The sequence below is a fragment of the Annulohypoxylon truncatum genome, assembly GCF_022578515.1.
Source record: "Annulohypoxylon truncatum strain CBS 140777 unplaced genomic scaffold F4807scaffold_38, whole genome shotgun sequence".
Taxonomy (NCBI): domain Eukaryota; kingdom Fungi; phylum Ascomycota; class Sordariomycetes; order Xylariales; family Hypoxylaceae; genus Annulohypoxylon; species Annulohypoxylon truncatum.
This window is the reverse complement of record NW_025953824.1, coordinates 1-261794: the sequence shown is the minus strand read 5'-3', so window position 1 is coordinate 261794 and position 261794 is coordinate 1. Positions and strand designations below refer to the sequence as shown.

The following is a 261794-nucleotide window of genomic DNA, read 5'->3' as shown; positions in this document are numbered from 1 at the left end:
ACCTGGAGCCGACTCCTAGCGTAGCTTCAACTGTGGTAGGGGATATGCTAGAACCTAGCTATACAGGCCCTGGACCTGCATTTGAGAAGGGCGAGATCATATTCAACGAAGATGTACCCACTCCACGAACCACTACACCTCAACCCGGTGAAACAGCGAGAGCCTCTGGGATACCTCAACCAAGCTACGCTGGCCCTGGGCCTGCGTTCGAGAAGGGCGAGGTTATTTCCACGGGAGAGTGAGCTCACCAAGCTATAGTACCAAGCTATAGTGCATTAGACATTGAGTTCCTACTTAGCTTGATACGGCTCTCATCTTTGCCGATGAATATGAAAAGGAGGATGATCACGGGTATTGGTGGATACAGGTTAGGGGCTGTTCGGCGTTTGTGGATGAATGGCCTAGTTATGCGAGGGACGATTCACTAAAGGGGTTTATGTTACAGGCCCCCCAAAAATTATGATACGAAATACTCTTCTTACGTCCGAACTGGATACCTAACTGGAGGAGAGGTGGACAAGAGTTATGGCTTTGACTTCTCCGATAACGATTCCCAGCCCAACTCGTTGGGCCCGTCTTGTTTGTGCCGGGACTTGTGAAGTCCCTTTTCTCATCCTGTTCCATTGGAGGCCTGCGACCTATTTTGGAGGAACCTCTCGTTTCATTTGTTTGTCTCGTTCCCCCGTGCTTTTGCACAGAATACTACATTTGCGTCAATACCACGTAACAAAAAGCCAGTAATCATTTTTATCGCGCGTATTGCAGCATACTTGCATAGCATAGGGCTAGCGCGGAGCGAGCATATACTTTTTTTTCTCTTTTCTTTTTTCTTGTTTTCTCCTTTTCTATCTTCCATTCTAATAAATTGGTGGGACTCGAACAGCACACGAGGAAATTTGGACGAGAATGTATATACGGTATATAGTCACATATTTATCTGGTTGGGGAGACTGGATATATCAGATTATTCTCGGTGTTTGTTTGTGTTTGAGTGCGGTATTGTTGAATATGAGTCGCACAGCCCCTTTTTAACAGTAGATATCACCGTAATATGCTAGGTGTAAGAGTGTGCTCCCAAAGGCCTATGCCTACCTCGATGATTCCTCCAGCAGCGTCCTTAGGTGTTCGTACTAGATATTGTAGTGTTTATATAGCCAAGCAACTTGTCAATACCTCATGTCTCAATGCATTACAACTTAGATCCGACCTAGGAGCACCCTATTACGACTTAGGCGCCAATCGAGCGAGAAGTAATTCACTCTACCCCTCTTCAAGGAGACGAAAGCCGGAAGAAATGGATATCGTTCAGTGTTTAGAGCGCAGCACAGCCTATTCCAGGCCGTCGTAATGTCATCGACCTATACCCTCACCACTCACCCCTCGACCCCCTCGGCCCTCCGCCTCAGCACGCCGACAACCAGCCAGCGCTTCCGCTCGCTGACGTCCTCCTGCCCGCGGTCCCAGACCCACTCGCGCTCAACCCCGTCGCAGTCGCGCTCCCAGAGCCTCTCGACCTCGAGACCGGCCTCGGCGAGCGCTGTAGGCTCGAAGAACCCGCGCATCTTGGCGCGGCCGGTGTGGAACCCCGCGACGACCCAGGCCTGCGCGGAGTTGGAGGAGGGGGAGGATGATTTGAGGAACCAGGATATGGACCGGTGCAGGTTCGCGTGCTGCCACGGCATCCAGAGACAATCGCACACGAAGACGCGGTCGAAGCGGCCCCGGTGCGCCGTCGTAAAGGGCGTGTCTAGCTCCCCCCACGAGTGCCCGTCGACTGCGATAGGGGTGACGGTTTGCCGGGGCGAGTTCTCCGGCTTGGCGTTCGCCGTGACGTTCTTGCGCAGGGTGGTCAGCACGGTTTCGGAAGGGTAGTCCGTGATGACGACGTCGGCCGCGCCTAGCAGCGCGGCCATGAGGCTCGGGAGCGCGGTGCCAGCACCTAGTTCCAGACACGTGAGCCCCGAGACATCGAAGTCGGAGGCCTGGAGCTCGCCCCTGCCGACGGCGAGGGGCAGACCTATGGTGCCGGCCTCGACGAACTCGGCGAGCAGCAGGCTCGCGTTCCACAGGTAGTGGGAGAATAGCTTGCGGTCGCTCTCCTGGTCCGGGTCCGCGAGGGCGATATGCAGGGGCCGGGGCAGGTGCGGGGAGGCGTATGCGAGCGAATGGTCTGCGTCCCCGTGCTGGTTCGTCACGTCGTCCGGGAAGATGACGCCCAGCGAGGAGCTCAGGAAGTCCTCTGGCTCCGAGGTGGGAGGGCCTTGCAAGGAGATGCGGCTTGTGAGCGCCATTTGCCCTGGGTACCTAGGTAGGTAAATCTTGCCTATCTCCCTATTCCTACCGCCTTAGCGAGTTTGGGAAGAGGGGTCCGAGGGAGGGGAGAGCGCAAGGATGAGATTTTTTGAGGCTCAAAAGCAAGGATTCTCGGTTTCGCTTTCCTCGTGTCGGCACCGGGGTGGCGTGGACTCACACGAACCCTATACGGGATAGTGTCTAGATACATGGTAGGGTTTGGGTTTGGGCTGCAAACGCGGAAATAGTTCAATAGGTACAGTATCTTTCTCGGCCGGGTGGAGTTGGGTCAGGCATCCTGGTACGATAATCTAGGTACCTACCCTAGGTACCTGAGGCATCCTAACGCGTAGCGCTAGGATATAAGTACCTACATATATAATAGTGTGGATGTACTATTGATGATAAGATCCGGGGGGGCATTGGAAAACGGAAAATAATCCGTTCATAATACTTCGCAATGCGGAAAGAGGCGAGGGAGTGAGAGCCGGGAGGCAACGCCATGACCACTCCCCGCAACTTTAAAATAGAAGGGGAAAAAAATCAGGGAATGGGGAAAAAAAGCAAAAGGAAACTAAGAAGAAAAGGAATAAAAATAGAGGATCAATACGACAAACGACTAGAGTAGGGTGAATGTGGTGCGACAGTGTCAGGACGACATGGACGTGAACGGTACGCCTAGACTCCTAGACGCGCCTAAGGCGATACAGAAATACAGAATATGCAGAGTGCGTATAAGCGGCGCGGTGGCTTGTATGCACCTATGCACGTCTACGGCGCGGCCGGCCATGCTAGAGTATCTGATGCGAACAATTGGCGATGGGTGGTGTTGTGGATGATTTGATACATTTGAACATTTGCAGATTTGCAGATTTAGAGGGGTCGTGTTTCGGATTGATTTTGAATGATTCGCTTGTTTGGAAGGCCCAGGAAAGCCCAGGTGGAGATTATAGTTACTAAGTCCGCTAGTGTACTCCTGCTGGCTTTGTGGCTTAACGCCTAGTTCTTGCCTTTTCGTAGGTATACCTATATCGTGCTTGATAGGATGGACAAATTTGCATAGGTAATACGGTGGCTTTCCATGACAACATATCATTATTCGTATTAGGTAATCTTCAGTATGAGGCGTTCCGTGTGATTTACAGGAGTATGGGTGTTTGTATAATCGTAAGGTACACTCGTATGGTATAACGCTGTTCTATAATACTACCTATAGGTATATTCTGAGGGCATGTATCACCTCTACTAATATACGTGGGTATGTACAAAGCAACTCAAAGTTACGTTATGCCTGCTTGATGCAAATAAGATGCTGCGCCCCTTCACCGCTTAAGAAAAAACCCAACCTTCCTGATTGGGTAGACAGGCGGAATCTGTGACGGTAGGGCAACTGTCAACATGTCAACCTGCTCTTTCCTACCTTGCCTGCTAGCCCCCATCTTGCCCACCAACCACATGCCGTCACCCTAGCATACACGTGGTAGCGGGTGCTGCGCCTCAAGTACACACAGTATCTAGATGCGGTGCGTGCCTAGGTACACGAAACGGCCATCCAAAGCCACGGCCTGAATAGGTACATAGTACGCGAAAAAGGGGGAGGCCTCTACATCGGGCCGCGACTGCATCGTTTGCATCGTCTGTAGGTAAGTGGTGCGCGCGCTTCTTTTTCCGCAAGGTTGCCCACTTTGTCAGCATGACAGCATTAACCGCACGCTATCCAATTACGGTGGTACCTCTCCATCCATCATCTCATCCCCCTCAACCCGTCAACCCATCAACCCATCAATTGATCTCTCCCCATCCCTCGTTCGCATCTCGTCAGTGGTCGCAGGCGCTGCAACCGCGACCATCTAGGAAATGAGATGTGCTGTTTCAGCTTGCATATATACGCGCATATAGATGCGGTCAGTTAACCCTCCTGTAGTTTCAGGCAAGAAAAGGAGGATCTGCTGAATGCCGATTCCTTGCATTTCCAATCGGAACGCGTCAAGTGACTTCTTACTACTTATTACATAGTATAATTGTGCATATGGATATGTAAGTTGGTCTCGGTAGCTGAGTCGGTTTGACGTGCTCCACGATACGTCAAGATTCGACACTTGATCAAGATTTGGGGTTCGCATGGCCCGATCCGGCAATTAGTCTATAGCTCAGCTAGCAATATCATGTCTGAAGGCCCCTAAGTAGAAGAACCTTAGCTACCTCAGTAGCTTTCGATCCAAGCATAAGCATAGAGCAATGTATATGTGATCATATAGTTGATTAGATAATATTCACATGCGCATTCAATGTCACATCAAAGCAAAGGAGCGGTCAAGTTATGTAAGTGCGGCAGAAGCGAGGTATTTCTCTATTCAAGAACAATGCCGAATATCTTTCGGTATTTGCAATGCCGTTATGAACGTGAAAATAGACAGGGTATCGATACAGGTCATCAACTACAAAATATACCAAAATATACCAGAGGTGAAAAGGCCCCAAGCCCCTTATGGGCATGCCAGATATGGTCATCCTTGAGACGCCTCCGTCGTCTCCCCTTCTATAGATCGCCGGCAGGCCTCTCCCCCGGCGAGAGAAATAAACAAAAAGGAAAACCCCTACAGGTTTTTATATGCCCATTAAAGTATCCCAATGTACAATAGACCTTGCGCCAGTCATGCTATCCCATTCTTCGTCCCGGTCGTCATGAATGCTATCCTATATCGATACAGTAGTATGATTATGTGATATATATACGCCTGGATTAGTGCTGGCGGCTGTATTCCAACATGCGCTTCATGTCTTCCTCGGTGGGGTCGTCTGATATCCATAGTCCTTTCTCCTCCTCGGTAGCGTTGAGGAATCCTTCGGCGCGCCTCATCGTGTTGACGTCGAGGTCAGTCACGTAGGACTTGCCATCGGAGAGCTTTAGGCGGACTTCGTGTTCGGTAGAGAGCATCATGTCATCCTTGGCCAATCGGCGAGGTCCGTCGAAGACGGCCATCACCCGCTTCTTCATCGTCATCTGACCCTTGTCGAATCCCCACGACGAAGGGTACTCGCGTCGGTTCTTGCGGCTCTTGCTCTTACTCGACAATGGCATGCCACCTCGCGAATGTGTCATTCCCCTGGACTTCTGGACGCCGTTGGGCGGGTTCCCCTTCCTCTTCGTTGGCGAAGTTGGCTTCCTTGACTTGAAGTCTTCGTCCGCGAGGTCATCCTCGTCGGCCATGTCCTCATCCTCTTCATCGTCTGAGTTAGAGACAGTCTGGGTGGTGGTGGGAAGCGCGTTCTTCTCCAGGGTCTGGTGAACATCCTCGTCGTTCTCCACCTCGGCCAACCGCTTTGCGTTAATGGCCTCGGCGGGGTCTTCTTGCTGGACAATGCGCAGCACACAATCGTCCAGATGCTCGTAGAAGTCCTGGGCGTTCGAGAATGTTTGCGAACATGTCGAACACTTGCCTGTGGCATCCGGCGCGTAACCAGTCAACTTCTTGCCGCTGTTCGCCGAGTTGGCCGCCTTCTTCCTGCTGTTAGGAGGAGTCTGCTCGACATTGTGGACGGCTGTAAGGTGCCTCTTGAAGACGTCCGCTCGGTTGAACGACTTCTCAGCCGCCGATCCGGACCCGGGACAAAAGCCACACACCATAGTACCCTTGTAGTGAGTTAAGGTGTGTCGGTTCTTGTCATATTTACGAGCGAAACCCTTGATGTGGTAATCGCATGTTTGAATGGGGCACTTTTCAGGTCGCTCATTCTGGTGGGTCAGCATATGCGCCTTAAGATCTTTGAAGACCTTGCCGCAGTCTGGGTAAGAACATCTTTGCTTCTTCTCAGACTCGTCGCTGTTGTACGCGTAATCGTGAGAACCGTGCGATTGGTAAGAAGAAAGGCTTTGCCGCCTTGGTGCGGGAGGTGGTGCTTGAAAGGGGCTGTACTGCTGATAGCCGTGCATATAAGGGGATTGGCTTCCGTTGCGCATTGCTGGCGCGGGTGAAGCAGGACCAGAGAGGGCGGGTGAGTTAGGATAAGGATTCTGAGGGGAGAAGCTGTTTTGGTCGTATCCCTGTAGCGGTGGAGCCATCGGAGGTCCGCGGATGTCGGGATGTATCATGGAAGGATCTAAAGAGCTTACAGTCAGCAAAACTGAGTTCCCACTGTAACTTTAAAACTTTAACAGAATCAACAAGATTGTGTCTTGCGTCTTGTGTGTTCCTTCCTCAACATTGGCTGTGTAGCGTGAAACTGACATTGACTTCGATGAGACTCAACTCAAATCAAATCGGTCAACATCGATCAACCATCAATCTCACAAATACACATCGAGAAAGGTCGCGGCTTCAAGGTGTGCAACATGTAAAATGAGACCCGCGCCAACTCACCAACAAAACCACCAGCTTGTTTATCAAAAGGCATGCTGAAGTCTTCCATACCTGAACCAGAGAAGGCATTGTACTCAGTTCCTGTCAAGTAATCACTCGACCCAACAATTCCGGGGTGCACGCCGAGCGCATTTGCTTGGTACTCGGGAAAGTATGCCAATTGACCGTGGTTAGAGCTGGGCGATCCAACTGTCGAAGAGGCTGCGGAAGGAGCCGAGGCGGTTGAGATATTAGAGGCCGGCAGCGGTAGCTCGCCATCGTCAGCAAACACGCCGGGTGATGTCCTATCGTACATGAAATGTTGCGCGTTCGAGTATGTTGGGCCAACTTCGTATCCTGAGGTCGGTGGGAAGTCTTCTTGTACGCTTCGCGGTATGCCGCCGAAGCCGCTTGGGCTCATGTGCATGTCTAACGGTGGTGAAGCGTAGCTAGCGTGGTGAGATTCGGGGTAGAGCATGAAATCCTGCTCTCGCCCGGGAAACATGTTGTAAGATTGGTCGACGACCAATGCCATTTTATCTTCCTTTCTATTACTGGCCTTTTCCAAAACTTGCGCCGTATATAGCGAGGAATTACAAGCTAACGTGCTTAAGCTAGGTCTTTCCCTCGCGTCAGTGTCTCGGTTGGGACACAAGAAGTAAAGATGAAGAGTGAAGTTGGTGCGATCAGGTGAGAGCTCACATGTATATAGGTAGCGAGCTTCAAAATGTAAATAAGGCGTCCGGCGTCAAGGTACTCTTAAAGAGGGGCACTGGGAGATGTAGTTGAGGACGGGAATAGCGAGCGTGAGGTTTATGTAAGTCGCGAAGCTCGGGTGACAGTTATAACGAGAGTTCGCGCGCCCAAATTCGTGATGCGTTCGCCTTCTAAGCTTATCGGACCCTGAACATACGACCTCACACGACGAGGTTACGAGTAGCGACGATTTGGAGAATATCCTTCGTGGGTTACTGATGTAAGGCTCCGGGGAGGGTAGAGTCTATGTCATATATATATTGCTCTAAGTAATAAGTAACAAACACTGCTAGAAGGAAGGGTACGAAGCAGGACGGAAAGGGAATTTGGCGTGTTCCGTGGTCATGGAGATGGGGCAGAAGCTAGAAACAGGTGAAGCTTTTGGGGGCTTCAGATTCCTATATACACTTGGGCTTTGCAGGAACATAGCCGTGTGTCTCAAGAGGTACATAGATCTTCCATAGGGCAGAAAGCATTGATCGAGGCGGTGCCGTGTACCATGGTAGAGGACCAGGGGTCTGTCTAAACGGTGGGCTGGGTACGTACCTGGAAAATACCTTGGTACCATCGTTGTAAATCATTACCCCCAAGATATTTGGTGGACTGGTGGAGTGGGGTGGAGGCCCTTGGACGCTTTGTACATAGTGGCTTATACGAGAGGAGATACTGTGCTGTCAGCACCAAAGTAGATTTCACCGCGCTAGCAACCTGCATGGGTGGTGGGATAGTCTCAGGTGGGTATCTCGGCCGCCGTTGGGTCTTTGGGATTTGAAGAAGAGGTACGGGTACGGGACGGCGAATGGCTCGTGGGTGTTGTCCATCTTGCCCACCACGCCTACCACGCCTACCACGCCCACCACCATTCTGAGGTTGTGTTCTCTGTACTGGTAGGTGGTAGGCCAGGCCGGGGCTCGTAGGGCATCGTGGTACATAATAGTTATTGTGTTTACATGCTTCTTTGGAAGTACCTGGAGTTGTCTTGTTCCCATCGTTGATTGGAGGAGACGTGCCTAGGGTCCACCTCAAAAGATCACTGCAGGTTCCAATTTGTGCATTCTCTCGCCCTCCGTACCTTTGGCGAGGCACAGTACTCCGCATCATACTACTTAGGTATGTATGGATGTCCTTAAGAGAATTAAAAAAGAAAATAGACAAGAAAAAAAAGGAGGATATCCCAGGGGTCAATGTCTGCCGCTAAGTCCCAGAAGACGCATGTTTGACAGGGAACCTGGTAATCTTAGATCAGTTGAAGTCACGATCGAGTTCTCTATTAGATTAACCTTCATCAATTCCAACTATCTAGGAACCAATGACATGAAGAATCAAGCTTCCAACACTATAGCACGTAGGCGTGTCTCATTCATACATTTTACGACATTTGCTTCATCTCTGTAAAGATGACGAGATCCTATGGTAACCGCATTTTGTGGCTATTGCTTTTCATATGCACCTACCTTTAATAGGTTCCTGGCCAGGGGTTTCTTCCAAATATTCTAGAATTCCTTTTTCCCATTTCTTTTGTGTTTCGCCCAAAATATGTTCTCATTCGGGTTCGGTTTACTATGGCTCACATGGCTCACGAGGATTTCAAGACCGATCTAGAGCATCCTCCAGGCAGATATTTTGTGTACTTTTGTCGACACATGTCCGGGAAGGCGAGAAGGCTTCCGATAGCATACCGACATAGTCTTCTGGAATTTTGATCCATTGTGACTTACTCTGGTGTGTCTCGCGTGTAAACTCACAAGCTCACGCGTTTCTTAGCCCGCGAGCTACGCCCTAAGCTAGAATATAACGTCGGGGATTTCTGAATGGAGTAAAGAGAGACGAAAAGATGTCCTGAGAACGCCTAACTGCGGGTCTAGAATCGGTAGTGCTGGTGCGGAACGGCATACCGAAGCATGGCTGAAGCGGAGGACGCTAGATAGTAAAGAGCTAAGACGCTTCATCGTTTTGTCCCTGCCGATATAGAATGGATATCTTTCCGAAGCCATCGTCATCTTAGGTGTGGAGGTTTCAAACGTCCGATCTTGGTAGCCTAGAAAGATAGCGCTTCTCGCTAAGCACCTTACGCCGTACATACCTACATAATCATCTCAATGATCTCAATGATCCTGAGTAGCTGCACAATTTTTGCACAGCCGTAGGACGTCTGCATAACCCCACGACGGACTACTGCTGACCAATCGCATTTTTCACTACTTTTCAAATTTTGATGCACCGCCCCTCTACGGCAGCGACCCATAGTGCTATGCTATGAAAATAGGTAATAGCATAAAAGCAGTGCCAACGTGAAGCCTTATTGGTGGCTGCGTCATATACGCCGGTCCATTTCTGACTCTGCACGTAACAACAGCATCATTAATATATGCATCTTGGATGAAGCGGCGGTATGTGCCAAATTCAGCCATATTCATGACTTTTAAGCTTCGCATATGTCCGAACGAGCGAGGCGGTCAATATCTCTTGTAAGCGGTTGCGACGCAAGGAGATGTGAGACTTGCATGGAACGCAGTGAGCCGCAAAATTCATAGACCTTCCGTCGTGCCCAGGTTCCCAAATTCTTCGAAAGGTCTCGGAAACGAAGAAGAAGAAAAAGAACATCGGGCGGCCGGTAATATGCGGAGTCGGGCTGGTCGCTGGTCACTGGTCGGAGTACAACACAGTACCTACCATAGGTAGGTAGACCATGCGTAAATCCGACAAATCCAACTAACTCATGGAGATTCGATTGTTACGTTCGTCAAATTACCCAGGGCTTAAGATGAGCACGTCCTCTTTCTACCAAGCAAATCGGGCAACTTCACAAACCAGGGTTTCCATGGCGAGCATGGTAATAAGCTTGACAATATCCAATACCTATTCCCTATTCCCCTGAACCATCGGGGAGTACAGGGTTACAGAGTCACTCAAGTTATTAATGATTATTGGAACTTGTGAGACAACGGGACGGTTCGCGATGTGTAAGGGTCAACTGAGACTATGTAGCTTTTCTAAGCTCTTTAGGAAGCTTTCTAGACTGCTAGAGCTTGTATTCATTGGCTCTGTTGGTTCTTTGGCAAATTGAGTCTGTGCGCGTCTAAGTACAAGATTAAATACAGTTAGCTTATCTTTTCCTGCTTTCTATTGGTCAGTTTACGCATCTCGGCTACCTAGTCTCATTCTAAAAAAAGAACCTTGAAAGTTTAATAGGGGCGACACTTCCCCTCTAATGTACACTAGTAGCTAGTCCCGGGTCTTTGTGTCACAAGTACGTAAGAATGTACCCATGTACAATGTTACGTAGGTAGGTACTGTTACGTACTATCAGAAGCCATACCCGACATGAGGTCAATCCCCAATAAATATCATGGACTATTATGAAACGTATGGGCGAGTGAAAACAGCAGGTGAACATATTCAAGGTCCCTCGGAAGAAACTTATGTAAGAAGGAAAATCCTTGTCCGGTACACGCAACCCTCTACTAGTACCGACCTACCTACCTATTGCGTACATGTGCTATGTAGCATTAGGAATATTGGAAATATGTTGTACGCCAGATCTAGTCGCCGGGAATACGTGCTGCCAGTCCTTCTACGATCGCCTCTCAACCACATACGTACAACACATATACATACCTGACCAAGTTCAAAGCAACGCCTGGAAAACGTCATGTCATGTTGTGTTTGCAATACATACCTATCTCTATGTGCAATATTAGTGACGATGCCACGTGAAACCGAAGGATCGCCTCGTGACGGACGCGCATTGCATGAATTTGGCTTACTCCGCATCCTTCAACGACGCTACTAACCCATCATCAACATAAGGTTATATATTCATGCCAATGAGAGAGACCATCCAAGGCTAGAAGGCCATACGGTGTGTTGCAAAAGCTTCGCTTGGGGTCGAAAACATTGCGACCAGTTTATCCGCAAAGCGCTTAGCATACCCTATATAGTACATCAAGTATGTAACAGCCGAAATTGATGAATTTTACTACTTTGTGGAAGGGAAACGCATAGTCGTCGCGTAAGGCTAGCCCCTGAAGCGTCGATCTTATAACGAAAGTAGGCATTTCTACTAATACCTGTTATACTTGCTCGTCCTCTCTCTCTTTGATTGTTTTCATAGATTAAAAGGTTTACCAAGCTACTAACTAAAATAAAAGCTCCGGTAGGAAGAAACTTGGTGACCATCGTTAGCAAGAAACTCTCAGCCCTACAAGAGGGTCAACGGTTCATCGGATTGCATCAACTATGAGCTGCTCTAAGCAATCTCGTCGACAATAAGCAACTCACAGCCACCTCCATAGAAATCAAGGGACCTGCATATCTTGGCATGGTGTACCAAAGGAATCGAGATGGAACTTTCTATGCGTCTTCCTAATCAAGTCAGGATGACTTTGTGTACGCCCATAATCTTGCAATTGATTAAGTGGCTGCAACCTCTTGCGCCTTTGCCATGCCAACACATCAATGTCCGGATCTGACAGCCCTCTCATTCAAAAACAGCAGATGTGGAAAGTAGCATGATTGGTTTTGTGTGCTAACACAGTCCTGCGGAAGATAGGAGAGCCTATCTGCCAGTTTCGCCATGGCTGCAGGAAGTTGGAGAAAGATGGGGGCCGAGGCCAATATCCCTGTCTTCCACATGGTATGGAATGTTCGACGGCATATTAATCCCCCCGAACCAGGGGCAAAGTTGTAAGCCCTAGATCAAAAGGATTCGATCCGTCCCTGCAAACTACATACAACCCTATAATTCGCTGAGACCCTTGTCAAAAATCCTTCGCGAGGTAAACGGGTGCAATCCAGGACACTCGGCCGGGCTAAGTAATACGGAGGCGACTGCCATAATTCTACTCACTACGGATGTCAGCAGTGTTTTGACTGGAAAATATTAGGCCCAAAATTCATGCATTGTCGTTACATAGGCACCGAACGCGTGGAAGACGTTCCTAAAAATATCGTGGTATGTTTCTTTCCTATTATTCTTTGGCCACCGCAAATACGGATGAGGCTCGCTTAATTCTGGTGGCTACCTGGCGCCTGGATATATATTATAGGACTTGCTTTTCTTATACCGTTCACTAGCTAGGATTTTCAAAAGTCCAAAGGCACTAGACATTAGCAGGATAGGCCTAAAACTTTACCGTGGCCCTGGCGCATAGGGCTGATCACGTTAAGATGCCGACCCTTGATGGCATTCATGATCTCTATCAACAGGGGGCCTTCATACCCATGTAATTATCTCATGTGTTAATGATGGAATCGTCCAATGGTGAGCTTTTCCCATTGTTCGGGACCAACTAACAGAAGGTAAGAATGCCGTGGTACAAACACTGTACGCTATGCAGTTTTAAAATAGCCATTCTGACCTCTTGTGGATGGTAAGAGATGACCTACCCGTCTTTCTACGTCTATAGCACGTGGCAGAATATAGCCAAGTAAGCAAGGAGAATTGTTTCCAATGCTTCGATCGAAAAATCTCGCGATCCCGTCGTACCCGCGGCCTGTAAGCATCCGGCCATTGCCACGCAGGCATGGAAAGACTTATTTCTTGAAAGGACATTGAAATACCAAAGTAATATACCGCGAGTCACAGCCTTGTCGCTTACAAATATAAGTAACAGAGGAAGTGAAAATTGATTAATTACCGTGTCATAGCTCCCTATAGGTAAGTCAATACTAGAGTTAGCGCTGTCCCGACAGCAAATAGAGTTGCCAAGGCGGCGTAGCCGAAACCCTAGTTTAACGTAGCAACTACTTATTACGGCTAGTCCGAATACCACTTAGTTTCAACATATCGAATCGCCAAACTTCTAGCACATGTTCTATAGTGCATATTATTTAAGTTTCAGGTAACAAATTGCATAAATACTACACTACTGTGGATGTAGGCATTAGTTGAAGTTTGCAAATGCTTCTATTGTGCCTGCCTATTAGATATGTAAGTACCTATATGCTAGCTTATAAACTGTTGTGTCGTGATCTCCGTACGAAGAAATTGCAGGGAATCCAATTCGACGATTCGTTTTTCCGTGATACAATGCAAAACTAGGTATGTACTGGCGGCCAACGAATTAAACTCCGCCCCGCTCCGCTCACCTTGTTCATCCTTCACAGAATACGGGAGACGGGCGGAATTAAAAGTCGATATTCTGCAACGCCAATACCGATGGACATCTGTATTACATAAAACGACATTGCTGATCAACCACGTACCTACTATGGAAGGTTGGTTGGGAGGGTCCGCGCTTAGTCGAATATGGAAATTTTAGACGAGATTTGGACGAGAAGGGTTTGGCGTCTGGAATATGTCCCAGAGCGGCATGGAGCCATGCAAGTGTCTTTCCCCAGAAGCCCGCATCCACACCGCGGTAGGGCTTGCTGGGCCTGTAACCTTGCAACAGGCCTCATGGACAGTTCGGAATCCCTCCTCCCGGCCGTTGAACCTAAGGCCCGTCCCCCAGGACTAAGAGTTACTACACGAGGCAGATTCAATATAGGTCGAACGATGGATCCCAACAGTCAACCTCGCGTGGACTTTGCGCACCGACAACATGCGGAGAGACTAGGTGTGCTATGACGAACCCACACATGTTCACATAATCAGACTAATCAAGTACAAGTCGGAGCACATGGCGGAGGATCGGAGATGAGATGAAGGATGTCAAACCCACAATATACAGACCTATGAATGCCGACTTCCAACTTATCCCCTCTGCCCCTGTTACCAATTAACCACGCGGACAAAGACATGGAGACATTTCGGTACCTGTCTCGGAACAGATTCCGCATATGAACATAGATAGATCAGTTTAAGGTATGTACTTCGCAGTTAGGGACCCTGCATACTCCATGTAGTTGGGCGAGACACTATGGGGTCTAACGTCTAGAAAGACATCTTAACCTTGATTAGTCTCCATCATCCCGCTCTGTTTACTCTCCTAGTCGCGCAAGTCGCCTAGGATGAAAGTGAACGCCACCGTCAGTAAGCATCGAGGACGCAACGCGCACTTTGATAAGCTAGTCTTAGGCCATGTGAAGATGCGCGCGTACCTTGCAGAGGTCAGCATAGTCTCGAGTCTCGACCCCTAAGCGCGCTACGTAAGAAGGGTGCTATTGGCAGAGCAGAGCAGAACACACACACACAGTCGCATTAAAAAGGACCCGAGTTTCTAACTGCATTATTCGATATTTTAAAATCGCAGACCAGACCTGCGATGATCTCACTTGCAGTTAAGATGAAACAAGGCCACCCATAAGTTGGAATTGTAACGCTATCTTAACGGGATGACACAAAATGTAACGACGGAATAAGGCACACTGCCTATGCAGTACCTGCGGATCCTCAAGGTCATCGGATATATGTACGTACATACCTGCTACCAACAACGACCCCTTCCTACCCTTCGTTGCCAACAATCCACAACGGATGGTAAGTAATCTGATCCAGAGGAATGCACAGATCAACAAGATACAGTACCTAGCTATGTATCTTACTGCGTATAGCTACCTATGCACACTAAAGAAACTAACTATTTATGGGATATCTGTCGCAAGGATCCGCTAATAAATATTGTACGTACATAGTATGTACCGACAAATTGGCATGGGACTTTGTATTACATTGGAACGCCAATCATTGCCGACCCCCGTTGTTTTAGGTGCGTCGGCGACCTGGAGTTGCAGAGATGCCCGACGAGGCAGCCAACCAGAGGTCGTTGATGAATCAACAGACCTGGGAGAGACAAAAATGGCGTTCAGTAGATCTAGAAGGATGCATGGAAATTCGAAAATCCCCAATTCCTCCCCCGGACGGGTTTCCTGGCAAAGCAAAATTGGCCAACATGAGGATCTTCGCAGGATATACTGTAGGCACGTGTGTAGGTACACTATGACAAGCTCAAGCTCAAGCTCACAAATTCGGACGGGCTCTTCGCCAAGCTTCTTACTTGTCAGAATCGTCATTGATGAGTTCACTCTAAAGCTAATCTAAGAGATGAACGGAACGGCATGTTTCCGAGCATTCGGTAACAGCGGTAGCCCTACCCGATCTCCCTTCCTACATACTAGTAAATTTTACCATGGATCACTTTCTGGACCGTGTCCCACGTTTCCAAGCAGATATGTGCAATCTTTTAGGTAGCGGTTTACGTGCTAAGCGCCGGCCCGCCAATACACGTTCAGACATCTACCTAGTACATACATAGCTGCCCACGAATTGATGCATATTAAATGAGACACAGTACCGGTTTGGCACATACACTACCTAGCTACCTGGCATAGAACAGAAGTGTACGTATCTATGAGCCTCATGGAGTACCGTACCGATGCAAATCCCCCGCAATTGGGAGACACGAAACCAAGTCGTACCTAATGTCAGGAACCCTGGTCCCCTTCCCGGGTCTCGTATTTCGTATAGAACAGAGACACAGCATCAGCACTGTCACGAAGATCAAAAGTCCCACGTTTCGATTGCTCGCGAATCTCGCTTGTACGGTTCGGAAACCGAGGCCGGATCTTGTGCCGTTATGAGGACCCTATTTCTTATTTTCATACGCCCAACCAGGCAATTGTGTGTAATATACTATCATCATATATTATCTACGTCTACCCAATGCACTTAGCATAAGAATGGCTATGTATGTGTGTTTTTTTTGGTCTTTCTCAGAACCTTATTAGACAGCCATAAGCGACCAGTCAGGTCGGTAACAATACCACGGGCCTGGAAAAATGATCGCCCAAGGTCTAGACCGTCTCACCGTGGATGTGAGATTGAATATTAGGTCATTCTAGATTAAGTCTTATCAAGACTCTGATCAGGAGGTGAGCTTTCACAACGGCCAGCAGGTCAAGACGGAGTGGAGCGGTCAACTCGTTGATATGTCAGCAACAACAAAGCAATGTGCATCTACATACGGTAGTAGTACGTAGCTTAATCCTTGGTTTATTCTACATTGTAGATAGAGTTTCTGACCTTCCGGTTCCGTATCTACTACTATGTAAGAGAGGTATGTAGTATGTAGTGTATGTCAAGGTCTCGTACGCGCGGACCTGGACACATCATCATTTATCACTACCGAAATTCGACTAGTTCAGGACAAGGTTAGGCTTGGACTACGGGGCGAATCCGACATGTCATCTCAATGAGGAGCCATGCATACCTACCTAGGTATGTAAGCAGGGAAGCGCGTTTAACGACAAACCTCCTTGCCGTCATGATCCAGATCGACAGACGCAAACCAACCCCAGGCATGGCTCTTCCATTAGAATATACCAGTAGTGTCTCAAACTGTGTGGCCTAGAATCTACAATCCAGAAAGTCCGTGGTTTCGATAGACATGGATGGAGGACAGCCGGACCTCACGCTATGCCTCCGTTCCATAGGAATTGGTATCTGGCACTTTGCGGATTGCTCGGCTAGACCCCAAAGGACGCAAGCGAGGTATGTAGTTGCCCAACCCCCTATGCTAGACGTCTTCGGATACCTGTATGTATATGTATATATAGATCTGTAGCTAGATATGTCTGTCAGCAAAAGACGGCTAGGGAGGGAGATAGCTATTGAATCTCGGCACGGTGGTATGTCTTTAGCGTATGTAGCTTCACCATCGCGGAGCTCCTAGTGGAAATATCCGTTCCAAGACGATTATGGTTGTCAATAAAAAGCCACTTACTTAAAAGCTACTATAGTAGGTGCCGTGGATGACGGGTGCTAAGATCAGCCACACGCTCAAGGGACCCATGAAAAATCCCAGCTGGCCGGATCGATCATCGCAGCCACAAATACTAAAAACGCGGGAATGTCTCGATACGGTAATTCTAGACTTTTGACAACCCTTAATCTGCTTTTAATCTCCCTGCTGCAACTTTAGACGAATTATAGTATCGATATTACTCTGCTACTCACGATGGATGTATTAGTTTATTACCAAAGGAACATGACGATGGATTCTAATGGGTCCTGGGCGATAGGCGGTAGTGGTATGGCTTACTAGGACGTCCATCGTTATGTGGGCTGCCGAGGTTGGCAGTCGATTAGATGCAAGAGATGACGGTTTTATGCTAGTAGGTCCCATGTGAACGATTGCGGCGTGTCAATCCTTCGCGTTCCAGAGATCACTAAACACCACCTACATTACCGCTAATTCCGCGCTCCGGGGTACCATAGTGCTTGACCCGACCAGTTGGTTTCCGCGCGCCGCCCCGTCTTAGTTGCCGCCGGATCATACTCTATGCGCTTAACAATTCCCGTCCTGTATTAGCTTTTAGCCTTTTACCTCTGTGGGGATACTGTCCCCCCTGACTATAGGTAGTCTGTGTTAGGTACATACCACTTACACACACGTAGGGCGAAAGACTATGGGCCTAGTTACTTCTGCTAGTGTAGGCAGACTTTTTTTCATAGTGGTCCTTGTTACCTAGGTAGTCTCCAGTTTCAACCAGCTTCGCCCCTACCTGATACCTACACCACCAACCAACTTCGCCTATCATTATCGCAAGGACTATTCTTATCTTGAGATTGCATACCCAGCCTACCTATCTAGTTATAAGGGGACTTCTGACACGTGCTGGGAGGAGGCTAGTGTCTATAACATCACGTCCTAAATTGTCACTCTAACCTCTTTCCTAAACCTCCACACTGTATGTACAATCTTGTCTTTATTCGATATTAGCTTATGATGCAACATCCCGTCGACCTTAACAGTCAGAAATATAGATCGCCGAAGCAAGATCTACTCCCGCGTCTAACCTACTGTGTTCGTGGTTGAGGATCATATGCGGCGTGGCTGACGTGGAGCTCGGTAGAATAGAGAGAGGAGTTGTTGTATCCCTCACAAATTAGGCCCCGACACCAGGCAGAACAGGCAGAACAGGGTAGCTTCCAGTAATATCGGTCATGAAAGCAGCGCCGAGGTCACTAAAAAAAGTCCCCCCACACCTCAATCCGTCCACGCTATGTCGTGGCGATACACTCGATAACCAAGTAGATTTCGCTCCACGCTACGATGACCTACAGGTATTTGCTTCGATATCATGGCATGATACTGAAAACACTCGCCAAGGGCGTTTCAGGGGGGAGTCCAGTCTGACTTTGACCCGTATATCCTCCAACCATCACCGTGGACCCATCACCATCTCGGATCAGAGGGTGATTAGAGTCGACCGGCGGCCCCCCGTAACACGTGTTGTTGAGCCTCAAGTGGCAGGGTCATCACCTTCCGCCGATAATCCGAATAATTTCGTCAGATTTCATTTTAGTCCAGTAAAGGTCCCTCATCCCCTCCCCACTGCCCTGGCTTCTCCCCCTCTCCCTCTCCGGTCGTGACGTGAATTGGTTTCTACATGCAGAAGCGAGATCAACGCTTGGCTGCAGCTTTTCAGCAGCCCTCAGGGTCGCATTGCGTGACGATCTTTACCGGATCGCTCCACACCTCACCGCCCCGCGCTCCGCTATAACGCATTTTATTCCTCTACACAACCTTTCTATCCCACTATATCCCGTACCGCCTCTGCGCGGGCGACGCATAATAATCGAGATGGACCAAGACGGAGCCCAGTTCAGCAGCACTGTCAACAATAACAACCGAGTTGGGGCCGCCGTCGATTTGACGGTTATACCTGGGCGCCGCGTCCTCATTCGTGGAACCGTACACTCAGACCTGGTGGAACTTTTGGGTCCACGTACGTACGCTATGTAATATGATATCGCCGACCTCATTTTCTTGTAATTATACCGTTCACGGCATCAATATCATCCGGGAGATCGCCACACCCCTTCAGCCAACCCGGGGCATGCTCGATGTCTTGCAGATAGTCGGGGATGCCATGCGCGCGGCTCCTTGCAATGAGCAAGGCCCCATCCGAGATACATGCCTATCTAGGGTAGAGACTGGGGAGACATGCGTAGCTACCTAGGCAGCTTTCAGGTTGACAGGTCTCTATACCAAAGTTGGCGCCTGGGCTTTCTTTGCCGACCCTCAAAGAGCCTCAATATTTTCCCTTACGCTTTGCTACGCTTGCAATCATTGCTAATCAAGACCTCTTTCGTCCGTCGGGCTCCAAGTAATAGTAGCATTCCGCGGGTCCTTCGAGCAGACCATGTGACCATGCTGACTGGAATTTTGCTTCGCCCGACATGAGCCGCTCCCCGGGTGAACAGCAGTCGTGGGGAAAAAAAGCGTTCGCTTCTGGCCTCTCTCGACGAGTCGAATTCAAGAAACTCTAGACCGATGTTCTTACTGCGTTTCTTACCGCTTGCGCGCTGGCTTGGCTAACCTACCCGGCTGCATGCGACACTGCGCTTTTTCGCTGCGGACGTGACCGGCGAGCCGGTCGTTAGGTAGTAGGTATATGCGCGATGTCATCGCCTAGACCGCTTGCCCCTACTACGAGGGGTGACCGACGTGGTGTAGCATTACGTCGCAGTGCTTCTACATGACATGAACTGTATTGCTACGCCATGCCTCGCATCTATCTTAGACAGTGTCTGAATCTATCTCGACGGGGAGGGAAACTCCCTTCCCCGTCGGAAATTAAGCTTGTTTTTTTGTCTCTCTCTCCTCTTTTTTTCTTCATCAATGACCTGAATGACCTACCAAGTAAGATGTGCTGTATGTGGTATGTAGTAGCTATCTGACTCAACCCTGTTTCAATTTGTACATCACGACAATATGACCAGAAGCGTTGACCGTGGGCCCGTAAGCCCGTTCGGTCGACACATACGTGCGATACCTCAGACAGCGGGATGCTAGCTAGCTAGACGTCTACGTAATCTACCAAGACGCAGGCCCGCTCCTTCGAGGACATGCTTAATACAACGACGATATATATTACTAGCGTTCGGTGTTCCTTACGCGCTATATACGACTTCACGTCGACGGGGCTTTCGCGTGTGTAACGCGCCCGCGGCGTGGCGTGCCGTATTCCGATGTAGGAGGTCAGACGGTCTCGTATTCACGTTACTCGTGAGGGGATAGCGTATGTAGATTCTTTTTTTTTTCTCCGACGCGAGGATGCCGCGATGAAGAGGTTGCTCTGAATAACTACATGCCTATATCTCTATACTGTGTGGCAAACTTTTGCAGTCTAACTATTTTCGCTAAGGGTGGATTGTAGAGCAACTAGATAATACTTAGACGACGAGAATGAGCATCGAATTACCTAGGACCGCCCAGCTAAGCTTTCGGGGGTATCCGACTTAGAGTCCTATCGGGCGACGTTGGTGAGCCCCTTTCGGTATGTTTAAGGGTCTAGGGTCTAGGGGCTGTGGGAAGCACCATCAGATACGGGGTTCCCTTGCAGAATATAGTGACTTTTAGTTGGCGTGAATTATGGCTATGTAGGCTATTGCTTTAAACTCCGACGACACGACGACGTCAATTTGTAATTTCGAGGTTGGGTTATCCAGGTCAATCATGTTGAGCTATTTGACGTAGCCTGCCTGGATAGTCGAGAGCGCTTCCTGTTACCCGATCAATACAATACCGGTTACGGTATGTTACTGGTCGAACCATCGAGAGCTAGAGCCAAAGGGATGTGTTGGTCGTGGATATGGTCGGATCCACAATCCATCATTAGTTTGTGAGGCCTCTTCCATTGTGCATAGGGGAGCAACTTATGGCATGTCTAGTCCAATGACTATGTCCCCGTACACAATCCTCTCGCGATGAGTTTATCTAGTAACCATACAACCAAGCAACATTGCCGTAGTTAGTTTTACAACCCTGGGTTCCTAAATGACAGCTTGCGTGATGTTCTATAGGATCCACCTCTTTGCTTGCTAGACTAAAGGGGAGGCTGCAGCGTCTGAATCGCGTAGAACTTTTTGGCGCTACCCGTACATGATGCAGCTACGGCTATAAGCTCACTATAGGGCTAAGCTAGTAGGCTTATATCCAGGATCCTCTCATTTATGGGCATACTGATGCTTGCGATAGAGACATAGACGGCCAGTATCTAATTAGCTATGTTCGTATCATTAGAGTTTACTTGGGGCAAGATTTCCGTGATTCCTTTTGATGTTTACCTGTCAATCTTTATACTTGTTAGAAGGAATCGCCTACAATAAACTACTGAAAAGAGGATCCAGGGGTCACCCACTTCCTCAGAACCGGCCGCCAATATACAATTTTCTTCGACGAGTAATGTCGAAATTTCTTAACCTTTATAGCTATTGTGGGCTAACATCCTTGAAGATTTGATACCTCCAATCTACATTGTCTCAGAACTACCAAGTTACTATCAAGCCCACTCCTCTCGATGGAGCGCGCCTATGACGAATGGAATTCTGATCCGACTAGCCCTTCCTCAACCCAGACTTCTTACGACTGGCTCTTCGACAGCCTCCACTTCTAGCTTGGAATTCTCTAGACCCAAAAGTTACAATTTTATTACGAGCAGTAAAGATTTAAGGGGACTGTCCCACAGAGAATGGCTATGACACCTTTTGGGATCGTCACATAGCTCTTGTAGCAGATATTAAACTGAATATATTGTGAATGGACCCTTCGTTGGCGACATACCTAACCCTCAACGGCCATCTTTAGCATAACACAGACCCAATAGCTACCTAGGGAAACGATGGTGTCGTGTAAAGAGTTGTGAATTTCGATTGTCGAAGACCGCGACGTACATGCGGGAACTATCACGGGACTAACCATCAAAAGTCTCCTATAGATCGAACTCCAATACGACTAAACCTCTAACCACTAGACCTTCTATTAGACCAGCCCTCTAACAACCTCAATCTTCATTGTCACTCTCGCTTTGGTCCGAACGAGACCGGTTCTTTTGACTTCCGTAGTAGACTGTCTGTATGACGGTTAATAAATTTCCACACATAGGTATACATCACACGAGGATGAATTATAGGTATGAAGGAGGAGAACCAACTTTTTTAGTCCCAGTCACCCTCAAGCCGTCTTTTTGGGTACTAAAAATCGTCGCGGCAACAACACCATCGTTCCTAGTAATAGGGGCATGGTAATTAGTCGAGCCAATATTTATGCCACCAGCCTAGGGATAGAATGGTTAGCCTCCCATCCAATTCCATTACTGAGTCACGTTATAGAATATATACTTCTGACGAACCTTCTGTTTGTCTTCATCATCTTTTCGATCAAGATCCTGGATCCACCTAGACAGCTTGTCTGAGATGCTAATGAACCCCGGTCTGTATTCTCCGTCAAATTTGGGCATGTTGACATGATTCTTTTCGATGGAGACGGGTGCGATGCCCGGTAGAGTGGCCGAATCCTTGTCTACTATGAATGCTGAGCCCTTCCTTTTCCCAATCGTCGGCAGTCCCTCAAAGTAGCAGGCAATCTCGATCCAGTGGGGCGTTCGATCTCGTGCTTTAACTAGCTGGGTGAAGTTGCTGTTGATCTCAGCTAGAGTCTTGGATCTCTCTTCTAAGTCTTTGACCAAGTTCTCATTGGTATTCGAGATGGTAGACATTAGCTTAATTGCTATCTCTGCCCACCTCGCTTGCTTGGAGCCAGCAAACGGTGTCCCGAGGAAGATCATCCCGCATACTTTGGCTACCAGGTCTTTCTTGGCATTGTCGACCCCTAGTTGCTTGGAAACTGCATCAGCGCAGACAAGACCGCCAAGGCTATGGGCTACGAAGATGAGAGGCCGGTCTTTCTACGAGATCATGCTTGTTAGTGTGCATACACTTGACAGTAAAATCATCTTAGGGTGGTTCAGGAATGCCTAGAAAAGTGAACCTCACACTATCTGTCCGGCTCCTGACGCCAACTAAGTCATCTAGTAGAGCCGATGAATGATTACCAATGCTCATCGTTGGGGGCACATTCTTTGGTCCGAAGAGGGGATAGAAATGGGCAATCGAGGCGTTATAGCCGTACGAGAAAATTCGAGCATTGGGACATTTAGAAGGAAGCAGATCTTTAGGCCAGAAAACAGGGTCTGGGTTTTCGTCGCTAGGATTAGATGTCCAAGTCGTGATCCTGTTGCCGTTGAGGCCATGAACAAAGACAATGCTGCAATGATAAACACGAGAGTTAGGCCATCTATTTCCGAGCTTGTATGATAAAACAAGGGTATCTTACTCGACTTTTGCGTCCTTGGGATCTGTTACAGGCTTCCCAAGTCCACAAGGGTCCTCCATCATAGAACTCATATCCGTTATAGATTTACGTCGGATAGTCGGATCGCAACGAGATATTGGAGAAAAGTCTGTATTGGTGACCGTGTAAAAGTAGTGATTAGATATCTGGTGAAGGATTCTATCCGTTTGAAGAAATCTCCTACATCTCCCTGTCCCTTATAACCCTTCCTAAGCAGTCAAGTATCCTGCGAGGCTCCGAGCAGCATCCAATTGATTCGATTTCCGAGCCTGGTCAACGCACTCGTTGCTACACTGCCTGCATATCCCAGCTAGCCACCCTCCGTTAAGAATTTCATGCATCGGATAACATTGTCCTTTTTATGTCCTCCCCGCCTTCAACATAACTATTGGCTTACGTTTCGGTATCTACTTCCCTAGACAAATGTCATTCAATGAGGATTGCCAGCATATATAACTCTACTTGGAAAGAAGAAACGCCGCATCTATTGGAGGTATTGCGGCTGAAATTTGGCCCCCACGAAAGGTAGGTAGAGATGGGAGAACACCATTTCCAGCACACCTACCTACCTACTCAGGTAAGGAGCCTTGGAGTCTCCTTTGAGATTGCCTTACCCAAGCAACTCGTGGCCATTCACTAGCACCAATAAGTATTAAACCTGTCGGTGCCTCTTTGAATAGAGTGTTCTTCTGTTAGAATACCTAGGCATTTTGCTATACCCCCTTTTCTAGTGCCGTGGACAAGGAAGCCTCCTCTTCGGATTTCAGTAACTAACACGAGGCAAGATACTCGACGAGGTATTCTAATAACCCGAGAGAATGATTCGCCAATCTGTTAGTGGGAACCTCTCTGCAGGATGCCTCGAGGAAAACAGCGGGGTCTTGGCAGGGGCAGTTCACCAAAGCACGCTCATCGGTGAGCTTCTGACCTAGCTAGTTACAGCAATACCAACTGGAGATGCTAATGTCGTCATTTATAGGAACACAGAATGGTCAGTGAACTACCTATATTGGTGCCCAGGTACTATTAGTGAGACAAAAGGAACTAACCCTAGCGATCAAGTTCATAACTACCATGAGTCCACTCGAGATCTTACGAAGATCCGATCGGATATCCTAAACTGGCTTTGCCCCCAGGATGCCCTAGAGGCTATGAAGTCTCCCGTTCGAAGCCAAGATAACAAGCGAGCTCATCCAGAGGCTAGAAATAGGTTTTTGGAGTCAGAGGTGTTTAAAGACTGGCTTTCCATGAAAGAAAAAAGACTCTGGGGTACTGGTCCACGTAAGTCATCCCTAGAAATCCTTCAACGGGCGTGTCTATTAACGCAGTACTCTAGCGGGTGCCGGTAAGACTTTTTTGGTGTAAGTATGAAGCAATTGTAGTGTTTTTTTTAGTACTGACGGCCTTGGGAAGTTCGAGGATCCAATACAAAATGAGTAAAGCTCCCCGGGGACTTATGCCTGATGATGGCACATCTAGAACTGCGTTTCTCTATATGCATCGAGGTCATCCATACCCCTGCGAGCTACTCCTCGGCTGTATCTTACGCCAGTTTCTTGACGATGAGAATGAGATCCCCACTAAAATTCGGCACAAGTGGAGCGAGCACTCAGGAAGTAAGACAACGATTAGGGCGGACACCCTTGTGCAGCTCATAAGGGACATGGCGACCGACCATAAATTGTATCTTGTAGTAGACGCATGGGATGAGTGCTCTTCCTCAGACCGTGAGCGGTTTCTTGGGCGGCTCATGGAGTTGGGTAACTGCCTTGCTTTGCTCATGACTTCCAGGTTCATTGGAGATCTCGACAAAGGCTTGGAGGGCTTCAGCCGCATAAACATTTCGGCAAACCAAAACGATATCCGAGACTATGTGAATTACTGCATCAATACTAATTCTCGTCTGAAAAGGTTCTGCGATTTGAGTTCGGAGCTTAGACAGGAGATCCTAAGTATCATAATCGAGCAGTCAGGGGGGATGTGAGTATCTCCCTTTTTGCTTCGGAATGTGTCTGTACCTAGGGAAAGACAGATCACTAACTGATAGATCTATAGGTTCCTCCTTGTCAAATTGCACATGGAATCTCTCGAAACCGACGACGTGATCACTCTCTTCGATGTTCGGACTAAACTCGCTAGTTTTAACAACAATCTCACAGACAAGTACCAGGACATGATGGATCGAATCGGCAAACAAACGCTACTGCGTCAGGAGATAGCGATTAGTACACTGGCGTGGATCACGTACGCTCAGCGTCCTTTAACCGTGGATGAACTACGGCATGCCCTCGCCGTAGATCTGAAAGACGGCTTCTTCAAGCCGGAAAAGCAACCTCTCTCCGACGACATTACGGCGTTTTGCTGTGGGATGGTCATAGTGGAGAAAAACTTTCTCCAATTTGTACACAATACCGCGGCTGAGTTCATGCAAGGGTTGAAACAAACGGACGAACGCTTCGCCAACTTTGACACCACTATCTCTCGCGTCTGTGCTGCTTACCTGTGTATCCCTGAGCTTGAACAGCCTGACGACACTGTCAATAATATGTCCTATGCTACTGACCTGCATGGATGGTCACCAGAGATGTATGATGATAGAGAGATGTTTATGATACAGAGCGGCAAGTCCACCAAACATCTCGGAAACAGAAGGACACCAGAGAAACTTACATTCACAACCAAACTCCGAATATATCCATTGGTTGAATATGCTGCAAAGTACCTGGGCCACCACCTTCGAGCCATGTCGGACGTAAACCTCGTTGCTGCAAACGATGCCTTGAACAAGACCGCCACTATCCTCGAAGAGAGACCCAAGCGCAAATTCTATGAACGACTGCTGAACGAGGCGGAGTCGTACCCACCTCAAGCCTTATTACAAGGAATGTTTTCTTTCTTCAGGGCCGAGTCTGAGTCTGAGTTCAGGTTTGAGTCCGAGTTGGAGTGGGAGTCTGACCTTGACGGTGATCTTGAACCTGAACTCGATATAGATAACTCGTCTTTGCCTAGTGATGGCAGTGAGCATGACCCTTTAATGACCCAACCATGTGTCAATTCTAGGGCACGCTCTATTTCCCCTAATGTCGAAACGGCTAACTCGGAGGAGCCAGCAGGTCGAGAGGTGACTTCTCTCCACCTTGCCGCTCACCTCGGCGTTCCACATCTAGTAAAGAAACTTCTCTCGGATTCATCTCTAATCTATGTAAAGGACTTTGATGGCTGCACCCCGCTTTCTATCGCTCTCGCAGCATGTCACATCGACACGGCTCTCGTGATTCTTGAAGCTGGTGCAACGCTGGATCTCTTTTCGACTGAAGGATGTCAGCTGCTGCTCATTGCTGCTCAATCAAACTCTTCAGCTGGCGCCGTGGTACGCCGTATCCTCAAAGAAGCTCTCCTGATCCGTGGCCAAGGAGGGAATTTCATAGTCGAATTCCTTATCTGGTTGTGGCGCTTCAGCGCCACTAAGGCACTGTATTACTCAGCTCAAGTTGCGAGAAAATGCCAAAAGGGATGGGCGAGACTGACCCGAAGGTGGCCTAAAGAACTGAGTCGTTTGGAAAGAACACTACAAACAGCTCGAAGTCATACTTCGACCGAACCGGCACCATTCACTGCAAAAAGGAGGTCAATCACCTTCGTAGACTTGCCAGCCGAAAACGGAGCGACTGGGCTTGTCTCGGCTCAGACTTCCCATACATCGCGGGCGAGACGGGTGGCGAGGACATACAGTGAGGCGGTTCTACCTCCTGGTGAATATAAGAAGCGAAATTACTTGAAATTGGTGACAGCGGCCTTCAAGAATGATATAGCGACTATGAAGAGCCTAATCGAGACAAAACAAGTAACTCTATGCAAAAGTGAGGAAACCCGGGGCTACCATTCATTGCTCGTTAACTTAGCTCTGTTCCTGGCCGTGGAGCGTAAAGAGATCGATGGAGTGAAGCTTTTAGTGGAGGGAGGAGTCGATGTTGATTCTCGCGACTATGATTTCCGTACACCACTACACCGCGCTGTCGCACGACGAAAAACCAAACTAGTCAAGTTCTTGCTGGAAAAGAAGGCGAATGTAAATGCCAAAGATCTGAAAGGAGATACCCCGTGGGTACTAGCTATTTTGAATAAGGACATGGATAGTAAGTGTTCCTCTCATGGCTCCTATGTTTCTTATTAAGCGTTATCGCGTACGAGTTCTGACAACTGTGATTCTAGTGTCGAAACTACTGATTCAACACGGAGCAGACGTGAATACCCAGGGCCCAGATGGGGACAACATGCTTTACAAGGCGGCAGCTTGTGGGAATACCAACGAGGTGCGATTTCTTCTTAGCCAAGGGGTAAACCCTTCAATGACTACGGACTTTTTCTGGGCGCCTCTCCATTGGGCGGCGGCAAATGGACATATCGAGTGCGTTAAGTTGCTTTTAGAGGCCAGAGCTGAGGTGTCACCGGTGAGCGACACATTTAAGACGCCTTTAGACTTGGTCATCGAACGCGAGAAAGTCGAAATTGAACAGCTGCTGAGGAGCAAGGGCGCTAAATGTGGCAGTGAAATTCAAGAGGAAAGGGGCGGATCAAGATATTCATACTAGGATATACCGGGAGTGAAAATGGAGATGAGGATGAAGATTACTAACCTATGAGTGGAAGTAGGTAATGTTAGGTCGTCTCAAGGAGTGATGATTAAGACAAAGTTAGCTCGGAGACTTTGATGGAACGTTAGTCTGATAAATCGGATGAAATGGAAGCTGTTACTTCCTGCGGCAGGTAATACTGGGTAACGCCGTCGGTCCGGGCGGAGCCGAATAATCCGCCCGACCAATCAAATCTAGCAAAATCGCCCAGATCGCGTCATATCCATCGAAGTAGCTTTGTAGCTCTTAGCTAAATGCACGCTTAATTGTAAGTTGGAACTCCAATAGGTGGCATTAACGATCCGCCGCCAGCTCTTTGAAGTTACAAACCTTCCAACTGTCTACCCATCCGCCAACAAACCACAAACCACCTTCTTCCTATGTCGGGATGATGGGCACCTAGCATCTTCCAAGAAATTTTTAAGAAATTTCAATCTTTCTCTACGTTTCCTAATTATCACCCAGAACTGCCACGATGCGACTTCTTTGGTACGCAGGGGTAAGTGAGCTCTTTATATATTCTATCGAACTATTGACATGTAGATGTAGTCTTTGTCTTAGCCACCGCGGCCTCAAGGTAATGCCATCGCTAACATCAATGCGCAGTCTTCAACGGCCCTGGCGGCCGGCGTCGTCGCTTATGCCTTCAACCAACGTGCCAACTTCTATTCCGCCATGGTCTACTTATCGCAAAATAATCTTAGTCTCATGGTACGATTCCCCTCCTAAGCCTGTCGCCGACCTTGCTCTCGTGCCGAGTTACTGACTTTGGCTATTTTGTCATAGATCCTTATAAATCTGGTTTTATTAGTCTATGGCTCCTTCGTCTGGGGCCTTCAGCGATTATGTTATGGACCCCTCCGACCTGTCGAGACCGAACAACTGTACGAGAAGGCCTGGTTTGCCGTGACCGAGACTTGTCTTGCGATGACTATCTTCCGCGAAGAAGTTGGAGCTTGGTTCCTAGTTATGTTTACTGCTTTGGTCACCGGAAAAGTCTGGGAGTGGATTGGCGAAGGCCGCGTCGAGGTCCTGGAACAGCAACCCCCCGCCAATCCGCGACTCTTCCATACGAGACTCAGCATATCTCTCCTGCTTAGCGTCGTCTACGATACCTGGTTATTTACCTACACTGTGAATGCCGTCATTCAGCAAGCTCGGCCTAATATGATGGTTATGTTCTTGTTCGAGTTCGCGATTTTGGCTACGTGCTCGTTCCGCACCGCTTTCCGATATATCCTGTCGCTGGTTGAAGCCGATATAGTCAAGAAGCAGACTCGCCAGAGACTAGAAGAACGGATTAGGCAGGTCCGAGAACAACGTGCTGAGATCATGAGACGCCGCGAATCCGGTGACGCCGCAGAGGCCGAAGCTGCGGCGCAAGAAGAGCTACCACCCGAGGAAGCGGATATCGACGAAACAGATATTGAAGTACAAGGATGGGAATCTAAGGGGCAGTGGGTGTTAAGCCTGGACCTATTTACTGGTAAGTGGATGTTTCACTGCCGCATAGTTCTTGTCTAACGCACGTCTAGACTTCGTCAAGCTCGGTATATATTCCGCATTCTTCGCCATCTTGATGATGTTTTACGGTCTACCTATTCACATCATGCGCGATCTCTTCTTGACAGCACGATCGTTTGTTAAGCGCCTCAGTGCTCTAATGCAGTATCGCAAAGCCTTGCGAGGCATGAACAATTATCCCGATGCTACTGCGGAGGAGTTGGCACGCGAGGACACGTGTATTATTTGCAGAGAAGATATGCGACCATGGGATCCATCCGCCGTGGGCGCCGTAGAACGCTTTCGTCCAAAACGACTGCCCTGCGGTCATATTTTGCATTTTGGATGTCTCAGGAGTTGGTTAGAAAGGCAACAAGTGTGCCCAACCTGCCGACGCCCGGTTACTATCGAAGGGACCGCGTCTAACGGTGGTGCTGCTGCTCCAGGTGCGAATCCTGGCGGCCAGCCCAATGCTCCAGGTCAACAGGCACCAGGCAATAGAGCTGCTAATGGCGGTCAACCTGCGCAGGCGCGTGGGGCCGGCAACATGAGAGTATTTCAGTTTGGCCCCATTCGATTGGGATTTGCTCAGGGCAATGCCCAGAATATCCATGAGATGGCTCAACGGCTACGTCTTCCTCTTGACGCCCCCAACGCCCCTGCAGTACCAGCGGTGCCAGCCCAAGCGCCCCCTCCTGGCACTACTCACCTAGGTAACAACGGTGGCATTGTGGAGATCCAAGCACAGCTTCTAGACATATCGCAACGAATTCAACAGGAGATGCAGGCGTTACAGGCGAGCCAGGTCGAATTACAGACTCTATATGCTCTGACGGCAGAGTTAAGCCGCCTCCGCCAGACCCAACAAGAACCTCAGCCTGCGCCGATCGCCCAACTGGGACAGCCAGGTGCTAACGTTCATCTTGGCCCCTACCAACCGCCTTTGCCGCAACAAACCCTACCACCATTCCAACACTTGCAGTCATTTCAACCACAACAGCTTCAACCTATGACGCAAATACCCCAGTTTCCAAATTTTCCTCCTCGCGTGTCAACGCCAACTATGGTCAGGCATGGAGGCGTCCCTTACTCTGCATCTGTCCCTGCAGGTAGCCCAGATTTGCCTGAAGGGGTCGTCATTCCTCCGGGATGGTCCTTATTACCTCTTCAACGCCTTGACGGCCAACCATCGCAAGCTCCTCAGCAATCTGTTCAACAGGTTGACTCCAATGGCCAACAGTCACAGTCAGCAGATATGACGAATGGGAATACCGTGACTGGTAGCGCTACTGGGATTCCTCGTTCGTCAAGTTCCAGAGCTGGCGAGCCTAATGCTAGGAATTTTGGGGCCCCTAGTGGATTTCCAGAAGACGGCCCCAGCCAGACCACATCCCAAACGCAGAGAGAAACGCCAGAAGTGGCCGCGCCAACGCCTGTGATGCCTAACTGGGGCGGCCGTGCACAGCTCTTTGCGAATGGCGGGGTTAACAATCCACCAACTGTCAACGAGCCTGAGGCCAGAACGGAGGAGCCCTCGATATCAGAGGTTCCTCAACGCCAGACCTCGGGCGACGAACAAGAACCGGCAGCGGGTAGCGACGCAAAGGGTAAGGCGAAAGCTGTGACGGTGGAGGACGCGGAGGAGGCAGAGGATGAATAAAACCAGGTGGTTATTTTTTTGAGCCACATCCCCGGCTCTGTATTGACAAAGGGGAAATTGCATCAGGGGCAAGGCGTTGGTGGCGTTGGAACTTCATGTCCCTAAAAGATACTTGAATGGTATGCGTATCTGGTATGATGAGGATTATTAAATATGAGTGATTAGGAACAATTCCTCCATATCGGTCATGTTCGCTGAGTATCCTAGGCATCGGCGATTATGGTTATGAGCTCTGCTTCAGACGTGAGGGATGAATAAACGCCAGCGTACGTTGGACGGTGGAAAAAGCGAGGCATGTTACCTGGAATGAAATTACCTAGCCATTGTTACATATACTAATCCACGGAAATAACGTATCCTAGACGGGCTCTAAATGCGTGGCCGTACTAATGGGAACTAGGTAGAGGTTTTGATCTTGGGCAATACGAACTATTAAAATTGCCTATACAGAGCTCTGACATTGGACGATAGCTGCCGAGTTCTCTAGCGCGTCCAAGAGATACTGGTACGTGAGCATCTGCCGCTTAGCCTCTACTTTTATCAGCCATTGGTGTTCACCTGTGTCGGATGTGGGCTGTCTATGATACGTTGGCCGTTTGTTACCTCGACACACGACACGACATGCCGTGTCCGACGTTGGACAATCTCATACCTCCATAGGATCTGAGCAGGATCGGTCGTCTGCAGACTTCAGACGTGTAATATCTAACACCAATTTTCTTTTCAAACCGCCCCAAATCATGAAGTTGGTGGCACAATGTTTCACGGCATACACAGACTGAAGTCATAGGATTAATTGCTTGCATGCCGTAGGACTAAACTCCGTACATGTCTATCCATAGGGCGACCTGCCTGAACGCCACCTATTTTTAGATTAGAAGGGACATTATATCTGCCTGGTTAGGCTATATGTATGGTGCCCAGGCCTAGAGGATCCATCCTCCTCTTCCTCGCGATGGGGGCGGAGTGGTAAGCACAGCTGCGCCTCGTACCATTGGTATTACATATTAAGCCCAAGATCCCCCCAAAATCGTCTTGCGGTCTGAACGCGGAGTCATTTCTTCGACACTCTCGTCCTTTAAATTCGGTTAAAAAAAAAGAAGAAAAGAGAAAAAAAAGAAATTTTATACTACGCGCCGCCATGCAGTTATTCATCGTCGTCGCGATATTTCTAGGTCTTGTCTACAGCGCCGTGGTGGACATAGTCGGAGTAAGTTCCCTCTCCCGTATTTCCCGTATCTTTCTCGCGTTGGCGCCAAGACGAACAATCTCACACATTTTCTTCTTTTTTTTCTCTCTGCTGACAAAAAGTCATAGGGCTGCAACGTGGCGACCAACGTGTGCTATGCAAACGTAGACAATTCGGAGCAAGCCTCCTGCTCGTCGAAAGCACCCGTAAGTTAAACCCGTACCCCAACTTAAACTAAACTACCGTACTTGCCGGTTCTCCCGCGGATATCACGGCATATCAAATAAACGAGCTATCGCTGACGCGTCCGAACAGTGCACCGATAACGCGAAAGCTTGCACGATACAGATCGTCGCGCCTATAGGCTTCCCGGAACGAGGCAAGGCGACATGTTCGTAGCGGGATGCTAGCGCATGGGCTCTTTTTTCTTGGTTAGAAAATAAAATAAAAACGTTCATTAAAACCATCCGGGATCCGGGCCTTCCGTGATAGCCTATGCCTAGCTCTTGATATGACCTCGCAACGCAATATGCTCGTCATGGGCCTCAAGTTTCGGAAGACGACACAGTTCTCTTAAGCCACATTTTGCTGTCGGGCTTGCTTTTTCGCCACCACGTATGGCTTAGAGTGTCATCAATCTTCATCGAAAGGTTAACTGAGGGGGTATGTGTTACCACTATCCCGCCAGCCAGCTAGCTGCTGTCTAGAAAGTCACCTGAAACTTCGAAGATCAGTGATCTCGTCTAATCCTTTTCGAAAGGTAGAGTTGCGTAAGAATATATGTTCCATAAAGGATGAGGAAGATCACTATACGAAAACTGTCTTGTTCTATCGACGTCCCATCAAATTCAATGCTACACAAAAAGCCACTAAATTCTTTTCCCGTCAGCTTAGACCCAATCCAGTTTCGCTTATATCGCATACTAGGATCTAGCAATATTTCAAGGGAAGCCTCAGTCCCTAGGGTTCGGAAGCAGGGATATATCCTCCTTCTATGTTATATCGTATAAAAATTAGAACTAATAGATGTGATTCCAAGCACTCTTATGGCAGTGCTGCGACTTACACCTCTCTTCGTCAACATACTCGGAACTCACCTCTATTTTTTCTAATTGATATGTAACTACCTATAGATAAATGAAATAAGTATAAGTTCCTTACCCAGTCTCGGTTGGAAAAAGCATGTCTTTCTAGCATATCACGTTATTCATGACGAATATGTTCACAGCGATATGTCTGAGCAGACTCATATAGTTGAGGGAGTACATGTCTTCATACGCCCATGCACTTCAACAGGCGGCACAGTCTTGGTCTCGAGCTTGTTCTCGGGGGCCACGCTCATCTCTTTCGTCTCTGGATCTGCCGTGGAATTCTTCTCTACCTCTTCTGTCTGGATGGTGAGTGCCTATCTTACCGTCCCTAGAGAGTGAAGTCCTATTTTCCGTTCCGTTCGCGTCTTTTTAGTGGCCTCGCAGCGCCAACACTTTTCAAGCTCACAAGGGGCGGGATTTTAGGAGCTAGCTTTCTCGAGTTGTTTATTAAAAGCGTTGCCACTACTGTCGCTCTTGTGGCCGAGCCTTCAGTTCAAAAAGTGACCACGATAATATAGAGTACCTGGGGATGAAGCCCCAGCAGCCATCCTTCGACCCTATCGAGTCGACGAAACCTGTCCTTAGGGTAGCTATATCTAAGGTCTCGCCATAGGACAACATACGTGGAATCTTAGAAGAGTCCTAGGATCCTGTAGTCCTTAGCAGTAATGGAGACCGCTGCGAATTCACGACGCTAGGTAGTACCTACATGTAACTATACTCAAAGGGTGTTTGGCTAGCTGGCAGCTATAGCATAGGGTCCAGAAACTTCCATGGAGTATTAGAAATTCATATTTCAGGAGTGAACCTACATAACCTAGGCTTTTAACAGGGTAGAAACAACGTAACCATTTTCATCTCGTCATCTTGAAGGTTCTTTCTCATACTGTGTAAGTCAAATTATGTACGTTAGTAAATGGATACGTGACTCTATGCCTCTCCCGAGTGATTTTCACCTACCTATTCATACTTGAACTAGGTAGGCATAATTAGATCAGCGTTCAATCTTATTCTTAACTTTCAAGGTTGTTGGAGAAAAGGTGATGGCTTCTCCCTTTAAAGGGGCTATTAAAGTGGATATTAGATAGGGGCAATATACCTAATAATGGTACAATGGCATAGCACTTAGATAATACCAAGTCAACATAAGGCCTAAGCTCTCTTGTATGTCTCAGGGGAAGATAGGTAAGTCCTTAAGAAAGATGCGGAATCATGTTAGCAGAGTTATCATGTCGTTCTCAGCGGTCTCAAAAGGGGGCTAGAATAAAGTTGTCAAGGAATTTGGGTGACATTGGTACTTGCTATATAACACAATCCTAACTGCAAAGAGGTGGTACTATATTTGGATTCGTTTTAGATTCTTCTTATTATCGAAGTTACTAGCTGTGGAAGTAACGTCTCAATAGGGCGTTTATACGAGTCGAAAAGAAAGTGAGCGCTTGAGCGTATCTGTAAATATCATCCTTTTAACGCAAGGGAGAAAAAGCAGATAGAAGATACTCTTAAGCGTCGCTTACGCCGCAAATACCAACTAATATGTTTTTGTAATCAAATCCTCCCAAGATATCGTGAACTGAGGAATCATGATAAAAACCCACTCACCCGATATGAAGTCAGATCTTAGCGACGAGCCAACAACACTAACGTCAACACAGAATAACCTATCAGTCATTCTCGTGCGGCGATTCGGAGCCGATTACACAAATCGAGAAGAGCTTTCCCAGCATCCCACGCCCATCTTATATAAGTCCTCACGATTAGTGCTCACCCCCTCCGCTCACGTAAACGAGCCTAGCGACCCAGTAGCCCGGGTCGTCCGAAATAAACACACGCAACCCACGTGCAGAATCCCAATGCCCATGCCCCCCCTAACCCCCCAATACAGGATGAGCGGTCAAGTCATCTAGGACCATCCTTATATCCGACCATTTTATACCCGTCCTCGTCTCTCGAAGCTCGCATTATTGGCTTACCGCCGCTCCTTTCATCCGCTTTGGGAACTCGACATGTCTAAAACCGTGGCAACGTGCTGACGACCGGTATCCCTCGATGGGAAAATCGTGGTTCTTACATACGCTTGCATTACGCGGGCCCGGCGTCGTGTGACGTTGGGAAACGAACACCCCCCTCCCTCTCTATCTCTTTGCGACGCTGCATATGTACGTGCGTCGGGGAATAAGTAAGCGTAGGGCTGGGCTGGAGGAGCACAGCCTCCAGGGAGGCGAACTCGCTAAACTGGGCCTCTAACCTAGACGATTTAGAATATCCCACACCCTTTTCTTTTTTGGTTTTTTCCCTCGCGGGCTAGGCACGATCCGAGAAGAGAGGAAAGGCGCGTCCGGCCGGCTCGGGCAGTTCACGGGTTTAATTGGATGGATGATACGATTAGATACCGACTTCTAGGTAACATCTGAATAGATGAAGACGCGGGATGGAAGGCGAGAACGTACGTACGTGTGCTTCTGCGCCTTGCTTGGTACTTCTCACATGCCGTCAGCGAGACGTGATAGTGATGAGATAATTGACGAGTAGGTATGTATGTCAAATCCTGAGGGTGGTCGAATGCTACGTGATCGGCGCTGATTTACGTTGCAGCATGCGTAAGCAAGATGAGGAGATCCTTGATTTTCGTGCTCACGATTATTACCATGCAGCTAAAACCTGACTGACGGTCTTATGAATCTGTTCGCACGAAGAAAGGAAGGCAAATATTGAATAGCATGTAGGTAAATTAGGTAGAGTTTGTTTGTTATCTGCTTGAACCTCCTCATGAGCTTCCATCCCTAAGCAACCCTCCCCCTAGCCTAGTAAAGCCCAGATAGTCCGAAATGCAAATGCTAGATATGCCCAACACCGTAGATATGCAACCAACCATGATTGTAATGAAAATGAAGCAAATGCAACAAAAAAACCCACAACGCCGTTAATATGCTTGAATGCTCGTGTGCTGATTTGCCCCCTCGGGGGACGATGTAGATTCGAAGGAAATATGCTTGTATCAATCCTTAACCGGTAACACGAACCTGACCTTCTTCCTTGGCTTTGCAGCCGGTATGTCTATTGGTAGCGTCTTTCCTTCGTGGCCGTCGATAAGGTCTTCGACGCTCAAACCCATTTCGCTCATCGTCTCCTTTTCCGGCTCCTCCTCGATGGAGTATACATCGGGGCTTGGCTCACGCCATGAATGGCGTCGTTGAAGCGATTGACTGGTCGATCTTCCTCGAAGAGATCGCCGCGGTGGTGCGAAGCGCCTCGATGGACGCCCATTTGGTGATCCGACGTGGAATGAGGCGGGTGATAGTAAAGCCTCTGTAGTTTGAGATGTTATGGTAGAAGTAGGTCTCGTCTGGTCAAAGAACTTTTCAAATCCAAATGGTAGAGACGTATGACCGTGAGGATGGAATCGGATATAATCCTCGTCGTCATCACTATCATCGTCATCGTCATCCAAGACAGCACAATCTGCCAATTTATCCTTGGGCTTGTATTTTCTGAGACCATCGAGAGTGGATGGGGAAACAGTTCGGATGATCTCTCTGGGCCGACTTGAGTCTTCAATCCCGGCGTCAAACTCGAAATCAAATTCGAGTTCCTCGTCCTTTGGGGTTGGCGGCGTGAGGAAATACATCATGGGATTCTCTTGAGTCCAGTGGGCGTCAAGTTCATCCTCATCTGTTGAGTTGGTATCATAATTTGTATCGTCTTCCAACGACGGGGGGAGACGACTCGGGCTCGGCGGCCAAGTCGGCTCCGGCTGTCCCCGGGTGGGAGTATTAGTCGGTAACAAAGGCATAGTAGTAATAATTAGGGGTCGTGTGGTTGAAGAATGAAAGGGTTTAAGAGATAAAGATCGGATCTCACGGCGCGATCATTCTCAGGAAATTACGTTGACAACTTAAAGGAAACTAAAGAGAAAGCCTTATGTTCTCAACGAACGTTGCCGGGCTCAAGCCGGCTCAGACACTGATTATCCTAGAGGTGAGCATATGAAGCCGGCCAACCACCTCAGAAGAGAAAAAGTGACAGATCGTGAAATACAGAAAGAACACTAAAGGACAGAAAATGGCAAGGGCGGCAAAGCCGTAATATATATACTGCCACTAGGCAGAAGGTGTGCAGTAATGATAGATGTTAGTCACCGGTCGGATTAGAAGGTTGCCTTGTGGATCGGTTAGGCAAGCGAAGGTGGTGGTCATGCCTGGGGGGACCCAGCTGGAAAGGTAGCTCTTAGGAACCTTGATGGAGCTCGTGAGCGGAGACGCTCTCTTCCAAATTGCAATGAGCCATCCAAGGGCTAAGCCGTAGAAGGCTCAGACTATGATCACCTCCAAGCTGGTTTCCATAAAGAGCATCACGCGTCAGTAGTGGTGTGCAGATTGATTTAAAGGCTGGTTATGTGAGTGGGGGTCACCCAAGCTGATAGAGCATAAGCCGGGTTTCTAAGACATCGAGCCCACTAGCACCAAATGCCTCCTCGGCCAGATAGGCATCTGACAATGCTGTATGCAATTTACGACCCGAAACACCCCTCTGTGATTGCGACGTCTTGAGGCTCGTGGGTCTTCTTGTGATTTGATAATGCTGAAGCTTGACCGGATTGACTCGCCCTCGGATCGGCCAATACGTATGCATCGTACCTTGCATGAAGTTCGACTGCGGCACAGCCAACGAACACGGGTTTGCACGATGTCGAAGTCGTTAACTTGGCGAACTGTTGGTTCGTGATAAACCAGATTATGTGACAATGCACCCCACGATTCCGGGGCGGCGATCATAACTGCTACCTACCCACCTAGGTACATAGCTATCTTTGGCCCACGAGTATATATTGTAGTCGGGCTAAAGCTGAAATTAGCGCTGTAAGGAAGAGCTCGCCCTCAACGCCATCCTCGGAGAAGCTATCCTCGAACGTGATTAGTTACGAGGCTGTGATACGCCATTCCCTAGATACCGGGAGCACTGTATGTGATTTTTAAAAAATAGTCAAGGGATCTCCTCTGTGAAGGGAAGTGGCTGATTCTTGGTTTGGGGTAGCACCAGCGCGCCGAACACGAAATAGCGTTGGTGTTCTGCGAGTGTTGAATTGTGTCAGATGACGGGAGACTTATCAACTGGAGGGGCCATGTCTTGATTGTGGTAGTAGTCAAGTCGCAAAACATAACCATGCCTGCATCTGAAAATGAATTCAATGCGACTCTGGTCCGTGCTGATGGAAGCCATTGATGGTCATCTCCCGTCCCTCACATTGTGAAGAGTAGCAACATTGGGAGATGGGTTTCTTTACCTGTTTTCGAGATAATCGATAGTTGGTAGTCGATGATACACTATAGCTGGATCTTTTGACAGCTCCAATTAGAGATGTAGCTATCAACAGGACTATTCTAGTTTTAGTGTGGTCTAAGCTCGCCTCTGCCAATGCCAGGGTGTCCATGATGTCCATGATGTTGCGCTAGATCTGGGTTTAATACAGATGTCTTTGGCATTTGCCCATGTGATCCCATGGATGGAGTAGAACCACTGTTCATGAATATAGTGATGTCACCGAGCCCATTATCGAGGGCCAAAGGCGCAAGAGGAATTAATTTTCTGACAGAATTCAACAGAGAGAGTCGAGTTGCATTTTGGCGAAGGGAGATAGGAACTCAATCTAGATAATTCGATATTCTGGAGGGAGATCTATTAGTAGTAATTGAAGCTAATGCGTCCCTGAGGATCATCCCTTGAATATGCATGTTATACAGGGAACGGATTCGAGTCCAAATTACCGTAGGGTCGGCATGACTGGTGATTGACTTTTAAGATCTCGATTCCCTTAAGCGCAAATGTGGTAGGGCTGAAAGAAGGTTGCTAATCTTCCAAGGTTACAGCTAGAAAAGCAGCTAAGCTAGGCTGGTGGCTAGGGGCTGTTAGGCCGACAAATAGGGCTTGTGGCTACCAGGGTTGTGGCTCAGATACCCGACAACTCTACGAAGTAATGTCACGTGTACTTATAATCTAAAGTCAACTTAGATTCTATTTTAATTCTCGTCGTTCTTTGGGCATCGACTTCAGAAGTATAGTCTTATACTTCATTCTACTATACGACGAAAAAACCTGTTCTTATTGCCACGTTGTTGACCTTTTCTTACGTTTAAATCCTGAAAGGTTGAGCAGTAGGCAATAGGATCCATTGTCAGGTAAATTCAGGTCTTGTCGATGGAGACCAACCAACACCCTAGCAAGTGATATCTACTTGAACAGGGAAGACAGGATGTATCGAAGAGGCCATTTGCGACAGTATGTTACGGTACTTCATTGAAATGCCATACTCATCAAAATAACGCATGTTATACCCTACACGGCCGCTACCTTCCCTCCGAGATGACCGATGTGTCGTTGAGCTCGCTCTGACGTGGAGAATCTTAGTCAAAAGACCCCCTGGGCTTTCTCTTCGTGAGTTGAGTCAAAATCCAACTTCTCCTCCCTGGTCGGTCATCCCCAGTTCAAGGCAAGGTGGATTCAAAACAGTGCGTCATTTAGAAATAGTTGGGCATCTATCTCATTGATGATTACGAGGCCGCAACCATAAGAAAATCTGGTCAAGTGTGTCTAAGTTGCATTCGCTCGTTGCGGCAGCGGAGGCTGTCCACGGTAACCTCTGATGACAGCATAGCTCTAGGGAAAGTGGACATTGTCGGGCAACTTAACTACGCCTATACGACAGTATGGAGATAGGCCGGTCGTACTCCTTTGTGGGAAATTACTGCCTAAGGCTGGTCGGAGATTTGGGCCAGACCCGAAAGTGAGATGAGATTTGAGGAAAATTCTCATCGGTTCCATTAATCGGACAGTATGAGCTAAGCGACGAGCTTACTTGGGGACACCTAGCAAGATTCTACCACGACGACCCAACCAATGAACGAGATGGGGCGTTGAGCCGAATAGACGCCGTGGAAACTGTTCATCAAGAAATGGACAACTACATTCTCTCAAGGTAAGAATATGCAGAGGGAGCTGACTCTCTGACTCAGTAAGCTGTCTCTTCATCGTGCTCCCATCCTTCTGGTTAGTGGTTCCAACGACCGAAGACAATTTTCTCGGATAGCCACTACAGAGCTATACATTTAGCTCGAGCATCAAGACTCCATTGGGGGGGAATAAAAGGCATCTTTCAGTGGTTAACCATAGTGCAAGTCAATTTCTTATTAAGGATTGAGTTGCAGCCGGGATGCTTCGTATTTGACTCCTCGTCGAATAGAACGAAGGATGGTGCGCAATGATTATTCCATCGTGATTTAGGGTCTCGCTAGATAAGTTACCTGCCTGGAATCGTTTCGCAATATCCTCCACTAATCTCATATCGACTACCTACTCGAAGTTAGTGATGTCGACGAATATACACATCGCTGTTGGCATCCATTTGGTTTCAAGCGTGGTCATTGAAACCCGATGGCTCGGCATTCAGACATGATCGATTCGACCTTTGTGAATTCGTGTGACTGACTGAGTGTTCGGGTAGACTTTGACTTCTCGCTCTATATCACCTTGTTCGTCCATCTTCGTCGACAACTCTCAGATACCAATTAGACCGACTATGTCGGTACCTTCAACCGGCATCACCTATCTGAGATAAGATTCGATCTTGCTTTGGTGTACTGTTGTGTTCTCATCGCCCAGCCAGAATGATGTTGAAATCGCACATGGTGTCGGCTCAGAGAGAAAAGCTTATAAGCTGATCCGAAGCTGGTGGCGGAAGGGCCTATGAATCCTATCCGGAACTTTGGTTCCTGGAATGAGAGCCTCGTACCCAGTAGTACGTTGAGATGTTATATTCGAAACCCATGGATAGCAATCGGAATTGGCTATTCGACGCTGAGGCGTGGCGGACAATTGTACAACATGGCTGACATGTGTCCGTCTTCTTAAGGCTCGTCTGGAAGACGAAGCATGCCGACTCTCTCAACAGCTTCAATGGGCAGTGCTCTTCCGGCGTATCGGAAAATATGATGGTAACTTAAAATACCTACTTCAGTGGCGTTGCCCTGCTTCATATTCTTGAGCAGTGACGTGAGGTCCTTAATAAAAAAAAAGCGGTGAACTTCATGGTGATGTCTCAGTTGAGTAAAGAAATCCAATAGCATTCGTCCAATTGCCAAGGGGAGACCCACTGGGTGGTCAATTTGGATTTGTTCGTGGGAATTTTGCTGGTCCACAGAATCAATTGTATTCGACTTGGCGACGAATGGCATTCCAGTTTTACACCGAAAGACTGCTGTGCTGTGCTTGCCGACAGGCTTACATTATCAGCTTCAGTAGAGGTATGCGTTTCTCCTAGTGGTGTGCTGTCGTGTATGTGAGCCTCACGTTTGCATTGTACCACGCTTGCCACATTCTCATTCTCATTTGCTTAGGTGTGGCAGTTTAAAGTCTTCGACTACCTAGTATCTAGCTCTGCCTAGCTCGTAACTGACAACTACTACCCATGGGAGGATCACGCATCTATCCGTATAAGTGATAGAGGGTTGTCGTGCTGCATCCAGAACCTTGTACTTTGCATCAATGCTTTGTTCCATGTATGTATGCGGCTATGTACCTCCTCCGTGTCCTTCAGAACCGAGCCGAGCGAGCCACGGCTCCTACAGCGGAGCCTTGGAGTGACTCATATCCATGTAGTGTGCTGCGTGATGGCCTCGTCACGCTATGATAACACGATATATTTCAACGCTATATACCTAAGTTAGTATGTATAAATGGTGTCCTTGCTACTAATCAATGTCGAGTTTCTAGAATAATCCGAATTTGCTCATATGTAGGTAGGTAATAACCAAGAATCCATGATTAAAATCGTCTATAGCGGAAAATCGTTGGCGACCAGCGGATACGCTCGCGGAGTATAGGAATACAAGAAGAAACATGAAAGATTAGCCTTCATAGTACACATTTGTATGTACAGATAGGGTTTGGTCTGGGTGGATGACATGCATCGCTGGCACGGTCCCCAGGCAGGATAGATTCGCAAAGAGGGAGGTCCAGAATATCTCCCAGGCCTATTCAGAACCAATCAACCTGCATACACTGAACAGACATGAAATTTTTCGCCCCCTTCCAAGCTTAGATTTGAAAAAGATCGTCGTCCTCATTGAACGGTGTTCACTACCGAAGAACCGTATCGTCCCGAGACTGTCCATTCTCGCGATACCTGGAGTGGCAGTTGATATGTATGTATTAGCGAACTTATCGCCCATCAATCTGAGGTCGTTTAATAAGATGATGAGAGATATCAGTGAGACATCAAGTGACGCTGCAGCTTTTATCCTCGCCTGCCAAGGTTAACCGACCTACGCTCGAAGAAAAGACGTATACCTCCAATCACACGGAAAGCGTTAATCGCTAGATATACGATCGCCATATATATTAGTTTCTCTCCTCATACATGCCCTTTGTAAAATATACATATTATATAAGTATACATCAAAAGCGTAGTACGACGCAAAAGCGGGAGCTACTCGGTGATAAGAATCTCGGATCCCGGGAGACGGCCGATTCCTTTGGCGAAAATCACCGGGTAAGAAATCCACCTAGCCCTAGAAGTTCGAAAATCCTATGCCGAATGGTGTAATCTTACATATCTTGATTCGGCAATGTCACATCAAAAGGATGTACACATTCGGAGCCTAGAGAGGACTAGGCGACAGCGATGTGAGGGATACCGAACGCCTGCATAGTATCTTGAGACAGAAGGTAGACGATGGTTCCCCGCGTCGTGGACGATGGAAACAATGCTATCGTCTAATCCCGATTAGTCCTATGAGAGAACGACGCCGCTCTGAACTTATGCATGCATCCTGCAGACCCTTACCGGAGCAGCCCAATGGCGTCCATAATTTTTGATATCCCAATCCATTAGAGCTAGTGAATGGCACGAGATGTAAAAGATGGTGCGTTGGCGTCCGCTTTTGCCTGCAACTTTGCCGTCTGCCTGCTAGCAAATAGCATTCCTCGACAAGCAGAAAATGGACGCCATCGTCATCATCATCATTACTCGCCGTCCTAGAGATCTCTCCCAATTCGATCCATTCCCGTTCGTTGGTTTTATTTCTAAGCCTGCTTGAAAGAATCACGGACGAGCGTAGTAATGAAAGCCACCAGCGAGAATATAACCCAATTTGGACACGGTTTGCCCATTGAGAGATATTTCTTATTTCCCGGCGCGCCTTATTGGTACCCAAGGACAAGAAGATGTAATCGGGCATTAAAGCCGATACATGATTAGACAGATTAACAGCACTGCGTCTCAATTTTTGTTAGCGGATCTTCCTTCATCGGTTGCTCTTTTTGTCTCTGCAGACGGGACATAATCTTCCCCCCTCTGCACGGATTCTCTATCATATCTCGCGCCCGCTCTGCCACTTACGCCCCAGCGCCCATAACGTCGCCACCGAACCAGTTGTCAGTTGACTTGGGGACATCGGTATCCAACAAAACGCTATCGTGGAATACTAAGATCTACGCCCCAGGACCAACGAATTCGCAGCGTTGGCCATAGCCAATCGATCTAAGCCACTAGCCGTTTTTTTCTTCATTTTCGAAGAAATACAGAGAGAAGAGAGTAACGCCGAAAAGTTCGACAGGGTTCGCCTTGCCTTGGAAGCCGTTTATTTATTATAGTAATAATAAATAGTGGGCGAACGGGGCGAACGGTGACCAGCGATTTGATGAGGCGGATATCTCGATAGGCCATTATCGTTCAGGAACATGCTCGATTAAGAGAGATTTTTACACCTGGAGCTTGCCTGCCTGTGACGCGGATGCGTGACCCACCGTTGGGTACCGTTACCATCTCTTCCTTTTGCTGGATCCGTGGAAACGCTGAAAATTTCAACTTCCACAGCCTTGAAGCATCTAAACTCCGTACCCGCTTAGACGTTCTTCTTTCTCCTAGTCAAATCAATAACCCGGGAAACGCATCGTGAGCTTTAATTCGTCGATACTATTTTTATCATCTTCCCTACCATTGTCTGCAAGCACTTGAGGGAAAAATTAAGAATTGCAGTGTGGGTTTTGGGAAAGGGAAAAGAACTTGGAGTGAACCTCTAGGTACCTACGTACCATAAGACGGAAAAAAAAAAAGAACTAAAAAACTAAACTTAAAAGTTTATTCCCCAAAATCTGCCTATCGATTATTTACCATCACGTACCTAATCGATAGAGGCATCCCAGCCGGGTAACCCCTCATTTAGTCGTTGCTCGTTGCTCGAGGAGACAACGGTATTCCCTGTTCGATCACCTATCCGCAAATTCTCAATCCTACGTTCGGTGCCACCTTACAACCACCAAGCAGCCAAGTAACATACAGCGGCTTAAATAACATACCATTCGTCCCTCTTCCCACTTGCCGTCTGTTACCACCAGCTGGTTACCGCAGTTACGTATTAACCGTCACAACAACGTTCAACATATGATCTATTGAAGTCGGTACTTCGGTCAGGTTAGTTTGCGGCTTTGCTCTCTTTTTCAACACTTAACATCCATATGCATACCTACATACGTACATACACATACGTACATATATATCTGCAGCTATCCACCTGCCGACCTCAACGTACATTCGGATAGGTACTTAGTGGTATGTACTTGAATTGTGCGACAGTATAATACGTACACGTATGTATTGTATGGGATGTACAGGACAGTACACTTACAGCGAATGACTGGAGCGGGTGCAGGAGAGACAGGGTAGCCAGTGGTTACCTTACATACAGATACATCCTCAGGGTTGGAGGTACAACACGTTGACAAGAGGAAGCCGCCCCTTAAGTACCTGCGAGTCTTCCTCTATCAACCCGGCAACACCCTTCCTTTCCGTTTCCTACCCTATGCAACATCCCCGACGCTTCTTCAACCCCCAATCATAAAAAAATATTAATGAATGGCATTAAGGAATAAGGGAAGAGGAAAAAAATAAAAACAAATATACAGGAACAAGAAAAGAAGGAAGCAAAGTCGAAAGTCGACAGACATCCACATCCACATCTTCATATCTATCTATTCTCGGCCTGGCCCTTTGATCCTTTTCTTCTTCTACTGCGGAACATTTTGCAGTGCCTTGAAAACTGCACATCTCAGTTGAAGACCAAACTTTTCATACTTTTTCTATTGATTTTCCAACGAGGCTCCCCTCAAGTCAATTATTACCTGATCGAATCCATCATCCCGACTTTCTGACGCTACAAGTCTCGCCCACAAACGTCTGTTCGCGCGGATCCCCACTTGACCAAACTTGGGTGAGAGACTGGGTCTCCTGCTGCTGGCCCCATACAAATCCATACAGCCCATACAACCCATACAATCTAGTCTCCTTACCTTTGCCTACATTGGATCCTACATCCTACCTACATACATAGTATTGCTTTTTCCCTTTCTGACTCCTCGAACATTACTAGGCTGTCCACACTATCAGCACTGTACAGGTAGTAGGACACACATCTGCCACGCATTCACGCATTTGGAAACCCACTTCGTTGGGTACCAGGACAGCTCCGCCCTTCCTGATCCAGTGACTGGATTCACTTATCAGGCACATAAGCCCTCGCCCTCCGGCATGGCGAAGAGGTCAGCACCTTCTGTTGCATACTTCGAGGAGGAAGACGACGAGGGTAACCTTATTGGCGAACCTCAATACGCACGCTCCACCGCACACAGCAGTCCTTCTAAAGAGAAGCCCAACACTAGCAGATCACGAAAGGATTCAAATCGTCGAGACTCGAAAGAATATAAAGATTTCAAAGAACCCAAATCTCCCATCGTCTCCTCACTATCAGACTCCGACGACTCAATTGAACTCACGAGACGACTTTCAAAACTTAAGATGAAGGGAGACAAGAAGCGACGAGAGGATCCTCTCGTTAACCAGCAGCGTCCTGTTCCCCGTTCCCGCAAGACAGCACCAGGGCCTGCATCTCGATTATCCGAAGAGTCGTCTTATTACGGAATACATCCGCAACAGCCCGTCTCATCTATACCCGCCAGGCCTCGCGCTCGCACCAGGCCCGAGACATATTATGGCCAACGCCCTCCTCTTTCGACATCAGCATATGCTCACCAACCGCCGCCACCCACACAACTTCCTCCTCCGTCCTTTCCTCCGCCGCAGCCCTACTGGATGGGAGGGCCTCCCCCTCCCCCTTCAATGGGACATGCACTAGTTCACCAACCCATTCCCTCTCCTTCATCATATGGAGAGCCGTTTCCTCCTAACAGGGACTTGGCTTCGCGATTCGGACGACCACAATCGGCTATGGGGTTCCAACCGCCTCCCAAGGCGCTCGACTACGAGCCAGTGAAAGAGAAGGCACTTACGCGGAGAGCTTCGACTGCGAGGAAGGCTAGTAAGGATCACGACGACAGACACCGGATGCCACCACCTCCTCGGCCAGCGTCTACGCAGCCGAACCGATTAGTGATTCGCCCCACACCATCTTCGCACACAGCTCCACCCTCGCACACAGCTTCGAGGAGAAAGTCCGTTGGATTCACAGAAGGCGACTTACGGGCCGCCGACCCTTCCATGTATAAAGCCGTGGCTCGGCGTGAGGTGGAATATGGTACTGGTGCTCTCCCTTCCCGACCGAGGCAGAATTACGACACTGAATCGCTCTATGATGTCGGCAATTACGAGATTGAGCCAGCAGGCCGTGGTCGACGAAACTCGTTCTATAACTTCGAGGAAAAGGTGCGCGACGCATCTCGGTATCAGGAAGACGTGAGCGGAGGAAATGCTCCACCTCTGACGGCCGAGGCACTCCGGCGTGTGAAGAATGGAGGTAGCAGCCGTTCGACCCGCAGCAGTGCGAGCCGTGACGAGAGCGATTACAAGCAGTCGGCCACAACTCGGACCACAAGATCCGGCAGTGGTGGAGACGATGATATTACCATTAAGCTCCCGATGGGTGCCGTCATCGAGGTTGGAAACACCAAGATCCATTGCAAGGATGGTGGTAACATGAATATCGGCCGTGGTAATGGAACTTCTCGTGCTGGAGGTAGCGATCACGCGGCTCCTTCTAACTACAGCGATGAGCGAAGCGAACGAAAAAGCCGAGCAGATCGGTCAGAGAGACGAACTAGGACCGGATCATACTCCCGCACACGCTCTACGGGGCCGCCCTTGTACCCCCGGAGCCCTTCTGATTACCCGCATTACGATGATTACGATGATCACTACGATCCTCCACCACATGCACCGTATATGGGGTACTACGATGAAGAAGACGACGAGAGTTATTTCGACTGCTGATTCCTCAACTTGGAATATCTCGACGATTTCTTACCATTTCTGTTTTGATTTACTGGGTAGCGATTTGTCATTTACGCTTTCGAATGTTTTAGCATGTCATACTGCTTTGCGTCTTTTCATCTTGTTATATCCTAGCGTCCCACCCCTTTGGTGGTCTGAATGTTTCGTTATCGAAAAAGAGGCCAAAATGGATACCCCAAAATGGATCAGAAAAAGGGTTCACAGGACGGGGACTCACGCATGTTCCCTTCCCTGCCAGATTCTCCGTGGTTGGTGGAATTTCAACAATGTATACGAAGATACGAGTGGATGAGGATACATGATCGATGGTCGGGTTACGGACTTGGGACATTTGGAGGGATGGTGTGTAGGTGGCTGTGTGGACGGTCCCATCGAGCGCGTGTTGGCTTACGTTCTAATCTGGCACGAACCTTGATCCTCTCGACCCAATTAGGGAATAAGGGGGGGAACGATGTTCTATTTTTGTCTTATTCTTTTCTACACACGAATTGGCCGTGCCATGCTATTGTGCGATACCCTTTGAGCGCTTCGAAGCCGAGTCAATTCGCATTCACATGGCGTAAGAGTTTGGACTGATAGAATCTAATCTGCTCGGCAAATGAAGTTCGCACTTCTGTTGGCAGCGGGATGTTCACACTTTTTTCGCACGCAAAGGGAGGAGACACCTTTTTTTTTTTTTTACCGTCCTCCTTCGGTACGGAGTTATTTCGATTGGATAGTAGACTCGAGTGCTCGGGGAATTTGTTTGTACCTTAATTAGTTGGACTGGTCTACTATTGCTTGGAGGTTTGGCACGGAGGGAACTATGGACGGTCGATCCGCCTTAGTATTCATGCTAAAGCTCGCCTGGCTTGGGGTGTGACTGGTGGAAGGCCAACACGCGGAGGAATTCGTCATGATGGCACGGCATTTTTTGGATAGCATCTGGATTTTTCTTTGGTCGAAGCGTCTGTCTATCATGTATCTATAGATAGATACGTATCCTACCTATGTGGACAACCATGTACGTAGTATCTAATCGGATCATGATATCCCCTTTTTGAAAATCAAGGAATTGTATCAAATGTTGTGATTATCACTGGTGAATAATGGGTCTGTATTAGATATGTCTTGCTACTATAAACTATCCAAGCAGCGAAGTAGGTATTTCTGACGACATAATTTGCTGCAAGGGAGGACGAGCTCATGTCCTCGATCAGCCCATCGTTCTCATCTCGAGGCCCTCTGGCCTTTCTGCCGCGGAATGCAGGCCGGCAAGCAGGCAGGGTATCCCAGCTTCCCCACGTAGATCGTGCCACGTCTTTCCGCGTCTCTTATGAAACTTACTAACTGGACGTTTCTCGCCACTTCGACAACACATGGCCTGGGCGTATGTACATCGGTATGTATATGTATGTATGTGTGTATGTATGTACGTACATGTCTTTGTCAGACAATATCGAAATGGCACCTTGTCGGATCCGGCAGCTTGTAGCGCGATATTTTCTACTACAAGACGTTGACCGACTCACGGCTGATTATCTTCAGACTCCTACATACTTTTATCCACTGATGTTCCCGTTGGATGAACCATTTTTGTGAGGATCGGGGCTTGCCTTGTTTCATCGCTTGCCTTAGTCCGGGCTGTCGATCCGGGGTTTTGGATATCTCGTGGACATCCGTAGCCCTTCCACGCTCTTACCTATCTAGGTATCCTACGGCTTAGGAGACGATAGACTACCGCTTTATAGGCAAGTTAAGTGCTTATAAGTGCTTATGAAGGAATATTGGGGGATTCTACCCGGAGGTGGGTATGGAGATTCTGGAGTTGATATCGTCATGCATGCTACTTATATCTATGTACTTTTCAAAACGGTGCTCTGAATATGCCGTAACCGAACTCCGTATGATCTGTTTATGTAGGCGAGGGTATTTTAGACCCCATCATAGGCGAAGGAAAGCTATTTATTACCTATCGTTACCGCAGCCCAAGCAAGCTTCGTGTCCTCGCCAAAGGGCTGAATTTCCGCTGGTTCCGAGCTGTCGGTACATTTATCCAGGCCGGTGGTAATAGAAGGATTTTGGCGGTTGGGGTATTAATTGTGTCTGTACATACTACATAGCTTCCTTGGTCAGGGGGTGGGTTGGATATGAAACAAGAATATCTCTCTTTCTGTCTACTACGCACGTAGTGTCATCCCATGCTGACTTATTATTGCCTAATAGCGAGAGTGGACAACAGAGCCAGCGGTAAGCAGCCCATTCGCTAATTCTTGCAAAGCGGCTAGTCATACCGATTGGGTTTGAACAGAGTGTATCGTAGATTCTGCACATACTAAGTACGGAAACGATCGGGATATCGAAGGGCTTCGCATGAAGGAAATCCTTTAATCTAATAAGCCATTACGAGTTGATCGTCTCTGGTTCCTGCTTAGGCTGGGCGCTAAGGAGCCTACGCACATTGACTGATGAAGCAATCGGCAATGTGGTTCACCAATGGCTCGGTCTAAATCGCCTCACATTTCTGTACTTGGTAGTTGCGGTAAGATGGAAACGTTGCAAGCCTCACCTGTCACTTAACACTAAACTTAAACTGAAGTGCCAAGTTAGAGAAAAGGGGGCTAGATGTGTTTGATGAGATGGCCATTTTGGAGACCCGCAACGGTCGAGACGGGAAGCTTACGAACCTAAAAAATGGAAGCCCCACTAATACCCTCTTTCCTCTTTCAGACGCATTAAAGTGTGTACCTCGGTACCTCGTTAAGGTCGTTTTATCGGTTATCGGGTACCCGTTATCTGTTATCGATACCAGATACCGTTGTAGTGGGGCTATTCAGGTTGCCGGGTCAATTTCAGCTTGTTGACTTTTGACATCATTTGCCAACTTTTCCCAACTTTCCCAACCACCCCCAGCCACAATTTTCCAATGCCACACCGTGACCCATAGAAACCACCAGACAACCGGCTCGCTGCAACAAACAGATCATTACTTTCCTCTTTCCATCTCAATCAAAACAAATCTCGGTTTACATCGTAACATTCCCAAGGTGCATCATCGAAGCACCTACCAATATCGACTGCATCAATTCCAATCTCCATCTCGTGCACTCCGGATTGAGAGGAGGAGTGAGATTGATTCAACGTTTTATCCAACGGCCGCTTGGCTGGGTATTCCAGCGAAATACCAGCCCAGTCTTAAAGTTTAACTTTAGCAATCTCATTTCCATTCCAGACGAACCTACAATTACAACGACATTGTAATACGCCATCAACATGGCACCCGTACTCCCTAACCTCGAAGCACACGCCCGCAACCTCATCACCGCAGCCCGCGATGCAGCCCACCACATCGCCGGCCGCTCCTCCAGCGCCCTAGCCCCAACGACCGAAGCCCTGCGAGAAGCCGGCCCCTTCGTCGCGCACTCCATCCTTCTCAGCCGCGACGACGTCTCCTCCACCACGACCACGACCAAGGTGGACCCGCACAAGGGCGTCGTCAGCCCCAAGAACATCAACAACACCTTCGTGTTCGTACTCTTTGGCTTGATCGGCGCCGCCTTCGTCTGCGCCGGCATCTGGTTTTTCTTCTGGGCTAAGAACGGGGGATTCTACTTCAAAGAGAACGACTGGGAGGACTACAAGTCGACGGTGCTGCGCCGCAAGGGCCCGAACGGCACGATCCTGTCCGGCGCCACGCCCAGCACCCAGCTCGGCGGCGGGTCCGTATACAAGGACGTGGACGACGGCGCGACCGAGTACACGGGCGGGCTGACGCAGATGACGGGCGACACGGGCGACACGGGCAGCACGCTAACGGGCATCACGGGCGGCGCCTCGGACGTAACGGGCCGAGAACGTCGGCGCCAGAAGCGAGAGCGCAAGGAGCGCGAGCGCGAGAAGAAGAAGGACCGGCGCAACCGCGAGAAGTCCGGGCGCCGCGTGGGCGAGGACGGCGTGCTGGTGGACGAGGAGGCCGAAGCCGCGGCCAAGGACCAGCTGCGCGCGTACCGGCACGAGAAGGCGGCGCGCGTGGGCGGCATCAACAAGGAGGCCGAGAGCAGCCAGTGGGACGGCAGCACGAACCGGGACGACTCGACGACGGCCGGCAGCGAGCTGCTGAGTAACCGCCAGAGCACGCCCACGAACACGCCCACCAAGTCCGAGATGAAGGAAGTTAAGAACCAGCAGCGTGCCGCGGGAGGAGGGATTAGGAAGGTGTACAGCACGGCGGACCGCAACGCGGAGCGCGAGGAGCGACGCGAGGCTAGACGTTTACGGGAGGAGCAGCGTAAGGCGGGGAGTAGCGGCGGCGGCGCAGGGGTCAAGCGCGATTTCAGTTTCCAGCGCGCGAGGGCCGCGCCGCATGTCGCGGCTAGCGCCGTCTCCTCGTCGGTGCAGGCTAGTACTATCCAGGAGGAAGGCGAGAGCGCCGTGGGCGAGAACAGCGGCAGCAGATTCCTCCCTCCTCCGCCGGGCGGCTGGGCCAGCGAGGTCGGCACCGAGAGCGATGTGGGGACTAAATCGTATCACCACGTCATCCCGGGTATCTCGCCCAGCACGGTTGCCGGGAGTAGTAGCGCTAGCGGCGTTGGGAGCAGTGTGACGGGCACGGATGTTAGGGACTACGCGGACGAGAAGAGGAAGAAGCGGTCGCAGCGCCATCGGAGGGAGTAAAAGGGGGATTTAAGTGGTCAATGAGGTAGGGGGAATGAGTAGGAAGTTTGGGGGGACCGGATTAAGGGGGCCCAATTGACTCCTTAGCTATTGGTAGGGAAGGGGTGTGTGTATGTGCTGGGATGGGACGGAAAAGGTCGCGGCTTCGAGGCCGTTTTTCATCCTCCCGCCTCATACTATACCCCCTTTTTCCTAATTTCTCGCTTAATACGGATGGACTTCACGTACGAAGGGATGATGTGATGGGCGAAGAGGAACGGAACGGGTCCTCGTCAACGATTTGCTTTTCTCTCTCTTCTCGTCTTAACGTCTATGGGGTCCATGGATACGGTCGGCCTGCTTTGCTTGTTTGTTGCTTTTTGCTTTGAGAGAAACGAAACGAATACTAGCACGCATGGGCGGACGGATGGACGATACGAAACACATGTATGTAAAATGGCCTACGAGGCAAATCAAGGCTACTCTATTAGATGACTTCGGTATTGTTTGAGTGATATTTGGTGTAAGATCTCCTGCCTCGAGAAGAGGAGGGAATATTGGCAAATATTAAGAATCACAACGAGCAACGAATCACGAATTGAGCTACGCGGTGGTGATGTTATGTGGACATGGTTTTAGAACAATGAAGAGTAGAATCGTGTGTTGTATTTTTGTCGGGATGCTATATAGATTACCAGATGATGAGAAAATAGGACAGTAAGGAGTATGGTCCATATAAGCTGCTTAGTTAAATGATTGACGCCGAAACCAAAAAGGAAAGTGGAAAGCAGGCCTGGATAAGTAATCAAAGATCGTGTCTCGATTTAATTCTCAGCTCTTCGTGTAAGATATAGGTAGTCGTAGCATCGTTATAATCGGTAAAATTCGTGCGTCATTCTCGTCCTTTTGTTTTTTGGTTGCCGTCCTGTATATCAGATTGTATGCCTTATTCTGCTCCGAACCTAACGTGGTTTTCGCATATCCAAACCTGAAGTAAGATGCTAACCCTCGATGCTGGTCGGTTCTTGCGTACCTGTTGTGCTGTTTTCCAGGTTCTATAACGTGCTAAGGCCGCTTAGGGATGTAGGGGCAACGGTACGTCATTAGAAATAAAACGTGATTTGTTGAGAAGGATAATATACTACCCAGTCTCTCGGCTAATAACCGCTAGTGACAGGGAGTATAGCCATGGGGTAGAAGTTTTAAAACGTATATATATATATAGGGTGGGAGTCTTTTGACACCATCCATGGATGGCCTTCGGCCGTAGAAGAACGTGTGTGACATGTAGGCCGGATTTTTATTGGGGCAAGGATGGCCTATCTCCTTGACTTTCTTGATGAACGGTGCAATTTTTTGTTCCAGCATTCGTTAACCGCGTAGCGGACATTATCGAAATCGTCCTGGGCGATCGAACCGATGAAAAATACTTTGACGTTGTGCTCGATAGTGACTAATTTGGAGTAGTTAACCCTGGATTCTTTGGCGAGTGTTTCGCCCTCAGCATAAACCTGTAGAGCAACCGGGGCAAATCCGAGTTCGGGTTCATTCTTGAGAGGCCTAGGCTTGTGACCAGCCATGTAGATAATGCCATGCTTATTAGGTCTCACACCTTTCTTCAGACACCCTCTTCGATCGTACGTCAAGATAGGCCTATACTTATAATTAAAATCGGTACAAGAAGAATATAGTGAGTGGCCCACTTACACGCATGTGCTGTGGTGGCTCTCATCTGTGGTCACTATGATAAAGCGGCGAAACCCAATGTAAAATTTGCTACCGGCCGCAGTTCTCCTTTTGGTGACATCGGAGATTGGGTCGTCAGGTCCGATTTGTCCGACCTGACCGAGAGGCTCTGACCACAGTATCTTGAACACCTAGTTGACTAAGTCAGCATTTGACGATCTAGCTAAACGTATAGACAATCGACGCTACCTACCTCTCCTGGTTGGAACCTTTGTGAGTGCTCTACCCTGTATCCTACCTATTCCTCAGTAAATTACGGAAGTTTGGAAGGGTAAAGGTATTACTTACGATTATCTAGCACTTCCTCCTCTCCTGGAGTCCCTTGGATGTAGTTAGGATACGCCGGTGCCGCCGGAATTGGACCTCCAAGAACTGGCGAGCCACCGCGAGGCGTTGGAACATCATCTCCATTCGTCAATGGTGGATCTTTTTAAAAGCATCAGTATGATTGGGGTAGCAGAAGATCGTTGAGGCACTTACTCAGCTCGTATGCGTTAGGATCAACGGTAACGGTAGAGGGCCAAGACGAAGACGTGCCTGCATCTGTTAAAGACGTTGTATACGATGATGACTCGCCAACCTGTTGGGCCCCATAGTACTCGTCACGACTCCTACGGACGGCTTCTTCATACTCGGCGTCAACAGAGGGATTTTCCCCAGGCCCATAATCGTTCACATGGGGCTCCACGACATGTGCTGATGATCTAGCTGCGGTAGTCTCGACATTCGTGTAATCGGAGCTAGGATCTAAAATAATTAGTCCAGTTCAAGCTGACCAGTAGCTGCTATATCTCACATTGGGGATGTGATCCTTGCCCATAATTTGCTGCCATTTGTAACTCGCCCTCGGCACCAGTTAAGGAGTTACCGAATGATGGATTGCCGTATGGATCAGCGTGTTCGTAACCCAGCGATTTTCCTTTCCCCTTGTCGTGGTGTTGTTGTTGTGGCTGCGTATGGTCAAGATAGCCCGGATCCTGGGATTGATGAGCATCATGCGTATAGCTAGCATGATCAACAGCGGCGGCATGGTGGCCTCCATAATCGTTGAATTGACCCGAGTCATAGGCATCTTGGCTGATATTTATGTTCTGGACTTGCTCCGTTAAACCATCAATGGCATGATCGGACCGCGGGACACTCTGATCGGGAGCATTGGAGGAACTTGGAGCAATCCAGTCATATTCTATGGTCCCTGATAAACGGCTAGTCAGCATGAGCCAGCCGGAATTTGCGGAGTATTAAGTAACGTACCATTCCGACCTACTCGTTCTATGTACCATTGCTGATATTGGTCGTGCCACTTGGGTTCGCTCCAAGGGCGCGCCGATGACTTTTGCTTATGTTTCGATTTGTGCATCGTGACATCTTGTAACCATCTTTCTCATTAGGAATACCAGCAGGCAAGGAAACTTGCAGGGAGTTTAGGCCGTAGAAAACAGCAGCATTCACAAGCAAAAGCAAAGTGAGGTAAGCAAATAGAACTGAAGCGGACCGAGCCTTAAATCAGTTATGCGGCTCTGTCCCGAATGTGTTCCCCTCGTCTTTAAAGATATTCCTAAGCTGTCATAAGGACGGCCCTACTCCAGAAGACTTCGGAACGGCCAAGAGTGTGGGACAAGTTCGCTGCACACTACGCCAACGCGGGCCAAAACGTTCCTGGGGGCGCAAGCAATCTATCTAATTTGACGGCTCGAAGTCACTCTTTATGCCTCGTGATGTAGTGGATAAAAGATCATTGGCCCTAATGAGTTCGCGGCAAAAAGATATGCAGTGATCTCGCGAGAAATCAAATGGCGTCCGATAATGTGGGAATGGGAAGACGAGCTGGTCAGGGATCGTGGGTGAGCTAGAGAGCTAGGTAGAATTGGAAGTTGAAGGCCTAGGTAAGAGGTAGGAAGAGACTATCATGTAGGCTCGAGTTAGACAGCCAATCAGCGGAGAGGATGGTAATGGCTGCAACCTCGGCGTTGGTATAGCTGACGGACGAGATTCTCCCCAACTCCCCAGGATTCCCAGATAAGAGAGGAGTGCTTCAAAGTGAAATTTGGTCGAGGAAGAGACCCGATGGCACGGGCGAAGCCGGAGAAAAGAGGCAACAAAGGCGGAAAGGCTGAATTAGCGGTCAATGATCATGGACGGAAGCGCAGAAGAGAAGCGAGACATGCTGTCGCCACGGAAAGCGACATGAACCACCTTGGAATAATAATAATATTTCGAAAAAGATACTACTAAGGTTGGAAATGGCATGGTTGAAAATGTAGAGAGGGGGTGTGGTGCGTTCTTATCAACTTTTTTGAGTAAAAAAATTCTAATACTCACTCCCCCCTGAAGACTCGGCCCACCTCTCTCGTCTCCCATTATCCTCACTCTCGAGTTTTCCTCTCGTTACTTTGCCGTCGAGAGAAAACAGGTAGAGCGTGTGAGTGAGAGAGAGAGTCTGGGTCCTTCAAGGGTCCCATTTTGCTTTTGGACAAGGGGGAACAAGGGGGAGGCAGCTCTAAACCTCTGCAACCCGACAAAAGGGAACAGAAGATCAATCGTGGTCCATCAAGCGGCAGCCACTTGGCGAGGGCTTATGATGTCCACTAAGACTACTGCATAGTACGTTGTAGGGTTTCGTAGGGTTTTGTAGGCCGGCGTAGGCCAGCGTAGGCTTGTAACAGCCGCAAATGGCCTAGCTAACGATGTAGCGAATGCAGCCCACATGCGCCCGTATGCACCGACGGATCCCTTCTCCATATTCTAAACCACACACCCCACGGACGCGGACGTCGTGAGGGGTGCGAGGACCGGAGGATGGTACGCGAGGATTCGGCCAGATGCATGTGCGATGACAAGATGAGGCTCTTATGAATGTATTGATCATCGCCTGTACTTGTTGCGAGGTTGCAAGCATTGGGAGGTGTGTGAGCAACCAAAGCTGATTGCCGGACGTGGGAGTCCTCTGCCTTGGGCGATCCAAAGGCGTCTTCGGGCTGACTATTGAGGCCACATCCGAACACCAAAGAGTCGCCCACGATTCTCGAAGCTGTAGCCTGTAGGGACTTCCGAAGTGCTCTATTAGTGCACAAGTTCGAAGCTAATCCACACCAGACAAGAATATATTTCTTTACATATATACATAATCTGTGTATGTAGGGTGTGTGAGGACACTAATATAGGGAATCCACTCAACGTACGGAATATATTGTAAGAAACAAAGACATTGATCACTTTGGGGTATTACTTTAATCTTTTGAAAGTGGATCTCACCGAGGCCGGGGGCCACGGGGCTCGGGAGATGCTTCCTGCTTCGTAGGTCCTGGTAGGTTTGGTAGGAGGTGCCCTTTTTACTAGGATAAGGTACAGTAAGTTTCCGATCAGGCGCCACGTGCTTACAATTACCCCCTAGGTCTCCCCCTTGTCCCTTAGTCCACCCCAAACCTTACCCAAAATAAAGCGTGGGTACCGTTTAGTTACAGCGAAGGTGCAGGCTGTACAGGGCAGCCGGGGTGAAGTTCTGTGTAACTTACCTCGAGTCTTGGTGCATTTTCTTTGCCCTGGCCATAGAGAATTCATCTGCATCAAAACATCGTCTCGCATCACCTCCGCGTCACCTGCTTACCTATCATATCAATATCTGTCCTTACCTACCTAGGTACCTTAGGTAGAATAGAAAAATAGCACCAGCCTTGTTTTCTTCTTCTTATTAAAAAACTATCGACTTCGTCCCCCATTTCCCTATCTAAGATGCGGTTGCGGAGTTGCCGAATAACACATCCTGAATGGCTACTACAGTCGATCGTCGTTGTGTAAATCTGGCCAGAAATAATTCTTTGGCTCTTCCCGAAAGCTTCAGATCTCCCCCTTCCGACCATGCCCGCCATCATGACGTATACGGTCCTTCCACCGAATCTAGTAGTCGAGCTTCCATTATGTCTACTGAGGATATCCCTTTGGAATTATCCCGTACGTTAACGACCGGATCCGAGGGCTGGTCCGACTCCGAAGACGACGACTCTTCCGTTACATCTGACACCTCTCACGCCCGTATCGCTCGCCGACCGCATTTCCCCCCAGTTCTCCCATCCGTAAACTCCTCTTCTAGTATATCCAAGAGTCTTCCACAGAAGTTGGCTGCAACCATTTCTGCTGTTGAGAGGACTAGTTTAACTCATCGCCCGCAAATTCCAAGCAAGTCTCAATCACCATCTGCTCGCTTTCGACGCGTGAAGTCACCGCCGCTATCTTCCCAGACTCAAAGAGAGTCGCTTATTTCTAATGCCCTCCGAGCCCAGCACCCGTCAGAACCCCACAGCTTGCCAAATACTCTTCACGTACCCCCAAGTCGGCAGACGCGGCCAATACCACATGGCATCGACGAGATGATATCGGGGCCGAAAGGCGCCCCTACCAATAGAGAACTCGGGTTCAGACCGCATGTCTGGAAAGGTTTTGATGCGGAAAGTGAAGTGAGCGACGATGATGACCAGTCCGGATTAGTCAGCTTTGACAACGATGAGGATAGCGACCAGGACGACGCGTCTAGTCGCGTTTCTCGTAGCTTCCAGCGACTAACCACTCATTTCTCTAGACTTAGAGACCGGAGAACTAACCTACGCGAAATATTTAACGGTGTACAGCTAAAACGGACTCAAGTCCAAGAGATGCGTCATGTCAAAGATGACGCTACACTCGCGTTCATGACTGCCGTGCAGGGTCTCCTCCCGGATAACCCGGGACTAGATAAGTTCTTTAAGGATATGCGAGATGCCCAACTTAGATGCCAGGAGGCGGAACAACGCTTTGACGATATGCTGGATGAACTGCAACATGGCGAGGTTGAGCTGGAATTGGAAGAACAAAGATTCTATACCGCTGCCGCGGTCATAGATAGCACTGCACCCGACGATGAATCCGATGATGATAATTGTTCTCAGGTTTCGGATAATTCAATGCTACGAGGAATTACTGGTGATCGCCCGGAAGATATCCATCCCCTATTTGAAGGACTTCGAGAGGCATCTCGAAACATCCAGTTAGCCAGGGAGCTCTTGGTGAACACCCAAATGAAGAGGAAAGCCCTGAGTGCAGGCAAGTCTCATTTGTTGTCCCCTGATAGTATCGAACTATTAGAAAGTTATGGTGAAGCCGGGAAGAAACGAGCCCTCGAACTCAAGCGATTAGGGGTCATGTCGCAAGACGACATAGAGATGCTACAAGACTACGACAACTTGGAGCAGAGAGCCCTTTTTGACATTGATCGTTACACCAAAGAAGCCGTGCGATTGGAGAATGAGTGTCGCGAGAAACGGGTCATGCCCAAAAACACCCCCTTTCAGCAAGAAGGGTTTGGATTTAATCCCGTGTATTCAGACGAGATTCGCCTAGGAGATGAATTATTTGATAGACCTTCCAAGGGGCAATCCAAGACGCTAGCACATCCTATGTTTCCGAAGCTATTATCTAATCCCACATACCTTCTTGAGGAGTTCCCCCAGACTGCCCAACAGTCACTCCGACAAGCCATATCGCTCCCCCAGCATTTACCAACTCGTCAGAAGCATATCGAAAATGCAGCTCGTGAAGTTAACATTCATTCGCTCCTCAAGGAGGCCGGGGATCGGGGTGGGGACAAGAGGGGATACATCAACCGTTGGCTACTTCACAAACTTCATTTATCGTCCATGGAAGCTGAGCTCCTGTGGTCCACCTTTCATTCCCGTCTTAAAGTCCTCAATGTTGACAGATGGCAACAAGACGTCCTTCATTTGTGGTGGAAAGACCAAGCTGCCAATCTACCACCCGCTCAGTTTGAAGGGGTTTACGAAGATCGCAGCTCAGCCTCGATCAATCCAAGACCGGATCTACCTTCGAGATGCTATTCCGACTCTCATCAGTTAGATCATATGAGACTCTGGGATATTGAAGAAGCCTGGAGTTAGAACATTGTTGTTATTTATTTTTTGGCTACACCGCATTCTTGTATTTTGTATATAGCCTCCAGTGGCTATTCTTGGCTGTGTTAGCTTTGTTATTTCAAGGTTCGATCAGGCCGGATCTTGGTTTCACGGAACGCAAAAAGGCAGCGAACCGTGTTAGGAGAGATTGATTTACGGACTCATATACCCCATTTGCGATTTGATATCATTATGGAGTTTTAGTCATTGGATGGGAATGGTTGAGGCTGGTTTACTGTTTTGTCTCTATCGATGCTAGTTTGCGGGAAGAATCTGGCTGTACAACTTCGATGGCGTTCGGTTATACCCCAAAGCTCCTGGGTCCAGACCAATATCGCTCGGAACAAGGTAGTCGTCAGTCATCAGGAACTTCGCCCTTTCCAGATGAGACGATTATCCACCTAGCGTGTCGAGTTTTCAAGCTTTACAATACAAACATTTATCTACCTTCCTCCCCTAAACACATCCATGGATGAATCATCTACTAACACTATACCTAGACATACATATGTACTACACAATGTAGGTCCGTTAAGCTTGTGATACTTGACTAAACTAAAATAAACTAGCCTGGCGGGCCGTCCCACTCGGATAGGGCACCTAATGTGCTACGTAAGCTAACCTGCCCAGGTATAGAGTTGTTATAGTTCATTGTTAGCAATGTATCGGCCGGAGTCGAGCCGCTTGGGTAAGGTATTCCACTAATTATTTTCCCCTCCACCAATTGTTCAGATGCGGGGGACAGGAAATAATGTATTACGAGGACACAATCACGTCGTTTACCGATTCATACATATGTAGGTAGCAAACCTTGTATCTTTTTCCAAGGGATACTTCGAATTTTAATATGCAATGCTCCACGTTGCACACTACAGCAGTCGCATTAACATCAATTTCCTAGGTCAAGTCCGGCAAATGAAAAAGGAGTCTATTGGCGTGGAGGGCGAGCAAGCAGATTGAGAGACGTCAAAATGCTATAATGTCCGTGGCTGAGGGCGAGACTCCTATTCCGTCCTACTATACCTAAGGTGGTCTAGGTGGTCGGTCAGCCGGTCTACCATAATAAGCCTGCCTAATCCGCCCAGTCCGCCGCCTCTTCGAAAGGACAGTACTGCAGCCCGACTCTTTTCGCAAACAGCTCCGTGTCAAGCGTGTCAAGCGTGTCAAGCCATAGCTCCCGAACGGCAATGCCAAGCCCCGCAGGATTAATATACCCCATTATATTCCTCCAATCCCGCTTGAGCTCCTGCTAGATATAGGTCACCTGGTCCTAGGCCCGGGATGACTCCTCTCCAGGAGGGTCGCGGCGGGACACAATACGTCCATTTCGCCTAACGGAACCCCGAGCCTGCATACCCTAGTGGAGGGTTGCGACCGGGACTAAAATCTAAGACATGTACAATATGTTGTCCGCTACCTCTTTACTAGTCCACACGTGTATATCTCAGGCGAAAAGGGCAAATGTAGCTAAGGTAGCCGATAACTCCACGCCCCCTCCCCCCCTTCTCCCCCCTTTCGGCCTGTACGACAGATGCAAGAAGATGCAAGAAAATGATTAGCGGGCGGTCGAATCGGAAAATTCGGCTTTTCGAGAAATTCGTGATTGGGAAAATGTCAAAAAGGGCTTAACTTGGGCCATACAAGTGGTTGTCTGTTGCCGGCACGTACCTAGCTCAGGTGTGTTTGGGCCGCGACGTCGCGCCTCACCACGGTGTGTGGGGGAAAAAAGGACAGGCCATACGATATGGGAGGTTGGTTCCCAAAAGGTTATACGATACCGCAAAAAAAAAAAAAAAACGCTCTAAACTACCCAAACCCAGGCTAGAGCTGGTTGAGGTTTCATCAACAAGCGGTTCCTGCAAGGTACGCGCGCTCGGGAATGCTCGTTGGCCGTCCCGAGCTGCAAGAGGTTCGCGGGCGCCGGGAATCTTTGCCTCGGCAGACAGCCAACCCCCAGAGAGGGCCAAGTTGACTAGCGATTTTTTGCTACGCCCGGCCAGAGTGGGAGGCGGGTTTGGCAGGTGCAGCAACGTCCGGCTTGCCCGAACAACGGGAGCCCCTATATGCAGGCGTGCCTTGCCGATAGTTAACTTTCCGAATGGATGCTTGGTGTTTTCGTGGCTTCGATGGCAGCAGTGCCTGTTACATACTATACCGTTAAAATCCTACATGAATTCTGCAGTAACACATATATTTCCGCTAATACGCGTCAGTGCTCGTTATGATCACCAGCCGGGAACAGCCTACACCTACAGTTGGGAGCAATGTCAGAAAGATTATATAGGAAAATTAGACGATGAATAAAAGACGGTGGTGCGGTGAGTTGCCGGTGTTGCCACCCCCTTTTCTCTCTCACGTCAGATGTTGTCTAGCTTGATTTCATCTAAGATAGGTTTTGAAGGGGATACTATAGCGTCTCGCCATTTATAACCAGTCCACTTAGGCTTTTGTTGAGGCCAATACACGAAGACACCACTGCCTGAACAAGGGGCATGTGTGCTCATCTAAGTGCCGGGGCTCGATACCATTAGCGGGACTCTCATAAATCTGGAGGGCATTGCGTCAACCTCATTCTTATCACTAAATCAGATCTTCAACTGGAATGAGAAGAAAGTTGTGGCAGTTGACAAAACTCTTGGCAATCTCACTACGCACAAGGAGGCCTCAACTGGTGGTAAAGAACGCCAAATACATAAGTACTTGACAATTACACCTTACGACAACCAAAAAGGAGTTGATCTTTATGCCATGACCATGGCCTCAGAGAACACAGGCTACGGAATATATTACCATTATTCCCAGCTGACGACCTAAGCTTCATCCTATTACAGCCTCTGGATATAAGAAAAAGGGTTTCCAGTGTCAACGCCAAGTCGCTTGTATAGTTTATTCAGCGCATATGGAATCGACCGTATAGATATTAAACACCGGATTCCGCACGTAGAAAATACTTCAATATCACCTGTCGTTTCTATTGGATACCAACAGCACAGATGTTCTCCCAAACCGCTACTAGCTGATCCGAACAAGTCCACTTGGATGACCACCTGACACACCGATACCTGCCATGACATTGTCTGTGCGCTTGACATCTCACTCTTAACTAGTTCGGATGGTCAAAGCCATAGATATCGTGAAGTTAGTAAGCTATAACCTCGAATTCACCACGTTGAGGTTAACGATTATATCTAGGTGCTCGAGCTATAGCAAGATACAATATAGAGCCATGATGTATATGTGCTATTGAGAACATACAAATTTGTTTCGTTTATATGCCGTGCTCTCCTACTTTCAATGATAACCAAGCTTAACGCTTATTGGTACTCTTATTGTCAAAGAGTACCTATACGACTTCAATGTTACCAGTGACCTTTCGCCTTCGCCTTCAACTTCGACTTCGGTTTCGTTTCCTACTTCCTAGTCCACCTACCTGGATACTTATCAAACGTCCCAATTTCTTGTTTTGTGGTGCTTTCCTTTCTGTACCTAAACATCTATCTCAGAAACCTTTTTTTCTTCTTCTTTACATCCAACTTCTTCCTCGAACTTACCAAGTTGCCACCCAAACTCATAGATGATGGTTATCACAAGAACCTGGAATTTCAACTAACTACTATGAGTACTACCTTTTAAAAAGAAGAAATCGACAACGAAAAGATGGAAAAGGACTGTGGATGGGCGCTTTCAACCTAGGTAAGCACATTAGCATGTCCTCCCCTTCTCTTCGCTTCCGGATCTTGCTTGAGGGTTCCCAAATGAGCACGAAACTGTGAAGTCGTCAGCACTATATACTATCGTCTTCTCAGAGACCCGGGCAGTTCTGTGATGTTTTTTATTTAAAGAACTGTATGATCCATGATCCAATTCTTAACTTTTCAACCTTTCATCTCTCATTTCCTATCCTTTACGCTTCACATTCTTCCACAACTTACGAGTGATCAGATCACAACTTTACAGACATACCGCAAGCATCAACCACACTCATTCATCTAACTTTCTGGTGCTTCTTTTAACCTCTTCATTCGTTCTGTGTTTAACACATGCAACTCATAACTACCTACATTACAATACGTAAGGACCTTGAGCTTCTCAAACAAGGAGGGGATCCAACAACTACCAGCACTCACCTAACATTTGAAGAATATCGCCTGGAAAATCATTCACTTCAAACAGCATCATGGAATTACAGCATTCATCTACATCAGGTAAGCAAGTTCTATTTTCTCAATATCTCATGTAGCCTCTTTAAAGGCACGGCATATTTTATCATACCACTGCCTCCTTTCCCCTCCCATGTACTGCTGTTTATGTACCGAATTTCTATACCATCGGTAGTCTTCCTCAGTTTTTGTGCCTCATGTAGGGCATATGCCCATATGAAGAAGGAGAGTGATGTCACCCTGCACAATGTTTTAGCCTGAGTTGCAAAACTACTACTGAATACAAGTCCGTCTGGTCCACACGAAGAGTTCTGTTGGATCAGATGGGCTTGTATTCAGAAGAGCTCATAATAATTTGCTGGCGAAGATGCTATCACCCCATATACTAATATTGTCGGATGATATATTTTTACTAACACTTCTTGACTAGATGGCCCCGGCTGGCCCTCTGCACGCGTGCCTGCCGAGGTTTTTTGGGTAATCGCATCCTACCTACCGGATAGAAAGGATGTTGGGGCAATGCGCCTCGTTAACCGAGAGTTCAACACGAAGGTCATAGGTTATTTCATGAAACAGCTGGTTATCAGCTTTGGACCGGAGCAGAGCATGAAATTTGCCAAAGATGCAGGCCTCAGCAGCATGTCTTCTGCGTTCGACATGGCGGAGAGCGTCATGAAGACATATCTTTTCCGATCCTTCGCGTCACACATACAGCATCTGGGACTCGCTCTTAAGTTGGGCGAGTCCGAGCTGGCCTCTCCGGACGTTCATGACTTCGAGGAAATTGAGATTCGTAATGGAAAAGCCTACAGACGATTTGTGTCGCCCGTTAAGCCTCGTACTCAGCCCGAGACACCCTTAGAGAAAGTGTTGACGGCACTGGAGAATTTTCAGGGCGTTTTTCGTCTCTTGAGCGCGGCTACCAATGTTCAAGAGCTCGCGCTATCTTGTGCTGGGGGTTTGGGTTATCTCCAAGGACCCGACGTGAACCCATTGCAACCCCCGGGAAGACTGCCAATATTCAGCAAGCAGAATGCAGTTCAGATGACCGAGGACACCTCTATCCAGATCATGTACGACAAGCCGTACAAGCTGGAAGTTATGGAACGCAAGTTAGCCGCCGCCGGGATTGAGCCCGCAGATATCCAGGGAAAGATTGCTAAGCTTCTTGAATTCGAAGGCATGACCTTGAAGGAGTTGACATACGAGCGCCGAGCTAGAGCTCCCCTCCCCCTGAGCCGCTTTCAGGGTAAGGTTACTCGTCCAAGGGCGTTCAACCACAAGTTCCGCTTGCAGCCTGACCAGCTGACTGTATCCCAAATGTGGTACATTAATCAGCACTTGACCGCAGAGAACGCCTTGGTCCAGTCTTTCATACTCACGATGCTTGACAACAGCACAGCATTTACGAATTTGACCAAGTTGAACCTTGCGCGTATTCCGAGCTTCCACCTCGACAGCCTGTGCCGCGACGACTTTTGGGACTCTTTGCCGCAAGTGAAGGACGTCGCTCTGGGCGTCATTCCTGACTGGAGAAGCGTGCAGCCAGAAGGCCCGTACGTCATGAGTGCGAGACAAGTATATCCTACGGATGCGATCCCTAAGGTCTTCGAGTTGCTGGAGAAGTACATCGGCAAACGGCCGAATATCGAACGCCTCCACTTTGAGTGGCATTGCGGTGGCGAGTTAGCCGCCGGACTGGCGCACAGGGATTGCCATATCCTACCGGCGCCCTTCATCAAGCAGCACCGAATGGTGATAGATTCAAGACAGGAGAATCTTCTCATCCTGCCTTACATCACCCACCTATCTCTGAAGAATTGCTGGTTTGCGCCCAACGTGTTTTACCGCGTCATGGACGCCATGTCTGAGCACGGTCTCGAGTCGCTTGAGCTGGAGACGGTCTCACTTAGTGGACCTCCCATTCTTAGAGACACCATGCGAGACGCCGACCCAAATGTCTTCCAAGTCGATGTTCCCGCAAATCATGGCAATAGTGGTGAACCGGCGTACTCCATTCGAGCTGGTCACTTTTTGTCTTGGAGCGCTATCCTAGACGCCCTGGCACCGGTACAGACCATCTCAGACGCCATCTACAATCTGATAAACCCATCTTCGAACTTTCGAATCAAGAAGGGCTACAAGATCCAGAGGCTCGTCTTCAAGTCCTGCGGGTACGTCACCGTGCCCGACGAGCGCTTCATCTCGAGCCGACGATTCGACCATCCTCGACGCTCCAGGGACGAGAGCGGCGCAGACCTACGCCCGCTTTTGCAGAAGAACGAGAAGAAGTTGCGAGCGATGGAACAGTTCCTCCAGGTCTCCACCGATCGACATCTGGCCCAGATCGCCCACTTGATCGACCCGGCCGAAGAAGCGGCCATGAAGCGGGTGTACGGATTCCAGACGGGATGGGACGGGGTCTACGACGAAGCCACGATCAACGCCGCCAAGCGTGACGGCGCCCTCTTCCCTGGCCTCGGCCGCTACTCCGGAACGATCGAACGCGTCCCGGACGTTGTGGCAGAGGATGATGACGAACAGCTTGACTACAAGATTTTCACATTGCCCTTCGAGCAGGGTTACGATGACACAGTTGGTCTAAATATCCTGCTGGGCAATCTTGAGAGATCCTACATGTATCTGCATCACGGCTAACTGGCCCTGAGCTACGCGGATAACACTCACAATGGACCTATGTATGAAAGGTCACGGGATTTGATCTTCGCTTCGTGCTGGCCTTACTTTCCTTTTCACTGACTACGGCGTACGTTTTCGGCTTGCTGTTTCCCTCTCTGCACGACCGCATGTGCATCGGGCGGCGTATGGGCTTTGAGAAGGCAGCTGCCATCTTATATTTGCAAAGAAAGAACCACGGAGTGTCTTTCCAAAGGGCTAGTCATACCTAGCTCCTTCGCTCTTACCCCTTCCCCTAATTGATTTGATATAACAACGAACACACTTTCCAACCAATGACACCAATCGAAGGCATTCGCGTTGAACTTGTACTACAACACGTTGCTTTCCTTACCTTGATCACCAAAAATTCACAGTTGTTGCGCACCTCTGCTGCCTCTCCTTATCAGAGAAAACGTGGCAGGAGAAGGTTCCCCTGGCAATGGATAAGAATGAGGTCATGAATGCACTATATGGAGTCTGGAATACGAGGCACGGGTGAGCCTCAATGGGACAGGCTAATGCTTTGCTCTCCCCGTTTGCAAATAAGGCTGCAACGGGATGTACCTTAGTGGCTATAGGCCTAATTAAGAGTACCATGGAAACTTTATGAGAAATTCTAACCCGTGACATTAATGACTGTGACAGAATTGTAAGTTCGACTAATCCCTACCTCCTTATAGGGCGAGAGTAAGTCGATAGACGGCATATAAGGAAGATACCTAGTAGTATGGTTCATGATATGATATGTGGGAAGTAGGCCTGCAATCAAGACACCTCCGTCTGTGTCACTAATAAGGGGGTTAGGGAGTTACATGGCAGTTGACGTAGATCTAGAACAAAGCGTCATTCATCACAAACGAAAGAAGCACCGGCGAGGATTGTTCAGTAACTTTTTGGTATTTGGGGAATCACGAAAGTCTTATTCGCGAGTTTGCATGCCAGAAACCTTGACCCATGCTTTACGACCGCCTTGACACCAGGAGGAAAAGCACTAAAAACCCCGAACCTTCTCCATTAAATCGTCACATCCTTGCCCCGTTCTCCATGTCGAGAGAATCTACGCGGCAGTGATGGCCTGGCGGATACGAGCACCACGTTGTCGGGAGCTCAAGTGTGCCGGCTCACGTACAGCCGCCTCGGACTTCTGAACAACCTCCTCGCCCTCGGTCAGGATAAGCTCGACGTGGCACGGGTTCGACATGTAGGGGTTGATCTGTACAACTAGTCAGTGGATTCGCACCTTTACGACCTTAGGAATATTGGTGGCATACACGACCGTGCGCACGGTAAGTTCGTCTTCGCTGCTTAGGGGCCTGGTTGACCTGGATGTGCTTGACGATCAAGTTGCTGGTGTCGAGGCCCTTGGCGTCGGCGTTCGACTCAGCGTTCTTAAGGAGACCGAGCAGGAACTCAGCAGACTTTACGGGCCATCGAGCCTTGGAGACGCCGAATTGCTTGCCTGTTCACATCATATATGTCAGCCCTCTTGTCCACCGCAACCCTCGTGACCATAGAATTGAGTTCTATCAATAGTTTTCCAACGTCCCCGCCAATCCTAGAAATATTGGTATAGAGCATTCGTACCTTGGGCGGTTCGGCCAGTACTGCCAGCATATCGTCGCATGGGGACAGCCTCAGTCTTCTCCTTCACGTTCTCCAGGAACTTGACAGCGCGGGTCAACTTCCAGCCGTTAATAGCTTGGGCGGTCTCTCGGGTGTTTTTGAAAGAAACACGTAGATAGGCACCGCGGGCGCGGGCCGACTTAGCGGAGTCGATCTCGGTAGCAGCGTATCGAACCTGTAGAGAATATGGTATTAGTTACCATTGCCTTCTAGGCCATCTATGACATTGGTAGTGAAATGCGGGATGATGCGGGATGCGTCGATATGATTGATTTCGAGTCGTAGGACAACATAATAAATATCATAACCGTCGCGGAATTGAGGAGAGTTCGAATGTGATTAATCGCATAGGAATTTTGGACATACCATCGTGACTGCTGTGTGGCGTTGAGATAGAAGATGGACTCGATAACGTTGGTGTTGAATTGAAGATTTTCGCGAAGTTCAAGTTCGGGAAAGTTCAAATTGTGGAAAATGTTCTTGTGGCCTCGCTTACCGACCCTGTGTGTGGTACGTACTGGGTCTTAGCAGAAAAGAAAGGACCCACTTGGCTAAAACGTTCCTTCTTATCGATAATGGCTTTCCGTGAACTTTTTTTTACGGTGAATCTTCGGCCCTTGGGAGCTCGGGCCATGCTACTTTCTCCAAGCACTCCAAGTGGATAACGAAGAAGGTAGCTCCAAAATTTTTTCTTCTGAAGCTTTGAGGAAGGAAATTTTTGTTACCAAAGCTTTAACGCTTGACTTGAAAATTTCTTCCAATTGTCGCTCGCCAAATACTGAACGCGACAATAGACGCGATAAAAACTCGTCGCAGATCCTATCCAGTTCATTCTCATACAACAATTCTATTCAAATATGGGAATCACACCGAGAGGAGGTAGAGGCGGTGGCCGTGGTGGTGGTGGCCGAGGTGGCTTTGGTGATCGAGGTGGTTTCGGTGGACGAGGTGGTTTCGGTGGACGAGGAGGTGGTCGCGGAGGTCCTCGAGGTGAGTCCAACCTAGAAAACTTGTCTATATATAATTCAGAGTGTTAATCTGATCTGTAGGCGGTGCACGAGGCGGACGAGGTGGCTTTAGTGATCGGGGCCGTGGTGGTCCCGGTGGCCGAGGACGTGGAGCTCCTCGAGGTGGTGGACGGGGAGGTGCAAGGGGCGGCGCAAAGGGCGGTGCGAAGGTCGTTGTCGTAAGTGAAGCACCGGTTCGTCTCTTTTCTCTTTCACATTTCGCTAATTGGCCTACTTAAGGAACCCCACCGTCACGAGGGCGTGTTCGTCTCGCGGGGCAAGGAAGATCACTTGCTCACCCGAAGCATCGCTCCTGGTATCGAAGTCTATGGCGAGAAGCGAGTCTCCACTGATACTGTTACCAAAGGAGAGGATGGTGCCCCTATCACCACCAAGGTCGAATACCGAATTTGGAATCCTTTCCGAAGCAAGTTGGCGGCTGGTATCATCGGAGGTATTGACAACATTTACATGAAGCCCGGCTCCAAGGTTCTATACTTGGGTGCCGCTTCTGGAACATCAGTTTCTCATGTTGCCGACATCGTTGGTCCTACCGGGAACGTCTACGCCGTCGAGTTCTCCCACCGATCTGGCCGAGACTTGGTTAACATGGCTCAAAACCGAACGAACGTTATTCCTATTGTCGAGGATGCTCGGTATCCTATGAAGTACCGCATGCTTGTACCAATGGTCGACTGCATCTTTGCCGACGTCGCCCAGCCCGATCAAGCCCGTATCGTTGCCCTGAACGCTCACATGTTCCTGAAAGTTGGCGGTGGTGTGGTTATCTCTATTAAGGCAAACTGCATTGACAGCACAGCTGCTCCGGAAGCAGTCTTCGCGCAGGAAGTCCAGAAGCTGAGAGCAGAGCGTATTAAGCCCCAGGAGCAATTGACACTAGGTATGACATCGCATATCCTCTTTAAACTACTAGATACTAACAAATACTTCCAGAACCCTACGAACGAGACCATTGTATCGTGATTGGTCAGTACCAAGAGGCGAAGTAAACAAACACATTGCAGATTAGAAGGCAACCTGTCTTGTGTTAGGAGAGTCTTGGTATGACGATCACGATCCGCATGGTTCACGGGAAGGAGTTATTCCCATCAGGCAACGGCGACTAGGCGTTATGGGGGTGGGTTTCTTGCTAATTCGATTGTGTATAGTTCCGTTAGGGACAAGTATCTGGTCAATACCACATAGGCAATTTGGTCTGCTCTGCATGTTTGTCTATTTTTATCTGATACAGAAAATATTCTTTATGGCTAATGGCATTTCGTTCACATCGTAGTATCTTGGAAGGTCTAGTTACTAGACTCATTTGCCTCGAATCGTGCTAACCTGCCAGTCTTGAATTTAGCCAAGGGCGAAATAGCAGTTTGCTTCCTACATACCGCGTGAGCCTCTCCTATTGAGCAAATGATGCATACTTGACCGGTTAACAGCAAGCACCCATACCTTGAACCTCCAACCCGTGGCATCTCGAGGCAAAACGCGAACACTCATCTTCCCAAAATCCCCCTCCCCCCGCCCACAACAATCCTTCATCTACATCTACCCGTCTCCCCGCTAGCTACCCAGGAGCCCTTACTCAATAAGGACCATCCGAATCCCTCGAAGTCTTCCGACTGGTACTCCGGTACGTAGCAAAGTTCGCGCCTAGGGGCCGAGCGGAAGGCACCCCGACCCCGACCCCAACCCTCGCCGGCCCGCACGTGCTCGTCACGGCGGGCGCTTGCGGCGGCGCCCGCGCCGGGATGGACGGCTGCTCACCCGCGGCGCTCCACGCGCAGCCTAACCTCGACTCCTGCTCCTCGGCCGCGCAGCCGGCGCACCCTGCGCCGAGCAGGCCGAAGCCTGAGACGGGCATTGGATCCGGTATGCTGCTGGCGTTGTTGGTGTACGCGTTAGTTTTGGCGTAGATGTTGTTGATGTGGGCATTGGTGTTAGGGTTGGTGTGGAAGGTGCTGCAGTCGGGCAGCGGCACGTCTTCCATCGTCGTAGGTACGCCCGGGAGCCCCGTCGAGGGCACGCGCGCGGACCAGGTCGGCACGGCGGGGTTCTCGTACCAGTTGAACGGCGGCCAGGGCCAGGGCCCGGGTTTGGGGTCATTGTTTACACTTCCTACACCTCCTTCCCATACGTTCACCCCGTTCTGCTGCCGCAGATGTTCCAAATACTGCTCCGCCTCCAGCCCTTGCGCCTGCGTCCCGAAACTAGGCTTACGCTGCCCAGTATAAGGTTGAGCGTAAGGCTGTGCAAAGGGATAAGAAGCGGCAGCGGAAGCGGGAGTAGGACTAGGAGGCCGCACGAACAAAACCCGAATAACAGGCTCAGGCTGCCAGTCCATCTCATCCGCGCTCTCGAAGCCGACGCCCGCGTCGTCGGCCCACTCGCGGAAGCGCTCGCCGCACGCGCGGATAGCCCGCGCCGCCCAGTTACGGAAGCGCAGGTTCGCGCGCCGCACCGCACTGCATTCTGTGCAGAACCGTTTGTTCGTTCCACCGCTTCCACCTCCGCCGTTGAAATGGGTGTTGGAGTTGGAGTTGGCGTGATGAGTTAGCGAGAATGGCGGCGAGGAGGCTGAGAAGGGCGATGTGGTGAAAGGGAGCGGCGGCGGCGGCGTGCCGAGGTGCATATCGATGTCGGAGCATAAGTCGGAGGGCGTATTGGGGGTGTTGCTGTGGTTGTTATTGCGGTGCTTGCGTTTATTCGGATTCGAGTTGGAAGCGTTGTTGTTGTGATGCCTTTGCCCTTGACCGCCACGGGGGCCAGGGGCGTGGTTGTTGCCATTGTGGTATGGCTGTGCTCCTCGACCGCGAGCTGGGAAAGATTTGTTATTGCCTCCTCTCCTGTTAGCCGGGTTACGGTTTTTCGTCAGGGGCGGGTCGACCTGCATGAGGTGGTCGCCATCGAAACCTACAGTTCGCGGTCCCCTTCGATTATTGGCATGAGCGTTCGGGCGCCGAGTTCTGTTCCTCTTCCTCGACATTACGTGCAATGATTCTTCTACCAGGGCCGCAAACTCTCCGCACAGCTTAACTACTAGTTTGAGCTTTACTAATGTCTAAACTCCTAGGTGTCACCAAGGAAGCACTGGGACAGATATATCGATACCTTAGGGCTTCAGTCGACCGAAGGAAGCCTGGAACCTGTTGAAGGAAGACTCCTCCATCTTAAACCTTCGCTAACTCTGGCAACTGAAAGGGGTTGCCATGAATACTTTGGCGTTATGAGACTTCTCCGGACGTTCTAGAAAACAAAGGAAGAACTCCTCGTAGATAAAGTGACGAGCTTTCCCGTGGGCTACGGAGACTACCCATCGGAGTCTGATCTCGTGGCGATGGCGGGATCTAGAAGGTTTCTATGGCGAGGATATTTGGGTCGTCTTATTGAAGGTTTTCTACAAAGAAACCCTAGGCAGTCGGGGAGAACTCGTCGGCAATCATGCAACTGTTCTCAGAGTCTACGAAGGAGACAATGATCGATGTGAAGGACGGAAGAATCTTAGTTGAACACGCGAATAGCAGCTGACACAAGTGTCAGGTTCTAAAAGCCGTGGGTCTTTGTGAACTTCCGCGATGATCTCTCGTGAGACCCAGTTTCAACCTTGATAAATATAAAGTCGGTGAAAGAATTGGAGTATCTTCCTAGCTCCGGAAGGAAACATTGAGATAGTCGGTATATTCTGTTTAGTTAGGGTTGGAACGATTGCTTTGATATAACACGTCGATTGCCTACTTCAAGGAGCATGAATGGATTTGATATTCGTGATTTACCTATTCACTTCTTCGATTTCATCTTCCTACCTAGCTAAAGTACGAAAAAAAATTTACTCGAAACAGTTTGCCTATGTAGATGCCTAAATATGATGGCTCTTGACATGGTCATCTTGTAGTTATCAATCTTCATCACGCTATTGAGTGTTTGAAGGAAATCTCCGTAGGTATCTGCCCCTGTGAACATATTAGCTAAGACGAAAATACCATTTTGAGTAAGGCTTAACCATTCCATTGTCGTTGGTTGGCGTTACATTGGTCTAGACACGAAGGATTCATCTAACTGTCGTGGTATTCGAAGTGGATTCTAGAAGGGCATGAGGCTCTGGAAGATCCCGAAAATGTGATTAACTTGCTTCTCTCCACGACTTCGACGTAGGATATCGTTGCCGTTGCTTCCTTACCTTCCTATAAAACTTCAGTCGTTGGGACTTTGCGTAGGGGGTAGGGACTTTGGGATAAATTTGCGGTGCTCGATACGGCCCTTATACTGTTTTGGTATAGGGAGCAAAGACCTCCAGCCAGGTACGCTTTGACATTGGAGAAGTTGAAAGATACCTGCTCAGCAGGCAATTGGGTCGTCGAAAACATTCGATTACTTCCCCGGATCCCACGTCAGACTCTGACCCCAAAAGAGGGGCCATTAGAGCCATTGGAGCATTGGTTTCGGAACCAAACCAAAGCTACTGCGTAAGGTAGCAATGAACAATGATGCGCGTTATGCTCGGTAAGGGGTTAGCAGGAACTTTCTCTTCAGAAATGGTTCCTTAGATGATTTCCTGTACAGGGTTTCTGAGCATCGGAGTCCAGAAAATGAGGCAAGCATGATTTATTCCCCCGAATGTTGCTTTTCTTCTGGAGATCTTGGAAGATCTCGGAACGGTGAAGCGGTGTTGGATCAGGGAAATCCGTAGACCAAACGCAACCCCAATCCTGTCAATACCTACCTAGGTATGTACACCTAGGTAACCAACATCAGTCGATAAATCTACCTACATTCAAATATCTGGTTTTGCAATTTAAAAAATTTGAGCGCTAATCCAGCAGCGTTGCGATGGCATGGTGCATGAGACAGGAGAAATTGTTCCACGACAGTTCGGTAATGCATTGTAAGGGTAATTGCCGGCCATTTGCTGATGCTCCGGTTGGCTGCGCCCGTTGGAAACAGTTGCTCGCAGGAGATTAGGTGGGTGTCATTATTATGGAATGACCTCGGAATGGTTGATTGAGCTTGAGCATAATGGCCATTATCAAAACTCAAGTAGCCAGCCAAGACTTATCTGTCCGATAAACACCCGTGACCGGTGACCGACGATTAGTTAGGGCATCGATTTCAGCGCCTATCGAGACACAGCCAGCCAGACGAAGCTCGGTGGCTCGCAGAGAAAAGACGGAGAAGCCATCGTTAGAAAGACGGTAGCTCCGGGAGGTATGTAAGCTGACGGGCTTGAAGCAGACAATTAGATAGCTGCGAAGCGGTGTAACGTCTCCCTCCTTTCAATGATGGAGTGCTGAGTAAGTTGAGCCGTGGAGGGAAGTGAATTTGGTAGATCATTTAATAAGCTTGATCTGATCTGATCTGAAATACTCTAAATTGGTGAGTTGTGGTGTGAAGACTATATAACTTCGAAGCTTAACGTGACGGAGGAAGCTGAATGAGTTTGGTTTGTTGTGTTTGCGTGACCGTGGGATAGGACGGAGATAAGAGGCAAGAGGTACAAGGTACCTACTAACGGTATGTATGTAAGTGGCAGCGCAGGGTATAGGAAGACGTGCGAACGCCACATGGAGAAGTCGGGATTTCGACAACGTGGTTGACGGGATTGGCACAGATCTTTAATGCTGATGAAGCTTCACGACATTTTAGTGTCAAAAAGTAAAAGAATATTCCCTTTCTCAGATGCACGTGCCGCATTACTTAATAATTATGTATTTTGGGAACAGACCTCAGAAGGAAGTTATAAGGGAGTTAGGAGGAAGGATCGATGAAATGAATCCACATGCATCTAATGGATCATATTGACATTTGCAGCTTACATCAATATGCTTAGCGTATTAGCGTCGCTAACTAAAGCCTTTTCTTACCACATTCTTAGCTTTTTCATCTCACCTTATTACATATTCGCGTCAGCACTCTTCATTACTCCACAACATTTATCTCACCATACCACTCATCACCCTCTCACTACTCCAATGGAGGGCTTTACAATCTGTTACCACTGCGGCTTCTCTGCATTGTCACAGCGATCGCGACATAACTGTCTAAATGAGAAAGGGTTCGTGACGGAAAGAATGTTTGAAACGCATTTGCCCGTTCAGTGTTTCGCCAGTCATATGTCTTGATTGGGTTACACGTCCAAGGATAACCTACCATCAGCTGCCAATAGCAGACCGACCTATTCAGCAATTGTTCAAATTTCTGCATCGGTGCAGCCATATAGCGATGTGGCTTGCCTGGCTACGCCTACCACCGCCGGATCATTACCTATTCAGCCATCATACCTAGCAACATGGAACTTAGTAGTATTGTTATTGTAATCTGACTCTAGTGAGCCGTGGTCGATGACGGATGACGAGAGGCAATTATCAACAATAGCTTCATCGATTCCTTTACTACGTACCTCCGTCACTTGACGTATTTACCATGTCTGCCAAGCTGGGGTAACACTCTTTGGAGGTGGTCTCAAGAGGCTAAAGAGACTAAGGGCTTTGATGCGTTTCGGCCATTATCCCACATGCTCTGGGGTTAGGTACTTACCCCGACGCTGGAGCCAAGTTCGGGTCAAGCTCAAACTAATGACTTTAAGCCTATGCCCACATCCATGGATACTGTGTGGTACAGGGTCCACAGGTCTGGTCGTCCCAGGTCGACAGATCAACAGTGAGCAGAGAGTCTAGATGGGCAAGATGGCATGTCGTCTCTCGATGACCCTACACGATACTTAGGTACAGGCCAAAGCATACGCCCCCTGGCTTCTTACATGACATGCTTGCACATATGGATGTTTCTCTAGCGGCCTCCCATCCCTGTTCATCATGTCCGTGCTGGCACAAAACTATTCTCACTCCGCATATTGGTATTTGATTGGCCTCCATACTCCAGTCACCCTTTCACAGACTGGTACCTTTTCCATTCTAGTCAGCTCGAGTCGAGCGCCAGGACCCTGACATGGGTGAACATGCAGGGCTCCTCTACTCGTTGACATCCTGACTAGTAGCTAGGAACTGCATATCTAGTATCCTCCCCCCGGGAAACAAAGCGCATTACGAGCCCGTATGTGTGAGTAAATGATTCATTTATAAGATTCAACTTCTCCTAGGACTTGGCCGTTGATGTCGCGCAGCACAAGTGGACCCTTGAAAGCTTGGTAGTGGCCGATGAATTATTCGACGAGCTGGCTCACTTATCTTCTTCGATATTCAGGGACTTTGTGTTTTGCGGCAATACCGTCTACGTGGATGATGTCAACTATCTCGATTAACGAATGACTCGAACACCGTTCGGGCTAACCATCCGCTTTTCGTCACTCGACTGACTATTATTCGATAACATTACCAAAACCTACATATGCGGACCCATCCGAGTGGTTTTGATCGAGAGCTAAAATTAAGCTACGGTACCTGTCGACTAGCCAATTCATTCATTATCCTGATAATATACCCTACCTCCTTTCGATTTTGAAGTACCGAACTCCTTAGGTATTGTGAGAGATGGCGGGCAGCGATCTGTCAGATGAAGTGCTCAACGCCATCAGCGTCATTGAGCGAGTTGGCTCCGTGTTCTCGATGTTGGGATGCCTTTTCGTCATCCTCACTTTTACTTTTTCGAAGGCATTTCACAAGCCGATCAACCGACTAGTCTTCTACGCCTCCTTCGGTAACCTGATGACAAACGTGGGGTCGCTGTTATCGAGGAGATATGTGTTAGAAGTCGACTCATTTGGATGTCAATTTCAGGCATTCCTCATTCAGATGTAAGCACCACCTCTTGTGTCAAAACGTCGTCTCTTTTACTCACCCAATGAAGGTTCCTACCTGCAGATGCTCTATGGACTCTGGCAATGGCGTTCAATGTATACCTGACTTTCTACCACAAGTTTGACGCCGCCAGGCTCCGGAAGATGGAAATTTACTATCTCTTGCTATGTTATGGTATTCCATTCATACCCGCGCTCGCTTATGTCTTCGTGAAGAGTGAAAGGTCTGGGAGGATGTATGGTAACGCTACTTTATGGTGCTGGGTCAGCTCTGACTACGACATCTTTCGAATTGCTACTTTCTACGGGCCGGTTTGGTAAGAGCACAGGACCGAGGCCTCTTGAGTCGTATGATGCTAACCTAACGTAGGGTCGTTATCTTACTCACTATGTTCATCTATATCAGAACAGGCGGAGAGATATACAGGAAGCGGAAACAACTACGTCAATTCGGAGCCAGCAGTAGTGCTCACGACCCTGAGGCGATAACCATGGACGACCCTTACTCAGTCAAGACGACCGAGGTGACCGTCACCAGCGAATCCGCCCAAGACAGCACAAATGGGATCGACCTTGCTCCGCTCGGTCGGTTCACTGAGAGACCCAGGCCAGCGTACTCAGTAATGATCTCGTCTGATAACAAAAAGGGCAACCAGTCACAGCAAGGGGGCGGCGGTACACGCCCTGCCACGAGTAACATACCACCGACTCCATCAACTGCTCGGGCACAGGCAAAGTCTCAAAAGCGAAGGGCAAATTTCGAGGCCAATAACGCCGCGTGGTCCTATAGCAAGTGTGCCCTCCTTTTTTTCACGGCGCTCCTTGTCACCTGGATTCCGTCTTCGGCCAATCGGGTGTACAGTCTTGTCAACACGAATAAAACAGAAGCGTCCCTAGAGATCATGAGTGCGATCGTGTTACCGCTCCAGGGCTTCTGGAATATGTTTATCTACGTAGCGACCAGTTGGGAGGCGGTGAAGATTACGTTCGCCGATGTTATGAATCGGATCAACGGTCAACGTCCCGAGCCGAATCGTTACCCGAGCGAGTTCCACGATAAGCATAATTTCGCCTTCAGGCTTCCGAGTCGGAGTCCACGACGAGACCTCGAAAGCGAAAGCATGACCGAGCTAGCCAACAGTGGCAGGACGTCTAATTCGGCCCATGATTCCAAGGGATAGACGCTATGAGCGCATTACAGGTTGTATTACGAAGTGTATTCTTGTTTATTCTACTTCTTGGGCATATTTGAAAGGCAGCTTTCGGTTGTATTAAAATCTTACTAGCCATATACCCAGTCATCACCGAATTGGATTGGTCGGTTGGTGTACCGAATGATATATTTATTGAAGAATATCTATCTCGTGCATCTCAATGATTCGATGTCCTCGTGTTTCGTTGTTTGTCTGCTTGGCCAAACAGGCCAAGATACTATACAGTTATTGCAAAGCGAAGGGATTGCTCAGATTAGTCGGCCCTACCCTGCCCCTCGACACCGCTAACTATCCGAAACGCGGAGAGGCCAATCTAACATTTCCCATTTGAGAACCGAGTCACATACATATAATACGTACATGTGAAATCCCGCTAGTCTGGTAGCCATTCGGATATCATTACCGTTCCAACGCTTTTGCAGCCGAGGCGGGCCGTAATGATTCGGGAGGAAAATGAGAATTCGGGCTTTGCATCCGCCATATTGCCCAACTCCTTACTTGATGCAAGTACATAGGAGCAGAAGGTGCAGTAAAAAGGGGAAGTTCGCTAAGGCGAAAGACAATCTGGGGTCAACCATAGCGCTGTGATCTGGAGTGCATTTTTACTATCCTCAGTTTGCCTAGCGCATTATTCATTACGTATGCCATACTTATGTTTCTTTGGGGGAAGTTGAGATTTGGGGTAGCTTGCTTCCCCTAGGTCTTACATAGTACGTATTTCGCTATTATGCATCCGGTAAGGCTAAGGAAAAATTTATTGCGCTCGAAGTTCGGTTAGGTCGGGCACGAAGTTGAATGAGGCTGGTCTTTTACGTTGCAGTAGGATGCGGATCACCACGCGAGTTTTCTTTCCAGCATTCATGATGTTTTGGTTGACAGTTCCAGGGAAGCATGTTGACCCTGAGAAATGGCAATATGGGAAGCTATGATATAGTAGAGAGAGGTGGGCCAAGGTTGGACTTTACCACAGTAGCGTTCATAAGGCTGATCCATTATAGCGTCCAAGTGTTAACTCGTTTTGTGGCGTATCTAGGTACAATACGGGGTTAAGATGAGGTAGATTAGCAGCATCCAACTATTGACGTTTGGTATTATTTAAATTGCTGCCGTCTTTCCACTACACCAAGTCACTACACCAAGTTAAGTCTAATGCCGCTGCTCGCAAGCTTACCTAGTTTCTGGTATAAAACTAGCGGGATATAAAGTCCCTTAGAGAACGCGTCTAGGGAGTTTCGAATCCAACGGTAGTTACATCCGCCGCCCTCCATTACGAGGACGACATTCAATACTACCTGCGTTTATGTATGGGCTCGTAGAATTCTGTTAGGTCTGGACCTACCTCTTTCTAGTTTCATGGTCCTGGGGGTGGCAACCAATCATACGCCGTGGATTTGGGTTATCTGGCTTGAATAGGTAAGCGTCTTTTTGCCGGGGGACTAAGTACCGGGGAAGAGGGCAAGTAGCCCCTAACCTTGAAGCGTTCGAATGTCATTGGAGAACAGCCTTGCTTCGTTCCTGATCTAAGACCACTAATGACACTAATGACGGGAAGTGGCTGAGCTGTTAGGGGTTTACATAGATCTGTGTGGTTTCGTTCGTAAAAATCTTCAATCACGTCAGATATACATATAGGTCTATGCTCGTCAGCAAAAATGGCGAAATTAGTACATAATTATCACATAATAAGACAGGTCCAAAAAAGGGGAGAAGGTCTTCCGAAAAAAGCAATAGGAAAATTACCCCGTGGCGTTGGGAGGAGAAATAATGGCTTGCGCCGCCGCGTTGCAGCTCTTGGGACCATGGCCTCGGGTCTCACGAAGAAAATTACTGCACTGCTGCAAAATCCCTGCCCGTTTTTATTTCCCCCGTATGGAGGAATGATCGGAGGGGTTGCTCGGTCCCCCATCTCGCAAGCCCTCGACCTTGGCACGTCCGCATAAGGAGAAACCGGGGAACGAATGGCAAAGCTTGCCGAACCAAGATACTTTTTATTCGCCGCTTTGTACGTAGTGTACAGTAGGAACCTGAATTGCGAAGGCACGGTGATGGTTTATCTGCCTGTCTGCATGCCCTACTTGCCTGCTTGCCTGCGCGTCGGCATGTCTGCTTGATTTTGCTTCGCATGTGCCGGTAATTATCAACAAGGGCCCCCCCCCGAAGTCGATCACCAAGGACCCGTGGGATCATATCGTGGATCGTCGTCGCGTTCTAGCCTTATTCTGATTAATAATGCGTTGATATCCAAGCTGCCAAGGTAAAGAGAGCAGCAGAACAACTACCTACCTACCTACACTACTAAGAGAGTTAAGACTTTTCCAAGATTAAAAGAAGCTTTTCCGAGACAACGGCAGCCAACGTTCGGCAACGGCTTCGAGAACGTTGGTGCGCCATTCCAGCATTCCCCGTCTCCTCCTGCGGCGCAGCTAGCGCGGCCAACGGTAATTGAAATTGTGCAATAACGGCAAGGAGAGACATGACAACCACCAAAAGGAAAAAATAAAAGCTTATGTAGGTACCTACCTCCAACTGCTCCAAGTTCCCCTGAACTTCCGAATGACGACTATCAATCGCCTTATAAGGCTATGACTCCGGGGGGTGCGCGCGCCCAAAGCTTTTTTTCTCGCGCCATGGCGTTTGTCTGTGCGGTAACGAGACTGGATACTGTCTCTGAAGATCCCCGTGTCTCGCTTCTCGCCTCTAGTCAGTCTTTATGTAAGATGATAGGTCGGATATGCGGTCGATATTTCGATTTGTTGTACATGCCTACCTATGTACATATGTACATACATGGCATGTTGTGCACCCATTACGGCATGTGAAAGCGTTGGGGAAAAAAAAGCAAACAACGCAAGCGCAACGCTTTTCCGTCGGAAGCTAATACGCGGGCCGGGCTCTAAAAAGGCAGACGGAAATTTGTTTGAACTAACGAAGCCCGACGACTCCTCGCTCGGTACTATGATTTGGGTAATTGGAGGCGGTCGCGGCAAACGCCGCAACGGCCACCTACTCAGGGGCTTGGTAAAGAATTAAGCATCAGAGCCCGAATTACTAATTGCTTGGTCCGTGGCTTCATCAGGATAGGCAGCTAATCGTATCAGTTAAGCTTTATACCTAACCAGCATAGATCTTTTTCCGGGGACGTAGCATTGGCTAAGATCGTTAGACGCAATAGCTCCTCGCGATGGCGGAGGACAAAATGAGCCGATCTGCGTCGAACCGCAGTCGTAAGCCTCCATTAAAGATCCGCCGTGCATTGTCCCTAGGACCTCGATATGCAGGTACACATGAAAAAACGCGTACGACGGTCCCTACATATATATGACGATCAGCCAAACTTCTCATATAGCCCCGGAGACGACTGCAGTCTAGAGAAGCCTGTTACAACCGTACTGACGGGATAGCCTCATAGTATCGGCCTTGCAACTCAGGAAAGTCTCGACCATCGGATCTCGAGATCTCAGTCGAGCCCCCAGTCCCCAAACCTCGGTGGCTGGCTCGTAGTTCGGTGGGCGAGTGCATATCCTTCAAACGTAGGGGCGGCGACTAGGATGCACATACCCATGTTTGCTATCTTTCACATAATATCGTTGTATTTACCCCCTACTTCCACGATACGAGGTCATGACGGCAGTTACTAGATAAGCTATTGGAATAAGCTAGATATACGTACGACGCCGACGCCTAGTCCCAATAAAAGGGTCTGGTCATGCAACCCACTACCAGAATTGGCATAAAATATAGGTATGGTTGGTTATTTGCTGCATGAATATGAACCGCTTTTCTCGCTCACATGTCTGCTGAAATCGAAATGGCATAGCTAGAATAATTATTAAATGGTTGTCAAGTCGATGTAGGTAGGACTTGTATTCGGGTATCTTCCAACGAGCTAATAGGCTTCAACAAGAGCAAGAGAGGGAGCAGTCCGAGTCGTGCCAGGGAGTGTAGCGATTTTGCCTAAGAAATACTCTAAAACGTCCGGTGAATTCGGCGGGGTATAGAACGAAACATCGTTAGCGAATATAATGATTTGTTCCAGAACTCCTGTGGCATGAGCTGATGCAAGTTGACGCTTTTTTCGTCTTATAAATGAACCATTCCTCCCAAACGAAAATGCTTCAGACTCCTTACTCCGCATCGACTCGAAATCTTCGTCAAGAAAGCACCAGACAGTTTAGGATGCCTGCCTCTTGTTTTTGACTGCGACGATGTGTGAATACTGCCAGTAAGTCCCCCTTTCAATGCATTCCTGAACTATGTCCTCCTCTTCCCACCACCACCGATCTGCGTGAACAAATTTCCCCCAGATCTCTTGCCACAGCATTCTCGCAATGAGGCATCGAAGTTCGCTCTCTACAGCTGTTGTCTTCTTCGTGTCTTCTATCGAAGAAGCACACTCATGTACAGCCCGCACGGACACCGTCGTGATAGTGCTCCCGAACCCGCGGAGTTTTGCGACTGCCAACCAGGCCGGAAATGTGCCGCTTGGGTACGTCGTGCGACATCGCTTTTCTAGCTGTATCAAGAGTTTCTCAAATAACCATTGTCGTAATTTTGGTCCCATCGAAGATGAGACCGGTTGAGGATCAATTAGTGTTAAGTGCAGGGCACCGCCGGTTGCTAGACAGCGGTAAATATGGCGAAGCATCGGTGGGATCTCGCTGGAAGGAAATAATGCCGGCATATGCAAACATGTTACGGTCGAGTACAGTTGCGGCGCAAGCGGTCGAGACCCTGAGCATGCCGAGATTGCTGGCACAAGTATTGGTTGGACGTTGGGAAATAGGTTCGGAGATATTGGCTTTGGCGAAAGGTGAGAGATCGAAGCTTGTGGGTGTAGAGCTGCGAGGAACGACGTAGATGCTAGTTTACATTGCCAATTAGCTCAAATATTCTATAGTCGATATTCATAGAGGGACAGACCCTGAGTTTCGTATAGCGCGAGGATTCTAGGATATCTGGAAGATTTTGACGAATCCGGGCTCACTGGGCGACTATCTGCGGGCTCCGAAAAGGGGATATAGCCTTCCTTTTGTAGGGCAGAAAACATCCATCTCTTCTTGGACATCTCAAGCTCTTTGTAAACTGTTGCGTCTGACGAATGGCCCATACTTGACTTGATGTTGGCGAGCATAAGCTCTGGACTAGCCGCAGCCATCATTCGGACTTCGCGCTGTAATGCTGCAAGACTGGGAGACATGCATTGGTCTGAATCGTCGCCCACCGGTGAGGATTGCAACCTTTCTTCATCTGACATGGTCGCATTTTCCTTAGTCGGGGAACAGTCCCATTCGTGAGGAGGCTTCCAGGCGTCCGGGTTGACTAATCTATCATTGCTGTTCCAGCCTGGAGTATAGATAGCGGCGTTATTCCGAAGCTCAACGGGGGGTGGAGTTCGAGGTGATTGAGAGGAAGACGCTGTCGAACCAGGGTCATCAAATGCCAAGGGATTTCTAGAAAAAGCATTAGGATGAGTTATAACCGCTTTTCACGAAGTTCAAAGTCTTACACTCTTTCTGGTAGGCGTGGCATATGGTCCATTAAAGGGGGCGTTGAGGCTTTGGACCGATCAGCGGAGATGTGTACTTCGGAAACTAATTGGTCAAGGTCTGTTTCCGGATCACGAGGTGAGAAGGTGACTTCGGTAGTTCTAGTGACAAAGGACGACGGTCCTAGAGTTTGAATTAGATATTCTGGTTTTAGAGTGGTCTCCGTAACGTCTATAGGGGCATCGGCCCCAGTGCTGTTACTAGCAGCCGATCGATGTGTCCATTTTGACGATGTGGAATCTGGTATCGTCAAGAATTAGCATATATTGTTTATAACCAGGATAATTTCGTACCTGGAGATGATATGCTTGAGGTATCAGCCACTTCTGGGAACTGGACAGGATGGTGACCCTTCTCGCCGGTCTTTACTGTAGCTTGTGACCCGTCGTGGTGGTGTAATAGAGACCTAGCACAGTATGCCGACGTTCGATTGACCTTGTTGGTGTTAGAGGCCAGACGCGCAGGGGACGTAGTTGTATCCTTTGCTTTAGACGGTGTCGGGGTTTTCCTTCGGCTCCTAACTGTAAAGATCCCAAAACCACGATCACTAGAATTTGAACCCTCCGTTGAAATAGATCGGCGACTGTTCTCTGTCTTCTGCTTCTTATCCCTCTCCTTTAGCCTCGCTTCTTGCTCTTTTCTTATGATTCGCTCGCCCATAAGTTCCCGATTGGGGTCGGTCCAAAGGACGTCGAACATATTGCCTCCCGTTGGTTGATTGACCGTTCCGATTTCTTGCTTCTGAAATATTCCGCACTTGATCCAGCCGTATGAGGCTGGATTCGATAGATAGAGTCTTGCGAAAGAACGATATAGCTAAGATGTAGATTGAATAGAGTCGAATCTGTGGAAAAGCCAACTCTTCAAATTACTAACTATGCCATATCATAAACTAAGATTATAGGCGAATCAGGGGTTTTGTTCTATTGAATGTTGGGATTACAGCAAAACGGCTGGCTGTTGTCAAAGGAGGTACTGTTCGATAAATCTGTATTTCGTCACTCACTCAATTCACACGCACCCGGCGCTTGAATCGAGGGGGTTACTGCGACGAGAAGGCCGGAGATAGGAATCGAATAGCAGTAAGGATGCAGAAGGCAGTAGACGGGTTTGTGAATAAGGTGGACAAGTTGTAAGTTGGTGATAGGGGGAGGGGTGAGAATTTGAGTTGATGATAACAGCCGCCCAAACGATACGAGGCAGCTTGTAAACTTAGTTTGAGTGGTGAGACAGATTCAATGCTACCCGAGTTCGAAATCTCGGCCTGTTTTGAGTTTCTTACCTAATGTACCTTTACATTATTCTTTGTACTTTCCCCCTTTTCCGAAAGATCATTGACGAACTACGGGAACGTGCGCTAATGAGATCGAGGGACGCACCTTCCCGTCGACTCTCAATTCTTATCACTCCTTCACGCGAACTTGGAAATGATCTATTTCAAGATACCTTCCACTCTTTACTTAGGTGGATACATTAAACAATATGCATATGTTTGCCTGGTGGTAAGTGACTTCACGTCGTCCTTGATCAACAGTGTACTCATCTCTTCTCCGTGGGCATTATAGTGTTTCTAGGATACAGAGGATCACGTTACACCTGTAGAGGACATGAATACCTCAAAGTTCACCCTTTGAAATACCAGTCCCTGCGATATGGTGATCTAATCGCGTCGTCGAAGACCAGCCAGCTCTAGATTCATCTAGTACACATGACTGTCGTTCATTCGAAAGGGCTTCAATAGTTTAGAAAACAAAGTGTTCCAACCAAGTCAGCTTGTGTAACTTCGACATGGGTTCATTGGCCGAGCTTTACCTAGTGATTTGATGGCGTTTCTATACTATAGGTATCTCTTTCATTCGGGCTGAATTGCTTTTACATAGGTAATCCATATTGGCTGATATCCTCGCATATAAACGCTATGGCATGCTGGTTTGGGAAAGCGGAGGTAAGGATGGCTGAGTCTAGAACCAGTGACGATAATTAGGTGTCCTCTGCTGACGTCTTTAGAAATCCTTCTAGCTTTTCATATGACTACTATTCGTTGGACAACAGAGAAAATCCAAGAATTACCAATGAGCACGCTGTGTCTAGATAAACGTGAGACATTCAAAAGTATCCGAGACCAATATCATATCATAATATCTCCCTCCTTCTCTTATCACTATTTCATGATAATCTTACATAGAAGCCTTAGATTCGTGGTAGGCTTCGCAATTATCCAGGTAGATTGTTTTTTTTCGTCAGCATTTCTGCTAGTTGTGTCTTCTGCAGTCCGCTTGACAGAGCACTAGACTGCTGTAGTAATAAACTAGGTAAGACGAATTTTCAAGAGTAGCTCTTAATTTTAATAGCTTATTATTCGTGAGGAGAATTACAAATCTGCACAACTATGCTACCCTTCCCCATCCCAACTAAGCCCCTATTTTGAAGGCTTCGAGCATCTTGATTGACCAGATCTTTAGATAAGTATTGTCTCTCAGCTACATGCAATAATTACTACCTAGATATTGAACTAGACGCACTAAGTACATGGTGACCTAGGTATCTATGGATATAGGACAGTCAACATTAGGCTAGACTTGCTCGTTGTTACATACTATCAGTCTCAACGATATTACGTCCCTTTCTTCTCCATATTACTTGTTTAGATGAGTCTCTTTCCATCTCTCCTTCTCTACCTACCTAGGGTCTGCGGGAGATGACTGAGAAAATTATATCTCTAGAACTTGTAGTAGGTAACGTCTTTTTACCGTTCTCGTACTCCCTTGAAGCGCAGCATTAGACCAAGATACGGCGTGCTAGCTGGTTAATTCCAAGTGAAATTAGAAGTATTCATTTACTTCCGGGAGATATGACCAAAACAGATGATTACGATTAAAGGGAAATTCCCGTGTTGATTCTTGTAGAAGAGATCTTATAATTTTCCCCACTTAACTAGTAGGTATCTAAGTGACCCAGCCTATGTATGAGGTATCAACGAATAGGAAAGCCCAATGTGACGACTTCCAAAAGTTAAAGATGCTTTACCCCCAGGTTGATATTGTGAAGTATGTTATGCCATTGAAGAACGTAGAAACCGGAGGCATATCTCGACACCATAACATCCCAGCATAGCTGGATCTAATTACAAGATGATGTCTTCCAGTTTACATCAATCTAAAGAAATACCATTCAGATCATTGAAACGGCTACACATATTCTTAAGGACTTTCCGATTTGTTCGTGGACCTTCGACGTAGAGGAACTATGCTGACTATTACATGCTGACTATCACTGCTTCTGTTGAATCGGTTAGCAATGAAGAATCTCCTACATGGGGGAGTACGACATGCAATCCCGGTTCATACAGGAGATATATGATGGAATGGACGTACTCGCATCCCCACTCTGTATCTCAGTAGCATAACACCTAGGTAGCATGTGCTACCGTCCATCTCGGTAATTGGCGAATTTTCCCGCATGTCTCGTGTTCTTGTCCACTGTCTAGCCCATTGCTGACCCGTAGGAGGCCTTTCAGGGGTTCGATTACTCGTTTACACTTTGTGGAACAAGTCAATCGAGCTCCTCAGAGGACTCGCGTGTTAGCAATCACCTCATGCTGACCAATACGGTGTTAGTGTAAATATGAGGGCCTTAGTTAATGACAAGGTTGGCGGAGAAGGAAAAAGAGCGTAGGGCCTAATGGCGACTATAGCAAGCAGAGAGGTATACACAACATTCATGTGAGGTTGATACATGCACGCGCCAATGCAGGCCATTTTATAGCAGCAGCTCTTCATATATATACATGCTTAGATGGGTAATCAAGAGGCTTAAAATAAGGAGAAAGTCCCCAAGAGGAATCAAAAGGGGGGTGGGCCGGCAATGCGCATAATAATATGCGTGCTTGCAGTTGAGATGCTTGCATCCGGTAACAAGTATACCCTGGCAATTGCGGCATCTTTCAAACCCGGAATCTATATATTTCTGCAGCTGAGCTGTAGGTTATATATTTGTTCTTGGCAGGGCCCTGTGACTTGAACGTCGACCCAGCGCGTTCTACGTGATCTTCCTATCTTTCCAAGGAACTCCTTGTTGCTATGTGTTACCACTAAACAAGGATATGCCTGATTTTGCAACCCGTATACCCTCTCTTGCCAACAAAATAGCGTAATAGAACAACGGAACGATAATAAATACAGTGGAGGATATGTTGTTTAGGTAGTTTAAGTCTAAGAAGATAAGGTGACAAGGTGGATATTGAAGACAAAATCGTTGAATGCTGATATGATGTTAGTACATGACTAAATTTTACTGGTGCGTGATCAACATTAGTAGCAGTTCTACAAAACTACCGAGAACGGCCCCGGGAAGAGGCGTTCATGCCAATTTTCCATTGTTTTGTACATGCGTAGTAGACTGTGTGTATGGTGGATATTTTGGTGGGGGTGGTCACTGACGAACCTCATAGCGTGACGACTTGTGTAGAAACACCAGGGACGAGAACTGGAAAAGAAGGGTTGAACAGCGAAAAAATACCAAACGGTAGAAACTTTACTTCTTTCACCCTTTCCAGGGTGATTTTACTCCAACCGTTCATCTGAATGATCCCAGTTACTAGTAAATTCAATTGGAATTGTCGGGTCCAGGTACGTACCTTTTTTAGACGAGCAACGACATGGTTGATATCTGGAGCACCCAAACCTAACCTTCGGTACCTGCCTCTGCACTCACACCTGCACCTGTCCTTCGCCGCCTCATATCGCGGTTTCCTCCCCACAGAATTTCTACCATGCACTTGGTAATATTTTTAGCCCTTGAGGTCTTTTTGATACTTGCTAAACCGTCCCCTTAGTCCCCTTACCTTCAACCCTACTTCAACCTTTTCACTTCTTGACTCACCCGTCCCTCACACCAACTCTCTTTTCATTATCCATTTTCCCGTATCGTTTCTCCCGTCCACAAGAAACATTCCTTTACAACATTCTTTTCCAGCCGGGCAAGGCACACCTCCAGATTCGGCAGACACATCACCGTGCAACTTTTCCTCTGATTTCGTCCTCCGAAATCTTGCACCCGCACACCGACATCTGAGGTTAACCGCCACCTGGTGCTTTTCCTATCTTTGCCTTTGTCTTGTTTCCCACAAACTCGTTGAATATAGTTGCATCTTAGTTGACCGATCTCTTGTCAACTTTATCCGACCTTATTCATATCACTCACTGACAAATCTTCTTCTTCCCCGACTTAAAAAATTCCGTCTTCCGTATCGGTTTCATTTTCCCTCCTTAAGAAATAATTACCAATCTTTCCCTGTGCACCCCTTATTCGACGTGATTTTTTGTCACCCGAGCCAGACACCATGCCTGATCTAGGTGCACTCGTCGATTCGTCGATGAACAAGCTAGCCTCTATTGAGGACCGTATCAATAGCTCGACTTTCGGTCGCGTCTTTCGCCTAGATGGCTCTGGTCATGTAAGTTAGACTGTCTTTACCTTCAATGACCCGATTCCTATACATCCCCTTGTCCCCAACACAATGATCTTGATATGATGTATTCCATCCATACTGCGAACTCATTCGGCCTTCGTAACCCACGACAATAAATACTCTCGATCATACATGCCAGCAACTATTTTGCTAACAATGATCAGCCCAAAACCGTCCGCGGTTCCTCTTTCTTCCGGGAGATTCGCGCCGGCTTGACCACTTTTGCCACTATGGCGTACATTGTTGCAGTCAATGTAAGTACCACACACTCCACCATCCTCCTGTGATATTTCATCTGATAAACCAAAACAGGCCGCTGTTCTCGCGGACTCTGGAGGTACATGCGAATGTCCCCCCGGATCAGAGCCGGGTTGCCCCGGTGATCCTAATTACGCCAACTGTCAAGCAGGTAAGCTTCTTAGACCCCTAGAACAAGAGATGACTTTGGTAAGAACCGAGGCTAATTACTTCCCATGTAGTTCTGAAGCGCGATTTGATCACGGCCACTGCCGCTATTGCTGGCCTTGCCAGTATCCTCTTCGGCTTCCTTACAAACCTGCCTGTTGCTCTCGGGTACGTCCAAACTCTTGTCTATATAAACCTTCTTCTAACATACCTCAAGACCAGGCATGGGCCTTAATGCCTACTTCACGTACCAGGTTGTCGGCTGGCATGGTACTGGCAAGGTCCCTTATCGGATCGCCCTCACTGCAATCTTCGTGGAGGGTTTCATCTTCATATTCCTGGCTCTGACTGGAATGCGACAGTGGCTAGTCCGCATGATACCGGCTACTATTAAGACCGCGTGTGGTGTTGGAATTGGCCTGTTCCTTACAGAGATCGGATTGTCCTATTCAGCAGGTATTGGCGCCATCACAGGAGGTTTCTCTACCCCCCTTGCAATTGGTGGATGTCCCGCCGAGTATCTTGACGCCAAGGGCGAATGTGCTAGCCACATCATGGAGAATCCCGGTGTAAGAAAATCTTCCCCCTAAATCGAGTTCCTTCAGCTAACAATTGCTGACAGATGTGGATCGGCATTTTCATTGGCGGCATCTTCGTTGCGTTCTTGATGGCTTTCAAAGTCAAGAGTGCCATCGTCATCGGTATTGGAATCGTGTCAATTATGTCTTGGCCGTGAGTAGAACATTTCTCGAACTCGTGAAGGACCTGGAAGAATCGACTGACGCTTTTTAGCCGTAATACCCCATTTACCTACTTCCCTTACACGGAAGCTGGTGAAGAGCGATTCCAATTCTTCAAGCAAGTTATCGCATTCCATCCTATCGAGTCTGTCTTGAATGTCAACGAGTGGAACCTCTCCGGCGCCAATGGTGCTCAGTTCGCCCTAGCACTCATTACTTTTCTCTACGTTGACATCATTGACTGTACTGCAACACTATATTCGATGGCCAAGTTCTGTGGAGTGGTCAGAGATGATGGCGATTTTCCTCGTTCAACCATCGCTTACTGCACTGATGCCTTCATGATCTCGATCGGCTCTCTCTTTGGTTGTTCACCCACTACCGCCTTCATCGAGAGTGGTGCAGGAATCGCAGAAGGAGGTCGAACTGGACTGACCGCTATTTCCGCCGGCGTTTGCTTCCTAATCTGTCTCTTCTTTGCCCCTATCCTGGCCTCTGTTCCGCCTTGGGCCACAGGATCGACCTTGATTCTGGTAAGCATATCTAAAAGTTTGAGAGGACGAGGAAATAACTAATACTACTTTGCCAGGTCGGCTGCTTGATGATCCGTCAAGTCATCAACATCAATTGGCAGTATATCGGTGACGCCGTCCCGTCCTTTGTTACGCTGGCCTTTATGCCTTTCAGCTACAGCGTCGCCTACGGCCTTATCGCGTGAGTCTCCCCCTATCAAGTAAACTAGCACGAGCTAATCGTATTTATAGAGGAATGATGGTCTATGTCGTCCTCAACACTATGATCTGGGTTGTCGTGAGACTTACCAATGGCCGAGTCACCCCGTCGAACTGGCACGAGAAAGAGGTTTATGATTGGGGAATGGCATCGAGAGATCTCCCCGGATGGATGAGGTGCATCCAGCGACGGATTTTGCCCTCCCGCTTCCACATGGACGACACAAAGGACGATGTGGAACTGGTTGACAATGATAGCGCCATGAACGCCGCCACTAACTCCATTTCGCGAAGCAATTCGGCCGAAGACAAGGACGTACACGTTGTGGAGAGTCAAAGCCACCCCAACGCCCACGTCAGCCACATCAGCCACGTGTACCCCCAGGCTCACATTCAACCTCAGGTTCAGCCTCAACCCTACCCTCAACCCCAGGCTCCTATCCAGGCTCACCACCACCCCCAGGGTCAGGCTCAGACTCAAGTTCAGGGACAGCCTCGACCTCGCGATCACGACCTGCCCTCTCTTGATTGAAAGAGCAAGGGAATAAGCAACAAATGCAAGTTGACCCCGATCACGAATTTGCCAATATTAGGCAATTTTCTTCCTAAAAGTGTTTTCTCTGTGTATGGGGGGTAATGATGATGAAGAACACTAATGAAGGAAAAGATCACGTCAGTTTACTGGCAATGATAATGCCAGTAGATAACGAAATGATTCACATAATGTTTCTTGAGAGATCTGTGGAAAGACTAGGCTCCTCTTCTTGGGATGCATATACCTAGCCTCCTTCAAGGTTAAGTGTAAAAACAGATCTCCTTTGCTATAGCTCAGATAACTCAAAACACGAACCCATCCCCGATGAGAAAAAGACGAATGAATAAAGTACCCAAGTACCCAATCTAATAGCATCAAGCGCCGTAGTTTATCCGCCTTATCTTATCAGGTCGTCAAGAAATGCGGACCTTAGCTCCCGCAACGGTCCACAACAGCTCCGGTACGCAGGCACGTAAGCATCATTGTGTACCTGATGTACGTACCTACAAGGTACCTAGCTCTTTTATTGTGCAACTTGACATCACAGCAACTTTTCATTCGGCTATTTTATGCGAATACAAACTTCCTACCTAGACACACTTCTACATTATTCTCTTCCTTGATTAAGTAACTCTGGATCTGTCTAAGCTACGTAGATAATACAAGCTACAGCCAACACCTTGCCTTGTCCGGGCAAGCTTAATTGAAAGATGAGTGGCGGATGGAATACCAGTTGAGTTGACCTCGTTGGCCGTTTGCTGATCATGAGTATGGCTTGCTAACTACTATTCATAGTTGAGTCGGATGCTGTATGTGAAATCCCTATCTTACTTACTACTAATATTCTTAGGGCTAATCAATTTTCTATAGGGTGTCTTTACGTTTCTTCTCAACAATCTGGGCGTCCAGGATGTGCAGTTCGAAGAGCTGCTCACGCTAGATCCGGAGGCGATAGCCGAGCTCTACCCAGTCTACGGCGTTATCTTTCTCTTCAAGTATCCGACGGACACACCGTACACGTCGACCGACAAACCGCTCGACGGTGCCTTCGACCGCGACGCCGCCGAGAACTTGTGGTTCGCGGCGCAGACGATACAGAATGCGTGCGGGACGCAGGCGCTTCTAAGCATGCTGATGAACAGAGAGGATAGCGAGGTAGATATCGGCGAGAAGCTAAGGGAGTTCAAAGAGTTCACGATGGCGCTGCCGCCGGAGTTCAGGGGCGAGGCGCTGAGCAACAGCGAGCTGATCCGCGACGCGCACAACAGCTTCGCCAAGAGCAGCCCGTTCGTGGACGAGACGCAGCGGCAGGGGGGCGAGGCGGAGGACGCGTTCCACTTCGTCGCGTACACGCCGATCAACGGGACGCTGTACGAGCTGGACGGCCTGCAGCCGGCGCCGATCACGCACGGCGCGTGCGCGTCGGCGGAGGACTTCCCCGCCAAGGTCAGCGCGGTCCTGCAGCGCCGCGTCGCGCGCTACGACCTCTCGGAGATCCGGTTCAACCTCCTGGCGATGGTGCGCGACCGGCGCGTCGCGGCGCGCGAGATGGGCGACGCGGAGGCGCTGGCGCGGGAGGAGCGGAAGAGGCGCGACTGGCAGTTCGAGAACGCGCTTCGGAGACACAATTTCGTCGGGTTCGCGGGTGCGGTGCTGAAGGGGGTTGTGGAGACGAAGATGAGGGAGGGAGGCGAGGAGGCGTATGCGCGCTGGGTCGAGGACGCGAAGGCGAAGACGAGGCTGAGGCTTGAGGGTAGGAAGAAAGGGGGCGGTGGGGACGTGGAGATGGAAGGTTAGGGGTTAGGGGCTGGGAGATGGGTTTGATAATGGGGTTTCCCCATCGTGAGGTCTTGCGCCAGAGGCGGCGGAGACCTAGCATAGTGTGTTCTTGGCGGCCTTGCCTGTTTGTGGATGGCATGGGATAGAGACTACGTCTTAGAGCTATGAATTACGGTACACAATGTATCGGGCGGTAACAATGCTATTGCGGATTTCAGGCGCGGAATGTGCTCAACGCGAAGTCATCATTGTACCTCTTACGAATACTCATTAACCGAGCATCTAACTACACATGTCCTTGTAATAAAGCTCCGACTTAGGAGCTCTGGATATGGATCTCGAGAGTGGAACCTAGAGGAAAACTCCCATATGGAACAGGGAGATACCTAGCGTATATCATTTCCATTCGGCTCGGTTCCTGGTCCATTTACTGTCCCACCCCGTCCGTTCGATGCGACTGGGTACCGAGGGACCCCTCCGGGTGTGGCCGTCACATCGCTGGCTGCATTGGGGTCGCAAACAAGCTGATAATTAAAGTTAGATCCTATGTATTCCGCAAGGCACCAGGTGTTGTGCAACTAAGAAGAGGGGGGCGATCTTTGATGTTTCACGCTCTCGGACCCCCTCTCCCTCTCCCTCTTCTGTCTCTTAAGATCGGTACCCAGGCGGCGTAAGGCAAGGTTTGCGATCGCTTAATCCCGGTTCCCGTGCCGCGAAGCTGGGAATTGCTTACTTTAAGGACAGGAACAAACAGATTTCTTACCTAGTTAACAATGAGAATGTATATACGTAGACGGTTCCTTGGGCTAGGCGTGGTATTGATATTATATATGGTTGGGTACCTAACTAGGCGACGTACGGAGGCGCTTTTTAACGTACAAACTGATGAGAATTAAATTAAGATATTCTGGCTAGCATGCAAGGAAGGGATGAGGTTTTATACTAGGTAGGTCTTAGTTATGATTCGTGCTCGGACTGATCTTTATACTGTTTAGGCAATGGTAAGCAATCTAGTGTTATACACTACGTATCGTGGTTTGCTAATACCTTGTCTGTTAATATTGTGTTGGCCCGATATCTAGGTGTTTAGAGAAACGTTGCTGATTCCTACCGTCTTGAAGTTAACGGTGCTGACTACCGAGGCACGATGACTTGGAAACTCGAATATATCTTGAATCCTTATAAAGTTTATAATCTATCAACATGTTTAATAAAAGGAGTAAGAAATTTTGTAGATATTCCAGGCCTGTGAATGAGCTATATAGAATGTAACATACCTACGTACCCCTTAGATCACCTAGGCACGTTTATATAGTCGGATATCTCTGTTATTAAACTAGTGATGTCCTTGATTACCTAGGAAGTGAGTTATTAGCTCTAGCTTGTCTGGCGGATAGTAAACTCGAGAGCACACATCATTGAGGAATACGAATGGAATTACGGCGAGCATGAACAAGTCCCTTTAGCTACCTTCTTATTGTGACAGCTTGATGTGATGTCTTCTAACTACTTTTAGAATTAGGCTTTCTCCTTATTTACTTGGTTCAACGACAGGAACATGATTTGAATGGTGACTATAAAAGAGCATGATAGTTTTTTGTGTAATTAGGTCTCGTATTCCCTAGAAGCAAGCTTCCTAATCCACTTGGCTCTGGATAATACCCTTTCAAGTGCCCATCACTTGAATAGTAAGTAGTTGGTGATCCATAATTTTAAGGGTCAGTGGCGTCGGTAAGCGGCCAGTTGATGCCCTTGTCTGCGGCACCGGTGTTTCCTAATCCTGCGCAGCTGTATAGACCGACCGGGTTGTTCTCTGTGGCTCTCATGAACTGGAGGTCGAGGCATTCCTCTATTTTTTTCATGTTAGCTACAATAATAATATAGATTTGAATACGTGGGACTTACGTGGGCTCGACAACTCAAGGGCGATTCTTCCGTCTTCCATAGCTACCCACTTCTGAGAGTCGGCCGTGTCAGAACACTCCTTAATGTAGATGTTGGCCATATCCTTCCAGTTGGCTGTTGATGTCGTTAGTTCTGACTGATCCGTAATATGATTCCGTTGAATAATTACATTGTTCGCCTGCATCTAGACACAGCTCAGTGCCGGCTAGCTGGATCTTTGTGTTGCCACTTGTGATATACCATTGTTGTTCGGGTGTCTGAGCAGCTGTCTTACTTCAAACGTGAAAAGTACAGGTTAGAACATGTGTTTTCGATATTTAGGGGGGTTATAGACGAACACTACCAAGGTGCTACCGCTAGTAGCTGTCATGGGGACCAAGACGAACTTGGGGTCCACCATCGAAGTGACATATACAGTACGGTAGCCTTCAGGGGCCTGGGCAAAGCCAGCCGCGGCGAACGCGAGCATGAGGAAAGAAGTTGCCAACATTTTGGTTTCTGTCGTTGGTTCTGCGTACCTAGGTAGATTTCAGGATTTGATAATTGTCTGTTGCAGGATCGTCAGTGAGGTCACGAACTGAAGGATACATGATATTTATATAGAGCAGATCCATCTACCAGAATATCTAAGCTTGCCCAGAGCCAATTTACTAGCCTAATTGGCAACCAATCCTCCAGCTTCATAAATATATTAAAGCCCATTCGAAGCTGGGGAAGTATGAGGAAGCTTCCCCATTTCTCGGAGCTTGGTATACATTACCTAATCCGTCAATGGTCTATTGATTAAATTGACGGAGAAGGACCATGGGTCGTATTTCTTGATCGTCGGCAGATTCTCCACGAGACGGGCACCAATAGATCTGCCGCTATTCCTATATCCGCCCTCACCTTTACCCCCCTATATTATACTCGGCTAATATGCACTAGAACAAGGCACGGCATTGGATTCTCCTGAGGCAACTTTACGTTGTCCCCGACCATGCCTCATTGAGAAAGGCTTCAAAACTATGTAATTATGTCATTGGCCGTCATGTTTTATGAAAAGTTCAAACTAAGCAGCGTTCGGAGGGTTAGGAGGCAAATAGCCCTTGAGATGTCAGGGGGCTTTTCGCTCGATTGTGAGGCCTAAACTATCAATTTGTAGAGAAACGATTCTAAATTAATACGTTTGTCACATATGAGAATTGCGTCGGATATCTCATTAGAGTTAAAGAGAAGGACGGCAGTCTTCGTACTAGATAGGGGTCCTTCTAGCTTAAGGGTCCTGTAGTCTATTTCAACGTCACAATATCCACTAACTGAATTGCTAAACTTAAAATCAGTTTCTATTACATTATAAATATTAATTACATATTACTATTTATGGGTGTATATATAGACTCACGTGAATAAGATATCCCACAGTGATGCTATCTAAACTGGTCATGGTTCGCTGAGGTAAGTCGTAAGGCGACCCCTATCATTCGCCAAAGACAATATTCATACGGTATCATTCTCCGTTCACTATCTTTTAACTTGGTAGCATTTAAAATGCTTCTAGTGTATCGGCAAAGAATAGGTAGGTACTAGGAATTAAACATGTCACGATGGGGCTTGGCCCTTTCGTTTCAAGTTCGTCCATGAGCTGCGATAGCCTTCGTGTCTGCCTCAACAATGAAGATCCACTAATACAGCTATCGCTTTGGTAATTTAAAAAGACGGTTCTGTAGATATCAGATTAGTAGATATTAATTGGACTATAAGATTTACATAAAAACTCACGCCGGTACCTAGGTATTTTACCCATATTACCTATGCGCGCTCAGGCCGAGCACGACCCCGGCTCAACCACCGGTTGCGATACTATCCGTTTCAAAGTTTCAGGAGAGAAACAAACCCAAACCCTTCGATATGGAAACCAGATCCTTACGCCGCTCCTTCCCCACGCCAATCCTTCGGGTCCGGGACCCGGATCGCCCTCAGGTCAGGGCCCGGGCCAAGAATCGCTAATCTACGACTGCGCCTCCCGTTTCAACTCAATCTATAGATCTCGTGGCTTTGACACCTTCCGTATGACCTGACACATGCCTACACTCAAAAAGGCGAGTATAGCGAATGGTGGTTTATGAAACTATAGCTATAGTAGCTATCGTGACATATCGTTTTCGGTGGAAACACTTCCGTAGATAGCTACTATAGTCTAACAAAAGAAGAGTCTAACCCTTATGTTTCAAGTATAGCTTAGCACCATTGCAGTAAACTTCACGAGTGACGTCACACTTATCAGTATCGAATGATTAGGGATTACCTCATTAGAGACCGTGATATTAGGACAATTATGATATCTCATCAGCACCACGAAGAGGGACATCACCATGTCACATTAAGATAACGTGAATAATATACAATGAAAAAAGTAGTTTATAAATATATTAACAAGATAGAAATAGGTAGTTTACTAGTTAAAAAGAAGAAATTGTATGAATCGTAACACTGGATATCCCCGCTGAATCGTGCCCATCCCGAACGCCCTGAGGAAGACGGAGCTGTGTTCTCCGCTGATAAATGCCTGCCGCGTGTCTTATGACTGATACGCGCAGGCGGAAAACACCGCCCATGTCCGCTTCCCTATTACAAAGCACTGCCGTACCCCTTTAACTTTCCGGTTTATACAATTTTACTAAGTTTAGAGATGGTAGTGTTACTCATGATCGAGATTCACCCTCCCAGAACCAGTATCTATGTTACATGTTAGCAAGATATTCAATAGAGCCTATGCTTAAGAACGGGAACTTACTGCGCGGAATATTGCACCTCGAATGCGGCTGGCTGGCCTTGGCAGGTCGCCGGGGGAGAACCGCCCGCCGTGTTGATCCGGTAGACCTCTTGCAAGTTGCCCGTGGAGCCGCTCTCGGTCTTCAGTTTCAGCCATGCAACGGCCTTCTCGCCTTGCTGACCCTTAGGCGCATCGTCCGGTGCGTTTGTGGAATTGGTCTTGGTGCATGGGGCTTCGCCTAGGTTGTACTGGTTTGTGTCGAGGTTGAAGAACGGGGTGGTGGCGTCTTCAAAGAAGTGGTGGCCCGAGATGATGAGGTTGGTCGGCCCCATGCGAGAGTTCTCCTGTGTCGTGAGGTTGAACTGCAATGCAAGCTTTGGCAGGAGCTGAAGAAGATCCGGATATGTTGCGGCGACACAGCTAGCGTTGAAAAGAGTTGCAACGGCTCCTACGGCGGTCGGGACGGCCGTGGCGTTGGTAGTATCGCATGTGTAGTTTTGCGTCCCACGGCCTATAGCCACGTGCTTCAGAGTCAGACCCGCGGATGGGGGTGGCAGTGGCGTAGGAGCTGAGAATCGTGTTAATTAAATTGCTTAGAGTGCTGTTGGTAAGACGAGTGACAAACCTGCTGCCATCTGAGCCTTCGAAAGATCACAGACCGGAGCCGCCGCCATGTATTTCCCTACTTCGACTTTCGAGGCTAACATGTTGAAGTACTCGGAAACGGTATTGAGGCCGTCTGTCTTAGCGGCGTCCCGGTTGAATGATGGCCATGTTGGAGCAGCGATGACGGTCGAAGCACCGAGAAATGATACCAGTAATGTCGAAGCATACATTTTGGTAGATGTGAGTCGGAAGAAGTATGCGGAGTAGATGTTGTCGATTGTCCAAAGTTGAACCGAAGTAGTTTCTTTGTTGAGTTCTCAGGTAGTCTTGGTCGTTATGTGCGTAGATGTAGACTAATAAGAAATAGAAAACCCAAAGAAAACCCGGACCCAAGATACAGAAGATAGATAGACTATAGATGGACAAGGAAATAAAAGAAACACTAAAGGAGATAGAGAATAGGAAAACGTAAAAGGAAATGATCTCCCGGAAGAGAGATATATATAAGATAGAGTTGAAGATGTATATACAGTGGTTGAACACATCTTCGGGAGCGGGATGAGATGGGGTTATTAAATGTAGAGACGCCGCCAGCCTACCTCTGAACTGCTTGGATTTTCTTGGCTACGCCCTACCCCAGTCCAGCGGCACGATAACGTGGGACCCTGAATGGGTCCTAAATTTGCACCGGGAAGTCTGCAAGACTAGACAAGGGTGTCATCGAGAAGTTCGAGCATCTGCAGCTGAAGAATGGTCATTTTGCCTATGAGTCCCGCGGTAAAAGAGCGAGCCGGCGAGAACTAGACGCAAGGTTGGTAGTATTCCATATTTCGAAAACCCCTGCCATCGATTTAACATGGGGCTCTGTATGGAGAGCCAAGCGATCTGCAGCTAGGACCCGTTGGCAGGGGTGTATAGCCGGCAAACGACGATCTTACTGGCTGGCGAAGCTACCTTGCAAGCGCCAGCGGCCGCCTCTTCTTCGGCCACCCGGTCAACGCTTGGTTGATATTTCTTCGTGTGCCCATGAGAGATGAAGAGGGGTGTAGCGGCAAAACGCTTGTTGTTTGAAGATACTACAATTCTATTCAAGTTAAGCAGATAGTCATCGTCAGCGTTGAAGATAGTCGTGTTCTGTATAGCTGGATATAGGAAAGACACGAGAGATCATAATAAACTGTTTGTATGCCATAGTACGCCACGTGTAGAGATGTTGGTCGGTAGCTCGCTGCAAGGCGTATCGGATGTAAGGGTCTTCTAAACCCTGCAATCGCAATGACATCTGCAATGGGCTCCCACTTCGGGAGTAGAAGTTTGGCATCATGTAACATGACCAACGGCATCTTACCAAGTCATGGGAATCATTGCTAGATTCCTATTGACGCCAGCATGGCATTGCTGGACGAGGCATTACCTAAAGTAAGGTAGGCGAAGCACGGAGCTGTTAGCATAGCTTCAATGCTAAAATGACCCTCCTCGTCACTCTGATGCTCTGCTAATGGAATCATGTATGTTGTCGTAATAATGGCCCTGCTACTAAGCCCTAATTCAAGGAACTTCATATATCCGGTTGACGATGGAAGCCGTTCCGCTGCAACTTTAAGATCGACCTAGGCCTTGGTCGATGACAGCTTACTTGCGCGTCATTGGTAGACCCGCTGCAGAAGATAGGTAAAGAAACTTTGAGAAGCTGGGAGGGGATCTCGGCTGCTTGCAGACGCCATCAGATCATACAACGTAGAGTCCCTACTGTAGTATTCCGTGCCTTGGTTGCAAGGTTGAAAGTGGTATGTGGTGAAAAAAAAAAGCAAATATGAATGGACAAGGGTAAAAAGGTATTAGCCCGCGAAAGCACACTTCCAAGGTTGAGAAGGTGGGTTAATTTCGAAAGCAACAAATCCGGGCTAATTATTTTGACCCCGCATATACATACACATGCAGGCATGCGATGTGGCGGTTAGCGTCTCAAAATAGCAACAAGCGCGCCCGAACACCCAAAAATAACAAAATTAGGCCCTCGGGACCTCTCGCTTAATCCGGTCCCTATCATACCCGTTCGGGCCAATTAGCCCGGATTATACGCATCCACCAATCACCGCGCATACAAGCTTTCCGGCTTCTCCAGCCACCGACTGGCTCTCGGGATGTGGGCAAATTTATATCGAATGCAATACCACCGTACGCACATATTCTTGCAAATTAGCTTCTTATTACATATCCTACATATCATCGATGTTGCCTCGTCTCAGGTGATGCTGAAAGGAGAAAGGCGTCTCGCTCGTCCGACGGCCGAAAACTCCGTACATATGTACATAATTAAGCCAACTTGTGTAGGCAGGTAACTAACGGTCTATTGAATGTCCACCATTATGTCTCGCCGAACAATACATCGAAGCCTTCCCGGCGTCCTCCCGTCTGCTGTACCACATACGAGTCTCGGGTGTGGGTTGCAGCCGCGGTCAAGACATCGGTTCGCGTCATATGATTGGTGTCTCGCCTACGGTGAGAGTCGAACATTTGTGTACGCCAGTAAATTAATACCGTATTCGTGCTCTTGTAGCCCAGCCCGCCAGCGTCAAGCAGAGCATTAAAACCCATTAAACCCCGGACAAGGTCCAGAATAGGCAGTAACAAGACCACTTACGTAGTCCCCTGTGTAGCCAAGTCCGGTATTCGCTGAGTAACCGAGTATAGATATTACTCGCCATCATGACTAGATACTATTAGCCAATCAGAAAAGAGTCGTCAACAGGCTAGAGCTGTCTCAGGCGGGCCGTCTGCATATTGCGTGCATCATATATCCAACACGGCGGCTCGGGGAGGCCACATTTCTAGACCTTGGCTTTTTTTCACCTTTCACGGTATGGAACAAATGAAGAAGGTTCCTCTATTTAAGATGGGCACCATTCTGGCTCCGATGGTGGGCATCGTGATTAATTTATTACTGCATATTTGCTTGTGACCATCTAGAAGCCTGCTTCTTCTAAGCCTTCTTGCTTAGATGCCGATATAGCCTGGGTTGCGTCCACATTAGTATTGAATGTAATCCGAACACCTAAACACGCCGCGGTGGTTTGATATCCAAATACTTTAAACATATGAGCAATATGTTCAACTTAATGGGCTAGTATTAGTTGCATGGCACATGCCGTATTAAACAGAACTCGGCCGGTATTGGTACAATAGATGTATAACCCTGCGGACGTAATCATCAGTGCCCGTTGAAACCCTCTTCTTGCCAACTCCCAGGATTGGCAGCTTGCCCTCTCCCACCGGTATTGCCGCCGGCCAACCCTCCTGCCGCTGCTGCAGCGGCTACACCCTTGCTGAGATTGCTCGAATGCTGATCGACGTCCGACGTGCCGAGCCAGTAGAGCGAGAAAAATACTAGGATATGTAATGCGACGCAGTAAGCTGCAAAAAGATTCCTGCTCGTTCTCGAAGCCAGCACCATCCGGGTTACTGAGTAGACTATCCTCTCGGGAAGACTCATTCGTTTGTAGGCTCTTGCTGACTCACGTCCTCTAAAAGCCGCAAATGGTGAAATATTGGACTCGTATGCCTTTTTATACCGATCCAACGCAATCCCAGGGTTTCCCGTACCGCCCATGGCGACTACTGACGGATTCGGGTTCGACGCATACGCAGATGATGACGACGCGGACGGTCCATTCCGATTATAAGTCGATACGTACCGTGTCTTTTCGTATAGTTGAAGGTTGTCCTTCTGCAAGGCTGCGATCTCTTGCCGCAGCTGCGAAACGGTACGATGACTTTCTGACAACTCTCCTTCGAGCTGAGCATTTCGCTTTTTGAAGCGGTCACGTTGAGCGGTGATCATGGGTAAGATACCCGAGCCACCACCCATTGGTTCGCCCCCAGTCACGCGGGGATCAAAACCGGATATGATTGATGAAGTCGGCGAAGTTCTTCCGCCTCTCCTCCCAGGTGCTATAGACGGCGCGTATCTTGTGTAAGTACCTGCCACTGATGCTCCCGAGGGAAACGCGTTCTGTGCTCCTGATTGAAGGTTTGCTAGATCGTTCTCCAGCTGCGCGTTGAGGTTCTGTGACCTCTCCAGATCTGCATTTGTTCTGGACATATCTTCTTGCAGGTTCTCCAGTCGACTCTGCAGATCTTGATGAGACACCCGTAAAATGGTTAGTTCGTCGCTCAACTTCTTATTCCTCGCCAACAATAATTGTTCTAGGGTGTCACCCTTCCCTTTTTGGGCGGAGCCATTGGGCTCCGAAGCGGCTAACACGTCGTCGTCATCACCCGTCGCGAATTCGATACTCTTAAGAACCTCAAGTTCCTGCTTGATATCGTCGTAGTCGTTCCACTTTTGAACCTTCGCCTTCAGGCTATCGCGCTCCTCCTTCAAAAGACCGACCTCTCGTTCCAAGCCTCGCAGTTTTGTGTCGATATCCCTCTTGAACCCTTCCTTCTCGACTCTTGCCGAGTCGAGCTTACGGATGAGAGACGAATTCTCTGATCTCATCCGAATATATCCAGGATCATCTTCTAGGACAGGTGCTTGTGCCGGGACTTGAGATTTAGATTGGGCGAGTTCTAAGCGTAGTTGTTCATTTCGAGCTTCGACCTCCGCAAGCCTTGCACTAGTTCGCTCCAGGTCAGAGTTCACCATTTCCAACTCTGCGTTCGTAACGTGACCATGTCTACCCTCGTCATCCGCATCTTCGGATCCCTTTAGACGCTGGTTCACCTCGTAACTAGCCTTAATTTCATTGATGAGTCTATCTTGACTTTCAATCTTCTCTTCCAATGCCTTTTCCTTCGCTTCCCAGTTGTCCTTCTTCTCGTCTACGACTGCGGTCCACGACGCCTCCACTTCTTTGACTTTAGTCTCGAGATTATTTTCAAGCTGCTTTCGGCTAGCACTCTCCGATTGCAGTCTTGACTCGGTCTCTTCTAATTGCGATGTAAGCTCGACGACATTGTTCTGTAGGTGCTGGTTTTCTTCAGTAAGCTTAGGTAGGGTGTCCTCAACCACAAGCATGGAGTCGACGGAAGCTTCAAGCAAAGGATACGGGTCCGGTGCATTCTCGAGGGCGGAATAGACCTGCAAAAATGCCGAATTGGTGGATTTGGAATGATTGGTGAGAAGATCGATGAATGTCTGGTATGCTTTTAGAAGGCCTTTGATTTCTGTCAGTTTGGTCGCATCGTCTAGTTTTCGGAAATCTTTCGTCTTCTGAGCCAGGTCTTTTCGCTGGACGGTTGAATCTCGTTGGAAAGCTACAATGTCTGAAGCAGTGTTGTCGAGAGCCGACATCAATGAACCCAAATCGATGTCTATCAAGAATTAGTACCGGGTGTGGCAACAGAACTATTGCGAGTAGCATAAGCGCATACTTCTCCATGCCGAAATAGCATGTTGGAACTGATTGGTCCCATCTGGGCCGGAGTTCTCTGCTTGTCCATCACCAGCAGGTTGAGGTGCTGATGGTTGCGCGGCCTCGGGCGACTTCGACACGTTGGCCATCTTTTTCTTTTGGGTTTGGCAGATGTCGCTGCCACAGCTACCGTATCATCAGATGTAAGCTAATAGGGGGTTTCGTATAGTACACGGGTAGAATCGATAAGGGGCGGGACGGGATCGACGTTGGTCGTTGGTCGTTGGCTGTTAAGCGTCGGCGGTAGGACTTTGAATAAAGAATAATTATGAAGTTGAACGTGTTCGTTCCGTCGCAACCTTGGAAATGCTAAATGCCATGTAAATGCATGTGCAGGGATCCACCAGCTTGGTGACTCGGTTTTACAGTGGGTTGAGAGCTTAAATACACCACGCTATCCGCTGTAGTTGTCCCTGAGACCCCTGAAAGGTTACAGCCTATCAGAGTCATGTTTTGGACATTTAAAGTTCAACTTTACGTTAGGAGCCTGCTAGGACGCAGTATCCGTGGACCTACGTAATCCCAACCTCAATTAGGAAACTCCACCTCAGCTTCTAGTTCTAACAGATCTCAGCCCCATAATCGACTGATTAGAATTGTCTATCTTGACTTTTACATATTTCTACTTATAACAACCTAGTGATATATAACGAGACGCGAATATGAGAAAATCCGACCTATTATGATGCTGCCGCCTTTGCTATGGCTTCCGATCCCCAAGGCGACAAGCGATCGCTGAAGGAGTTTGATGTTGGTCCTTTTGTGCTTCGTACTCTATTCGAAGATGTTCCGCTATCCGAAGATGGCACCAGGGACGACATAAAGATCAATTGTGTTGAATACCTAGGTGCGCATGACACACGAGGCCCTCAGGAGTCTATACCAACAGCTAACGGTCTCTTAAGATGACCATCTATATGTAGGCACATCCGACTCCGAACTTCTTCACTTCTTCCAGATACCCCCGGATCCTGGAGACAAATCTAGCGCCGCGACATTCATTCTCGCGTCGCGATTGCGCCCTGCCTTTGCCGAATCTGCGAGTACGTCGAACTTTACGCGACCTGGCGTTCAACAAATTCTATTACTGCCAACCGTCGGCAAGGCTTGTATTCTTTGCAATTGGACCGTTACTTTCTATTCGCTCCCGGAGTTGAGCCCTGTCTTCGGTTCGACACAAGTCAAGAACTGTAACTGGGTTGGCGGTATAGACCTTAATGAGCTGAGCGTCGATAACAATGACCGAGGAGAACCCGCTAGTGTTACTATACTGCTGTCGTTGAACCGGAAGATTCAAGTCGTTAGTATCGCCGATGGAGCTCGTCCTATCAAGAAGATCGATTTTGCCGGAAGCACGATATCCGTGAGGAGGGACTCGATCGCATGTGTAGCTGATTCGCGAAGCTATGCGCTGCTTGAAATCAACCAGCAGTTAAAGATCCCGTTGATGTCCATCTCGTCTCTAGATGAGGCTGAACCTGGCGATATCGTTGGCCAGGCCCAACATATTTCTGGAAGTGCCGGTGGGCTGCTAAGAAGCAATTCTTCCACCCAGTCTCGTTCCCAGACCCTGAGCCCTGAGCCCCCTGCTCATAAACGAGGAACTAGCCTAGGCGATTTCATCACAGGCGCTACCCGGAGGCAGGAACATCGGGCTAGCGAGGATGATGAGCCTATATCCCGAGGGGCGACTCCACCCGTAATGGAGGCAGGTCAAAGGACACCTGATGACTCAGCGCCAGATGGCACAACTAAGGGCCAAGCAAGCCGACCGGCTCTACCTAGTAAACCGCAGCCGTGCTTTCTCAAACCGCTGATCGTATCCCCCACACCAGAAGAATTCCTCCTAGTTACAGGCACAGGTCCATTAGAGCCAGGCATTGGGATGTTCGTAAACCTTGATGGAGATCCAACCAGACCTACCATTGAGTTTGATCGATACCCTAAGGAGGTTGTCGTCGATGGAGGGTCTGTAGACATCTCTTCATCACGAACTTCACTCGGCCCAGAAGACGAGGGGTTTGTCCTTGCATCAATGGGAAGAGATTTTCCTGATGGCGTCCATTACGGTTTAGAGATTCAACGCTGGGATGCCGACGCGGCTACTGAAGGTGACGTGGCAAAACACTGGCTTGAACCACCAAATGTTGGCACCGTTGTCAATTCTCAGCAAAGCATAGGGATAAGATCCTTACGTGGGACTCAAGACACAAGCTTCTCCGAGATCGTAGATAAATTGTGCCGACGAAGATTTAAGCCGTTTGGCTCAGGTGGCCTAGATACTTCGACCATGTCACTACGAACTGTTGACTCGCGAACAGCATCTTCTATGGAGAGGCTTTCTAAAGAAAGGGAGCTCTTTGAAAGAGATACCGATTCTTCAAGTGAAGACTTCTTCCCAGATTCCTGGCAAGCTACACGCAACGCCGAAGAGCAAGAGTTCGCTCGTCGCCTTGCCGGAGCCACAGCTCGTTTAGCTGTGTGGTCTGGGAAGAACATATGGTGGGCCGTTCGAAATCCGTTGATCTTGAGGTTGGATGCACAGCTAGAAGCAACAGTCACGGCATCGGACCAGGTATCTTCCACACGACAAAATTTGTTCACCATCCTAAATTCTTTCCGTGGCCAAGATGCGACGTCAGAACTAGAATTTTTAACTTTTAGCTACATACGGCAACGAGCAGGAATTCTCTTGCTCACGAGCTTTCTTAAGTCGGAGGATACTCCCTTTTCGGAGTCGGAACTCCGAGCCATGGAAGAAATCTTAGTAGACAGCCTTCTTGATCCTCGAGTGGTTCTGTCCCTTGTACCTGGTGTCCGCAATGAGGTTATCGAGACGAAACGAGGTATATGGATCTTCGGAGGTGTGAAGTCTACTGCCGAGGAATTCATCTCGGGCAGAGACTTCGATAAGGAAAATTCGACCATGGACGCCTTATCACAGCCAGTCCTGCATTTCCTGAGGCGTTTCCTGACTGCCTGGCGACGTAAAAAGGGCTTTGGTAGCATACCAGACGAGAACGAGGTTTTCCGTACCGTCGATGCGGCCCTACTTGCTGTTCTCCTTGAACTGGATCAGCACTCAAACCCTGGCCCAGCTAAAGCAAGGTCTGTTCGCGCAGAGTTATACGAGCTCGTAGATACAGGGGTCGACTGCTTTAATAGGGCAGTGACTTTGGTCGAGTCGTATCATCGCCTTTATGTACTCAGTAGGCTTTACCAAAGTCGCAAGATGGTAGCAGACGTTTTGGCTACATGGAAACGTATTATCGAAGGCGAACGGGACGATGGGGGAGAATTGACTGACGGCGAACAGCGCGTGCGTGAGTATCTCTCCAAAATCAGCAACCAAGCACTTGTTCAAGAATATGGACTTTGGCTTGCGAACCGGAATCCAAAGCTTGGTGTTCAGATCTTTGCCGAGGATAAGGGCCGCGCTCCAAAGTTCGAACCGAGCCAAGTAGTCCAACTTCTCAGGGAAGAGGCCCCGGATGCAGTAAAATACTATTTGGAGTATCTCGTATTCGGAAAAGGCCACACCGTATACGTCAATGAGTTGATCATGTACTATCTGGACATTGTAATCACTCGCCTTCGAACATCGCCTGAACATCGTGAGGTGGTGAAGTCCACTTACACGGCGTACCGCGCTTTACACCCCCCGAAACCCACGTACCGCCAGTTCCTAACGGACAACGCCCCTGCCGATGACGAAGCCTGGCATAGCCGATTGCGACTCTTGCAATTGCTAGGCGGTAGCCACAATTATGACTTGGCAGTTATTAGGGACCGAATCGCAAGTTTGAATAATACAGATGAAGATCTTCTCGTGCCTGAAACAATAATCCTCGATGGCCGAGAAAGAAATCACGAGAACGCATTGCGTCTATTAGTTCACCGGCTTGGAGACTACGATACGGCCGTGTCTTACTGCCTCCGTGGCGGAGCTAGTATCTATACCATCTACCAGGCTCAACAAAACCAACCGCCCCCAAGTCCAGAAAATCTCAAAGGGCCTAAGCGTCGCGATAGCATACCACCAACGCAAGACCAGCAGGCACGGCTCTTCCGCGCCTTGCTTGGTGAATTCCTTGAACTAGAGGACGTCAGCGACCGCGTGGAGCAAACGGGCTTACTATTAGAGAAGTTCGGTGGGTGGTTCGATGTGGGAGATGTCCTGTCGGTGATCCCAGATACCTGGAGCGTGGACCTGGTCGCGGGGTTCTTAGTGAAAGCCCTGAGACGCATGGTGGTGGAAAAGAACGAGACCTCAATTGCGAGATCGCTTAGCTCGGCGCAGAATCTCCAGACACAGCATGATCTAATCGCGCGAATCGAGGAGAAGGGACCTAGCATTGAAACGTAGGATCACGATAGTGCACAGATATCTAACAATATAAATGACATTACAACACCCCTTTTTTGGTTTATAGCCACTGACTAGGTAGGTTATAGGACTACCTTGGAAGTATTCACAATGGTTTCAACTAATGATATTAGTAGATCATATCAATCCAAAATTGTATCACGAATACCGTTCGCCTTGTTTCATTATGTATTCATAATCTTAAATATCTAACGCAATGCTAACACACCGAAACCTGGCGGAACCTCGCAAACTCCGGCTAATGCCACAAAGTCGAACAGGCCCAACGCCAGCGTACCATTACCGACATAGATGATGCTGACGTGCTTATTCGGCATAGGTCAAATATTTTTCATCTCTCAGTACGCCTAGCCTCAATCCGAGTTTTTTTCCCATGACTCTTCTGGCATATCTCATACCTCATCCGTCATAACAAGCTTCTATTGTACCTGCACGATCTTGCTCTTCAGCGCCTTCTGCTTAAGAAACCCCTCGACCCACATATCCACCTCTTCGAGAGCTTTGCGGGGGTGCTTCTTGCGCTTGAGGAGGTACCCCTGGATCTGCGCGGGCGAGAACTCGCTATCGGGGATCTTGTTTCCGAATTCCTGGGCTATGGCGGGCAGCTCGTCGACGGGGACGTCTAGATCCCCGGTCTCGTTAGGACCGAAACCATTCGCCTCTTTTGTGTCGCCATTTATCGCCTTCCCTGTCGTGGCCTTCTCCAACCCCATCCCCGGTGCCGGCGTGCTGGCCAAGGTAGTAGAAGGAGAGGAGGCGCCCTCGTACATGCGGATGAACAGCTCGCGCGCCTGGTCCTGCGTCGCGTTCGCGAAGGCGACCTGCAGGTCGACACGGCCCGGCCGGATTAGCGCCTCGTCCAGCTGCTCAGGCGTGTTAGTCGTCATGATCAGCACGCGCCCCTCGTGCGAGGCCACACCGTCGATCGCGTTCAAGAGCCCCGACAAAGAGATCCCCGTCTTCCGGTCCGCGTCGCCTTCCTGCTTCAGCGCTTTTGCCAGGTCGCTGATCTTCCAGCCTTCCTTGAGCTCGGCGTCGGCGTTGGCGTTGGCGTGCCTACCGCCGGGCTTGGAGCCGCGGGAGGAGGACGAGGAGGGGGAGGTGGTGGATGGGGGGGCGGGCTCGTCGTCTTTGCTGGCGGGGCGCCGGAGACCGGCTGTGTCGATGTCTGGGAGCGGGTTAGTGGGTTACGCGGTAGGTGGGTAAAAGCAGGGAAAGGGGCGCCTTTTTAAACTTTACCTTCTAACAAGACGATACACCGGCGCGGCAGCGAGGCAAACAGGCTGCTCAAGTCCTCCTCGGTCAGGCTCGGCTCGAGCAGGGAGATGACGTGGATGTCGAGGCCGAAGATACCGGCGAGCGCGAAGGAGAGCGACGTCTTCCCGGTTCCGGGGGGGCCGTGGAAGAGGTAACCCCGGCGCAGGGGGATGCCGCGGTTCGCGTACCAGCGCGGCGTCTCCGGGTGCAGGTACTCGTTGATGTCGGCGAGGACCTGCAGCTTCTGCTTCTCGTCGAGCACGACGGTGCGGATGTCGCGCACGGGCCGGTTCGCGACCTGGTGCCAGCTGCAGCGGCCCGCGTACCGCCGCGTGTTGTGGTACATGCTCGGACGCTTGACGATCGTGCGCGCCTGGTGGTCGCGGTAGTACTGCTCTTTGGCGTGCGCGAGGAGCTGCTTGATAGGCTCTGCGGGGAGGGAAAGGGGGTTTTCTTGTCAGCTTAGGTACCTAGGGTTACGTGGTGAGGTGGGAGTAGGTCGTATGTAGGTAGGGAGTAAAGGGGGAGGGGTCGGAATGTGATTGGTGGGAAAGAGAAGAGGCTTACCCGGACTTCTCCAAAAACAGGAGATCACTATGTCTTCCTGGTCCTTTAACACTTGGCCGAGGCTGTTCTCGTCGAGTACGGACTCCCGCTTGCGCTGAAGCCGGAAATATTGCCCCTTCCACCAGAAGCCGTGGAGACCTATTGACGGGCTGTACTGTGGTGGCTTTGACTTGAATGTTAGCGAAGTCTCAATGGCACGATATTCGGATACCGAGGTACAAGGGCAGGATAGGCGTGATAGAGATAGGTAAGCTTACAGCTCTAGCTTCTTGGTTCGAGAAGTTAAGATAGCGTCCGGTGTTATCCCTTGCCAGATCTGACGCGTCCTCGAACTCCCAAGCCCTCTTGCTTGCGGTCTCGGCTATCAGGGCTCTTGAGTTGACGATCTGGGGCTGGGAAGCCAACCACTCCATGAGATGCGCGTAGATGTCATCGCTGTTGAGGATGTGGATACTGCACATAAAGTGGCTGATCACGATGTTGTAAAGGGATGTATATATCTGGCGGAATAACTTATTGAACGCCCAGATAACGCCAATAGCTGTTAGTATATAGGACGGCTCGATGCCTAGCTTGCTGCCTATGAACCCGTAGATGGGAGCAAAGCCACGGAGTCCGACGAGGCCGAGGATGCTCTCTACCACTTTTGCGTGCGGTGTGTTATCCGTCGTGTCATTCCCGGCAGCATCCGACATATTGAGTCCTATGCTCGGAAGCAGGTTATTGAGAACGCCACTGTAATCCATCGTCTCTGATGTCAAAAAGTTGCAGTTTCTGAAGAGCGGACCAATAATGGATGGTTCCAGGGAGCAGGCTGGAACTTTGAAGGTAGATGATAGGATCAACTAGGGATTTATATGAGGAATAATAAGAAGGGCTAAGGCAGGGTTGGCTTGCAAGGTAAGGATTAGGACTTCTTTTCAGCCTTACGACGACGTGAGAAGAGAATTGTCACGAGAATATAGGTAGTCATGCGTATCATACGTGCATGGCTAGGCAGGTAAGTAGGTACGTTAGTTGACCCTTATCCGGTGGCAATATCAAAGAGTCGCCATTGGCTCCCCCTAGCCTTTATATGCAGGTTTTTGCTCGCCACAGAACTAGCCAAGTGTAAGTTCCAAAATCGCCGTTAACGGATTTCACTGTGTCAAGTTGTAAATAACCCCAAACACTTACACGGGGGTGAAACGAGCCAAAGACGAGATTGTTTGATTCAATTATATGTAACAGAGCGAAAAGGTGATCTGGGCAGTGAGTTTGCTAAGTAACGTGATCATATATAAGGAGTGATCATACTGTGCTTATAGAATCATATTACTAAGTAGCTATGTTTGGATTGGTATACTCTCCAACATATGTCATCTATGCGTAATGGAATTGGAGTACATATTCGCTATAAATGGCTAGAAAATATAGTTAGAATGGTACCTCGTGATTAAATGGGCCAGAAAGTGAAGCTGAAAAAAGGTTACAGCACATGGAGTCGTTGTGATTTCTGCATATATGGTTTTCGTTGAGGCTTCAAATGTGTGTGTGAATATTATAAATGCAGACGGTGACTATACTTCTCGTACAACGTTATATGCATATCATACATACTACATAGATGTAGGTCCGGCTTTTATATCCAATCAAAGTGGCTTGGTAGGCAGCTATACCGACAATCCTAGCCTCATATTATTGGCATTCTGACATTAGCCTAGCGATGCCGGATGTGGCACTAAGAGTAAGGTCAGTGATTCGAGCCAACAGAGTTACTAAAGGCGGGTCTATAAGCCCTTAGTTGACAATATATGGATGGGTTTAGGTTATCAGGAACGAAGTCTCATCTGTGTGGCCAAGGGCCAATTCACCCCCTTTGAAGTCTCCAAAACACCGTTACAAGGACAAAAAGCCAGCTGTTTAAATTTCAAGGTATGTCAGAATCCGGATAACTCCACATGCGTATAAATACATCCACGTATGTCTCTTAGAATATCTGCAAGACTTTGAAAATTACATCCTCAGTCGTCAGCACAACAGAAGGATTTCATTGCGTATCTAATCCAACATTGCGACATTGAACTCCCACGAGGGAGACCCACAGACAGTGAGCCTCCCAACTCCTCGGTATCAAATCCGAGGATATGAGGCAATCTAATGCATTGCGGTCCGAAAACCCAACATCCACAAGCCGGCCCGAATTAATGACAAGTACCGACTACATAAGTTTGGCATGTCCAGCCTGAGACTCCTGAGTTGAAAGGACATAGAGGGTTGCTTCCTCTTTCACGTAGCTTAGATCGAGCACCAAATCTGCAGTAGCATGGATGAGCCAACCAACATGCGTCTAATGTGGATTTATTGAGCCTTGGGCGGCAAACCAAGCGCTATCGGTCGAGACGAGAATGAGGCATCGCAAATAAGGTGGTATCGGTTTATATTGCGACGATTGAGGAATATTGCCGAGCAAATACCCTCCTAAAACCGAGTAAGTTTATAGGCTAGAGGGTCAGGTGAGCAAGAACAAACCTCCTCTCACAGTACTAACATTATTTGTTGACTTTCCTTGTGTTTGTGTAAGCGACTAACACCTCGACTTGCTGCACTAAGGGGCTCGCAATGAGGCTATCTCTCTATCTCGAAGGCAACCCCTCAACTTGACCAAAGATTAGGGCCAACATCTGCTGCCTCCAGAGTCCGAAGGGGTCGCATTTGGCGAGAAATGAGTCCCGCGCCCGTAACCGCATTGCGTATTTGGACCTCGAAACTCGGTGGCCTTGGTGTGATTTCATCATTCTAGACCGACCCACCCGGCCTCAGACTCTGCCTCGGACTGCATTGTATCCTCCAAGCTCATCGCTTCGCCCGACTCCAACGTCTTCACATGGATATCGCCTTCACCCGTGACCAATTTCTGGCCGTTGGTGTCCAAACGTTTGTTGTTAGCCTGTCCGAGTAAATAGTCGACCATGTATACGTTCTCATCCGCCAATCGCTTGATCTCGTTTCGCATTCTCGTAACTGCTCTTGCAACAACTCGGAGCTCAACATCCACTTTACTACGATTTGCTGCGAGCCAAGATCCGTGTTTATCTACTAAGGACTTGATCCATAAGAGACAAAATTCGATGTGAGGCGATTCTTCGGTCTGGGCTGCGACGAATCGTAGAAGCCTTGAGACGTATACCGTGGGAAATTGCTCCACCACCAATGGGATATCCGTATATGGTACCGATTGAAAGACCCTCTTAATCAATCGTGCTTCATTGAGGCGGAATGCCATGACTAAAGCCTTGAGATAGTCCTTTTCGTTTTCAAGAACGGCAAGAGTTGAAGCTGGCGTAATTTCCATATTGAGATCGAATGGGTCGAATTGGAGTTCGTTATCCACGCTGTATATGAGAAGACCTTCCGTTGATGCGGCACAGAATGCAGTGCCAGCGGGCGAGAAGCCAACGCTCGTCACTTTTACCTCAGGCAACTTCTTTCTGGCAGATGGATCGCCGCCTCTCTTGGAACCAGGTAATAACTTATCCTTCCGAGCCTCACGATCTGAAAGGTCGGCCTCGTCATCGAGTAATCCTTCCGGTCCCGCCTCCGTGAGTAGCTTACTGTTTAAAAACTCCTGCGTTCCTGATAGGGAAAGGTTGACGCTAACAGTAAACTTTTTCAAGAGAACCATCGTGCTGACGGAATAGAGGCAAATATATTTGCTGTTTCCTGCCGCCAAAAGGCAACTGCCGTCTGTGCTATATCGTATAGTGTTGAAACTCTTGGTGCCAGCTACATTGGCGGCGGTCCTGCGATCAGTAACCTTCCGGCCTCCCGATACATCTCGTCGCCCATCAAGACCCGATACTTGCTCAGCATCAGAGACCGACCAAAATGATAGCTGACCATCTAAAGTAGATATTGCAAGCTGTGCGGAGTCTGGTCGGACAGCGATGTCTAGAACATCTGCTTGTAATTGTAGAGGTTCACTGGTCTGTGTGCGACTGAATATGGACCACATCCTGGCTGTCCGATCCCAACTACCACTGAATAGGGTACTGCCGTTCGGCGAGAACGCTAACGAGCAAACGGGGCCTTCGTGGCCAGCTAATTGGTCGAGCAATTGACCAGTTTGCACAGACCAAATGTGGACATCGAATGAGTCTAGAGATCCTGCAGCCACCACCTCACCACTGGGATCAACTGCCATGCAGGAAAAGGAGAGTCGGCTCGGTGCAGTGAATGTTCGGAAGTTTCGATATCGAATAAGGTCCCATGCTCGTATAGAACCATCCAAGCTTGAGGTAAAAAGAACATTCCCCTTCTTCGCGAACTCGCATGCAGTTACGCCACTCGTGTGTTCGGTAAATGTGACTATGCAGAACCCAGAATCAACGTCCCAGACTTTGATTTTTCCGTCGTCGGCTGTGGTGATGATGCGCTTTCCGTCGGGAGAGTAAACTAAAGAGTTCATCGAGTCGAAGTGACCTTGCTGTTTTAAGATGTAAGATTCGGATTGCCATTCCCAGACAAGCAGCTGGCCTAGCTTAGAGGCCCCAAAGGCTAACCACTCTCCGCTCTTATTTATCGTAACAAAGTCAATTTCGTTCTGTGATATGCTAAGGGTGTGGATAGAGTTGAAATCGGGCATTTCGTATAACCCGAATATCCCATTAGAAAAGCCAGCAACTAATAGGTTGGACTCGGGATGGAAAGCAGCACATCTAACATTAGCATTGCTCTGCATAAAATAGTGCTTTTCGACGATTCTCCAACGCTCGTCTCCATCAACATCCATGCCTTCGTCCTCGTCCGGTGGCGGCGCATTTGGATGCCTCGTATACTGCCAATCAAAGACGGCGCCATCTTTGCTAACAGTGTATATTGTTTCTTGATCCTTTGAAAACCAAGCTCCAATAACAGCCTGCTTGTGGCCTGACAGGACTGTTGGGGTAAATCCTTCCTCAATATCCAAACTCCATATCCGGGCTGTAAGGTCTTTCGATGCAGTCAAGAAGAAGCGTGAATCTCTTGACCACTCGATATGATGGACATCGTCAAAATGCCCCATATGTGTGTGATGTCGAACGAAAGGTGCAAATTCCAGTTCTCCCTCCGAATTGGAGTCTGGGGTTGATGGGACCTGCCATACTTCCGTCTTTCGACCTAGTCCCACGGCAAAGTGGCGTCCGGATGGAGAGAAAGAGAGGGCCGTGACCGGGGATCGGAAGGAAAAGTGGTATATGGATATTCGTCGTGGGACATTGGTTAGGATTGCGTGTCCATCTTCGTCAACAGAGAGCAGAAGATTACCCCGCGGCGTCAAGCCAATTCTCGAGATATTCTTTCTATGCGCAAAGGGAAGAGTGTATGATTTGTTACTATGAGAGGTCAATTCGTTAGAAACCATGTATTCCCAGCTAGGGTTAAGTGTAGCGCGACTTACTCCACGAGATTGAAAACCGTAACTCGGTTTCCTACCGGTGAGAATAAGCATGTTCCATCAGGGCTATACAATAGATTGCCCTGGCAGTAGACGGTTCCAAGAAGATTGGAAAACTAACATCCAATAGTTAGTTGTTGTTTCAATGCTGCAAGATTGACGAAGAAACTCACTTTAAAGTCTGTCTTCATTGTCACGGCATAGCGATTATGTAGACACTTTTATTCATTAGAGAATTGAGTCTTGTATGCGCCAGACTTGTCGGCTGCATGTAACTTTTTTTCGTCTTTGTTATCAGTGATAAGATAACAATTCCTCAGGGAAGCTACGATAAGAAGCCAAAGTTTGCAGCCAATCAATTTGAGACGCTGTTTATTAGTGGAGGTGTGCTACTGCCTTTACCGGCTCAAAACCTGATTGGCTGTGGTAGGCGGTCAAGGCTTCGACGCTCGAACCACACGAGGTACTACAGGGAAATGGCAGAACAGAATGGGGTAAGGGGCCACTGACAAGTAATTTAATCCTGGTCCCTTTTCGGTTGCCCTGCACGTTGAGGTTGGTTTTGTGCTAAAAGGTAAAAGGTTAAAGGAAATTTGCTTGACCTTGACCAGCAATTACTTTCCCCTGAAGAAGCCCGATCCCGACTCTTCGTCTGTCAACATCAACGTCGGCCCATATTCTGAAAAAGAAACATCAGACCGACAATTCTCATCATAACTCCGAGAATAGAATTGAACTCGTTTCTTGGGTTCATCTCTATACATCTCTGTCTATTCTGTTCCGTAACTTAATAGCTATCGACACCCTTTAATCATCACCGCCAACATGCCTCCTGCCACCGCCGAAAGCGCGTCGCCAATTGGCATTGCCAATCTGCCCAACCAGCGACACAAGATCGTTGCTAAGCGAGGTGCTGCTTTTACTATCATGGTACTGTAGTTTATACCTTCTTGAATTGTAGATTATATATAGCTGACGTCAAATGTAAGGTTGCTGGTGAATCGGGATTGGGCAAGACCACCTTCATCAACACCCTCTTTTCCACTACCATCAAGAACTATGCCGACCACAAGCGACGACACCAGAAGCAGGTTGACAAGACCGTCGAGATTGAGATTACCAAGGCTGAGCTGGAGGAGAAGTTCTTCAAGGGTAATGACTGAACCCGTCCTCAAGCTTCATTATCTCTTTTATCTAAGCTATTACTTACTAACTCTTGTATTTAATATCTATAGTACGCCTGACCGTTATTGACACTCCAGGCTTTGGAGACTACGTGAACAACCGAGATTCGTGGATGCCTATCATCGAGTTCTTGGATGACCAGCACGAGTCCTACATGCTTCAGGAGCAACAACCCCGCCGAAATGATAAGATTGATCTTCGTGTCCACGCCTGCTTGTACTTCATCAGACCAACCGGCCACACCCTTAAGCCTCTAGATATTGAGGTTATGAAGAGACTCTGCTCCAGAGTTAACCTGATTCCCGTCATCGCCAAGGCTGATACCTTGAGCCCTGTTGATCTTGCCAAATTCAAGGCTAAGGTATGTACCACTTACTCCAATCCCACATTACTCACCTGACTAATAAGTATGTAGATCCGTGCCGTCATTGAGGCCCAGAGCATCAAGATCTACCAGCCCCCGGTTGAGGAGGATGACGAAGCTGCTGCCCAGCACGCGCGTAGCCTTATGGCCGCTATGCCATTCGCTGTTATTGGCTCTGAGAAGGACGTCAAGACCGGCGATGGACGTATCGTCAAGGGCCGCCAGTACTCCTGGGGTGTTGCCGAGGTCGAGAACGAGGACCACTGCGATTTCAAGAAGCTGCGCTCGATCTTAATCCGCACTCACATGCTTGACCTCATCCACACGACCGAGGAGTTACATTACGAGGCGTACCGTGCTCAACAGATGGAGACCCGGAAGTTCGGCGAGGCTCGTCCCCGCAAGCTCGATAACCCCAAGTACAAGGAGGAGGAAGAGGCTCTTCGCAAGCGCTTCACCGAGCAGGTCAAGATCGAGGAACAACGATTCCGACAATGGGAGCAGAAGCTCATTGCCGAGCGCGATCGCCTCAACAAGGATCTCGAGCAGACCCACGCTCAGATCAAGCAGCTCGAGAACGAATTGGAGCAAATGCAGGGCAGCGTTGCTCGCAGCGGTCGTCGCTAGAATCGCTAGAACACTTTTTACCATATTCGGCAACTAGAAAGTTTTGGTTCGGCTAGTGCTAGTTAACGCTTTTTCCCATCTGAGACGGGTGTGTACGGAGTTGAGTTGAGTCGTGTTTCGTGTTGAGGCAAAAACTCTTTTGCTAGACTCGACGGTCTCCGATTCTAAACAGGCAATGGGACGTTGATGATGGGTGGATATGCTTACAAGCTTAATTACGTATGAGTTGTGTGTTGTTGCGTCGAGAGGTGAATTGACAAGTGCCGATGATATTGTTCATGGCAAAGGCTTGCGGGTTTTGATAGGCGAGCGTGTGTGGGTGGGTTTAACCTGCGACATCAAAATATTCTCCTTTTTGGAGGTCGATTGCGCCTCCGTTTCTCCCCCAGATCAGTTAGGTTTAGTTTACGATGTAATCGCGAGTTTCTATGATACCAGTAACAAACCAGAAAGATTCTTCATTCGCTTCACTCTTGAAATTACATTAATTGACAATCGTTCCCAGCTAATTAAGAGTGCCAGTCATTAGACTAGGTACTATCCTACTTAGGTCACCGTATTTACGGACGCGGTTATCTAATCCACGTATGATAGACCAACTGGTATTGTGCATGTATCTACACAGCGTCCATCGCTGCTCTAGTAGCCAGTTGCTCGTTCTTGTTTCCCAGTTTCGAAATTTGTAGAAAGGCATCCACGCCATACCCTTCTAGGCTATGAAGTTCCAAGCTTCCTGCCCAATATTCGGCGTAGACCCGACTCAACGGCAGCCCCATGCCGAGACGAAGGTTAGGCGGGCGCGTAGACAGCGAGTGCAGCGAACTGTCGTGCAGGTTCGTATGCTCGTTGCTCTGCAGCACGGCCAACTTGCCGTCGTTTACCTTGAGCTCCTGTAGCGTGGCGGCCATTAACGGGACCTGGCCAAGGTTCTCGAGGCGCTGGTTCTTCCGGGGTCCCTTGCCGAAGGACCACAGGTACGGAAGGGTGTCGCGCGGAATACCGCCCCCTTGATCAGATATCCGGATGATAACGTGCTGCTGGGCCTCACAGACGGTGACTTCGATGGGAGGGGGATCAGAGGCCGGATTTCGGCTTTGTTGGTGCTTTTCGATGACAGCTTCGACGGAGTTGCGTAGGAGTTCGCCGATGATGTACTCGAGGTGGCTGAGGATGTAGGGGAAGGATGCGTCGAGGTGCCCATTAACCTTGATCTCGGGGATTTTGGTGTTGGGGCCGTTGTCAGAGCGGGCAAGCTCCTGCACGGCTTTGGCGCAGTGTTCGATCACGTCCTTAGCTATACACTTAATGAATACCTCGCCGATGAATTCGGACTCGGAGAGCTTAGCTCCGGGAGAGAACCAGGCCGCGTTGAAGGTCTCTGTTAGAGCTAGGTGCTGCTCTGCGATGACTCTACGGGATATTCGCTATATTGCGGACTGGGAATTAGTCATAATTCTACGCTTTTCAGATTCCTGTGACTCATCACTTACAGAGCGTAGGATGGTATTCATGAAATGGTCGAGCTCGGCGGCGGGCATCAACCCACTACATTCAAGTATACCCATAGCCAGCTTCGGAATCACAGTTAAGTGGGCGCGAAGCATCTTAGCTATTTCCTTACATAGGCGCTCATTATCCTCGAGCGTCTTGATCTCCTTAATGCGCCGGAATGAGTCAAAAGCAGTATAATAGAGCTCGTACACATCGCTAATGTGCGGGTTCGTCACGACTACGTAGGGAAGGCGTTGCATATCGCGAATTCTATGGGCGATTCTCGTAGGCAGCTCGGTCCGGACATAGTTCGCAGAGCTGATCAACCGCGCCTCGGTCAGCGACCGGCCAAAGACCATCAATTGTCGCAGGCTGATCGGTCGAGCTTCTTTGACTACCCATCTAGATACGCATAAGGGAGCTACTGTCAGTCACGAGACCTGGCGGAAAGGTGCAGAGCTGATTGGGCCACCATACTCATCCAAAACCTGTACCGGCCTCCATTTTGCTGAGTGCGTCCACCGTCTACTAGCTCTACCAAAGCTTGCGTATTCGTTGTTCACGAGGCTCGAGGCAACTTGTGGCGGCCTTACGAGCGCCCGAGCCTGGTCTATCGAAGCTCGAGTGCGGGCAGTCAACCGGAAGGTCTTGGTGGCATTTTGCACCGCGATTGGTAACATGCCGATGATTCCATGCCAAAGTGAAAAACAATACGGAAAAATTAAAGTGGGAAGACGGGATATAAAATTGCGAGCAAAGCCTTGCTCCTAAAGAGAATATATGGTAGTTTTGAGTTCGAGTTTAAATCGGGACTTGCCCTTACGTAGAATAGAGTCAGGGGGAGCACATGTTCCGGTTTCGCTAAATGCAGTGTAGAGGAGGGAAGTGGTAAGGTGCTTATTGAAGGCAATTCTTTCTCTGGTTGTGACGATGTAATGAGTCGGACCTGCTGCTTAGTGTACTGCTTGCAGGGTGATATACCCCACATTCTCCAATTGGCATGGGTATGAGCGGGCTTAATAATAGATACGGTAGGCGGGATCCTCCCATAACCTTGACTTCTTTTATTGAGTCTAGAATTTCCAAGGTATTCGCTCACAAAAATTAGTCAACATTGGATGTTATTACTGTGTGGTTGGGGCGAATTGTCTTTGTTTTTCGACTTTGTTTGTGGCTCTTGTTATACAAAGGGTGAAAAATGTGATAGCGTCAGGCGACATGATTACTTTAGTAAAATATGTATATACATAGAAAAGTGTGTTACGAAATTTCGAGGGGTTCGGCTATGTTAGGTTGTGTGTAGATCATCTTATTAAAATATTAGGTTCTTGCATGTGCGTTTGGGATTGATTCAAAGATAATGGACGAATAGACGAAGAGCTTAGAGCTTAACTCAAGGATGAATACACCTAACTTACCACATCCTTCACGACTTTAGGGCACAGATACCATATAGATGGGATCGTCTTGTCTTACAATTTGTAACCCTACTTAGACACACTCACCTGTTGAAGAAACATTTGAACCGAGGAAACTCTAGAAACTTGCACTCGGTGTCTCGGACCAAATATTCAGTTTTCGTAACAACGTCATTGGTAATTGGAGATTTGTGGGGCCATCTTAACACCTAAGGCACATAAGGTCAAGACTTCCAAGGTTACATGGTTACGTTATGTCAGCAACTTATGTATTTTTCCAAGTTGGTGTACTTTTCACTGTGTATGCTTGTGATGGGTTCTTCACGGAAATAAGATTATACTCAAAGTATACTGTACTTAAGCAAGTACGTTCCGAAAAGTCTCCTCCGCATTGGACGTAGTAAGGTTCTTCCTCTTAAGAAGGCACAAGTCTCCAGCCTTAAGAAGATTGGTGTTAGTGCGGTAGCAGCCATCCCCCATAGCTGCGCCTCTTAATCCCGCCCTCTAGGCTTTCCCAGGCTTCCAAGCTTCGATGTTCCTAAACTTCCTAGGTTCTTAGGCTTGACTACAATCTAAGCAGGTACGCCTCTACATGTACACGTATGGACCCGACTCAATGTGTCACAGCCCACTTTCTATGCCCACCTAGTGCTGCCGACCTTGTCAATGAAGCAATTCCTAAAGCTTTACCTCCGTTTTTCTCTTTTCCATTCAACATTTCCCACTTCATTCGTCAATATTGCGCCTAGTCGCGTATTTACAGTGACACTGTCTTGAAGCTCTCGATTGTCCTTGCCACAACTGCTGGCAGAGAGCTATCTCTCATTACGCAGTTTCCTTTCACGCCACCTTTTCCCTGCCCCGCCGAGTGCAGTTGGAACTCTCGACCACACTTTTTTTTTCGCTCTTCGGTTTGGGAGGACCATCTGGCATTGATTTTGGAAGTCGCCGGCCGAGACGACTTAGATATTGTCTAAACACCCACAAGCAATCATGGTAGGTATCTCTATTTTACATTCACTCGATAGCATCTTTTCACAACTCGAATTCGGCTCTGCCAAAGAAGACGCCACGCGATAATCATCCTTCTTCATTGTTCCAACCTTTCCCTATTCGTATCCTCTCTATCCGACTACCCGTCCACCTATCCAAGATTCTACCGTCCAGCTTCTTGAGCTTTTCGACTTCTGCCAATTTCCATGGTTACGAGCATTAATCCAAACCTATTTATTGCAAACTTCTTTGCCCCTCGTTTCTAGAAGTAGTTGCCAATATCATAGTCGTGCTCGTACTCATATACTCATGCTTATACTCTGTTAGAGCTACGATTCCGAAATCCACTCGCCGAATGACATGATGGTCGACACGCAAGATGAAATGGTCGTCCAACCGGCCCTTACTGAGAAGGACCAGATAGCCGAAATCAATCCAGAACAGCTAGATGCCGATGCCGAGAACCTCGAGAATGTCATCCTAGCTACCGATCGTACGTGCGAACTTCTATGATATAAATGGACTGCCTTATAAAAAACTTGTATTAACAAAGACTTTAAATTAGATGAGGCTATGAAGGAGATAGTCCTCCCTCCTCTCCTAGATGAGCCCAAGGTTCTAGAAGATGTCGTCAACACATGGACTGTAGAAAATTGGAGAGCCTTATCCAAGAAAGAGCATGGTCCCATATTCGAGGCTGGAGGATTTCCATGGCAAGCAATATAAAATCTTCAAACCTCCAAGGGCGGATTTTCTAACTGGTCGAACAGGCGAATTCTTCTCTTCCCATTTGGAAATAATGTTGACCAATCCTCAATATATCTTGAACATGGCTTCCAAGATACAAACAGCATACCCGAAGACTGGAGCTGTTGCGTGCAGTTCGGTTTGGTCATGTGGAATATTAATGACCCATCTCTCTTCTACCATCATACGGCTCACCACCGTTTTACCAAAGAAGAAAGCGACTGGGGTTTCACGCGGTTCCTGGAGCTGAGAAAGATGTTCCAACAGGGATGGGACAACTCAGGTCGGCCACTGGTTGAAAACGACTCAGTCAATATTACTGCATACGTTCGTATAGTAGAAGATGAGACCGGCGTGTTGTGGCACAACTTCAACAACTATGATTCCAAGAAAGAGACCGGTTATGTCGGCCTCAAGAACCAGGGTGCCACATGCTACCTTAACTCCCTACTACAATCATTATTCTTTACCAATGCCTTCCGAAAAGTCAGTATAACGAATTTCTTACAAACGAATTATTTGAAATGAAAGATAACTTACATATTATAGGCCGTTTACGAAATCCCGACTGCTGAAGATGAGAGCATAACTAACAGCGCCTATACCCTCCAGAGACTGTTTTATCAGCTCCAAATATCAAATAGTGCTGTAGGCACCAACGAGCTCACAAAGTCTTTTGGTTGGGATACGCGTCATATCTTCGAGCAGCAAGATGTACAGGAGTTGTCGCGCAAGCTAATCGAACGTATGGAGGAGCGGATGAAGGGCACTGCAGCCGAGGACGCCCTTCCGCGCATGCTGAGTGGTAAGGTCAAAACGTATGTTTCCTGTATTGACGTCGAGTACGAGTCCAGCCGAGTTGAAGATTTTTGGGATATCCAACTCAATGTTCGAGGGATTCCAAATCTTGAGGGTAGCTTTAAGGACTATATTCAACAAGAGACACTTGATGGCGATAACAAGTATTGGGCGGGCGATGAGTTCAAGTATCAGGATGCTCGTAAGGGCGTGATCTTCAAGAGTTTCCCTGAGGTCCTGCACCTACACTTGAAGAGGTTCGAGTATGATATCCAACGCGATACGATGATGAAGATCAACGATCGTTTCGAATTTCCCGAGGTTCTAGACCTAACGCCCTATCTTGATCAGGACGCGGATAAGTCTGAGCCGTGGACCTACAAGTTGCATGGTGTCCTCGTGCACAGTGGAGACCTTAACGCTGGTCATTACTATGCATATCTCAAGCCTAACAAAGATGGCTGGTTTTACAAATTCGATGATGATAAGGTCACGAAAGCGACTATGAGAGAAACGTTGGAGGACAACTTCGGCGGCGAGTATCCTGCTTCGCTCGTACAATCTCGCGCAGGTCTTCAAAAGAAGACACCGATTATGCGCCAGATGAGCGCGTACATGTTGGTGTACATCCGAGAGTCTCGTCTAGATCAAGTCTTGACTCCCGTACAAAAAGAAGACTGCCCTCCACATCTTCGTGAGTTTCCTAGTGACATGACTCGGGACTCGAACTAATTAGATATACGCAGAGAAACGACTGGATGAAGAAGCAGCTGCACGAGAAGCGAAGCGCAGAGAACGTGAGGAGCAGCACCTATACCTTCCTGTTAAGGTCATTACGGAAGAAACATTCAAGCACCATGGGTCGACTGATCTTACGAACTTCGACGCTAACCCTAGCGAGGATCCGGCGGCCCCTAAGTTCTACCGTACCAAGAAGCAAACAACCATCGAGGAACTAGTTGCGATAATTGCCCAGGACTTGGGCCAAGACCCTAAGAGGGTGCGCTTGTGGATTATGGTAAATCGTCAGAACAAGACGACTCGGCCTGACCAACCGATCATGGACTTGAGACCTACGATAGAAGAAACCTACGCCCGTATGTCTACCACGACTAGGGATTATGCGTTGAGAGTATGGGCTGAAGTTGCGGAGGAGGTCGATGCTAACGGGGAAGCTATTTGGCCTACTTATCAAAGCAATGCCAACGGTGTCATTGTCAAAAATGACTTAATCCTTCTCTTCTTGAAGCATTTCGACGCTGAAAGGCAGGTTCTCGAAGGTGTAGGCCATATCTACGTCAGCAAGGAGAAAAAGGTCGAGGAGTTAGTCCCCGTGATCGCAAAGAAAATGGGTTGGGGTGACAAACTGCCTTCAGGAGAACAACTAGCAATGTGGGAAGAAATAAAGCCGGCTATGATCGAGGCTCTTAAGGCGAAGCAGTCCTTGAAAGCCGCCGAATTACAGGATGGCGACATCATATGTTTCCAGAAAGTCCTCGAGAGAAAGTCGGCTGAAATACTAGGGAAGCTTCCCCGTCTAGGAGATAAGAACTCCGAAGAGACTACGCGGCGATGGGATCGATACGACGACGCCAAATCATTCTACGACTTTCTCTGCAACAAAAAGGAAGTTCGCTTCGATCCTCATCCTCGCTGTGAAAAGGCCAATTACCAAAGCTTTATCCTTACCCTCAGCACAAAGATTAGCTACGATCAACTTTCCGAGAGGGTCGGTGAGCAGTTAGGAGTTGACCCCACCCATCTCCGCTTCTTCACAGCCAATGCTTCGACAGGCAGCCCCAGGACAGCAGTAAGAAGGGCGGCCAACCAAACGCTTGGCTTAATACTCAACCCGAACGGATATACCCAGCAAAGCATGCAAACCAAACCCAACTCATTATTCTTTGAGGTCTTGGATATGAGCCTTGCAGAGCTTGACACCAAGAAGAGCGTCAAGGTGACATGGTTGAGTGAAGGCATCACAAAAGCAGTAAGTTCTCTCAAACATTCCACGTAGAGTACATGCTCACAAATTTAGGAAACTTTCGACGTCTTGGTGAATAAGCAAGGACATATTGAAGATCTCATCCAGGCGTTTGTAAAGAAAGCGCAACTGAAAGATGAGAGTGAAGGAGGTCGAATTAGGGTCTACGAGATTCATCATCACAAGTATTTCCGAGACCTAGGACCTAACTATCCGGTTATCAGCATAAACGACTACGCAGATGTTATCGCCGAGCGGATTCCAGACGAAGAGGCGGATGCCCACGAAAACGATCTCATCAAGGTTATCCATTTCCAGAATGACCCTAGTCGCGTACATGGGATTCCATTCAAGTTCCTTCTCAAAGAAGTATGAGTGATACTAAATGTCACAACAAGACACGAAGCTAACATCAGTTCAGGGCGAGCTGTTCTCGGAGACGAAGAAGCGACTAGAGAATCGAACAGGTATCAAGGGCAAGGCCTTTGAAAAGATCAAGTTCGCGATAGTGCGAAAGTTCCAGAAGCCGGCTTATATCAACGACGGTGAGAAATGGAAAATACGTTTTCTACGTAGCATAGCTAACATGAGACAGACGATGTACTTTTCGATGAGGGAGGTACGATAGAAGACGACGTCATGCTTGGGTTAGACCATCTGGACCGTACGAGAACGACACGAAATGGAGGAGAAATGTTCCTAAAGTAAGCTTCTACATACGTAGCTAATTCTTCGGATACATTCGCTCCTATGAACTCCCGGAGTTCCTCGGGGTTTCCGGTCGCGCAGCGAAGATATGAATCCATCGACGATCTCGACTAATGACCGGCAACCTCTGGCTGAGCTGTGCCTTTTGTATTAAGTGATTATTGGCTTTCTACGGCAGTTTTGCCTATTCCCCTAGACATACTTACAGGTGGTTCCAAAACACGCAGTGGGGCAAGGCAATGGGGAAACAATCAGGGGCTAGGAAGTCAATGGAAACGTCTTAATGCAGTATCGTTAATGAGGACGAAGCATTGCGGAAGGCGTACATGCAGAAATGTATCCATGGCGATTAAACAAGGGTTTTTTAGGGCGAGTTTAGGCGTCTCTTCATTGAGCAAAGCAGTTTCAGAACTGCCTACGGACTTGTCCCTATGCATAAAATCGTGGAGCTAGATGCTGATGACCCCAGGGTCGGGCAACTTGAGCTTGCTTTATGAATACACCAAGTTCTTTCCTCTGTTACAAGACACGTGTGATTAGTACTATGCACCCGTTGTGCGGTTAGAAGCCAGATCAAGCGTAATGACACAGGGTTCTTCGGTCCTGGCTTTGTTTACTCATTCGGGGTAACCATCGTTACAAGCCGCCGCCGAGATAGGTACTGCATTGTTGCAACTTTGCATAATTCTTTAGTACGTGAGGCTCACGTGGTCTTTGTCCTCAGCGACAGAGAAATCTGTATGGTCCTCTGTTTAGGGAATTTGCTAGGGTGAAAATGTTTTTCTTAGTTGGACTTACTATGTTGCGTCGTCAAGCCGAGTGCTTGCTCGGTTGGTAGAGAGCCATCTTCCTCATTTATGTCATAGAATACTAATACGGATGGTAAGTATTATGACTTTACGTGGTATTCCCATAATGACGGCTTACGAGATCCGACTGCTCCGAGATCTGTCGGTTGGCTTTGCCTTCCTCGGGGAACCCGTAAGGAAGACGGTCATCTGCGACCGGCTCCTCTGATCCTTGGGGACTCTGGGTTGTTCCAGCGCGGCCACGGTCACATGTGGCCCGAGGCCGGCCTCCTTTTCCCCGTCCCTGTCTTCGGCCTTCTTCGGGATCCCGAACCAGAAATACCTCCTTCTCCTCCGGCGCCATTTCTTTCTCCTCGGCCTGCTTGGTGGTCGTCTTCAGCTCGTCGACCCATTCTACGCCATTGCGAGACTGGAGCTTCTTGCTCTTGTTCGGTCTTGCTCCCCCGTTGAGCTCGGCCTCGGCCTTGGCGAGGGGGTCGGCGAAGACGTACTCGAATAGCTGGGGGCTGACACGCGCCTTCCTCTTACTGGGAGATACCATGATGACTACCTAGGGAGATTGATGAAAGGAGCGTCCGTGTTCTTCCTGGTCGTGGCTACTGCTGTCTCAACCGCCGTCCCACTCCTTCATATGATGTAGTGGGGTTTCTTTTGCCGTCAGGAGAACAAAACGCCCGGGTGATGTCTTGACGATCTTAAAGAAAGTACTTTGTATGTGGTGACTGTGAGAGTTAGAGAGAGAATTTGGGAAATACTTTCAGGGGAAACAGACTTACCATGTCGCTAGCTTGTTAAGGAACCTTGCAAACTTGGGTTGGGTGAGGTATGAGAATATGTTAGGAGAGGAAATAAAGAACGGGTGACTTAGAGTTGAAGGGTCGCTACGGCGGGAAAATTTTATCGTAGAAGGGGCGGAACGGAGAAGGATGCGACTGATAAATGGGAAGTCACGTCGATAGTCGGACTTGCCTGAACGTAAACGAAACTCCTAGGCATCTGCTGAAGCTTCAGAAAGAACAACCCTTTCAAAAGTTTCGCGCGTATAAAAGACGTTCGTGATTTATATTCACAGTTGGTGCTTCTTACTTTGTTCTTCACTTATAACGTATATTGTGTATGTGAACAATGATTATTGTGTAATGGGATAACCGAAGAAATGGGTTAAACAAAAGAGTGGTAGGCACCCTGATATGCTGGTTTGGCTACTTCACTTTGTTGGTCTATAGATTTCTTGTTTTTATTGCATGGCGTTCATCGACTATGCACGAGAGGGAACCTGTTAAAAAGAAAATGAAATATAGGTAGGCAAGTTTGAACCACAGTCGTCCTCCTAAGTATCCCTAGGTACCGTAACCTCTATTTATGTTTGGTGAGAAATATCTCTATGCATGGCTTTAGCAACTAGACACTAAAGTCAATGTATCCCTTAGGATTTTATATGTCATCGCCTCTTTTGTTAAAAATAAATCTTGGTCGGATTGCTCATTTAGGGGTAGTTAACACTGTTGGCAAATCATGCTCATCAATTACGTCTCTCTTAATGAGCAATGCAAACGAACACGGCATCATAGAACAGTCCTATTCTTATGCCTTCCATTTATTTAACGTGACATGTCGTATGATAGGATTGAAAAGGGTTACCCCTATTGAAACTTTGGTGATGGATTCCAGTGAAACCATCACAACGAGATATGGGAAAAGTCGCAAATAGACCGGTTACTACGAAGCATAAGTTCTTAACTACGCAGTGGAGCACATAGTACTTATTCTAAATATCAAAGAGCCTTGGGATGAAGGAACGAGTTAAGCCTAATTATTGTTCTCTTTTCCAAGTCGTGAGAATTTCTAGACATAATATTATTGGATGTATTCCCCTCTTTGCTACCTTAGTAAATTGAAAGAGGTCCCTTTAACAAAACTTAGGTACTTTTCAAGATAGATAGTTACTAATTGGCTCTTCACACGAGTTTAAGATGCATTACGTATGGTTTATGGAGTTCTCATAGTGGCGATACGGTGGTTTTCGTAGTTTAGAGGTCTCTTCAACTAGCACAACTTACTGAACTAAATTTTATTAAAGATTTATAATGGGTCCATAGCAAGTATCTACTAAGGGAGTTCCACGGTACGGATCTTCTTGCGCAACCAAAACTCTCAAACCACCCCAGACATTCATTACAATGGTTCACCCCCGAGATCACCGCCACGCGAATTCCAGTGAAATGGATAAGGCAATAGGAAGACTAATTGATGAATATAAGGTCCCAATCACTACTTTTCTCTACGAGTACATAGCGATGAGTCTAGTAGTAGGCACATTGGCAGCCTGATATATAAAGGAAGGTTAATATGCGCCTTGAAATTGCTTGGAGACGTCAGTTGTGGCACCTGCTTAGATAAGTAAAGACCCTTTTAGTAAGTAAATGTATTAAGTGAATATATTGCATATCACTAGTATTAGTTAAGGTGAGATACAAAGATCAAGTTGATGATGTCATACGCCATCATTTACCAATATCCAGGTACCTAAGTTCTGGTAACTTTCCTGATATAATAAGCATCTACGACTGATTATATCTTAGATACCTATAAAATAGGATGTATTAGTCGAACTAACTGATTAATCGTTGTGTGCGTCCATATGACCAACTATTAGCGTAGAGTTGTAGAGCGAACTTCACTCGAAGGATGCCCCCTGAGATATCGCGAAACCGTCACAATTCGCATACTACGCTGTCATCATCACCCCTTAATCAACCATTCAGGCCATACTTCTCCGCATTCTCGCACTCTGGCTCTGCCCTAGTAGTGCGCGACGATGTAATTACCACCTAGGTAGTTTTTACGTCCCTCGGACATTAACACGCTCATCATTCTCCGCATTCTCTCCGACTAGATACCAATAATTTGTAAGCATCGGGTCCAGGTTCGGAGGCCGAGACAGAATGAATGAGAGGCTTGGCATCATCTCCAAATGTCCATATAAGAGGATATAATAATGAATCAAGCATTTAAGAGTCATATCACCATTCGTACGCGACTTTTACGAAGCAGCCCAAGATCCAACAAGCTCTTGACCCATAGAGAGTTAGCAACCATGGCGACTTCACACACCATCCAAATTACACCAGAGAATACCGGGCTCTGGAAAATCAACCAGGACCAGTCTTCGGCGCAAGTAGCTACCGAATTGTTGCAGCAAGACCTTGAGGTAGGCAGATTCTTCAACTTAGGAGTCTTTGAGCAAGTTTTAACTTGACTTAGAAACATCACGTGTATTTCAACAATGATGGATACCATGACCAGTAAGCTTCTATTACAGACCTTGGGAGTCACGAGATCACTCCCTAACCTAACCTACTGTCTAGTATAAGCCATCACCTGTTATCTCTGTATGGCACGGGTGCTAGGCCTGAGCACCTAAAGAAGGCCTATGATGTAAATGCTTCGTACCAACGACCAACCATGAAGCTTCACCAGGATGTCGTCGAAGAACTTCAAAATTGGGAGACGGCGAAGAAGCGTGTTGGTAAAGAACAGTAAGTCAACCTTAGCTACCAAAGACAGGCATACTATAAATGTTTCTGGAGTTTATGCTTGTATTTGGAACCTTCAATGTTGTTAACTCAATCACTAACGTCCTATGAAGATATTACCCCGACTTCCTTGCCTTTTTCCAGGGAGAGATCGACAAGCTGGGCTGGGAAGCAGTATTGAGTGAATACTTGTTCGGGGGTGATGAGAAAAGCGAAGACATGCTCATTCGAATGCTCGCTGGTAGGTTCCCAAGTAACAATAGATGGAAAGAAAAATCCAATTCTGACATTCGATAAGGAGCCCTTCATCCAATAATCCAACTCATGTACGGCGTAGAGTGGAAACAACCGGCTATAGTTGCCATGGCTCTAGCGCAAGCAGCCGTCCATGACGATGACTTGAGGAAATTTCTAATTACTGCCGAGGATGCTTCTAAATCAAAACCGGATTCCATGCCTACCATCGCAAGTCTTCTTGAGGAGGTAAAGTCAAATAAGAAACTTGCTACATCTGCGAAGTTTGAGGACGGAGAGAAGCTTCGAGATGGGGTCTTTGCCAGGGCATGGGACGAAATTATCGAGATAGCGAGTAAGGTGAGAGTCAAGCCAGAAGAGCTAGACGAGAAGACGGCCGAGATGTACCACACGGCAATATATGAAGGCACTTCTGCCGCATTCTATCCCAACAAGGAGCCCAAGTTCGATTTTTTCCTCATGTGAGTGTATCCACCGTAGACAAGGAGACATCTACTTACGGGAAAAAGGCATCATATCAACATTTGTCCAATATTCGTAGCTATCAACAGCCAAGACTGGATTCCAACGGAAAGCAAAGTGAGACTTCTTGAATGGAAGATACGGATGGACCTAGTTCAGTACGCAGCGAGAGGTTGCCCCCCACTTTCGTTGGACAACATCGCCTCATATACTCCGAAGGATAACAAACCAGGTTCAGTAAACGGTATGTAAACTCATATCAAGGAGTCACTTTCGATAATATGTTAACCCCTTAGCAGAGCTGGTGCCCCGCATCCACAACCTCGAGGAGGATGGACACGCGATCAAACTATACCGCGCCGTGGTCTTAGGCCAGACCGTGAGCGAGAAGTACGACGACAAGGACTGGGTTAAGATCAAAGGTGATTTGTGGACCAAAGTTAGGCATCTCGTAGTTGATTCCGTTGAAGCTAACGGGCCACGCTGGGTTCGCAGCGCGGGATTTCCGAAGGCGTGGGAGGTTATTCCAGATCGATCAGACAACGCTAATGGCGTCTCTCAGAAGCTTGAACAGATTCACTTGTAAATTAGGAACAGATGGTCGATTGGCGTATTTCTGCTTGTGTTGGTGGTTTATAATGGTCATGATACTTAACTTAGTCACAGTTTTATGAGGTGTGTTTATTATAATGGAGGGCGAGAGGTGACAATAACGATTCTGATCACTTTTTATCGACTACTCCGGCGAAAATGTAGAAAGCGGGAAAGCACAGTGAAGTGCCGGACGCAATCCAGCGCAGAAATTAATCGGCAGTTATTAATAGTGAGTACCTAGGTAGTGTAGGATGATTAGGTATGCGTCATTACTGACAGGTAATCCGAAGAAACAGTAAACGACATCCAAAATGAGCCATGGGTTGGATTTTGATGTAAGAAAGAGGGCCCCTCCAATTGATTCTCCTGCCAGGGGGTATGATGAAGCTTAAGTGTACGCCCCGTGGTCACGACGACACTGTTTCTTCCCCTTGGCTCGTCTCATAGACAGAGCTCAGAGCTTCAAGAATTAATTCGCTCTTTCTCTATGCAAAGCAGATCTACTGTGTTAACAATATCCCGATATCACACCCTATGGGCCTTCAGGCCACCTAGCCCCGCAAGTCAAGAAATATCAATGTCACCCTCCCCCCAACGCCCCCAAATAGCATTGAAAGCCAAACTAGGCTCTCACTTGGTACTCGGTCAAATCTCTACGGAGAAAACTACGAAGCTTGCGGCTGCTTAGGTACGTAAATCCAAGTCCGATCAGCTTCATCACCACTGCCACCCAGGCACGTGTTAAGGAACTCTGGCGCAGTGAGCCTTTGTAGTGAATCATTACAAGAAGTGGGTTTTGAGATGTTTATGCGTTATTCGACTGAATACGGGGAACAAGGCAAGTGTACGGACAGATATAAATGCAGGGGCTAGGGGAAGAGAAGCTCAAATACAATTTCAGGAGAGAAATTCAACTTCTAAGTTGTCAATCCATTCTAAGTCCCGTCTGCAGCAAATCGATTTGTGTTTACTGGGTTGGAATAGTTGTCACGAGGTGGAACTAAAAGACCAGGAGATATCGACGTCCTCGGGCAAGGAGCTCTAAACTACTCCCTGCGAGGGAACACGGTATCTCTTTGGTTGGCATAAGACTACAGCTTCACCACGATTAGTAACTGTACTTCCTGCAACCCCTGAGTTCCACAAAATCTTACTTCTAGTTGGTTAGACGCCTCTGAAGATCACTGTGAGAGCCTCAACGCCCACAGGCTTTAAGGGCCTGCGCTATTGCCGATGTACAGTTACCGGTTTTGTGGAGACTGTAGTCTTATGCCAACCAAAGAGATACATGCATAGACCTTCTTTTTGTCTTGCGCCTTGGGGCCAATCTGCCAACCGGTCCTTGTACAACCACCTAGGAAAATTGCGGTCTCTTCACAGACACCGATCCCGGATCCTCTTAGGCAACTAGCTCTCATATGCGAGGCTCCTGACAGGGGCGAAGGTTGTATTGTTTTAACTCTCTCCAATCATACCAGGGAGTGGGGCCTTTGGTCGTTATCTTAATCTCGAGGGACAGGTAAATGCGGCAGGCTCGCCGGTTGTTCCAAAGCAGATAAGATTATGTACATTATGGTGCTAGCTGCGGGCATTATACAGCTGTCGAGTATGTTATGCCTTTCCAGGAGCAAACCCGCTCATCCTCGCCACCCACACTCAAGATATCTAAGGCGAACAGGTTAAGGTTGCCATTATACTGCAGATTAACTACCTTTCCGCTGTTTCTACTGCAGAGACCCTTGACATTCGTAAATCGTCCCCCTCTTGCATGTCATGCACAATATGGGTGGCGTTGCCTCCATGGACCTACGCCAAGAAAATGGACAATCATGAGGTGAGTCTACAAGCTGACGTCCTTTCGCTTACGTTACCTACGCTTCTCCTACTGCCGAAGCTCAGTGAAACAGCAGCGGCAACGGCAGCATGGTCTGATAATCATGTGCCGCTCAAATGTATCCTTTCTCGACAGCATAGCTATTTCATAATAATGTATAAGAAGATTTTGAAGAAAAGGACTGGCGATGAATGTTATTTATAATTTGATAAAGGACGTGTTCTTTGTGGTGACTTTTTAGTTTATATAATCCGTTACCCCTGTTTATTGCTCCATAATAATGAATACCACCCCGGGAAAGGGGTAAATTTTTCGACTAATAACACTCGTAGTATACTTAAGTCACTACATATTGCCATCAATCAATGGATTTCTTGGCTTTCATGTATGTTAATCAATGGATGGGAACCGCAAGTCATACTTACATCATTGCTCAGCCTAGCAATATGGAACACCCTTTTAAGTTGAAAGGCGTGATGAGGAAGATGGCATGCATACCGATAATCACTAGGTAAGAAAGCAACTGAAGTGCTAATTCTGGTGAGCTTAATTATCAAACTTACTTAGAGAGCCATGCATACGTAGTTACCTACCTAGTCGTCAGGCTTCTCACCACGGTCCAACCGAAATTAAGCCTCATATTTTACCGATCTGGGTGCCTAGGTGGGTATTGACCGAAGCTACTACTATGTACAAGGCAGACTCGAATTGGCTAATATGTACCAGCTAGAACTAAGTTCCCCTGGCAAGCTCACACCCTCTAGTTAGCAGCCATGACTTTGCGTTGTCCTAGCTCTCGCTACCTAGGTCAAGATATAACACAGTCTCGTCATGAAATTTCATAAGTCAAAGTAAAGAAAGTAAACATTCCAACGGGAAATCACTAATGAATCATCTAAAACTGGTAAGAAGAGTCTCAAATACTGTCTGAGATCTTGACTAATGCAACCCAGCTTATTTTTCCTTGGAAAAGAAGCTACCTCGGACACTCAGATCTTTCCAAATACCTGCAGGCTAGACCATCCATACTAGCTAAAACTGGAAACCAATGAAATGTCAGAAGAACCTATGCTAGAAGAACCTGAGCTAGAAGAACCTGAGCTAGAAGAACCTGAGCTAGAAGAACCTGAGCTAGAAGAACCTGAGCTAGAAGAACCTTCGCCAGAATTCTTCAACTTTGCGAAAGCGGCCATAGATAAATTTTTGAATCGAGTTTTAAATAATGAGAACCATGGTCATGTTGCGAATAATCAAGGTAGACGTAACCTGGTGCATCAGGAAGGGAGCGGCCACGAGAGCCGCAACGAGGGGGATTCCAATGCAAGCCACCAAAAGGGCAATGGGCAGAACAGCAGGGTTAAGGGAAATCAGAATGGAATATTTCAGCAGGTCTCAGATAACAGATGTCATATCTTTGAAGGAAACGGAAATCGAGTAGGTCAAAATGGGGACAAAAACAAGACTGAAATTGAAGGTAATCGCAATGGGTTTTACCAGGTCACTGATGAAAGCCGAATCCCCTCCAATCGACATGGTTCCGACAGGGAAGAGTCGGAAACCAAAGGAAGCGGGTGTAATAAATGGATAAGCATGCTCAAGAAGCTTTGGGAATCAATATTCAAAGGGGAAACGGAGAAGTGACAGGTAGGAGCGATTTCAGGAATACCTAGTTAGGCCCTTAGGTGCTTTAGGCTATTTAATAACTAATTGGATTTCATTGACGAATTATACAAGAGAAAACTAAAAGATGGTTGGATCCAATGGAAAAATGACATGAAATGGCAAGGCCACGACCATATAATCTAAGAGCTACTTGTACAATAGTGTCTTAGTCTTCCCACCTGCTAGTTCTGTATCGTGACAGGTTGGCGGAAGATTCGACTCGAGAAAGGAATGCCCACCCGCCTAATAGCAGCAGGAAAACTATCATCAACGAATTAATACTGTATGAGCTGTCGAAATCCGTCCAATAACCCTCCATACAAACATAGTACTTGGTGAAGACAGCTAGGAGTTAAGGCGATGAGATTCCGTCGAGTCATTTATGTGCTGAATAACTACGACCACAACCGCGAGAACGAGAGTGCGAGTCCTAGTGCGAGTCCTAGTGCAACCAAAATCATGACGAGGGTGGGGAATTGGTTCGAGTGCTGGTTCGAAAGCCGGTCCGAAAGCTGAGTAATATTGTTCTCGTCGCCTTCGTTTGTACCGAGATGTCCTCTCCCAACTTGACCGATCTTATTCTTATTGCCCGTGTTACGAGCAGAGCTGCCATAGTTCCGGTTAGGCACGATGTCATCGGCGACGCCATTTCTTATCGCGTTGTGTCTGTAGTGGGCCGACCGATCGTCGTCATGACTGTGTCCATGGTGGACCAACTGGTTGTTGTTGTCATGACCGGGCAAGCCGGGTGGGGTGGGCGAAGACTGCGAGTCTACTGGTAGTGCCTGATAGTCAGACTGACCCATGATAAGCACTTATGTGGTTTGGAAAATGGACGTGATGTGCCGGTAATATTCTCCAATGACTGAAACTAGGTCTGACGATACTTGGCGAGTGAGAGAAAAGTACGTGGTGTTAATAGATTTACGGCGTCTCTGTTGTGAACGTAGCGACACACAGGTGGGTATTAATATATTTTACACTACCTATGAGAAGAAGAACGGAAGACCCGTGAAGGTCGCGGACCATTGATTCAGGCAACTGACATACCATCGAGGCAGTAAAGCTACTATATATGCCGGATAGTCTGCCATTCCGTCTCATCGAGGCTCATCAGGTTACGAACAGCTTATTGGTACAATACGTGTGATAATCGAGATACCCTGCAGAATGCAAAGCAGGCAGGCTAGGAAACTGAGGTATGTGTACGTGATCTGCCATCCACCCTCCCCTCCAACCCCCCTTATCTCGATGCATAGGTACTTACTTACCTGGTACCGTAGCCGTCAGGCAAATTTTGAAAGACCCCGGGGCTTAGGTAGATAAATACCGGCAATGTCATTAATGAGCTTATCGCCAAACCGCTATGTTAGGAAATAAAGTGCCTCGACTCAAATATAGAACGATTTTCAATTTATTAACGGCAGTTTACTTACAATTATCATTTATTATGAATAAAATAACAGCGCTGAAATTTGATTGTGCTTCGATTAAAACGTCGATCCGGCCACTGGATAGTCAAGTCGCCAGTAACGAGTCATCTCTTACCATAAACTGGCCCTGCTGAGACCTTGGCTTAGAATATATTACCTTCCGCCACCACCAGTAATATGTATGCACGTTGGTTCGGTGGATTCATACGGGGGGCGAAAATGAAGGCATATATCAACCCATGATCCCGGGTCCCGTAGTTTTCTTTGGTTTTTCTTTAGTTTTTCTTTAGTAGTGTTGGTTTTACTGTGGAAATATCTTCATGGAACATCATACTACCCATTACCCCTAAAATGACATCCTGGCGTCGTGCAGTAATTGCAAAAAAGCGAACAAGCAACAGCTCGAGGAACTTTCTTGACGTCCTTGCCAATCCATCAGATCCAGCCGTAGAGTATGTTTAGTCAAATCTTTAGTTCTGGAAGCTAGCTAATATAGAAGCAGTATCGTCGCTGTTCATGGTCTCAATCCACTCGACAAAGAATCACATGCAGAAGCCACATGGACGAGCGGGGACAGACTGTGGCTCCGAGATTTCCTCCCGAAGCGGGCACGTGGTGCAAGAATAATGCTCTTTGGATACAATGCGAACGTGGCATTTCAAACTGCTGCTGCGGGTGTGAGGGAACAGGCCGAGAACCTTCTGAATCAACTCTACAGGCACAGGACTGTACGCGTGCCCTGTCATGGACCTTTTATACTTCAGCCGCTAATAGAAAGAAGGAGGACCCTGACCGTCCCTTAATTTTCATATGCCACAGCCTAGGTGGCATCTTAGTGAAGAGGGTAGGAGATGCCCTCAATGCAGGGAACTGTGGATATTGGTTCATTCTTCTCTAACTAACTACCTTCTATTAGGCTCTAGTCCTTTCCAAAGCCGACGAAACTTACGAAATGATCTGGCGCTCTACCTTTGGCATTGCCTTCTTCGGCACTCCACACAAGGGGGGGAATCATGCAGGAATGGGAGATGTGGTAGCAAAGATTGCCCGATCCATGTCGGGAAACCCTAACAATACTTTCATGGGCGCATTGAAGAAGGGTTCCCTGTTCCTTGATACTGTAACGGATGATTTTCGCCAACTTCTTGAAGATTTTCAGATCCTTAGCTTTTATGAGACTCAGCCTCTTGGGTACTTGGGTATCGTAAGTACTCCCTGGTGTCTACTATATGTCCAGTCGGAATAGCTAATGTTGCCTTCAGATTGTGGATCAGAGCTCCGCCGTCCTTGGCTTGCCAGGAACGCGCGAGAAACAGCTAGGGCTGGAAGCTGACCATAGGAATATCTGCAAGTTCAACAGCGAGGAAGACCCAAGATATCAACAAGTAGCAGACAATATAATCGACATGATCAACGCCGCATTCTTCTTTGAGCGACGTTATAGGCCTAATTCCGCGAACTCACGATCCGAGGGAAATGAGTCAAGTTCCGAAGGACATTGCAACGCCACCTTGCAGGCAGGGAACGGTAACGCAAGCCGGGCGAGTGGCAACGCCAACAAGACATATCAACTCGGGAATAGGAATAAAAGCAAATCAGACGGAGACGGGAATAAAACCACACAGATTTCCATAGGAGTCATTGAAATAGAGTCCTCTATGGAAATATTCAGACGCCTAGATTGGCTGAATGCCTAAGCCACGGTCTCCGGAGAATGACAAGGAGGCTTCTAAAAGGGACTTATCAATATTATTTGGGAAATTGTTGGGAAGCGTATGTATCACTGCCCACTAGGCATAATCATATCGACGCTCGTTGTTTGCATCTGTGTACGCCATGTTGCCCTTACCTACCTATATAGGTATTTTATTACCTCTGTTTCTCATCCTCATTTTTAGACGTCATCAGAAAATCTACGTGACGAACAATTTACCTAGATAAGATGCCCTCCCTCCAAGGAAAAGAAGTTAACTTCTGGGAAATCCATGATACTCACCCTTTATCGACCAAGAAAGTGACATTACCTCGATCAACACGCCATGTGGTTTTGTTTGTGGCCCGGTATCGTCTCCGCCGGAAATCAGAGAAACGTCTCAAAATCAGTGTATTGACCGGACTGGGCGCGCTTTTCTTCGCTATTCTGTGCAAGCTACTAACTATTCACATTCATATCCAACCGCGAGATCTACGAATCGAAGTCAACCCCTTTTTTTTCGTGTTTCCACTCCTATTTTTCTTATGTCGGCCTAAGGAGAGCGACAACACAGCTTCCATACAGGGGAACCAAAATATTATCCACCAACGAATACTAATCAACTCTGTCTCACTTGACCCTACGATCACTCTCCGTTTCGAGGTAATATGTTCGATTAACCGCGCCCTCTTAAAAGAGGTGGCGAATAAGAAGTCAAGTTTTATGCTAATCACGTCGGTAAACGAAGTTTCGGGCCTTTCAGTTTAAGAATAAACAGAAAGAACGATTGAGTGCCTAAGAAGACGACGACACGTAACTTTGACAAAACATCATTAACGTATAATGAGTCTGGATTGTAAATCGATTAAATGTATGCCACGTCTGTCTAAAGCCCTGCTCCAACCAGTTGTCTAAGTCGCTGCCCAGGTGTAACCCGAGAATACCAATCTATCCCACCCCTATTTGATGAACGCCCCGGCCTGGAGCCAGCACCATTCTACCGGAACAGCAACAGGATCACCACAACAGCACCAATATACCACCACCACTACCATCACCACCACCACCACCACCACCACCACAACAACAACAACAACACCAATAAAACAGCAGCAGTAGCAACAGCACTACCACAACATTACCACTACACTGCCACTACACCACCACTACACTACTACCACACTACCACTACACTACTACTATACCACTACTACACCACCAACATCACACCCCCAACCCACTCCCCTTTTCCTTTTCCTTTTCCCTTTCCTTTTCCTTCTCCTTCTCCTTCTCCTTCTCCTTCTCCTCCTCCCAAAGCACCGCCCCCGCCTCCTCCAACAACCCAACACAAACCTCATTACCAACCTGCCCCGCCAAGAAAAGCGGCGTATGATTCGCCCTATTCCTTGCATGCACGCTGGCCCCACGAACCAGCAACTCCTTCAGGACCTCGGGGTCTGGCCCCACGGCCGCGAGATGCACCGCCGAGTTCCCCGTGTAATCCGCCTTCTGGAGCAGCAGCCACTCCTCGTCCGCCTCGTCGAGGATCTCGACGACGGTCCGAGCGTCGCCCGCCGCGATCGCGTACCCCAGCGCCGCGAACGCTTGCTCGGGTTTTCCTAGACGGCCCGCGTCGAGGCCGCCGTTATTATTAGTATCGCCCGACACGGACGGCGGGTGCGAGAAGCTAGGCGTCGCGAGCTCCGTAAGCTCGCCGCGCAGCGAGCGGCCCATGCGTGCCGCTATATCAGCATTAGTGAGCCCGGGCAGCGCGAGCAGGTACGAGAGCTTCGTGAGCGCGGCCTCGGACGTTAAATCGTGGCCGAACACGACGCCGGCCCGGCCGAGCGCGAACCCGGGCGCGTACAGCGGCGAGACGAAGCCGTTGGTGCACTGGCTGACGTTGACGATCACGACGCCGCGCTCGACCGCCGACGCGATGACTTTAGTTAAGCTGCCGTCGACGCCCTCGGGCGCGTTGCCCATGCCGAAAGTCTCCAGGATCAGGCCGCGCAGGCCGGGAACTCTTAGGACCGAGTCCACCATCTCGGGCTTGATGCCGGGAAAGATGCGGACGCAGGCCACGTGCGCGGTGTCCAGGTAGCTGGTGATGGTGAACTGGGCGATCTTGGTCGGACGCCTGACGAGCGACCAGTTGACGTCGACGCCGAGGCTGGTGACCTTGGCCAGGGGCTCGCAATTGGGGCTAGCGAAGGCTTCGAAGGACGACGCGGAGACCTTGGTGGTGCGGTTTCCGCGGAAGAGCGTGTGGTGGAAGAAGAGGCACACCTCCGGGATTATGAAGGTGCCGGCTATGATGAGGGAGCCGAGGAGGTTGTCGACGGCGTCTGACTGAAGCGCGAATATGGACGCTTGGGAACCGGTCAGGACAACCGGCTTTCCTAGGTCTTCCTATCCGTTGATCAGCATAATTCGAATAGGTGCTTTATGTTACCAACATACCATCATGAAAGATAAAGCTGAAGCTGAGTAGGATAGGGAGTCGGTTCCGTGAAGCACGACAAACCCGTCGAATAAGTGATAATTCGCCTTAATAGTACTCGCAATCTGAGTCCAGCCAAAACTGCTAATACTAGAAGAATCGAGCAACGGTAAGAATTCAAGGGCGCCGTATCGGATGTGCCTTGAATATGAGCTCGGGGGTGTGCGTAAGCTGTTGATTGTGACTTTATTTCCATCTTTGACAGCGCTTAAGGGGACTGCTTCGGAGTTAGCTGTGACTTTCCATACCTTCCTATCCCATCTTCCCAGTAGACTGGCTTATATTATGTAGCCCCTTTCTAAGGTGACAGGTACCAAAGTGGCTTCACATACCTCTCTCGGTCATGTCATTAAACGATGGCCGCGGCGCCATCGCATTTTCCAAGAACCCATCAACAGGCACGAGACCTCCGGCAGAAGGCTGCATGCAGATGGTGCCTCCAGTGATGATGATAAGCACCCTCGATTCGGGGTACGTAGATTCGGCAGCGCCGTTCACGACGGCTGTGAAGGCCCCCATCGTAGCTCGTGAGAAATCCCAGACCAGAAGGAATAACCTCGCTACTTCAATCTCCTACCCCTTATTATATCCTCGTAGTAGTATTGCTTCGCTATCACCTGGGTGTACCGAACAAGTTGATTCGGGTAAATCTGCTTTTAGACTCAACCCAACTTTCTTCCCCGATACGTCTGACTCGCGCCTGCCCTGAGTTATCGATTGACGGACGGAAGCCGGACTAGGAAGTTGAGCTGTCGCCTGGCGTTCCTGTCGGACCTCGACTTCCCAGCGCGCAAACAGTAATACCACGGTGTATCAAAAAAGGTTATCCACGCTTAATTCTAAGAATCTTAACACAATTTATATACGATATCCCTCACGAACGAATCTCTTCTTACCAAAACAGAGATAAGGGAGCCGGCCTTCTCAATTATGAACAATTTATAACAGGTATATTAGCAGACTAGTACCCCAGGATAAGAAGAGATCGGGATCCGATGCCAGGGACCCGCAAGGCCGTTTTTACGTCAAAGAAGGGTAATGGAAAAGAAAAAAAAAGTCTTCAACGGGTTCGCTAGAACAAGGAGCGACTCCACAACGAGTCTCGAACTAAAAAATTGAAATACCGTAGTAGACGAAGAAAAAATATGCGTAGTATCGATTACCCCATATGTATTTAATTTTCTCTTCTGTTAAGTGGCTGGGTAAGTGCAAATCTAGTACCTATCTTTTTTTTAAACCTTTTGCTAGCTTCGACGGCGTGTGCGGCTTATCTCTTCGGGTCTGGGTCGACAAGGGAGATGGATACGATCGATGTCAGCGGTTATGAGACAGGTACCTACGGCAATCCTCAGACAATCGGAATCGGAAGGGCCAATCAAACCAACTCCGATTACGGAACTCGGATTACACCTTTGGATCCCGTCGACCACGACATCACACGGGATCCTCACCGAGCACCATTCGGGCAGTACGGCACCCAACCGACTCAACCGACCTCATTACTTATTTTTATTCTCTATGACAATGCTTCATCGTCGCTTCTGGAACTATGATAATGCCTCTCTTCATAGGCCCAACCATCTAACTTGCAAGGCATTATAACACAATCCGTCTTCCTTGCCGGATGTGCCACATTTGGTCATATCACGTCACAATTAGCCGTCGCTAAGGCTCTCTATCTTGCTCTGACGATATCGCGCTCTCCTGGAGACCGGGAGAGCACCTCCTTTTCTTTCTCTTGTTTGCTGGGCATCTATATGTACGGGGTTAGACCGAACCGCTTCTATCCTACCCATTGCGGATTTGGGTCACGCCGTTTTATCTGCCAGCTCTATCGCGTAGTATCTGTTTACTCGTTTCTGAATCGTAGCCGATGACATGCGTGAGATAATAAAGCCTAGAACATGTTAACGATTATTCAGCAACGCATTCCTGGAAAGCATGGATCACTTACATATCCGCATTCGCCTCCTTCCCTTTGAGGTTTTCGAAGCGCTGTTGGCAGTCTGCCCAAGCCAGCGTCCGCTTCTTAGGCGAGATAGACTTGATCGTAAACCTGAACTGACCGGTTACGGGTCGGTGGTCTGACACCCTGACCTCGTGCCGCCTATATTCAAGTTGCTGTATTCTGCCAAAACCTCGGTGAAGGAGGCGATCGCACCAAGCCGGTGACCGCTTCTTCTCGCTAGTATCGTAATTATCTGTTCCTACGTCGTACTTGTATGTCGGCGGGAATTCGATACGCATCTCGTCAAAAGCTCGGAGCTTGAATGCCGGGTTCCTTCGACGAGCCACTAGGAGCTGATCGCGCTCGAGAAGCTTAGCAAGGTTATTTTGCTTCACCGCGATGACTACCGTATCCCGTGACATGGTGTCGATACGATAATTGAGATCGCCGTTAAGCAAGCATAGCTCATGGTCAAGGACCATCGTTCCATCGCCCCCTCCTACGTAACTGTCGACACGTACGCTCGGATCGCGTTCCACAGGCAGGAGAGCCGTTTCCATGATCGCCGCAATATCGTTGTGTCGTTGATTCGCTCCTGATTGGCCAGCCGCGAGATGGCAGTTGATGAAACAGAGTGAAGTGTCGTCTATCATAAACCGCACGATGATGGCACCTTTGTTTCCGTGTAAACCTCCCATTCCACGCTTGATCTCGCTATTGCTGAGATTCCGTATGCGATCACGGAGAGTCGACTTCACGAATATGCAGGTAAAAAGGCCCACTAGAGTTGCTGTTTGCAGTAGGTGGTAGAGGTGATCGGCGGGCATATAATCGTCGAGACTCCTGACGAGGAAATCCCTCCAGTCTCGGTATTGATGGCTCATCTTCTCCTGGTCCGACGCATCTTTCTTCTTCGGTTTGAAAAATCGCTTCGCCGTCGCCGTTTTATCTTCTAGGTCGACCAGTTCTTGGAATCCAAAAATAATTATATCTGGAGAATCGCTTGATTGCAACAGATTCTGTATGAATATAGCATCGGATTCGGAATATCTTAGGCTGTTGGGTGTCGAGGCCCCGGCATTCCACGTCATCGCCAAAACTTTGATGTCCTCGAATTTGCAGTACTGCGTATCGAGAGACTTCATCTCGTTTTCCAAAAAATCATCTTGCAGCAACCCATCCCAGGTTTTTACCATATTGTCTGCTCCGAGAGTGATGACTTGCGACCGATCAAGTCTATAGAAGCTTGAAGGATCAGCGATAACTTTTATAACCGGATTGTCATGAGCCTGCCATTCCTTCTTGATGACCCAGGGCGACTTCGTCATATCGTATACACAGATCCTACCAGAATTGAAGCCCGCCCATATATTATTTCCCATGCCCGCAAGGGAATTGATCTTGTATGAGCTGACATTGAGCACGCTCAGACATGCATAATCCTTCTGGGAATAGATGCTGACTTTGCCGTCGTTATGACCCAGGAAGACTTTGCCCGGCTGCGACTTCATGAGGGTTCCAGAGGTCACGTCGCCTGCTCCCTCCGCGACCAGGGGTCTCATTAGAACCTGCAATTGATTTCGGCCACCGGTAGTAGGCGTAAAGATGCGGATTTCTTTGCCTGCAGCATGCCATAAGTCATCGCCAACCACCATGGAAAATGTATGTCCTTTAGGCAGTCTGTAGGTCTGATCGGGGTTGAGGCCTAAATTCGGTACCGCGTCGCTGTCTGGTCCCCACACGTGCAGTGTTCCTCCTTCATCGAGAGTCCACATCTCATTGTAATGCCTGTAAATCTTGACTATTTCATATCGGCCATGAGCATTCGGTTTAGTTTCGGTTATGTTATGAGATGTAACATCGGCTTCTATGATTTCGCCAATATTGTTACCAATCCAAATCCGTATTCCCTCCTCGTCCACATTTGCTCCTGGTCTGAATGCCACTGCGGTTCCTTTGACTCCCTCTCCGTGAGCGAAACTCACTACAAGTTCGCCGTCAAGGAGGTTCCAGACTCGCGTGAGATGGCCAGTAGTACAAGCATATTGTCCGCAGACATCGAGTAACCTAGCATCATACTTTGTGTGGATCTCATGAGCGCCCTGTTTTATGAAGGGTGGCCGGCGGTTTATCTTGGTTGGATCGGGATATTGAGATACAATCTCTACCTGGCCTGTAGAAGTCGGGTCCGATGAATAAGAAGATCTGCTAGGATCTTGGAACTCGGCCGGGACCTTCTCGGAGTGTCGATCTACTGTCATAGACCTCCCGTGAGTACGAGACGTCGGAGGCGCAAGTTGGCTGGTTGGTGTCGAAGAAATACGTTTAGGCTGTGGAGACACAGGTCCATCCGTAATTGCGCTTGTAGTCGTTACAGAAGGCCTTGGAGGTCGAGGTGGTGCTTTCGCAGCAGCATTCGCTGGGATTCGGGTATGCGCTGGCTCAGTGACAGTCTGTGGCCGAGCTGGAAGGGCCGGTCGGTCGTCCATAAGTCGAGGTGAGATGGGTGCCCGAGTGTTTCCATTGATCTCGTTGTCTCGGCGGATAGCTGCAACTGTTTGGTGAACAGAAGAGGATTCAACGCCTTTTGGTACCGCACTCGTTCTTGGCATCGCATTTTGAGGCGGTAGCCGCGCTGGCCGTGATGGAAGCACTGGAAGATCTTCATTCTCAGGGCTACTTGGAGGACTGTTGAATGGAGAACGTGCCTCTGAGACCTGAGGTGTCAATTCCAGTTGAGATGCGTTCTCCATTAGCCTAGAAAGTCGATTGGCTGGTTTCTCGGCACGATTTATCGGTGGCGGAATAGGTGGTGATGCCCTGGCCTCGCGTTCCCTCTTTAGCTCAGCAGACCTTCGTGGAGGCGGTGGTGACGGCGGTTGGGTTGTGGCTATGAGCCTAGGAGATCGGCCGGTTTCGACCACTGGCGTATGCGGTCGACTAGGAATTTTAAACGACCGGGGCGAGGAAGCAACTGGAGTATTGGGAGATTTTGAGGCTTCGGGGAAGAGATGAGCACTCTGGTCATTTTGTAAGACGGAGAGCGGTCTTGGTTTCGGTGGTGACTGAGGTGGTTCTATCAAGACGGCAGGCGGTTTGATAGGTTTGGGACTTAACGCCGGCGGAGCTACAATCTGGATGGAATGGCGACTCGAAGCAATCAAGGAATCTCTGGTCTTGGGTCTTCCATTTTCAGGAGGCACGTTCACGCTTCGGCTAGGTCTGGTGTCTGGAATTGGTGGAGGCTTCGGAGACGGTGACTGATTTCTACTAGGCGGGGCATTGACAGCTGCTTGACCATCTTTTACACCATCTTTGGCACCCTCTTTGGTCTTGCCCATGCTCTCGAAATGGGATCTCAGGGACGAGACTGGTCTCTATTACTTTAGTCAGTACCCTTATGGCAGTATACGAATACGTAGAAAGGAACGGGAAGGGATAATCTTACCAGGGACGAGTCGTCCGGTGCATTTTGGCCGTTGGACTCCATGATGATGAGGGGTAGTCTCTATCAGACTACAGAATACCGGGACTCTCGTGCTCCCACGGCATCACTAGCTACGAGTTGCTCTCTCGGGATCATCCAGCAAAACAATTTGATCCCTAACTCTTAACCCCTAAATATTTGTAGTTGTCTTGTCGTTCCTGATCGAATCGAGGCCAAAATAACTCCAAGACGAGAGCAGGTGGTAGTTTAAATCCTACGGTTTCGTGTTGGTAAGAAAGATGTTGTCAGATCAGATTCCGTGAATGGGAGTGTCAATGGGATGCCTCGGCCGCCAATCGTGATCATGTTCCGCCTCTCCTTTGTCTACTATTCCAGCATCAACAACCGCTTTCCCTAAAATCGTAACACCGTCACGTATAACGAAGGAGCGCAGTTCGTAGTCGGAAAGGTAACGTGTATACGGTGATACGTAGGTTAATGGTAGATTATTATTAGAAAGTTCGTCTAGGTCTGTTACTCGGTTTTTGCTGAAAGGTAACGAGCGGAATTAAATTTGGGTTCTTCTTTGGAGTCGGTTCCAGTCATGCGAAACCTCTAGACCTCTAGCCCTCCAACACCAGTTGACTTGATTAGTTGACCACCTTGGCTGCTGGGTACTTGTGCAGGTAAGATTGCAGATCTTAGGCGCATTAGAGATATTCCCGTATTGGCTTGAGGTGGAAATTCTAATTCAAAGTACGAAGTACTATGTACTGGAAGTACATAGTCGATACGCAGGCGCACTACGTAATGTTCCATAGGTTACTAGGCATCTAGGCGAGAGATCCATGTCTGTCTCCGTAACGGTACACGTATCGCTAAGTACCTGCCGTAACCAACATTGAACCCTTGAAAACCTTGAATTGAACCTTGGAACATTTTAAACCGTGAGTCCCTTACCCCACTAGAAATTCAATGTACAGCTGCCGGCTGGTTGCGTCCAATCCCGCCCACACTGAGCAGCTTGCCCCCGGTTATCGGTACCGGGTACCTGTCCCAACATCCTTCAATCGTCCCGGCAGCTGCCCGCCGTGAATATTTAGCACATAGCCCCTGTAGGGTGGTGCTGGTTACAGAGGCGAATAGGCCTAAATAGAGCGAACATAGGCCTAGGTTAGGTAGGTGCGCTAGGGCGACGGGAGTGCTTGCAGGGTTGTACTCTTTCCCATTTTGAGCTGATAGATCATAAAGTCGTACCACTTATATGGATATTTGCCATTCTACGTAATTTTTTAACTTGGGACAATCCCACGCCAACCTGCAGACCTAAATATTCTCATTCGCACTTTTCAACGTCATCGCAGCAAGCACGAGAAATAGACACGCGCGCATCGTACCCGATTTCGAAATGAACACGGTAGGTATCTGGCGAGCGAAACAGAGAATCTAAGGAGCGCAAGAAGCTAACGTCTCTTACCCACTTAGGTCAAGTCATTCTGGTATGTGGATCGTAATGATACGTCACCTAATGGATCATGCCGTTAATTGTTAATGCCATTGCAAAGGATGGGCTGGGGCACCCTCTGTCTTGGTATGTACTCGCTGACGTTCACGTCGGTGAGAGTTTTTGCTGACACGAGCAACGTGTAGCTGGCGGAGGAGCGTACTATTTTGCGAAGAAGAGCATCAACGCCGATAGAGCCGCGCGCCTCGAGGAAGCCCGCCGAAAGAAGCAGATGATCGATTCTCTTGAGCATTCCAACAACGTCCCTAGCCAGCCACTATCTGCGTCGACGATGGGTGGCTCTCTGAATAGCAATGGCCACCCAGCTCGAACTGATACGGCCGGTTCGCCAAGTCAAGAAGCGAGCAGCGATCCAGCTCCGACCAGGCATGCACCCGCTACGGAAGGACAACAAGTGATAGAGAAGAGCAAGTACGAGAGCAGCACGCCGTTTAGAAGCAAGAAAGGCGATCGGTTTTCTTAGTCGTCGTTGGTAGCGGAGGGAGTGTCTATACGTTTATTATGAGACCATAATGAATTCCGTGTATACAATACGATAACGAAAAGGCGAGACGATAAAGACCACTCTACTCCCAAATTGCCGTTGTTATAATAACTATAATCTCTTGATGTGGTCAGGTCGATGTCGATATGGTAATTCTATGAGGTTTTTTGTGTTAGTATGCGCCAAGTGTAATTGCAGAAGTTATCTTGTGCCTGAGCACTCGTCGAAATTCCCCAGCACGGGTGAGACCCTGGTGCATCTACTAGATAATAGTGCATGTGTAGATAGTCGGTAGATTTGACGTTGAACTCGTGGTTAAGAATACAAAATGACAAGTGAAGACATCAAAACGGCCTCAAATGTCCATCGGCGTATGTCTCGGCTGATCTTTTCCCACATAGGAATCGCTGGCTCCATGTATAATAGTGGAGACACGGGAGCATTTAATCCGCCACCCGAAAGCTGCTGCCCGACAGCTGACAAGACCTTGGAAGCTGCAGGGACCGGCCAAATACAACATTGAACCAATTAAGTCGGCGCCTTGAATTCCATCACGGTTCTCCCAAGAACATCAAATTCACAATCTAACCACTCAACCATCCAACACGAGAGCATGCGCTCTAGATACCTTGTAACTATACTCATCTTGTAATAATGGCGTCGCCACAGCTAGCCATAGCCAAAGTATCATTCTCCGCCGTTCTTTTACGTCCAGATCCGACATCATGTTCCCGCGGCGAGATTGACGAGTTTCTTCAGCTACTCGACGCGACCATCTCGCGATGCTCTCCACCCAATGTTCAGGTTTGAGCAACACAATCTTTTGAAATTTGGTATCTTGTGCGACAGCTAAACGGTCGACACATAGAAATGCAAGCAATGGATATTAAAGAACCTGGTCCGGTCCTCTGCCAGGATCGCCGCCTTAGGGAAATATCTGACGGCCTTGGCCAAGTCCTACCCCGTGGAAATCGCCGCCAGCAGGCAAGCGCGTGAGCCTTCCTCGAAACGAAAGCGACTCCATATACTCTACATTCTGAATGATGTGTTATACCATGTCCACATTCGGGATCGCAATTCCGACTTTGCAGAAAAGCTAGAACCGGTCATCCAAGACCTTATTCGAACCGCTGCAGTCTTTCCAAACTGCCCCAAGCACACCAAGAAAGTAACGGACCTTGTAGACCTCTGGGGTGAAAAGCGACACTTCCCAGAACCCTTCATTCAGAAGCTTCGAACAACCATCAAGGATGCGCCAGATGCCGCTGCTAAGGGCGATGCGCCAATCGATGGTGTCCAGGCTTCGGGCGCGGAATCATCAAAAGAAGCCCCTTTCATCATGCCAGCCATGCATGGTGATATGTCTGTATCATGGTACGACTTACCTGCAGCGAACTGGCTACCCGTCCTTGAACCCAATTCAACGAGACCAATGAACCCAGAAATGATCAAGCCTCTGCAGCTTACCGCGGGCCCTGCGGAGGAGAGCTTAATCAAAGCTGTCCAGAATTTGCTTGCCGATGTAGACCGTATCTACAATAAGGACCATCGCGAGATCGATCGATCCACCGAAGACATCGATCAGTTAGGGCAACGAGTTGTGTTGGATGAGATCACTGGCGATGTAATCGACGGAGAGACCTATTACGGCTGGTCACGCGCCTTCTGCGAGAAGATGAAGCAGCGTCGCAAGAAAGCCAGCAGCTCTGGAAATGGCCACCGCGGGCGTAGTATATCACGATCACGTTCAGACTCGCGAAGCTCCTCCCGCGGTTCGTCGCGACCTGCTTTTAAGCGACGGCGGGTATCTAGCTCTCGCAGCGAGAACAGGAGTAGGAGCCCCCGGCGGAGCTACAGCAGAGAACGGCGCCGGCAAAGATCATACAGCAGGTCAAGATCACGTTCACCCTCAAGGGATCGGAGGTATAACCGATCGCGCTCGCAATCTCAAGGACGGAGTCCACCGCCTCCGCGATCGTACGAATCTCCTTACTACGCCGGCTCGAACGGAAAACCGCAGTCCGGCTTTCCAAATCAACCTCCGCACCTGAACCCAAACCCAGCATATCAACACTCAGCGCCTCCGTTCCCACAGTCCTTCCCCTCGCATCCCATGGACCAAGGTCAGTTCATGGTACCACCACCTCCGCCCCCACCACAGAATTACCAAGGACAATGGCCACCGCCACCTCCTCCGCCTCCCGTCGCCGGCATGCCTCCAAACATACCCCCGAACATGCCGCCGAATATGCCGCCGAACTGGCTTCAGAATATGGCGATGGGCAGTTGGCCATCACATCCGTCTCCCATGTCTCCCGGAGGACTTCCACCGCAGCAACAAGGAAACGGTTTCCAGCAATACGGCAGAGGCGGAAGGGGCGATTACCGTGGACAGGGGTACCGCGGAGGTTGGGATCATAGAGGGCGTGGTTGGTGATTGGGCGGGAAAAGGTAGATGTGGTATTTAAACGACCTACTCTACTCAATATTACGAATTAATACGAAGCTCCAGCATCTGTGATATCTAAATACATACATAGTGCAGTGACCAATGACCGTAAACCTAACTCTACCTACTATCTACGCCTCTGCCAGCTTACATAATGATCCTCCGTCGGCTCTCTCGCCTATTGAAATACTTCTATACCTACGATCCTTCATGTTATTAGTCGTCAGGACCTCCACTATGTATAAGCCCATCTGCAGGTACTATGTAAGGGACACCTTTTCAAGTGGGGGGTTCGAAAATCGCACATCTCTAAGCCCGTCTGTCAATCATCCACCGCCAAAGATCATCGTTCGTAACTGCAGCACACCCCTCTCTTGGCCAGACAGATTTTTTTTTCGAGGTTTTTTTCTTTTCTTTTCACCGCCAAGTCATAATCCTATGTAGACGAGGTATACAAGGTAGGTAAGCGATTCTACGTACACTGATTTTCGTATTCAAGCATACATACATGTCTACATATGTTGGTACATACTCACATTTGTACATGTAGCCTGGAATATAAACTGGCTGAACTCCCTGCGTACCTAAATGCATGTTGCGTTTAGTATACATACCTACATACATAGTCTGAATGCATGGCCACGTTTATTCGCAGTAGCCCACACCTACATATGTGTCTATTTACGTACCTACCTATCTTAGGATTTCACATCTAAGCGAGTATACCTATCAATGCCTACCTACAGTATGTGATATATCTACGTAATTACAGATACGGCCATCCGAGCGATACGCAAGATTAGGTATCTTGCTGACGCTCGCAATTTAAGCCGCAAATTCTCTATCATCTCTTCATTCCGTTCAAAATATCTTTGATATCTAATTTGAGCTAGGTATCAATGGTATCGGTATCGCCTTTTTATTCGGCCTTGCCAATAAAATAGCTCAAGCCGAGGTAGGTGTTCTTCAAAACGTTGGATCGGGGGAAATTTGCTATGCTATCTACTTGCTATCTACTTTGGTGCGTGGGTGGTTTGAACGTAGCAATGCTGCCTGGCGTTGCGCGCGGGCAGGCAGCTCAATTCCAATTGTCAGGCGAGTCTGTTTTCGACATATGTTGCGCCATCCGTTCAACCCCCCGCAAGGCGGCTTCGTCGTTCGACGAGCCCCCTTTTCCCATTAAACGCCACTAACGTTCTACGCCTTAAAGTGCGCAACCCTATTTCCTTCCTGCAAGTTTTTTTCTGCAAAGACCTAGGTCAAGCAATGAGCTGACTCCTAACACCATCACTTAGTGCACACCTCGATGCAGAGCTAGATCTGCAGCCCCCCAGCTGCTGAATGCTTGTTACGTAGCTGGCCTAATTCAACTGACGTAGTTTCTTCGGACCATGAGATGACAAGTCAATATAGGGCTTGGGTGTTGGAACCATCTTTCCTGGAACCCCTGAGGGAACCACTCATTATCTTGCGTATAATAAAAAACCCAATGACTCGTCTTCAGAGATATCCATCTCAAAAGGCGTAAGTTGTTCGTAAAGTCTGCTGGTCTGATGGCGAGAGCTGACCGAAAAACTGATCGAACTGAGGTATGATTTGACGGTATATACTAATGGCCTAAATAATTATTAGAATTTTCCCTAGTTTGTTTACTGTAAATATTTCCATGCGACTACTCACCTTCTGGAAATCCTCGTGCAGACCATTCTTAGTCTCACTGCGCAACTTCAAGTCTCTGTATCTGGCAATTGAAGTAAAGAAGTGTAGGAGTGATTTCTCCATGGCCATAGGGTTCTTTTCGACAATAGCAGTGAAGCCTCGGAACGCGGTCGCCTTCTCATCAGATGGATCAACCTCATCCATCGAAGTGAGGAAATCCTCGGCAAAGTTGGCCAACTCCGGAGCTAAGAGTTCTCCATTACCCAGTCCAAGACGACCCAAAGCAATCGCGGCATTCTCGGTGACCCCCTTAGGAATACCAGGGTTAGTGACGATTGCGAGAAAGCTCTGGAAGAGCTCAGGCACGTAAGGGGCCATGTTAGACTTGTGTCGAAGAGCAATCTCTCCGGCGGACCAGCAGGCATTGTTGACCGCTCCGAATCCGCTATCAATGTCCTCATCAAGTACACCGTCCAGATCCAGCTGTGTTAAAAGTGCGGGGAAAATATTCGGCAACGACGGTTGCAACTGTTCAAAAACGTACTTGGCACAATCACCGAGGAGCGCATAGGCGGACTGTCGGACTTCGTCTGTAGGATCTTTCATGCAGAAGGTAAGAAATTCGAAAAATGCGGGTTGGGATTCTTGAACGAGCTGGGCAGACATTGCTGGATCGAGAGCCTGGATGATGGCACTAAGAAGATCCAAGCTGGTGACCAGAAAATCCTTGTCAGGTGTGTCAAGCGATGGATTGTTTTGTAGGGCAAGAGATGCCTCCAAGTTCTGGTGGATAATATTGACGCATCGTGCAAATATGGGCTTCGCATAGGGGGTAAATGCATCATTCAGTGCCATCGCAACATATGACAAGCACTCCAGCAAGGGGAAAAGTTCCCGAGATTGATCGTCGACCTTCTTCCATCTCTCGATAAGAGCTGGCATCAGTGCGTTGACGAGGTCGGGTCGGGCTAGGACAGGACCAATGTGTTCGGCCAAGGTCTGGACGCAGTCATAGAGAATGTACATGTTGCGATCCTTGAACTTCTGGAAGCACTTGACGTACTGCTGAATGATAGGGAGGCTGTACGGCTCCAGTCTCTTCCCTGCTTTCTCTTCGAGGTTCGCAAAAGCTGATGCGCCAGCCTCTTGGACCTTCTTGTTGCTGTCCAACATCTTTGTCAGAATACCTTCCATCATCGGCTCGAAGAAAGCCTGCTTCTGGGCAGGATCCGTCAACTCCGCGGCCCAGGAAGAATAGCGTCCCAATGTCCAACATGTGATTTGACGGACCACAGGCTCAGTGTCGTTCAAAAGGGAGATGAGATAAGGCACCAATTGAGGTAGATGAGGCGTGACAACATTAATACAACCTTCTGCCACAGCACCCAACGCAAGTACCGCAGCCTCCCGGTATGGCCAATCATTGTGCCTCAAATTCTTAGTAAGATAGGGCAGAATAGATTCGAAGACCGGGTCTCTGAAGTCGCGAGCGAACACATCTAGTGCAGCCGCAGAACACTTTCGTAGAGTCCATCGTTCATCCGGATTGGCGTCATCGCCGTCTTCAAAGTCATCAATCTCGCCTTCCTCAAGGTCATCATCCATACTAGCTAACTTCTCATACGCGTTTCCGTTTTGGGCGGCATCCGCAGAACCATCTCCTTTGGCCTGTCGCGTCTGCGACTTCTTTGCAAACTGGGGCTTGATATCCTTTTCCAGGTCTTCCTCGTCTTCGTCATCGGATGCGCCACCCAGAAGAGCAATATCCTCTGAACTATATACCATGCATTCGAGGAGAACCGGGATGATCTTGCCGATGTACGGGCTCAACGAATGCCATAGATGCTCATGCTCTCCAACCGTAAGCCAGAACTCGGCTGCGTCAGTGGCCAGATCCTCGTCATCACTTTGTTGCTGAGTGATGATGTAATCGACAAGGTCAGGGAGATGAGGCTGGATCTTGTCTGGGCGAGACTCTACAAGTTGGGCAAATGCTCTACAAACCTGTCTTCTCACGTCGTTGTTGCTGTCCGATGCCAAGGCGAATAGGTGCTGGAGCAAATCATCGATGGAGTTAAGCATAGCCTGAGACTTGCGAGCCGTGAAAACGTTGATAGCGGTCAAGGCATGAGCGCGGACCTTGGGCAACGGACTCTTAGTAGCCTGTATCAACTTCGGAAGGATGAAGTTCAAAGGACGTTCACCGTTTAGTTCGCGCTCTAACATTTTGGTGTTGTCTTCGCAGATCTTGGCCATAGCCGCCATAGCACCCTCTTGCGCCTCATTTGTGAATTGGCCAGTCTCGTTGCCAATCATCTTCAAGAGTTCCGGTAACAACTCAGGCCAGCTCATAATTCCACCTCGGCGAATGACCTCGGTTGCGATCACTCCTGCATAGTTGCGAATCTGAGAATTCTTATCTTGCAAACACATAGGGATCCCCATCTTAATCAGGGCGAAACTATCGTCGGAAATTCGTTTGGGGCCCGGCTTGATGTTGTTCTTCAGCATAATGGCGGCCGACGATCGAATGAGAAAATAGTCTTCAGCTGAACATTGTAGACCATTAGGGGGCTCTTGGCTGGAGAATAGATACACAAGATAATTGTTTATATCGGGATTCGATTTCGCTTGAGTTAGCATCTAAACAGAGAAGAGCTTATGTTAGTTGAGTCACTGGAACTATAGGCAAGGCAAGCTACAGCTGTCGCCTATTCATATGAAATAGGATAGTAATTTAAAGGATGTCTTACAATCTCAGCTTGTTTCTGCGCAGCTTTATCGAAGCCGCTGAGAGAGTCCTTGAGACAAGCAGCGAGCGTGCTCAAGGACTCGGGTGATGGTTGCCACGCCATGGTGGGCGGCGGGGCAGTTTGGTACTGGGGATGTGCGCTTTTTGGGGATCTGGGATTCGAATATGAAGCGCTTGAAGATTACTTAGTTCTAGGGGGAAAGAGAGGAAGAAGAGTTTGTAAGTGAGTGAGTAGGGGAGAAGGAGGTCAAGAGTTGATTGTCAGTAGTAACATCGGTTCTGGAGATGGTGGGGTCCTAAGGTAAAAAAGATGGACTAGCTGGTGTTGAAAACAATGCGGTTAAGTGTGGTAATGGTAAGTTGGAGGGAAAATCGGTAAAAAAAGACTAGTTAAAGAGGTATGGTAAGGTATATGTTGATCGTCTTCCTTATTAGTTATCTGTTATATGGTACCGTCGTCGTCTTCTTTTTCTAGATTTCTTTTCGTCTTTTTACTTCGACAGTTAGTTCTCTTAATCAGATTATCGCGACGATACAGAATGATACAGAAAGGCGGCAAATGACCTGTTAAGATCAAACTTGGCCTTTTTTTCTGGTGGTGGTTTGCGAGGGGAGACCGTGACCCGTTCTGCCCGTTCCGGTTACTGAGCCTGGTCCCTGATTGAAGGGTTTAGGAATCCTCTTTAGAAAAAGTTCAATGGTGGGGGTGTGTCTGATGGCAGTCTGATGGTTGTTTTTTACGTTTTCCTAGCTCTTTTAAGAAGTGCGAGGCGCGGGTAGTAGGTACATGTGCTCAGAGTGGGCGTATGGGAGGGCCCTCTGACGTTTAGTGGTATCCATAAGGCAAGTACGCTATGTGCATACTAGACACCTAGCGCATAATCGACCATATCGATACGCTCGTTGGATATGTTAACCCTCGCTGGAAAGAGCCGTCTTGTGAAAACCAACATATCAGAATATTTTTAGCGCACAATTGAACCTAGTAATATGTAGGTAAAAACTAAGACTACGAAGACGCGATATTGTTAACTCCGTAATGTGTATCTTCACGTGCATATACAGGTATCTAGGTACACGAATATTTGTATAATGCATGCCAAGACGGTAGGCATGTTCATGTAACTACATACAGATAGATTCCCTTCCATCTTGAACTCGTTCTATCGTGCCTTAAAATAGACCAAAGTATAGGTCAATTGAACATCCCCTGAAAAGCGGTTCAATTTACCTAGTCTAGCATTACCTATCATATTTATAATGATAGTCGATATAACTGCTGAGATAGGGAGGTAACTGGTCTAGGACACTGTCGACATTGCCAATGAAGCTAGGTATTATATAAAACGGATACCGGATGCTCAAACAGGGAAGCCTAAAGCCGACCAACTTTTAACAGGCTTAGAACCAGGGACTCGAACCTGTTCCTCCAAAAAAAAAGAATTGAAAAAAATCAGAGGCTTCCACAAGCAACATGTGAAATAGACCCTTAGGCTAGGGCCGGGATCTATCCAAGTAGCCCAGGCCTTTGTGTACTGTTAGCACTATTTGTCAGATAAAAGGGATAAAAGGAAGGCACCAACAGGCCTAATAGGAATCGAACCTAAACTAACTTTTAACCCTCTACCCAGTATCTAGACCAGGGCAGGGAAGTGACGCCCCCGGCGGCACTCTTAAAAGAGATTCAAACCGCACAACATGGGATCGAACCACATGGTCGATGCTTAAAAGCGACGCACTTACCACTGCACCACCTGGACGAAATCACCAGATAGAAGGAATAAAAGGAAGGCACCAACAGGCCTAATAGGAATCGAACCTAAACTAACTTTTAACCCTCTACCCAGTATCTTTGTCGTAACCTGCAAGGCGCCAAGTCGGACCAGAATACGAAATATGCATACGTATGAAGGCTATAGTAGCTGTTAAGCTGCCACGCACAATAACTCTCTGTGAAACCAGCACCAATACCCGCGTGATACTGAGTCAAACAGCCTCTAAAGACAACCCCTGGGAACAGTGTGGATGCAGGACAAAGGGTACGGTCAGTAAAGGGGGCTTGTTTTGTATCAACAACGACCCCATGTAGAAGATTGCAAATTGGCAAGATGACAACTATCCTCCATATCTTTCTTCGAGACATCTAGGTGGAAAGAGTGGCCAATAATTAGGGAACACCGCAACGAAACCAAACGATCCTTTTGTAAGACATCGCCCCGCAATCGACCTCACCAGTTTACCAGTATCAGGAAATAGTTCCATAGTAGAGCCCCCCAGTATCACGGGATTCATTTTTGCTGCCAAGTATGCATGTTCCACCAGCGAGCCAGATACGGGGCGACGACGAAATGACCAAGCGCTATAAGTTTGTGACAATTCTTCAAGCCACTTTGATGGCGGATGTTGTGTAACTCGGGGATCTGCACAGGAGGTTATTTGATCCGCCAGCTCTAGGCGGCGCCTTGCCTAAACCCTAGATGTCATAGACCTGAGATGGTTGGGTTGCACATGTATTGGGAGAGGATCAAGGGTTCAAACATATGCAGATAACCACCCGAGCTGCCGAGTCGATACAGGTCAAACTACCGTTATAACGATTCAATCATGGCACAACCACCAAATAAGCGCTTAGAACCGGGATGTTTCGATTAGATGAAGTTTGTACTTGATGGTCCTCAGCCGCCACATAGGATATGTCAAGGTACTAAGAATAAGGGGCTCGAATGTACGTTCCGAAAAAAAGACATCGACGGCTGATGTATTAATCGACTAGATTTACTTCGAGGATATTTTTTCATGACGTCCCTGTATGACCCGTAGTAACTAGGTGGCCACCTACACCAGATGAATTAGACGAATATATGGTCTATTCAGCCATCTCAATGCTCATAGTCAAGTTCCTCCCTCCTTCGACACTATAGAATCCATCTACCCATGCTTAATGCATCAATATAGTGAAGGGCAGGTATCTCTAGATATGAAGAAAGATATCCGTTATCTCTGTTCATGAAAACAAATAGCCAAGTGGTTGCGCTGCCTCGAAATCTATAAGATCATGCTCCAAGGGAAATGTCGGATCCCTTTCTTCACATGGGTTGCCAGTCTCCCAAATATTCAGGTTTGCGTATCTCGTGTAAGTCAAAGAGCATAAGCGCTTCCGTCTGTAAAAGTCCGATTATTAGCGCAGGGGTGGCTGCGCCGGTATCTTCTCGAAGATATGGTACTATGAAGTGCTGGTTCCGTTTGGTAAAGGGTCAGGCGGCTTAATGACACTCTGGAGGTTTTCGAATGAGACTTCGACGATTCTTTTCAAAGCCTCCATCTCTTCCTCCACTGTTCCACCCAATCCAGTGTTGGCGAAGCTGATGGAATTGCCAACATAGATAGGCATTTGTGTCCTCTTAGCCAATATTTTAGCCAGCCGCGTTGTGAACTCTATCGTTGGCTCCACGGAATAGATTGTTGTTGAAAGTGGCTGAGTTGGGTTATATTTCTATGAATGGGTATATCGGTCAGTTGTTCATCTAAGATAGGCCATCGGGGAACATACGTCAGGTAATGCATAGACGAAAGATCCCATTGGAGCCGCATTGTCTTGTTCATCCGCAGCCACTGTTGTGACAAATAATAGAATAACCTTAGATTTGATGGTCAATCGTAGGTGAACCTTCGTGTCTAAAGACCGTGGCAAAGGGAACGAAAGCTGTATCGGCTCATCGATAACTACTTCCATTATGCATATATTCTGGTGATATGAGCGTTGGTGAGGCTGGTGTCTAGTTGATTCACTGGACGATTTATCATATGAATGAGTATTCCTACAAACTAGCCCAAATACCGTGGATCTCCTGAAGAATCTCCGGAAATTCAGAGTAGGTATTTTGAGAATTCTTGCAGGGTTATCTAACGTGCAGCTTTGATAGATTACTGGGTATGTGTCTAGATTCGATGTTGCCTTAAAGCTGTGTTATAAATTGTGAATGTGAAGTTGAGCTTGTTTGGTTGTACAGAAGCGATACCCCACATTCGTTGCAGACAGCTGGGAAAGCCCGACCACCACCTACCTGAATATGTACCTAATATCTAACATCATTACGTATTACTAGATACCTGAGACGGAAGCTACATCCTGGATTGGCATTGGAAAATACCTGGGGTAGCGGCGCTCCGGACAATCTTAGCGATTAACTTTAAACCTTCAAATGATCTTATAGGTACCAGGCCGCGGATGTCGAAGAACCCGTTCAACTCCCCCAATCTCATTTATCACACACTAGATTGGCCTGAATACATTCATTCATCCATACGGATCGTTACGCTCATCTTTATGAGACTAACGAACCCGTCTTTTTAGAATTCTATTAAGATGTGCTGGGGCTAGTAGAATTACTTTAAATCGCGTGCCCCTCAGTCCGGAGATATTCACCCCACCATCATCATAACCGGGCCTCGAGATTTGGGGTGACGATTATCCAAGACTACAAGATCTCATAATTTGGTTTCCAATTTCACTTCTTCCCTCTTCTTCTTATCCTTCTTTGAAGCCGGCTCACCGTCATAATGGAGTCGGCAAACCAGGCTTATGAAGATTCCCAGTGGAATGGCGTAGAAGAAAATATCGAGGACCCGGAGGAAATCAGAGTTGTATTCCAAGCACTCGATTCATTTAGGTTAGTATATCATTAGGTTGTTGTGTCGTTCAGTCAAGCACATCCATCTTGCGTCTGAGAGAGGGGGCGCGATTTTGCTTCCAGTAGGCATCAAACACCTTTCCTATAAGTCGCTCACCCGCAGCCCCCTTCCAGATCGTTGCAAATGCTGACGAATCTACTACAGCCAATATGCGAAAACGGCCCATCTGAATTGTACACATCTGCGCAGACAGGCCTTCTATGCTCTCCCCCAAGCTCACTGGCAGTTACTCAGTCAGCCACCATTCTCATATTTGGATGTGTTGAATCGAGTGGACGACGCCATTGAGAGCAATGCAGAGTTAGCCCGTATTATCGTTAAGGTTGGGTTGCGATCCTTCGGTATGATAAACGCTACTGCGGAAAATGAACTCGTCATGCCCGAAGATTGGTCTGGCATTGCCAAGTACAATGATCTGGATAAGGCTAGGAGCACTATCCGACAGTTTTACCGTGACTGGTCTGAGGAAGGTGCTGTTGAGCGTGACGCCTGCTATGGCCCAATATTTCGTGCATTGGACGCTGAGAAGACTAAATATCCTGACCGACTGCCCATGAAAATACTAGTTCCTGGTGCTGGACTGGGGCGCTTGGTTTTTGATCTCTGCTTGAAGGGCTACCTGACTGAAGGCAACGAGATCTCATACCACCAACTGCTGGCATCGTCGTATATTCTCAATTCTACGGAAAGAGCTGGCCAGCATACCATATTCCCATGGATACACTCCTTCTCTAATCATCAGAGCCGTGAGAAACAGTTCAGGTCCTATAAGATCCCAGATATTCACCCTCAGACCACACTTGCAAACGCTCAGGCAACCGGATCCATGCAGATGTGTGCTGCTGACTTTCTCTGCCTATACGGGGACGAAAGTCATAAGGATACATATGATGCCGTAACCGCTGTCTTTTTCCTAGACACGGCGCCGAATCTGATCCGTTACCTTGAGGTTATCCGCCATTGTTTGAAACCTGGGGGAGTCCTTATCAATGTTGGACCTCTACTATGGCACTGGGAGAACCACGTTCCTAGCCACCATGGCTACGACGGAGATGGCGACTACGATGAAAACAACTCCTTGGGCATAGCGGATCCCGGAAGTTTCGAGCTTACTGATGACGAAGTCGTCGCATTGGTAGAACGAATGGGCTTCATCGTAGAAAAGCGAGAAGCGGGCCTGTTCGCGCCTTATGTGCAGGACGCCGAGAGCATGCTGCAGACATTCTACAAAGCCAGCCATTGGGTTGCGCGAAAGCCCAACGATGTATCTGAGGTCAGTCAAAGCTGATATGTAAACCACATCTCAGAACAAACTTATTAGATGGATTTGATAGGGCATTGCGTCTGGAGTCTGAGCTCGCATTTATAATGATACCATCTACATATTGCATGGGAAAAGAACGAAGCTACGTCTAGGTTTTAGCATTGAACAAAGGTACAATAAGATGAGACCACATTAGCATCCATAATATTATTCCTACAAATTTCCTCACTTAACTCCCTGGGCCTATTAATATAGTGTACAAATCATAGCTTAGAGTCCACCCCGGCTAGCAATAAACCACCACTGTTCCATAGGGCGCCACCATCGATCTCTATAGCCGCGCCGTTGACATGCGCGCCTGCCCTGCTCGCGAGATAAACAACCACGCCGGCAATATCCTCCGGCCTCCCCAACCGCTTCGCCGGGTTTAACGAGGCGTGCAGTTCAGCACCACCGGACAACTCGATCAAGCCATTCGCCATCTTCGTCGGGAAGAAGCCGGGACAGATGGAGTTGACCAGGATATGTCTGGGCCCCAGCTCGACCGCCAAATTGCGGCCCAGGTGTATAGCGGCGGCCTTGCTCGCGCTGTACCCGAAGGTGGCCTGCTGGCCGAGGTGTCCGACGCCCAGGCCGGCCGTGCTCGCGGTGATGATGACGCGGCTGGGGTCTTCGAGGGTGGCCCGCTTTTGCAAGAGAGGCGCGAATTTCTGGACGGTGAGGAAGATGGACTTCACGTTCAGATCCATGACCTTCTGGAAGGCGGCGTCCGGGTGCGTGTCGAAGCGCTCGCCCCAGGTCGCGCCCGCGTTCGCGAAGAGGATGTCGACGTGGGGCGTGTGTTTCGCGACTTGCGTGACGAGGGACTCGATGCCGGACAGCGTGCTGCTGTCGGCTGGGACGGAGATCGCGAGGGCGCCGGGCTGCCGGTTCGGCAGCTGGTTTAGTTGCGCCACGGCCTTTTCGCAGGCGGCGGCTTTGCGCGAGGTTATGAATACTTTGGCGCAGCCGGCTTGGAGGAAGCTGTGGTATCGGGGGGGTTGGGTCAGCTTATGGCATGTTGCTAGACGGTAGGTAGAGTAGAGTGCATGGAAATAAGATGCTGGGAACGAATTTCGTGGTTTTGAGAGAAATGAACTATATGCCGTAGATACGTATTCTAAGTGACTGGTAAGGAAGGTAAAACTCACGCTGAAGCCGCATTCAAACCTAGGCCTCGCGAGCCGCCAGTCACGACGGCGACCTTCCCCTTGAGGGAGAAGAGCGAGGGAAAGTCGTGGAGAGCTGTTTCGTCGGCCATGGCTTATACTTTCGAGCTAGGTAATTAACGAATGGTGGAGTAAGCTACAAGAGCGCTTGGAGGCTTTATTCAACGCAACAGAACGCAAATCAAGTCAAACTAAGTCGATTCGATTCAATTGTTTGTTATGGTAAGTTTAGAATGGCTGGCAGACAATAGATGAAGTGTCTTTGAATCATTGAAGCACTATCGATAATGATGTCTTAGGACCTCGGAGCTGTTCTAACGTAGCATAGCGCTGTAACATAACTCGGCCTCCCCGCAAAACATGCCGAGGTTCGTGGTGTGCTGAATAATCCACCGAATATTTGGAAGAGGTTCATTGTTAATAACACAGAATCGTTTCAGTAAATGGCAGGCTATTGTGGGCGAGATAATTGATATGCACGGAACACACAACCATGTTGAGTGGCACGCATGATGATTACAGGTATCTTGGGTCCCTTGCATTGACCGGTATCCTAGTACAGCAGTCAACGACTATCTACCTAGTCATCATAGGTATCTTCCGTTGGGTGATCGTTCATAGCAACATCGTCATCCTCATCATACTCATCCTGCTCAGTTTCATATCCGTATCCCTTTAAATAATCCTCACCTTCCTCTTCGTCATCATCGTCGTCGTCGGAATAGCCATCATACTCTTCCACATCCCCATCAATATCCCCGTCGTCATCTTCAAGATCATAAATTAGGTCATCAACTTCCCATGGATTCTCCTGTATTGCCTCTTCTTCATCGTCGCTGTTTCCATCTAGGCCTCTATCGTTTAAATTATCGCCCCCAGTGCTTGATGGCGTGCCTGCTGCAGTAGACCCGGGAATTTGCTTCAGCTGTGGAGGCCGGCGTTTGCGTGGAATTCTTGTAGTATCCACATCTGCGATCGGGCGTAAAAATGGCTCGAGAGTCAAACCCAATGGCTTCTCAGTCTTATCAGGCCACTGTCGTAGCCTCTCGGCAAGAAAGGAATTGTATAGGAAGCCAGGCTTTTGCGGATGATCGTCATCCGAACCCATTCGACCCCTCTTGATAGCAATCATCTTAACCTTCATGATCATTTTAATTTTCACCCAAGCACTCTTGAAGTACCATCCCGATTCAATGTCACACTCAGTCCTCAAGGGAGCTTGGTCAAGCATATTGCGGACAAATGGATCGGTGATATCGCAAACCTGCCAGAATTTCCCATCAGTCGAGTAGTCTTCCCCATCCCAAATGTGACTTTTCCGATTCTCCCTATGATGCTTTTTGATTTGGCCTTTCCTGACGACCTCCCACGGCACCTTCTTTGTGCCGATTATATTTCTCTCCAACTTGAAGGCGAGCGTTTGGTAAACTCGGTTCTTGGGATCAGGACGAGGGTCCATGCCATATTTGACAAAGGCATCTCGCCATGGTCCGCCCCTGAACTGATACCCAACAAGCTGGAGGGCTATTCTCATAGCTGAATCGGTATAGTTGCCTGTCACACGGTTAAGAATGGCACGGCGCGTCCATATAGGCCTTTCTTCCATCAAGGCATGAAGCTGCCTCATTAATGATCCCGGTATAACCATATTTGGCTCTCGCCGCGGTTTCTGAGGTACGGGATATGTATTATGGTTGATAAAATAACCGTAAGAGTGCTTCTTCCTGCCTTGGATGTTGATTAATTTCTGATTTCCCATCTCATCTCCTTCCACTTTGGTGTTAGGATTCTGCTCATAGTTGTAGTTAAATCCAATAATCCGGTCTGTGAAATGTGGCGGGGGCACGATCTCTTGTCCAGGATCCGATATTACACCAGGAGCAAACTTGATTTCTCGTAGTTTTGAAACTTAAAGTAACAGTTAGCAACTATAGCAGGAGATAGCAAAATTTTCTGGTTATTTACCTTTCATTGGAAGCAGGTTCTCTGCCGTCTTCGTCAAGAACGAAGATGGGACGTTGGCAAATTGAAAGTCAGATAGGCCTCGATACCTGTGAGTATCCTCGACCTTCCCAACGGCTTCTATCTCGTAGTAATCGAGATTATCTTGCATCTTTCGGAGGATAGACTTAGGTCGATCACGCCGGCTCACAGAACTCACTTCATCAGCTGTAGCGGTAGCGGCTGTCCCATTTGTGACATCAACGTCACCGATGAATGGGCCATTGCTTCCCCGCTTCCTTTTCCTACCTGTCCGCTTGGGGACAGTTATCTTGAGGAGGATGTTGTTGGTGGCCGCATGATGCGACACAATAGGCTTTGATGTAGGATTATCAGGTCTAAACCACAAAGGCACCGAAGTAGGCTCCGGCGTGTCGACAAGAAGCTATCATAATTGGTAAGTTGAGAACTTTACTAATGAGTTGATGGCAAAAATAGGGGTATATGTAGGTACCTTTTGAAAGTCTGGATCCACTCCGAATGTATCGAGCCCTTTGTCAAGATTTATCAGGACGCAGGGATGCTCTATGGCAACTATTTTCCTCTGAGGCACATCTAATATAGGGGCGCCTTCCGAGTCGTCGACATCGTATTGGCCATCAGCAACATATTGATATTCCAATTCCATTACGTTGGCTGATGGCTAATGTAATCTTGGGGTGTGTATCGTGGACAACTCCAGAAATCTGTTTTCTGATCTGCAGTGAGGACAAAGACCGTGCTGCAACTTCCGAGAAGCCCACGATCTTCGTATTGCACTTATACAGATCCCTGTGGCGATATGGTTGGAACTGTAACCCTATGATTGATAGTATGAGACAAGCGTACAGAATCAGGATAAATCTGACGATTTGAACTCTGAGTATATGACGCAAGTGCTTCTTGATTGACTATAATGAAGTCGCACAATGGTTTGTCATATCAGGTATATTCATTCTGGTTGCTTTCTTGAAAGCTTGACGAGGTCTCTAAAACGTTGGTGTTGAAATGCGAATACAGTATAAAACATAGTGCGACAAATCTTAGAGAAAAGAATTCAGCCTATGAGCAAAACCCAATTAGATGGCACACAAGTAAAGTTAGAAGAAGGACAGTAAAAGTTGTGATTATCATATACTGTGTTGGGTATTTTATGTAGGTACATACTACTAGTATGTACGAAGTATATATTGATGTTTCTCTGAGTGTCGCAATTTCCTTTGCTACCGGCACATTCCTGGTACGTACCTAGGTACCCATTGCGCCACTTATCCAAACTTCGTGTCAGGGTGGCACCTGTCGTCAAACGTATTGGATGGAATTTGATTGACATAATTCACATCTGTTCATATACTCGGGATGTTGTCTTCTTTTTGTTTGATAGTCCAATATGTAAGGTACACAAGTCAAGGTAAGGATTACCTGTTAAAATACATATGTAGTAATTGCTGATATGGATTTAAAGAATTATTTGCGCCAAAAAGCATGTTGTAGCTGCAGGGAACATGTCCTTTAGCTCACGAGACTTCCATGAGGACACCCTGCCCCGCCGAACTAATATCTGATTCGACGCGGCTCTGCACCACTAGGCCCACCAAGGCCCACTAGCACAAATCTATTATGCAACAAACTCGGGCTAAACCATACCTAGATCCATCCCGCCAGCTGGCAGCGACCGAACCCTTGCACAAAAAACATACCATGAATGCATAACACACGAGCCCATGCGCAAAAAGAGGGAAGCGTCTTAGGTACATAGGCACGTTATTTACCGTTAAGAAACTTCACGACGCTTAGATAGTTGCTATGAATTCCTGAATTGACCAATTCTCCGAAATGACTTGAAAACCATTGTTTACTTAAGTCAAAATTCCTCCTTATATCAGGGTTACCTATTATTATTGGTTATGTACATAGAATCCCAATCCCGTTGTTGCTGGGATACCCGTTCCGTACCGCCGCTTCCTGCTGTGTCTGCTGTGTAGAGCAGACGGTAGGCCAAGATTGAAATCTGGAGGTAGGTACGAAGCTACGAAGCTACGTACCTACATATGTACATATCGCACATATGATAGCACATACCACCTACATATGCCGTCCCCTTAGCCCTGGAAGATCACCAGAGTCCCTAGAGTCCCTAAACTCCCTAGAGCCAACGGGCCTACAGTACTTCTAGTAGGCCGCTTTCTCCACCTTCCACAACGACAACTCAAACTTCATATCTGAGGTGTCCGACACTGAACATCGACAAATAACTCGTGCCCTTCAAGCTAAGAGGCTCAATTTGAGCCATCTTACATGAAGTTATTGCTATTAATGTTCTATCCTTGACCGTCACAAGTCTAGTTACCTACCCACCTTATGCGACAGCCGTAGCCGCGCCGCCGCCCACCTCCTTACGCCTAAATCTTGGGACCCTTCTATCATTTTGATTCTTCCCTCGCCTCAAACAGACGGTGAAATTCACATCATAACTCTTCTCTTCGATCACGCAACCTTTCCCAGGCCCGATACCGAATTACGTTACATATTTTGGATTTTTCGGAATCCACCACAGCGACGCGTCTATCCGCATTAACACCACTTCAATTTCCTATACGAATCCCTTAAAGAGAGAAAGTAGAGAGAGTCGGGCGTCCCCACCCCACTATCAGTAGGGGTTGTGACCTACAAGATGAAGCGCTTCAGCCGAGCCGTATGTTTGCCCTTTGGTTACAGTTGGCTCTTCTCTACGTAGACAAACCTTTAGCATACCATGCCAACTAACCATCGTTCAATAGCTCTCGCGAGGGAAGGGCGATAGCAAATCCTCCAAGAAAAATAAGGATGCTAAGGATGGAACAGCTTCGCCCTCCTCCAGCGGTTCCCGGGAGAACCAGTCGCCTGTATTGACTCCCTCTTCGTCCACATCGACTTTGAACGACATTAGAAATAAACCTCTTCCCCCTAACAATGCTGCAACACACGGCGGTGATCATAGCAACCCTGCTTTGCAAGCCCAGGCTGGTCAGGCACCCGGTCAAGGTGCCGCCCCCGATAGATTTGGCAACGCGGCATCTCAGCAATCACCAAATGGCGCTGCTACTCCTTCTCGACACGGCGGTACTCTCCCGCCTACTGTGGTTATTAGCCCTAGTGCTCCAGTATGTTACTCTCCTACTAACAAAATCGAAACTTTTTACTAATCTCGCTTTCTTTAGCACATTCCACCTCCTGGCGCAGCCGAGACAATGCCCCACGACCTCGCACCACCTAAGGCTGGCCAGAAGTCGTTGATGTTTGATCGTCTCCACCAGACACCGAAGGACGTCCCCGAGGGTCTCCGAACACCTCGAAGACAGAACTCGTCGCGATTCGATATATCGACGCACCGAGAGCTGGAGAAGCTTCCAGGCTTCCACGAAGTATCACCCAACCGTCGACAGGAACTTTTTATGCAGAAGATTGATCAGTGCAACGTCATCTTTGACTTTAATGATGCTAGTGCCGACATGAAGTCCAAGGAAGTCAAGCGTCTAGCTCTACACGAGCTACTTGATTACGTAGCCAACAACCGCCAGGTTATCACGGAACCCATGTACCCCCGCGTTGTGGAAATGTTCTCCAAGAACTTGTTCCGCCCGATCCCTCCACCAATGAACCCCCAAGGCGAGGCATTCGATCCTGAGGAAGACGAACCTGTTCTTGAAGTCGCCTGGCCTCATATCCAGGTCGTCTACGAGTTCTTTTTGAGATTCATCGAGAGTCAAGACTTCAACACCAACATCGCCAAGGCTTACATCGACCATAGCTTCGTGCTCCAGCTCCTGGAGCTTTTTGACTCGGAGGATCCCCGCGAGAGAGACTTCCTCAAGACGACTCTGCATCGAATTTACGGAAAATTCCTCAACCTTCGTTCTTTCATAAGACGTTCGATCAACAACGTCTTTTTCCAGTTCACCTACGAGACTGAGAGGTTCAACGGCGTGGCCGAACTTCTGGAAATTTTAGGATCTATTATTAATGGATTTGCTCTTCCCCTCAAGGAGGAGCACAAGCTATTTCTAACCAGAGTGTTGCTACCACTCCACAAAGTTAAGAGTCTTAGCATGTACCATCCCCAACTGGCGTACTGCATCGTTCAATTCTTAGAAAAGGATGCGTCCCTGACTGAGGATGTTGTGCTTGGCCTTCTTCGATATTGGCCTAAGGTAAATAGCACGAAGGAAGTTATGTACCTCAACGAGGTAGAAGACATTTTCGAGGTGATGGATCCTGCCGAGTTCGCCAAGGTTCAGGAGCCCCTGTTCCACCAGCTTGCAAAATCGGTCGCAAGCCCGCATTTCCAAGTTGCGGAGCGAGCTCTATACTTCTGGAACAACGAGTATTTCTGTAACCTCGTAAGCGACAATGTCGAGATCATCCTACCCATTATGTTTGCGCCGCTGTACGAGAATTCTAAAGGACACTGGAATAGGTAAGCAATTTGAAGGAGGGATTAGTTCTTGGATCTAACAAGACAAAATAGGACTATCCACGGAATGGTGTACAATGCGATGAAGCTATTTATGGAGATCAACCCGCAGCTTTTCGACGACTGCTCGCACGAGTATACGGAGCAGCAAAACAACGCTGCTGCGAGAGAAGCTCTTCGCGAGAAGAAGTGGGCTGCCATTACGGATCAAGCGAACAAGAGGAAGTCGAACGGCACGTCTGGAAACGGTCACCCGACCACGAAGGTGAACATATTGCCACGAGTTGACGAGGCTGACACGGTTACGGAGGACAACCAAAAAAGGCTGGATTCACTGAAGCTACAGGATGCCGATCGAGGTAATCGCCGTCCGAATACCCACGAACGACAAGGTTCGACGGGATCTGCAAGAAGCCGATGATTTTGTTTTCTTCTCCTTAGGAACATTTCGACGAATCGCGTTCCGGTGATACTAGGATTCTCTGGCGATAGACCTTGTAGTGATGATGAGCTGGTTTACACAAACCTCCAAAATTCCATTTCGATTTACACCATACATTTTCACTGCCCATTATTTTCAGCAACCATCGAACTGCAACTCCTTCAGCCTAATTCCCATAACGCTCGGCATCGATCATGTTATTATTGTGGGCATGATCCATGTTCCGATCGAAACCGATGAGGGTGGACTTAGGAAAGTGAGTTTTGCGGTTATATTCGGACCCGTAGGTGACAAATTGGCTTGGCCGATCCCTGGGATGTGGGGTACATCTCAGGTGCCAGGTATTTTCTTTTCCAGTACATACTTGGCGGCACTCTTTCATCATTCAAATTCGCCTACCGTCTATAGCGAACGGGAATAGGCAGAGAGTTTGGCTTACGTGTCTCTGGAATTACGCCTGCTCTTACGAATAAGAGACCCCAACAAAAGTGATTATCGTTGCAAGAGAATACATCTGGAGAAATAAGAGAGGTGGACTATCCTTTGAGACGCACGTCGACGAGGCGAGTGCAAGGAGGGTGAGATGGAAAGTTTCAGGAGGCGTGATAACTCCCACATGTACGGATTTTGTCAACCTGTTGTCATTTGTCATCAGGACTTGACGAGTTGAAACAAAAAAAAGCTTTTGACTCTTTTTGCGGCGTCTAGAGGAAGGAAACAGGGCAATGAGATGACAACGCGGTTCTTCTTTTTTTTACTTTGCAAACGATAATGCGATCGATTCTTCATAGACCTGTTTCTTCTTCGCGGGGTGTTCTTTTTTTTCACACGCAACTTTTTCCTCTTTCTCTTCTCTTCTCTTGTCTTGTCTTCTCTTCTTCTATGAACCTTTGAGTATTCCTAATTAACGAACGAGACGATGGTGATGAGTATTCCATGTACCCTTTGTCATGAAGTGAGATGTCGCCGAGACTGAAACGAGATGTTAGTACTGTTATGGAGTTGTCGAGTTTGTCTAACCCAAGGGTTTGATCGCTGGAGACGAGCAGTTGGTACTATGGAGTGGATCAGTTGAGTTGTCGCCGAAAGTGGTTTATTACTGACGAGGAGAGAGATGTTGTTGAGGACCGTGAGCTTGTTGCAAAGTGCGAGATGTCAAAGAGCTGGGCAACTTCCGGCAAGAGGGAGTATCTGCTTACAGTACCTATTCCTCTTCCAACATCTGTACTTAGCATCAATTTCTATTCTTTTTGGGGTCAAAAATCCAGGGTCTTTTTTTAAGAGGTTGGGGTGGATGGACTGATTTGGATCATCTGGACTAACTCCCGTCTGTCTAGTAGCAAGCAGCTTTTAGGAAAAGTTCTTTTACGGACTGCCTTGTTCCTCTTGGTCTGGGGTATCTTGGATTACGTACATAGGTATTCTACGTAGGTTTGACTAGAGACTGTAGAAGCATACTTACAGCTACCTAGGAGGAAGACGGGTGTTGATAAGTATTGACAAGTATAGATTTAATACTTCTTTACGAAGATTTTATCATTAACTAATCTCTCTTTTTCGAGAAGACAAGGGCTTTCCTTTTTTTGCCAGCAGTTATGTTGAATGGCATATATACATTCCTCCTTTTCCCCTCTACTACTCCTACTCCTTGACATATCCCAAAGCCTGTCCCATCTTAACCCTCTGCCCCTTCTCCACAGCCCAGACGAACCCGCCCTTCGCGCCTGGATGTTCGGCAACCGGGGCCTCGAACACGAGCACGATAGTACTTCCAAGCTTAAACCCGCCCATCTCGTCGCCGCGCCTCAGCGCGTGGCCTCCCAACACGCGGCTCGCCGCACCATACGCCGCCTCCGAAAACCCACTGTATGGCTCGCCACGGGCGGAAGCCTCTTCGGCCGCGCGATCGGCCGCGGTGTCGGTGAGAAGGGAGTTGGTGCGCAGCTCGCGGTCGAAGTTGACGGTGATAGAGCCCACGTTCGTCGCGCCCACGGGCACGAAGCTGAAGAAACCCCAACGCCAGCGCCCGAGCAGGACCACGCGCTCGTTCAGGGTGAAGAGCCCGGGGAGCGTGCGCTGCAGGTACGGCGATACCGAGTACAGCTCCCCGGCGAAGTGGCGCCGGCGCTCGACGACCCAGTTCGCGGGAGAGTGGAAGCGGTGGTAGTCTCCCGGCGCGAGGTACACGACTGCGTAGAAGAGCGCGGTGCGGTTGTCCGGGGAAACCAGCGCGTACCATGGCTTTTCGCCGAGGGCGAGGTCCGCGCGGACTTCGGAGACGGCGCCGGGGCTGGAGGGAGTGGCGGCTTGGTCGTCGAGACGCTTGGTCTCGTGGCCGTCGTCGGGGCCGGAAAGGAGGTTGGGTAAGGTGTAGGATATGCCGTTTACTCGTGCGAATTCCTCGTCTGAAGAGACGAGTTCTTCGTCGCCGCGCTTTGGCGACCGTGTGGTCGTCTGGTCGTCTGTGTCTAGTTTCACGCCAGACACGCTAGGTGTGGGCGTGTGTTTGCCCAATAGCGCATCTATGGTATACGTCATGCCCTTCACCTGCTCGATTTCGTTACCTTCGATCTTACCAAATTGGAGCACACGCCCATCTGATGGTGACAGCAAAGCATCCGGATTGGGGTCTAGGGGTCGGACGCCGGGTTTCAAGGTCCGGTAGAAGAAGGATGCAAGATTCGGGTACACGTGAAGATCTGGCTCGGAGACCTCATCCAGATTCACCCCGAAGATAAAGGAGTAAAGCTTGAAGCCCGGGACCCGAAGGTAATACGGGATAGTGAGCTCGTTGAACTTCCCCCATAGTCTTGACATAGCCTTTAGCGGTAGTGTTGACATTACTTGTACTTGCCTAAGGAGAGCGGGTCAGCCATTGTAGCAATGACGAGTCTGGTGATCCACCATGCGTCGAGCACATACCATGGAGCATCTGGTCGTATTCGGGGCCGCTTTTTGGGGCGGATGCCATCCTCATTGGCAGCCTCCCTGTCGAGTCTTTCCTTCTCACGAGCTTGGGTCTTGTAGAACTGTACGAGACCGAGAAAACCAATTCCCAAGCCTACGGGTATAGGATACCACCTTACTTTCGTATCTTTCAGCGCAGTCCGTAACCTTGAACCGAAGCTCTCATTATTCTGATATTTATGTGACGATCGATGGAAGCATCGTTTCGGAGTAGCGACGAATTGTCTCGCTGATCGTCGTGTCGCAGCAGTGTATGTCTGTCGTAGCATACATGACGATAGGGGGCGCATCGATGCGGGCGAATACCCTCGGATCGTGGCCGAACTTAGACTTGCCATTGACATGTCTTACGTTCTGGTTTAAAATCTTAGAATAATGTCATTTGGATTTTGAAGAAACCTCGACGCTAAGATAGCTTAGTCTTAAGTCGGCGCATATAGGAAAGATGGTACTGAATTAAGGATAATGGCATTCGTTTAATACTTAATAGCTGTCAATAGAAGAAAAGGGGTCATTCAATTCTGTATAAACTATGGTTTTAATTGGAGGAGTTTAGACTTTAAGGATTGAAATCATTCGAGATCTCTGATAGACCTACATATTGCATAGTGTAGCTACTGCACCTTCAGTTTGACCCTCAATGACGCAGTGTTAGTGGAGCTGAAAGTCAAAAGAGCTATGGCCTATTCTCTTTTCAGCTCAATTTTAGGGCGGTAGAGGTTGGCAGAGTTTAAGGTGGAGTAGATACTGAGCGATACGTACCGATACGTAACCTGGCAACGTGGGCGTTATTCCTTTTTGGAAAAAGTAAATGGAAACTTTACAAGGGTACAGAAGGTACCTGCTAGAATAGTTGGGGAATTAGGTAAGCAAATATGACATGGACAGCTTGCATTGACAACTTTCGAATATTCCGTTTCAACTAATATGCAACTCTCCAGGTGTCGACGACCAAACGATATCTTCCCTCCTTTACCTACCTTAACCTTCCTCCGCTCCTCTATTAACTTCATGTCTTGATTAATTTAATTAATTTCTTATCGTCTCCTAATAGTCCTTTCCGAGCCTAGGCACATGCAAGAAACGTGGAAACGTGTCTCTTGCGGGTAATCCTTGATGATGCTCCCCACGCCTGCCTGACATGGTTTCTATTCTCACTTGAGAGTATTGAACCTACTTAGGTGAATGCGCAACGCTTTTTTAGAACTTACTGCCTGCGCACATATCCCCTTAAAACGCGCCTTTCTTAGAGGAGATTCCACAGTAACCGTAGTTCACGATGGCGTCCGAAGTAGCTGGCGCAGCTACTACAGCTGGGGCCGAGCCAGCAACATTCACATTACAAATCATATCGCCATCTATCGGCATACCACAACCCTTCGTGGTCCAGGGACTACCACAGGATGCCACCGTCAAACAGTTAAAAGAGCGAATTCGAAATGTTGTTATCACAAGACCCCCCGACGAGGCTCAGCGCCTTATCCATCGAGGTCGCCTACTGGGTCGGGATGCTGAGACAATGATCGAAGTCTTTGGACAAGAAGCAGTATGTTTCCTTGGCGAATACATGGTACTCCACAAATTAAAGGACATTATCGTCTAACTACTTTTTTGTAAAATATAGCTTCGCTCTTCAGAACCCCAGTCGCTGCATCTAGTTCTACGAGATCTTTCCGATGGTCGAACAACGTCTACGCCGAACGCTCCTCATCAGACCACCTCAAACCAGCCGCCGACGACCGGAACTCATATCCCTCCCCAATTTCACCCGCACCAGAATCACCACGCAAGTCCTTTCCAAGCCCAACCACACGCCCGAATCGGATTGCTTAATTACCCTGGCTTTCACCTGGGTCCAACCGCCACCTTCCAGCCGGTTAACCCCCCTGCTCACCTTACGCCAGATCAATACAGCCAGTGGATGAGAAGTCTGGATGAGTACACGGCTCGTCTTAATCAGAATCGGCGACCGACTATGCAGGGCACGCAGGGCGCGCAGGGCATACCTCCTACTAACCTGAGGGGAACACCCGGGACTAATACGCCTGGAAGGACTGCTTCGCCGTTCCAGCCAGATGGCACCCGTACAACGGTTCGTGAAGGAGTCGGACCCAATGGTTTACAATGGCGCGTCACTTACAACGAGACTTTCGTAAATCCGCTACAGCGACCGGGAAGAACAGGATCGCCATTCCCAGCACCCGACACGAGCGTACTATCGCGCCCCAATCCTAATGGGAGTCAACTATCCAACAATGAAGTTCAAAGTATTTTCCGGTCCGCGGATGCCGGATCAGCTACTAGAGCTATGACCGATGCCATGCGTAGAAACGCTAGCAACTCTTCCTTGGCCAACCTTGCCGCTAGTCAGGCTCACCACCCCATCCCCCCTGGAGTTACAACACCACTGATTGCGTCTCGAGCGGGTAGTGGCACGGCTACTCCTGATCCACTTAGAGCAGCTGGACGAACGCGAAGTCCGCCAACAAACCAAGCACAAACACTGCCGTCTCAAGGTACACCAGAAGTATACATTCTGTCTTCCCCGACGGGACCGCGCGCTCTTTTATTCAACAACAGCGGAGAGGCATACTACAGCCCTCAGGTCCGAACCACATATCAACCTATGGGCCTACCAGTTGGCCAGAGACCACTTCCCATATTCCCCACTCATTATAATCACTTAAACCCTCAGTACATGATACCAACACCAACTATCCAGCCACCATTCCCCCAAGCTGGACGAGTTAACGCAACCAATCCTCAAGCAGGCCATAGTCCTCAGCCGCCCCAACCAGCCCAGGCACAGCACGGCTTACCTCAACCACCTCAGAACCAGCATCAGCACTTACCTCAGCCTCAAATAGGGCACGCCGTTGCCCGCGCGGATAATCCGCAGGTACAGGCGATTAGAATAGCACAACTCTGGCCTCACATATGGATGATTATTCGTTTAGGTCTCTTCATATGGTGGTTTACCTCGCCTACTTCTGGTTGGTCTCGTTGGATTACTGTCGTTTCTATCGCGATCACGCTCTTCCTTGTAAATATGGGACTCCTGAATCCCTTCGCCGACCAATTTTGGGTTCCTGTCCGCCGGCATCTGGAGAACTTGATACCTCTTGCTGATGGCCACCAGCGAGATGCACAGGCGCACGGTAGAGGCGGGAACGGCGACGCTGCAGCAAATGCTGGACAGCAAGGGGAACTCGATCCCGCGGATACTGCGGCTAGACTAGTGCAGCGGCGACGAGATGCCAACGCGAATTGGTTGATGGATCAGGTCAGGAGACTGGAGCGTGCCGGCATACTGTTCCTCGCTAGTATCGCACCAGGGGTAGCCGAGAGACACATCGCGCAGATGGAGGCGGAAGCGCGAGCTGAGCGAAGACGGCGTGAGGCAGAGGCAGAGGCAGCTGCTACCGAAGAGCGAGAAAGACAAGAACGTTCGGCAAATGCAGAGCAGAGTGCCGAGAGCAGCGAACCGGCTGCTAGCAACAACGAATCAGGGGGTCATGAGCAGGCAGCGGAGGGTGAGAGGGACAATGAACGGCCACCTGCTGCAGAGGAACCGCTGATCCGCGTGTAAACCTTCTATTACAATATCTGGTCGAAGAAAAGGGGTATGAACAGAAATGGACAGGGAAGACCCATTTTGAGTGCCCGGGCATCCTGTCAAGTGGCGGGACTGTCGACTCTTAAATCATCGAGCACCGATTTTCAACGATTAGTTTTTCCGGTCTGTTCCCATCACCTACGATAACCTAAGCCCCTGCGTTTCTACGCCCGTGAATTTACGAAAGAGATACTACCAACCAGAGCCACAGCCATACTGGCATAGCCATGAAGAAAAAACCCATTCATTCCTTGCTTGTATCAGATTAAAAAAACACACGACCGCCTCGTTGGAACTCGGGCGGTTTTCTTGTACACCATTGTTGGACGGAGTTTTTTTGCGTGTAAGGGAACGAATTTAAGTTAGTTACGGGGCAAAGGGGGGGTTGAGGGTCCGCGTGGCTAACGGGACGTGGAAAAGAGGCTATGAAACATCCGTGGGCATGAGCGATCGTGCTGAATAAAACACACCATTCTAAGGGCAAAGTTTACCTACTTATATTGCTAGAGTTCTTCTTGTGTGCCTTAAATATCTAACCCGGTATACCGATCTATGTTGTATTATGTAGAGTGGGGGTGTAAGATCAGTGTTCGAAAGATAAATTTTCATGGATGTGATGCTTCAATTTGTATTGTATACCTACCTATGTAATTCTTCAGGCAACTACCTAGCTCAAGCATCGAGACAAGTGTATACCGATAGAAACTCAAGTTACTTCACGACGAAAAAAAAAGGCGCAAACTTAAAGATGCAATTGTACTAATTCATAACACTACACTACCCCAAACACAGATACTGTTTCATTTCGTCGGTTCGAGCATGCTCATTTCTTCTCATCATCCCCCTTTCCATTCCACCGCATTTCGTCTTATGTACAGACCCCCGTTTAAGCTTTTAGGGTAAGATAGGTAGGGTAAAAGATTCAAAAATAACCCTTACTCGTCCATGACTGCGGCGAACTTATCCAACATGGTCTGCTGGATGCTCTCGTACTAATATTGAGTTAGTATTCACTACTCTCCTCAAGTGAGTGGAATAAAAAAGACCATACCTTCTTGCCAATGACCTCCTCCCCTTCGCTCGGTAGCTCGAACTTGAGCTGTCGGAGCTGGGCCTGGAGGTCGCTCGTGGCCTCGCGGACCTTGGCCCAGCTCTGGCCCTGGGCGATGGCCTTCTGCGCCTCGTCGTGGAAGCCGACCATGAGCTTCATCATCCACTCCGTCTTCCAGATCGGGCAGAACTGGTCGTAGTCCGAGTATCCGTTCTGCTGGAGGAAGTCCTCCTTCAGCAGCGTCGCCATGTCCAGCGTGATCTTGTCCGGGTCCGACAGCGCTGACTTTCCTACCAGCTGCACAACCTGGTCCAGCTCTTCCGAGTCGGATAGGAGCTGCTTGATGCGGTCGCGCAGCCGTGGGAACTCGGGGTAGTCTTTCTCGTACCATTTATCCAAGGTGTTGGTATACTTGCTATATGACACGGACGTGTTGATAGAAGGGAAATGCTTCCGCTGTGCCAGCCTCTTGTCGAGACCCCAGAACACTTGCACAATACCTAGCGTAGAGCTGGTGACGGGGTCTGAGAAGTCACCACCGGGGGGACTGACGGCACCGACGATACTGACACTGCCCTCACGCTCGGGTGAGCCAAGGCAGCTCGTCTTGCCTGCACGTTCGTAGAAACTGGCCAGCTTGGCACTGAGGTAGGCGGGGAAACCCTGATCAGCAGGCATTTCACCGAGACGGCCGGAAATTTCACGCAGAGCTTCGGCCCATCGAGATGAGGAATCAGCCATCATGGCCACGTCCATTCCCTGGTCACGGAAATATTCGGCTACGGTAATTCCAGTGTAGATTGAAGCCTCTCGAGCAGCGACAGGCATGTTAGAGGTATTGGCGATCAAAGTAGTTCGCTTCATGATGGGTTCCTTGCGGCCCTCGACATCAATGGACAGCTCGGGGAAATCCTTCAAGACTTCAGCCATCTCGTTTCCTCGCTCTCCACACTATAATCACAGAAGTCAGTATAATTTCCTTTAGAGAAGAATTTCTAGAGTTTTAAGCATGTCCCGGGAGCCACAACCCCTTAGTTAACTCAACTAGGAAGTTTTCACTCCCAAGATACCAACCAAAAGGAAAAAAAAAAGGCTCTCAGTAATACATACGCCCACGTAGACAATCACGTCGCTGTTTGAAAACTTGGAAACTGATTGCGAAATGACGGTTTTTCCACATCCGAAAGCACCAGGGATAGCCACCGTACCGCCCTGGACACTGGGGAAAAGAGCGTCGAGGACTCGCTGACCGACAATGAAGGGGTTGCTGGCAGAAAGCTTCTCGGTCGTCGGTCGTGGAACACGGACAGGCCAAGTCTGCATCATGCCGTACTCGGTCTTGTTGCCGTTGAACTCGACCTCGAGGATCTTCTCGTCGACGGTGTACTCGCCCTTTCCGGCGATTTTGGTGATAGTTCCCCTTGCTCGCGGAGGCAGCAGGATCTTGTGAACCTTGATGAACGAGTTCTCGAAGACGGTTCCCCACACGTCGCCGCCGGAGATGTGGTCGCCAACCTTGAGGGTAGGAGTGAACTCCCACTTCTTGGTTCGGTCGAGGGCGGGAGCCGCGATACCACGCGGGATGTAGATACTCTGGGACTGTTGGGAGATCTTCTCGAGAGGTCGCTGGATTCCATCGTAGATGTTGTGTAATAGACCGGGACCAAGCTCGACGGAGAGAGGTTTGCCGGTACGCTGAACGGGGTCGCCTACGGTTATACCAGCTATACTTTATTATTAGCTCTTATTTCCTTCTCTCCTTATTTAATGTTATGGGTATTGGAGAGACGACGCACCGGTCTCTTCGTAGACTTGAATGGTGGCTTGGTCACCGTTGATCCTAATGACTTCACCGACTAGGTTATCGTGGCCGACTCTTACAAGCTCGTACATGGCAACTCCAATCATGTCCTCGGCTACCACGACGGGTCTATTCCAAGCATTTATTAGTTTACCAGCTCGAAGCTACAGGGAGAGGTATTGCGACGTTTACGAACCCGGATACGGAGTAAATCTTGCCTATACAGATCATGCTTGATTAGCTCCAAATAGATGGCAAGCTATACGATAGCAGGGTTACCTACCGCTGTTGAGCCCATCTTTGTCGCCGTTCGTGGCTTTCGCTGACTATATTTACCAAACGCATTAGACACCAGAGTTGCAAGGCAGTGAGACAGAACCAAAACAAGCTGTTTCTTTTGTTCCAGGCTTTACGGAAAGATTGACGAATAGGCAGTGGATGAAGCTTACCGGAGCCATTTTGGGAGTTTGTTTGGGGGTTACGGGCGGCTCCTCAGCTATGGAAATTGTTGGGACAGGTAATGCAAGCACAGGTAAAGGTTCAGCTCTAGGTGAGGAGCTTGACGTCGAAGGTGAAGGAGTGGTTATTGCGGTGGTGGTTGTAGTTGTATTTGTGACGATTGTGGAGCTAGTCGCAGGTGTGGCTGTATCGTTAGTAGCTGGTAATAGTAACGGGCTGGGGGGTAGCGGTTGGCTAGAAGCTTCAGCTATCAACTCTGTGGCTTTAGCGGCCTTATCAGTGCTACCGTTGGTAAAGAAAGCGCTGCCAGTGCCAGGTGACGCAGATTGTGCAGGTGTACCCGGCCGGCTTGAACTTGGGCTCGAGTTAGGACTTTGGCCGTGGTTTCCCCGTCGGATTAGGTCCACTAGCGAAGGCCGGGCCCGCAGCGTCGGTCGCAACCCGAGCATGCAGCAATAACGTGTAGTTGAATAGCGTGAACTGTATCTCTATATGAAGCTATATTCGACTAGGTCGTCGAGGGCCAGGTCCGATATATTTCTAAGGAGTCGCTTTGCTGCTGAGAAAGTAATAAAGTAATCAATACGCATGTTGCATCCGGGAGATGATGTTGATTACGAGTCACCGGTACGAGAGATTACCAAAGCGTTCCAGGTATTAGGAACGGTACAAGTACAAGTACCAACCTCCCTTGAAATCCCCTCATTCCTGTAATAGCTCCGTTTCAGCATCCGCTTGGCCAGTTCTCTTATCGTGGTATTACACGGTTAGACTCAAATCGTCGACTCTGTTCAATGTACACTCCATTTCCCTTCCTGCTTTATTTCTTTTGAATTACGATGGATAAGATGGGCCAATGGGATACTGTTTCCACATTAACTACCGGCAGCTAGGAATATATTAGAATATATTGGCTACCAAGAATTGCATAGATGTAGGTGTGATTGGAGAGCAGCACTATAGCTGCTATGACGTATAGGTCAATATATAATATACCGATTGGCCTTTTCTACGGCCGCGGGGACAAATAGTGTCCTAAAGAGAATTAGGAGAGACTATTGGATAATGTCACCCATGAACAGGGAGCTCTGAACTCAGTTACATTTTAGCTCTGAACAGGAAAGCTTTATAGAGCTTTAGGATGAATACTACTAGCTTTGTAGTTACGTCTTCGTTTATGGTTACAATATGAAAATTTTGTAGTTAGATATACCCTTAACTCATCGACGCAAAGGACAATTTTTGAACACTAATTGGAGAAGGCCAGCATCTAGACTAAACAGCTAGATCATTTCACACCATGCATCTGCTATACCGAAAGAATTGCGAGGATATGTAAGTTCTTACGGAGTCAAGTATACAGAATCCCTCTCTCAGCTACTACCTCCTTAAAGTCTCTCAACGTATTCTCATCTACAGCTATACTCCCCAGCGTATCACGTATAACCGAACCCCCACACTCCTCCTCCTCTTCAAGTACTTTGCGGCCATTCTTCATCTCAGTAACGCTACCGATCCTCAACCCGGGAGGCACGCAATTCTCCTGCGCCCTCCCGGCCCTCAACTTGCATATCTCCGTGCTCCTGCACTCCCCATTGCAAATCCCCACCCCCCATCTCCGGGACCTCCTCCCGAAATACTCCTCGAACGCCGTCTCGTTCTTCTCGAGAGCCTCAGTTACGTTGTGCCAGAATGCAGGCGTTAGCTCCTGCTCGCTACTTAAGTCTGACCCCTTCCCTGCTAATGGTCCGTACGTCTCTTTCATCGAGTAGTATTTCGTCCATTTCGGCCCGGAGGACGGGAATTCGGGATCGCTCATGTTAGCGATATACGTCGTAGCATCGAGGACGGCGAAAGTGACCGGGTCTACATCGTACACACGAAAGGCCGGGTGCCCTGACATCGGCGTCATCGACGGCGCGATGTACGATGTGACGAGTGCGTTCATGTGTGATCTATCACCGTAATCTGCATATGAGAGCTGGAATTCGTCATAGTGAGTGTGGCCTGTTTCTTCCGTCAGTTTAATTCCCCATAGCTCCCCCTTTCCTAAGTCAAGTACCAAGACTCGTTCAGAAATTCCAGAAAAGGGGGGACGGTGCAGAAAGGGCAACTCACCGAAGAACATAGCCGCAATAACACCCTCATACCTTCTAACAATCTGATCAAAATAATTCGACGCATCCCGAAATGCATCCCTATTCCCCATCGGCATGTGTCCCACAACATACGCCCTCTCGCCCGCCCTCTCCGCCGCATCCAGCTCACGTACAAGCCACTCAAGCTGCGCGCTCGGATCCTTCTCCATCGGGTCCTCGTACATGCGGTAGTTCTGGTCGTAATACAAATTCGTATTCACCGAAATAACCCTTAGCCCGCCCACGCCCACGCCCGCCCCGTCGTCTTCCACACGGCTAGGATGCCGAACGGAGTACGCCCCGAAGTCTCTCGTCGTGTCCGCACCCCGGGGCCCGATCCACTTCGTCCAGACTTCCGCCAGCAACTCGTAGACCCAGCTCGTGCCGTCGCTAACTTCATCCTCGGCGCTGCTCTCTGTAGGCGGAAACGCGTTTGCGGGTGAAACTTCGTGGTTCCCGGCCGTCGCGTATACATGCAGTCCGGCGTTCGCCATACGGGCATAGGTGTCATGTATGACGCGCGAGTTGTACGCTCGCGAGGTACGCCAGATGGCGTGGTCGACGATGTCTCCGGTGAAGATGGCAAAGGCCGCGTCTGGCGCGATGGCGTTGATCGCCGCGTACATGCTCTCCTCCAGGCTAATGGGGGCGTCGCATGCGTGCTCGCCGTGCGGGCTGGCCTGTTTATGACCTGGAAAGTCGTCGAGGGCATTTTCTCTAGGAAATGTTAGGTATGAAAATCTTTCGAGGTGGGATTATATCTAGAGTAAATATTAAATAGGAAATTTTCGTGAGATGAGATTATAGATAAAAAGGGAGGGCTGAACGCAATATAGACTGACATTGCCTCAACCCCTTTAACGCAAGGTACATACACGCAAATCCAAACTCAGGGGTCACCTCACCTGCAACAAATCGGCTTCGAGCAATTCGCCTCAGCGCCGACGACATACAGCGGGTCGACATGAATATCCGAGAAATGCACCACTTGCAGCGGTTTCAGGCTGCTAGGCGGCGGTCGCCTAGTCTTCGGCTTCGGCGACGGGAACGAGATGTCATGAGGTTCAATCTCGGGGTACGGACACAGTCCCATGAGCGCGATACAAGCTAAGCGCGACGTCTTGGATCCTATCTTCATCCCGCGCAGAGCGTGCGCGATGACAGGCCCTTCTAGGGCCACAGCGCCCTCGCATACATCGTCGTCTTCGATCTGAGCAATATTAGCCTCCTAGGGGTAACAAGGAAGCCTTGGTGAAAAGGGGGGAGTCCATACGCCGGCCCGTTTACAGAGCTCCGTTGTGACATCCACAAAGAACCCATCGCCTCTTAACGCCGCAAGCTTGAGTTGAAGCAGGACCGTCTGTTTAAAAGTCAGTATATATTGCAAATATAAAAACACACCCCAATTACGGGCTCTTACTTCGCACACCGCGCACGACACCGGACTCTGCGCGTCTTCCCTAACGCTGGCGATTACACCATTTAGATCTAGCTCGTCCGGTATATTTCCTCTCATATCAGGACGTAGCAACACCTTCTGAGACCCACCTTCGGGATCAAGGAACCCAGCACCACTACCACCACCACCACCACTCCCCCCTCGGACGGCTAACGCCGCGATCGTAATGAGCGAGGGTATCCGCATCTTTGAACGTCTCGGGCCTATTCTACCCAAGCTTGCAGTAGTTAGCTTACGAAAAAGTCGTTTCAGACGTGTGATTCCCGATTTCGTTCGAATATGGTCGATAGCCATAAAAGGTTCACATCACATCAAGCCGTTACACATACAAAAGGTAAAGATTACCAATTTACAAAAAGCAATCGAAGCGTAATTCCGAGATCCGTAGATAGCCGCATAGGTGATAGGTACCTAGTTAAACAGCCACCAAATATGTGACTTATCTCCGTATTCCTTTGTCTAAATTCTATTGCGTACTCGAACCTGGCACAGTCCAATCGGAGTTGGAGCTAGCGGACACATCAGACGGGTAGCGGATCTGAAGCGAAGCAGGCCCCGCCGGTCACCGGATCTCTGTGTTAGTCTAGTGTATAATATAGTATAGTAATAACGTAGTCAGACACCTGGTCAGAATAAGTTCATGCGGCGGCGTGGGTATGACATCAATGATGACAATGACGAAATCCAGGTTTCTTATCCCATCGCCATGGAATATGCAGGGTCCACTAGCATTAGAATATCTGCGCTGTAACATGTTCTAACCCGGTAAATCATGAAAAGCAGGGCGTCTGAGTTAGAGTTGAGTTTCTACCCGGTTAATCTTATGTCCCCTTCCAAGAGAGTATCGCCAGATATCAGCCGCACAGTTAACGGCCAAGGAGCTCATTAGCTTCACATCGGCAACTTCTCAGCCGATGTAAATTACCAACAACATCGCAGAAAAGGCGTATTCAACAGAGAATGTCTCAAAACACCTCCGATACAATTAGATGCAACGCCTATCTTTTCATGCAATCCAATTAGACCCGCCATCTGTCCCGTGATTCCAGGTGGCCTACAATTTATCTCTGCTCGTTTTTTCCCTTGCCTCATACGTAGTAGCGCAACCTTTGATGTACTTGCCCGACCTTATTATGCTCCTTCTGTTATCCGCCATCCAAGAACGCCGAGGGGAATCCAGATAGTGTGACACAAAAAAAAGAGGTGGGAATATTTCAAAGCCAAATTGTCAACTGAGACCTCGCGATGCTTGCCAATGCCAACCGCTTATTCTAATATGCCGTGATATTTTTGTGCGAGTGAGGAAAAGCATCATGTCGTCCCGTCGTAATTTCGTACTCGTAGACTGCTTGCATCCAACTCCGCCCCTTGGTATCATGGTGTGCCAATATCCTACACAGTTTTATCCTTATTAAAGCCTTCATTGCTCCTTAGACAGCAAAGGCTTTAATACCTCGAGTGCCTTCATAGACTGTTCGCATGATAAAATAACAGCGCCAGCCTGTGCTGTCGAGAGGTATGAGAGCTCGCTGCTGACGCCTGTATCGTCCATTCCCATTTCTTGGATGAGCTTTCCCGCGACTCCAGAAACGATACCGGTGGCCTCAAGAGGGAGGTTCACGAGATCGAGGAAAATTGGCACAAGATCGCCTTCCGTGTCGCCCACGAGAGAGTCGCCAAAAACACCGAGATATTCTCTATCCAATAATAACGACGGAGGGTCCTCTTGAGCTAGGGTAATCGAAAGAAACCGAGGTTGCTTGGCCAATACAGAGATAAGGCTGGTATATAATTTCGTATCGACATTATCGAGCCAACTCCTCCGATGCCCATTGCCGCTCATGTGCCGATTCAAAGATGGTCGTCGACTGTAATCCACCATCTGCGAAGGATCCCTTCCGGAACATTGTACTAAGCGGAGATAAGGACTTATATACGGGACGACGTTTCGTTTCTTTAATAATTCAAAAGTCCGCACTTGCAGTTCTGCTACGTTAGATGGTGGTGGCGTTGATGGAGGATCGCTGCTCTGACTCCTGCCACGAACATGAGACATCGCGCTAGGCGATACGTAGGCCGACTCATCCTGGTCAAACTCGAAATTTCGGGCGAGGAGCACCTGAACAACAGTTTGCCGATCCTTACTGGGTACCAGGATGAAGTCCGAGTAGTAGGTCGTTATAAAAAAGATAGGTACACCTGCTAGCGCGAGAGGGCAAGTCAAGTCCATAACTCGACTTCCCGCATCCATTCCAGCACTTATCACCGAGAGGATTAGATAAGTGTCCTTCGAGATCGTAACCGTCTTCGAGAGGTTTGGGGGAAGACGCTTAATGACCGGCTCGAAGACATTTTTGGCCCAATTACTGTGACACACTACTGAACATTCGACAGGCGTTATGCTTATGTTGAGAAACCCATGTTTATTGTCAATGCTAAGGCCTTCAGCATCAGGTGCGAGAGAATCATCCCCGCCTTGGGGTAGAAGGACCTGTAGTATAGGCTGAAGAAAGTTCGGGTATAATTGTAAGGGGATGTGTATCAGGCGGAACGTCCCATCCTAGAGTGATATGAGTCAGTACAGTAACTAAACTTTCGCGACTCGTTTGTCGCCTGCGTTGGCGAGGTTGTACCAGAATATGAGCGGACAGTCTTGCTTGGTTTGCGTTACACATGGATCTACCTTTCGTAACTCGACCTCAAAGATAATTGCAACGACGATGGTCACTTTTATGCGGCGGAGAAGGGCTTGGAGTAATAAAATTGAAGTTCGAAGTAAGGGAAGCTTACGAGAAATGATATCTGAGCATTCATTATGAGAATGTGAGTGTGTCGTATCTGTGACGCCGTAGATCACGACTTGATGGCCAGAGCTTTCGACCCCGAAGATCGGGGACGCAGGACCCTTAAAACGCACGGACGGAGTAACGGAGACCCGGGCAGAGCTGTGATTGGCGAAATCGCCTCTCTTCTTGACTGGAGTTCCGGGTTTCTCTCGGCTTAGGCCCCAACAAAGAACTTTATGGTATAATAGGACGAGAACAGACGATGGAGGCGAAGAAAGGAAGAGGGGGGAAATATAAATAAAGAAACAATGTAAAATAGATAGACTTCAACCCTAAGGTGGAGGCAAAGATAAAGAGAAGAAAAAAAGGGCTTGTTTCGAGAGATAGGCGCCGCGATAGGGCTACTAGTCCTGGAGACACACTGTGACACTAGCACTAGATCTCGTAGTGGACTAGCTCTGAGCTGTCTTGTTGGTTGACAGACGGATAGAAGCCCTCGAGAGGGCCTCTTTTTAACGCTTCAACTTCAGTTCGGTCGTCTGGATAGTCTAGATAGCGTGACATGGCACCATTGGCGAACCCTTGGATGCCAGAATCCCACAGGGATCGACGCCCGTCGCGGCCTCCGGAACCAGGGGCGTATGGGGGAACGCGACTATGGATATTGCGCCGTAGTCGCTTTGGCTATCGCCGCGGATGCAAGGTAGATGCAGCTGCAAACAACCCGAGGTAGATCTCCGTAGGTAAGGGGTCTTTCTGAGATGCGACCCTCGACGACTGGTTGTCATGTAGCAGACCGACGTCGACCGGTGAGGTGAATGGCGAAAAGGGGGCACCAAACCTTATTTATGTGTTTTGTTGGATGGCATACTGCGTAGTAGTCTCCTACACTACGACTTAGCTTCGCGAACCTGGCTGGATGTTCCTGGGCACGAACTAACATCCTACATAGTATATGCGCGTATGCACGCCATCCTGCCCTCCATTTGCCCTAAAAGGGAAAGCCGCTAGCTGCAGAGGGGTGCAGAGGGGTGCAGAAGGGGGCCGAGCGACATCTAGGTAATGCAGCCACTCTCGACATATCATCTACATACTGCGCCATACCGCATCAGCTTCTCGGGCGCGTGGTCGACGTCTTGGGGGTAACAAGCTAGGTGAATTTGGGAGAGTCTTGCAGGACCACTCTTTATAAGGGTGCAACTTTGCAACGCTGGCCAGCGTGGGGGGTTCTTTGGAGCTTGGAGCTTGGAGCTTGGCTCTTGGATTACCGGGAGATGTATTCTTGCCTGGATTACCTGCAAGGAGTTCTCGACCCTGCTGCATGATGATGTCTGTCCTTGTAGAGGGGCCTTCGCCTCGTCTCCCGTTCACCCAGGCGTACCTAGGTAAGTAAGTACTTGTGGAGCGAGGCAATCTACTTGCGCAGACTAAGTTAGCTGATGACTCGTAACACGACATATGTGATCGACTTGGTAGGTACCCAGGCGACGATATATGCTATGCAGGTGAGTGCATTATCTGAAGTGCGACTCTAGATAGGATAGAGGATAGATAATGAGTCGTAGGATATATGTAATTGTGCTTGGCCGTACGAGCGTTACTGACGGCCGTCCATTGGTACCTGAGCTCGGGAAGATTCACCTCGATGCATGTGTTGTCGGTGCAGCCGCCCGTTCTCTCGATGAGATGCTGGGGATAAGGTAACCCTTGAGGAACCCCTTGCTGCCCCGCATTTTCCTATCTCGAGCTGCTGCCGAGAGTTTCATTTGATATTTGTCTTGCTTGTCACCGTAGCCGTTTCCCGTGTCCACTACATACATACACGTAACATGGTAACGCCATTTGTCTAAGGTTGGCGTAACGCGACTGCGATTGGAAGAAACACTTAGGTGATATTGGCATAATTTTGTGATTGATCACCTCAATCGCGATAACTTGCGTGATGTGATGTCGAAAATTCGACTAGAGATGCCGTCTTCGAAGTTCGAATAGGTGCCTCGCTCTTCGACCGCAAATTGAACTTTCAATTAGCTTCGCTCCCGTCCCCCCTTCGACTAGAGACTGGTTCGATCCGAGTCTGGGGTTCTCGATTCAGAGCCGAGTGTAACCATGTCTCCGTACGACTTCGACCCATGATATTAGTCTAAAGTGCGAAAACCCCACGAACGTATTCTTCATCCCACATATATCCACTCATATTCCTACCGTTGCCGTGCCATACGGAATCAATCGCGAAATATCGTGCTTACAGTTGCGCCAGTCAATTGTCAGACCCAGAATCAGTTTATTTTCGGGCCACGGGGATTTTCGTTTTTGAGGCTGGCAACCCAAATAACTTCCATTTGGGTTGACAGGATCTAGATGAAACTAGCCACCGGTGTCGTCATGAGTGATGAAAACTAGACCGCATTAAATTTCGTACAGATCATCTCTCATGCGCCACCAATTATCTTCGCTAGAGAAGTTCCTTTTCGGGACAATCAAATATATCCTTAGCGTGAGAGAAAAATTTCCATTTCTAACCGACCATGAAGGCTACCTTGAAGATGTAGCGTTCGGTATAATTAATTGCATCTCAACATCTTCAGGTAAGCGTGGGGTTATGTGTAGCATTAGGCCGTCATCGAGAGCTAGGGTCTCCAATAGTAAGCATGTGTTCGGTTAGCTGTTGGAAGCTTTAGTTGAGTCGGGGCTACCTAGATCCTCCTTCGTGTGAAGGACGGCGGGAAATCGATTAGGACTTCTCGGTAGGATGCATTCGTTCAATGTTGCTTCGTATTAAGACAAACTTCTACCTTCTTGGACAGGTTTGACTGATCGATGCAAAACTGAAGATAGACAATTTTGCCGCGGCCCACTATGCAGGTTCATGCATGACATAGGCTCTATTCCGTAATGAACGCCCAATTATCGTCCCAGATCGCCAGGCTACCGCGGAAGGCGACCTCTGAACTACCCAGAAAACAAACCTTTGCGGGGCTGACAAGAGGCAACTGGTTCAGTTGACGCGGGATCTGCAAGACCCCGGATTCTGACGACAGTTGAATCCATTCGGATTGTTCTCGTCTTGTGCTGCGTTGTCACGACTCGGTGAAGGCAGACGTCACAGCATCAGTGCCTAATCGACTCAAGAGATTGGGCGTTTGACTCCAACCACAACCAGGTTCCGAGGACTTTCGCGATAATCGAATACTGTCTCTACCCAGCTATCTTGTACTAGGTTTGGATGTTGCCGGAGAAACAGCCACCTGTCGGTCACTATTAGGGATTCGGTAACCATAGCACTAAAAGCCATGAGGCTCCAGATGGCACTGAGTTCCCGCTTGCGCGGACCGTACGACTCCTCATATCTCGCAATTTCCTCATCCGTGACGTCAATCATTTTCTCACTAATTATGTCGCAGTATTCGTGATACTCCGAATTTGTAGTCAGCTTATTAATCGCCCCTCTCACGTATGACCCGAATGTCTTATAACATGACTTCCGGAGAGAGCCGATAATGACCGGGTTGGTACTCATGTTGAACGGGCTCTGCGGCGGATTGCCATCATCCGCGAGTTCGTCGTTGTGATAAACCTTGGTGATGACACCTCTATCAAGAAACATTTTTTGTAGAACGGCGCGATAGAAGTGTCTTGTGAAGAAGGCATCACTCTCAGCTTCGGTCCAATTTTGCGGTGCCTGACATGCCATCATCCGAGCCGTAATATTAAGCCGAAGTCCAACACCGTTGTAGTTGCAGAGGCGATCACTCATCGGGAACCCATGTGGGTCACGTCTCTCAGATTCCCTTACCACCCGGCCGTTAAGAGCCTGAAGACTTGGCCTCATATATGGAGTTTTGTATGTAGGAGGCCCTAGCTTTTCCGTCATCAGGTTGTAGCAGCAGCCGACGATAGCAATAGCTTGGACTCTCGGGTTGAGAATTAAAGACCGTATACCATGGTGTGACAGGTTGCCACAGGAATGAATAGAAATAGCCATCAGGCTAGGATCGCCCCGTCCTTTCTCCACGGCAAGGGGCTCCCGTTCAAGTTGGTTGATAACATCTGTCAGATCTCCTGATTCTAGTCTCCCTTCAATGTATCTTATGAAGCCTTTTCCCTCTTCGGGCACGTATATCGTTCCAACCTCACTTCGAGGTCTAAAATCAGGTACGTACCCGCCTAGATCTTTGGCGGGATCAGAAGCCCCTTGTAATTCTAATTGGTCTTCGGGGGTTGTACCATTGAGCTTCTGCATCCACAGTTTCTTGTTCCGGATAACTCTTCGCTTCTCGGAGATTCCTGCGCGCATATCAAGCTCCTTTGCGCCCACTATATTGTGCTCTCGACCTTCCACTGCTACAATCTGCTTGTTATAAGGAGAGCTCGCTAACGCTCTTCCTAGATAATTCTGGCCGCTTCCGAAATCAACGAAATGCGTAACCTCTCTTTGATATTCGGTGGAAATATTACTGGCAAGTGTGTCCACGTACTTTGCGAAGTTGCTCACTTCGTGCACTTTCTTCGGTTTCATCCCGACCGACACCAGGCGCGTCAGCTTAGGAAGCTTCTCCTTCGAGGAAAACTCGCGTGCCAACGAAAACCTCCGTATATCTTTAATATATTTCAGCAAACTTTCGGGTGGCTGAGGGTCTTGGATTTTGTCCAAGTCATCTCTCATGAGAAGATCCAGAAACCTCATAGGTTCGCATTGTAGGATATAAGGTTGCCAATCTTTTGGTATGATTCCCTGAAAAAGCCCAGGCTCATTTGTGAAGAAATCTAAGATATGTACGCCTCCACACAATACCTGAAAAGTGTGTGACGTTGTTGCAAACTTCAGGAGCTGTTCGACATATGCTTCCGTACTATCCCAACAATCTGGGTATGGCAAAGGCTTGATCGGCCCCATATTGGTACCTGGCAATTTTATGAATGAACGTTTATGAAGAATGAAAGTAAGTTTAAATCTCAACGAAACATGTCCTCGAGAAAATGAAGATCTAAGTACTTTAGTAAACATAATATTTTATGCCTTGGTAGGTCTTTCTAGATATTTTTTTCTTAATCCAGGGGGGCTATTTCCCAAAGCTCGGACGGTAGTTGTTCGGCCGCTGCCGAAATTCTCCCGTCGAACCAAAAATGTACAACCACGTCATTCGCCTAAGCCGCGCGTTTGCTCGTAAACCTCATAATAACATCGACTTACATAAAACCATTCCAATCCAAACTCTTCACGAAGTGCAGATGTAGCCATAGACGCATAGGCGCATCTTGAAGCCTCCAGGATGATGTCCTCAACCAACGAAGAGGACCCCTTCCTCCAAGTCCAACAGTACGCAAGCTGCCTTCCCCATCACCACCCCCCTTTCAACTAAACACAACTAACACAAGCTTCCGCCCTAATCCAGAGATGTCCTCGCTCAAATGCAAACGGTGCGACCGCTCTTCGCCTCGTACCTGCGGATCCGCAGCCTAACCCACAGCTCCTCGTCGCCGGAGCTCGCGTCCGCGCGCGGCGACCTCGAGCACGCGCTCGAGGCGCTGGCCGAGGACCTCGCGGACCTGGTCGAGTCCGTGCAGGCCGCGGAGTCCGACCCGGCGCTCTACGGCCTCTCCGCCCACGAGGTGACGCGGCGCAAGCGATTAGTACAAGAAGTCGGGGGCGAGGTCGAGGACATGCGCGAGGAGCTTAGCAAAACCGCCGCCCACACGTTACCAGGCGGAGGGGCGGGAGGAGGGGGAAAGGGGTCCGCGGCGGCGCGCGCGGCGAAGGCAGCTGCGGAAGGCGACTTACCGCCGCCTAGCGCGTTCGCGATCGACGACGGGGCGACGGCGGGCGATGGCGGCGACGACGATAATTACGCCGAGTTCGAGCACCGCCAGCAGGTGCAGATGATGCGGGACCAGGACGAGCAGCTGGACGGGGTGTTCGTGACGGTGGGGAATCTGCGGCGCCAGGCCGACGACATGGGGCGCGAGCTCGAGGAGCAGGTCGAGATGCTGGAACACGTGGACACGCTGGCGGACCGCGTCGGCGGGCGCTTGCAGACCGGCATGCAGAAGCTGGGATACGTGATGCGGAAGAACGAGGACCGGTATAGCGGCTGCTGTATCGCGTTGCTCATCATGGTTTTGATTATATTATTGGTACTACTTTTGATATTATGAGGAGTTTTTGGCACGGAGGCACTACCAGCAAGGCAAAAGGTTCACTGGCGAAGGTCAACTGCAATTTTTTTGTACAGATCCAGTATAGCGTCGGTAGTAAAGCGATATCGTGCTTCTTGACCACCTTGGCTAGGGTATATTCAAAGACGCCAGAAGACGCAGTACCTATCTGAACCGTTCTAGACTCCGTCTAATGCCAAATCACTTTACGCATTAGTTTCCACCCAACGCCGTAGAAAAGTCAGGCGAATGCCTTCTATACCCAGATCCAGACCGTCCATATCCTAGTGCTAGGGCTAGAAGCTTAGAGCTCTAGTCCAATATCCCTCTTCAAGATTTGTGCGAGCACTTGTAATCCTGAAGCACCTGGCGTCTTGTTCACCGCTTTGTTAGGGAACTCGACTAAAGCTTTCCTCAATGCAGCTATACCTGCATTCCCGTAGAAGTGAATAAACTTCTCCTCGCTAGCCTCGATCATGGCTCTTAGAACCACGAATTGCGTCTCTGAGATGTCGGCCGGTGGCGTGTTTACTATCTTCGCCATAGCAGTCCAATAATTCGTAGGAGGCCACGGATTCGTGCTCTTCGTCTTCCCGAAGTTTCTCAACGCAATTGAGGCATAACCAGCCCCCAGACCTTTCATCCGATCGCTGTGCTGTTGCTCGGGAATAAAGCCAGCGGGAGAGTTCTTCCAACCCAGGCGGAGGCGACCTTGTCCCGTCTTTTCGTTCCCATAATAACCGAATAAGACAGGGCAGACCACTCGGAACTTTGCCATCAGTATATCGATCAACGTCTTTCCACGCCACAAGTAGACATCCTTCGAGAAGATGATTGCTACTGTGACTCCGATAGGATCGGCCGTCTTGGGCTGTGCACCGCATTCGTTGATGAATTGGTTGATGACGGCCTTGGCGAAGTGGTTGAGTAAGTAGAGGAATAAGGAAGGGAGCTGTGGTTCGTTGTGCAAGGCGCCTTGCACTGGTTCTCTCTTGTCTGTAATGTAATCGGACGGGTCGACTAGTTGGCTTGGCACAGCACCGCTGATTGCTTCGTCTAGAAGAGCCTGAATAGCTTCGTTCTATTCCAAAGTTAGCTAAAAATCTGAGAAGTCATAAGGGAGACAAACCTGTTTTCTGTTTCCACCCTTCGTACCAACTAGTTGGCCCATGTTCTTCCTCAATTCCCGCCGCATATCTCCCATCCGTTGCTTCAGAGCAGGATTTGACTTCGCCTGTTGCGACAGTGATTCTCGTAATTTCTTCAAGTTCTGATGTATTTCAATGTACCGATCCATAGTAATACCCGTAGAGGGCTTGGCGGAGGCTGAGGTAGGGAATCCATTTTGTTGAGTAGGTGCGGTCTTAATCGGCTGTGAGAATGGCGACGGAGTAGTTGAAGGTTGTGCTTGTGCTTGGGGTGTGACTTTCGGTTGGCTCAACGGCTGCGATAAGAGTGATTGTATTGTTGGTTGCACGGGCTTCGCGTTGCTCGAGCCATTGGTATGTCCATTCAACCCGTTGGTCAAAGATGGCTGCGGAAGGCCAAATAGGTTTGCCTTTGGAGAAACTGTTGTCGCTTCTAATGTTGTTCCAGCTGAAGTAGGCTGGGTTGGTTTTGGGGAAGTGATAGACCCGTTAACTTCTGCAATGGGAGCCGGAGGTTCGGGTGGAAGTTTCGGGACTGTCTTTAGCTTCAGCTCCCTCAGCCGCTCTTCTTCGGCTCTTAGTCGTTCTTCGGTCCGAATCCGTTCCTCTTCCTGCTTTTGCTGCTGCACTACCCGTTCTTGCTGCTCTAACAATCTTCGCCGTTCCTGTTGTAACTCATAATCTTGGTATACCCTGATAGCAGCCTCGCGGACGCGGTCGTGTTCAGCTTGTGCCGCAGCAAGAGCATCTTGGTGGCTCAGGGGTGAATTGCGACTTTCGGTGAGAAGGCTCGATATACTGCGGCGGTCAGGACTTGACCATTGACGCGATCTCCGAGGTGTGGGAGAAGAACCAGCCATTGTATCCAGTAGATTTATACGACTACTGCATTGTGAACCGTGTATATCGTACGGGTTGTGGTGTGAAAAATAACGAGTGTGTTGCGTGAAGATTGAGCAGCGAGCAGCGCTACTTCGAATATCGCTTAATTTGCGAGATTCGTTTTGTAGTAGGTAAGTGAAGGTAAATGAGTGTATCTCTTGTGGAGGCGATAACGGAAGACCTTGAAAGGTACTAGGTGAACGTTAAGGGCGAAGTCGAGAGTAGTGATCAAGGGCGTGGTGCGTGAATGGATAATGAATCAAATCAATTCAAGTTATCGATAGGAAGCTGGGAAAAGGGACCTGCACTGCACTGGCACCTGCCGGGACAATGCATCTGGAAAAAAGGATTGGCCGAGATAGCTTTCAATGTTATTTTTAGTGGGTTTTTACCAATGCGGCGGAGTAGGGAGTGTGGCGTTTAGGTTCCTGAAAGGTTACGCAGGTACCTCGTAGTGGCTAGTGTGCCTTGTCACAAATTGGTGGAATCAAAGTTCCAAAGTTGTTAGATAGAGGATAGGTTGCTTCACAACTTGAGACGACAAATTCTTTAAAGATATCGAATGATCCCCAATATATCAAGGAAATATCTGTTAAAATATTCACGTTAATTATTTATAAACACATAAACGTATAAACCATAAGAAACTTATCAGCACTTGTTTGCTATAGTTTTTTGTTAATGTGTTCATACAATGCTACTTGGCTGTCTCTACTGCTTGTGATAGCTTGATGTTTGTTCATATTTCTAACATACCAGAATCTATCCATGTTTGGCGGCCATAACCATGGAGAAACGATTATCTCTTGTTGGATCTTCCCTTCTTGTCTGCCCAGCAGCTGCCCAGATATTTTATGCACTGCGGTAGCTAACTCTGGTATCCACATTAGCCTCCCAACAATAGATTCCATCCGTTCGGCTTTTACGGCGTCATATTTAGTGCCTACATATGCTTAGGTAGACAGGTCATCCTAGCTGGCAGTAGACGGATAACTATGAGATCCTGTGGAGTTCCAATGTCATCCCGTCGTCAGACTTGTGCTTGTGAGCATCTTAGTATACTAATAAGTGGAGGTTGTCTACTCTTTAGATTCATGGCAATATGCATCCAATTAATTTAAGTTGGCTTGTGTTCGGGATGTCCCTGTTATCAGTTCGACGAAAACCAACTTATAAAGACCTAACCTTGGAAATATGTACTGATATTTCTGATATCACCAGATCAAAAATAAAATCGACGATATACCAATACGAAATAATTGTTGAAATAGTTAAACGTGCAAAGCTTGCCATGGCCCCTCCGCGAACCCTAACTTCTCTCCTTTGGCTTACTACCTATTGGTGTCGTACATCCACTCCGAAGGGTGAATGCAATCGGAATAAGTGGAATGGTATCAACTTCCTCAAGGGAATCCGATAATCATTAGTTACTTAATTCGTGGTTGAAGGAAGGCTCCTGGCTCCCGGCAAGGACACTGCCGCCCCCGATACGACAGCGTACTAGGTAGGTAAGTACCTTTATTTATGGCAATTCGTTTCGAACAAACTCGTTTGTTGTTGCCCTCTTTATAGCCCCATGCATTGAAACTAAGGTAACTGCCACTGAAATTTGGCTGTTTCCCCAGCTGAAATACGTACATACCTAGTACCGGCAGGTAGGTACTGCACATGTGTCTTCCATAAACATTTGAACCACTTGATGCACTCAAAAAGCTGATTGGAAACTTAAAAAGGCCACCTATCGACTCAACTTGTTTTATGTAATCCATACGATTTTGCGCATCTATACCTAAATAGAAAAGTACATGCCTATGTACCATACAAAAGTCTGGTACCCGTATTCTGACATTCGTCAGAGATCTTACAGATGTATAATCGTATATAGAAATGTATAGTGAGGTACCTATATGTATACGTAGCCACCTTAGCACTAGAGGTCCAGCCATATTTGCAGCCCGGCAACCGTAAAACATTGCGTCGTAAGGAACATAGCTCAGAGCTCGAGCACAGGCAGCTTGGGGTTACAACCTTCAATTGTGCTAGTGCCACCTAACGTACTAAACCTGCTAAGCCTGCTAAAGTTGCTAGCAGTCTAGCACCGACCCTAGAAAGATGACAGGGGGGCGTGCCTACCGTCTTCGTACCTCTTACCACATCATGAAGTTTCCGACCAATCAGGCCGACCCCAGCCTAGTCGAAAGCCTGACCCACATAGGCCCCGCCAAGCCCTTTGCCCCATATTGCCCGTCCTCGCTTTGGGATGTACCTTTGGGTGTCTGGGTGTGCACCGTGCTTTGAAGGTCCTGACCTCACAATCCTCTTCCCCGTACCCGTTATCCAAGCAGTGATCTTCCCAAGAAAGCCCAGTGCCTCCAAAAGCTTCCCAAACTTCCATCTCCATCACCACAACCCTCTTCGTCCTGTCTCTCCTCTCCCTTATCTTTCCCACTTCCCATCACATTATTCACCCTCTCTCAGCACTTTTCACACATTCCTTCTCTTGGGATTCACACATACACAGCAAGCATCGCAGCCTCGTTCAATCCTCTCATTTACCCTCCTTTTGTTAGTCGCAAAAGTCCACGCAATCACCATACCAAAAAAATCCAACTACCAAGTTTTTATCAACCCACAAGCACCACAAGCATCACCAGCATTCGAAAGCATCTCAAAGCTTCGATCCACAACCAACAACACTGGCTATCGCCTAAAGGGTCCATCCAATTATCCCGTCATCCCATCATTGTGTCATCGTGCCAACCATCTTTGGCTTTGTTCGCACACGACGTGCAACTTACCTGCTAAACCGTAGCCCGATATGGAGCAACAACCACCTGCTCCTCAAACGGGGGGCGTTCCCGGACCTACTGGCCGTCGCCTTCACATCGCCCATCGTAGGAGTCCGTCTGAACTTACCCCGCTGATGAGCATGTTCGCAACCCCTGGAAGTAAGTTGGAATGTCCTTATCACCAAGCTCCCTTTATTGCTGTCATCTGTTACCGGATTTATTGTTTTTTGTCGCTCTCGAAGCTAACCGCCTTTGCTTTGTCTTTAGTGGAGCAACTTGCTATTCAGCAGCAGATCGAGTTGTTGCAGCAGCAGCAACAGCAAATTCAAGCCACACACCAGTACATGAATATGGGAATGATGCCGCCGGGTCAGTTGGGTCCGGGCGGTTCTTTCAACCCCCTACAGCCCACTATGGCCAATATGTCGCCGCAGACGGCTTTCCAATTTCCCAACCAGCTTCCACAGCAACAGAATGTTCCCATGGGACCGCCGAGTCAGCCCATGTCACACCGCCGTAACCAATCGGCCCTCCCTAACATGGGAATGGGACCACCCCCGGCTCCTTCAACTGGAGCTTCCGGGTCCGCCTTTGGGCAATTTGATAACTCGTCTGGTCAGCAGAATCGGGAGAACGCCCCTCGGGGAGGGCGAGGCGGCGGCTCCGGTCACCAGAGAAGACATTCTTTAGCCCTGGCTGATGCCAAGAAGGCAGCTGAGATTGCTCAGCAGAAAAGGACAACTTCGGGTTTCCAGTTCCCGGCTGCGGGACCCTCCGAGAGCTCCCCTGCTGAGGAACCCAAATCCGTCTCCGCGGATACCCCTATAGCACAGGGCACATCCGTTCGTGGCGGACGCGGCGCACACGGACGAAGCCAGAGCATGGCAATCGGCAGAGGGGGTGCTCGCGGTGGAGCAATGCATCTCAACACCAACGAGTCCGGTGATTTTGGTCGCCGTGGCAGCGCCGCAGGCGGCCATGCTCGAACTTCTTCCCGCAATTTCGAAGGCAATTGGCGTAACCAGCAGGGTCAAAACCAAGGTCAGGAGCAGGCTGGTCAAGGCCAGCAGGGTTTCCAGCCTGGCCATCGCAACCGCGGCTCGGTGAGCCAGCAGTCTATCTCGAACATTGGAGCCTTCCAGTATCCTAACCAGGCTCAACTTATGCAATTTAATGGCCAGATGCCAATAATGCAGATGTACCCTGGCCAACAGCTAAATCCTATGCAGTTGAATCAGCTCCAAGCTCTTCAAGCTGCTCAGATGAACGGCCAGCATCTTGTTGGTCTTCAAGGGAGCCAGCATGCGCCGCAGCTCAGTGGCCAACAGTCTCAGCAGCAGCAGAGAAAGACACTTTTCACGCCCTATCTTCCCCAAGCTACCTTGCCCGCGCTGCTTGGTGACGGGCAGCTCGTATCTGGTATTCTCCGAGTAAATAAAAAGAATCGTAGCGATGCGTACGTGGCTACTTCAGATGGCCTTCTAGATGCAGATATCTTCATTTGCGGTAGCAAAGATCGCAACCGAGCGTTGGAGGGCGATCTCGTCGCGGTTGAGCTCCTTGATGTAGATGAGGTATGGTCGCAAAAGCGCGAGAAGGAAGAGAAAAAGAAGAGGAAGGACATCACTGACACACGATCCGGATCTACCAATGGCAATGCTCAATCTCACAACGGCAACGGGGAAGAGGCAACCAACGGCGAAGGAGGAATCCGTAGACGTGGTAGTCTCCGACAGAGGCCTACACAGAAAAAGAATGATGACGTGGAAGTGGAGGGACAGAGCCTCCTTCTCGTTGAAGAAGAGGAGATTAACGATGAATCGAAGCCTCTTTATGCCGGCCACATCGTGGCTGTCATTGAACGTGTTGCTGGCCAGATGTTTTCGGGTACGCTTGGCTTATTGCGCCCCAGCAGCCAGGCTACCAAGGAGAAGCAGGAAGCGGAGCGGGCTGCTCGCGATGGTGGCCGATCTCACGACAGCCGCCAGCAGGATAAACCCAAGATCGTCTGGTTCAAACCTACCGATAAGCGTGTCCCTCTCATTGCCATTCCCACCGAACAGGCACCACGTGACTTCGTGGAGAAACATCAAGAATATGCTGATCGTATATTTGTTGCTTGTATAAAGCGCTGGCCTATTACGTCTCTGCACCCCTTCGGTACCCTTGTCGAGCAACTCGGCAAGATGGGTGATTTGAAGGTTGAGACCGATGCTCTTCTACGTGATAACAATTTCTCATCCGACGAGTTTTCGGAAGCCGTCCTGCGAAGCGTTGGTCTTCAGGATTGGTCTCTCGCTAAGGAGGACGAGGCTTCTATCAGTGCTCGCCGAGACTTCCGTGAGGAGAAGACATTCACCCTCGACCTTGCCGGCACCGGGGAACTCGGCAATGCAGTTCATGTCAAGACCGAGTCTGATGGAAAGATCGAGATCGGTATCCATGTAGCTGATGTCACTCATTTCGTCAAGCCTAACTCGCTCGTTGATCGGGAAGCGAAGAAGCGCGGTACTGCCGTTCATCTTGTGAACCGAACATGTGCTTTACTTCCTCCCCGAATTGCGTCGGAGCTCGGCACTCTCCTTCCAAATGAAGACCGACTCACTATTAGTGTTGTTTTCCGTGTTAACGCGCACACTGGCGTGGTTGCGGAGGGCGACACTTGGATCGGCAAGAGTATTATCAAGAGCAACGCTACACTGACTCTAAAGGAACTTGACGATGCTTTATCTAATCAAGCCGGCTTCAGCCACCCTGTTGTCCAGGTTAAGGATGTCCAAATTCTTAATGTAAGTCATTCTCTAATTCCATTAAAAAGAATGCTTCTAACAATCATCTCAAGGCCGTCGCACAGAAATTCCGAGAGGCACGCTTGGGCTCCGAGGGTGAGCCAATGGCTCCTCTTCGATTGCTCCATCAGTTGGATGACGAGAACATCCCTATCCAGCACAACATCTTCGATGCGACAGCTGGCACTGAACTAGTTGAAGAGCTTTTGCACAAAGTTAACTCATCTGTCGCTCACAAGCTCGCACAGGGCCTCCCCGAAAAAGCGTTGCTTAGGCGCGAATCACCACCAAACGCTCGTAGGCTGCAGACCTTCGCTGAGCGTATGCGGGCGCTTGGATACGACATCGATACCACCAGCAGCGGTACGCTCCAGAACAGCCTCTTCAAGGTTGACGATCCCGACATCCGCAAGGGCATGGAGACCCTACTACTGAAAACGATGCAACACGCCAAATACTATATAACTGGCAAGACTAACAAGCTACTTTGGCCCCATTATGCTCTGAACCTACCTCTTTACACCCACTTCACAGCCCCCACGAGGCGATACGCTGACATCATTGTTCACCGCCAACTGGAGGCTGTCATTTCGGAGGGCAAGGTTGAATATAACGACGATATCGAGAATCTGGTGAAGACGATTGAATCTTGTAACACCAAGAAGGAGTCGGCACAGAACGCTCAAGAACAAAGCATTCACATCGAGTCCTGTAGAATCATGGACAAGAAACGCCAGGAGGTTAATGGTGACCTGATTAGCGAAGGCATTGTTATCTGCGTTTACGAATCTGCCTTCGACGTTCTAATTCCCGAATGGGGCTTCGAGAAGCGTGTGCACTGCGACCAGTTGCCGCTGAAGAAGGCTGAGTTCAGGAAGGAGAAGAGGGTCTTGGAGCTTTACTGGGAGAAAGGTGTTCCCAGTTCAGCCTACGTACCGGAAGATGAGAGACCTAAGGCGGGTTCGCAACGAATCTCGAATGCCATGGCAGCTGCCCGACAGGCAGAGGAGGCCGAGAGGGTCAAGAAGGAGCGAGAGGAAGCAACACGGAAGCAAACCGAGACAGGTACCAGATCAACAGATGACGTTGATGCGTTATTCGAAGACGATGACGACAATGCTTCCGATATTACGGAGGCTATGGCCGGTGCCTCATTGGCCGAGCGCCCTACTCAGAGCGTGCCAGGATCGCCAACTCGATCCTCATCTAACCCGGGTGTCCTTCACCGCACCAGGTCGGACTCGAAGGTGCCTATGGCGGAAGCTGTAGAGACCCGTCTGACGAATAAGGAGAAGTACCTCAAGCTATTTGCTCTGAGGGAAGAAGGTGGCGACTACATCCAAGATGTGACGGAGATGACTAGAGTACCGGTGATCCTCAAGACGGATCTTAGCAAGAGCCCACCGTAAGTAAACCCGAGCCCTGTTGTAGATCGCATATGACTAACGGGATATATAGTTGCTTGACGATCCGCTCGCTTAACCCCTACGCATTGTAGGCGCCATAATGGCGATATCCTTTTGCTTTTGCTTTTGCTTTTTGCTTGACGACTTTGGGCAGGCGGGGCAATAGAGCGGCGGCACGTTTGTTACGCGCTGTTTGAATCACGGGATGTAGAGTTTATGAAGTAAGGAGGAGCGGAAAATAGGGTAGATTGTCAGGCCGCTCTCGGCCGGAACCCCAAGGAGTGCATCTCTTACCGTGTTGATAAAAAGTGTTTTATTGGACAGGCAGATAGAACTAGGTAGCTGCCACAATCAACAACAGAGATATATGAGATCGTGTTAAGTTATACCATTCGTTCCGATGAATAACCTGGTACGACGATCGTGACATTTTCATAGTCAAGGTAAATCATACGCGAGTAGATCGTCCGAGGATATATTCAGCAAGATTTACATTCCATACATTCCACGGTAAAGGCATGAAATTTGATAGATATATATATCCATGGTACTATGTACATAGTTCTTGGGACCGAGTTGTATGCAGGTAGTTTTCGATCCCAGTGGACAGACCTGCAGCAGGCCTCGAGCTATGCGAGCATGATGCATGCACGGAGTAATCGCAGGGCGTCAGACAGATCCGGTTAGATGAGATCCCCGGATGTGTAACCTACCACAGCTGCCGTTGTTTTATGTGGCTTTTTCCTTTTCCGAACCCCCATCTCCCGTCGCGGTCCGTCTCTTTCCTCCCACTTCCCTCTCACGTGCTGCCTCGTCCAACGTTTGGCACCGGATCCAAAGAATGGAGTACGTGAATAGAGATGAAGAGCTAATCTAGCGCCAATGTGCATCGCGCACCATAGATCTGCGATGTAACCAGGGACTCAATGAACACCCGTGCGACGATCCAATCTCTCTTCTATCTTGTTACTTACCTACCCTAATTACAGTCTATCGTCATTCCGTCCGCCAAGCCGTTGTCGAGATTCAGTGAGGATTTAGCGGTGCTGAGAAACGCGCGATACGACATTTACCATTCCTGTCATTTCAACCCCGTCTCCACCAATTATAACCCTGGTTTGGCGGTCTACCAGGTCCCTGGAAGCTACTATACTTTGCGCACGTAGCGCAGGTGTCAAAATCTTTTTCTCTTTGATTTATCATAGAGGCCCAATAACAATAATCCACGATATTAGATAATAAAGGCCAAATAAGATTGAATCTGTTACTAAATTACTATATTTTCTTATTACGTGCGAAGCATAAGGTCTCTACGTTGTCGATGAAGCTGAAGAGAGACTTGAAGACGTTGCTCCGTTACTGAATCTAGGAAGATCTAGGAGCAGATCCAACTCCTACCGCCAAGCCGTGTCACAACACTGTACCAATGCGTCATGAAGCTTAAAGCCTGTCCTTAAGGGACTGGCATCATTAATAAAGAGCTTGCGAACGTGGTAACGGGCGAATCAACCGGGACAGCTGGGTCTCCAGTTTCAGAGCTCGGCTCGCTGACCGTCCGCTCTCTGAAACGTCATCTGAGGCGGGCGGGCCTCTAAGATCCCGTGCGCGTCCGCCAGCTCCTTTCCTAAGGAGTCAAAATCAACCCCTGGTCGTCCCCTCAACGGCTCTTGGCTGCGACCCCCTTAAGCGAAAGCATGGGTGATCCGAGCCCGGACCTGACAAGGCTGTCTTCATCTCAACTTTAAGCTATGAGCTTGATCTACGATGCCGGCTCTCATTGGACCGAGTGAAGCTTACCTTCACCTTCGTTTCGTTTCCTCTTCCCGTCTATGGCTAGTCTCCCTCCCGTCTACATTGAGCCTTGTACCTGATTGATCCCGCATACTATGGAATCTAGATTGCCAAGGTATGCCAGGTACCCCTTGATTCTCGGAGTCGGAAGCTCGTGGGAGGAAGGGAATGGCAAGTAGAAATGCCATTCCTATTGTCAAGGAGCCTCAAGGGGCCGGTGCTTAAGATCGCCCTGTCTATTGCCGGCCTGCCTTCTTTCCGTGACCCGCTCTGGCTAGCACATCAAATCCTACCTGTTGGCGACTTGGTTTTAATGAAGCGCTGTTTCCCGTCCATCTGGTTTGGTTTTCCCTTTCCCTTCTCATCCCGTACAATTCGTGTCCAACTCCGAAATTCAAAGCGCTGGTCTGCTTCCTGCGGGATCAACGTCTTCACTCTCCTTTCGAATTTGTAATTCTTGTAATACCCAGGTGGGCCTTTTTATAGAACAGCCAAGCTAGTCTTGCTTTCATTCACTTCAATAATCGCTCTTTTTTTACGAATTTTTTCAACGCTGTCGCTATTTGGTCCGACATTTATTTTACTTAACACGAAACGGAGAACGAAGACGATTATTACCTAACCGACAATAATAAGACAAGATGCCTTCCATCATGAAGACCGTAGGAGTTGTGGCAGGATTGGTGGCCGTTGCCAGCGCTCTCCCAGCTTACCCCAAGTTGACGACGAGACAAAACCACATCTACAACCTCGCCAAGCGACAAAACGCCGCCGCTGCCGCTCTCGGCCTGCAAGACGTCGATATCCTGCAATTGTAAGTTGACACTAACTCATTACATACAAATACCCATATATCAGATCACTAACAAGTATACAGCGCCTTGACCCTGGAATGGCTTGAGGCTTCCTTCTACCAACAAGGCTTTGCTCAGTTTGGAGACGACCAATTCAAGGCTCTCGGCTTGAACGATCTTCAGCTCGCCGATCTCAAGGGTATTGGCTCCAGCGAGCAGAACCACGTCGACCTGCTACAGAGCTCCATTGCACAGGCTGGTGTCCAGCCCGTCCAGCCCTGCCAATACAACTTCGGCTTCACCGACGCCAAGGGTATGGTTGCCACCGCTTCCATCCTCGAGAGCGTCGGTATCTCCGCTTACCTGGGCGCCGCTCCCCTCGTTTCCGACACCAAGATCCTCAGCACCGCTGCCTCCATCCTCACCATCGAGGCCAGGCACCAGTCCTTCATCCGCGTCGCCTCGGGAGTCGCCGCCTCCCCCTCCCCCTTCGACACTCCCCTGGGCCCCAAGGCCGTCTTCTCCCTCGCCGCCCCCTTCATCCAGTCCTGCCCCGGCGGCTCCAACCTCATCCTCACCGCCTTCCCGACCCTGACGATGACTAGCCCCGCTCCGGTAGCCGGCGTCATGGCCCTCGCGCAAGGAACCATGCTCAACTTCCAGAGCGACGCCGCGTCCGCCGCTACCTTCTGCGGCTTCACTAACTCGGCTGCGCCTGGCGGTACTGCGTTCTCTGCCTTCGACCCTGCTCAGGGGTGCGCTTTGCCGCCTAACCTGGCGGGTACTGTCTATGTCACCCTGACTAGCGCCGGCCCTGCTGATGGCGTCTTGACGGATGCTATTACGCTTGCTGGGCCTATGGTCATGGTCCTTAGCTAAGTGAGACGTTCTCGACACGATTAACGTCGGAGGTGAAGAAGGGGATATATGTTTCTTATAATGACGGCGCCGACACTTTAATGCTTAAAAGGGTGGCAGAGGAGGAATGCTCGGTTTTTTTATGACGGCTACCGACATCAGGAGCCGGGCCGAGAAGATGGGGCGCTGCATTTTCTTAAAAAAAAGAAACGAAAAAGGAAGGGCGAAACGAACGGGCGGGGGTTCTCGGTAGCTCGCACAGTACCGTACCGCCAGTTTAGACAATATATCACGTTTTTGTCGTCAATTCTCTTCCCCTGGTTTTCTTGGGTGTTGCAGCTCGCGCCCCATTTTTGTATGTAATTTACCTGTTAGCCTAGTTTCGCGCGCCAGACACAACAAATACCCCCAGAAGGCCTGTATAGCAAGTACATGGGGCGTCAAGGGGGAGAAAAAAAGGGAACGGAAGTTTTCACGACGGGAGGCGAAACGGGTTTTCGGAGTACGGGACACGCATTTTTTCTTTCTTCTCGCATTATTATTCTTTTTTTATACCTTCTACATATTTATTATTTTCTTAGTGGTAATGGAAAGGGGGAAGGGGGATAGATACGCACATCTGAGGAGGTGCGAAGAGGTGGCGATACCCAATAGCGCGGACCAGAAGGTGGATTTTTATTCGATGCCTCTGTCTCGTTTATAGCGAGTAGAGAGAAAGATATGAAATGAAGACATTTCAAATTCAGCTTCTTGGGCTTTTTTCCCCGTTTCGGTTGTATGTAAGGTGATCTGTAACTCGCTGGCTCGAGATTAGTTTGTGTGTAGATATGTAGGTATGTGCTGGACATATAATCGAGCTGCTGTGTGGTTCGGTAATGGGGATTGCGACTATAATGTGTGCTAACTAATAGCTTGACTATTGAGTCAGGAGATGAGTGACCTGCCAACTGACATGATATGACGAAGTATAGATTCTTATTCTATCATTCGAAATACACTTGTTTCAACAGGGAAACAATTGAAAAAAACTAGAACTCGATCCAATCCCTGAGACCCGACGCCGTGTGCGGATGAAGTCGTCAATAAGGATACACCTGTCAATTTTGGCTATAGGAGTCAAGTTCATGCTCAATTGAGATAATTAGGTATACAATAAGGTGGCCTGCACATCTCATTCATCTAATAGTCATAAAATCCCTTACCACTCTTCTTCCCTAGCCAACCAGCATCCACCATCTTAGCGAGTAGCACACTCGGTCGGTACTTAGAGTCCCCTGTCTCTTGATGAAGAACTTTCATGATAGCTAAGCATGTATCCAATCCGATAAAGTCGGCAAGTTGGAGCGGCCCCATCGGTACATTGGTACCGTTTTTCATAATGGCGTCGATAGAATTCCGATCTCCGACGCCAGTCTCCAGACATATTACAGCCTCATTGATATAAGGCATTAGAATCCGGTTTGCCAAGAAGCCCGGCGAATCCGCGGACACTGAAGGGATCTTACCCATGGCTTTGCAGAAAGCCACGGCGGTCTCGACGGTTTCTGTACTTGTCTGCAGCCCGCTGATAATCTCGACGCCCTTCTGTACCGGCACTGGGTTCATGAAGTGGGTTGATACCACGCGAGAACTCGTAGACGTATCCTTAGGATCCTTAGTAGTTGCAGCCGCGATTTTGGTAATCGAGATGGAAGACGTATTAGTTGCTAAGATTGTGTGCTTCGGGCAGATTTCCGCCAGCTTTGAGAAGATGTCAAACTTCAGCTGGGGGATCTCCGGCACGGCCTCGATTACAAAATCAACACCCGAGAGCTCTTCAATTGATGTGGTAGGTGAGAGTAAAGCCCTTGCCGCATCCGCTTGTTCTTGCGTGAGTCGCGCTTTCGACACATCTTTGGATAGAAGCTTCTCTGGATAGTCTAATGAGCATATGTGATCAAAGTTGAGGAGCAAGATGATCATAAATTGAACGGACCTGCAAATGACAATCCTTTATCAAGAGATGACTGTGATGAGTCGACAAGTGTGACGGGAACGCCAGCCTTTTGAGCAGCAACTAAAGCAATACCAAGTCCCTGGGGAGAAGTGAGTTGAGTTGCGCTGAGTTGAATTGTGATAGCTTCAATTCACATGTGAAAGTGGTTTCTTACCATTTGACCTGCACCTAGGACGCCTAGACTCTTAACTTCGGCCGCATATCGAGCAGGGCTAGAGCTAAAATGCCTAACTTGACGGCCGAGCTGTAAAGCTCTTATTCTTACAATTGAGCTTGCCATTTTCCTATATCCGTACAAAACTCACTTAATTATCGAGGGAATGAAGGTGGGTGAGATTATAATATGAGGTAAGTTAATAAGGGCCCGGAAGTATGAGGTAACCGGATAGCCTCGGGATACGGATATCTGTGGGGCCACCGTTCTGAGCATGAGTACATACGTCACGCACGGGCCAATCCGCATACACTCTCCACTTAATTGGGTGCATCTTAGCGCGTTATTCTGTCGATTGAAGACGCGTTTGTCGCGTTTTCAATTTATACCAATTCGATTAGCCCCTCCAGTATTGATGATTGTCCAAGACAAGATTGACATACGGGGAGAACTCTAGCGCAGGGAAACAATTCCTCGCTACAAACATGGAGCCCTCTGAAGGTACTACGGATGTGGTGCATCCTGAGGTTCGGGCGCATATAAACAGTCTAGTCTCAGCGGTTAGTCGCTTCTATCGCATGCCGTTTGCTGGCGGTGTTACTGATCACGATCTTGTAGCTTGGTGGTTTTAGTGCCGACGACGATGGACGCTACGTACTTGGAGACTCCGCCTTGGAGGTTCTTAGGGATATTAAAAAATGGATTCGATTTTACGACGAGAAGACGAACCGAATGGACGTTGCGCGATGTCTTGCCGAAGCAAACATAGTCGACGGCGATTTGCTGCATATCCTTGCGACATGGCCCGAGAACGAGACGAACAATAAGTTCAGAGCGAGAGCTGCCCTAGCATGTTTCGAGATTATGGTACCATTGACCTGGCCATTGGAAAGAGATCGTGATCAGATGACTGTCAACCACCATAGACATCTTCCGGTGTTGCAGCTTGCCCAACTTGGTTATAAGCGTGCCATTATCAACTTCGATGCTGCCCAGATTCTCCATACCGCCGTACGAGTTGCATTGCCTTCCATGGCTCTATCACGAAGCGATCGATCCGGACGTGACGAAGGAATTATCAAACTAGTCCTGCTGTTTCTGCGGAACGTAGCCATGATTTCGCCACCCCCGGGCGTTCAATATGACGGAGACGAATCTCAGATCTCGCGTTCCGCTCTAATCGATGCGTTTTCCTATCAAGATATTCTTCTCACCCTCTTGACAATAGCTTCCAATATGGGAGATGATTTCAACCAGGAGGGAGTTATTGTGATGGAGATCATTTTCCACTTAGTCAAGCGAGTCGATGTCACTAAGTTGTTCATGGATGAAAAGCAGCTTGGCAAAGCGAAATCGAATGAACTCACGGCGATGATGAATAAGGAGGCGGCAATGCACCGACCATACAATCGAAAAGCGCCGTCTAGACATAATCGATGGGGGACTATGCTCTGGGTGGATCGAGGCGACGGTAAAGTTTCAACTGTCACCGGCCAAGATGCTTTGCTTGATGCGGCCACTAGACAGCATAAAATGGATAATAGCAAGGTATATCGTCCACCGCGGAGACCTAGGAAGGAAGATATGGAGCCGAAGGATCTTGGACCTCCAGTATCACTCAATGCTAGGGCACGCCAGCAATTGAAGGGTTTTGTGGAGGAATTCCTAGATTCTAGTTTCAACCCCCTTTTCCAGCACGTCCGAAAGAAGATCGATGAGCAAAAGGACTACGTTTTCGAGTATCATTCTCGGCAGTTCTTCTACTTGGTCTCGTGGTTTTTGGAAGCGGAAAGAGTGCGAAAGAAGGTTGCGAAAGACAAGGCGAAGGACCAGAAGTCGGCAAGCGCCGAAGACGTCGGTTCGTTCAACCTCGTCGCCGGAGTTCTTAACCAGCAGACGTTCATCACGTTAAACAGAGCAATTGGAGATGCGCTGGAAAGCAAGCGTTGGCAGGAGTTATGTGCCGCTATGCGATGTTTTACGCAAATTCTTCTCACAGTACAAGAAATGTCAGAGTCTGGAAACGAAGATGATGAAGAGATCGCAGAGAATATTCTCGCCCGTATTTTCTACGAAGACGAAACACACGACAGAATTGCAAATATTGCGAGGGACTATAAGGATCAAGGTTTTGAGTATCTTGATGCCTGTACCGAGCTTACACACACTTACCTCCGCGTTCTGGAGGCTTACTCAAAACAGAACGTAGACATGCAAGTGCGATCACGACGGCGAGTCCGTAAGAAGAAGAAGGCTGCAAACGCTGCTGGTGAAGATGAGGAGAATCCCGTAGAAGAGGGAGACGATTCCGAGAACGACCAGGCAAACGCAGAGCGAACATCACGCGAGCGAAAATTCGACTTCAATCGCTTTGTAAATCGCTTTACCCCTCAAGGCGTGGTGGATACCTTCGTCAAGTTCACAAAATACTACAAGGACCTCGACGATACCCAGCTGAAGCGGGCGCATCGCTACTTTTATCGCATAGCTTTCAAGCAGAACATGAGCGTCATGCTTTTCCGCGTTGATATCATACAACTATTTTATAGCATGATCAAAGGCCAGGAACCCCTGGACAAGGCTTCCTCGATGTACAAGGAATGGGAAGAGTTAGTGAAGCAGATTCTCAAGAAGTGCATCCGTAAGGTTGAGGAGCGACCGCAGTTAATCATAGAAATGCTGTTCTCGAAGATCAATGCAACGGCACATTACCTGGAGTACGGGTACGAGAAGCAGACACTGTCTACTACCCAATCTAGACCGGCGGCCGAGTTGGAGTTCCGACATCTCGTGGACAGGGATCAACAGATTGCCATTGCCGTCGGTGTCCTGTTAGATAAAAATTTGGCCGACCATGTTAAGTGGCTTAAAGGCCAGCTATCTACCGCAGAAACGGAAAGGAGAGCTTGGGAAGAGGCAGAGAAGGCAATGCCATCGGTAGAAGGGCCACTTGTGGAAGGGGGTGAGAAGAAGGATGCAAATGAGGTAGAAAAAGAGGGCGCAAAAGAGGGTGAAAATGAAGGCGAGCAACAGAATACCGAGAGCTCGCCAACTAAAGAATTCCCTGTCATCTGTGAGTCTCCTTGCTCGGTCGCCAATAGATTTCTGCTAACAATACTTAGCTATACGAACGGACAACGACGCTCGTCGCACAGCCGTATTCAAGAATTCCCACCTCCGACTCCTCATGAAGCTCGTCGGTATCGAACGCCTCGTCCCGGATATAGACGAGACGCCCGAATCAGCCTGGATCATCCCATCGCGTCTGACGCCCGACCAATTGAAGGAATCCGTAGACTTGATCAACAAGGCCGAGTTCAACCCGCCGACCTTCGAGGACGGTAAACTGGCAGAGGACCAACTGAGGAGGAAAACAGCGCCGCGGAAGAAAGCCGTGTTCGACGACGACGAGGATGGCGGAATCGTCGATGACGATGACGACGAAATCTTGTTCCCGGCAGGAGGCCCGACGACGCGTAAGGTAGCGGACGCACACCTAGACAAGCCTAAGAAAACTCGGCGCCGCCGCCGCAAGGGCAGCGAGGCAGCAGAGGAGGAGCTCGGCGAAGAAGAACTGCAGGAGAAAGAAAGGGCGCGCAGGGAGCGCGAGAAGGCTAAGGCGAGACGGTTCAAGAGCGAGCTTTACGTGCACGCGAGCGACGACGAGTCGGACGAGGAAGACGGCGGCGGCGCGAAGTGGGCTGAGTTTTACGCTAATGAGGAGAGGATCCGGCAGAGGCAGCAGCAAGTCGCGGCGCAGCATGGGGCGGCGGGGGTTACGACTACGTCGGTTGCGAAGGCTGAGCCTGTGAAGGCTGGGATTGTTAGGGAGGAGAGGAAGAGGAAGAGGAAGGCTGAGATGTTGGGGGAGAGTAAGGGAGATAGTGGTGATAGTGATGGTGATGATGATTTGGTGTTGGCGAGGGAGGACGATGATGATGAGGAGGAGGATGAGGATGAAGATGATTTGTCGAGTCGGAGCCGGAAGAGAGGCGCTAGGGATGAAGATGAGGATGAGGAGGACGGGGGCGCGGATGATACGCCGTTGTCTAGTCCGGGGGCCGGCGAGGCGACGGGTGCGAAGCGCAGGCGGTTGTCGAAAGAGCCGTCTGCTGCTGCCGAGGAAGAGGACGTTGACATGGAGGATGCGGATGACGATGTGCCTTCTTCGAAAGCGCCGGCGAGGCGGCGGAGGGCGGGGTTTGTGGTTGAGAGTAGTGATGATGAGGAGTAATGACTACGGGCTATCTACATAGGAAAGATTACATTGTTACGGCGTTACGGTGTGCCTAGGGATAGGGATAGGGAGGAGGGCTGTTGCATAGGAGGTAGTTTTCTGGATCCGAATTGCACGTTCGAATTACATGTTCATGGCCTTGATTCGACGCGGATTGTAACACATGTAGTAGCAGTGAAGTGTGTTGATAAGGAGCGACTATGTATCCTCCATACCGTTTCGTTTAATATCGTACAAGATGTTTTTATTTTTGGGAATTTCCAAAAGGAAACCTAAACCGGTAGATCGTGTTGCCCAACTCCTGTCATGATACATTGACATTTAAAAACAAACTCACACCAACACCAAAAAGCCTAGCGCAAATCCGCTTCGCGAAGCAATAGACGTAGAGCTAGCTAATTAATCATTCTTCTGTTATAGAGTTAGTATAAAGGTACAGGTACAAATACACGTGGAAAACGGGGATGGATGGATGTCAGACTAACCGGGCAGTTGGTGCAGCCACAGTTCTGCTCGCACTTGCAGGTGCCTGAGCTGGCGCAGGTACAGGCGCCGGCGGAGTTGCAGTTGCATCCCATGATGTACAGCTTAAGAGAATATACTGAGTTATGAATCGTTGTAATTTAGAGCGAGTATGTTGCAATAGCTAGCGGTGGTTGCTGATTGGTCGGCTGTGGTCGAAACGGGTAATAGAGGGTTGGCCAGCAAGGTGCTTTTTTTTGGCCATCAAGGTAGGAAAGGGGGGTTATTTATATGCCGTGTATGTCTTCATAGAGATCTACATTTCCTGGAGGTAACGTCTAAGGTTGTGTAAGATGTTAGAGGTATTTCTGCGTGCTGAGCGAACCGGAATGGGTTGTTGGGGATGTTTCTTTGTGTCGATGATGTTACAAGAAAGGTCTCTGACGACATAACACGCGATAGTCGCGCAAAACAAACGTCAGTGGCCCCGATTCTAGGCCTATGGGAACTGTGTAGGGCTGGTCGGGGCGGACGAGTGGTGAGGAGATGGGGAGCTGCTTTAGTCAAAGGATCAACTAGCGCTGACTGGTTACCTAAAGGGCTTTATGATATATCAGGTGCAGAAACTGGCTGGAATAGGTGCAGTATATCTTCATTGTCTATAGACTGGATCACGGGACTCATGCAATTTCGCAAGACCAGGTGGTTTAACCACAGATTGGCACTTTCAGACTTCATCATTGTTCAAAGCAATGGCTGTACTAAAACACTACTTAATCATATTACCCTAGCATCAAAGGCTCATATCCGTAGTAGCGTCGTCGCTCGTCGCTTATAGTCAGTCAGTCGGTTTCGATTTCGTCGGACGCCGGATTCCGTCCGGCTACCCATTTCATTTCATTGCACCCATCCTTTCCTTTCGTATACACTTGGTAAGTAATTTCAGTAAAAAGATAGCACCTCCTGGAAAAATATGTTCATATAAACATCTTCGTCGTCACGCTTTTGTGGGAAATTGGGGGCAGGCGAGGAGGAGAGAGGAGAGTAGGGGAGTAATAGTAAGTTAAGTTGTTTTACGCCTTGTTGCGCTGACCATACGCCTTGGTGACGTAGTCGCCGTCCTTGACGATCAGGTCCTCGAGGCGGTAGTCGTGCTTGCCGGTGAGGTAGGACTCGAGGATGGCCTTGGTGCCGGCGGCGTACCGCTTCTGCGCGTCGATCGACGTGCCCGACATGTGCGGCACCATGGCGTTGCCGCCGCCGAACGGGTTCTTGGCGTAGCGCAGCGGGTGGTCCTTGGGCGCCGGCTGCGGGAACCACACGTCGCCGCCGTAGCCGCGGAGGTGGCCCGTCTTCAGCGCTTCGGCAACGTCCTCCTTGACCACGATGGCGCCGCGCGCCGTGTTGACTAGCCAGGAGCCTGGAGGTGGTGTTAGTCAATTGTCAAATCACGACCTTCTTCGCGCTGGGAGAGGAGGTAAGTTAATAAAATAGATTAAAAAACTCACCAGGCTTCATCTTAGCAATAAGATCCTTGTTGAACAGGCCGCGCGTCTTCTCGTGCAGGGGGCAGTTGATGGTGACGACGTCGCACTGGCCGAGCATCTCCTCGAGGCTGTCGACGCGGCGGGCGCCGATCTCCTTCTCGACCTCGGGCTTGAGGGGCTGGTAGTCGTAGTAGAGGAGCTCCTTGCAGTCGAAGGCCTTGAGACGGCGCAGGACGCGCTCGCCGATGCGGCCGACGGCGACGGTGCCGACGACCTTGCCCTCGAGGTCGTACTCGTTCTTGGCCGCCGCCGCCACGTCCCACTCGCCCGCCTCGATCTGCTCGTGCGCCGGCACGAAGTTGCGCACCAGCACCAGGATCGTCATCACCACGTGCTCCGCCACCGACACCACGTTCGACCCGGTCACCTCCGCGACCGTGATCCCGCCGTTCGTCTTGTTCGCCGCGTTCAGGTCCACGTGGTCCGACCCGATGCCCGCCGTGATGGCGAGCTTCAAGTTCTTGGCCTTGGCCAGCCGCTCGGCGGTTAGGTAGCCGGGGTGGAAGCTGAGGGTATTGTTAGTCCAGGGGCCATTATCCTTGTATTTTTCTAATTTTTTTCTTCTATCTCCGCATAGCTAGGAGGTAACGCTGGGATACTAGGTATTGGGTAATAGGTCACGTACGGAGTGGTAATGATGATCTCAGCGTCTACGAGCTCCTTGTCGAAGGTGGAGTTCTCGCCCTCCTTGTCGGAGGTTGTGACGAGGGTGTGACCTTGGTCTTCGAGCCATTTTCGGATGCCTAGTTCGTTCTCGGTTGTTCCCAGTAGGTCGGGCACCTGCAATTGGGTGGAAGAAGGATAGGTTAGTTCACGTAAGTCCGTAAGGTAAAGTAAAGTGGAGAGGGAAAACTCGTGATGCGACTTTGGGGTCGAGGGGCAGCACTGAGAGGGGCAATAGGGGGCATAGGGGAATAGGTGTTTGCTCTCTTCTCCACATTTCCCTCTTCTAATGCTTCTTCCCCTCTACTATCTCAACCCCCTGCTCCTCTTCCCCCCTCCCTCTTTCAACCATTACATCTGCCGCCACATCCAGTTACCAAGGACAGACCATTGCATGCACGTTTCAGCCAATTACGCGCTGGTTTCCTCCCATTGGACGGACCAACTTGCTTAAGGCAAGAAACGGCATTGAGGGGAGACGGCAGAGGCTAGGAAGCTTGGAGGTGGAGAAAAAAAAGCAAAGAAAATAATAAGACAAGCAGCAAAATCACCGCCTAAGGAATTGTGCTGGTAAAGAATCATGTCCTCTTTTACTCACCTGTTGGGCGTGGATACCTCCATCGTATAGAACGGCTAGAACTTTGACCTTTTCACGTTTCGTAGTCAGTAAACGCGTCGTAGCGGGAATTCGTGGCGAGGGAGGGTGGTGGAATAGAGGACTCTTGAACGCCGGGGCTGACCGTGACGTCAGGCCAGCGCCTAGCGGTCGAGCATTGCTAACAGAACGAGCTGCTGCCGTGGCTGTAGAGAACGCCCGCGTAGAGACGGGACGAGTGCAGCAGGAAGAGAGGGAGCGGGCTAATAATACCATTTTGAAGTTTGTTATTTATGCTTTATCCAATTGGACTAAAACAGCCGTAGGCTTGGTATGTTGGGTAAGGTGAGTAGTTCGAGGGATAATTATAACGTATTCAAGCTTGTTGGTTAAGCAGGTTGCTGGTCTGATCTGAGCTTCTCAGGAGAAACTCAATTACGCAAGTATGAGGATAGAATGAGTAGGGAAGAACGTAGGAAGAATAAGTCGACGACGGCGGGAGCTCGCGGCCATTTATGAATTGGGGCTGACCTTACGTACAAAGAGCAGAGCAAAGCTCCAGGGGGAACCACAATGGTATCTTTTTGCTCATAGCTCGTAGTAACAGTTTGAGCATAGCACAGCTCGGGAAGCGGAGGGGTGGACACAATCGGAGAATGTTTTAGCTGCTGTTTCGAGCACACAAAGCTAGCCAGAGGTAGATAGTCCCCGTTGCTCAATGGTCTTATTACTTCGGTCACGTCGTAGTCTCCAACCTTCCCGCTAGGTACTATGCATGCATTGCAATTTTACGAGCGGCTACATCAGGTAGTGGCTTTCCGCCAGCGTGGAATCATGTACACAGTAGGCCAAGCGGACAGAGGAATACTCAGGGACATACAAGGCATCCCGATGCTGCAGATAGGGACTATTGCCCACGTCTCGCAGCTCTCTGAACGCATATTGGGTGGCTTGTCGAACCCGTTCAACCCGCATGAGATTGTGAATATCCCGAAATATTGATCCAAAAGCACTCTCGGCTGCCCGCCGGGATGGTTCGGTGATGTTTCGGTGTGTGAGGGCGAGGTGTCCCGCACTCTTTGTTGCCCCTCGCCCTGCGGAGTAGGCTAGTGAACGCGGCGCGAAGGGATCGTCAGCTGGGTGATTTCAAGACCGGGAGCTCAGGGAATGTGCGAGCCAAGTAGTAACTATGTTAGCTTAGATGAGCGCTATGTGCACTATGTGGAGGTCATCAGCAGTTAAATTCAACAATGGGATGATCACATAGTTGAGGATGAGTTCGAGCTCCTCGAAGCAGCGAGCTATGTAGTCTGGTAGCGTACTCGGCCATCGGTGAAGTGGGGGAGATTTCGGAAGTCTACGCAGGCACATAAGAAAGGAATGTTTGCGGGGAAGCTTGTCAAAGAGTTGGAGCTAGCTTGCTAAGAATCGCAACGAATAGACAGCCAAGAGAGGGAGGGGACCGCGCAGCATTGCTAGATCTGGAACAACAAGGCGTCCGATTCGATGATTGGCCAAAGGATCCCAACTAAGCAGGAAATGGATACTGTTCATGTGCAACGTCCCGAGAATACGTCTTCCTACTCTTCGCGGCAGTTCTGATCTAATCAAAGGTCGCCGGCTACAGTTCATGCAGACCGGGCGAAAATGATATATTAAGTGAGAACTCGTAATCGTACCGTTCGGCATAAGGCAGCTTTCTTTCCCGGGGATAGTTATTTACCCGCGCGCGAGCGTGGTAGAGCTTACTGTTACATGAGCTCCTAGCGAGTCAAGCAGTCGATGGTATAACTTGCTTTCTTTGCTTTTCCGAAACACCGAGTTCAGTACGTGCGATTTAATCATGACGGTTATGGTTGCTGAGATTTCTGTGGATCTCTAGTAAGAAACTCGATAGCATGACAGGTACTCTTCAACTTCGACGAACGTAAGCGTGTATGTCTTGGCTTTCTCTTGCGCGATGACATCGGTTTTATTGTCATTTCATTCTTATTCATCTCATCTCATCCCAACTCAATTTACAGACTGATGAATACTGCGGCAACTAATCCTATAGCCAAAAGCATCCCACTAGCTCTCTGAGACACCGCCCCAGCGGGAACAAATGTCTGGGTTGGCGAGGCGACAGAGTCAGCTCCAGTGCTACTGGTGCTTCCTCCCGAAGTGCTGGCAGTGGTAGAGTTCGTCACGTTGAAGAAATTTGCGGCCAGGACCTTGTTTGCTAGCCCGGCTTGTGTCAAGACGGACATGGCATTGAAATTACTTCGGTTCGAAGCTGCCGTCTGAAGGACCTTGAGGCTATTAGTCGAGGCGTTTGATGTGTCCACTAGGATCTGCGTATATCGATGAGATAGCGGAACTCGTGCTGGTGGCGCCGGCCCTAAATACGCTGCAAATGCAGTCTGGTTTTTGGAGTTCTGCAATAGGAAAGCACTCATGCTGCCAGTGGTCGTATTTATAGCCGTCGCAGTCGTGCTTTGCGTCAAACCAGTCTGCATCCAATGGAGAAGAGTTCCTGTCGCAGGAGGGTTGTTCGTGGGGATATCCAGGTCCATCATCAGCACCGCGAACGATGTCCCGTCCAGCTTGGACGGTGTACCGACAGTAGGAGCCGTCTGGGTCACTACAGTTCTCATGAGTATATTTTTGCTACGGTGAGAATTCCGAGTCAAGATTACTTACCCGCTTTTTCCAGAACATTTCCACCATTTGCGGCTGCACTGCCGCCATAAGAAACGAATAGAGTAGCTTCCGTTGCGGGCTGAAACCCTTGGGGAGTAGCAGCCAGCGTTGCCGAGGCCGCCGCTAAAATGACGAGAGATTCGTACAGCATCTTGAATTAGGCGATGAAATTATGTATGTATAACAGCGCAAGTTGACCAGCAATGCGAAGAATAAAAATAAAAATAACAATAACAATAATAAAAAGGAAGCCCGCCGTTGATCAGACTGGAAAATATCTGGGAATAATTTTTGGGAATATGAAGATATTTGAATGAGTTCCTACTCCATTATCGAAGATCTCGTCACATATTTGGCAGCCGGTCCTTACATCGTCCCATCAGATGAAACAAGGACGCGCAGACCTGCGACAATGCCCAGAGTCAAGCATAGTCGAAAAGCCGTGGGCATAAAGCCTGCCGAATGTTAGAAATCGGCTTCTAAGCTAACGTAAATGATGCAATTGATGTTTGCAAGTTAGAGTTATTGTCGCAATGTCCCGGTAATCGTGCTTGGTCATCTAGTTGAAAAGGCTCCATCCCCAGAAGCGTCTAGCGATAATCTCTTCCGCTTTTAGCAGGTGACGTGTAGAAACGTCTGGGTTCTAAATCCCCGACAACATAGTCGTCAGCCCTGTCGACGCTTTGGTGTTTTTCACATAAGTGCTTTGTTTGAACTTTGAGATCATCGCTATATATAGCAAGCGTACGCGTAGATAGACGTGTTTACAGGACTTCATCTAGGCTAGGATCTTGAGATTAAAGATGATGTGTTGATGGGATGCAAAACATGTTTTGAAACGAAACGAAACTTAGCACATAGCAGATATATTTCTATATTGCAAATATGCGTCAATGCGTACTACTTACACCGCAAATGCTGTAATATGCATATAAGCACAATGCCTTACAGCTATCCCCGCCACATTTCTGGGAAGCTTCAAGCTTCATGCACGTGGTTGCTTCCTCTTGATCAAACCGGTTTACATACACATATCAAATGCTTAAACATTTTCACTTTTACTTTTACATCAAACTTTTTTAGCATGTACATATGCATGCGTTCATCATTTACATATGATAATCCAGATCATCTTGCTAGTCTTCTCGGATTCACTACTAGTAATTCGACCTGTAGCGGGATGACACAAGATCGCTCAGATGAATAAAAAACGACATGTAATAATTCTATGCCGACACCCCAGTTGTGTACGGATCTGAACAGTTCGCTTTCGGCGGAAATGTCTCCTTCTCCGCTAGCACCTGGATCCAGAGGTGTCCCAATTGAGGTTCCTGCTCTAAAGTCTGCCTTACCTATCACTAAAAGGCTGCAGGTCTTCGACGATGTGGGCGCAGACGACATTCGAAACAAGCGGACCTCAGTGACCTGCCGAATTTTGAGATAAAAATTACCAACTGCAGCATTTTCCTAGCAAACCCGTCGAAACCTAGGGGTCAGCAGCGTTTACGGCCTGATATGGCTTCGCTATTGGCTATCGGCCGGCTATGTGCATGTTCAACCAGTTGATCTAGGAGGCCTCGGAGCCTTGTAGGCAGCACTGGGCTACCAACGACGCCCTCCCAAGTAGACCGTCAAACGGACCAACCGAGTATTCGAGTGGAGTGGAGTCTTGAAGCGCTATCACCACAGCAAGATTCCAAAAAGCATCTTTCCTCCCCTACGCCGGTTTCATGGGTAGAATCGACGACTAACCGGATTCCTATGTCCAATCGCTATCGTACCCCCTGCCGTTTGCTCAGTCATACGAGCCTTTGTTTATCAAAGATAGGTAGTAGAAAATCATTGGGTTTCAATCTGACAGCGTCTTATAGTATTTCCGGCACACAATGTTGTACCACAGCCATGACCTCTCACAGGAGAACGGGGCGTGTTGATAGGAAAGATACCCGTGACTGCAGGCGTGGCCGCCTGTGACCCAAAGATGCCTTACGTTCGCTGTACTCAAACAACAGGCAGCCTTGAGCAGCTTCCACACTTCCATTTCTTCTTATCGAACTCATCTTTTAGCTACTACATCGTTACTTCGAGGCATCCCTATGCTCTGATCAATAAAAACTAGTTCTTTATAAGGCCAATAGATTGCAAAAGCTAGCTTTGAAGCTTCCCATCATATTATCACTTTATCCTTCCGCAATCGTGCTGGACCCATAAAGCCGGTTTTACATTGTCAACCATTTACATCAATCAACTAATCTAGGTAACTTCGCATATGGTGACTATGAACCGGTGAGGATATTTTCATAATCGCTACAACAGCTCGGGGTGGCGCCTGTAGCGTACTATATTTGACTGCTAACATACCTTTCTACTAGACGGCGTGAACCAAAGCCCAAACTGCCATGTCACCATTTCGCCCAGCATGGCAGATGTAGATTTGGGGCCGGATGTAAATTCTCGCATGACATCTCAACATCCCAAGCAGGTTCATCGCAAGCATGGTCACAACGTAGGAACCATCAAGAGACGCCAGCTCCAGCCGGGGACCGCCTTCGAGAATGGAAGCAACTGCTTAAATCGAACTCTTCAAATTCTCGCTTCACTCGTTCATCTACTTCGATGAGCTCCCAGACATGCGATCGATTTTTCAAGCTCGCTCTTGAGCTAATGGAGGGAGATATTGGGGTTTCACAGGAGACTGTCAAGCTTAGTATGTAACACCGAGATCTTTGTATCTTCTTTTGGCTTGTTTTGGGAGCGAAAGCTTCCTGATCGAGTTGTCCAAGGAGTTTTGCTCCAGAGACATGCTTAAAACTCCAGCAATTCTTCCCTAAGAAAAGGAATTACTGACTCCCGTTGTTGCAGTGGCCCAAGAATCTGGCCTCGAGTTCATTAAGAATCTTACTGATCGACAAATCCTCGAAGCCACGGACAAATCCACTAAGAATCGTCTATGGCTAAACCAGATACAGCCGATGTTTCTTGTTCTTACTCATACTCGAGTTATCGATTCCAATGTGCTTGAGCAACAAGTCGCTACCCTCTACAACTTCATCCAGGGAATTGGCGGCAAGCGAATGAAAATCCTATTTGATTTCATCTTAGACCTGCTTGACGTCTGGTCTGATACGCCTATGGCCAAAGAGGATGCGTATGGTATATCCACTTGTGAGCTTTCGCTCTCAGTTTTGGCTACGATGGTAGACTGCAATACTAGTAACATCATCAACGACAATTTTCACCAGATCCTCGTGCGATTTGAGAACCGCGTGCGAGCTGCTAACAATTCGCCCAATGATTTCTCGAAACTACAATCTCAGAAACACCTGCAGTACCTTGGCCGACGCCTTGGGGTTGGTGAGGCGCTGAATGAAGTTGATGTGCGAAAGAAAGTTCCGGTGAAAAGAGCTGAATTCGTCATGCGAAAAGATCTTCCTGGGCGGCTGTCGGCGGAAGGGCCACGACATGACAACGACCACGATGATTTCTGCCAGATCAGGATTCTACCTACCTATGAAGAAATTACTTCAATACGCAATGAATACCTACCGACTACTGATCCAACCTTATTCCATAGGCCGGGTATTCATGGTCGTCTTGACAGAGAATTCCGTCTGTTACGAGAGGATACAGTGGGTCAACTGCGAGATGCAGTTGCTGCACAACTCGAGACCATGCGAAATCCTAAGCAGAAACAAGATCGTGGCAACAAAAACAACATTCGAACCTACGCGTACGACGATGTTTTAGTCGTCGATATTGATTTCAGCAAATTTCGTGGCATGGAGTTGCTTATTCGATTCCGTCAGCCTACATCGAAAAAGACTGCTCAACAACGTCGAGACTGGTGGGAGAACTCTAAGCGTCTCCAGCCTAGTGCGCTGGTTTGCATTGTTTCCGAGAAGCAGGATGTGTTGTTCGGCGTTGTTAGCGAAAATACAATTGTAACCGATGGGAAGAAAACCGAGGGCGAGGAAGCCTCGAAGAAGCCATCACTTGCTGATGATGAGATATTCGCCTACGTATATCTACATCTTGCTGAGGCGTGCCCAAATGATATTGAACAAACACTCCAATGGTTCCAGCATATTGGCCACAAGAATCAGCAACGATGCCTTGTAGAGTTTCCCCGTGTTCTGTTACCCTCATTCCAGCACACCCTCATGGCCCTCCAACGCATGTCAGAAAAGTCTAACGTGCCTTTTGATGATCTGCTTGCCCCGGCCGAGCAGATACCAGAACTAGACACGAAAATGGTCGAACCCCCTCAGTATACAACCAAGCCAGGGTTTTCTTTCAATTTAAGTTGCCTGACAGGTAACGATACAGTTTTGAATCATTCGCCTCGAGCTCCACTCGACCCTCAAACCCTGTCAAATCATTCTTCACTCGATCTGACCCAATCCTCTGCTCTCCTGAATACACTATCAAGGAGAGTAGCTCTAATACAAGGCCCACCCGGCACTGGGAAAAGTAAGTGCTCCTCCCCGCCTTAGAAACAAACACCTCTATCTAAGGGGTCATGGATTTTAGATGGTAATTTTACAGACTACAATAATTTCTCTTACTAACGTAACATCGTACAGGCTATACTGGAGAGAAGATCATAAAAGTGCTACTTGCGAACAAAAGCCAGGCTAGTCTGGGACCCATTCTCTGCGTATGCTATACCAACCACGCTCTAGATCAATTGCTAGTACACTTGAAGCGCGAGAAGGTCAAGATCATTCGAATTGGATCAAGGTCTAAAGCGGATGAATTAGAGGATGTCAATCTCCGTGTCGTAGCCCAAGCTGCAGAGCGCACGAAGCCTGAAAAAGGCTCTCTCTGGGAACTAAGGAAAGAGCGTGATGATGACGCTCTCTCGATATCGAAATCGATCCAGGAACTTGCAGCCTGTCAAACTCCGGCCAAAATACGGGCCTATCTTTCCGAATTCCATCCCCAACATTATGGATCCTTGTTTGCCATAGAGGACGATGAAGGTTTCCAACTACAACATCGTCCAAATACTGGCCAGCTCCTTGACCAATGGAGGCGTAGTGGTGTACGAGACAACTCAGCTCCTCGCAGCATCGGCAATTTGCTCAAGGGAGATGTTTGGACTATGACTAATGCTGAGAGGTTGCGCCTTTATAATTCCTGGTTGCAAAGAATACGTGATCCGCTCATAGCCGACATCACAAACAGATACCAGAGCTACGAACATACCAAAAAAGAATTAGACAAGGTGTCTCGTGATCTCGATCTCCGATGCTTACACGAATCGGATGTCGTTGGGGTTACAACAACTGGCCTAGCAAGGAACATCGAACTGCTCCAAAAGTTGAGATGTAAGGTGATGCTAGTATGTGATACCGAGAGTCCTTATATGCTGAAAACTTATAAAAAGGTAATTGTTAACAAATTGCTGTAGTGTGAGGAGGCCGGCGAAGTTCTCGAAGCGCACACTCTTACTGCCCTACTCCCATCCGTCGAGCACGCCATTCTCATCGGCGATCACCTACAACTAAGGCCTCAGATTGCGAACTATGATCTTCAGAGCACAAGCCACCGAGGGGCTCAGTACTCTTTAGATGTCTCGCTATTCGAGCGTCTAATCAATCCAGCATACGACACTGATCCAAGACTGCCGTATGATACACTAGAAACTCAAAGACGAATGCATCCAAATGTTTCCGAGTTGATTCGGTCGACCCTATACCCAACACTAGAAGATGGTGGAATGGTAACCAAGTATCCAGAAATTGCCGGCATGAAGAAACGCTTATTTTGGTTGCACCACGAGTCGCCGGAGGACCAAGCGATGCAACTCGACCCAACGACAACTTCGCATACAAACACATTCGAGATCGAGATGACTGTAGCACTCGTCCAGCACTTAGTAAGACAAGGATCGTATGGTGCAGATGACATCGCCGTAATTACGCCTTATCTAGGACAACTCCATCGTCTCCGCCGTGAGATGGGGAAGTTGTTGGAGATATCAGTTGGCGAGAGAGATCTAGAGGAGCTTGAAGCCCTCGAGGCAGATAACTTGACAGACGAAAACTCGGCTGCCCAGCCACAGAAATCTCTCGCCGTCAAGAGAACCTTATTGAAGAGCATTCGGTTAGCAACTGTCGACAATTTCCAGGGCGAGGAGGCCAAGGTAGTGGTTATCTCACTCGTGAGGAGCAATAATGCGAATAAATGCGGCTTCTTGAGCACGTCCAACCGCATCAATGTCCTGCTGAGTCGAGCCCAGCATGGTATGTATCTAATCGGGAACGCCAATACTTACAGGCACGTAGATATGTGGGCCAAGGTGCTTAGAATTCTCGAGAGAAATGGAAACATTGGAAGAGAACTGGAGTTACAGTGTGGGTAGCACCTAGGTCCTATTATATCTCGTATTAAGTACTAACTCTTGCACTTGCAGGTCCCCGACATCCTGACCCGGAAGAGCCCCTTTTGGTGTCTAAGGCTGATGATTTCTTGAGAGTCGCACCTGAAGGGGGTTGTATTCTTCGTTGCGACCGACGCCTGACTTGTGGACATCCTTGTATCAACAGATGTCACCATGAGAATCTACACAACGCTGTCAAATGTCTTGAACCTTGCCCTAGACTCAAAAAAGGTTGTCAGCATCCATGCAGGCTTGTTTGCGGCGATCCTTGCAAGCCGAAGTGTGACGAGTTCTTGCCGAACCTCAACATCACCCTTGCCTGCGGCCATAAAATATTCTCGGCCTATTGCTGGGTGGCGCAAGATCCTTCATCCATCGCTTGCAAGCAGATGGTCAAGAAGAAGGTCCCTGGCTGTGACCACGAGGTTGAGGTTTTTTGTCACACAGATGTCAGTGCCGATACATACAGATGTGGGAAGATGTGCCTCGATCCTCAACCGTGTGGCCATTCCTGCAAGAGCCCATGCTATAAATGCAAAGAGAGGAAAGAAGGGAAGATTTTCAAGACGAGGCACAAATTATGCAAGCAGCAATGCGGGCGGAAGTATACGACATGCAGTCACAACTGCCGACAGGAATGTCATGGTAAGGCCGCATGCCCCCTGTGTCCAGCACCCTGCGAAGTACGCTGCAGTCATTCCAGATGTAGCAAGCAGTGCCATGAACCTTGTGCACCATGTGCTGAGCAGACTTGCCCATCAAGCTGTCCTCACTCGAAGTGTACTATGCCGTGTGCAGCTCCCTGCGACTGGGTGCCTTGTTCGAAAAGGTGTGAGAAACTTTTGGACTGTGGACACCGATGCCCGTCTGTGTGTGGCGAGACTTGTCCCAACAAGATATTCTGCCAGACGTGTTGCTCCGAAGACAGAAAGAAAATGATGGTAGATTTTATCATGGGCACGGAATATCGAGACGTCGATCTAGACGAGGATCCTTGCATCTTCCCAGACTGTGGCCACTTTGTCACGAAGACTAGTATGGATGGCATCATGGACATGAAAGCCCATTACAAAATGTCGGCCGAGGACAGCCCAACTGCCATTGGCAATGCCTCCAAACCATTTTCAATGAAGGAGGTCAAGACCTGTCCTACTTGCCGTGGATCTCTTCGGAATATTGCTAGATATGGGAGGATTGTCCGACGGGCTATGCTCGACGAGGCTACCAAGAAATTTGTCGCTTGGTCTCACATTGAGTATGCGAAATTGGCAAACAGCTTGCTTGATGTACAAGAGCGCCTGTCGAAGACAGAAGCAACTTCCGGAGGGCCTCGACAAACTCCTCAGTCGAGCAAGATGAAGGAACTATCGACTGGGCGTATGAAACAAATCCAGCTCATCAGCGATTGGATAGGCGGTAAAAGGTACGACGAAGCTGCGAAGCTCTGGCACGGATTAAACGTATTTATTGGTCAGGTGAAAAGAGAAGAGCAGCCGTTCCAAAAAGTCAACAACTTCGTCCAATATGCTATTCAGCAACGGAAAACTGAAGGAATCTTTGCCTTCGACGAAACGATGATCCAACATGGAGCGCTTCTCCAAGCACTTTCGCTTTGGCTGAAATGCGATATCATTATTGTCTCCGACTTCATGGCACGATTGGAAAATTTGCGATTATCCCATAATAACACGCTTAAGCTAGATTTTTCGCAGCATATCAGAGACTGTGATGCTTTAGCAGAAGGCGCCCGCACGGCGAAGCACCCTAGACAGGAAACTGAGGCATATATCTACTGTGCGCAATTCTGTGCTTTCAATCGAGCTTTTTTGACGGACGGCGAGGACCCATCGAGCGATTCCGACAAAGGAAAGAGGGATAGCCTCAAAGAGAAAGCCTCGGAACGGCTAGCCCTCGCTCGTGGTCTAGTCGAAAAGTATGAAAGCCAGACTCAAGGCCTGAGCGCAGAGCTTGAAGCTACGGAGAAGATGATACGCGATAATGTGTTTTATGAACCCGTCTCTGCGGATGAAATGCGAGCGGTATACGAGGCCATGACGCGGGAGTTCCGCGGAACGGGCCATTGGTACAACTGCGAAAACGGCCATCCCTTCACAGTTGGCGAGTGTGGAATGCCGATGGAGCAAGCTAGATGTCCGGAGTGCGGAGCGGCTGTCGGTGGTTACGACCACAGGCCTGTCGATGGAGTGCGGCATGCTGATGATATTGAAAACCTCGCTCGTGGTATTGGTGAGATGGGGATTCATTGAGCCGGTGTGCCTAGAGAGTTTCCGTTATTGCAGCGTAAGATTGGATAGGTACCTAGGTAGGGACAACAATGAACCTCGATGGTTAGTATATGACCGCTCTAAGACGTGTGACTATCATGTGATAACTATATATATGTCCTCTGTCCTTCCTCCCTGCTCGAGTCATTATTGACTAAGAGCGTATGTTTTCCTATAAGAAATGGCTGATGTTATCTACGACCAGGCACCCAGTCTAATATACCTAGGTAGTTGCTTGATCTCTTTTCAATTACGAGTTACGGGTTACAGGTCAAGTCTGTCATAACGACAAAAGAAACAGTCCTATTTCGAAGACTACATATAGTACCTATGGAGTATATTGGTTCCCTCCATCTATCTGCCTTGTGTATTAGGCGATCTAGAAGATCTACTACCTGATCCAGCACGCAACGAGAGACAATGAGCACTCTTCATGTTCTCGGGGAGTCCTTAAGGGATAACGACCGTTAGCAGGTAGGTATCAGCCCATCTTTCTCTCTTAAACCCCCGCTTATCCTTCTCCCCTTTCTTAGAAATTCAAGAGGGCGGTTCCGTATATTCTCGTCTAGAACACCTGGACGGACTCCTTCAAGCCGTCGCCCGCGCCCAAGACGGGGCTAGGCGCGTCCTTGGACTCGTCGTCCTCGGTCATGCCGCCGAGGATCATGGAGCTCGGGGCCAGGGCCTGGATCTCGGGCGGGCTGGTGAAGGCGAAGAACTTCTCGTCGTGCCACTGGCCGGCGGTGATCAGCCGCCCCTCGCTGTCGGTGAAGACGGTGTCGTTCTCGGCGCGCAGGAAGTACGCGATCGAGTAGCGGTGCTCGGTCGGGTCTAGGGGTACCACGCGGTGGATGCACGACTGCATCGTGTGCCCCGACGCGAAGCGCAGCGAGTCCCCCACGTTGATCACCGCCATCCCGGGTTTCGGCTCTACGAACCCGAATTCTTTGGACCCGGGGGGACGCACCTGCAATCCCCACTGCTCGGCGAACAGGAAGGTCAGCGAGCTGATGTCCGTGTGCTTCTGGTGCCCGATGTTCTTGGCCGACGGGTCGGACGGGATGTAGTGCATCATGGCGAGCGTGCTCGTCGACGGCCGCTCGTTCCGGTGCGAGTTCTCGAAGCGCTCGGCGCCGGTGAGACCTAACCCGGTCGATAGCGCGGTCAGGATGGTCTTCGTGGCGATGTTGGCGCCTGCGATGGCGTGCTCGAGCACCTTCATGTCCGGGCTGTTCTTGATCACGGCCGGCAGGTGCGGGCTGTCCTTCTGGATCTCGTCGCGCGAGACTTTGATCATCTCGTACCCGTCCTTGGTGTTCTCTAGGACGCCGGTGCGCGAGCCGATCGGCTCGTAGCTGTTGGGTTTATGCGTTAGTAAGGTTTTTATTGTCAAGTTCCTCATTTTTTGATAAAAAAAAAGAAGTAGCTATAAGTATAGCTATAAGTGTGGTTTCACTCACCCGAGATGTGGAGCAACAAGACCGAACTCGTTCTTAGCTTCGAGGGGAGCGTCGAAGAAGCGGTACATGAGCTTCAACGTGTCCTGCTGGTCCTCGAGCATCCTACGGCCGTCGATTCCTCGAAGGTCCAGGTAGAAGTATCCCGCGTCCTGGCAGCACTTGACAAGTCTCTCAATCTCGAGGGGCTCCTGAGAGAGCAGCTTCGAGAAGTCGATGATCTCCATGGGGTAGACCGGGACCTTCTTCCCGTTCCACTCCACGGTCTGCGGGACTTCGGTTGAGATGGCCATTGTTATTTCGTTTTTATTGGTTTGCTGCTAGGTGAAGATAGTCGAGGTCGGTTAAGGATAAGGTCAGCGTTCAGAGCTCTCTCTCGTCTTCTCGCTCACTAGCTCCTGACCCCTTCCACTTTATAGGCAAGCGATGACGATGAAGACGTTGTCGGAACACCATCTTCCATAACCTTGGGGAGACTGATGTAACTTTCCCCTCCCCCCACAGGGACCCTTTTTCATTTATCCATCTGCGTCCCAGATGTCACATATCTCGCTTCGTCTTCTCTCTGGGTGGCTGCATGAGCTTAGCACGACAGCTTTGGGGAACGTAGGTGAGGGTGACACCGCTTCTTGGCATCTTATCGCTATCGAAAGGGGTATACGCCTATACGCTCTTTAATCTCAAGTTTAGCCGGTTGGCGTTGGCGTACCTAGATCGATGGCCGGCTGCAACCCTCCGCACTCTATACATATCTAGCAATCGTCAGGGACCCAGCCAGAACGCGCAACACGCCCAGTCGGCTCCCCGAGAGGTGTCATATATATTATACACGACGCCAAGGTCGGCAGATGATTCTGCCTCGTTTTGGGGGTTGCGTGGGATTGAGCTGCTTTCAACGACGATCAGGATGTCGACTCCGCACTCTTGGCCTTTTTAACTAGGTACTATTCTAGCGTCCGTTCTTACCGAGGCCGGCGACTTCGTAAGGGGTCGAGATGGGAATGCTACGAATACGGTTTGATAGGCGATGCTTTCCCCTCATTTCTCACCTTCGCTATATTGGCGAGCTAAATAGGAAGTTCCCACAGGATCTGGGGCCCTTGTGACGTTCTACCATGAATAAAAGGAGCGATAGATAGAATAGGGGACCAAGTTCGAGACTATCTAAGTCATCGCTTACTGATAGGGGTTGCTGTCGAATGTCGAACGATCTTGTTAAATCAAGCATTTGTTCGAGATCTCCTGGTTTTATGTAGGCAATAGAGAGGGTTCTGTACGTAAGAGAAACTAAGGAGATGTAGGGGATCATATCGTTGAGTCCTATTTGCGCGCTTGTTTTTCGTTTAGCATATTTCGCACCCCTGTCTTCTTCGAACAGTTGACTAACTAGATTCTTTCTATGATGTCGATTAATGCGCGCTGAATCATCGTCCCCTTCTCACCGAACTTTTAGAACGATATAGGTTCATATATCCCTTGGTGAGGTGTTACAAGACAGGAGATCCATTCTTACATGCTCCAAAGTGAACAAGGTCAGTTAGGTAGGGTTAAGGAAATCGTGTGTTAACCAGGTATTCATGGTGATGTGCTCTGAATTTGATAACAAGCCATCTAAATGAATGATTCCAATATTGCTTCCACTTGACCAGAGTGAGTTACTTGTAATATAGTTGTGTAGTACCCATAGGTACTCAGGGGTTTACCCTTTTCTCCTCAAGTTTCCTTAAGTAGGCCGAGTTATAATGTTATTTCTATAATACTAACAAGAGTTATATAAGCTCATTACACAGGTGGCATAAACAGACTCAGAATATCTGGTTTGATTAGACGTTGTTCAATATACCTAAATCATATAATGAATGTTGAAGAACTGTCAGGACGTAGGGATTGGAAGCCCTATGCTTCATGATTTTCACCTGCCAGTTGGGCTAACCTACCAAAAAATGAGAATCTACAAGTCGGACAAATTGCGATCTATTGGAGGTAATATGGCCAGTCCGTGACAAGAACCGCCTTCCCTCCTATATCCATCCATCAACGTAAAAGACAAGAGCTAAACGACCTCTTTCTAAGTTCCTACACTTCTTACTCGTTACTATGATACCTTATATTAGAGATCTAGTAGCTAGGGGTTTACTAGGACAGGAGCTCAGCCCCTGATAATCCTAGAAGACCCATTGGTGGCTGGCCTTAGAGCAGAGTAGGAAGACAAAGGGCTTTTCCTGTATGTATATCGAAGTCCTTGGGAGAGAGAATTCAAAGCTCCTCGCGCAACAACGTCGTTGTTTCCCTTCTCCTTAGTCCCGTCTCGTAACACCCTATTCAATTAGACGAATTAGGATAACAGCCCTCATTCGCACAGTCTATGCATCTCTCACCAAATCTCTCGGTGGTGTCATAGTTCGCAAGCAGGTTAAAGCGAGAGCAGTCTTTATTGCCATCCTTTTCTCCCACAGAGGAGTTCAGAGACTTCTAATACTCACATTTACTGGTGTGGCAGAATACGATATGTCTTACAGTGGGATAATTGCGTAGGTGGCAAATGGATTTCTAGATACACCAGACGTATGACAAGCTCCGAGACGGTTCAACTTCAACTGTTACCATAGAAGGTCCGGGAGATATCGGCGGCAGTGTCTATTATTGTCCACCCTTGACTTTAGTCATTAATAGCAGCTTCATTCCTGGGACCACGAGAAGAATATTAGGTAACATTTAAGAAGAGTTACTCTCGTTATATTTGGAGACTAGTCGCCAGCATGGGTTTATTGGAACTGAATATTGAATAAATTGGCACCAGATCCTATTTCCAAGAGCTTACTCTACATGGCGATGATGAGCGTGTTTACTTACTCTACATGACATCGAGAGGCTTGAGCGTAACTATCACGATAACAATATAAAGTCCGAAATTGAGCTGACAGTTATTTAACTTCAGCTAAGCCACCAATGAAAATGGCATCAGATTTCATCTCTTTGAGTTGAGTAGGTCAAGTAATATTTTATATATTGATTGGAGAACAAAATCGCGCAGAATCGGTCATATGACATCCTGATCGTCCCAACATCGTGCGAATGTTCATGCTGCTTCGAAGTCAGATGACGGTCTTTTGTGTCCATGAGGCGCAAAGGGCCCGATTAAAAGGTCCATCACGGGAATGCAACCAAAACGCCCACATACCACGTCGGTGAGCGAATGAAGAAAGAATTGAACGTTCGTTAGCTCCGAATATAAAGTTATAGCTAGGTAAGCCTATCACAATACTATGTGGTAAGAAAACGGTTATCGAGAAGATCTCGGGCTGATCGGGGTTAAGTGACCCAATGATAACGGTACTCAATGTTGGGGGCGGTCATTTGCTAGATCGTTAATCCACTTAGAGGCTCGAAGCTGACCTCTCCATCTAATTAGTCCTGCTGTTAGCCAAGCCGAGTTGGCCAAAAGGTGCAAACTGCGCTAACAGAAGCGCTTGCTGGTGCAGCTCGCGCCTATTGGAAGATCTAGAAAATTGCTGCTCTCGTTTGCTGATAGTTGGAACAGAAAATAGATTGCCTAAAACGGTAGAACGGAGTACATGCATATCCAGAAGTCCCGACCGATGAGGCGTAGAACATTCGTCCGTAGCTGACCAGCTGAGGGGGCGGCCTGACGATCCTAGATGTTTAAGACATACATGCTTACCCGCATGCTCTAAGTAAGTGTTTAGTTTTTGACAAATCGAAGATCGAACGTTTATAGGAGGTATGTTTTCTGCAGCAGTGGAAAGAAGTCCGCTTTTGTGAAGATTTCCTAATCTACAATTCCGTAGACATCACGATGTTGGTTGGAGAAGAGTTTCTTGACGCCAGCAGCCCGGCCTAGGCAGATAGAAGCGCGCTAATCCCGCACTCGTCACACGTTGACGAAGCCGTTACCCACGGTGTGGATCTATACAAACGCGGAAAATGGACCAGAGTCGGGCAACGTAAGCAGTTCCTAATTAAGTCGTCCAACTTCTGATGGTCTTTGGTGGCGAGTACTGTGATATCGTTGAATGTCGTTGGAACAGATTTGAAGCCGCGGCTTCAATTTGGCCGAGAAGAGATCCCTTCACACCATCTTCTCGTCACGTTATTTGGAGGACACCAAACCCTAAGGCTCTTGGTGCCGTTTGTCTCAATTGGAAGATCCAATCATTCTGTAGAAGACCCCTGTTCACCTGAACAAGTCCCTGCTTGCCGCGAGACAAACGCTCGTGATTGGATCTATGACCCTGCTCGTTAACTGCCAAGGAGGATCATTCCGTAGCGTTCGAAGATCCTGTCCCTCTTTCTTGTGGATACGTATTTCGATATCGTCGCGGCTCACTATCGTACATAGCTTCTACAGAGTCGCGAAGTTTGTCTTCGGTTACTCCTTGATTCTCTGCCGACGATCTTAGAAAGTTTCACTTTAATCTTGGAGAATGAGAGTGCCACGTCAACAAAACACTAGCTATGTACATAGCCATCTAAAAACTCGCGAAAACTGGTTTGTCGCTCAGGGTACGATTGTGGCGGAGCGCATCTTCGGCACTCGCCACATATGCTGGTGGGTCCAAATGGCTGGACCTGCAAAGAGGCTTCCGGCTATTAGATGGTGACCTGGAAGCCCTCGTAGCTAGGTTGGGAGAGACATTGACGCAACATTGCTTCAAGGCTTCCAAGGCTCCCATGCTGATGCATCATCGTGTTTGCCCTGTATCATGCAACTTTCAGCTTGCGTTGCTCGCACGTGTCGTTATTTGCCTATCAAGAAACAGGAGGCTTTCTGCTAGGCAGATATTATCAAACAACTTGTCGAGAATTCTGGTAAATATCCCTTACTAGGAGCGGAATTTGCCTGTCGACTCAATTAGTAGACCACTCATCGCATTTTGATAAGTAAAACGTGCTGGTTGGCTAGGTAAGCTGGGGAAAATCATCGCTTAAGGTCAAAGCTGACCGTTAGTGCGATCTATTCTAGGGCAATTGGAGGATTCACGGCGAGAGCTTTCTTGCGGATTTGATTGTTGATAGGTGATGAAAAAGTAGCTGATTAACAAAGTTCGAATAATCTGAAAAGGGCAATGGAGGAGGATTAGATTATTCATTCTATCTACCGTATCGAGGAACTATTGGCTTTCAAAAGGCAACTAAATTGAATATAGGGTAAAAGATCGCCAATGAAACTGCTGTATGCGGGGACTTGTCGCGATGACTAGTAGAACGTTGCGAAATGTGCGTACTCGGAATCGGACGAGGACCAAGCAAGAGTTACTATAGTGCTAACAGAAGGAACAGATGCGGCGTCTCTATCCCCTATCCTCATACAAGGTCACCTGGGCGATCGGCACCGATTCGTATATGAACAAGCTTCACCGAGACCGCGAGCGCAACCTCAATGAGGGATCGAGACCGAACAGCCACAACGGAACCCGCACGGATAGGGAGAGACATGCAGATAGGAGTCTCACTCCGTCAAGGATCGATCTGTTGAAAACGTTCACTGACGACTCATTGGATGAAAAATCGATAGCTAAGAGCCAATCAGAAAATTCGTTGTACGACTTTTATCGTCGAATCCTTGGCCGCTAAGACCCCTGTCGGCGCCGAACGGTTACCTAAGTACTGTGTGCCCACGGCCATCATCTAGGTACATCCATATGTAGAGATTTGGCCGGTTCAGTGGCGTTTGTTGGATTATTTACGTCGCAACACAAGTAATCCCGCGTATACATTAAGCAACGACCTGCAGGACGGATCAATCTGAGACATGCCGGTGATGCATCGGGGTGGCATTTTATATCGCTTGTAAATACCAGAAATGACCTCATACGTAGGACGACAGGTTAAACCAAGCACGTAGAGATGAAGAACCGAGGACCATTTGTATATGTAGAAATCGACGTAGGACGCACAAGCGCCTGCCAAGTGGGAGGTACAAGGGTACCAATGTCCAAGTTTGGTTGAACCAAGATCGTCGAAGCTGGCGCACGATTTGAGGCGTACCTCGGAGAGCACGAGAGTGAGACATGCAGAAGCCGTCACGCCGTCACGGAACTATGGAGGTATGGGGATTTTCTGCAAGAATTGCGAAGCTAACCGTCTGAAACATAGTCGAAAATTTTCAACTCTCCGTTTGCGTCAAGTAATGAACCGAATTAATGCGATGCCGATAATAAGCAATTTTGATTCCCGATTTGGATCATGTAGAAGGATTAAGATGCAAAATAAGAAGGTTGAAGTCAGAGTTGATACTTCGTAGACTTGGAAGTCTCGGCCGTTTAAGCGCTTAGAAAAGCGGAACCCTATTAGAGATCCACGGGGTAGGTAGCTCCTACTCCGGCGGTTTGTAAGATGGTAAAATTTCGTATGGGGCGAGCCTTCCTCAAGTCAGGGATTCCTTGTTGTTGGTAATTGATTACAACCCGGAGGCGGCCCGCGCCTTGAAGCTTCCGCTACTAGAAGCAACAACTTGATTAACAAGTAAGTCATCGCCTCATCGCCACTGCCAGTTGTCATTCAGCAAGCATCTGTCGATAGCGAGTGCTTCTTGAATGACTTTTAAGCCTTGAAAGTTGTAGATGAGGCTTGACGGGCTGCCTCTCACCCGCATGTATCCGATGCAGCTAGCAGCACCAGCCACTGCTGGAACACTTACATATGGGTGGATGTACCGAAGTATCCACCTAGATTTCCTGGAAGGTTGCAGTTAGATTTTCCTTGCCCTGGAAGTGCCGTCGTTTATCCCCGGCACTCGTTATTTTTTCTCGTCCCCGCAACAAAATCTCTTGCAAATTGCTATTCGACCAGCACCATGCTCGTTATCGCATCCTGCTTCCATAGCCTGTTCCCCGTAAATCGTCTCTAGATGAGCACCAGCCGGTCGCGCATCTGTCTGGATACCGCATACCGGTAGCGTCGTATGACCCCATCTAGGTCGATGTAGAGCTACTGTAAGGTCGGTTCTGGAAGCACTCGACCATTCCTAGCTCGGCCCAACCAGGAAAAGCTCTCCAAACTCCAAGGGTCTTCTTTAACGAATAATATCATCAAGAGCCTACAGCACACTTCTCATAGGGCATCGGAATATGCACAATCCAAGACCAGTTTACGAGCACGACTGGCGCGGTTCCTCTTGCTCACTCACTCGCTCACGCGCATATTGTCCGTAGTCGGATGGTTGGCAGTATGCGACGCGAGTAAGAGAGGGATAAAGTCGTCAATTCACCTTGGCCTGAGTGTGCCCCGGGCGAGTGTGCGGGAGAATCCCTTCAAGCGATAGACAGAAGAGATACCCAGGGATGTCGGTATAGACGTCGATGATCTTCCGTGTTCTCGTATGGGGCTCAGTGACTCAACGTTGCTTTCTTCACCAACGTTAGCACGGCATGGGTATAGGTCTAGCTTTAGAGGTTGGAGGAAGGACTTTAGTGTTCTAACCCACTATGGGCTGCCGCCAACCAGACCGCTCACTCGGCGATTCCATCCCAAACGCACCCAAGATGGTCGCATCTTGGCTATAGACAGGGGTTTTGCGCCACACTTGTCTACAAGGACTCATTCGCCTACGACCCTACGTACCGCAACCCCTGTCCAGGTCATTGGGTACATCGTTGTCTTGCGAATATGCAAGGTGGAAAGGCGATAGGAACTAACAATTACATGTATCTTCTTATATACAGCCGTACATCTCTTTGCCTCTCTAATACCTGCCTCGCCTCTCTTGATATCGTCTCTTTTCTCATTACTCTTATTTTGGGGGATTTGTAAAACCTTTCTATTTTCGTATTACCCATCCATTTCACAAGCCGAGGCAAATCTTTCCAAGAGTTAGCTGTGCTAGTCAATTTTCATTACCCTCGATAACACCTAAAAAAAGCGCATTGCTTCGCGGCATCGCTCGTCGCTTGTTAAACGCTCTTGAATCCCCCACAACTATTGTACTACCACACTGTTCCCCAAAGTATCTAAATTAGTCAAGTTGACATCTAGATACGCCGGCAAGGTTGTCCCCCCACTCGTCACCAACTCGACTTAGACCCTCCCCGAGCCCGGATCTCGTCAGCCTCCGTTTACGGATTCCATATTAGATTTCCACCCCTTCCCGGAGACCTGTATACCTGCTCCTCGCTTAATATTCATTATTGTAATAATTTCTCTCATTTCATACACCCGCTCGTCGGCTAGCAAGTTACGATTTGCCATTCATCCCGGTCGCTTCTGAATGCCTGTCTAGTTTCGTGGCCTGATATCCCTGGACAAGGATTCATAATATTAGCTGGACTGCTGTGGAACACTCGGCTTTTCTTGTTTATTCAAACCGGTCTATGAACGCCTTTTCCGTTCTGCCAGTCTCGTCGTCTCATTGAAATGGTGTGGTCAGTCAGCACCTAATTGACGGGTTGTAATATTGGGAAGCCAATCGCAACAATACCTAGGTTCCTACGAGGTTGTCTCCATTGGCTTGTCTACTATTGGGTCTTACTGCTGACCACCCATACAAGACATCCTACGAATTTCTACAGAAAAAATAGTAAATAATATGGACGCTTGATCCTGGGATGGTTGAATATCGAATTCTGTTTTGAAGATATCAGGGGTCGTTATGGCGTCCATCCGTTCACGCTCGGAGTCTCGGACAAGGTCAGGTGATGAATCACGGTCGAAGAGAAGGGGAGGGGCAATGGAGACATCAAGACAAGACTTCTCGCCAGCATTAAGTCAAACGGCTCGGAAGGAGGTCGATAGCACCCGTCTTATGCCTTCATCGATCCCGCAGCCTAGGACGTTGCAGAGTCGAATACCCCAGAACGCTTCGGCCCGAAAGCTGCCCGGCCAGAAGTCTTTGGCGAGACCTCCTCTAACCCACGAAACGCAGTCTTGGTCGACGAACCCGGGGCAATTGTCTACACATGTGCTGAAATCTTCCACGTCAGCTGCACGTGGACAAAGCGACTCAAGCCAGCCTTCCCGAGTTGCCTTACGTCGGAAACCATCAAGCCTATCTAAGGAGCCACCAAGCACACAGAGCCAGTCTCGTTCAAGCTCCGGGAGAACGGGTTCATCCTCTTCGATTCCCAAGTCACAGACGACCGTGGATTCTAGCGCTCCTTATTCGGATCGGAGCATTACCGCTAGCCCCGTTGAGATCCGAACAGCGCAGAAATACGAATTGCCTCGGATGGCTATGCAGCCTTCTGTAGTATATCCGGAACTGGACCGCTATCGAGATATTGAAATCCCCGTTTCGAGAGACGGACCGAGCCTAGATCTGCCATTCAAGCTCGCAACGGAAAACCTGCCACCGCCAACACCGCTCTTCTCCGGTGGGAGCAGTCATAGCCAGCTAAGCACCTTCAGCGCTAGCCCTTCCACCAGGTTTTCCGAGTCGCCGGGGCCGGGGCCCTATAGCCGTGACACAACCCCAACCTCAATGTCATCACAGTCCCCTGGGCTAATCGCACCGCATCGCCTTCCTGTTTCTAGAGCTGGAAGGCAAGCAAGTCCGGCCGAGACCAGACCACCTGTAACCAGGAGAAGAGCTGGCAGCATACCAAATGAAGGTGATGCTTTTGGCACTGACTCACATGGCCTCGCAGCGGTACGGGAAGTATTAACATCTTCGTCATCAAATTCTACAGTACGTCCGGACGACAGGAAGGAGAAGAAAGTACGCAGAGGACCACTTCCCACACCAAACCCGCCTCCTAGAAAATCGTCCCAGAATTTCAAGAAAGACAGAGTGGAGGCCGAGTCGTTGTCGAAAGTCCCTCGGATGCCTACGCGGACTTTGTTAAGATCGCCATCTCCAACCAAGAAATCTGATTCGGCTCAGGAAAGAGCCCAGAGAGCTGCGCCCACGTCTAGAATTCGCCCAGCACCACCCTCAAGGCCTAGTAGAGACGGAACACCCAACCTCTACTCTCAATTTGGTGGCCCAATTCCCATAATTCAGAGCAATCTCTCTACAACAAGCCTTACGGACAAACGACACAGTGGCCAGCTAATACCCAGTTCGTTACCGCGGTCAATAACGCCCTCTGCTCAGGACCGCTCGGTTTCATCAAAAGGCCCTGTGTCTCGGGAGCCTACACCAGCGCCACGATTGGGGGTTCCGAAAACCACCCAACCAAGCCAGATAGAAAGGGGCAAAGCCACTAGAACGCCTAGCCCGGCCACCACGTTCAAAACACGGTTTCCCCTCTTCGGACGACGAACCAAGACGGCTCCGGAAGTACCACAAGCGGAAAAGAAAGACAAACCAAGTCGAAAAGGTCCAGCAGCTGGAACAGGCCATGAAGGATACGGCAGACTCGGTGCGGTCAGAAGACGCAGCGGGATGCCAGGCCCAGTTTCTCCATTAGACAGCACCGCGAGCCCCCAGTCAACCGACCAGTTTTTACTAGATCGAATGAATCCCGTGATTATCGCCGGCGGTGAAATTGTGGAAAATCGCAATACAAGCTTTGAATTGACAAGAACAGAAAGCAGCCAGAGCGCCATTTCAAGCCGTCCAGACATCGGTTCCCGCAACAACTCGTTTGCATCAGTGTCTTCGAGAGAAGAGACGAGGCAAACTTTATGGCCTTCAGCGTTTCCTCGGCCATCCGCGCAGGCTCGTCGTCCTTCTGAGAGTAGCGATTCGGAAGCGGGTCCGATGGGATCAACCATTGCGTTTCGGAGGTCAATTCAACGTCTTCGATCCCCTAGTCGTGCCCCTTTGAAGTTACCAGCACCCATCATAACCACACAAATGACATCTCCATCAGTGGGGAGCGTGGAAACCAGCACCTTTACCGACGACTCTCTGCTAGAATCCCGGCCAGATCTTAGCCGTTCGAAGGCCGAGCCGAAGGCTGGACCAAAGAAGCTAACAAAACGTGCCAAATCACCTCGTAAATGGAACCTATTCAGTAGGTCCCAGAGCCAGCCTTCAAAGGACCGTAAGAAAGTTGAGGCGAGTGTGTCAGCGGCAGTAAAGCCTACGAAGGGCAAATCGATTGCATTTTACACCATGATGGATTCTTCCGAGCAAGACGACACCGAAGACCAAGATGTTTGTGACATTTTGAGGGAGGCAGAGGTTCTGGTTCCCTTTATGCCTACAGGCGAACATAGTCGAAATTTGTCCGAGAGTAGCCAGTCTATTCTGGAAATACCGTCCAGTCACCAGCTACAAACCGAGAAGACTGCCTCGGAGCCAACGAAACAAAACTCGACTTTTGCCAAGGAATCGCCAAGACCTTCGATACCAAAGTCGCGGAACGCAACTCCCAACGCCTCATCTTCAGCTACTCCTAAAGTCCGTCCAAGCAGGCTTCCCCAAGTTGGTAGGATACCTAAAGTTGTCACTACCCGCCCAGAACAAACATCTCCCAAGAGTTTCTCCCGGCCCTTCCACCGAGTCAGCTTGCAGATACCACCCCCTGACCTAAGTCATGTTGACCGAGACTCTGTTGCAAAAGGCCCAAGTCCACCTAGACCCTGGTATCCAGAGCAGACTGAGGAAGAGCCAGCGGAAACAACGAGTGGCTTTGATCCCCCTACTCAACAAGGAACACCTAGTGGAGATGTACCCCTTGGGCTTGGGCTCGGAAAGGAATTTCTTTCCTTCCCGCCTCAGAAGGATTCTGAGTACACGACAAGTTCTGGATCCGGTAGCTCAGAATTAGTGAATGTATCTACCCATACAGCGTTACCCCCAGCGCCGAATGCCCCACTTACTGAAGATGAAATCTGGGACGAGTATAACGACTTTTTAGGCGAGACACCGCCGTCGGCAACCTCTTCCCGGGGCGCCCCTTTCCATCTGGAAACTTATGAGTCCAAGCTGGCGAAGAAGTCGAGTCGGGTGCCCGAATCGCCTACCATCATAACCCATCACGCCAAGGGCATCCGTGATTCTACCGAGACTGGAAAGGCTGCTACATCGTCGAGCCATTATAGCGCCGACATGACAGCCAGAATAAACGCTGCCTTCAGATTCGGTTCTGATCCGCCAGCTACGCCCTTCTCTGTCTCCGAGTTCGTATCTGGATATGGTGATCGCGAAAACAGCAACGTTCAGCTAACCAAGACCTCTGTTTCTTCCAAACGAGAGAGTTCTTCCTCTACCAAAAGCTCCAAGACTAAAAGAAGCTCTAGCAGTAGTCGTATTAGTGAAGACTCGCCTCTTTCCCAGGTAAACCTTCGGGTCGGCTCAATGACGGTCAGCAAGTGGCTCTCCTTTGGTCACGTGCTATTTAGTCCGGTCCGCGAAGACCTCATCAACGACGACAGCTCACTGAAACGCCAGTCAATACTTGTCATTGACGGACTTGGGAACGATGACTGGTCCTTTTATGCGGCGGAGACATATCCTACCGCAACTTTCTTCAACTTGTCCCCACGTGCGCCCTTAACACCAGAGCAACAATCAACTCCCTCGTTCCCCCTCTCGCCACCTAACCATCACCAAATCCAATTCGCCTCGTATATGGACAAATTTCCTTTTGGTCCGGACAGCTTTACGGCAGTCGTGTTCCGGTTCCCTTCCGCAGCTCCGGAAGCTCATTATCGGAATATTATTTCTGAGGCGCGCCGTGTCCTCAAGCCCGGTGGATATATCGAGTTGTCTATCCTTGACGTGGATTTGAACAATATGGGTACCCGAACTCGACGTGCTGTACGCCGCCTGAAGGAGCGAGTCAGTGCACGTAATCCCGACTACAGCCTCAGCAGCACAGCGGACCTCATCCTCCGCCTCCTCGGTAAAAAGGGGTTTACTGACGTTAAGAAATGCCGCGTTGGCGTGCCCGTGGCGAGTGCGATAACTAACTCTTCTGGTTTCAAAGGGAAGAAGAAGGACGAGAGGAGTTTGGCAGAGATGATGAATGACAAGACCGAAATGGGCGACGAAAATATCACGAATATGGTTTCCAAAGTCGGACGATGGTGGTACAACCGATGCTACGAGACTTCCACTGGAATGCCTACTAGCATATGGAACGATAAATCACTGTTGGCCGAATGTGAGGAGTGGGGAACGAGCCTCAAACTTATGGTGTGCCATGCCAGAAAACCCGAAGCAGGAGGGCGAGTTGCAAGTATATGATGTGGCCCTTGCATAAATTGGTCTGGTCTACGCATCTCGGATCCATATCTATAACGACGTTATCCTCAAAGTCGACCTTCTATCTAGTGACTGATGAACCCTCTTAACGACCAACCGACCAACGTTTACATCAATCTATCCCTGGACTTGGACATCTCATCACTTCTTTCATCATTATGTCGCAGAAAAATTTACAGAAGCATCGCAAGCATTTGCAATAAGATCTCAAGAGGGCGCGAGCCCATTTAGCATGAAAATCACGTTTTTATTTATCAGATGGGCAGGGACCAAAGGACTCGAAGTCAATGCATATAAAACAGAGATCCGGGAAAACAGTACGGGCTTCATCAACCTCATTGCCGCGCCCTCGATCGGGACCACGACAAATCATCACATTTCACTTCTGAATATATACATGAACGACATATTTGCATTTTACTTTATCTTATTTTTCACTGTCTTTTGATAGGACTACCCAAGTCCGGGAAACTTTTACTATTTAATACTTTATTGCTCATCGTCGCGGGACCGGCCTCCTGGGGTACTTCTAGGGCTCTTGGACAAGAGCACTTGGAAGTTTGGATTATTTAGGACATTTTTCTAGTGAAGGAGGCTGGATCTTTGATATTCTTCGCGGCAATGGCTGGCTATTGCAGCCCCGACGGTCGTTTCGGTCAGCAAGCAGTCGAAAATTTGGGCGAGCGGATGGCTCTGGAAGCGAATTATGAATGAAGAAGGGGAAACTAGGACGACACGCTTTGTGATGAGTGAAACGGTTTGAAGGGAAGGGTATGATGAGTCATGATATATAATGATGGTGAGGAAGCGCAAGGAGTCTCGGAAATTGTTACGAGGCAGTAAATATTTACTCATATTAGCGAGCGCAGCGAGTCTAGAGATACCCCGTTCTTTTCTCATGATAATACAAGCATTGTTCAAACTCATAACGTTTCTTATAGATCATAAGGAGCACAGTCGATGGACGTAAGCATTGAAGGCTGCAACATAAGTGAGTCTTGGGCCTTTCCCAAATCCCAATATTGATACTAGCAATAAATATATATTCTAGGAGACATACGATGTCTCCTTTGCCTAAGTGACACGATATGCTTATTTACATCCTGTATATATACAGCAGTGTATTCCGAGTAAAACCGATAGGCTCCTTCCCCGAACGCCGTTTATGATGACCATAAAACCCTGTAGCCTGTAGCCTGCAGCCGCGGCTGCTAGGTTCGAAATACCTGCGATCGTATAGTTGGGTATATGCAGGTTCTGTCTCCCCTTCCCTCTCTCTACTCACATCTTCTATGCCGTCTTCCCACCTTGTATAGAAACAACGGCCATTAAGTTAGATATACTTATAATACGCCGGGCAAGCGGCCCCGGAAGCTCCTGGCCCCGAGGCTTCGCGTCCGTCTTCTCTCCGCATCTCCTCCCCTCCTCGTCCTCATCCTCCCTTCCAACTAGGTACCCGGGCAGTCCAAGTCCGAGTCCGAGTCCGAGTTCAAGATCACGACGAAGCCGCCGCCGACCGCCGCCGAAACAACACCTCGGCAGTCGTGCTCGGGCTCCGCGTCATCATGAACATGTTGGGAGGCGGCCGGCCTTCGCCGTCGCGCAGCCGGACGTCGTAGTTTAGGAGTAAATACGCGAGCACCATCTTGATCTCGCTCGCGGCGAAGAAGCGCCCCGGGCACGCGTGCTTGCCCAGCCCGAAATTCATCGCCGCGTCGCTGATGCTGGTGAACTGCCACCGCCCGCTCCCGGGGGGGTTGTTGGAGTTGTTGGGGTTGTTGCTGCAGGGCGCGTTGGCGAGGAGGTCGGAGGTTACTAGCGAGGTTGTGGATGAGCAGGGGGTGGTCGCGGTGGTGGGCGAGCTGCTGCCGGAGGTGTTGGAGGATTGTTGTTGTTGCTGTTGTTGGCGAAGCTTCCAGAAGCGCAGGCCGTCGAAGACGTCCGGGTCCGGGTAGTACCGCGGGTCGACGGCGACGCCGGCCATGGGCGCGAGGAGGCTCGTGCCGGCTGGGAGGTGTGTGCCGTCCGAGAGGTCGATGGGTTTCATTACTTTGCGGATGAAGGATGCTGGGTAGGTATGTTAGTATCCACGTGAATGCATGTGTTGACCCTCCAGTGTATACTTACTGACGTTGCCGGACAGTCGTTGCGATTCCTTGATGAAACTGTCCAGCTTTTTCAACCGTGACATGCTGTCCTTCTTACCCCACGCCTCCTCGTCCTCCAGGACCTCACGCGCTTCCTCCCGTAGTATCTCCTGCATATCTTGGTGGACAGCCAAGTCGTAGATACAGTCCGTCGTGAGGTTACTAGTCGTGTGGATAGAAGCGGCGCTCAGGAGCAACTGAACCTTTCCTTGGATATAGAAATCCCTCTTCTGGTCGTCAGGTAAGGCGTCCAATAGCCATTGAACGAAGTCGTCAGGCTCTTCGTAACCGGGCGTCTCAGAATCACGTATGCGCTCCTCGATAATCGGCGTCAGCATTGCTTGCGCCTTCTCGAGATCTCTGTCGATCGTACGCAGCTCCGACACCAAGTACTGCGCCACGGGCCGCATCCACGGCGGGAAGAACTGCAGCTTGATGACGGCGATGAAGGCCGTCACCGCGAAGTTGATGCTCACGTCCATCCACTCCTCCACCCGGTTGAGCGCCGGCCCGACGAAAACGCGCCCGCTCAGGCGTGATATCGTTCGGATCATGAAGGGCTGGATCTTGAAAGGGGTCCACTCTGTAATATCGATCAGTTGAATAGTTGTTTGAAGCAGCGCCGTTAATGTGGTCTACCTTCACACTCGGGGAACTCTGTCCCGATAATGTATTCGAGTTCTTCCTTGAGCTGCGGTGTCATCCGCGCGAGTTGCCCGGTCATCTTACACTTGAGGAGCAAGGAAAGTGTATCGGAGTGTTGTCCAGCACAGAGCTTGGTGTACTCGCTCAGCATAGCCTATTCAAACCATTTAGCTCTATACTTCTCATGAAACTCTTTATAAATTCCGCCTCTCATCCTGAACTAACCTCTCTCACAGCCGTCCTTGCGCTCAAGGTATCCTCCGGAAGTCCCTTGAGCTCACCGACCAACGACGCCGGAATGATGGTTCTCACACCCTCCGTCGTCTTGATCTGGTATACGGCATCGCGGAACTAGGAAAGTATTAGTACTAGATAGATCAGTATAAAGTCATGGGATCTAGGCAAACCTTGGAGTAGCTGTCCTTTATCAGGGTATCGGCGCTGAACATCCATTTTAACCGCGAAGCTTTGTAGAAGGGTGCTGAGACACCACATTTCTGTTTAGCTGGTTGGAATAGCCATACGCAGAGGAGTACCGCGCTAATAGCGACGTAGTAACTTAAGCGACTACCGCTTAAGACGTTACTCGGCAGCACATCTGCGACTGTTGTGAAGTTGGTGAGAGGACTCGCATTCTCTATTATCGAAGGCATCGTAAGAATAAATAAGTGGGCGAGAAGGTGAGATGAGGGGAAGAGAAGCGAAGAAGAGGTTAGGAGAAAGGAATTAGGATGAATTGCCCGCGGCCGTCGTAATACACGATGTCTATCATGGGTATTATCGCTTCCAATAGACCATTCCGTGATTTTTGTCAAGGTGAATTCAGTTGGACAAACGGCCCACGATGTGGCCAGCGACGCTTTGAACCACGATCCACGCGAATTATTCAAATCAGCCGTATGGCTATTCGACTCATACACCAAATATAATTGAAGGCCGAAATGCCCTATTAGGAACCGTCCTGCTGGCGGATGTCGTCTGAGTCGAATGTAAATGTCAATTCTTCCCTAGGTGCTATTGGACGGCAACCATCACTTCCAGCCCTTAGAATCGAACGGAATATTTAATTAAGAATTCAAGGCCGCGATAGGCTAGATAGAAGGGAAGAAAGAGAAAAAAGAAGAAGAAAAGAACGAAATTGTTTGGTCAACAAACTACGGGAATTAAAACGCTTTACGTGAAGGAGATTCTCATGATACAAGGACGTATCCAAGACGGATACTTTGCGAAAGGTATGTAGGAGGGAAACACTGGCGACCCCATCACGTCGAATATCCATCCTAGTCATCTTGGCAGGAACAGCTACATGGCGCCGGTATCTACCTAAGATTCGGCGGCCGTCGGTTTAGAGGTTGTGTGTTCGCGAATTGTGAGACCGAAGGGGGTGTTGACCTTGTAGCTGCTTTCGGTTTCCGACCAGGACCCTGAAACGAAGGGCTACTGGATTGAAGCTAAGGGCTCCGGGACGTGCCTCTCCGGACCCTAGTCGGCTCTGCTTTGCGGCTGGAAGCGCCTCACCTTTCCGGTTTTAGCAGGGCATACAGTGTACGGAGAGACACACGTACGTCTTTTCATGTCGGAAGTCGAGTACTCATGACGAGTCCTCCGAAATAAGAAAAATATCAAATGAGCGATGAGGATTCATACTTCATTTTCTACTTTCCCTACTTACTATGTACATGATTTAGTATTGTTTACTAAATCAGTGAAATTCTTTTACGAGTTAGGTACAGCGCATCAATCTCAAAACGTCGACCTCAAGCAGGCTCTACAGTCCTTGGCACTGTCTCAGCGAGCCGATCCCCCGACTAGGCTTTCATCTGCCCGGCATTAACGAGTGTGATCTTCGTGCGTAAAACTCGCTCGTTTTGGCTATCCTACATCTCTGCTCCCTGGTCACATCTCCGTGCAGTCTGAGCTACTGGTAGATCTACAGCCTAACGAGCGATTCGGGTCGATTTAGCGACGCAATTGACATGGGCGAGGAGCTTAGGATACCGGGAATTAACCACGGCCCTAAGATATTGTTGTTCGCAAGGCAACTTCAGCCGTATGAGTTCATGCGCCTTTACAGCCGCGTAGCTTCGACCTGCCTTCTTTCAAGCTTCCACGAGCCTTACCTATGTTGTTCGTGTCTCCACATCATCAACGATCCTGTTATTCCCTTGAGCAGATGGGTCAAAATTCGTAATAGTATCTTGATTTGATGTTTATGAGTGCCTTTCTAACGTCTAACTTGTTTATGATAAGGCTAAATGGACTGCCGGTTCCAAATGATAAAGATCACGGCTGAGAATTGTGAAGGCTGTTCATGGTGGCTATGAAGGCCAGTGTCGCATCTAATGCAGTGACAACTGGCTTCGCGACGTATTATAGCAATCGTGATTGGCACCTCTATCCTTCTGGAGTGTATCACGGCAGTATACCTTTATCCAATGTCATTAGAAGGCTTTCTATCAGGCTCCCCAAATAAACGAGAAGTGGAGGCAGTGTATAGAAGTGCACAATTAGGTAGACATGTCTTACGGCCTTCTTGATAATAATACTCGCACTCACCTACCCTCTTCTATTCCTGCTTTTGATATATCGTACACTACAGATCATGCTCATTGAGATGTGGCAGAGTAATAATGGAGGCTCTCGTTGCCGTAGGCCTTGCGTCGAACGTGTTCCAGTTCGTCGAGTTTTCCGCCAAATTGATCAGCATTTCGAACGAACTCCGAAAAAACGCAGCCTCGTCTGAAAATAGAGACTATCGAGTAATTGCGACGCATCTAGAAACCCTTTCTCAAAAGATTAGCGATTCAGCTAAGGCGATCTCCCAAACTTCCACCACTGCTTCGTCGGAAGAGAAGGCATGTAAAGTTATCCTTATTTAGTATTTCTATGTTCTCGTATATTAACTGCAGGTGATGAGTTAGGATCTCCAACCAGTAGCCGACAAGTGCTGTGAACTTGCGAAGAGCCTCCTAAAACGACTCGAGACGTGTGGTATCCAACCTGGCCAGAATGCTAATCGACTCCAACGCGCCAGAGGGGCTTTCAGGGCCATCTGGAATAAACGAGAGATCGGAGAGATTTCTAGCAGGTTGGAGTATTTCAGAAGTGAATTGATTCTTTACTATGCATTCCAGACTAGGAAAACACAAGCAGATCAACAGGGGAGGCAGCCGAGTAAGGATGATATCCAGGCGGTCTTAGATAAGCTCGATGATCTCGGCCCTGTAATCGAGAGTGTGAAGCGTGGTATCAACGACAAATCTAGCATTCAACACTCCGAGTTATTGAATTCCATTGCCGAGGCGCGGTCCGAGAATGCCCAACTTCACACTCGAGCAGCGCAACAGGGCCTTGTGGATCAGACCAAGGTCCTTGACAAACTAGATAGCCTCCACACTTCCATGGCAACTCTGAATGTCGGCGTCCAAAATATTCAGTATCAACAGTCAAGCGCAATTGAATCCTCGGCGCAAGTAAAGGTTGAAAACTCGACCTTCCTTGCCGGCATAACCCAACAGGTTCCTCTAGCTAGCGACCCTGACAGCTCTCTTCGACATGCGTTGTGTCCTCTTTTGGAAGAGTATAAGGAGAAGTTTCTTGTGAAAGTCGAGGAAAAGTTCCGAGCGACGGCTCGATCTGAGTTGGACAACATGCTCCAACAAGCGTTACCTGCGCTTGACAAAATGCAATATCGCGGCGAAACAACACAACGAGATCATGGGGCGATAGTGGAGGAAGTCACATCTGAGACAGACCTAGATGATTTCGAATCTCGGAATTTCGAGATCGTCAACGCCAATAAACAAACTGATAGCCAATTCAATAAGGACAGTCTTACGATGATTTATCGAAAGCGTTGGTGGGTTGAAAATAGACTAGGGACATTCTCGCTGATCATTCTCGACCGAATCCGCTTCGACGCGTTTGGAATCCCAACAGAGGTGTACGAGCTTACAGTGCAGTTTAACCCATCGCCACGCTGGCTCTCTCCTGGCTGTTCGATTAGATACGAGAGCAAAACTGATGCTAGAGGAAGCCCGGAATTCGGTCTTAGGCTATCTTCGCATCGCGTTATCGATGACAACCTCATGGATGAAGTCCACGGTGCCATAGAACGGGGCGATGTCTCTCGCATCCGCGACATGCTATCGCAGAAGATCATTTCAACTTCAGATAGGACCGTTGCGGGTGCTACGCTACTTCATGTAAGTCTAAATGATCCAATAAGTGTGATGGGTAACACTGAGAAAAGTTAGGTTGCCGTGTGTTATGACCGACTAGAAATCTGCAAGACGCTGGTGCAAAGTGGTGCCGATATTAATGCGCGCAATAGGTACCAAACTTACTACAATCGAGGATACCATTAAATCGCATACTGACTCGGTCATTACTAGTCTCGGAATGAGTGCCATAGAATGCGCAATAATCCCTTCTATATTATGGAGTGATCGACAAGGCACAGACGCATTTCACTACCTCCTGGGTTTAGGAGTCGAGCTGGAAGGCTTCTGGTTAAACGAAGGCTCCCTAGTCAACTTAATCGCGTATCTTATGGCAATATTCGGTCCAGGAATATCGAAAAAAGACATCGATCTGCATTTGCAGGACTGGATGTCAATGTGTCGATTGGTAGACTTCGACTTGAATATTCCCGGCCAACGTACCTTTTTAGAGTGCATCGTGTATCATAATTCTAGGTATAAAGATAACGAGGAGGATCTTATGAGGCCGTATGATGCGGAGGTCCAATTTGATGCAATAACCCGCCTAAGAATCGGGAGTTCTGGCCCAGCAAATACTTCGGACATACCTGTAGCATATGCTGCTGCCCGTGTAGAAGAGATGCTTTGGGACGCCTGCGAAGAGTCACTCATAGCCGAGGAGGCATCGCCTGCGTTGTCGGTCTCCTATCGAGGCTATTATGCTCACCCTGCTGTAACCCGAAGCTTAAATTTCCTCGAACACGTCATATCGAAGGGAATTGCTCAGCGCCCAGACTGCATCTTCGACATTCACGATAATGTCACGATTTCGGACTTGCTCATTTACTCCCGCTGGACAGCCATATGGGAAGGGATATTAGAGGACCACGGATTTGACGTCAAGTGGGTATATGCAGAAGACAAGAAACGGCGACGAGTGGTCACAGGTGAAACTACAACCCACGAAGTCAGCGTCGGCGCCGATGCCTCCAAAGCCTTGGAGGTGAAAAGACGACGAGGTTACGAGAATTCCGACGACTAAGGTGATTATGAGAGGAGATATCTAGGTCTTGATTTCATTACATCAATCTCGTTTTAGAGGGCAAAAATGTCATTACAAACTTATGATCAGAAGATTTCATATAACTATAAAATATCGAAAGCAAGTAATCCGTGAAATGAACCAGCGACCAAGTCATAATTTTGCAAAACCATCGCGGTTACGCTATTATAGATACACGATGAATCCATACAAGTCCAACTTGACCTATTCCCTCTTAAAACGCCATACGATGAACAGCGTCGAGAAGTTTTCCAACCTAGCACCCACTCCTTTTTTCGTGACACCTTCCCTTACTCCGTTGCCCTCTATGTCGATCCCAAAAAAAATAAAACAAAAACGACAACTTCCCAAATCCCATTTAACGCCAGACCCTAGTTGTCTAACCATTTTACACCATGCTAGTCCTAATATTCACCCTCGGTGCTAGCTTTAGACCTTCAATGACTCTCAGCCGTCGCGCCCTCCGTAGCATGAGGTTCAATCGCGCCTGCCATCTCCGGCTCCCGAACCTCCGCCGCCTCATCGCCCGCCTCTACCGCGCGCTCAATATCGTCTTTGCCGTGGACATTCTCCACCGCCGCCACCGCTTCCGCGTCACCCATCCCCACGATATCAATCCAGCGCCACGCATCAACAACACCATGCCCGCTACGATCGAAAATCGCTCTATCATCACGAACCCCATCCTCCGGGCCCCTATCCCTCCCATCCCCTTCCGTCTCATCAACATCAACCCCGCCATCAACCCCGCCATCCATCGCACCAACCCCCGCGCCCGCGCCCGCGCCTCCCTCCCCAACATCCCCACCCATCGCCACACCACCGACCATCTTCCCCTCCCCAAAACCATCCACCAAGTCCGCAGCCCACGTGCGCGCGACCGGCACGCCGTTGGCGCGGAGCAGCTGCAGCAGCGCGCGGCGGTTGAGCCGGAGCGCGCGCTCGGGCTCCTGCGACCCGTACACGCGGGACATGAGCCAGGGGAAGAGGAGGCCGAAGTCGGACTGGCTGAGGTGGGCCGACCGCTCGACGAAGAAGAAGTGCGGCTCGGCGAGCTTGACGCCCGACCCCGACCCGCAGCCCGACCCAGAGCCGGAGTCAGAGTCGTAGAATGCTGTGGCGAGAACGCGCGACGCTGATGGGTCTGGCGAGAGCGCTCGTGCTGTCGCGTGCAGGTGCTCTGTCCAGTTGTGGAAGTCTTCGGATTCTATCGCGAGAAGCGCGTTGCCGCCTGGTGGTGGGGGTTGTGGCGAGGAAGAAGAAGAAAAAGAAGAAGAAGAGGTGGGCGAGGAGGAGCCCGCGGAGGAGGCGTATACGGGTAAGGGCAGGTCCCAGAGCGGCTTCGTGGTCTTGGCGAGCAGCGGGAAACACCACATGTCGAGGAGGATCGTGACGTTGCGCGGCGTGACCTGTCTGCGGATCGCGGAGTCGCGGGCCGGCACGTACAGCGGGTCGGCCATGGCCTCGAGCTCGGGGCGGCCGGCGTAGAAGACGGACTTGAGGAACTGGACGACGGTGGCGGAGCCGAAGCTGTGGCCGGCGAAGATGATGCTCCCCGGGTCCCGAACGTGCAGCTGGCCGGCGAAATGGGCAAGCGAGGGCGTGCTCTTGTTCAGGTTCGTCAGGGCGGCGCCGCCGTCGATTCCCAACAAGGCCTCGTGCACGAGGCCCATCTCCCACAGGCGGATGCGCAGCTGGTCGTTGCGCAGGGCGTGCGTCTCGTCGTTGGGGTCGTGCGCGATGCGGCGGTAGGGCACGACGCGCCGCGTGTTGCGCACGAAGTACCGGTCCTGCTGCGACGGGATCCGGATGAAGGATTTGACGGCGCTGCCGTCGCGGTGCTCGGGACAGATGACGACGACGCCGTGCGAGGCGAGCGACCCGACGATCTGCGAGTACGCGTTCCGGCTGCCGCCGAGGCCGTGCGAGAAGATGACCGTCGGCCATCGCTTGTTCGGCGTGTTGGGCTCGAGTACCGGCGCATTCTTAACGACTGGTATGTAGGTGTAGTGGAGATGTCTCGGTAGGAAACTATACGTAGATTTGCGATTAGATATTTTGCCACTTGAAGATCTGGTACACTGGTAAGGACGACTTTCGACTTACGAGACGGCTTGTGCCACTAATTGCCCAACTCCTAAGAACTGTATGTAGGCGGATAGATGATCGCGCTGCGGAGCCGGAAGCCATGTAATGCGCTTGCCCTGGGCTTCCGGATGCGCCGGGTAGAATATACGGAACTGGATCGTCTCGATATCGACCGCATTGTCTGGCGCTGGAGCTGGGGAGTCGAGCTCTGAAACTGGAATCTCAACATCGGCGGTACCGACTTTGTACGGACCGGTATACTCTGGAAAGCTGGGGATGGGATTCAGCCGTGATAGGAGAGAACTCCACTTGTCTGAGCTCGAGGGGTTTGCTGGTTGCGCCATGAATCGTCACCGGTGGCTTAATGTTACACAGAGGAGTATGTCGTAGCAGTCGGCGTTGGTTTGTATCAGATTCAATATTCGTGCTCCCTGTTGCTGTATGAATGAGTGACTCGAAAAAAGATAGACTCAAAGGCTCGCCGGCGCTAAAGGTTGAATAAAAGTTCGCGGAACACAGCCTCGTCGCTTCGCGTCTAGCTTGCTCGGCAAGTGTACAAGAACGGAAGGGCCTTAATAAAGTATTACAAGGTTATGCAGAATAAAGGTTTGTCTTTATTAAAAATAATATGCGAAGCATGTAAAATGCCGAAGGCGAAGAAAGTGCGAAGGGTATAGAAAGTTTAGTTTTTCTAAATTGAGATAATCGGGTGAAGGAGAGAAATCCCCTTCCCAACTTTCAAGGTTGAGAATAAACTACCATGAGCCAATGATAGTCTACAATTCCTTGGTCTCTTCAGCTTTCCTTAGTTGGATAACACGTCATCGACTCGCTTGTGGCACTGACACTCCAATACTTCCAAGTCATTATTAACTTACTACTAATATGTATGGCAATTTAAGATTCAATAAATCAGCATGCAATTATCATTTTCGTTTGAATTCATATATGGTCACACGATGGTCGCGTGCTCTAATGCGAAGTAGTTCCCGAGAGAAAAATTAGAACACCCGGCGGACCCGACTTAGATCGACGCCGGGAAGTAGCGTGGTATCGAAAACTTTATAGCTCTCCCAGCGGGACCCCTGGTTGCATCACTCTGCATTTACATGTGAAAAGATAATGATGGTGCCCTGAATGGCTTCTAGTTCCTGCAGATTGCCACCATACTTAATAGTGGATATGGATGCTTACACCATCATGGAATATTACATCAATGTGTATTATCATCGTATCTATCCATGGAAACTCGTCTAGCTCTGAACGGGCGCAACTCTGCGCATCCATAGACCCAATCAACGTGCTCCTTAGAGACAACCGGACGGATATTAACATACATACGTATTACATGTTAGTACACCTCGAAGATGATGAATTCAAGTTCGCAACATGACAAGATCATTGCCACTCAGCATCTACCTTCTCCCACTTGTCCAAGAATCCCTTGAAGAATTTAACACCCAAGCCGGGGTCCAATGATCCGCACGTCGCACGGATAGAATGCATGCTGAGCTGGGCCATTCCGGCGTCGATGGCTTTGACACCCATCGCGCTGCTTAACATGGGTCCGACTGTACCACCACTGCGGGAGTCGTTTCGGATCTGGAAAACTTGTGGCGTGCAGTCGCTTAATTCACAAACTCTGTTGATGATGGCGGTCGAGACCGAATCCGTAGTCATGTGACCGTTGCTATCCGCAGCGATGGAAATTCCAACGTTAAGCCGAGGAGTGTGATCTTCTAGATAACGGCCTAGGAAGTTGGGGTTCACGGCGTGGGTGACATCGGCCGATACGAGGAACGATTGTGCGTACGTCTGGCCCAGGACACCAGGGCCAAACGCCTTGCTGTCCCCGCATAGCGACTCAACCGTCCTCTCGATAACAGATGGTAAGAAATTACCCCTAGCACCCTGGCGTAGTAGAGAACCGATTTCTTCGTCGTCGAAAAGCGCGACCAGCTTTATGATTCCGTCATCGTCATTCGCTTCTGAGGCTAAGAGCCCCTCGAATGCGGCCCAACTGCATAGCTTATCATCGATCCTACCAGCGAAGATGAACTCTTTGTCCAATCCGCCCACTGTTGCTGGTTGAAGATCAAATAGCTCTAGTTCCCAATTCACAATTTGCGAGTAGTCTTCAATTCCAAGCTCTTTTGAAATGATCTTGACGAGTCTCGGTGGCTGGGTGGAAGCAAACGACCCAGACGGACCGAGGGGCTGGGCCGGCGTGGCTGTCGAAGATGAAATGTCAGAATTATCAAGTCCAATGATTGGCACTGCCTCGGTTTCCTTGTTGTTCTGACCCATTATACCAACACCGAAATGCGGCGCAAGCGTGGGTATTTTGGCAACTGTGTCCAATTAGCACGAGGAAACATAGCATCATCAATTGCATACATACTGGGCCAGTCAAGCTTAACAAGCTTGCTTGAAGTCTTGCCGGACTCGTCCCGTACAATAACTCTACCTCCGATGCTCAGATCTCGGTCCCACCAAGTTTCGTTTAGAGCACCAGCATAGGGTGCGACACCTAGCTGGACATATCCAGCTTTGGTTGGTTTGTTGCTGACGGGCTTGAGCTTTGCGGTCAAAGCATCAATATGACCAGCCACCATAGCTACACCGTTACCAGGTTTGTATGCTTTTCCGACCGTAAATCCAATAACGGATGTGCCATTTCGCGTCACGAAATACTTGCCACCAGCCTCGAGCTTGCCAGACCAATCCTCCCGTGCAGGAAGCTCCTTGTAGCCAAGGGATGTCGCCTTGTCCTTGAAATAACCAACGGCATGAAATATGGTAGGATTCTCCTGCATAAACTTGAGGAAGGGGTCGGTGAAGGCTTCGGGCTTTGTCAACATGACTTGGCACACGGAACAGGAGCTTCTGTCGTCCCTGAGCAGGAGGCCAATTGAATCGGTACGGTGGTCTGGTATGTCTCGGTAGCAGGAGTCGCAAAGAGTTAAACATTTGCAGCGAGCCAAGTCGCCTACGATGAATGCTTTTTCAGCATCGGTCATAGCTGGCTTCTTCTCAAAATCGGAAGGGTTGGCAAAGCTCGACAATCGGGAGGTGCTTAAGGAATTCGCCGCAGCAACGCTTCGTAGAGACAAGTTAGAGCTGCGCTGGCGCAGGAAGTCGGACGTGTGTCGAGTCATGATTGAATATGATATGGCTTTCGATTCGTAGACAGACTAGCTACCTAAGGTGTTTGAACAGAGTGCGAAGTTCCAAGGTTCGTTTGAACAGCGTCTACCCAAAGTTATTAAATAGTGAGTGTCTTAGAAGATCAACAGGAGAGAGGTTGGGAAATGAGGTCAACAATTCCAGAGCTCAGCCGGAATCGATAAGACAGTTTATCAGCTGCCCTTTCCCAGATGACCTCGTTTGTAACATTGAACCCACCTTCTATCTTCTCCTTGCAGGGGTTCTCCGTCAGGTACCCGCGGGTCTCACCTACCCACCTGAAGTACCTACCTGGTCATTTCAAGTGTGCATGTACATTCAAATCCAAACGGCAGGGCTCCCACTTGTACAAGCATGTTAAGACAAAATGCTCAGTCTTGCGCAAACAGTGATGATTCTTAACAATCCTCATAAAGGATACGTAAGATACCTGGTTGGGGTTATAAATAAAATCAGACAAGAGATTCATATAATGCAACATGACTGTCTATGCAAGCGTTCCCATTGCTGGCATAGACGATATAAAGCTTGCATTTGTACTTGCGCCGTCATTGAAAATTACGAAGTGTATGGGATCGATAATATAGGATGGAACGACAAACGAAAAATGGTAAGACAGCATGGCTAGCGTAAAAAAAAAATTTAAGAGAAATTTGTGAGAAGGGACAGAGCACACTCGAAAAAATCAGTACAAATTTAACAAGTCTGACGAAATGCAAAAAGTGAATGTTGATGAGAGTGGGATTCGAACCCACGAGGGTTTCCCCACGAGGAAATCGCGTTAAGATTGAGACCTTAACCTCGCGCCATGGACCAACTCGGCCATCTCACCAATGAATTGTTGGAAGAATAACTTGTAAAAGATTAGATATAGGACGTGTCAAGAGTGATGGGAGACGGATAGATGCACCAATGAACATCTAGTTTCCCATTTAGGCAATGCGGGGCTGGCAAAATTTACTTGGTAGGTACGTCGACGGACTTCCGGGCTTCAGCTTCCGCGTTAGCTCCTCTATCTCTCTCCTACCCCGAAGTTCAAATTTAAACGGCGTCCCTCTTTGACCCAGAGTCATCTAATATGCCATAGAATGGTGATATGCCGCATTACCTCTAACGACTGACGATGTCTAAATCTTTGTTGACACCGTCTGAAGTAAGGTTTTCGGTAAAAGTAACAAAACTTGTGATAGCAAGCCTCGATAGTTTGGAACTACTCCGTTTTCTGTTCGTCTTACTAAATGCCTATCACATGAGCGTATATGTAACTTCTTTTCTCGAGTATAGCCTCTCTCAAGGATGCCTCTTACGCGTATAGACCCCACCAACTGTTCATGAAGCAGCTAGTACTCGATATACCTGTCATTGCTCTGATTGTAACCTAGGACCATACCTAGCCTTATCCTTGGGCAAGAAGTAAAGAAAAGCGTCAGCTAGCATCACTCCTAGACTGTAAATTCAATTCATAAGAGCTAATGATTTACTCAAGACTCTTATTAACGTCCGCATCATCTCAGCCTGGGTATCTACACCAACTACCTCACCCCTGAAACGGCTCGTAACTTTCGTACCTGCCTATTCATACCTACACTAGATCAATACTTAAACACCCTCACCTCCCCACTCCCACCCCCAGCGCCCAAGATCCCCCTATTCCTCCACCCATAATAAACCCTCAACCCCACACACCCAACCGCCACCATAAAAAGCAACGCCGCATTCGTCCAATGGCCCGTCGGGTACCCCCTCCCCGCCTCATCCGCCTTATAGATCCAGACGCCGACGATCTGGCCGGGGGCGCCGCCGAGCCCGATGTTGAGCGCGATCGCGAGCCCCACCGACGCCGTGCTGAAGATGTTGGACGACAGCCACCCCAGCAGCGGCGGGATGCAGGCGAAGGCGCCCGACGCCGCTACGATCAGGCACCCGTACCGCGACGCGTACGCGTCCGGCGGCAGCGCGGCCGAGGCGAGGAACCCGATCGCGCCGATTGTGGCTAGTGCCGCGGAGTGCAGACCCCGCGCGTTGAAGTGGTCTGCTGACCAGGAGGCTAGGATTTGGATTACTGGGTAGGGGGATAGTGTTAGCTATATCTCGATAATGAAAGGGGGGCATAAGATGGGGTAATGGTGACTAGATAGGTAGGTACGTACCGTAGGCGACGGCGTATGGAGGAACAGTCATGAGCTGCGCGCGAAGGTCCGTGTAGCCCAGGCCAGCCGTGATGGAAGGCGTGAATAAGGAAAGCGAGCTGAAGGGCGTCGAGATGCCAAAGTACACGATGTAGTGGCCCCAGAGCCTCCAATCTACGAGCGTGGCCTTGGCGTCTTCCCATGACATCGCCTTATCTTGCCCCTTGCTTCCCTCGACGTGTAGTCGTTGCACCGCCAAATCTCGCTCCTTGGTAGTCAACCACTTCGCGTCTTCGGGGTAGTCTGGAAGCAGGAACCAGACCAAAAGCGCGGAGAGGCAGGATGGTATGCCTTCGAGGATGAAGAGCCAACGCCAGGCCGAGAGCCCTCCGGCTCGGTTCATGTGGCCGATACCGTAGGCTATGGCGCCTCCGAATGCGCCTGCGAGAGTCGCCGAGGCCAGGATGAAAGCCACGCGGATACTACGCTCCTCGGTCTTGTACCAGAAGGTCAGATAGTACACCAGCCCGGGGAAGAGACCGGCTTCGAACACGCCAAGCAAGAACCGCACGACGGTCACGCTGGCGTAGCTGTGGACGCCGCCTAGTCCCATCGTCAGCGCTCCCCACGAGAACATGAGGAACGCGATCCAGCGGGAGGGCCGCAGCTTCTTGAGCAGGATGTTTGACGGGACCTCGAACAAGCCGTATGCTACGAGGAAGATCATCAGGGAGATCGTGTACTGGAAGTTAGTCATGCCGGTCTGCGTCATGAGGTCGTCGCCGGTAGATGCGTTCATGATTTTGGCGTTCCCTATGTTGGACCGGTCCAGATAGCAGAGGAAGTAGATGCCCGCGGACAAGGGCACGATGCGCTTGTCTTGCTTCCATCGAAGTGCCTTCTCTGCTTCTGTGATGGGTGCATTCTCATATTGGGCAACATTCGCACCGAGATCCTAAGGACTGTTTAGTCAAACTTTCACATTTTAGCAGGTATTGGGAAGCCATACCTCCTTCCCGCTCTCGGCATCGAGCACCGATTTCTGGTCCGCCATATCTTCGAGGCTGAATCTTGGCACTTAGAGACTCAACTCAAGCCTTTGCCAAGAGGAGACTTGGAGCGGGAAGAAGATAAAGAGCAAACTTGGCGACGGGCTGAGTCCGAAGACTTGGGAAGGAAGCCGAAAAACTCGGTGAACCCTGCAGGAACACGCTAGCATGGTAACAATACTCCTAAATCCTTGAGGGGGGTTGGTTGGGGGAAAATTCAGGCCGCCTGACGCGGGGATTGTGGAGATGAAGCTAACACAAATGAGGCGAATCCACTTCCGGGGTGTTGATCGTGGAGTTGGGAACTTAAACCGGATAGGGAGAGGTCATTCACGTTGGTTCTCTATGAAATACCATGAATTCATTAGGACTTCCCATCCTTGTTAGCCGAACTAGAGAGGGGTGAAGCTTGGTCGGTTGGTCTACATAGGATTAGAAACCTTCGGAATGCGGATATGTAGGCTTTGGAGTCCAACTGCTATGTCTTCGGAGTCTTGGTCCCGGTAGGAAATAGGCCAGGGACCTGGGTCCCACCTTGTGACTGACGGTTCAAGCTTCGATATTGCGAAGTCATTTTACTACGGAATTGTAGTTGCACGTAATGTTTATTTCCTGCTAACGACGTAATTACGGTATACTGTTAAGATGATGTTGTCGCTGCTTGTTGTCGCTTGCGTTACATCGGCTGATCCCCGTGTCCCGGTTCACCGTGGTTCGGAATACTCTTTACCGGTGTTCTCCAAATCGGTATATGTAGATTTTCACATTTGGGGTGCCGATTGGGTAGCTCTTTGTTTGAAATGAGTGATGTCACTTCCTTATGATTGACTTTTACAGACTTCGGGTAGGTGCTTATTGCCAAAGCTTGCATTGCTCTCGAAACTGCGTACGGAAGTAATAATTCTGGCGTGTTGATCTTCTACCTGATTCTTGGGCCTGTCTATTGGTCCAACGACCAAAAACTCTCGCCTTTCAAAGATGAAGGTCATTTTGGTTATTTCTTTGCTTGCCTTCGCGGTTCATGCTTTAAATAATAACACACCATGGCAAGCGGATGAGTGCTCGGAGTTCGCAACTTCACTCTCAACAAGCGATATAGGAGGGTCGATCTTGAACTCTTCTCATATCCCCGTCAAAGCTGTTAATATCAGCGGCACACTTAACATATTTCCATTATGCCGCTTGTTTGGCAAAGTCCCATATCCCAAGAACAACTCGATCATCTTCGAGCTCTGGCTCCCCGCAGCCGACAAGTACAATGGGCGATTTCTAGTTATAGGTATGATTCTGTTTCTATCCCCAATTCCTCCACCGGAACAAGCGAGGTTAAGAACAATTCATAGGAAATGGTGGGATGGCAGGCACCATTGACGAAGGAAACGTGATCCTCAACGTGAATAAGGGGTACGCAGTAGCAGGCAGCAATGCAGGTCATCTGGCTTCGCTCAACAACGCCGGCAATGGTGCTCCTGGGGTATATCTGCCGTACATGCATGACCAAGAGCAGGTCAAAGCATGGATACACAACTCCATCGCGTACTTCACGCCAGTCGCCAGGAAAATAACGGCGAAATTCTACCGCATTCCTCCAAGACGCAGTTATTATGAAGGGTGCTCTACAGGCGGTGCTCAAGGCTTTGCCTTAGCCCAGTTTCATCCACATCTGTTTGATGGCATCGCAGCGGGCTGTCCTGGAAACTGGTATTCTCATTTGGCACTATCATTCCTATGGAACGCTCAGGCGACTCAGGTAAGTTCAAGAAGCCTCTTCTAAAACCCCGTAACTAATAATCAAAGGGCTCGAATACCTTGCCGCAGACTGCGCTTGATCTCATAACCCAGGCGGTCTTAGCAAAGTGCGACACCATCGACGGGGTTAAGGACGGGGTGGTAGAAAACCCCTTATTATGTTCTTTTGACGTTTCATCACTGGAGTGTAAGGCACCGGTGACGAATTCATCCACATGTCTTACGCCGGCTCAAGTGGCGACGGCGCAGAAAATTTATACCGGCCCTGCTGATCTTCGCTCAAACACCTCTCTGTATCCGGGATTCTCGGTAGGAAGCGAGACAGAGTGGGCGATGCAGGAAGGTGCTCTAGCGAATGCCTTCTCGATTCCGATCTTGCAGAACATGGTCTTTAACCTGACATTTGACCCTTCGGCATTCAACTGGGGCACCGACATAGATGCGCTCAACGAGAAGGTGGGTACGTTCATCGACGAGATTAGCCCGGACCTATCAGCGTTGAAGGCAACTGGTGCCAAGATGCTCGTGTTCCAAAGCTGGACCGACCCGTTCAACGCCGCGATGTGGCCAATTCAACATCTTCGTCAGATCGAGGACTTCTTCGGCGGCGATGTGGGCGATTGGTTTCGGCTGTTTATGATACCTGGCGGTGGCCATTGCGGCGCAGCTGCGGGCTATCCCCAAGTTCCGGCGACGTGGCATGCGCTCGATGCTCTCGTACAGTGGGTTGAGACGGGACGGCCGGCAACGGAGATGCTGGGCACTGATCCTTCGGACAAGAGCTTGCTGAACAAGACGAGCAAGTTTTGCCCCTGGCCTCAAACAGCTAAGTTCAAGGGTGGCGATCCGAATAATTGGTATTCGTTTGAGTGCGGAGAATGAGTGGAAGATTTTGGAAATATTTAACTATTCGCGTCCATCTCATGTACACGGCATATTGAGAGCCGGAAGAGTAGGTATAAATGAAACGATCCCATTCCAGTAATATTTCCGAGGCCACTGTATATTTTGATATTCCCGTACCTATCCATCCGCTCAACTTTTTACAAACGAAGGACGCCCTGGTTCGATCTCACCATGAGAGGAGAGGTCGTATTCGGTTGAAGAATCGCTTCTTCTACCGTGACGATCTGTATGATGCTCTTCCCATTGTAACTTGACAGAGCGAAAATGAGAATTGCCAAGACGGCGTACGAGTGCGGTCACGATCGCGTAGTTTGTCGTAGGCCTTCCCAGCCGCTCTCCCGGTATTTTAAAACTTGTCATCCCGGGATCTAGCACTCCTTGGAGAGATCTTCCTAATTTCGCCAAAGCTTTCCTTCGTGCACGCCCTGACAGCGCCTCACCACGTGGTATCAAATAGTGTAAGACGTCCATCATGGTCATTTCCCCAAGTGATACACGCAATTGAAGTAGTTTCGTCTTTTCAAACTCGTATTCAAGAAATAACCCAAGAGGCAAATCGTTAGGCCCCTTAAAGATAAGAAAAAATCGTTGGAATCCTTCGGTCTGGACTTGAAGTGTGATCCGAGTAGTCAGGGAGATGGCATTTGCCGGGGGGTAGACAGCATCTAGGCTGAATCCCTCCTTGGTCAACATTTCAATGTCCACAAGATACTCACGATAGATCTTATGCGACGGTTTTAGCAAGACGGATTGGATGTTTACACCTTGAATGTACACCCTCGTCCATTCAGCATTCCAGCATAAACTTTCAGGTATAAGAAAAGGAGGCCATAATAAAGCACGTTCGTATATATTAAAATCGCCCCTGGATTCGTTTGGACGGTATAGTAATGGAAGCGCTATGACAGTTTGGTCTGTAGAGCCCGTTCTCTCGTTTTTTAGTCGCCGCAGCGGCGAGAGAAGAGAAGCCAACGTCAGATCCGAAGATTTTCGACGATGAAGAGGGAATTCTGCACTTGTTCCGAAGCAAGCAAGTTTTATGTTCTTGTCAACTCCTAGAAGGAGAAGCTCAACTTCCACGCCGTTGTTAGTGCATGAAAATGTGGAGAGTACATTATTCCTTTCCATTTTTGGAGGGGAGCTGAAGCCTGAAAATAACGAAACGAAAGGTGCTAACGCCCAGTCGCTTGTAGAACGCCAGAATAAATCTTGGCACGGAAGTCCGAACCCCCATAGTAACAACGTGGGATCATTATACTGTCGAATATATTCCCGTTGGAGCCGAATGAACGCGCTCTCGCCCTCTCCGTACAGAAGTGGCATATTGACACCAAGTATCCCCTTACCGAGTATTAGTAAAAAACTGCCTACCTAGTCAACGGCGATACCACTATACGTACCAATAGACAATATGCCATGTCTTCTTTTTTCGTGGTTTGGCGATGGGCTGCCCATGAGAATCTTTCCGCTGCGGTAGCTCGATGTATTAATCGTCTATCACGGAGGATACTCTCATTTATTCTCGTCGCAGCTGATAACATGGAGGTGATATCCGACACATGATTAGAGCTCGCGTTTTTGCTTGTGAAGCCGAGCTCATGCCAATGATGATCGAAGAAAAGAAGGTTCGCCGGAGCTAGCAACTCCTGGAGCGTCCAGCCTCGAGCAACCCAGCGGCTGTTGCTCAGAAGGGTGCCATCGATTTGCTTCCCTTCGTCAGCCTCTACGTCTGCTAGATAGACATAGCAAACTGCAGAAGCCGAATACCATTGATACATTGAATTGATGGCTTCTGAGAGCTCCGAAGAGTCCTTCTTATCGATGCAGCAAGTGTCGATCCAAACGTAATCATATCCATCTTGAACGGCTCGAACACAGCAGCCTTCAATCTTGCGATACCCAGTTTTAGACTCGTAGTCTTCGCTCTGTAGATCTTGAAACGTCACCTCCTCTTTACCCCATGTATGGGATAATATCGCGTATTTTGGGGTGATATCTACATCGAAAAACTCCTCTAAAAGGCGGGTATGGGCATTGAGAAGGCGCATACTGCGAAATTGAAACACGATGAGGCGAGATGTGAAGACATTGCGAAATATCGTGATCTTAAGGTTATTGGGTCCCTCCTTAAGGTACGAGTTCTTGGGGCGTATGCCCACAGCGGCACAGCCACCAATCAAGTTCATACAGGGGTGCCATCGACCCATTTAGGGCATCCATCGACCTAATAGATCATCGACGTAGGCGTATTGCGGCGTGCAAGAGGACACTGTAATGTCATCCAATTTTTTGACCGCAGGACTGACTGTCTAGCACGTGAACTTATGATAGACCAGGATAGACCTTGCCAGTTCATCCCCTGGGATGCAATGCCATTGACACTTTCTCTCCTCTGGTATGATTCGGTGGGTTCCTCTAGAATTAAAGACCGACGGCATAGAAGTCGTTTCCAAAAACTTCATACTGTCGTACAACATGTGTCGTGCTCCGGAAGATGCTTTGGAAGGGCTCGCTCACGTGATCAAAAGGGCGCGATCATGTAGATTTCAAGCGGCACAGATCCTACACAGCAGGGTATTAAAAATACTCGACTAGTCGAGTATTGTGGGTCTTACTAGACTAGTACTAGTATTCATGGTCAAAATACTAGTACTAGTTTGAAA

The 261794-nt window shown here is 48.9% G+C and overlaps 66 protein-coding genes and 1 non-coding gene across 67 annotated transcripts in view; 30 read left to right on the top strand and 37 right to left on the bottom strand.

Annotated features, from left to right (window-relative positions):
• The window catches only part of F4807DRAFT_441168 (glycosyltransferase family 8 protein), a 3416-nt gene extending 2441 nt beyond the window's left edge, over positions 1-975 (top strand). Inside the window, exon 6 of the mRNA XM_047999356.1 lies at positions 1-975. This exon is cut by the window's left edge and continues 839 nt beyond it. Coding sequence (XP_047850481.1) covers positions 1-242 — 242 coding nt within the window. The 3' untranslated portion in view covers positions 243-975.
• On the bottom strand, positions 976-2868 carry F4807DRAFT_441163 (uncharacterized protein). The gene has a single exon (XM_047999355.1). It carries the CDS (start codon positions 2289-2291, stop codon positions 1374-1376), a length of 918 nt encoding a protein of 305 aa, XP_047850480.1. The 5' UTR covers positions 2292-2868; the 3' UTR covers positions 976-1373.
• Positions 2869-4984: 2116 nt separating this feature from the next.
• F4807DRAFT_248670 (uncharacterized protein) lies at positions 4985-7538 on the bottom strand. The gene is made up of 2 exons (XM_047994364.1): positions 6654-7538; positions 4985-6393 (listed from the first exon to the last, which is right to left on the bottom strand). Exons 1-2 carry the CDS (start codon positions 7165-7167, stop codon positions 5036-5038), a joined length of 1872 nt encoding a protein of 623 aa, XP_047850479.1. The 5' UTR covers positions 7168-7538; the 3' UTR covers positions 4985-5035.
• A 14583-nt stretch (positions 7539-22121) lies between these two features.
• Positions 22122-23523, bottom strand: F4807DRAFT_464190 (uncharacterized protein; the record flags this gene model as incomplete). Its single annotated transcript, XM_048002085.1, has 5 exons — positions 22122-22190; positions 22290-22394; positions 22470-23024; positions 23113-23383; positions 23453-23523. 5 exons carry the CDS (start codon positions 23521-23523, stop codon positions 22122-22124), a joined length of 1071 nt encoding a protein of 356 aa, XP_047850478.1.
• A 1793-nt stretch (positions 23524-25316) lies between these two features.
• Positions 25317-28331, top strand: F4807DRAFT_441117 (uncharacterized protein). Its single transcript, XM_047999354.1, has 3 exons — positions 25317-25450; positions 25526-27606; positions 27683-28331. Coding segments are annotated over exons 1-3 (2463 nt in total). The 5' UTR covers positions 25317-25448; the 3' UTR covers positions 28063-28331.
• On the top strand, positions 28317-31977 carry F4807DRAFT_441115 (uncharacterized protein; the record flags this gene model as incomplete). Its single annotated transcript, XM_047999353.1, has 4 exons — positions 28317-28603; positions 28711-28815; positions 28891-29590; positions 29640-31977. Coding segments are annotated over exons 1-4 (2453 nt in total), but the record flags the coding sequence as incomplete, so codon positions are not given.
• A 12-nt stretch (positions 31978-31989) lies between these two features.
• On the top strand, positions 31990-32944 carry F4807DRAFT_248428 (uncharacterized protein). Its single transcript, XM_047994363.1, has 3 exons — positions 31990-32477; positions 32585-32662; positions 32772-32944. Exons 1-3 carry the CDS (start codon positions 32409-32411, stop codon positions 32853-32855), a joined length of 231 nt encoding a protein of 76 aa, XP_047850475.1. The 5' UTR covers positions 31990-32408; the 3' UTR covers positions 32856-32944.
• A 3427-nt stretch (positions 32945-36371) lies between these two features.
• On the bottom strand, positions 36372-37663 carry F4807DRAFT_248249 (uncharacterized protein). Its single transcript, XM_047994362.1, has one exon. The coding sequence runs from the start codon at positions 37338-37340 to the stop codon at positions 36546-36548; it is 795 nt and encodes a 264-aa protein (XP_047850474.1). The 5' UTR covers positions 37341-37663; the 3' UTR covers positions 36372-36545.
• Positions 37664-45999: 8336 nt separating this feature from the next.
• F4807DRAFT_248010 (uncharacterized protein) lies at positions 46000-47901 on the top strand. The gene has a single exon (XM_047994361.1). It carries the CDS (start codon positions 46128-46130, stop codon positions 47820-47822), a length of 1695 nt encoding a protein of 564 aa, XP_047850473.1. The 5' UTR covers positions 46000-46127; the 3' UTR covers positions 47823-47901.
• Positions 47902-50952: 3051 nt separating this feature from the next.
• Positions 50953-52652, top strand: F4807DRAFT_247901 (uncharacterized protein). Its single transcript, XM_047994360.1, has one exon. The coding sequence runs from the start codon at positions 51096-51098 to the stop codon at positions 52494-52496; it is 1401 nt and encodes a 466-aa protein (XP_047850472.1). The 5' UTR covers positions 50953-51095; the 3' UTR covers positions 52497-52652.
• Positions 52653-53794: 1142 nt separating this feature from the next.
• F4807DRAFT_464183 (uncharacterized protein) lies at positions 53795-55581 on the bottom strand (the record flags this gene model as incomplete). Its single annotated transcript, XM_048002084.1, has 7 exons — positions 53795-54128; positions 54183-54352; positions 54415-54455; positions 54510-54647; positions 54702-54968; positions 55018-55416; positions 55476-55581. 7 exons carry the CDS (start codon positions 55579-55581, stop codon positions 53795-53797), a joined length of 1455 nt encoding a protein of 484 aa, XP_047850471.1.
• Positions 55582-57664: 2083 nt separating this feature from the next.
• F4807DRAFT_441088 (uncharacterized protein) lies at positions 57665-60624 on the top strand. The gene has a single exon (XM_047999352.1). The coding sequence runs from the start codon at positions 57989-57991 to the stop codon at positions 60146-60148; it is 2160 nt and encodes a 719-aa protein (XP_047850470.1). The 5' UTR covers positions 57665-57988; the 3' UTR covers positions 60149-60624.
• Positions 60625-64340: 3716 nt separating this feature from the next.
• F4807DRAFT_470544 (uncharacterized protein) lies at positions 64341-67170 on the top strand (the record flags this gene model as incomplete). The annotated part of the gene is made up of 2 exons (XM_048002830.1): positions 64341-64368; positions 64754-67170. 2 exons carry the CDS (start codon positions 64341-64343, stop codon positions 66979-66981), a joined length of 2256 nt encoding a protein of 751 aa, XP_047850469.1. The 3' UTR covers positions 66982-67170.
• An 847-nt stretch (positions 67171-68017) lies between these two features.
• F4807DRAFT_470542 (60S ribosomal protein L17) lies at positions 68018-68994 on the bottom strand (the record flags this gene model as incomplete). The annotated part of the gene is made up of 4 exons (XM_048002829.1): positions 68018-68215; positions 68274-68461; positions 68587-68800; positions 68992-68994. 4 exons carry the CDS (start codon positions 68992-68994, stop codon positions 68060-68062), a joined length of 561 nt encoding a protein of 186 aa, XP_047850468.1. The 3' UTR covers positions 68018-68059.
• A 315-nt stretch (positions 68995-69309) lies between these two features.
• On the top strand, positions 69310-70927 carry F4807DRAFT_441077 (rRNA 2'-O-methyltransferase fibrillarin). Its single transcript, XM_047999351.1, has 4 exons — positions 69310-69615; positions 69675-69811; positions 69873-70533; positions 70587-70927. The coding sequence occupies exons 1-4, from the start codon at positions 69483-69485 to the stop codon at positions 70640-70642; spliced, it is 987 nt and encodes a 328-aa protein (XP_047850467.1). The 5' UTR covers positions 69310-69482; the 3' UTR covers positions 70643-70927.
• Positions 70928-71043: 116 nt separating this feature from the next.
• Positions 71044-73225, bottom strand: F4807DRAFT_247746 (uncharacterized protein). The gene has a single exon (XM_047994359.1). It carries the CDS (start codon positions 72625-72627, stop codon positions 71227-71229), a length of 1401 nt encoding a protein of 466 aa, XP_047850466.1. The 5' UTR covers positions 72628-73225; the 3' UTR covers positions 71044-71226.
• Positions 73226-76470: 3245 nt separating this feature from the next.
• Positions 76471-78669, top strand: F4807DRAFT_247659 (family A G protein-coupled receptor-like protein). The gene is made up of 3 exons (XM_047994358.1): positions 76471-77388; positions 77442-77708; positions 77762-78669. Exons 1-3 carry the CDS (start codon positions 77126-77128, stop codon positions 78570-78572), a joined length of 1341 nt encoding a protein of 446 aa, XP_047850465.1. The 5' UTR covers positions 76471-77125; the 3' UTR covers positions 78573-78669.
• Positions 78670-82776: 4107 nt separating this feature from the next.
• Positions 82777-84850, bottom strand: F4807DRAFT_470539 (uncharacterized protein; the record flags this gene model as incomplete). Its single annotated transcript, XM_048002828.1, has 4 exons — positions 82777-83465; positions 83526-84055; positions 84112-84391; positions 84445-84850. The coding sequence occupies 4 exons, from the start codon at positions 84848-84850 to the stop codon at positions 82777-82779; spliced, it is 1905 nt and encodes a 634-aa protein (XP_047850464.1).
• Positions 84851-89492: 4642 nt separating this feature from the next.
• F4807DRAFT_453722 (xanthine/uracil permease family protein-like protein) lies at positions 89493-92029 on the top strand (the record flags this gene model as incomplete). The annotated part of the gene is made up of 9 exons (XM_048000500.1): positions 89493-89606; positions 89786-89875; positions 89934-90030; positions 90101-90194; positions 90244-90595; positions 90649-90758; positions 90819-91299; positions 91356-91480; positions 91531-92029. The coding sequence occupies 9 exons, from the start codon at positions 89493-89495 to the stop codon at positions 92027-92029; spliced, it is 1962 nt and encodes a 653-aa protein (XP_047850463.1).
• A 200-nt stretch (positions 92030-92229) lies between these two features.
• On the top strand, positions 92230-94378 carry F4807DRAFT_441038 (ubiquitinyl hydrolase). The gene is made up of 4 exons (XM_047999349.1): positions 92230-92298; positions 92412-92764; positions 92828-92841; positions 92903-94378. Exons 2-4 carry the CDS (start codon positions 92743-92745, stop codon positions 93827-93829), a joined length of 963 nt encoding a protein of 320 aa, XP_047850462.1. The 5' UTR covers positions 92230-92298; positions 92412-92742; the 3' UTR covers positions 93830-94378.
• Positions 94379-95248: 870 nt separating this feature from the next.
• Positions 95249-96614, bottom strand: F4807DRAFT_441036 (carbohydrate-binding module family 13 protein). The gene is made up of 4 exons (XM_047999348.1): positions 96055-96614; positions 95886-95989; positions 95717-95830; positions 95249-95660 (listed from the first exon to the last, which is right to left on the bottom strand). Exons 1-4 carry the CDS (start codon positions 96204-96206, stop codon positions 95524-95526), a joined length of 507 nt encoding a protein of 168 aa, XP_047850461.1. The 5' UTR covers positions 96207-96614; the 3' UTR covers positions 95249-95523.
• A 1484-nt stretch (positions 96615-98098) lies between these two features.
• F4807DRAFT_441033 (uncharacterized protein) lies at positions 98099-99606 on the bottom strand. Its single transcript, XM_047999347.1, has 3 exons — positions 99097-99606; positions 98493-99039; positions 98099-98434 (listed from the first exon to the last, which is right to left on the bottom strand). Exons 1-3 carry the CDS (start codon positions 99305-99307, stop codon positions 98401-98403), a joined length of 792 nt encoding a protein of 263 aa, XP_047850460.1. The 5' UTR covers positions 99308-99606; the 3' UTR covers positions 98099-98400.
• A 2353-nt stretch (positions 99607-101959) lies between these two features.
• F4807DRAFT_441030 (CASP C terminal-domain-containing protein) lies at positions 101960-104775 on the bottom strand. Its single transcript, XM_047999346.1, has 2 exons — positions 104454-104775; positions 101960-104393 (listed from the first exon to the last, which is right to left on the bottom strand). Exons 1-2 carry the CDS (start codon positions 104581-104583, stop codon positions 102289-102291), a joined length of 2235 nt encoding a protein of 744 aa, XP_047850459.1. The 5' UTR covers positions 104584-104775; the 3' UTR covers positions 101960-102288.
• A 169-nt stretch (positions 104776-104944) lies between these two features.
• F4807DRAFT_247349 (uncharacterized protein) lies at positions 104945-109197 on the top strand. Its single transcript, XM_047994357.1, has 3 exons — positions 104945-105341; positions 105400-108938; positions 108998-109197. The coding sequence occupies exons 1-2, from the start codon at positions 105197-105199 to the stop codon at positions 108858-108860; spliced, it is 3606 nt and encodes a 1201-aa protein (XP_047850458.1). The 5' UTR covers positions 104945-105196; the 3' UTR covers positions 108861-108938; positions 108998-109197.
• On the bottom strand, positions 108967-111615 carry F4807DRAFT_247346 (P-loop containing nucleoside triphosphate hydrolase protein). The gene is made up of 4 exons (XM_047994356.1): positions 110963-111615; positions 110706-110868; positions 110121-110567; positions 108967-110049 (listed from the first exon to the last, which is right to left on the bottom strand). The coding sequence occupies exons 1-4, from the start codon at positions 111449-111451 to the stop codon at positions 109301-109303; spliced, it is 1848 nt and encodes a 615-aa protein (XP_047850457.1). The 5' UTR covers positions 111452-111615; the 3' UTR covers positions 108967-109300.
• Positions 111616-112938: 1323 nt separating this feature from the next.
• F4807DRAFT_247329 (WD40-repeat-containing domain protein) lies at positions 112939-116355 on the bottom strand. Its single transcript, XM_047994355.1, has 3 exons — positions 116295-116355; positions 116125-116237; positions 112939-116059 (listed from the first exon to the last, which is right to left on the bottom strand). Exons 1-3 carry the CDS (start codon positions 116310-116312, stop codon positions 113479-113481), a joined length of 2712 nt encoding a protein of 903 aa, XP_047850456.1. The 5' UTR covers positions 116313-116355; the 3' UTR covers positions 112939-113478.
• A 464-nt stretch (positions 116356-116819) lies between these two features.
• F4807DRAFT_247280 (Septin-domain-containing protein) lies at positions 116820-118397 on the top strand. The gene is made up of 4 exons (XM_047994354.1): positions 116820-117051; positions 117111-117273; positions 117357-117667; positions 117722-118397. The coding sequence occupies exons 1-4, from the start codon at positions 116947-116949 to the stop codon at positions 118295-118297; spliced, it is 1155 nt and encodes a 384-aa protein (XP_047850455.1). The 5' UTR covers positions 116820-116946; the 3' UTR covers positions 118298-118397.
• A 353-nt stretch (positions 118398-118750) lies between these two features.
• Positions 118751-120706, bottom strand: F4807DRAFT_441018 (alpha-ketoacid dehydrogenase kinase). Its single transcript, XM_047999345.1, has 3 exons — positions 120266-120706; positions 119788-120190; positions 118751-119721 (listed from the first exon to the last, which is right to left on the bottom strand). The coding sequence occupies exons 1-3, from the start codon at positions 120466-120468 to the stop codon at positions 118915-118917; spliced, it is 1413 nt and encodes a 470-aa protein (XP_047850454.1). The 5' UTR covers positions 120469-120706; the 3' UTR covers positions 118751-118914.
• A 950-nt stretch (positions 120707-121656) lies between these two features.
• On the top strand, positions 121657-126958 carry F4807DRAFT_441014 (cysteine proteinase). Its single transcript, XM_047999344.1, has 8 exons — positions 121657-122202; positions 122527-122692; positions 122765-122912; positions 122970-123432; positions 123496-124438; positions 124491-125734; positions 125783-126097; positions 126150-126958. The coding sequence occupies exons 1-8, from the start codon at positions 122200-122202 to the stop codon at positions 126354-126356; spliced, it is 3489 nt and encodes a 1162-aa protein (XP_047850453.1). The 5' UTR covers positions 121657-122199; the 3' UTR covers positions 126357-126958.
• A 2841-nt stretch (positions 126959-129799) lies between these two features.
• On the top strand, positions 129800-132236 carry F4807DRAFT_441007 (uncharacterized protein). Its single transcript, XM_047999343.1, has 7 exons — positions 129800-130456; positions 130510-130550; positions 130614-130784; positions 130895-131022; positions 131080-131497; positions 131546-131742; positions 131798-132236. The coding sequence occupies exons 1-7, from the start codon at positions 130244-130246 to the stop codon at positions 132082-132084; spliced, it is 1455 nt and encodes a 484-aa protein (XP_047850452.1). The 5' UTR covers positions 129800-130243; the 3' UTR covers positions 132085-132236.
• Positions 132237-134694: 2458 nt separating this feature from the next.
• On the top strand, positions 134695-135750 carry F4807DRAFT_247193 (uncharacterized protein). The gene is made up of 2 exons (XM_047994353.1): positions 134695-134830; positions 134880-135750. Exon 2 carries the CDS (start codon positions 134980-134982, stop codon positions 135565-135567), a length of 588 nt encoding a protein of 195 aa, XP_047850451.1. The 5' UTR covers positions 134695-134830; positions 134880-134979; the 3' UTR covers positions 135568-135750.
• A 233-nt stretch (positions 135751-135983) lies between these two features.
• On the bottom strand, positions 135984-136394 carry F4807DRAFT_464161 (uncharacterized protein; the record flags this gene model as incomplete). The annotated part of the gene is made up of 1 exon (XM_048002083.1): positions 135984-136394. One exon carries the CDS (start codon positions 136392-136394, stop codon positions 135984-135986), a length of 411 nt encoding a protein of 136 aa, XP_047850450.1.
• A 589-nt stretch (positions 136395-136983) lies between these two features.
• F4807DRAFT_440997 (uncharacterized protein) lies at positions 136984-138912 on the top strand. The gene is made up of 5 exons (XM_047999342.1): positions 136984-137473; positions 137524-137749; positions 137803-137865; positions 137938-138225; positions 138284-138912. The coding sequence occupies exons 1-5, from the start codon at positions 137373-137375 to the stop codon at positions 138716-138718; spliced, it is 1113 nt and encodes a 370-aa protein (XP_047850449.1). The 5' UTR covers positions 136984-137372; the 3' UTR covers positions 138719-138912.
• Positions 138913-139938: 1026 nt separating this feature from the next.
• F4807DRAFT_453714 (asparaginase-domain-containing protein) lies at positions 139939-141736 on the bottom strand (the record flags this gene model as incomplete). Its single annotated transcript, XM_048000499.1, has 3 exons — positions 139939-141126; positions 141178-141434; positions 141550-141736. 3 exons carry the CDS (start codon positions 141734-141736, stop codon positions 139939-139941), a joined length of 1632 nt encoding a protein of 543 aa, XP_047850448.1.
• A 1191-nt stretch (positions 141737-142927) lies between these two features.
• F4807DRAFT_246986 (DNase I-like protein) lies at positions 142928-146931 on the bottom strand. The gene is made up of 3 exons (XM_047994352.1): positions 146614-146931; positions 143172-146542; positions 142928-143114 (listed from the first exon to the last, which is right to left on the bottom strand). The coding sequence occupies exons 1-3, from the start codon at positions 146653-146655 to the stop codon at positions 143036-143038; spliced, it is 3492 nt and encodes a 1163-aa protein (XP_047850447.1). The 5' UTR covers positions 146656-146931; the 3' UTR covers positions 142928-143035.
• A 775-nt stretch (positions 146932-147706) lies between these two features.
• On the top strand, positions 147707-148722 carry F4807DRAFT_246980 (uncharacterized protein). Its single transcript, XM_047994351.1, has 4 exons — positions 147707-148009; positions 148078-148091; positions 148158-148183; positions 148243-148722. Exons 1-4 carry the CDS (start codon positions 148001-148003, stop codon positions 148578-148580), a joined length of 387 nt encoding a protein of 128 aa, XP_047850446.1. The 5' UTR covers positions 147707-148000; the 3' UTR covers positions 148581-148722.
• A 413-nt stretch (positions 148723-149135) lies between these two features.
• On the top strand, positions 149136-151175 carry F4807DRAFT_440986 (uncharacterized protein). Its single transcript, XM_047999341.1, has 2 exons — positions 149136-149405; positions 149470-151175. Exons 1-2 carry the CDS (start codon positions 149256-149258, stop codon positions 151036-151038), a joined length of 1719 nt encoding a protein of 572 aa, XP_047850445.1. The 5' UTR covers positions 149136-149255; the 3' UTR covers positions 151039-151175.
• Positions 151176-152404: 1229 nt separating this feature from the next.
• F4807DRAFT_246938 (ARM repeat-containing protein) lies at positions 152405-155944 on the bottom strand. The gene is made up of 3 exons (XM_047994350.1): positions 155463-155944; positions 152731-155352; positions 152405-152667 (listed from the first exon to the last, which is right to left on the bottom strand). The coding sequence occupies exons 1-3, from the start codon at positions 155562-155564 to the stop codon at positions 152566-152568; spliced, it is 2826 nt and encodes a 941-aa protein (XP_047850444.1). The 5' UTR covers positions 155565-155944; the 3' UTR covers positions 152405-152565.
• A 3588-nt stretch (positions 155945-159532) lies between these two features.
• F4807DRAFT_246911 (N2227-domain-containing protein) lies at positions 159533-161683 on the top strand. Its single transcript, XM_047994349.1, has 2 exons — positions 159533-160131; positions 160298-161683. The coding sequence occupies exons 1-2, from the start codon at positions 160022-160024 to the stop codon at positions 161439-161441; spliced, it is 1254 nt and encodes a 417-aa protein (XP_047850443.1). The 5' UTR covers positions 159533-160021; the 3' UTR covers positions 161442-161683.
• F4807DRAFT_464153 (NAD(P)-binding protein) lies at positions 161681-162717 on the bottom strand (the record flags this gene model as incomplete). The annotated part of the gene is made up of 2 exons (XM_048002082.1): positions 161681-162440; positions 162608-162717. The coding sequence occupies 2 exons, from the start codon at positions 162715-162717 to the stop codon at positions 161681-161683; spliced, it is 870 nt and encodes a 289-aa protein (XP_047850442.1).
• Positions 162718-163064: 347 nt separating this feature from the next.
• Positions 163065-166002, bottom strand: F4807DRAFT_440974 (uncharacterized protein). Its single transcript, XM_047999340.1, has 4 exons — positions 165854-166002; positions 165081-165667; positions 164591-165011; positions 163065-164533 (listed from the first exon to the last, which is right to left on the bottom strand). The coding sequence occupies exons 2-4, from the start codon at positions 165252-165254 to the stop codon at positions 163206-163208; spliced, it is 1923 nt and encodes a 640-aa protein (XP_047850441.1). The 5' UTR covers positions 165255-165667; positions 165854-166002; the 3' UTR covers positions 163065-163205.
• Positions 166003-167279: 1277 nt separating this feature from the next.
• F4807DRAFT_453709 (protein phosphatase 2A regulatory B subunit) lies at positions 167280-169479 on the top strand (the record flags this gene model as incomplete). The annotated part of the gene is made up of 4 exons (XM_048000498.1): positions 167280-167300; positions 167386-167748; positions 167806-169061; positions 169113-169479. The coding sequence occupies 4 exons, from the start codon at positions 167280-167282 to the stop codon at positions 169477-169479; spliced, it is 2007 nt and encodes a 668-aa protein (XP_047850440.1).
• Positions 169480-171046: 1567 nt separating this feature from the next.
• F4807DRAFT_440970 (phosphatidylserine decarboxylase) lies at positions 171047-173121 on the bottom strand. The gene is made up of 2 exons (XM_047999339.1): positions 172423-173121; positions 171047-172354 (listed from the first exon to the last, which is right to left on the bottom strand). Exons 1-2 carry the CDS (start codon positions 172809-172811, stop codon positions 171142-171144), a joined length of 1602 nt encoding a protein of 533 aa, XP_047850439.1. The 5' UTR covers positions 172812-173121; the 3' UTR covers positions 171047-171141.
• A 478-nt stretch (positions 173122-173599) lies between these two features.
• Positions 173600-176373, top strand: F4807DRAFT_246726 (uncharacterized protein). Its single transcript, XM_047994348.1, has 2 exons — positions 173600-174013; positions 174092-176373. Exons 1-2 carry the CDS (start codon positions 173747-173749, stop codon positions 176054-176056), a joined length of 2232 nt encoding a protein of 743 aa, XP_047850438.1. The 5' UTR covers positions 173600-173746; the 3' UTR covers positions 176057-176373.
• A 645-nt stretch (positions 176374-177018) lies between these two features.
• Positions 177019-179843, bottom strand: F4807DRAFT_464148 (V-type ATPase; the record flags this gene model as incomplete). The annotated part of the gene is made up of 7 exons (XM_048002081.1): positions 177019-177075; positions 177135-178085; positions 178245-178858; positions 178931-179064; positions 179132-179153; positions 179219-179261; positions 179385-179843. 7 exons carry the CDS (start codon positions 179841-179843, stop codon positions 177019-177021), a joined length of 2280 nt encoding a protein of 759 aa, XP_047850437.1.
• A 902-nt stretch (positions 179844-180745) lies between these two features.
• On the bottom strand, positions 180746-183177 carry F4807DRAFT_464147 (sphingomyelin phosphodiesterase; the record flags this gene model as incomplete). Its single annotated transcript, XM_048002080.1, has 5 exons — positions 180746-181401; positions 181513-182249; positions 182486-182742; positions 182806-182892; positions 182953-183177. The coding sequence occupies 5 exons, from the start codon at positions 183175-183177 to the stop codon at positions 180746-180748; spliced, it is 1962 nt and encodes a 653-aa protein (XP_047850436.1).
• Positions 183178-184411: 1234 nt separating this feature from the next.
• F4807DRAFT_464146 (uncharacterized protein) lies at positions 184412-187100 on the bottom strand (the record flags this gene model as incomplete). Its single annotated transcript, XM_048002079.1, has 2 exons — positions 184412-185551; positions 186882-187100. The coding sequence occupies 2 exons, from the start codon at positions 187098-187100 to the stop codon at positions 184412-184414; spliced, it is 1359 nt and encodes a 452-aa protein (XP_047850435.1).
• Positions 187101-188904: 1804 nt separating this feature from the next.
• On the bottom strand, positions 188905-191443 carry F4807DRAFT_453704 (methyltransferase domain-containing protein; the record flags this gene model as incomplete). Its single annotated transcript, XM_048000497.1, has 3 exons — positions 188905-190682; positions 191206-191327; positions 191373-191443. The coding sequence occupies 3 exons, from the start codon at positions 191441-191443 to the stop codon at positions 188905-188907; spliced, it is 1971 nt and encodes a 656-aa protein (XP_047850434.1).
• A 642-nt stretch (positions 191444-192085) lies between these two features.
• On the bottom strand, positions 192086-194075 carry F4807DRAFT_246558 (GLE1-domain-containing protein). The gene is made up of 2 exons (XM_047994347.1): positions 193063-194075; positions 192086-193014 (listed from the first exon to the last, which is right to left on the bottom strand). The coding sequence occupies exons 1-2, from the start codon at positions 193939-193941 to the stop codon at positions 192238-192240; spliced, it is 1656 nt and encodes a 551-aa protein (XP_047850433.1). The 5' UTR covers positions 193942-194075; the 3' UTR covers positions 192086-192237.
• A 2813-nt stretch (positions 194076-196888) lies between these two features.
• F4807DRAFT_440938 (RNB-domain-containing protein) lies at positions 196889-201333 on the top strand. The gene is made up of 3 exons (XM_047999338.1): positions 196889-199541; positions 199595-200946; positions 201000-201333. Exons 1-3 carry the CDS (start codon positions 196893-196895, stop codon positions 201037-201039), a joined length of 4041 nt encoding a protein of 1346 aa, XP_047850432.1. The 5' UTR covers positions 196889-196892; the 3' UTR covers positions 201040-201333.
• Positions 201334-203286: 1953 nt separating this feature from the next.
• Positions 203287-204685, top strand: F4807DRAFT_246505 (ferritin-like domain-containing protein). The gene is made up of 2 exons (XM_047994346.1): positions 203287-203552; positions 203616-204685. Exons 1-2 carry the CDS (start codon positions 203380-203382, stop codon positions 204409-204411), a joined length of 969 nt encoding a protein of 322 aa, XP_047850431.1. The 5' UTR covers positions 203287-203379; the 3' UTR covers positions 204412-204685.
• A 614-nt stretch (positions 204686-205299) lies between these two features.
• Positions 205300-206771, bottom strand: F4807DRAFT_440935 (3-hydroxyacyl-CoA dehydrogenase). The gene is made up of 3 exons (XM_047999337.1): positions 206541-206771; positions 206366-206465; positions 205300-206300 (listed from the first exon to the last, which is right to left on the bottom strand). Exons 1-3 carry the CDS (start codon positions 206664-206666, stop codon positions 205570-205572), a joined length of 957 nt encoding a protein of 318 aa, XP_047850430.1. The 5' UTR covers positions 206667-206771; the 3' UTR covers positions 205300-205569.
• A 254-nt stretch (positions 206772-207025) lies between these two features.
• F4807DRAFT_470526 (timeless-domain-containing protein) lies at positions 207026-211173 on the top strand (the record flags this gene model as incomplete). The annotated part of the gene is made up of 3 exons (XM_048002827.1): positions 207026-207100; positions 207159-209613; positions 209663-211173. The coding sequence occupies 3 exons, from the start codon at positions 207026-207028 to the stop codon at positions 210772-210774; spliced, it is 3642 nt and encodes a 1213-aa protein (XP_047850429.1). The 3' UTR covers positions 210775-211173.
• Positions 211174-211944: 771 nt separating this feature from the next.
• F4807DRAFT_440930 (formate dehydrogenase) lies at positions 211945-213569 on the bottom strand. Its single transcript, XM_047999336.1, has 2 exons — positions 212748-213569; positions 211945-212659 (listed from the first exon to the last, which is right to left on the bottom strand). The coding sequence occupies exons 1-2, from the start codon at positions 213109-213111 to the stop codon at positions 212313-212315; spliced, it is 711 nt and encodes a 236-aa protein (XP_047850428.1). The 5' UTR covers positions 213112-213569; the 3' UTR covers positions 211945-212312.
• F4807DRAFT_246352 (uncharacterized protein) lies at positions 213224-214567 on the bottom strand. Its single transcript, XM_047994345.1, has 2 exons — positions 214048-214567; positions 213224-213566 (listed from the first exon to the last, which is right to left on the bottom strand). Exons 1-2 carry the CDS (start codon positions 214318-214320, stop codon positions 213336-213338), a joined length of 504 nt encoding a protein of 167 aa, XP_047850427.1. The 5' UTR covers positions 214321-214567; the 3' UTR covers positions 213224-213335.
• A 1330-nt stretch (positions 214568-215897) lies between these two features.
• Positions 215898-217139, bottom strand: F4807DRAFT_246204 (PEBP-like protein). The gene is made up of 2 exons (XM_047994343.1): positions 216727-217139; positions 215898-216667 (listed from the first exon to the last, which is right to left on the bottom strand). Exons 1-2 carry the CDS (start codon positions 216875-216877, stop codon positions 216063-216065), a joined length of 756 nt encoding a protein of 251 aa, XP_047850426.1. The 5' UTR covers positions 216878-217139; the 3' UTR covers positions 215898-216062.
• Positions 217140-218848: 1709 nt separating this feature from the next.
• F4807DRAFT_246245 (uncharacterized protein) lies at positions 218849-225489 on the top strand. Its single transcript, XM_047994344.1, has 6 exons — positions 218849-219012; positions 219099-219433; positions 219589-221196; positions 221310-222070; positions 222140-223085; positions 223145-225489. The coding sequence occupies exons 1-6, from the start codon at positions 218996-218998 to the stop codon at positions 225376-225378; spliced, it is 5901 nt and encodes a 1966-aa protein (XP_047850425.1). The 5' UTR covers positions 218849-218995; the 3' UTR covers positions 225379-225489.
• A 129-nt stretch (positions 225490-225618) lies between these two features.
• Positions 225619-227265, bottom strand: F4807DRAFT_440916 (Clavaminate synthase-like protein). Its single transcript, XM_047999335.1, has 2 exons — positions 226857-227265; positions 225619-226751 (listed from the first exon to the last, which is right to left on the bottom strand). Exons 1-2 carry the CDS (start codon positions 227144-227146, stop codon positions 225962-225964), a joined length of 1080 nt encoding a protein of 359 aa, XP_047850424.1. The 5' UTR covers positions 227147-227265; the 3' UTR covers positions 225619-225961.
• Positions 227266-235539: 8274 nt separating this feature from the next.
• F4807DRAFT_453696 (uncharacterized protein) lies at positions 235540-239949 on the top strand (the record flags this gene model as incomplete). The annotated part of the gene is made up of 1 exon (XM_048000495.1): positions 235540-239949. One exon carries the CDS (start codon positions 235540-235542, stop codon positions 239947-239949), a length of 4410 nt encoding a protein of 1469 aa, XP_047850423.1.
• A 1229-nt stretch (positions 239950-241178) lies between these two features.
• F4807DRAFT_245899 (ent-kaurene oxidase) lies at positions 241179-244050 on the bottom strand. Its single transcript, XM_047994340.1, has 5 exons — positions 243167-244050; positions 242985-243110; positions 242754-242913; positions 242095-242697; positions 241179-242034 (listed from the first exon to the last, which is right to left on the bottom strand). Exons 1-5 carry the CDS (start codon positions 243410-243412, stop codon positions 241463-241465), a joined length of 1707 nt encoding a protein of 568 aa, XP_047850422.1. The 5' UTR covers positions 243413-244050; the 3' UTR covers positions 241179-241462.
• Positions 244051-245320: 1270 nt separating this feature from the next.
• On the top strand, positions 245321-248067 carry F4807DRAFT_440901 (uncharacterized protein). The gene is made up of 4 exons (XM_047999334.1): positions 245321-245614; positions 245681-246964; positions 247016-247092; positions 247154-248067. Exons 1-4 carry the CDS (start codon positions 245390-245392, stop codon positions 248001-248003), a joined length of 2436 nt encoding a protein of 811 aa, XP_047850421.1. The 5' UTR covers positions 245321-245389; the 3' UTR covers positions 248004-248067.
• An 8-nt stretch (positions 248068-248075) lies between these two features.
• On the bottom strand, positions 248076-250870 carry F4807DRAFT_245894 (PAF acetylhydrolase). Its single transcript, XM_047994339.1, has 2 exons — positions 250131-250870; positions 248076-250055 (listed from the first exon to the last, which is right to left on the bottom strand). The coding sequence occupies exons 1-2, from the start codon at positions 250454-250456 to the stop codon at positions 248462-248464; spliced, it is 1920 nt and encodes a 639-aa protein (XP_047850420.1). The 5' UTR covers positions 250457-250870; the 3' UTR covers positions 248076-248461.
• A 1-nt stretch (position 250871) lies between these two features.
• Positions 250872-253467, bottom strand: F4807DRAFT_245912 (aminopeptidase I zinc metalloprotease-domain-containing protein). Its single transcript, XM_047994341.1, has 2 exons — positions 252514-253467; positions 250872-252463 (listed from the first exon to the last, which is right to left on the bottom strand). Exons 1-2 carry the CDS (start codon positions 253268-253270, stop codon positions 251511-251513), a joined length of 1710 nt encoding a protein of 569 aa, XP_047850419.1. The 5' UTR covers positions 253271-253467; the 3' UTR covers positions 250872-251510.
• A 561-nt stretch (positions 253468-254028) lies between these two features.
• F4807DRAFT_t130 lies at positions 254029-254130 on the bottom strand. Its single transcript has one exon. It is a non-coding gene; the product is annotated as a tRNA-Leu (tRNA).
• A 621-nt stretch (positions 254131-254751) lies between these two features.
• On the bottom strand, positions 254752-256816 carry F4807DRAFT_245849 (MFS general substrate transporter). The gene is made up of 3 exons (XM_047994338.1): positions 256437-256816; positions 255449-256382; positions 254752-255360 (listed from the first exon to the last, which is right to left on the bottom strand). Exons 1-3 carry the CDS (start codon positions 256479-256481, stop codon positions 254891-254893), a joined length of 1449 nt encoding a protein of 482 aa, XP_047850418.1. The 5' UTR covers positions 256482-256816; the 3' UTR covers positions 254752-254890.
• A 638-nt stretch (positions 256817-257454) lies between these two features.
• On the top strand, positions 257455-259107 carry F4807DRAFT_464126 (feruloyl esterase; the record flags this gene model as incomplete). Its single annotated transcript, XM_048002078.1, has 3 exons — positions 257455-257755; positions 257820-258226; positions 258274-259107. The coding sequence occupies 3 exons, from the start codon at positions 257455-257457 to the stop codon at positions 259105-259107; spliced, it is 1542 nt and encodes a 513-aa protein (XP_047850417.1).
• Positions 259108-259260: 153 nt separating this feature from the next.
• Positions 259261-261649, bottom strand: F4807DRAFT_470510 (HET-domain-containing protein; the record flags this gene model as incomplete). The annotated part of the gene is made up of 2 exons (XM_048002826.1): positions 260532-261649; positions 259261-260472 (listed from the first exon to the last, which is right to left on the bottom strand). The coding sequence occupies exons 1-2, from the start codon at positions 261336-261338 to the stop codon at positions 259261-259263; spliced, it is 2019 nt and encodes a 672-aa protein (XP_047850416.1). The 5' UTR covers positions 261339-261649.
• Between the last annotated feature and the right edge of the window lie 145 nt (positions 261650-261794).

Coding starts and splice junctions, on each gene's coding strand:
- F4807DRAFT_441163 (XM_047999355.1), bottom strand. CDS start 2,291: ATGGCGCTCACAAGCCGCATCTCCTTGCAAGGCCCTCCCACCTCGGAG.
- F4807DRAFT_248670 (XM_047994364.1), bottom strand. CDS start 7,167: ATGGCATTGGTCGTCGACCAATCTTACAACATGTTTCCCGGGCGAGAG. Junction 6,394..6,653: donor ACAAGCTGGTGGTTTTGTTG/GTGAGTTGGCGC, acceptor TAAGCTCTTTAG/ATCCTTCCATGATACATCCC.
- F4807DRAFT_441117 (XM_047999354.1), top strand. Junction 27,607..27,682: donor TTTGAATAAGGACATGGATA/GTAAGTGTTCCT, acceptor CTGTGATTCTAG/TGTCGAAACTACTGATTCAA.
- F4807DRAFT_248428 (XM_047994363.1), top strand. CDS start 32,409: ATGCAGTTATTCATCGTCGTCGCGATATTTCTAGGTCTTGTCTACAGC. Junction 32,478..32,584: donor CCGTGGTGGACATAGTCGGA/GTAAGTTCCCTC, acceptor AAAAAGTCATAG/GGCTGCAACGTGGCGACCAA. Junction 32,663..32,771: donor CCTGCTCGTCGAAAGCACCC/GTAAGTTAAACC, acceptor GCGTCCGAACAG/TGCACCGATAACGCGAAAGC.
- F4807DRAFT_248249 (XM_047994362.1), bottom strand. CDS start 37,340: ATGCCTTTGTTACCGACTAATACTCCCACCCGGGGACAGCCGGAGCCG.
- F4807DRAFT_248010 (XM_047994361.1), top strand. CDS start 46,128: ATGGCGAAGAGGTCAGCACCTTCTGTTGCATACTTCGAGGAGGAAGAC.
- F4807DRAFT_247901 (XM_047994360.1), top strand. CDS start 51,096: ATGGCACCCGTACTCCCTAACCTCGAAGCACACGCCCGCAACCTCATC.
- F4807DRAFT_441088 (XM_047999352.1), top strand. CDS start 57,989: ATGGCTACTACAGTCGATCGTCGTTGTGTAAATCTGGCCAGAAATAAT.
- F4807DRAFT_441077 (XM_047999351.1), top strand. CDS start 69,483: ATGGGAATCACACCGAGAGGAGGTAGAGGCGGTGGCCGTGGTGGTGGT. Junction 69,616..69,674: donor TGGTCGCGGAGGTCCTCGAG/GTGAGTCCAACC, acceptor TCTGATCTGTAG/GCGGTGCACGAGGCGGACGA. Junction 70,534..70,586: donor CCAGGAGCAATTGACACTAG/GTATGACATCGC, acceptor AAATACTTCCAG/AACCCTACGAACGAGACCAT.
- F4807DRAFT_247746 (XM_047994359.1), bottom strand. CDS start 72,627: ATGTCGAGGAAGAGGAACAGAACTCGGCGCCCGAACGCTCATGCCAAT.
- F4807DRAFT_247659 (XM_047994358.1), top strand. CDS start 77,126: ATGGCGGGCAGCGATCTGTCAGATGAAGTGCTCAACGCCATCAGCGTC. Junction 77,389..77,441: donor CAGGCATTCCTCATTCAGAT/GTAAGCACCACC, acceptor CACCCAATGAAG/GTTCCTACCTGCAGATGCTC. Junction 77,709..77,761: donor ACTTTCTACGGGCCGGTTTG/GTAAGAGCACAG, acceptor AACCTAACGTAG/GGTCGTTATCTTACTCACTA.
- F4807DRAFT_441038 (XM_047999349.1), top strand. CDS start 92,743: ATGAGTGGCGGATGGAATACCA.
- F4807DRAFT_441036 (XM_047999348.1), bottom strand. CDS start 96,206: ATGTTGGCAACTTCTTTCCTCATGCTCGCGTTCGCCGCGGCTGGCTTT. Junction 95,990..96,054: donor AGCGGTAGCACCTTGGTAGT/GTTCGTCTATAA, acceptor TCACGTTTGAAG/TAAGACAGCTGCTCAGACAC. Junction 95,661..95,716: donor CCTTGAGTTGTCGAGCCCAC/GTAAGTCCCACG, acceptor TGAAAAAAATAG/AGGAATGCCTCGACCTCCAG.
- F4807DRAFT_441033 (XM_047999347.1), bottom strand. CDS start 99,307: ATGTATGCTTCGACATTACTGGTATCATTTCTCGGTGCTTCGACCGTC. Junction 99,040..99,096: donor GAAGGCTCAGATGGCAGCAG/GTTTGTCACTCG, acceptor CACGATTCTCAG/CTCCTACGCCACTGCCACCC. Junction 98,435..98,492: donor GAGGTGCAATATTCCGCGCA/GTAAGTTCCCGT, acceptor CATGTAACATAG/ATACTGGTTCTGGGAGGGTG.
- F4807DRAFT_441030 (XM_047999346.1), bottom strand. CDS start 104,583: ATGGCCAACGTGTCGAAGTCGCCCGAGGCCGCGCAACCATCAGCACCT. Junction 104,394..104,453: donor TGCTATTTCGGCATGGAGAA/GTATGCGCTTAT, acceptor AATTCTTGATAG/ACATCGATTTGGGTTCATTG.
- F4807DRAFT_247349 (XM_047994357.1), top strand. CDS start 105,197: ATGGCTTCCGATCCCCAAGGCGACAAGCGATCGCTGAAGGAGTTTGAT. Junction 105,342..105,399: donor CAATTGTGTTGAATACCTAG/GTGCGCATGACA, acceptor CGGTCTCTTAAG/ATGACCATCTATATGTAGGC.
- F4807DRAFT_247346 (XM_047994356.1), bottom strand. CDS start 111,451: ATGGATTACAGTGGCGTTCTCAATAACCTGCTTCCGAGCATAGGACTC. Junction 110,869..110,962: donor CGAACCAAGAAGCTAGAGCT/GTAAGCTTACCT, acceptor TTCAAGTCAAAG/CCACCACAGTACAGCCCGTC. Junction 110,050..110,120: donor GTGTATCGTCTTGTTAGAAG/GTAAAGTTTAAA, acceptor ACCCGCTCCCAG/ACATCGACACAGCCGGTCTC.
- F4807DRAFT_247329 (XM_047994355.1), bottom strand. Junction 116,060..116,124: donor ACGGTTTTCAATCTCGTGGA/GTAAGTCGCGCT, acceptor GACCTCTCATAG/TAACAAATCATACACTCTTC.
- F4807DRAFT_247280 (XM_047994354.1), top strand. CDS start 116,947: ATGCCTCCTGCCACCGCCGAAAGCGCGTCGCCAATTGGCATTGCCAAT. Junction 117,052..117,110: donor GTGCTGCTTTTACTATCATG/GTACTGTAGTTT, acceptor GTCAAATGTAAG/GTTGCTGGTGAATCGGGATT. Junction 117,668..117,721: donor TTGCCAAATTCAAGGCTAAG/GTATGTACCACT, acceptor ATAAGTATGTAG/ATCCGTGCCGTCATTGAGGC.
- F4807DRAFT_441018 (XM_047999345.1), bottom strand. CDS start 120,468: ATGTTACCAATCGCGGTGCAAAATGCCACCAAGACCTTCCGGTTGACT. Junction 120,191..120,265: donor CCGGTACAGGTTTTGGATGA/GTATGGTGGCCC, acceptor ATGCGTATCTAG/ATGGGTAGTCAAAGAAGCTC. Junction 119,722..119,787: donor TGAATACCATCCTACGCTCT/GTAAGTGATGAG, acceptor TCCGCAATATAG/CGAATATCCCGTAGAGTCAT.
- F4807DRAFT_441014 (XM_047999344.1), top strand. Junction 123,433..123,495: donor TTACCAATGCCTTCCGAAAA/GTCAGTATAACG, acceptor TACATATTATAG/GCCGTTTACGAAATCCCGAC. Junction 126,098..126,149: donor TCAAGTTCCTTCTCAAAGAA/GTATGAGTGATA, acceptor ACATCAGTTCAG/GGCGAGCTGTTCTCGGAGAC.
- F4807DRAFT_441007 (XM_047999343.1), top strand. CDS start 130,244: ATGAATCAAGCATTTAAGAGTCATATCACCATTCGTACGCGACTTTTA. Junction 130,457..130,509: donor TGTTGCAGCAAGACCTTGAG/GTAGGCAGATTC, acceptor AACTTGACTTAG/AAACATCACGTGTATTTCAA. Junction 130,551..130,613: donor AATGATGGATACCATGACCA/GTAAGCTTCTAT, acceptor CCTACTGTCTAG/TATAAGCCATCACCTGTTAT.
- F4807DRAFT_247193 (XM_047994353.1), top strand. CDS start 134,980: ATGTCAGAAGAACCTATGCTAGAAGAACCTGAGCTAGAAGAACCTGAG.
- F4807DRAFT_440997 (XM_047999342.1), top strand. CDS start 137,373: ATGACATCCTGGCGTCGTGCAGTAATTGCAAAAAAGCGAACAAGCAAC. Junction 137,750..137,802: donor AACTCTACAGGCACAGGACT/GTACGCGTGCCC, acceptor AATAGAAAGAAG/GAGGACCCTGACCGTCCCTT. Junction 138,226..138,283: donor CTCTTGGGTACTTGGGTATC/GTAAGTACTCCC, acceptor TGTTGCCTTCAG/ATTGTGGATCAGAGCTCCGC.
- F4807DRAFT_246986 (XM_047994352.1), bottom strand. CDS start 146,655: ATGGAGTCCAACGGCCAAAATGCACCGGACGACTCGTCCCTG. Junction 146,543..146,613: donor CACCGGACGACTCGTCCCTG/GTAAGATTATCC, acceptor CTAAAGTAATAG/AGACCAGTCTCGTCCCTGAG. Junction 143,115..143,171: donor AAGGAGGCGAATGCGGATAT/GTAAGTGATCCA, acceptor AACATGTTCTAG/GCTTTATTATCTCACGCATG.
- F4807DRAFT_246980 (XM_047994351.1), top strand. Junction 148,184..148,242: donor CTGGGGCACCCTCTGTCTTG/GTATGTACTCGC, acceptor AGCAACGTGTAG/CTGGCGGAGGAGCGTACTAT.
- F4807DRAFT_440986 (XM_047999341.1), top strand. CDS start 149,256: ATGGCGTCGCCACAGCTAGCCATAGCCAAAGTATCATTCTCCGCCGTT. Junction 149,406..149,469: donor GCTCTCCACCCAATGTTCAG/GTTTGAGCAACA, acceptor GTCGACACATAG/AAATGCAAGCAATGGATATT.
- F4807DRAFT_246938 (XM_047994350.1), bottom strand. CDS start 155,564: ATGGCGTGGCAACCATCACCCGAGTCCTTGAGCACGCTCGCTGCTTGT. Junction 155,353..155,462: donor CGCAGAAACAAGCTGAGATT/GTAAGACATCCT, acceptor TTCTCTGTTTAG/ATGCTAACTCAAGCGAAATC. Junction 152,668..152,730: donor TGCACGAGGATTTCCAGAAG/GTGAGTAGTCGC, acceptor ATAATTATTTAG/GCCATTAGTATATACCGTCA.
- F4807DRAFT_246911 (XM_047994349.1), top strand. CDS start 160,022: ATGGAGTCGGCAAACCAGGCTTATGAAGATTCCCAGTGGAATGGCGTA. Junction 160,132..160,297: donor CAAGCACTCGATTCATTTAG/GTTAGTATATCA, acceptor AATCTACTACAG/CCAATATGCGAAAACGGCCC.
- F4807DRAFT_440974 (XM_047999340.1), bottom strand. CDS start 165,254: ATGGAATTGGAATATCAATATGTTGCTGATGGCCAATACGATGTCGAC. Junction 165,012..165,080: donor TGGATCCAGACTTTCAAAAG/GTACCTACATAT, acceptor CAATTATGATAG/CTTCTTGTCGACACGCCGGA. Junction 164,534..164,590: donor GAACCTGCTTCCAATGAAAG/GTAAATAACCAG, acceptor TGTTACTTTAAG/TTTCAAAACTACGAGAAATC.
- F4807DRAFT_440970 (XM_047999339.1), bottom strand. CDS start 172,811: ATGTCAATGGCAAGTCTAAGTTCGGCCACGATCCGAGGGTATTCGCCC. Junction 172,355..172,422: donor ATACGACCAGATGCTCCATG/GTATGTGCTCGA, acceptor CGCTCTCCTTAG/GCAAGTACAAGTAATGTCAA.
- F4807DRAFT_246726 (XM_047994348.1), top strand. CDS start 173,747: ATGGCGTCCGAAGTAGCTGGCGCAGCTACTACAGCTGGGGCCGAGCCA. Junction 174,014..174,091: donor AAGTCTTTGGACAAGAAGCA/GTATGTTTCCTT, acceptor TGTAAAATATAG/CTTCGCTCTTCAGAACCCCA.
- F4807DRAFT_246558 (XM_047994347.1), bottom strand. CDS start 193,941: ATGGCTGGTTCTTCTCCCACACCTCGGAGATCGCGTCAATGGTCAAGT. Junction 193,015..193,062: donor AGGGTGGAAACAGAAAACAG/GTTTGTCTCCCT, acceptor ACTTTGGAATAG/AACGAAGCTATTCAGGCTCT.
- F4807DRAFT_440938 (XM_047999338.1), top strand. CDS start 196,893: ATGTTCGCAACCCCTGGAAGTAAGTTGGAATGTCCTTATCACCAAGCT. Junction 199,542..199,594: donor AGGATGTCCAAATTCTTAAT/GTAAGTCATTCT, acceptor AATCATCTCAAG/GCCGTCGCACAGAAATTCCG. Junction 200,947..200,999: donor GATCTTAGCAAGAGCCCACC/GTAAGTAAACCC, acceptor CGGGATATATAG/TTGCTTGACGATCCGCTCGC.
- F4807DRAFT_246505 (XM_047994346.1), top strand. CDS start 203,380: ATGCCTTCCATCATGAAGACCGTAGGAGTTGTGGCAGGATTGGTGGCC. Junction 203,553..203,615: donor GACGTCGATATCCTGCAATT/GTAAGTTGACAC, acceptor ACAAGTATACAG/CGCCTTGACCCTGGAATGGC.
- F4807DRAFT_440935 (XM_047999337.1), bottom strand. CDS start 206,666: ATGGCAAGCTCAATTGTAAGAATAAGAGCTTTACAGCTCGGCCGTCAA. Junction 206,466..206,540: donor TCCTAGGTGCAGGTCAAATG/GTAAGAAACCAC, acceptor ACTTCTCCCCAG/GGACTTGGTATTGCTTTAGT. Junction 206,301..206,365: donor TAAAGGATTGTCATTTGCAG/GTCCGTTCAATT, acceptor TAGACTATCCAG/AGAAGCTTCTATCCAAAGAT.
- F4807DRAFT_440930 (XM_047999336.1), bottom strand. CDS start 213,111: ATGACGATCCTGGTGCTGGTGCGCAACTTCGTGCCGGCGCACGAGCAG. Junction 212,660..212,747: donor TATTGCTAAGATGAAGCCTG/GTGAGTTTTTTA, acceptor CACCACCTCCAG/GCTCCTGGCTAGTCAACACG.
- F4807DRAFT_246352 (XM_047994345.1), bottom strand. CDS start 214,320: ATGGTATTATTAGCCCGCTCCCTCTCTTCCTGCTGCACTCGTCCCGTC. Junction 213,567..214,047: donor GAGGTATCCACGCCCAACAG/GTGAGTAAAAGA, acceptor ACCCAATTGCAG/GTGCCCGACCTACTGGGAAC.
- F4807DRAFT_246204 (XM_047994343.1), bottom strand. CDS start 216,877: ATGCTGTACGAATCTCTCGTCATTTTAGCGGCGGCCTCGGCAACGCTG. Junction 216,668..216,726: donor AAATGTTCTGGAAAAAGCGG/GTAAGTAATCTT, acceptor TGAGAACTGTAG/TGACCCAGACGGCTCCTACT.
- F4807DRAFT_246245 (XM_047994344.1), top strand. Junction 219,434..219,588: donor ACAGGAGACTGTCAAGCTTA/GTATGTAACACC, acceptor CCGTTGTTGCAG/TGGCCCAAGAATCTGGCCTC. Junction 223,086..223,144: donor AAGAGAACTGGAGTTACAGT/GTGGGTAGCACC, acceptor TTGCACTTGCAG/GTCCCCGACATCCTGACCCG.
- F4807DRAFT_440916 (XM_047999335.1), bottom strand. CDS start 227,146: ATGGCCATCTCAACCGAAGTCCCGCAGACCGTGGAGTGGAACGGGAAG. Junction 226,752..226,856: donor CTTGTTGCTCCACATCTCGG/GTGAGTGAAACC, acceptor TAAACCCAACAG/CTACGAGCCGATCGGCTCGC.
- F4807DRAFT_245899 (XM_047994340.1), bottom strand. CDS start 243,412: ATGCCTTCGATAATAGAGAATGCGAGTCCTCTCACCAACTTCACAACA. Junction 243,111..243,166: donor TAAAGGACAGCTACTCCAAG/GTTTGCCTAGAT, acceptor ATACTTTCCTAG/TTCCGCGATGCCGTATACCA. Junction 242,035..242,094: donor ACGACTGTCCGGCAACGTCA/GTAAGTATACAC, acceptor ATACCTACCCAG/CATCCTTCATCCGCAAAGTA.
- F4807DRAFT_440901 (XM_047999334.1), top strand. CDS start 245,390: ATGGAGGCTCTCGTTGCCGTAGGCCTTGCGTCGAACGTGTTCCAGTTC. Junction 245,615..245,680: donor CTGCTTCGTCGGAAGAGAAG/GCATGTAAAGTT, acceptor GTGATGAGTTAG/GATCTCCAACCAGTAGCCGA. Junction 247,093..247,153: donor GATATTAATGCGCGCAATAG/GTACCAAACTTA, acceptor GGTCATTACTAG/TCTCGGAATGAGTGCCATAG.
- F4807DRAFT_245894 (XM_047994339.1), bottom strand. CDS start 250,456: ATGGCGCAACCAGCAAACCCCTCGAGCTCAGACAAGTGGAGTTCTCTC. Junction 250,056..250,130: donor TTAGTGGCACAAGCCGTCTC/GTAAGTCGAAAG, acceptor ATCTACGTATAG/TTTCCTACCGAGACATCTCC.
- F4807DRAFT_245912 (XM_047994341.1), bottom strand. CDS start 253,270: ATGACTCGACACACGTCCGACTTCCTGCGCCAGCGCAGCTCTAACTTG. Junction 252,464..252,513: donor TGTTAAGCTTGACTGGCCCA/GTATGTATGCAA, acceptor AATTGGACACAG/TTGCCAAAATACCCACGCTT.
- F4807DRAFT_245849 (XM_047994338.1), bottom strand. CDS start 256,481: ATGGCGGACCAGAAATCGGTGCTCGATGCCGAGAGCGGGAAGGAG. Junction 256,383..256,436: donor ATGCCGAGAGCGGGAAGGAG/GTATGGCTTCCC, acceptor AACAGTCCTTAG/GATCTCGGTGCGAATGTTGC. Junction 255,361..255,448: donor TCCATACGCCGTCGCCTACG/GTACGTACCTAC, acceptor CCCCCTACCCAG/TAATCCAAATCCTAGCCTCC.